The following is a 288358-nucleotide window of genomic DNA, read 5'->3' on the forward strand; positions in this document are numbered from 1 at the left end:
TCTCATGTGCGCCAACTAAGAGCTAACATAGCCAAATTAATGTTTAAAAGAAAAAACAACCCAATCAAAAACTGAGTGGAAGACCTAAACAGACATTTCTCCAAAGAACACATGTTGATGGCTAACAAACACATGAAAAGATCGCTCATTATTAGGGAAATGAAAACCAAAACTAGAATGAGGTACTATCTCACACCAGTCAGAATGGCCATCATGAAAAAAATCTACAAAGAATAAATGCTAGAGAGGATGTGGAGAAAAGGGAACCCTCTCGCTCTGTTGGTGGGAATGTAAGCTGATAACCATTATGGAGAACAATATGCAGATTCCTTTAAAAACTAGAAATAAAAAAATTACCACATGATTCAGCAATTCTACTACTGGGCATATACCCTGAGAAAACCACAATTCAAAAAAGACACATGTACATCCACTGTTCATTGCAGCACTATTTACAATCGCCAGAGCCTGGAAGCAACCTAGATGTCTATCAACAGATGAATGGATAAACAAACTGTGGTACATATATCCAGTGGAATATTACTTGGCCATAAAAAGGAAAGAATGTGAATCAATTGAACTGAGGTGGATGAACCCAGAGTCTGTCATACAGAATGAAGTAAGCCAGAAAAAACATCATATATTAATGCATATGCATGTAATCTAGAAAAAAAAAATGGTCCTGATGAACCTATTTGCAGGGCAGGAATATAGATCTGACTTGCAGACACAGCAGGAGAAGAAGAGGGTGGGACGAATTGAGAGAGAGTAAAACTGACATATATACACTGCTGCTGCTGCTGCTAAGTCACTTCAGTCGTGTCTGACTCTGTGCAACCCCATAGATGGCAGCCCACCAGGCTTCCCAGTCTCTAGAATTCTCCAGGCAATAATAATGGAGTGAGTTGCCATTTCCTTCTCCAATGCATGAAAGTGAGAAGTGAAAGTGAAGTCGCTCCGTCATGTCCAACTCCTAGCGACCCCATGGACTGCAGCCTACCAGGCTCCTCCATCCATAGGATTTTCCAGGCAAGAGTATTGGAGTCGGGTGCCATTGCCTTCTCCGCACATATACACTATCATGTGTAGAATAGGTAGCTAGCGGGAAGCTGCCACATAACACAGGGAGCTCAGCTCAGTGCTCTGTGATGACCTAGGTGGGTAGGATATGGGGGATGGGAGGGAGGTTCAAGAGAGAAGGGATATATAGAGAGAGATCGATAGATATGACTGATTCGCGTTGTTGTATGGCAGAAACCAACACAACACTGTAAAGCAATCATCCTCCAATTAAAAAAATAAAAATAAGTCAATTTTGTAAGCAGAAAAAAAAAGTTGCTAGAGAGGAGCAAGTATTGCTTCAAAAAATAAGGACCCTAGGGCAGTAATGGAAGCCATCCTGGGAATGTTGAAAGCCAACAGAAAATGATATTAATAGAAATTTAAAAGAAACAATTATCCTGGCAACAAAAACATAGATTAATTTTTATGTCAATTCTACTTCTGATTTCAATGATGTTATGCTGGGGAATAAATGTGACTCCTAATTAACTCAAAGCTAGGTAAGAATCTCATATTCATTGAACTCCATAAGAGCAAGGAATAGAATACATATTTCAGCATCTTAAATGAATTTAACAAATGATAGTAATACTTCTCTCTGGGGATATTAGGTACTAATAACATTGCTATTCATGTAAATGCCAAATGTTTTTTAAGTCTTTCGTTCTACTTAAATTAAGACTATCCATAAATTCTATGCTATGACATTAAATTCTACAGGTTATTTATGTATCTTAGGTTGTTTCTTTGTTACCAGTTTTATTTGTCTTTTATTGGATCTTTTTTGTTTAAAAAAAAAAAAGACCTAATCACTCTTATTAGATTCATTGCCTTCTTTAATTAAGTGAAAAGTGTTAGTCACTCAGTCATGTCTGACTCTTTGTGACCCCATGGACTGTAGTTCACCAGGCTCCTCTTTCCATGGAATTCTCCAGGCAAGAATAATGATGTGTGTAGCCATTTCCTTCTCCAGAGGATATTCCCAGCCCAGGGATCGAACCTGGGTCTCCTGCATTGCAGGCAGATTTTTTACTGTTCAAGCTACCAGGGAAGACCCTTCTTTAACTGACTATTAAATCTATTGCGTTATCAATTCCACCATCTCCCTTGTGTCTAATAGCATCTTTGAAGATGCATTCCTTAAGCAGAATAAAGGGTTAATCACCAAATATGTGATGGAGGAAAAATGTGGAATTTCCATTCCATTTTTAATAATCTGCTTTTTCTACCAAGTATCCTCTTCCTCTTCCATCACCCCTAATGCAATATTACCATCATCATAGTCTATCCTTTTGGCCACATCACCACCAAGTCCTGCACAAATATATTCTCTGGGAATACTTTTGTGATTTGTGAGGCTTTAGAATTACTCCAAGTGTATACTGACCTCTCAATAAATCAATCTTCTCAAACATGGTCCTTGTCTTCCAGAAGGAGTTTAAATCTCTTTAGCCTTATTTCCCACTACTTTTCTTCAAATTTCTTCCATTCAAACTGGCCTACTATCATTCCCCTTCTATGGTGTGTGTGTGCGTGCTAAGTCACTTCAGTCATGTCCGACTCTTGGTGACCCTTTGGATGGTAGCCAGGCAGGCTGCTCTGTCCATGGGGTTTTCCAGTCAAGAATAAAAGAGTGAGTTGCCATTCCCTTCTCCAGGGGATCTTACTAACCCAGTAATCGAACCTGAGTGTGCTGCATCTCCTGCGTTGCAGATGGATTCCTTACTGCTGAGCCACTGGGGAAACCCTCCCCTTCTGTAATTTGCTACTATCTCCTTATATTTGTATGAACTCTTCTACTGAAGGGGCCTTCTCTTCCCAAGTCATCAGGCTCAGTGCAAATACCACAGCATCCAAGGAAACTTTGTTCTCCTCTCTGTAATTTCTCTTCTAAACTTCCTTACTGCACATACTTAAGTTATTGATCAATCTTTTATTCTAATACTTTTGTCTTCCACATAGTAGAACTTCATACATGTTTGTTGATCAAGTTGATGAATAATAAAACTTATAGTGTTGGTTTCAGTTTAGCTTGCAAGAGTTCCATGTCTTTCCCCGCCACTGGAATGGGAACAGAGGTGTTGGTATGCATGTTTATGCCCTCCTGGCACCTTTTAGTGTAATATCACAAAATAGACATTCACTGCATGTCTACTAATTCAAAGTAAAGATAACATTCTGACAGAGAACAAGAGAGTAACTGCTATGAAAAAGCTGAAGGGTGAAAATATTGTTACTACAGCAGCAGTGTTAAAGAATACAGAAATGCATTTTAAGATCTGACTAATTGCCCTGATCTTCCCACTTAACTTAGTACTCTAAACTCAGCTAAAGAGAAAACAGAAAGAGAAATTGAGGAAACAATACCATTCACCTGTTGCAACAAAAAGAATAAAATACTTAGGAGTATATCTGCCTAAAGAAACAAAAGACTTATACATAGAAAACTATAAATTACTGATGAAAGAAATCAAAGAGGACACAAACAGATGGAGAAATATACCGTGTTCATGGATTGGAAGAATCAATATTGTCAAAATGGCTATACTACCCAAAGCAATCTATAGATTCAATGCAATCCCTATCAAGCTACCAACGGTATTTTTCACAGAACTAGAACAAATAATTTCACAATTTGTATGGAAATACAAAAAACCTCTAATAGCCAAAGTAATCTTGAGAAAGAAGAATGGAACTGGAGGAATCAACCTGCCTGACTTCAGACTACACTACAAAGCCACAGTCATCAAGACAGTATGGTACTGGCACAAAGACAGAAATATAGATCAATGGAACAGAATAGAAAGCCCAGAGATAAATCCACAAACCTATGGTCACCTTATCTTCGACAAAGGAGGCAAGGATATACAATGGAAAAAAGACAACCTCTTCAACAAGTGGTGTTGGGAAAACTGGTCAACCACCTGTAAAAGAATGAAACTAGAACACTTTCTAACACCATACACAAAAATAAACTCAAAATGGATTAAAGATCTAAATCTAAGACCAGAAACTATAAAACTCCTAGAGGAGAACATAGGCAAAACACTCTCCGACATAAATCACAGCAGGATCCTCTATGACCCACATCCCAGAATATTGGAAACAAAAGCAAAAATAAACAAATGGGACCTAATGAAACTTAAAAGCTTTTGCACAACAAAGGAAACTATAAGCAAGGTGAAAAGACAGCCCTCAGATTGGGAGAAAATAATAGCAAACGAAGCAACAGACAAAGGATTAATCTCAAAAATATACAAGCAACTCCTACAGCTCAATTCCAGAAAAATAAATGACCCAATTAAAAAATGGGCCAAAGAACTAAACAGACATTTCTCCAAGGAAGGCATACAGATGGCTAAAAAACACATGAAAAGATGCTCAACGTCACTCATTATCAGAGAAATGCAAATCAAATCCACAATGAGGTACCATTACATGCCAGTCAGGATGGCTGCTATCCAAAAGTCTACAAGCAATAAATGCTGGAGAGGGTGTGGAGAAAAGGGAACCCTCTTACACTGTTGGTGGGAATGCAAACTAGTACAACCGCTATGGAAAACAGTGTGGAGATTCCTTAAAAAACTGGAAATAGAACTGCCATATGACCCAGCAATCCCACTTCTGGGCATACACACCAAGGAAACCAGATCTGAAAGAGACACGTGCACCCCAATGTTCATCGCAGCACTGTTTATCATAGCCAGGACATGGAAGCAACCTAGATGCCCATCAGCAGACGAATGGATAAGGAAGCTGTGGTACATATACTCCATGGAATATTACTCAGCCATTAAAAAGAATTCATTTGAATCAGTTCTAATGAGATAGATGAAACTGGAGCCCATTATACAGAGTGAAGTAAGCCAGAAAGATAAAGACCATTACAGTATACTAACACATATATATGGAATTTAGAAAGATGGTAACGATAACCCTATATGCAAAACAGAAAAAGAGACACAGATGTATAGAACAGACTTGTGGACTCTGTGGGAGAAGGCGAGGGTGGGATGTTTCAAGAGAACAGCATCGAAACATGTATATTATCTAGGGTGAAATAGATCACCAGCCCAGGTTGGATGCATGAGACAAGTGCTCGGGCCTGGTGCACTGGGAAGACCCAGAGGAATTGGGTGGAGAGGGAGGTGGGAGGGAGGATCAGGATGGGGAATAAATGTATATCCATGGCTGATTCATGTCAATGTATGACAAAAACCACTACAATATTGTAACGTAATTAGCCTCCAACTAATAAAAAAATAATAATAATAAAAATAAATAAATAAATAAATAAACTCAGCTAAGAAAAAGTAAAGCATCCCTATAGATATGAAGGGGAGATTAATGAGTCTTGATTCTGAGAAGGGGTAGAGGTCATATCTCTTTACCCCCCATTTAGTGACACTATAAACTGGTCTGAGAGATGTGGCATAAGAACGGCTGTCTACAGAAATCTAAGTGTTTTCCTTAGAACAAAACAAAATAAAACAATAACCCTGTTGAAAAATACCAAAAAGTAGACAGATTGTTGAGCAAAGCTTGGTTAGGAAGATAGAAACCTGGCTTCTATTTCAGGCTCTGCCACAGATAGGCTATGCCAGATGTACGCAGTGAAACTTGTGAAGCAGTGTCCTTAAAGAGATACAGCATGCTACTCTCCTCTCCTTTTTTCATACTTGCTAGTCAGGAATGCTTTTATGATGGCTGGCATTAGAGCAGCCACCTTGGACCTTTCAGTGATCTTGGAGATGTGATATAAGAGCAAACGAACAGAGCATAGATCGTAACCCTTGACTCTAATGTGTGAGAGAAGTAAATCTGGCAGACAAATAAATTTTCATCTTGTTTAAACCAAGAAAAGAAAGAAAGAAGAAAAAAGACAGCTGTCTAGATCCTTGTTCTCCGTTCTCTATGCCTTCCTGGGATCTATAGGCCTGCAAGGGGTGATAGAGAAGAAGTTGTCTGTCCTGGTAGGCAAGACCACCTGTTGGTCCCAGTGCCTTTAAATGCTCTTAAAGACTATGGAGTGGGAAGAAGTGAGTACATAATGTCATGGAAAGAACTTGATCTGGAGAATCAGACTGATCTCAATTTGAACCCTGGATCCAATCCTTTGTAAAAGTCATTCCACTTCTTGGAATCACAGCTTCCTCATTTGAAAAAGAAAGGGGAAGAACATCTGTGCCCCATGAGGCCATTAGGAGGATTTGAGGATAAGTACATAGATGGATGGGCTTCCCTGCTGGCTCAGCAATAAAGAATTTGCTTTCAGTGCAGGAGACCGCCGGCAATGTAGGAGACATGGATTTGATCCCTGAATCTGGAAGATACTCTGGAGAAGGAAATGGCAATCCACTCCAGTATCCTTGCCTGGGAAATCCCATGAGCGGAGGAGACTAGCAGGCTATAGTCCATGGGGTCACAGGAGTCAGACATGACTTAGCAACTAAACAGCCAACCAACCATCATCTAGAAAGATGGATAAACAGACAGATGTTCTTTTAATGCACACCTAGCATTCCTCCCCGGCAAAAATGACATAGTGCTTTCACCTTTGTTGAGAAACTTAATTGGAATGGATCCCATATTTACTGAATTTAGAACCTGAAGTCATTTGAGATCTTGAACAAATACTGAGACTAGTGTAGATATATCAAAAGTCTGAGACATTTGTGTTAATATTAAGTAAATCAGATATCAGGGCAGTAAATATTTATAGCAAATACAAGCTATGGAAAGCTCTATTGTGTCAAAGAGTGACTCATTGCTGCATGTTCAGGCAAAGTGGAGTTGAGAAAGAAATTGCTTTTTTGTCTAGTTACTCAGCAAGGCTTTGGGAAAGAGGTGAAAATAGGGGGAGAAAGGGGCCGAGTTTAACTAACAATAGGTGGTGTTTCCAGGAATAAGGATTAAAAGAGAATGAGGAGTTGATTAACTCATGTAAAAAGACAACTCACAGGGACAATAAAATAGAAAGAAAATAAGAAACATCTGAGTTTCTCTTCCTGATGTGTGCTTACACAATCTCATTCTATTATTTTCTCTTTTATCCATTCACCTATTTGATCACTTAACAGGTTTTTAGTAGGAACTATGTGCTAGGCAATGAGTGCTGAGAACATGATGGAAAGCACTGTGGACCCCACAGTGTGGTGGGGTAAACAATCTCTGGAGTGTGTAATTATAAAAGCAAAGATATATGCTATAAGAAAACCCTCATTTCGCACCTCCATATAATAAAGGATTTGACTAGATAATTATGTGTCTCTTCCATCTCCAAAACTATGTTTCTGAGTGATAAAATACACTTTGCCAATTTGCACTTTACAATTTGGCAAAGGTCATCAAACACAGAACACTGCCTATTTCCAACGTTCAGCACATCTGATATCCCTGAAGGGCTGGCTATTACCTAGGCATGCACTTGTATGTACACTTGTCCCCACAAGCCTGCAGACCTAACCACACACACTCATGCTTGGGAGTGGCAAAAAAATACTCAGGGAAATGTGGACATAAGAAAATTATCTTGGGAAATTATCACGGGATTAAGATGATGCACTGAAATCAATACACAGATAACTGCATCAAGTATTTGCCCTTTTTTATAACAATAATAAAATACTGTCTTTTAGGAACTAAATTATTTATCTTTTTCTGTCCAGTGGTTGATCTACCTTTAACTCTGTGAAAGAAAGAAATTTTCATGTTTTAAACATACAAACAGTGAGTTGTTATGATTTTTTAGTAAAAAAAAAAAAAGTCAAATAACTCAAATCTGTTTAAATGCTAAAACTACATGTCTCCCCCTTCTTTTGTTTTGAGTCACTCATCTCAGATGTATTAGTCACATTCCTTAAGGCTGAAACTCATTTTATTAATTTCAGAAGACTTCTCTTTATGTAAGAGTATCTAGAGTTCTACAAGAGCATTAGAACAAGATCAGTCTGTTCCTAACGTGACAAATTATACGGTTTCTATGTGAACATTGCCCTTCTTCATTCAGAGTCAGAGAGCATGAGAGTCAAGATGACTCATGATTTCCTGACACTGGCAGAACTAGTTTACTTCTACAGACCCCTTAAATTCCATCAGAGATGAACTCGATCCTTCCGAAGTGCAAGCAACTTTTGGAAGATCACATTCTAGATAAGTGATGCATCGTTAATAACACATAATCTCAGTATAAGTTTAGCAATAGAATTGTATCAGTCAAAATCAGAAAAAGAGCTGAGAAAGCCATTTTGCTAACCCTCAGTGTTGTCCCCAGACAAGTCAATATTTAAACTTTCTTCTGCAGATGATTTATACATGAAAGCAGCTTGGTACTGTTCATTTTGGTGAGGAGTATCAACATCTTGATGTTACAAACGAACATGTAGAGACCAATTGATTTCAGATCACAAAGGAAGTCACAGATAGATATCCCAATGGCATGCCAATGCTCAAACCTCCTACAGAGCTCAGGAAGCCTGGCTGCATTTCTGTACCTGACTGAAGCCACTTTCTTCAGCACTCTCAAATTCTAAACCATCCTATATATTCTTCTACTTCAAAGATGACCTAGGTGCCCAATCAGAGTCCAACGTATCTTGATACTTGCGTATGTATAAATAGAATGAGTACATAAGGTGATAGTAAGAAAATAGACTTTGTAGGCCAAGAGAATTTCATTAGGACTTCTATTGCCTATGTCTATGTCTATGTCTATTTCTTAACTTTCCTCCACCCAAATTTCTTCATCTGGTTAAAAAAAAAGGGGGGGGGATAATGAAGTCCATTACACAGGGATTTAAGAAGATTAAACAAGATAATATACTTTACATGTTATTCCACAGTTAGTTACCATCTTCTTCCCTTCCTAAAAACGAATGGTGGTTTTCTCCTCAAAGAATATTGAATAAGAATATATTTAACAATATCCTCAGAAATTGGTATTAACGTATACACACACTACTATATATAAAATAGATAGCCAACAAGGACCAACTTTATAGCACAGGAAGCTATGCTCCATATATGTAATAAAATATATGGGAAAGAATCTGAAAAATAATGCACACGCATATATATTTATAATTGAAGAACGCTCAAACTACTGCACAATTGCACTCATCTCACATACTAATAAAGTAGTGCTCAAAATTCTCCAAACCAGGCTTCAGCAATACATGAACCGTGAACTTCCAGATGTTCAAGCTGGTTTTAGAAAAGGCAGAGGAAACAGAGATCAAATTGCCAGCATCCACTGGATCATCTAAAGAGCAAGAGAGTTCCAGAAAAACACCTATTTCTGCTTTATTGACTATGTCGAAGCCTTTGACTGTGTGGATCACAATAAACTGTGGAAAATTCTGAAAGAGATGGGAATACCAGACCACCTGACCTGCCTCTTGAGAAACCTGTATGCAGGTCAGGAAGCAACAGTTAGAACTGGACATGGAACAACAGACTGGTTCCAAATAGGAAAAGGAGTAAATCAAGGCTGTATATTGTCACCCTGCTTATTTAACTTATATGCAGAGTACATCATGAGAAATGCTGGGCTGAAGGAAGCACAAGCTGGAATCAAGATTGCCAGGAGAAATATCAATAACCTCAGATATGCAGATGACACCACCCTTATGGCAGAAAGTGAAGAAGAACTAAAGAGCCTCTTGATGAAAGTGAAAGAGGAGAGTGAAAAAGTTGGCTTAAAGCTCAACATTCATAAAATTAAGATCATGGCATCTGGTCCTATCACTTCATGGGAAATAGATGTTGAAACAGTGGAAACAGTGGCTGACTTTATTTTTCTGGGCTCCAAAATCACTGCAGATGGTGACTGCAGCCATGAAATTAAAAGACGCTTACTCCTTGAAAGAAAAGTTATGACCAACCTAGACAGCATATTAAAAAGCAGAGACATTACTTTGTCAACAAAAGTCCGCCTAGTCACGGCCATGGTTTTTCCAGTGGTCATGTATGGATGTGAGAGTTGGACCATAAAGAAGGCTGATTGCCAAAGAATTGATGCTTTTGAATTGTGGTGTTGGAGAAGACTCTTGAGAGTCCCTGGGACTGCAAGGAGATCCAACCAGTCCATCCTAAAGCAGATCAGTTCTGAGTGTTCATTGGAAGGACTGATGTTGAAGCTGAAACTCCAATACTTTGGCCACCTGATGGGAAGAGTTGGCTCATTTAAGATCCTGATTCTGGGAGGGATTGGGGGCAGGAGAAGGGGATGACAGAGGATGAGATAGTTGGATATCATCACCGACACAATGGACATGGGTTTGGGTGGGCTCCGGGAGTTGGTGATGGACAGGGAGGCCTGGCATGCTGCGGTTCATGGGATCACAGAGTCAGACACGACTGAGTGACTAAACTGAACTGAATCACTTTGCTGTACACTTGAAACTAACACAGCATTGTAAATCAGTTATACTACAATTATTTTTAAAGTTAGGATAGAAAAGCAGTTCTCCCAGAAAATCAAAAGGAAAAGATAATTTTCCAAAGAAAATAATCAGTTAATTACTAATGAAGACTCTAGATCAAAGATCACCTGTTAGTTCAGTTCAGTTCAGCCCCTCAGTCGTATCTGACTCTGTGATCCCATGGACTGCAACACGCCAGGCTTCCCTGTCCATCAGCAACTTCTAGAGCCTGCTTAAACTCAAGTCCATTAAGACGGTGATGCTATCTAACCATCTCATCCTCTGTCGTCCCCTTCTCCTGCCTTCAATATTTCCCAGCATCAGGGTCTTTTCCAAGGAGTTAGTTCTTTGCATCAGGTGGCCAAGTATTGGAGTTTCAGCTTCATCATCAGTCCTTCCAATGAATACTCAGGACTAATTTCCTTTAGGATTCACTGGTTTGATCTCCTTGCAGTTCAAGTGACTCTCGAGTCTTCTTCAACACTACAGTTCAAAAGCATCAATTCTTTGGCACTCAGCCTTCTTTATGGTCCAACTCTCACATCCATACATGGCTACTGGAAAAACCATAGCTTTGACTAGATGGACCTTTGTTGGCAAAGTAATGTCTCTGCTTTTTAATATGCTGTCTAGGTTGGTCATAGCTTTTCTTCCTAGGGGCAAGGGTCTTTTAATTCCATGGCTGCAATCACCATCTGCGGTGATTTTGGAGCCCAAGAAAATAAAGTCTGTCAGTGTTTCCATTGTTTCCCCATCTATTTGCCATGAAGTGATGGTATGGTGGTTACCAAACTAAATTCTTCTCACTAAGCTTGGAATTCATTCTGTAGCAAATACCCCCAACACTGCCTCTCTTGGACACAATCCAAATTTTGTTGCAAGTTCACTGCTTCTGGCAGTTGAGGCTAAGGGGACAAGTGATGGTGACAGGATGAGCTTTCTCCGACAGTCACCTCTAGCCCATGGCATCCTTCCCAGCCTGTTAGGCTTAGGCAGGATGGAGGCAAAGCATAGGGCTTAGCAGCAGTGACAATGGTGTCGTGTTCTTCAAATTCTTTTTGAAAAGAGAGAGTGTATAAACAAATAAACAAATTGAAGAGCTGGGAAGCATCCATAGATACTAGGGAAAGTGAAAAGACTGGGTTTTAAAGTCAGATATGCTCTCCACCAGGGTTTCTCTGTAGCTCAGTCAGTAAAGAATCTGCCTGAAATGCAGGAGACCAGGGTTCAATCCTTGGGTCAGAAAGAGCCCCTGGAAATGGCAACCCACTCCAGTATTCTTTTCTGGAGAATCCTGTGGACAGAGGAGCCTGGTGGGCTACAGTCCATGGGGTCACAAGAGTTGGACATGACTTAGCTACGAAACTACCATAATGCTCTCCACCACTTCTTAGATCTGTGCTCTCCAGTGAGATTTTAAAGCTCCCAGAGCCTCAGTTTCCTCACTGTCATGGGGAGCAATAGTATCTGATGGTTCTTCTGAGGATGAAAAATATAGTGTATATAAAAACAACTTGACAACAAGGAACCTGGGCTATTGTATAGATATCAGTGTTCTTCCAATGTGCAGAGATACACTGACCTCAAAGGATGGTTTGTTCAGTTTTCTCAGACAAGTAAGTCAAACAGAGAAAGACAAATAAATATCATAAGATTTTATTATATGTAGGATCTTAAAAAATGATACAAATGAACTTATTCACAAAGCTGAAGCTGACTCACAGACAGAGAAAACAAACTCCTGGTTACCAAACAGGGAAAGGAGGTACAGAGTCTGGGATTAACAGATACGCAGTTCTGTAAATATAATAGATAACCAACAAGGATCTATGGTATAGCACAGGGAACTATATACAATATCTTGCAATAACCTACAATCAAAAAGAATAGAAGGTACATATATACATATGTAAATACATATATGTATGCATATCTGAATTACTTGCAGTACACCTGAAACTATTACAACTTTGTAAATCAACTATGTTTCTATTAAAATTTTTGTCGTATTTGAAAAAGTGCAAGGGGAAGCCTGGAGCTTCACTGCTGGATCAGATGGTCAATGCAGTAGAATCAGGTTCAATCCCTGGGTCAGGAAGATCCCCTGGAGAAGGGAATAGCAACCCACTTCAGGACTCTTTCCTGGAGAATTCAATGGACAGATAACCCTGGCGGGCTACAGTCTATGGGGTCGCAAAGAGTCTGACATGACTAACACTTTCACTTTCAAGGGGAAGATAGAAATTTAAAGGTTACAAACAGCTTTGCTGCAGGCTGAGCTTTTGTCTTCGGAGAGGCGTCTGGGTTGCAGGCTAGCGCTGCTTGTTGGCTGACTTTCCTTCTGACTCCACAATACCCATTATTACAGCAAGTGGGCCATTCCTGGTCCATCCTCTTGGAGGATGCAGGGAACTTCCAGAAGCAGAAGGCAGCTTTAATATTGTACAAGAAGTGGGAACCTCCAAGTCATGAAGCATTGTATTGAACCTCTATCTCTTAGGTGTTGTGTTCACCCTGTTCTCCATCAATCTGGGGGACTTACTTGAAAGCCCATACCCTGGGAGCCCCTGGACCACCAGTGGTCAACTAGAGCCAACACAGAGCCCCCTTGGGCCTTCTAAACCATCCTTCCAGAAGGGTGTGATAAAACCTCCCTCCATTGGCTATAACCTTAGAACACTGTCCTAAATACTTCCAGCTGTACCAGTTCATGGTATAGGCAAGCTCAGCATCAGTGTTATAAGATCAGAGAACTACCTGTTACTAGGCCCTTGAAGGGCCTCTCCATCTGGATACTTCTTGCTCTGGAAAAGCCTGCTTAATATACAGATGTGGGGGGTTGCCTGTGGCTGTGGAATGGAGTGACCTCACTTCTCCCCAGTCTGCTGTATGTTTTGCTGCGCTTGGCAGCCTGGCTCTATCTTCTGTTAGATGAAGACTCATGCTACAGCTTCAGCTCTTGGGAGATGGTGTTGTTTTCAACCCTGCTTTCTGAGCAACTGCCAAGAATTCCTTTGGAATTCTTGTGTCTTATGGTCAGTTTATTTGGGATTCAGCTTCTTTTCCATGAGAACTCCTCTGTGTGGAGGTGAGAGTTGAAGAGGTGTGTGTGGGTTGGCTGTAGAAAGGGGGAAGGGAGAGTATTCTGTGTCCTATTCTCTTGTTTTACATTTTTAAGCGCTTCCTTCAACATACATGTGTGTGTGTGTGTGTATTGATCTGAGGAGGGCAATGAGACAATAGCACCTGCTCAGGACATAAGCATTTTGGCCATGTGGCTTAAATTAATTTTTCTAATGAAATATAGTTCAATGTACATTTCAAAAAGAAAAATAAATTTAAAAATTAAGATTACAAACAGCAAAATAATTAAAGTGACAGTAGCAGTAGTAATAAATTGAAAGACTGGGTAAGGAGTTAAGTCACCAGCCTGATACTGATTCAGATTTAGAAAGTGCAGGAAATGTGATGTTTTCACTAATGCAAGAAAGAGGAAATGAGACAAGGAAAGGCAAAGAACTTCATCCTTTAATAAACCGATTGAGATTTCATAGTGAGTGATCCAGAACAAAGTACAGAAAACTGGAAGATTCATGTATTCAGTCAGCCCCAAACCGATTGAGATTTCATAGTGAGTGATCCAGAACAAAGTACAGAAAACTGGAAGATTCATGTATTCAGTCAGCCCTTTAATACTAGCAAAGCACCTGGTTAAAAACATTTAGAGTGGGGTTTTTTCTGATAATAAGTATGAAAAAATCTCACTTTTGAAACTTTAAATATAGAAGAGTATAAACAAGAAAATAAAAAACATCAAGTGCATCTAGAGATATAGGTTTCATTGGTCCATTTGTTTATTTACTCAACAAATAAGCCAGAGAGCATTCTAGGTAATGGAGATCCAACAGTGAGCAAAAACAAAAAGCTACACCTCTCAGAGGGCTTCTATTCTATTGGAGAAAGAGAAGGTGAACAAACAAAGTATAAATAAAGCATTCAACAGTTAGCGATATTCTAAAAGACTGTCTAAGGAGGTAGGGAGAGGAAATATTGGGGTAAGGCTGGAGTATCTTTTAACATTAGTGGTCACATGGGGAAATGACAGGTAGGCAAATCCCTAAGGAAGTGATCGAGCATTCTCAGTGGAGGTCAGAGGAGGTGGAAAGACCCAGTGGAAAGGGAGGGTGTTTGGTGGTGATTAAGAACACAAGGAGTTAGTGTGACCGAAATAAAAAGTTTGAGGAGTAGTAGAGAATGAATTCAGAGAGAGCAGAAATGCCAATCAGGAAGGCCTTTACAGACCAATGCATAGATCTTGTTTTTATCTGGAGGCTTGGGGCAGAGTGACAAGATTGGACATATTTTAAAGGCTCACTCTGGCTGCTGTATGATGAAAAGAGCATGGAGTGCAGAAGGGCTGGTACAAGGACCACAGTGAAGAGATCTCTGCAGTGATCCCATCAGAGAGCCTGAGCCAGAAGAAGAAGCTGGTGATGGTGGAAAGTGGCCAGATTGCAGATACTTTGAAAGGAGGAGTGAATGAATTTACTGTTGGATTGATTATAAAAGAAAAAGAGAAGTTGAAGAAAGAGCCCAGGTATTTGACCCAAATAATTGTAGGATTGAATTGCCTTTCATTGAGGGGATGGAGACTAGAAGAGGAGCAGATTCAGGGATTCATGTTTGAGAATAAAAACATTTGGAGATAGATTAAATTTGAGATGTCTGAAAGATATCACTAGTAGGTGTAATCTGTGTGCATGCTAAGTTGCTTCAGTTGTGTCTGACTCTTTGAGCCCCTATGTACTGTAGACCACCAGGCTCCTCTGTCCATGGGATTCTTCAGGCAAGAATATTGGAGTGAGTTGCCATGACCTTCTCCAGGGGATATTCCCTACTCAGGAATCAAACCCATGTCTCTTCTGTCTCCTGCATTGGCAGCAGATTCTTTACCACTAGCGCCACCTGGGAAGCCCTGATATGTGTAATGATATATATGTTAAGTGTTGGAGAAGACACTCTTGAGAGTCCCTTGGACTGCAAGGAGATCCAACCAGTCCATCCTAAAGCAGATCAGTCCTGGGTGCTCATTGGAAGGACTGATGTTGAAGCTGAAACTCCAATACTTTGGCTACCTCATGTGAAGAGTTGACTCATTGGAAAAGACCCTGATGCTGGGAGGGATTGGGGGCAGGAGAAGGGGACGACAGAGGATGAGATGACTGGATGGCATCACCGACTCAATGGACATGTGTTTGAGTAAACTCCGGGAGTTTGTGATGGACAAGGAGGCCAGGTGTGCTGCGATTCATGGGGTCGCAAAGAGTCGGACACAACTGAGCGACTGAACTGAACTGAACTGAACTGATATATGTTAATGAGATGAGATAATACACACTATTCAGTTTTATAATATCATAGGACTACTTTTCCTAACCTTCCATGTTCTTTGAGAATATTATTTTTAAACTTCATTAGTAGAAAGGAATTTTCATTCATCTATTTTCACACATTAGTTTCATGTTTTTCAAAATTATATGTAATGCTTTAAAAAAATCTTTGTTAATCTCACTGATTTATCTCCATAAAAGATGTGCCCAATTGTAGGGTCAAAGAGTGTGGAAACTTTTTAACCCTTGACACTTACAGTATTAAATTCCCCCAAAGTTATGCCAATTTACAGTCTCACACTTAGGTCTAAACCTGCCTGTTTGACAGTGTGTGTGTGCTAAATCACTTCAGTCGTGTCTGACTCTTTGTGACGCTATGGACCAGAGCCCACTGGTTCCTCTGCCCATGGAATTCTCCAGATGAGAATCCTGGAGTGCCGTGCTCTCTTTCAGGGGATCTCCTTGACCCAGGGATCAAACCTCTGTCTCTTATGTCTCCTGCATTGGCAGGTGAGTTCCTTACCACTAGTGCCACCTCCCTGTTTGACCACATAGGAGATTATTATTTTCAAGTTTTTCTAGTCTATAGTAAAAATCATCTCTTAGTGTTTAGCTTACATTTATCTTATGCTTAGTAAATATGAACATTTCTTCATAAGTTTATTTGCCTTTTGAATTTTTCTTTTGTAAATTATACATTCATATCCTTGGAATTGATCATTTTTAAAGTTAACATTTTACATTGAGATAATGATAACTAATAATAATAGTGGCTAACACAAATTGTATGAACTAGTAGTGGACTAAGCAATTGATGTGTATTAATCTTCACTCCCATATTATTAATACTCAGTTTACAAACGAGAAGATTTAGAATTTATGTTTAGGATTTAAGCTCTAAGTTACAGAACTAGTCAGTGCTTGAGATGAAATTACAACCCCCATCCCTACTGATTCCAGAGCCCACCAAAAGTAATCATATTCAGTAATTTGAGGGGAGAACAAACTCAGAGCCCATAGAAAAATGTGAAAGGCAAGACCAGAATTTACTCCAGTAAGAGTTTACTAGGAGAAATAAACACAGTGTGGAAATATTATTTTAGCAATTAAACTACTCTACTTAATTGACTATCTGTTAGAGGCAAAGGTTCCCAGAAGATGCTGGGGAAATGTGAAGGAGTGCTTGACAAGCTCATTTCAAGAACGGGAACACTAAGCCTATCACCTCAAATAGGGCTGACCTATTTTCAGATGAAAAGTTCTCCTGGTTTTGAATTTATCTTATTTATATTTAAACTTTAATTTCTACATTTTAAGAAGAAACATTGGAAGGAAAATACTGGGGGCTTGAAAAGATGTTTCTGGAGAATAATTTATTTTCCTTATAGTAGATGTCCGCAAGAAAGAAATAGTGCTGAGAACTAAACTCAGTATTCTTCTTAACGTCATGAAATATTTTTAGAAAGGACAAGGAGGTCTCCTCTCTCCTTTTCCACAACCAGCCTTTATCCTCTTTGGCTGTACCAAAGAGGATAAGGTTTGTATTCCCCCAAAATGCATAGTGAGCCATGATCTTGCCCAAGGCAGCTTCAGCTTCATTAGGCTGACTCTTGCGTTTCAGGATCAAAGTTTCACTCTAAGTAAGTGGTTGTGCCCATGGCAGTGAATCAGGGACAGCTCCTCAATAAAGAAGAATAGACCGAGGGATTAGGTGAGGATCCCTACAGGTTGTACAAGGTCTTTGCCAAAGCCCTGGGAAGATTCCATTGTCTCCAGGCCATGAGCAATGAGAGGTAGCCAAGACAAGTAGATCCCAGAGAGAAGCCAAACCAGAAAACTACAACTCTGCAAACTCACCTGGCTTATAAAACTAACTAATATATTATTAACAGGTCATCAAAGACCTTTAGGAGACATGGATATAGGCCTTGAAAGTTGGAAGTGATATGGATAAAGCAGGCCTGAAGTAAATCAGACACTTGGTTATAGCCCTGAAGTCATGTCAGGAGTGTCACTGAGAGATCCCACTCTGTGCTTGGGAAGAAAATGTACATGAATGGTGTCATGTGAATCGAGGTCCACTGGGCTTGTGCCTTCTCCAATTTTCAAAAAAATACACATGTTTAAGAGGCAGCTGGATCTCAATAAAGCTATTAAGGCGGGGAGAAAAGGCAACCAAGAACTCCTCTTTTCAATCATAAATTTATGGAAAAATTAAATAATAGTCACCAGTATAAAAATAGTTACCACTTGAGAAACCTCACTATGTACCAGGCATCATGCTAAACATTTCACATGGGTTATCTTCTTTAATACTCATTCATAGGGCTTTGAGGTAAACACTATTCTTATCTGCATTTCACAGGATAGACATCAGAATGTGCCCCAAATGACAGACTAGTAAATGGTAGAGTTGAGGTACAAACCCAGATCTGCCTGCTGGCAAAAAGCAAGTGCTTCATCACTGCATTGACTTTCTCCTCTGAATTAGGCAAGAATAGTTTTGCTATAATAGCATTTTATAGGTGAGCTATAGTATATGCTATAGATACTTTGATATATATGTTTCCTCACTCCTGTCCTGCTTTATTTTCTTAGTGCTATTTGCTCTTGGCCTCAGTTTTCTTATGTATTAATCTATTTGCTTTTATTCAGTAGTTTTTTTAAATCCTAAAGAGAGAGCATAAACAAATAAAGGAAACAAACAACACACGTAGATGTACGCATATATATGAGGGCTTTAAAATTTAAAGATTTAACAAACTAAAAAAAGAAACTAATAAAACAAGAACAAATACATTCATTGTCAAGTATGAAACTAGCTCAGAAGCAAAATGCCTTGAGTACATAATAATGTATTCCATGTTTCAATATTGAGCAAAGATAGGAAGTAAAACATATAACATAGCTAAAATTGTATCACCAATAAATTTTATTACCACAATGGAACTGATTCCTCCATTTTGAAATTCTGAAAGCATTAAATAGAGCAATCTCTATGAAAGCGCTTCAGTCAGGAAAAGTGATTAAGACCTTTACTATACATTTAATCACATTTACCCCTGAGAGCAGAGTGCTCACTCACCATGATTAGTTAGTGGGTCAGCCTGAATCACAAGAAAGAATTCATCTGACTGAATCACCAATTTTATTTCCTGTAGCACCTGGTTTTCCTTGGACCACTGCCATTCATAAACCTCCTCAGCCAAGGTCTGTTTTGCTTATGAACCCTGATAAGGACACGTCCAGAGGTAGTGTGGTTGTGAGATTCAGTAGAGCACCAGTCTAGGAAATCCACCACTATCTGAAACCAACACATGAATGTCTACAGTTTTATGATGTATGGCAACAGACATTCCCAGTCATCTAGACAAGACCATTCTATTGAATCACTGTAAAGCATGCAGGAAATTGCTAATATACATCTAAGTAAATACTGGGGCTGTTCTATTTCACAATGATTGAGATACAAAGTGTTTGATAGATGTGCCCCCTAATCTTGTGAGTCATCTATCACACCACTGGTCTGGCAAAAAAAAGATCCTCTACTGGATAGACAGACCGAGAGCCTCTCAGAGCCTCCTTTTCCCAGGTCTTGACCCAGTCCCCTCACTGTCACCCTAAATGACTAGAGAAGGAGCACTCATCTGTAAGAGCTTGAGAAGAATAGTCACTTGGCGGACTTCTCTGGTGCTCCTGTGGCTAAGACTCTGCGCTCCCAATGCAGGGGGCCAAGATTCGAACCCTGGCTGGGGAACTAGAGCCCATGTACCACAGTAACGAGATCCTGTGTATTGCCACTAAGGCCTGGCATGGCCGGAATAAAAAGAACAGTCAGTTGAATGAAATTTTTATGGTATCTATTTTCACTTTTTAATTTTTTTTTCACTGACGTATAGTTGATTTAACATATAGTTTCAGGTATACTGTAGAGTGATTCAGTTATATAATATATGCTGCATGCATGCTACGTTGCTTCAGTCGTGTCTGACTCTTGCAACCCCATGGACCATAGCCCACCAGGCTCCTCTGTCCATGGGATTCTCCAGACAAGAATATTGGAGTGGGTAGCCAGCCATGTTCTCCTCCAGGGAATCTTCCTGACCCAGGGATCAAATCCACAGCTCCTGCATCTTCTGCATTGGCAGCCGGGTTCTTTACCACTGTCACCACCTAGGAAGCCCATAGTTATGTGTACATATCTATGTACATATACATAGTAGGTTATTAGAAGATATTGAATATAGTCCCCTGTGCTATACAGTTAGTCTTTGTTGCTTATCTATTTTATATATAGTAGTGTGTATCTGTTCATCCTAATCTCCTAATTTATCCCTTCCCTCACTTTCCTCTTTGATAACCATAAGTTTGTCTTCTATATCTGTATGTCTATTCTGTTTCATAAATAATTTCATTTGTATCACTTAAGATCAACATATAATTGATATCATATGATACTTGTCTTTCTGTGTCTGACTTATGTGAATGATAATATTTTTAAATCATATTTTTGTTTCAGTTTGAGGAAGGCAATTAATGAGAGAAGGGGGAGAAACTGCTAAAACCGCTACATGTTGACACTTATCTTAGTGAATACACCATGAGACCTATAGATTTAAATCACTATTATCAGCATGCCAACAGGTCAGCTGTCTCTCTTGAGTAGATTTATATGAATTAACTGTTTCATAGATCATTTACAATGAAAAATGTAACTGTTGGGAAAGTTGGACTGATCAATACACTTTCTCCCATAGTCAAGCCTGGTGGGAAGGTGAGTCCCCTGAAGTGCCAGTGGGCATGGATGGAGTCAGATGGCGAGGACAAGTCCAGTAGCAGGAGACGCCCAGCCAAGAGAGGAGAGTGTTGCCAAGTCTCCCCTGACCATTTTGGCTTCTGTGACTTGGTGTTGTTGAAACTTCTATAGCTGATGAGCCTTGTTCTATTCACAGAGGCTTTCTCCAAGATGGGAAAGAAAGCCAGTGTTTCACATTTCCACATTCTGAGTTACAAACCTACAACCCCACTCCAGCCCGCCTTTTCTGGCATTTCTCAGTTTACCTTGATCGAAGCCTCATTTACTCCCAAACTCTCTGTTCACCATATACATGGCTAATCATATCAATAGGATGAGAATTTTCCAGTTTTAATGCTAAGAAAAGCTAGCTTAAAAAAATTAATAAATAAAGTAAAATAAATTTTATTCATAAAGTTTTGAGGACTTTCTCAGTATCACCCCAGTCATTAACATCAGCTTTTATTTTCAATCCGAAATACCATCAGAAAACTGCCCCAGAATAACTGACTGCATTGTCTGTCTCTGACAAATTTACCTAAAATATCATATTTATTAAAACATGAATTATTGTTTATAGACATATACATACACACGGGTCACAAACTGCCACACAAATGGAAAATGATGATTATGTCCTTTGCTCTTCAAATTGGCTAGTCGCTAAGTCTAAAAAAAAAAAAATAATAATAATAAATGACTGTCTGACCAGGACCCTCCAAGGTGTTCACAATGTTTTGGCGATGACCTCGTAACTCTGCTTCAAAGCAGATTTCCAAAATTTTCACTCAGGAGTAGCAACTGCGTTGCTAAATGGGCCATGTCTGATTGTTCTGTCTGCTTCTCTTCCTGCTTTGTGGTTGAATCTCATTTTTGCAATCATGGCATTTAAGAACTTGACGAGACCTAAAGAAATTCCAGTTAAGCCTTTGCTTCAACCCAACACCACATCAGATTACCCAGGGCTTACCTCTTCAATTCTTAAAGATTTTATGAAGCAAAGACCCACAATTTCCCTCGCTAGTAAGTTCTAGAGTTTAATCAAGAAGTTCTTTCTTGTCTGTAAACACAAACCTCTTGCAGCAACTTAAACCCATTTCTATTTCTGATCTCTATTGAAATAGAGAGCAAATACTTGGTTCTTTAATAAATAACATTCCATAGATTTGAAAACACTTAAGTCATCTCTAATTGCTTTGCACCCCCCCAGATTAAATTCCCTGCAGTCCTTTAATTTTTCTTTATCTTTTCTATTTCCAAAGATTTTAACTATATTTGTTTTTCCTTGGTACTTAGCAAATTTTGTAAATCCCATGTAAAATATAGAGATCCACCTATATTTTGCTGTTGTTCAATCACTAAGTTGTGTCTGACTCTGCAACCCCATGAACTGCAGCACACCAGGCTTCCCTGTCCTTCACTATCTGCTGGAGTTTGCTCAAACTCATGTCCATTGAGTTGGTGATGCCATTCAACCAGCTCATTCTCTGTTGTCCCCTTTTCCTCCTGCTATCAATCTTACCTAGCATCAGGGTCGTTTCCAGTGACTCATTTCTTTGCATGAGGCAGCCAAAGTATTCAAGATTCAGCTTCAACTTCAGCATCAGTCCCTCCAGTGAATATTCAGAGTTGATTTCCTTTAGGATGGACTGGTTTGATCTCCTTGCTGTCAAAGGGGCTCTGAGACACCATAGTTTGAGAATATCAATTCTTTGGCACTCAGACTTTTTTATGATTCAACTCTCACATCCGTACATGACTACTGGAAAAACCATAACCTTGACTATACAGAACTCTGTTGGTAAAATGATGTCTCTGCTTTTTAATGCTTAAATGTTATAATAGATTTCCAATAAATTCCCCAAATAAATATTTTATCCCTTCTCACATATTATTAAATTGTGACCATATCTTCTAATATGTTGATTTAGGGAGAAAAGAAAGCATATGCTCCTGCCCTTCTTACCACTGTATTGTTCATCTTCATTTTAAGAGTTATTGCTGCTCAGAATTTTTCTCTAACAGTTCTCTTTAACTTCAGCCTATTTATGTTTCTCAGTTAGGAATCATTAGTCAACCCAGGGTACTGTGTCCCACCCTTCAACCTAAATTCCAAATTCTTCCCATGAGTCTGAAGTTGTTGCCTCAATAGTTGCTGCTGAGGACGGCCATGAATGGTTTCAACACAGTGAACAGATTATTTTACTAATGTCAGCTTCATATCAGGAGCTGAGTAGTGATTTTAACAATCGGGTTTACCTCCTACTCTGTTGGTGGGAATGTAAACTGGTTCAGCTATCATGGAGAACAGTATAGAGATTAATTAAAAAACTAAAAGCAAACTTACCATATGATCTGGCAATCGCATTCATGGGCATATATCCTGAAAAGGTGAAAATTCTAATTCAAAAAGATACATTCAAAGCAATGTTCATAGCAGCAGCTATTTAAAATAACCAAGACATGGAAGCAAACTATGAACATATAAAGAAGAATGACAGATGAATGGATAAATAAGATGCTACACACACACACACACACACACACACACACACTCAAAGGAATACTACTCAGCCATTGTAAATCAACTATACTTTGATAAAAATAAATAAATTTTAAACACACAAATTAAAAAACCCAATCAGCTTCATATAGAACCTTGAAATGAGAAATTTGTGAGCAACATCAAGGAGATGCTTAAGAATGGCCCTCAAGATTACAAGGGAGTAAAAAGAGAAATGCTCTATGATGACCATCATTTGGGGTAATTATTGCTATTTTTCATGAAAATTCTTATGGCAAAAGCTAGAAGCTAAGAAATTGAAGAATGATTAGGAATCTAAGATAAGGATGGAAAAGATATGATGGAACAGGGTAAGCTGTTTAATTTAATTTAATTTAATTCAAACAGCAAATCATCATCAGTAAGGAAGAACCCAAATACATGTCCTTAGTCTTTGAGGCTGTCTTTCCATCATATAGTCCCATATTGAGAAGTTCTACAGCTTGCTGCACCAGAGCATGTGTATCAGGGGTCAGACAGTCTGTGTTCAATGCCTGACTGTGTAGATCTGCTACAAATGTGTGTCAACTTCAGCTTCCTCATCTGTTCTTTTCCTTTTTAAGATCTATCTCACAAATACCTATTCAATGCCAAGCATCTGTAAATTTCTATACAAACATTGATTTGTTTAATCCCCATAACCACCCAATGAGGTAGAAGGCATTCCAAACCCTGTTTCGCAGATGGGGAAATGCAGACCCGGGGAGATTAAGGAAGTTGCCCAAAGTCACACATCTGGAAAATGGTAGATTCAGGCTCTGAGCCCAAGTGACCAAGATTCAGGTCTGCGGTTAACTACTACTGCTAGTGTTGTCAACAAATTAATGAAAATGACTTTCAGTTGCCTGGCAAATAATAAATATGCAATAAATGATAAGGTTTGTGTGTTTGGGTGTGTGCAGAATGGTGGTAGTGATAATTGTGCACTGAAAGTTGTGTATTAGCTTGACTTCCAAGGAGTGATGGGAAGTGGCTTCTCAGATCAGTAGGTGGAGCTCTTTCCTCTGACTATAATTTTACCCCCTTCCCCAACCACTTTCCCCACCATTATGTTGTAAGACAGATGTGCCAGATATTAAACTGAGTCTCCATCCATGCTTCATCATAAAAATTTTCCTTAAAATCTATAATATTAAACATTTGTGTATTTTATCAAACTGCATTTGCAAAGAATCTATACAGAGTCTATTAATGTTCATTTTGGTGCCTCTACTGGGTAGAATAAAGTTAACTTGTTAAAGTGAAAGTGAAGTCGCTCAGTCGTGTCTGAGTCTTTGCAACTCCATCGACTGTAGCCTACCAGGCTCCTCCATCCATGGGATTTTCCAGGCAAGAATACTGGAGTGGGTTGCCATTTCCTTCTCCAGGAGATCTTCCAAACCCAGGGATTGAACCCAGGTCTCCTGCATTGTAGGCAGACACTTTACCATCTAGCCACCAAGGAAGTCTGTTGGCAGGTCAGTATAAACCCGACAGGGTTTCTGCCACAAGCCGTATGAGGTCACTGCGGAATCACAGAGCAGGGCTCCTCACTTTCTTCGCGCAGGGCATGTCACTCATTCACACAAGCACACGTAGAGTTAGTAAAGTACAGCAGAAAGCATGTTCACTGGGAGAACAAACAACTAGAGCTCCAAGAACCCTCACCTTGTCCTGAAGGATCCCGGATGAGCTTCCAAGACGAAAGGTTGCTCCTGAACCACAAAAGACGCCGGGATTCTTGGCCTCTGGAGGAGGAGAATCCAATCCGGGGCCAGTGACGAGGCTTGATCGCTTGAAGCTTTTGTGTAATAAAGTTTTGTTAAAGTATAAAATAGATAGAGAAAGCTTCTGACACAGACATCAGGAGGGGGCAGAAAGAGTAAGTGAAGAAGATTTTTTGAGAATACAGATAAAATATATGCTGTGAATATAAGAGCTATCAAAATATTCAGCTTACATGGTCTTAATACTTTATACTTCATTCAGTTCAAACTGTGTTCATAAAGATTTACAACAACCCTGAGTAGGTGATTTTAGAATAATTATACCCATTTAGCAGATTAGAATAGTGAGTCCAGAGACATAAGATGAAATTACATGAATCAGGAAAAGTTATTATTGGGACATAGGATTTGGGGATATTTCTCTAGTGCTTTCTCCACTGTGATGTGTTGACTGTCACTGATGTTTCACTAGAAACCATCCTGCCCTTCTTTCCTTCTTTCCTCTTGTGCTATATTGAAACTCTGCGTAGCTAGTATAAAAGACAATATCACTCAGTGATAAAGAACACTAGATTTGAGTCCTGTTTCTACCACTCACCAGCTATGTGAGTTGGACAAATTGCTTACTCTCCCTGTGTTTTGGGTTTGTTAAATGCAGACACTGGTTGGATCCACCTTATTGAATTGTTGAGGGCAGTAAATAACATGATCCAGGAAAAGCATTTAAAGCAGTTCTCCACCCTTAGAGAGCACGTAACAATCATTAAGTATCCATATAAGCTACTTTCTCTCCCCTTCCCCCTTTACTTCCTCTCTTCACTTCCTCTCTTCATCTGACAAACACTTATGGATTACCTGTGTGGAACCACGGAGCTACTGAAGAAGACACCAGAAATGTGAGAGCCTGAATTGTTAGCAAGGCATTCAGTTGCTAGCAGTTGCTACTAGCCATGGAAGAAATCCAGCACAGCCATCAGGAAGCTCAGAAAGGAGAAATCTACTGTCACTGATGTGTTTTATCTTCCCCAGTGCAAGTAGCCATTCCTTCATTCAACCAATGTTTATTGAGCACATACTATGTTCAGTGCACAGTGTTTAGTGCCATGGATAATAAAAACAAAGGAGAATCGGACATGGATTTCAACACCAAACAGCAAAACTTAATTCAGAAAACAAGAAAACAAATAAATGACGGAGGGCAGAGAATACATGCCATGGCTGCCAAAATTCTTTTAGGCAGAAGTTCATTCAAGCAGTTAGTACAACAGTCATTCAATATTTATTGAACACAAAGCACTTTGTGTGATACAATCTAATTTTTAAAACTTTATATGAGCACAAAAATTACCTAGAAAGAGAAGCTGGGTGAATGGGATGAGATTTTTTTCCCTTCTTTTCTTTGTAATGGCATTACTGCAAAGAAAATATTTTAATTAAAGCCACAATATTTTAATTAGAGAAAGTTCCACTGAAAAAAATTATCAAGTGCCTTGAACTTTTTACTAGAAAACCCAAATTGTCCTTCAGGAGAGGAAGGTTAGTGGAAAGAAAATGAATGGGGCAGTTAGGAGAGTTCCCTTGACCTTGAATAATTCACGTAACTTCTTAACAACTTCAGTTTGTTGTCTGCAGAATGAACATTATAATTTTGCTTTGTAAAAATCACTTTGCTTTGATCACAGGAAGGTAAAAAGATACAGTTCTACAGATTCCGCTGAAAGTGGGAGTCTATATAAACTAAAGTTATTGAGGAGATAATGCAGAAAAATGATGTTAAGACTTTTGTTATTGGTAAAACAGTGAGCATGACTCTGTGGAAGCACACCTAGTCATGAATACTACCCAGAATAAGCCCCTTGGGCTCTTATTTCTGATCCTTTCAGCACCTGGAACCACAGTTTGCAAACAATAAAAATTCAGTTATTATCATTGATAGACTGGCTCAGAAATTTTAGTAATTTTCAGGAGCTTTGGCAAATACATTTTTATATTTCTATTTTATATATAAAAATATATTTAAATTTTATCCTAGTTTGAAATAACTGGTTCTTCATTCTATTCCTATATCTGAGTAGTTATTAGGTATCACATTGGTCTCTACACTTCTCCAACTACAGAACATAGTATGTTAAAAAGTATGTAATACTAAACAGTCATAACTTTAAAAGCCGAAAGCAATGGCCTGAAAGCTAACTTTAACTTTGATTCTCTTCTCTCAAGTATGTTACAATTTTTAACCAGCTTAGTGCATGAAACATAATTGAGAGCTCCTTACCTTGTTTGTTGGGCTTCCCAGTGGTGCTAGTGGTGAAGAAACTGCCTGCCAGCAGGAGATATAAAAGACACGGGTTTGATCCCTGGGTCAGGAAGATCCCCTGGAGGAGGACATGGGAACCCACTCTGGTATTCTTGCCTGGAGAATCCCATGGACGGAGGAGCCTGGCAGGCTACAGTCAGTAGTGTCGCAAAGAGTCGGACATGACTGAAGTGACAAAGCACGCACACACTTACCTTGTTTGTTAAACTAACATGAATTTAAGTTCTTAGGGCAAGAACTTGAAGTTATACTTTTAGCAACCACTTAGGTTGCCAATGTTTTGTTGTTGTTCAGTTGCTCATTCATGTCTGACTCTTTGTGACCCCATGGCCTGCAGCATGTCAGACTTCCCCGTTGTTCACCATCAGTGTTTTGGGGATTCAGATAACACACAATAACATTCCTATTTCTTTCTCTAACAAATAATGCTAATAATTCAAATCATCTATTTAACTTGAAGGGATGTTACGAGGATTCCATTTCAGCTGCTGTTAAACAATTGTGTATTAACAGATGGTGGAAGATTTAAGACCCCAAAGTATGATGTGCATGCATGTTCAGTCGTGTCTGACTCTTTGTGACACCATGGATGGTGGCCCACCAGGTTCTTCTGTCTATGGAATTTTTCAGACAAAGAATTCTGGAGTTGGGTTGCATTTCTTACTCCAGAGTATCTTCCTGATCCAGAGATCAAACCCTCACCTCCTGTGTGTCCTGCATTGGTAGGACAATTCTTAACCACTGTGCCACCTGGAAAGCGTAAGTATGATAACCATTGATTAAAACTTTACCTCTGGGTTTCCTTATCAATTAGCTCTAGGGAAGAATTAAGAAAAATTTTCTCAATCTCAACTTTCCTATGTCAGTGTTCTCTTTCTAATCCCCATTTAGATACAAACCTAGAATATTTTTTATAGACTCCTCGCCCATTTCACATTGAAGTTAAGAGACTAGACAAGGAAAGGAAGGTAAGAGACTGCTAGAGGGAAAAATCTATAGAAATAGGCATTTGTTCCTAGACAGTACAGGAATAAAATAGAATATTAATGTATTCCTTTAAGGAGTTTGAAATGCTTTGCTACATGTGCTAAATGTCATTGCTAACTCTCCTGTACAGTCTGCCTCCATAACCACAGGTGCAGAATAGGCAAATATGGAGGGTTGACTCAACTAGGCCATTTTATATAATATAAGGGTCTTGAACATCTGTGGATTTTGGTATCCGTGGGGGTCCTAAAACCAGTCTCTCTCTAGGATACCTAGGGAGGACTGTACTTCAAAAAGACGAGCAGCATGTTAAAATTTCAGGACTTTGCTAGTAGAACAAAGCATTTATAAAGCAGAGGTTGCTAATTTTACTTGGAAAACCTAAACTGTCTTGAAGTGATCCCTTTAAATTGTTGTGCCATATTAATGGGGAACTGGGGGTAGGGGTACTTCCAGATGTTCAAGCTGGTTTTAGAAAAGGCAGAGGAACCAGAGATCAAATTGCCAATATCTGCTGGATAGTAGAAAAAGCAAGAGAGTTCCAGAAAAATACCTATTTCTGCTTTATTGACTACGCCAAAGCCTTTGACTGTGTGGATCACAATAAACTGGAAAATTCTGAAGGAGATGGGAATACCAGACCACCTGACCTGCCTCTTGAGAAACCTGTATGCAGGTCAGGAAGCAACAGTTAGAACTGGACATGGAACAACAGACTGGTTCCAAATAGGAAAAGGAGTAAATCAAGGCTGTATATTGTCACCCTGCTTATTTAACTTATATGCAGGGTACATCATGAGAAACACTGGGCTGGAGGAATCACAAGCTGGAATCAAGATTTCCAGGAGAAATATCAATAACCTCAGATATGCAGATGACACCACCTTTATGGCAGAAAGTGAAGAGGAACTAAAGAGCCTCTTGATGAAAGTGAAAGAGGAGAGTGAAAAAGTTGGCTTAAAGCTCAACATTCAGAAAATTAAGATCATGGCATCTGGTCCTATCACCTCATGGGAAATAGATGAGGAGACAGTGGAAACAGTGTCAGACGTTATTTTTTGGGGCTCCAAAATCACTGCAGATGGTGACTGCAGCCATGAAATTAAAAGACGCTTACTCCTTGGAAGGAAAGTTATGACCAACCCAGACAGCATATTAAAAAGCAGAGACATTCCTTTGCCAACAAAAGTCCATCTGGTCAAGGCTATGGTTTTTCCAGTGGTCATGTATGGATGTGAGAGTTGGACTGTGAAGAAAGCTGAGCGCCGAGAAATTGATGCTTTTGAACTATGGTGTTGGAGAAGACTCTTGAGAGTCCCTGGGACTGCAAGGAGATCCAACCAGTCCATCCTAAAGGAGATCAGTCCTGGATGTTCATTGGACGGACTGATGCTGAAGTTGAAACTCCAATACTTTGGCCACCTCATGCACTGGTTTGACTCATTGGAAAAGACCCTGATCCTGGGAAGGATTGGGGGCAGGAGGAGAAGGGGATGACAGAGGATGAGATGGCTGGATGGCATCACCAACTCGATGGACATATGTTTGAGTAAACTCCTGGAGTTGGTGATGGACACGGAGGCCTGGCGTGCTGCGATTCAAGGGGTCATAAAGAGTCGGACACGACTGAGCGACTGAACTGAACTGGGGGTAGGGTTGGGACATACAAGCCTATCCAGCTTGAGCTGATGTTCCTGCTTACTAGGGCCAGTCTGGGGCTCTAAAGGAAAGAAGAAATTTGTTTCTTCTCCTTATCTTGTTAATATTCAACTCATAGTACAAATTCCACCCACAATCTTTCTAAGACTCTAGTATCACAGAGAGATAAACAGAGTAATGGAGAGCTCTGTGGTTAATTTCCTATACAAATAATAGCAGGGAATCATTTTCATACATGAACTTACATATGTCAAGGAAACAAGATGTAAATGTGGCAGAGTAAATATCAGTACGTGCATGCTCAATCACTTCAGTCATGTCTGACTCTTTGCCACCCTATGGAATGTAGCCCGCCAGGCTCCTCTGTTCATGGGATTCTCCAGATGAGAATACTGGAGTGGGTTGCTGTTCCTTCTCCAGGGGATCTTCCCAACCCAGGGATGGAACCCACGTCTCCTGCGGATTCTTTACCACTGAGCCAATGAGGAAGCTGATAAATTTCAGTTACAGCAAGTAAATCTAGAAGTATTTTAGGAATCAGGATCAAAACTCAGTACAAGCTCCCTAAGTCTGCAATATCTACCATTAAAGTTGAGTACACAGTAGGAGCACTTGATTTTTGTGAGACACAAGGAAATTCTTTAATGACTTCATTTACCACCCTGCCCCCACACCCTAGTCCTCACCTTTTCCCTCTCAATAATAGGAGCTATCTATTTTACCAGTTCATAGTGATCTCAGAGTTGCCCACGTTCATTACCAGCTCCAGTTAAAAACACCCTGCAAATAAAAAGTGTTATTATATTGCAAGATTGATTTACTACAGAAGCTTTCATTTTAGACTTCTTTATTTTTAAAAAATATATTCTAGATGATCCAGAGTGTATAGTTTTGTGCCAACTTGTACAGGAAAGAAGGCTATAAAATAAGAGGGGAAAAAAAATTGTCCAAAGTTACTCAAGCATTCTTGGTATATTTGGTGATCCCTGTTTAATTAAAGTACTGTGGTTGTGGTTTAATTAAAGTACTTTAATTAACATGGGATTCTCTTTATAAGACATTAAATGAATAGATGTGATTTTTTTTTTTTTACAAACACCTGAGTGCGCATATTGAATGAGTGAAATCTTAACAATACTACTGACCTAATGATGTGCCCTGCATGTTTTTTTAATTTTCATTTTGAAATCCTTTACCATTAGCATGTTTATTTTTCCCTTTTTTCAGAAAAATCAGCACAAAATTATATTGGTGTTTTTGGTTACTGGCATCCTGAGTAATAGATTAAAACTCCAGATCAGTGATATTTCTGTGTACTCACTTCAGTATTCTGGCCTGGAGAATTCCATGGACTGTATAGTCCATGGGGTCACAGAGTTGGACACAACTGAACAACTTTCATACGTGTACATATAAGCAAGAATACTGGAGTGAGTTGCCATGCCCTCCTCCAGGAGATCTTTCCAATGCAGGGATCGAACCCAGGTCTCCTGCATTGCAGGCAGATTCTTTACTGTCTGAGCATCAGGGAAGCCCACGATGAGTGGAGTCTGTAGACTCTCCCTTCTCCAGGGGATCTTCCCAACCCAGGAATCAAAGGAGTGACAATGAGGATTCTCAACCTCTGTCTGCCAGTAGCTAGTCATGGGACTTTGAATGATTCCCCTAAACTGCCTGAACTATCAGATTTCTTACAAATCAAAATAGGAAGATCAACAAAAGTGGCCTCCTTAGAGCTTTCACAACCTATGGTTTTGTGACAATTAGGGTGTGAAAAAACACCCCTGAAACTTTCTATTTTAAAATAGAATTCAGTGAGAAGATGGATCGATTATGGTCAGGAGTCTGGTTTGTCATTAATAATGGCCTTAACCATCTGAGAGACAAGCCAAATTAAACCCTTCCTGAAACAGGAGGAAGTATAAAGAAATAAAAGTTAGGTTTTAAAAAGCTGACTAATTTCTTGCAAGCCATTTATTAACCTTTCTGGATCTCAGTTTTCTCCTGTGAAATATGAAAGTGGCTAACAAAATAATCTCTGGAATCTTCCTGCTCTAAATTTCAATGTTTCTGTATCATGTTACAAAATTTTTGGCCATTTCCATTTTCTAGATTTGCTATATCATTATGATAGTTAAATAGCTATTTTCTGCACTGAGCATTGAGAAGATTGATTATCTAGCAGTAGATAATTTCTGATCTATTTATCTGTAGCTTATCAACATAATTAATATGGTGCAGGTGCTCATGGCCAGGATCACCAAAGCCAGGATCATTTCATTCATTTTTATTCATTGAGTTTCATTCAATAAATATTCACTGAGTTTCTCTGCCTTTGTAAATGATGACCAAATCTCTTGATTAAAACATATCCCACTTTAAAAAACAAAAACACTTACCTTGTCTGTGCTTCTTTAACTGTAAAGTTGTGGCCTTGAATACTTACCTCCATTCTAGAAGAACTTTGATGACTCATAGCATTTGTAAGGTGCATTGAGGTCCTTGATGGAAGGTGCTCCGTCTGATGTACAGTGTAATTAACATTATGAGTTTACTAAAGAAACATAAGAGCCGTTGTTAAAGAGCATGGCGGGGGTGGGAGGGGGCACTGCTGTCTTATTCTCTAGTCATAAGGCACCTCTGATGTGGAGGAAAGTAATAATTTATAATGGTTACTAAAAGTAACCTGGACATGAAAAGAGTTTGCTGTTTTCAAACTCAACATAGTCTTTTTACTAACTAGAAGAGCAGCCATGGCAGTGTACTCAACATGTTTTATTTTTGAACTACTAGGAAAAGCAATTAAGGACCATGCTCTAGAGGATGGGTTGGATTCTATGAATGCTAAAGAAGAACTAGACAGGCTATTCTTTAAGTAGTTCAAGAGCTACAGAGCTGGGAAATTCCTGTTCCTTTGGTCAAGAATGGAGTGATGCTGCCTCTGCCATCTTTTTATGTGCTTTGATTCTATAACACACACCAGCTATGTCAGAAGAAAGAATATCCATCCCAGGGATCTAAGTCTGATTGTTTGGTAATGCCAAATGAAAGGTTTCCATTATTCCAGCGCCCTGTCTGGAGGACTGGGAAAGTCTGAGGGATCCAGAGAATGACCTTATGCTAGGTCAAGACTGGCAGGATCATGTCCGTGTAGGTACTTAGTAAAAATTCCTCAGGATGTTCTGGTGGTGCTAAAAATGGTGTTACTGCTGGGGATATGTGATGATTTAGGCAACCTGGGGGTGAGAGGTAATTGTACTAACAAATGAACCGCAATTGATAATTCAGTGTCTCTCACCTTCAGTGAAAGAGGGAGGGAAGAAAGAACATTCCTGTTCTTATTTCAGACATTTTCCTTTTTGGAGGGTATTGGGAGGTGTCCAGTGTTAGACAGAAAAATAGATGAAAAGAATTAATTCAAAAGCCTCGAAATTCATTAAATTCATACTTGTCAATGGACTGTTCAAAAGCAGAGTTTGGAGTAATAAGATGAAAAAAATAATATCAAACTAGAACAAGTATAAAATATTATATATATTCCTTTAGTTTTTGCCATGTTTCTGGAATCATTTTATATTAGAATTAGAATAATATGATTCTACTTTTTATAAAATGAAATCATTGACGGGTTTAAGGGAAGGAAGGATGGGTGAATCAGTAGAGCACAAAAGTTTTACGGTAGTAAAATGGTTCCCTCTGTTACTGTAATTGTTGGATACTGACATTATGCTTTTGTCATAATCCATAGAAAGGACAACACAAAAAGTGAAACCTAATGTAAATTATGGGCTTTAGTTAGTAATCATATACAAAAACTGGTTCATGAATTGTAAAAATGTACCACACTAATGCAAGATGTTCATAATAGAGGAAACTGTGGGGGTGGAAGAGAGAAGAGGTAATGGAAACTCTCTGTAATTTTTGCTCAGCTTTTCTGGAAACTTAAAATTGCTCTTAAAAATAAAGTTTATCCCTTTAAAAAAAAAAAAAGTGAATCATCGTCTATTCCAAAAAAAGAAGGGAAAGCTTTCAAGTTGCTATATACACATTTAATTTCAATAAAAAGAGGCCAAGGAGGTGGTATTTTGAAAATATTAATGGTGTGCCCTTATTATATAAGCAATACATCAAAATCAGACCTGATTATAACTACTTCTTTAGCCTGTAAGTGCACATGACATGTTCAAAAGAAGCAATATTAATGTGACATTCTGAGTTTATTCTGAACCAGAAAATGAATTGATGTATCAGTTTTCAAAGTGAAGATAGTGATGATCACCATGAAATCTATACTTCTGTTCCTCAACCCAGAACCGAAGATAAAATATTATACAACATATAAGACTTTAATATTTTTGACCAATATAAGGTAAATAGAGGGATAACTAACTCACATGGGCAATTCCATTCTATGTTCTTCTGCATTTTTCTATATTTCCTATGCTGGGAAACTCATAAACCAAGATTTAAATGTCACAGGAAAGTATGACATGAATACACTGTTCTTTAAGGTAAGTCATCTGAAATCAAATGGTCATGGTATAGTAATAATATTTCATATTTATGCAATGTCTTCTTGTCCTGAGTCATCTTATGAACAGGTAGTTCAATTAAGTCATGAAAGACAATGCCAGTTACAACGAAGCATTGTGTAAAGATCTTTTGAGGATTACTGAGGCCCCAAACATACAAATTTCATAATGACTAAAGCTATATTTAAAGAGACAATTTCACGGTCCTCCTGGAGATTTCATTCTCTTTTGAGGTTGTCGGGCAGCATTTCAATAACCCCTCAGAGCAACTCAATTGTGTTTGACCCAAGAAAAATTAAGAACTAGGTCAAATTTGAACTTCCTTGGTGGTCCAGTGGTTAAAAATCTGCTTGCCAAAGAAGGAGACATAGGTTCAATCCCTGGTCTGAGAAGATTTCACACACCTCTGAGCATCCTTGTGCCACAACTACTGACCTCATGTCCAAGAGCCCATGTTCCACAACAAGTGAAGCCACTGGAGTGAGAAGCCTACACATTGCAACTAGAGGGTGGCCCCCAATCACCACAGCTAGACGGAGACTGTACGCAGCAGTGAAGACCCAACACAGCTGTAAACAAACAAGTAAACAAAATTTGAAAAGAATAAAATATAGAGAAGAAATAGGTCAAATTTGACTCTGCAGTACTTCCAGAGAGAAGTAATTTCCTTTATTCTCAGAAACAGATTCTTGGTACTACCATGACCCAAAGATTTTTCCCTTCCTGCCCTTAAAACATTTGCTGTTCCTTGCCCCACCTCAAGTTGACTGATCAAATATACAGCCACATCTGATTAGTATTCTTGCTGCTCCATCAGCACCATCCACTGATTAACTCACCCTTCATTCATTCACTCTTCTTTTATTCTTGCACTCATTCACTCATTCAATCACTTATACATTCAACAAGTATGAGTTGAGTGCTTACGGTAAACCACACACCAGGCTAATGCTCTAGGATTTTGCAAACAAGAGAGATGTGGTCCTTGTACTCATGGAGTCTATAGTGAACACATATTACTCAAATAAGTATCCAATTAAAATATTTATATATGCTACAAAGGAAAAGAAATGCAAAAAGGCCAAATGGTTGTCTGAACAGGCCTTACAAATAGCTGTGAAAAGAGAAGCAAAAAGCAAAGGATAAAAGGAAAGATATACCCATTAGAATGCAGAGTTTCAAAGAATAGCAAGGAGAGAGAAGAAAGCCTTCCTTGGTGATCAATGCAAAGAAACAGAGGAAAACAATAGAATGGGAAAGACTAGAGATCTATCTCTTTAAGAGAATTAGAGATACCAAGGGAACGTTTCACGCAAAGAGGGGCTCAATAAAGGACAGAAATGGTATGGACCTAACAGAAGCAGAAGATATTAAGAAGTGGCAAGATTACAAAGAAGAACTATACTAGAAAGATCTTCATGATCCAGATAATAACAATGGTGTAATCACTCACCTAGAGCCAGACATCCTGGAATGTGAAGTCAAGAGGGCCTTAGGAAGCATCACTAATAACAAAACTAGTGGAGGCGATGGAATTCCAGATGAGTTAATTCAAATCCTAAAAGATGATGCTGTGAAAGTGTTGCACTCAATATGCCAGCAAATTTGGAAAACTCGGCAGTTGCCACAGAACTGGAAAAGGTCAGTTTTCATTCCAATCCAAAGAAAGGCAATGCCAAAGAATGCTCAACCTGCCACACAGTTGCACTCATCTCACATACTAGTAAAGTAATGCTCAATATTCTCCAAGCCAGACTTCAACCATGAACTTCCAGATGTTCAAGCTGGTTTTAGAAAAGGCAGAAGAACCAGAGATCAAATTGCCAACAGCTGTTGGATCATAGAAAAAGCAAGAGAGTTCCAGAAAAACATCTATTTCTGCTTTATTGACTATGCCAAAGCCTTTTACTGTGTGGATCACATCAAACTGTGGAAAATTCTTTGAGAGATGGGAATACCAGACCACCAAACCTGCCTCTTGAGAAACCTGTACGCAGGTCAGGAAGCAACAGTTAGAACTGGACATGGAACAACAGACTGGTTCCAAATAGGACAAGGGGTATGTCAAGGCTGTATATTGTTACCCTGCTTGTTTAACTTATATGCAGAGCACACCATGAGAAATGTTGGGCTGGAGGAAGCACAAGCTGGAATCAAGATTGCCGGGAGAAATATCAATAACCTCAGATATGCAGATGACACCACCCTTAAGGCAGAAAGTGAAGAAAAACTAAAAAGCCTCTTGATAAAAGTGAAAGAGGAGAGTGAAAAAGTTGGCTTAAAGCTCAACATTCAGAAAACTAAGATCATGGCATCTGGTTACCTTAATTTATGGAAAATAGATGGGGAAACAGTGGAAACAGTGACAGACTTTATATTTTTTGGGCTCCAAAATCACTGCAGATGGTGACTACAGCCATGAAATTAAAAAATCTTAGTCCTTGGAAGAAAAGTTATGACCAACCTAAACAACATATTAAAAATCCGAGACATTACTTTGCTAACAAAGGCCTGTCTAGTCAAAGCTATGTTTTTCCAGTAGTCATGTATGGATATGAGAGTTGGACTATAAAGAAAGTTGAGTGCCGAAGAACTGATGCTTTTAAACTGTGGTGTTGGAGAAGACTCTTGAGAGTCCCTTGGACTGCAAGGAGACCCAACTGCTTCCCTTAAAAGGGAAGCAGCCCTGAATATTCATTGGAAAGACTGATGCTGAAGCTGAACTCCAATACTTTGGCCACCTGATGCGAAGAACTGACTCATTTGAAAAGACCCTGATGCTGGGAATGATTGAGGGCAGGAGGAGAAGGGGATGACAGAGGATGAGACAGTTGGATGGCATCACCAACTCAATGGACATAAGTTTGAGTAAACTCTGGGAGTTGGTGATGGACAGGGAAGCCTGGTGTACTGCAGTCCATGGGGTCACAAAGGGTTGGACATGACTAAGCAACTGAACTGAACTTAACTGAACTGAAGGAAAATGCAGAGTTCCAAGAGCATATAAAACAGAGGGAGCTAACCTGAAGATGTCTGAATAAGATTTGGCCAAGAGAATTTTAAAGTTGTGATGTATTTTATTTGGTCTAGCTTGTCATCAACATGTTGAAACCTGCCAGTCTTACATCTCATCCCTTTAAGACAAAGCTCCCTAGTCCTTTTAAAATGCAATTAACTAACGTGATTCATCATAGTGTTGGTCATAGTATTGATATACTGTGGAAAAGCTCCTGGAGGTATCTTCAGAAGAATGTCTTCTCTGATTAGCCCCATGTGTTCATTCCAAAGGAGACATTAAGCCCCTTAGGTGTCCACATACCAGCATCTCTAACTGGGAGAATGTGAGTCCAATTATGATAGGAGAGCTGATGGATGAGCTAATTTGGACAGAGTAACTCATGCTGTCTCCTTTTATCTTCCTCTGGGGTTGGACCTGACAGTGAGCCTCGGGTAGATGGCTCACTGGTCAGAGATGGATATCACTGGTGCTTCCGAAGGCTTTACAACCTGCTCATATCCGAAGAAATTTCCTAAGAAAAATTCCAGTAACCCATCTCAATGGTGATGACCCCTTAGTCATCTTTTGTAGGCTGTCTTCACAGAAGGCCTTCTTCACAATTACCTCTTGGCTTTGGGCTCTCTAAGGAGATAGTCTCTACTGGAGCCATAAAAGCCTATTGATAGATAGATCCAGGTTGATATTGATCAGCCAGCAAACAGAATGCATCCAGACACAATTGTGAGGTCATTTAACTCTAGTGTGCCTTTCTCTACAAGGTTCTATGTCTCTTCCTCCTAAAAAATCTATATCACAGGTACTTGGCCATTTGGTTTTAGCTGCCTGATGCTCAAAAGTCTATCTTGTTATGTTCCATTTGTCAAAACATTATCCATACCTCCTAATCAAAACTGATGTAAACTTTGTTCCACTCTCTCAAAAAACCTACTATCTCGGCAGTACAATTAGTTATCACATCAATTAAGAAGTCAGCCAATACTGTCCTGCAAATAGGAAGAAACCAACACAGTACTGCAAAACAAATATCTTCCAAAAAAGAATATATAGGTAGATATACATATAAGAGAGAGAGAGAGAGAAGTCGCTCAGTCATGTCCGACTCTTTGCGACCCCATGGACTGTAGCCCACCAGGCTCCTCAGTCCATGGGATTTTCCAGGCATGAATATGGGATATATATATCAAGTATACTTGTATATATCAAGTATATATCAAGTGGGTTGCCATTTCCTCCAGGGGATCTTCCCGACCCAGGGATCAAACCCAGGTTTCCCGCATTGTAGGCAGACACCTTACCATCCAAGCTACCAGGGAAGATATACATATACATATATGTACATATATACATATATACATATATATATATATATAATTATTGAGAAAATTTAAAGTCCTAACCAAAAAAAAGAAATAAAAGTGAAATAAAAGCTTTTTTAGATTTTAAAAGGTCAGCCAGTATAAATAGATTGAATTACTGAATTAGATGTATCCCAATATTCGTGGTTTTTTTTTTTGTCATTTTATGGGAGCCTTTTATTTTCTTTTTGAATTAATAGTTTTCAGATTTTCTGCTGAGATTGATTTTTTTCCTTAACCATATCTTCTTTTGTCCATGGAGGTCTGGGAGGGACTGAACGTTGTGAAGACCGTTCGAGTGATGCTTGGGGAGACCAACCCTGCAGACTCCAAGCCTGGGACCATCCGTGGGGACTTTTGCATCCAAGTTGGCAGGTAGGGGTTGCTGCACTTTACTCTTCTCTAAAATCCACGTTAGCTGCAGTAAGAATTTGGTCTTCTGCATCTGAGGGTAGACAAGATGCCATATATAGATCAATTTATAATCAGAGTTTATTGTTTCCCTCTTTCTTAATTTGGCTTTTCTTAGTTTGGCTTTTCAGGCCCTCTGCCTTTGGCCATCATCATCACTCTGGTTGTGCCTCTGCTGTGAGAGTAGAACCTGGGCAGAGTCTTCCTGAAAGTTCCCACTGCTTGCATTAGTGTTCAGATGGGCTGAACATCAGAGGGCTGGATGTGTGGAGGGAATTCTTTGTCCTTACTTTGATGGCAATTATAGGTTTCTTCTTTTGACAAGGAATAATGTACATGGAGCTTTGTTTTTTTATCCTGTTCTTATGGCTGTAGGCTTTCTGGCAATGGAAATGTGGGGAGCTTCTGGGCAGTTTAATCCTGGTTTTGGCCATCTCTTTCCCCATCCAGGAACATTATTCATGGCAGTGATTCGGTAAGATTGCGGCTCCACTCCCTTTCTCGCTCTGGGTCCCCTCCCCGCTCGTGCCGCATCAAGCGGTCCCGGGCCGCAGGCGTCCCCTGGGTCCCGCAGGCCTGGCTTTATCCCAAGATCTAGATGTATCCCAATATTCTTACATAATATACCCAGATGCCCATCAGCAGACAAATGGATGAGGAAGCTGTGGTACATATACACCATGGAATATTACTCAGCCATTAAAAAGAATTCACTTGAATCAGTTCTAATGAGATGGATGAAACGAGCCCATTATACAGAGCGAAGTAAGCCAGAAAGATAAAGACCATTACAGTATACTAACACATATATATGGACTTTAGAAAGATGGTAATGACAACCCTATATGCAAAACAGAAAAAGAGACACAGATGTATAGAACAGACTTGTGGACACTGGGAGAAGGCGAGGGTGGGATGTTTCAAGAGAACAGCATTGAAACATGTATATTATCTAGGGTGAAACAGATCACCAGCTCAGGTTGGGTACATGAGACAAGTGCTCGGGCCTGGTGCACTGGGAAGACCCAGAGGGATCGGGTGGAGAGGGAGGTGGGAGGGGGGACTGGGATGGGGAATACATGTAAATCCATGGCTAATTCATTTCAATGTATAACAAAAACTACTGTAATGATCCCTCTCTCTTCTTTACAATTTTACTTTTCTGAACTTCTTTTTTCTGGGAATAAAACAGGATAAAGGTATTCAACTGGATCTGCAAATCTTTTCTTCTTAAGATTTGTGGAAAATACAGAAAAATGAATATTTATTGATTCAGAATTATGGGAAAAAATGAAAATGAAGGCGTTGAACCAGATGATCTGTGAGTTCCTTTTCAGCTTCTAAAGTATATTCATATAAATGGATTCTAATGGTTTAATTAAATATTATTATTCTCAGGATGTGTTTGTCCTTCTAGGATTCACAGTGCTCATAGGCCTACAGCTCTTGTAACTTTGCATCAGCTAGCAAAGTATTTCATGATCTGCCTTTCTCCCACCACCTCCTTCACTAGATCTTTTCCCATCACTAGAACCCTTCACTTCTTCTATAAGTTCCTCAAATGCATCTTGTTTCTCCAGGCCTCAAAAATGTGTGTATTCCATCACTTCTGCCTAGAAGAAGATTCTAACATACCTTGTTGCCATTTTTTCTTTAATTGGGAAATATTTCAGGCATGCATAAGCAATACAGAGAACAATGTAACAGAATCCATATAGCCACAACTAGAATCAACACATATTAATTTTGCTGTATTTTCCACAAATCTTTTTTAAGAAGTAAAGGGTTGGAGACTCAGTTGAATACCCTTATCCTATTCTCTTTCCTAGGGAAAAAACATTATTCTGCATTATGTCTTGCTTTACTTTATAAATGTTGTTGTTGCTTAGTCACTCAGTCGTGTCCAACTATTTTGCGACCCCTTGGACTGTAGTCTGCCAGGCTCCTCTGTCCATAGGATTTCCTAGACAAGCATACTGGAGTGGGTTGCCATTTCCTTCTCCAGGGGATCTTCCTGATTCAGGGATTGAGCATGTGTCTCTTACATCTCCTATATTGGTAGGACGATTCTTTACCACTGAGCCACTGGGAAGCCCTTATGTGAATATAACCTCATTAAATGATTCTTTCTCTTACTGAATGCATATTTGCTATTTCCAATTCTCTGCCTTTACAAATAGCACCACAACAACAATGCTCTTGAATGTTTCTTGGCCCTGTATGGGTTTCTTTTAAGGGTACATGCCTAAAGATTACTAGGTCACAGATTATATTGGATTATGTGTACTAGATTTTACTAGATATGTGCAAATCATTTTAAATGACTAAGGATTAGTATGCAGAATATATAAGAAATTCCTGAAAATGTGCAAGAAAGAAACAACCCAATAAAAAATAATGAAGGAAGGATATAAATAGGCAACTGAATAAAGAGAAACCCCAGTTGGTCAATACATATTAAAAATATGTTCAAGTCAGTAGTAGACAAGGATATGCACACTAAAAGAAATGAACAAAACCAAAATGTGGGCTACTATTTCATATATATCAAAGTAGCAAAAATGAAAAAGCCCAAGAAAAGAGGATGCTATAGCAGGAGTTACAGGAGTCATCCTATGGGATGATAATGAAGTAACTTACCTTCTCTGTATTTTTATTATTTCATCTATAAAAGAAAGACCATCTTTAAGAATCCTACAAATCCTGACATTTCCTTAACCTCATCCCCCTGTTCAATTGCATATGATTCTACCAGGACTGAATTCAGAAAGGAAGGAAATATATTATTTGTAGGACAGACTCTGCTAGTATTATGGCCCTGTTCTGATGCATTCATTTGTCCTTTTCTTCCCCCAAAATATTTATTAATTACACACTACCTATTAGCCATTTGACAACTCACTGCCCTCGTAGTGGAAAAGAAAAAAAGTAAAAATGTTAGTCTCTAGTCATGTCTGACTCTTTGAGAGCCCATGAGTTATAGCCCACTAGTCTCTTCTGTCCATGGGATTCTCCAGGCAAGGATACTGGAGTGGCTTGCCATTCCCTTCTCCAGGGTATCTGCCCAACTCAGGAATCAAACCTGGGTCTCCTGCATTGCAGTCAGATTTTTTACCATCTGAGCCACCAGGAAAACCTATTAAAAACATTTGACAAGTCACTACCCTCACAGTGGAGGCAGAATGAAAAAGAAACTCCTAAAGAGACAATCCTATACATACACAGGGATTGTTATGATGTGCAGGTGCATAGGGAGGCAACAGAGGATGCTGTAAACCACAGTTAAGTATCAGAAAAAGATTCTGAAACTCAGCTATGTCTAATTAAAATCTGAAGGTTGAGGGCATCATCCACTTACAAGGAAGGGCAAACATAATCAGGTAAAAGGCAACAAACAGCACAAGGGAAGGTCAAGAGGTAAAAGAGAATATCTGAAGGATCCCATTCAAGAGGTAGAAGGTAAAGAGATAAGGACATAGGAGTATACAGAATCCAAAAATGCAGACTTGGGAAGTGATGTTAAACAGTTCAGGTTTGGGAGGACAATTGATGTCTTCATGGCAGGAGCATGGTAGGTCCGAGTTATAGTTTAGAAAGGTCGGTCTCCAAGGCTGAAGGTGAGGAGCCCAGCCAATAATCCAGGCAGGAGATGGTGCACAGTGTATGCTGTAATGCCCCCAAAGATGGAGCAAGATGGTAGATCAAGAGATTTGGGGAAGCAGAGTCAAAGGTAACTGGTTTGACTGTTGCGTCAGTCACTCAGTCATGTGTGACTCGTTGGGACCCCATGAACTGTAGCCTGCCAGGCTCCTCTGCCCGTGGGATTCTCCAGGCAAGAATACTGGAGTGGATTGTCATTCCTTTCTCCAGGGGATCTTCCTGACCTGGGACTGAACCCATGTCTCCTGCACTGCAGGCAGTTTCTTTACCATCTGAACCATCTAGTTTGATTAGATGGGTGAAATAAGGAAAGGTCTCTCAGGTTTATGTCTTGAACAAGTGTCGTTAAAGATGATGCTGTTTTCTGACATGAAAGTCACAAGTCACAGGATGAAAGGGAGTCTATATCTGATAACTGTTTGGGACAGGTTGAGCTTGCAGTATATGTGGGACATTCAAAAGCAGCTATCTAGTAATTAGTTGGCTATGTGACTCTGAAACCCTAATGAGTAGTGTTGTCTTAAGATGCAGATTTGAGAATCCTCACTATATAGTAGGCAATTGAAACTCCACTTATAGATAACATTATCTAGCTAGCATATCTAGAATGAGGGGGGGGTGGAAAGCAAAGAAGACAGAATTTTGTCAGAGTGGTACAAAAAAAAAGGAAAATGCAGTTTTATACACACACACACACACACTTATACACACACACACTTATACACACACATGCTTGTGTGTGCATGTGCACGTGCACACACACACACACACACACACACGGGCTTCCCCGGTGTCACTCGTGGTAAAAAATCTGCCTGCCAATACAGGAAACTAGAGAGATGCTGATTCGATCCCTGGGTGGGGAAGATCCCCTGGAGCAGAAACTGACACCCCACTCCAGTAATCTTGCCTGCAAAATCCCATGGGCAGAGGAGACTGGTGGACTACAGTCTATTTTTGCCACTCCCTAGGAGCCCCAGCCCTGGTAGAAAGTATCATTTCTGGCTTCACCATATGTGTTGCTCATCCCTGCCTGGTCCCAGTGTGAGAGGCAACCCTCAATCAACTTGTTCTGCAGTGACAAAGAGCTAAACAAAATCCCTGGTGGTCCAGTGGTCACCACTCCATGCTCCCAATACAGGGGCGGGGTGCCAATCCCTGGTCGGAGAATTAGATCCCACATGCCCAACTGAGGCCTAGTGCCACCAAATAAATAGATGATTTTTTTTTTAAAGTTAACTAAGAGCTGCCGATGCTGCTATAAAGAGAGGTTAAAAAAAGTATCCTGAGATACAGAATGTAATGGCACATTTAGGAATTTAGTAAAAATGATAGGGCTATCTCTGTAATTTTAGAAGAAAAAATAGTCAACCAAGAATTGTTCTAGGACCTAGCTCAGGAGGTACCAAGAACTGTGGCCTCTAAAAGGGAGCTTTCTCTAAGGACCTAGCCAGCAATTCAAGAATTCAAGCTCTGAATTCCCCTAAAGGAAAAACGGGGCCTGAGAAAGTGTTCCTTTGCTTTTTTAACCCCTTTTAGGCCACACTATGTTCTCAAACGTGGACCATTCATACTCCGCTAGCCCAGGCAGCTTTTCACCAACCACACATACATGTCACTGTTGACCTGAAGACCTGACATTGCTGCTTCAGTTATTCAAACACAAATTTTTGAAGTGCAAATTTCTGTTTGTTGCCCCCTTACTAAAAATTGTACAAATTCCAAAGGTCAACACACACACACAGCAACTTCAAAGAATTCTGCCAAAGTCCAGCCAATAGGATGACAGCATTAATGAAGCAAAAAAGGATGACAAGGTGATGAATTCTGAGCTTCCCAGTGTGCCCAACTTTTTCGGCACTAGGACTGTTTTCATGAAAGACAATTTTTCCATGGACAGGGTGGTGAGGGAGGGTTTCAGGATGATTCAAGAGCATTACATTTGTTGTGCACTTTATTATTTTTATATCAGCTCCACCTTAGATCATCAGACATTAGATCCCAGAGGTTGGGGACCCCTATTCTAGGGGACAGGATCTCCTACAAATATTTCCAAAATCATAAAAGAGAGGGAGAGAAAATACACAGTGACAATGTATGTCAAAACAATGTCACTCAAAGTGTATGATTTAAAAGTTGAGGAAGCAGAGGGCAGACACTCTGTGTATAGAAATTTTCAGTCCTGTTTTCAAATCACTCATGGGATGGAGGTGCTGAAAGGCCTGTAGGCAGAGAATTTTTTTTTAGGCAGAGAATTTATGCATAATTGGATCACTCAAAAAACATAGAAATGGCTGCCAGAGCAAAGTACAATGTTCACTTTTGAAATCACAAAAAAAAGCTTTGTTTTAAGTAGGCTGAAATGACTAAAGTTGAGTTTCAGTGCAGCGTGTTTTTGCTTTGGGTGTCATTATTTAGTTTGGCATCCTTGCCAAGGAAACCTTTTTCTTACTTCAACTGTTGTTTTTCTTCTGCTGCTACAACGGTGAATGTCGAGGCAAGATCTTGATGCTACTTATTTAAATGAGAACTGGCTCCCTGTTTACCTTTGATTCCAATGAAGGGAGTGGGGGAACATGGGGTCTTGATGGCTTGCCAGGACCTGTAAAGCTGATAGATGTGTGCCTTGTCTCTCGAATCATCTGGAAAATCAGGTCTAGCTGGTTTGATCAAAGGGTTTGCAAGTCAGTTGAGAACACTCACAGGCAATAACGAGAGATGCTGTATACATCAACCAGCCAAAGGCCAAAAAGCTAATGGCCTCGCCAGAGATAAAGGATTATGTATGTTATGCTTGTGAATACCAAAGGGAGGAATTCTCCATTTGGATATTGATGGCTAAGGTTTATACTGGTTAGAAATTCGGACCAACAATATGCTCCAAATCTCAGGGACTTAAGTCAGGATAAAACACTTAAAACTCTGCTAGTATCTGCCCATTTAAACTTGGTGTGGAGTGAGGGGATGAACTAAACACTCTTTACTGACAATTCCTCAGGAGAGAGGGGAGTCATTCTAAATAACTGTGAGTTGAGGTTGCCTCATTTTTTTCGGAGTCCTTTTTCACTCCAAGCATCTAGCTGCAGCACCTGTAGAGACAAGATGACTCTGATGGAGATTGATGGAGAAGAGACCTGGAATGCATCCTTTTTTTGGACCTCTTCCTTTTGGGTAAGTTGGTCATGTGGGAAAAGCTCAGTTTCTCAGCCAAGAAATGATTCCCTGGATCAGAAAACTGCATATCATGGTGTGGGAAATTAGAAATTAAATCCAAAGAAGATTTGTCAGATCATTCGCATCTGATGTTTCCTGTGACTGAATCATCTGACTGGGTCTCATATGTTTATTTCAAGTCCTTTGTTTTTATTTTGATTTAACTCACTTAAAAGGCGGCACTTCTCTTGGCAAAATTACCAACAACAAACCAACTACATCTTCGGCCAGTATTTTCCATTTTTTTTTACAATGGTATTAAATCATTTCCAAAAAACTTGCCCATTCAGTGCCCTAGTATGAGGGAAGAATATTAGTGTGAGGGAAGAATATTACAGCTACCTGCAAGGGACAGTCACTAAATTTCCTAATATAGACATGGTTTAGTTACTACTGTGAAGCCCCATGAAACAACTGTTGGGGAAAGCTTTAAAACACAGACACACACTTGGCACACTGTCCTGGCATTAAACTAAATTACAGGTACCGCGGTGACATATGTAAACGAATCTGCCAGTACAAGTTTCTGAATGCTATGTGCCGTGCGAGATAATAGACGATGCATTATTCAAGTTTTGTACTAATTAAAGAACTACTTTGTTGCTAAGAATCCGTGTATTAAAAACATAAGTTCTTATTAACTGCGTTCCCAAGAGTTAGAAAGATGAGAGGTGGATCTCGGGTTTCAGGGACCTATTATTAGGTTCTCAAAGTATTTTCTTAATCGCGTGCATTTTTCAAGAGAAAGCTCTGAGTCCGTATCACATAAACAAGGTCTGATTGTGGGGTTGGAAATGGCTATCTTGGGGTTTTCTTCTTTTCCACGGCGTTTTGTTTTTTTTTTCTTCTCACGCCACCAAATTTCACTTCTCGGAATCAGGACCTGAACCAAAGTTAAACATCATAAAGAAATTTGCTCAGTGAAACAGGCCTTTTATTGACTGAAGAGCATGTTTACTGTGTAATCTGCATTTTTGTAAGTCCTTGTGGAAAATCCCCTATGATTGAGTGGTACTTAAAGATTAAAAAATACACGTTGCCCCAGAGGATTTCATAAATGGAAGAAAGGGGGCAGAGAGGAAAAGAACTAATATATCAGACATACCAGCCTCTTATCACCAGAAGGACAAAAGGACATCCCTGCAAGGTGGCCTCATCAGCCAGCGTGGACCCTAGACCTCGGGGCGACGCCTGGTCTCTGCCCGACTGTGAAACCCTGTCCCATCTCCGCTCCGAGGACCCTTCCCAGACTCTTTTCTGCCGCCATTGCGGTCATCTCCTCTCCTTCTCACTCCTCAGGTTTCTCCCCTCACCCACAGTTTTCCTCTTTAACAAATTTTGTCCTCTCAAGACTCGTTATTATTTGAACAACTTCATCAGAGGTTCTCATGAGCCGGAGCCGGAAGTCCGCAGGCTCCTTCCTTTTCTCTTAACGTGAAATGGCTGAGACACAAAAGCCCCCCTGACCATTTCTCTGATGGCACATTAGCTTCTTAATCCTCAGCCCTGGACCCGCCCTTTCTCTTGTTTTCTGGCTCATGCATGTGAGGGATTTGAATAAATGGGAGGGGATTCAATGTCTCTCTTTCAATCCCGCACCTTGGAAGGCTTTCTTGACTGGGTGAGAATTAGGTGAAATTACAGTTAATTTGCCAGAAATTATATACTCCCATGAGAGCGTGGAACACACAAATGTTCTCAATCATGCCTACAACAGTGGAAAATGTTTGCGAGCCACTGCTGAGGCTGTGCTGTGCTGGTCTATTTTTACTGAATTTGCTCTGTATTTTAGATTCTGTGCTCCTATTTAAAGCACTTTTCCTGGTCTTTTGTTGTGAGTTCTCTTGGATTCCTCTGAGGCTGCCTGGTGGCTTTCAGACAGTCTCTGATCACCTCCATGCTAAAACAAAAGAGAACTGGACACGCCCACCGGTCAGCCCCATCACTGTTTCAGGTTAACCCCTTTCTTCTCTTGATCATGCTGATTCCTTCTTTTCCTTTAAAATCCCCAAACTTCTTTCTGTTCTATCATTTTTGAAACTATGCAAAGATCTCTGCTGCTGCTTCTCCAGTAGAGATCTCTAATCATCTCAAAATCAATTTCCTCTTTGTCTCTATGCCTTTTTTTTTCCTTTTTTGCCATCTTAATCATCATCCCAAGAGGAATGCATTCCGTACATATGAATTGGCACTAGCTAATATCTACTTTTAGTTGGTGATGGACAGGGAGGCCTGTAGTGCTGCGATTCATGGGGTCGCAAAGAGTCGGACACGACTGAGCGACTGAAATGAACTGAACTGAACTGAACTGAACTGAATATCTACTTTTGATATTGTTGTCTGCTTTCTCCCTAGAATCAGCTTGTGGTCAATTTCCACAAGAAATTGGAAGAATTTCCTTCCTAAATTGTGCCTGTATGCTCGTCCCTTTACAATCTTCCTTTCTGCATGCCCCACACCACCCACCCAGTTCTGATCCTGTTCCCACCTTCTTTAACTTTGTCAAGAATTTTTCATACCCAGTCACTTATTCCTCATGCTCTCATCTTCCTCTCCTCACTTGTAGGATCAGTTTTGCCCTCCAAATTTTCCTCCTCTCTCCTCTTAAGTAGAATTCAACATGGAAAAAGACATCCTAACTCCAAAACTATCAACACTTGGAATAGCAAATGATAAAACAACAACATAACTCCTTTTTATCCTTTAGAAAATGTCAACAGTTTCCCCAGTGTTCAGTTCAGTTCAGTTCAGTCACTCAGTCGTGTCCGACTCTTTGCGACCCCATGAATCGCAGCACACCAGGCCTCCCTGTCCATCACGAACTCCTGGAGTTTACTCAAACCCATGTCCGTCGAGTCGGTGATGCCATCCAGTCATCTCATCCTCTGTTGTCCCCTTCTCCTCCTGCCCCCAATCCCTTCTAGCATCAGGGTCTTTTCCAATGAGTCAACTCTTCGCATGAGGTGGCCAAAGCATTGGAGTTTCAGCTTCAGCATCAGTCCTTCCGATGTACACCCAGGACTGATCTGCTTTAGGATGGACTGGTTGGATCTCCTTGCAGTCCAAGGGACTCTCAAGAGTCTTCCCCAACATCACAGTTCAAAAGCATCAATTTTTCAGCACTCAGCTTTCTTCACAGTCCAATTCTCCCCAGTGTAGCTGGCAGCAAACTAAATTCTACATTTCTTCTTGAGATTATAACTTTAAGCAAATTCTGAAGCTTCAAGTTTTTTTCTCATAAACTCACCAGTTATGTCTTGCAGAGCATCATTTTACAGATCTGCCTACCCTTTCGCTGACCTGATTGAGTGATTTGGCATTGAGTGTAGGAACCATGACTACCTTCAACACACATCTAAGTTTATTCTTGAAACAGGATTTATTCAGTCATGAATTGGCTTACATTTGAAAGCTAATTGTTGATTTTCACATCAGCAGCATTCTTCTGCTAGTAATTGTGACCTATAGCTCCCTAAGTAGTATATACCCCATCAGACATTCAGTTGTCTTATTAAAATATTTATACCTAGAATTTTTTAGAAATGTGTTTCTTTATCTTATATTAATAATACTTAATCTCAGGTTTAAAATTTCCACAGTAAAAACCTTGAGCCTTCAACTAAGTGACATATTTTATTTTTGCTCATACATATCTAGATTGTAAGTTTATAAAAGTCTACAGCTAGTACTGAATTAAAAAAAAAAAAAACTATGAGCATGTTATAGACTTAACATGTACCAAACTTAACATGTACCAAAGGAAGTTATTATTTTTTTCCATAAATCTTATCTAATTCTATGTCCATTTCTATACAAATTCCTACCAAATTTTTACCTTAAACCCTATGTTCTTCCTCAACCACAGATAGGGGTTCCAGCTGTCTGCTGCCCACCTCCACCTACGACTACCCTTGCCAGCATGGTATCTGAAGTGAAGTCCTCCTCCCTGCTGGCTGCTCATATGGACACAGCCTTTCAGAACTCCAAGCACAGTTTGATCCAAATGTTAAATTGGCTCCAGGTATGGATGCACATATGCCATTGGAGATGGTGGAGGAAGGCCTCACCTGGACATGTTTATTGGTGCTGAGTTTTGAAGGAAAGTCCCCAGGAGACAATTTCAGGTACACACAGAAGAAAGAACATGATCGAGGCAGAATCACAAGTCACACTGTCAATGCTCTTGGGCGAGTCTGCAAGGTGTCTCTGGCCTTCAGAGTAGGCTTCTCATTCCTGCCATGTACCGAATCCAACCCATCCCCACATGGATTCCTCTCTAACCACTCTCTATCAAAACTCTATCTTCCAGCCAAATCTAAATCCTCTCCATCACATTACTCTTCTACTTGGGAAATCCTTCTCTGCTTATAGTTCTACTCGCCATTCACCTCCATGATGCCTTCCTAAATCCTCCTGACAAAATGAATAGCTCTTTCTTTTACACTACTGTTTCCTATAGCACTTTTCACAGTCAGACCTGTCTTAGACTTAACTGTCTACCCGTCCGTCTATCCCATCTGACTGTGAACTCTTTGAAAACAGGGGCCATCTCTTATGTATCTGTGCCTCGGCATAACTCTGCCTAACACAGTGCTTTGTATGCATCAGGGTATCCATTGTTATCTATTGAACTGAATTGAGTAAATGGTTCCTGAATGAAAAATATACACATAATTTTATCTGCATAATTATAACTAAGCTGATACAGGTGGGTACAATGCAACTTTTTGTTTCCAAGCCCCAACTTGCTGTTGAATCATTTGTAGATTTCCTGACTGATTACTTTTTTATATTGCTAGGATTTAGTGGTATAAAAATATGATCTAACAATTTGACTTACTGTAAAAGTAGTTCTTTAGTTTATAATCTGTGTATATTAAGGGTTATAACTGCACTATTCTCCCATCTTAAGTAAGGCAATTTCAGGGTGAGGTTTTGCCTTTTGATGTCAAGCCTTTAAACACAAAAGGAACAGTTTTATTCCTACAGAAGCTGATAAAAATTACACTACAAATGAATCTTGTGCTGCACTTAGCTTATGGCCCGTACTAAAATAAATTTTCAGTAGTCTCTGCATATAAATTGAATGATTTGGTACAGACGGTCATATTTTGCACTAAATCTTCAACAACGTTAACTCTTCTGCCATGAATAAAGTCATCATAATAATGTCATTTCTAGGTGGCAGTAGCTGATTGAAGAGAAATGAAATATTAGGGAAGTTTCATTTGCTTTGGCCCATTTCTCTGGTGGAGGTGGTCACCAACTAGACTTTCTCAGATCTCCTATTTGGGGGCATCTTAATGGCTTGGGGCCATTTGAGCCAACGGAACAGTTTCAGTCACTGATGCTCTTCCTTCAGCCTTACAGGCCAATCCTATTTTGTTCTCGAGCCACTTAGATTGCAATTTCACTAGTATCAACCCTACATCTAAAATTGATATTTATCTTTACATTTTATAGTAAATACTTTTTATATTTCAAAACCATTCTGAGTAATTAATTCAAAAAGCAGAATCTAGAAAAATTAACTATGAATTGATTAAAATAGGTCTTTAATTTGAAACTCTGTTCCAAAGATTTAAAAGGGTTATTTTGCTCATTGAATTATGTCCAAAAGTAATTCCAAATATATGGCAAAATAATCTGAAATTTTAATAGGCTTTTAAAATATAATTTAGGGACTTCCCTGGCAGTCCAGTGGTTAAGACTCCTCACTTTCAACACAGGGAGTACAGGTTCAATCCCTGGTCAGGGAACTAAGATCCTGCATGATGTGTGATATGATCAAAAAATAAATAAAATAAAATATAATTCATAAGTTTCAATCACAAGTCTTAGTGATTTTAACAAAATGTATCAGCCTCTAGTAATCCAATCCTACATACTTAATTTTTAGTTCATTCTGCTTGGTATATTGAATTTTTTCATTTATGAATAAAAGTTTGTCGTTAAAAACAAGTCTCTTCCATTGTAGTTAAAAGGCAAGTTTCTAGTTTCTCAAAAAATGAATGTTATCAAATTTTAAAAGCCTATCTTTTTGGTAAAAGTAAATGTTTCTGGTGTCTTACACAGTGTTGCTTTTAACACATACAATATTTTCCAGTGATTCCAGACTGACTATCACCAGAAATTCTGAAATCTTGTCCACTGCGATTGTTTCACTGACCCTTGTCAGAATACATTAAGGGAGAAATTCTAGAGCTCCAAAGGAAGACAACTTTTGGCCTTTGAGACACTTTGTCTCATTTATCTAACGAGTATTTTATTCCCTGCTCTGTGCATAATAAGATCAATCTGAAGTAGGAGAGGAGGCCCTTGGCTTCAAATAAGTCATAATCATATAACATAAAAAGCGACAGACAACAATAGCTAGAGGAATTTCAGATGAGAAGAATTGGAGAAGCTGGGAGCAGAAAGAAGGTTAATTGACCTTCTGGGTGGATATTGAGGAGAAGCCGTGTGAGAATGCTTGGGGTTAACCCTGACATGCTCAGGATCATAGGAATTCTGCTGAGGAGCATCAGGGATTGGGACAGAGTCAAATGTGAAGGGAATGGACAAGAGGGTGAGAATGGTGGGAAAAGTCACTGCCTTTGCAGATGGTAGAACTGGGTTTGAGTCCATAAACTGCACTGAGCTGGGAGCCCGGGTCAGTGCTAAGAACTTAAGCAAAGGATTTGAACTCTGTGAGCCTCCATTTATGAGATTCAGTGCTTAGAAACCATAAATCACTTTAAAAAGTCAAGATGATAAAAATTGATATTAACATGTCATTAATGATCATATAAAAAAGATGGTAACGATAACCCTATATGCAAAACAGAAAAAGAGACACAGATGTACAGAACAGAATTTTGGACTCTGTGGGAGAAGGCGAGGGTAGGATGTTTCGAGAGAACAGCATCGATACATATATATTATCTAGGGTGAAACAGATCACCAGCCCAGGTTAGATGCATGAGACAAGTGCTCAGGCCTGGTGCACTGGGAAGACCCAGAGGAATCGGGTGGAGAGGGAGGTGGGAGGGGGGATCGGGATGGGGAATACATGTAACTCCATGGCTGATTCATGTCAATGTATGACAAAAACCACTACAATATTGTAAAGTAATTAGCCTCCAACTAATAAAAATAAATGGAAAAAAAAAAAAACATTCAACTGCTTAACACCCTAGGGACTTCCCTTGGCACTTTCCTTAAAAATCTCAGCTTGTTGTGACTTCAGACAATCACAGCATTGGGGACCTTACTCTTCAGTTTTCATTTATCTCTGTTACTCACTTTTTCCAGACATACTGGCCTCATTTCCTACACCCTAAATGTTCCAAGCCGAACCGTGTCAACTGAACCTCCTATTTCCTTTGCTCATTGCTCCTTCTCCCTGCCCTCTATTAGAAAAATCCATATCTCAAGAATCTCAGAAAGACTTTCTTTAGCCACTGTATTTATTTTTGGCCTTGCTGGATCTTCACTGTTATGTGGGCTTTTCCCTAGTTGTGGCGAGCAGGGGCTGCTCTCTAGTTGCGGTGAGCGGTAGCTGCTCGCTAATCGCAGTATGTAGGCTTCTCATTGTGGTGGCTTCTCTTGTTGCAGAGCACAGGCTCTAGGGCCCAAGGGCTGCATTAGTTGTGGTTCCCAGGCTCTAGAGCACAGTCTCACTAGTTGGGGCACATGGGCTTAGTTGCTGGGCAGCGTGTGGGATCTTACCAGATCAGGGTTTGAACCCATGTCTCTTGCAGTGACAGGTGGATTCTTTACAACTGAGCCACCAGGGAAGCCCTCTTGAGCCACTTTAAAGTAATATCCCAATGTTTCTCTGGATTCCCCATCCTATGTGATGTCTTCATAGCATTTACTGTCATCTTGCTATTGCTTTGTTGATCATTGGCTCCTGCATCATCGGATGTTTTTGCTCTATTGCCTTATTCTCATCCCCATCCAGCAATGAAACAAAACTTCTTGAATCTGCATCTCTCTTCCGTCGTTGCTTCCCTTTACTGCCTGCAAAACTCACTGAAAGGAGTTGTAAACTTTCTTCTGTATTTTTTGCTCTCCCATCAAACCTAAACTTACTCCAGTTAGGCCCTCATCTAGCTGTTTCAAGGAGTCAGGAGATGAGGGCACAACTGGATTAAGTTTAAGTTTGGCATGGCAACCTCCCCCCTCCCCCCCAGTATTCTTGCTTGGAGAATCCATGAAAAGAGGAGCCTGGCAGGCTACAATCCACAGGGTGGCAAAGAGTTGTACATGACTGAATGGACTTAGCACGCACCCAATGACCTGGCACTGCCAAATCCAATGGCCAATTCTCAGCCCCATCTTCCTTTGATCAATAGTGTTTGACAACACTGATCATTGCCTCCTCCTTAACATGTTTTCTTCCCTTGGCCTCCCAGACCCCACTTCCTCTTGTATCTCCTACAGTCTCATAGGCTGTTCTCCATCTCCTTCGTTGGGTCCTCACTGTCTTGGAGGTCAAGAAGTCCGTCTCATTTTTGGGCCTCGCCTCTATCTACCCTCACTCCCTAACTTGCCTTATCCAGTTCTATGGCTTTAATATCATCTATATTTTATGGTGTTGGGTATAGGGTTATTCCCCCTTCCCTCATTTTGCAGAAGGACTCAGTCAACCACCACCTAGTTGTCATTCTGTATCTAAAGTTATTTGACAAAAAGCAGCCTGACTGTTTAGGCAGTCAATAATGTGGTGCCCCACTCTTGTAGAAACATTGCTTTTTTCCCTTGGCATTGCTTTATTTGATATAAAGAATGGCCCTAATCGTTGTAACAGATGGACCTCTACATCTCAGTGCCTTATCACGGAAGTCTATATCTCACTCATTATCACAGTCCCATATGGGCCAAAGATCCAAGGACTCAGGTCTCCATCTGTGGCTGAATCTTCCTCTGAGTCCCCGAAGGACTTCCAATTTATCAATCTTGTTGTGTTTCCTTCTTTATGTCTTGAGCAGTAGAAGATCCTTTCTGGTAGTTTCTAGTCTTTTTCAAGAGGGGTTGTTCTGTAGACAGTTGTGATTTTGGTGTGCTCATGAGAGGAAGTAAGCTTAGGATGCTTCTACTCTGCCATCTTCCTGCTCACATCAATGAAACATCAATTTTTCAAACAGAATAAAGACCTTAGTGGGCACTTAGCCTTTCTTTGTCACTTGACATAAGAAACTTGGTAACAGAGGAGTCAAATGATTTGTTATAAGTCACACAGAGCCGAGGCTACAGTCCAGGCTTTTTAATTCTCCTGATTCCTTAAAGCAGGTTCTTTCTCATAGCCAACAGTGTCTGAATTCTTGCATGAACATATGTGCCTAAACATCAAGTATCACAGAACTGCAAAACGGGCAGTACCTTCATCATTTTAGCTCTGTCCCTTTGTGATGGGGAAACTGTTGCCTAGGACCCCACTGCCATTTAAGGCAGTTGGAAATATATTCTACAACCAGTTACAAACTTGGACCTTCAGGCACAAAGATCCATGAGATGCCAGGTTTCTTTACAATGTGGTCCATGCTCTTAAGCCTTTATTGATCTGAATTCTGCTTCTCCTTTATTTTTCTTCCTTCATCATCCTGAGGTATTTCTCTCTTCTCATTCATTGCTCGTCGGGCTGTTTCATCTGCTATGCTTTTGAAGCCTCACCATTCTGAAAGTCACATGGAAAAGTATTTATTTTGGCGTGAGAGCGGTTTCCCCTTCACAATGGCCTGCCCTGCTCTGCAACATTTTGTCCAGCTGGTCAGGTTTTCAACTGAGGACGTCTGGTGATAGAATGCTGACATATTGCCTGTTTATATTCTGTCATGTCACTTTCTTACTGAGTGGCCTAAAAATAGAAGTGTATTATTCTCTGGATCCCTTCCACTGTTTCAATGTTCTTTCTGGGCAATCCCATTGGTTGTTGACTGACGTCAAAACATTCTGACTTGTTGTATCCTGCTGGGTGTTGCTTCTTCTTAATTTCTTATAGTTCCACCTGCTCAGGCAGTGACAGACCTCCTGCCTTCACAGTTTAGGACAGTTCATCCCTCACGACAACCTTATTCCTTGCACCACTTTACCTTGAATTCACCCTTACCTCATTTATTCAGAAATTCTAGGACGAGATGCCAACGTCTTTATGAATCATGACGCATTAGGCTTTAGTTGGCTAGGCTTTGCTCACCCCACAAAATTGGTCGTGACATTTGTCATTCTTTTACTATCCTAAAGACGGAAGAAATATTATACCACAGTTTTTTTTCTTAGAATAACTTTCCTCATTGTCATTTGCAATTTCTAATTTTATTATCAAACTTCATTTTTCCAAAACCAATACAATTCCAGTTTAAAATACCTGTGTTTATAGCATCATTTCTTCCCCTTCCTTCTGATCTAATAAGCAGAGACATCCCAGTTCCTTGCCTTCTTGCCGTTCTATGATCTTCCTGCTCTAAGAACTTATTTCTGTTGATCCCTGCCCCTCCAGCACATTCAATGCCTCTATTAAACTGCTCTTTCTCTTCTCCCTTGCAGAAGGCATCTTAAAAACCACCTTCCTGCTGCCTGCATGTCATTTCTTCTGGTTGTCAAATTTCTCACCTGCTGTCTTTTCCCCATTCTGCTTCCATCTCTTCTTACCCTGGTCTTTCTCCAACCATCACATTTCTGAAACTCTTTCAGGATTAACCATGATCTCATTGATAAATCCAGTGTGCTTGGCACATGTCTTAGGGACCTTTTTAGTATCTATCTATAGATTAGATCCTGCCCCTGGGGTTGGAAGCTCACCTGTCTGTAGTCTATTTTCAGTTTATCCTTTGGTTTCTCCTTCACCCCCTGCAGTTCTTTACCTGCCTTCTTTGTCGCCTCCTCAAACCTTTCCCAGTCATTTAAGTATGAGACTTTCCCAGGTGTCGAGTCTACCCATTGTGTCTCTCTAACTGTAGCTTGGCATTTTCATGTCACGTCCTAATTAGAAAACAATATATCTACAACTAAGACTCACCTTGCCCCTCTGAAAACTGGCTGCCCCTTCACGCTTCTGTTTTTTTAAAGATTTTTTTTAAAAAAATATAGCAATCTAATTTTATTTTGTCTGCTTTGTTTTTTTATTCTTTGGGCATACAATGTAGCATGTGATATTTTAATTCCCTGATGATGGATGAAACCCACACATCCTGAATTAGAAATGTGGAGTCCTAACCAGTGGACTTCCAGGGAAGTCCCATATGGTTCTTTTAATAAGATCACTATTTCCTAAGTCGGGGGATCTCAAAATTTCAGAATTACCTGTGTAGTCTTCCTCTTACCTTTACTCCCTTACCCGTGTTCAATCAGTCACGAAGTCTTACTTTACTTCTCCACAAAATCTCTTAAATCTAGCCCACTATTGTTACAGTTTTTTATCCCTAATATCATCATTATAATTTAAGCATTCAATTGCTCATGTTAGATTTAATGCAATGGTTCTTAAAGCATTGTCCTTGCTGTAACTCCACACCTCTCCCCAGTTCATTTTTTTTTTTTAAGATTTTGTTGATCTAGATCAGCTTTAAAGTCTTTATTGAATTTGTTACAATATTGCTTCTGCTTTATATTTTGGTTTTTTGGCCTTGAAGCATGTGGGATCTTAGTTCCCTGACCAGGGATCAACCTGGCTCTCCTTGCACTGGAAGGGGGATTCTTAATCACTGAGCCACCAGGGAAGTCCCCCCAGTCCATTTTTACTGTATTATCCAATCAATCATGCTTTCCTATGGAAGTTTTTCATTATGTCACTGTCCATATCAAAAACAAATATGGCTTATTAACACATATATATGGAATCTAGAAAGATAGTACTGATGACCCTATTTGCAGGACAGCAAAGGCGACACAGACATAAAGAACAGACTTTTGGACACAGTGAGGGAAGGAGTGGGTGGGATGGCTTGAGAGAATAGCACTGCAACATGTACATTACCATATGTAAAATAGAGGATTTCCCAGGTGGTACTAGTGGTAAAGAACCCACCAGCCAATGCAGGAGACATAAGAGATGCAGTTTTTATTCCTGGGTTGGGAAGATCCCCAGGAGGAGAGCATGGCAACCCATTCCAGTATTCTTGCCTCAAGAATCACATGGACAGAGGAGCTTGGCAGACCATAGGGTCACAAAGAGCTGGAGACAACTGAAGCAACTTAGCGCACATGCATGTAAAATAGATGAGCCAATGGGAGTCTGCTTTGGTGCAGGGAACCCAAGCCGTTGCTCTGTGACTACCCAGAGAGGTGGGGTAGGGAGGGAGGTGGAAGGTAGGTTCCAGAGGGAGGAGATATATGTATACCTATGGCCTATTCATGCTGATGTATAGCAGAAACCATCATAATATTGTAATAAATGAAAATAAAATTCCTGGTTACCTACGGACACACACAACTCACATTCCTTAATTTGCCATTTACTGAACAACACTGAGGGCTTCCTCAGTGGCTCAGTGGGTAAAGAATCTGCTTGTGATGCAGATATGGGTTCTATCCATGGGTCAGGAAGATCCCCTGGAACAGGAAATGGCAACTCTAGTATTCTCGCCTAGGAAACCCCATGGACAGAGGGGCTTGGTGGGCTGAAGTCCATGGAGTCGCTAAGAGTCAGACACGACTGGAGGGCTAACACTTTCACTTTTCATATATATTGAATGTACACAATAAGAGGCTTTAAAATGTGTAAATTATGAAGTGATCACCATACTTGACGCCTCAAATGGGTACTTTTTCTATGTGTGTGGTGAGAACCCTTATGATCAACTCGCTTGGCAAATTTTGAGTCTACGGCACAAATTTTTAGTCTACAGTCTACATTAACTGTAGTTGCCATGCTGCACATTAGATCTCAGAACTTACTCATCTCCCATAAATGAACCTTTGTAACCTTTGACCAACATTTTTCTAGTTCCCCCAGCATCTTCATAGATGATGTGGCTACTGCATTTGTGATCTAGTGGCTCCACTCCAGAAGTTGTAAATTAGGAATGGTAAGTATATCCTAAAAATGATACAAGTTTGAATACATCCAAGTAATATGTAATTCCATACCAAGCGTACCAGATCCAATACAGTTTATGATTTTTAAAATGTACTACTGTTATTGTATCTTTCAACTGAAATCGCCTCCTTTATTTCCCAATAAGATGAGCTCTCTTGCTCATCTTAAACATTAAAAACTTACCAAGGCTGAAAGAAGTCACAATAGACATTTGTAGAATCAAGCAGATGAAGTAAAATAAATATATAATATTTTTATCCTCTTAATTTTCCTTTGTTGATTTTAATAAAAGTTAGTATTTCAGTGAGAAAAATCTCCTAAAAAGCAATTCTGATTGATGATAAACCAGTGTCTTGAAGGTGAATGGAAAAACACCTCTGTCCAGACCTAGAGAATCCACACAACCCAAGTGAACACCCTTGATAAAAATTACGTGAAAATATTTCATTTTTTTCCAGCTTTATTGGTATTTTGTATTTATTTAAAATATACAGCATGGTGATTTGACACACATACATACTGTAAAATCACAATCAAGTTAATTAACACATCTATCGCCTCACATAGTTACCTTTTATTGAATAGAAAGAATGCTGAAGATCTAGTTTCTCAGCAAATTTCATATGTACAACATAGTATTATTAGCTGTAGATTCCATGCTGTAATTAGATCCTCAGAACTTGTTCATCTGACTTCTGAAAGATTGTACCCTTGTACCCTGTTTTCCCTATGCCTCAGTCATTTGCAACAGCTATTCTAATTTCTGTTGCTATGACATAGACTTTTGTTTCTTTCCAGATTCCACATAATAAGTGACACTATACAGTATTTGCATGGCACATGGGGGTACAAATATTTCTTCAAGATAATGATTTTAGTTTCTTCAGATATATGCCCATATACTAGGTCATATGATAGTTCTATTTTTAATTTGTTAAGGAAACTTACTGTTCTTTTCCATAGTAGTTATACCAATTTACATTCCCAGCAACAGTGCAGGAGAGTTCCCTTTTCTCATAATCCTCATCAACATTTATCTCTTGTATTTCTGATAATACCCATTCTAACAGGTGTGTGGTGATATCTCATTGAGGCTTTGATTTGCATTTAAAAGATTATTGATGTTGAACATATTTTCATGTACCAGTTGGCCATTCTCTATGTCTTCTTTGGAAAAGTATCTATTTAGGTCTTCTGTGAATTTTTAAATCAGTTTACTATTGGCTCCAGGCTTCACCCTGGAAATCAGACCTCCACATAACTGCAAGAGAAGAGACCGTCTTAAAATATATATCTGAAAATCTCATTTCCTGGCTTAGAAGCCTCCCATGATTTCTCCTGATCTTCCCGAAGTTTCCTGAGAATAAAGTTAAAACACTTGAGATGAATACACAATGCACTTTTCCATTTGACTCTTGCTTTTTCCTCTCTAGCCCACTCCAGTATTCTTGCCTGGAAAATCCCATGGACGGTGGAGCCTGGTAGGCTAACGTCCATGGGGTCTCAAAGAGTCGGACACGACTGAGCGACTTCACTTTCACTTTCACTTTTCCTCTCTAGTCTCATCTCTCCAAACTTAAATTCTTCCTCCTCGTGCTTTGGCTTTTAATGTTTGTTGTTGTTCAGTTACTAAGTCGTGTCTGACTCTTTGTGATCCCATGGACTGCAGCATGCAAGGCTTCCCTGTCCTTCACTGTATCCCAGAGTTTCCCCAAACTCATATCCTTTGAGTCAGTGATGCCATCCAACCATCTCATCCTCTGTCACCCACTTCTCCTCCTGCCCTCAGTCTTTCCCAGCATCAGGGTCTTTTCCAAAGAGTCAGCTTTCGGCATTAGGTGGCCAAAGTTCTGGAGCTTCAGCTTCAGCATGTTTTTCTAGTGAATATTCAGGGTTGATTTCCTTTAGGATTGACTGCTTTGATATCCTTGCTGCCCAAGGAACTCTCAAGAGTCATCTCCAGCATCACAGTTCAAAGGCATCATTTTTCAGAGCTCAGCCTTCTTTATGGTCCGACTCTCACATCTGTACATGACTACTGGAAAAACTACAGCTTTGACTAGACATACTTTTTGTCGGCAAAGTGATGGCTCTGCTTTTTAATATGCTATCTATATTTGTCATATCTTTCCTTCCAAGGAGCAAGCATCTTTCAATCTCATTTTAATGTTGAGGTCATTTTATGCCATTACCCTTTGTGATAATACAACCAGACTAGAAATACAATACCAGAGGCAAACTGTAAATCTCGGGTAAAGATTAGAGCACATGAGAGTTTTCATGTTGGTAACCTCTAAGATGTGTGTTGTTGCTAGAGCTGCAGTTACCTGAGTCTGCTATTTCCCATGAACCTTACTCCTCTCTATAAACCTTTTCCTTAGGAAAGAAAGACGCCTGCCTCCCAGCAAAGTGGTTAGCATGAAATCAACAAGCTCTTTAGGGATTCGCCCCATCTCTACAGGACACAGAACAAATTCCTACTGTTTTTCAGGTTTCTGTGAATTTAGAAAAACAAGCTTCCCAGACATGAAGGTACAAAACTCAGATGTGGTGGCAGAAAAACATTGTAGTACAAAAAGGCATTCAATTCTCTTGGAAACACTGTACTCATTAAAGGCATAAACACTAGGTACAGAAAGTTCAGTAATCCTTTTCCTAAGGGCAATAATAGTTTTTACATTACAAAATCAAATGGTTGCTCTTTATTTGAAGGATGAAAATAAAGTGCCAGTTTGGAGAGGAAATAAAGTGTAACCAAGTCATTTTGAATGACTTGGTTTGCATTTGAATGGAGGGTCAGACATTTTCCATCCTCACGAGCTTTCATCCAAGCGTATTTATAACACAGCCAGGTTTTACTTTTATTTCTCCCAGGTTGTATATCTTTACTGCTGCTTGAGAGTCTGGCATAATCACAGAAACCCATCAGCTCACTTAATTCTTGGCTCCTTGGGCTCTCCCTGCATGTCCGACAAGATGCCAGGACATGGGCAGAAAGCAATTTAGTCCTGTCAGGAGATTTCATCACAAGGCTGTTGTCTTTCTCTGTGCTCAACAACAATTACAATATTGATGTGTGCATGTGTGTGCTAAGTCACTTCAGTTGTGTCTGACTCTTTGCGACCCCATGGACTGTAGCCCGCCAAAACTCCTCTGTCCATGGGATCCTCCAGGCCAGAATACTGGAGTGGGTTGCCATGTCCTCCTCCAGGAGATCTTCCTGACCCAGGAACTGAACCAGAGTTTTTTATGTCTTCTGCATTAGCAGGCGGGTTCTTTACCACTAGTGCTACCTGGGAAGCCCTACTATACTGATAAGCCATAAAATTATCAGTGACGGCTACTTCCTTAGAAAAGAAAAAGGAAAGGAAGTAAAGAGACTAGGGTTTGAGTTACTCTGTAGAAGCGACCTCCCATACAAAACAGACTCAAAAGTAGTTCTTTTTGAAAGAGATGAATTCCTGCCACCCCACAACAGCTCAGCTCGCCAAGCCAAGAAGTGAAATGTTGTGCCCAAGCTCTTGCAGTTAGTAAGTGGCAGAACAGGGATATAAACCAATGTTCAAAGATCTGTTCTCTCCCTTCTGGGGCCAGCTGCTTCCTGGAGAAGAAGCAGAGCCCTATTGTGATGCAGCTACTTTCTAGCAAACCAGAATTCTAAATCTGGAAACAGATTCTCAGCAATTCCTATGGATTTCTTGTATCTTGAATAATGAGAAGCATCATGCAGAAATTAGGTTCCACATCCATGGTTTCCATTTCTGTTCTGTTGTAATGAACATTATAACAATGTTGCTGACTCACTAAATTCTGGGTTTCAACTTCTTTGAAAGGTGTTTATAACTCAACAAATGTCGCCAGGACAAGTGAAGACAGTGATAAAAAATATCAAGGTACAGAATGGGATGATTTTAAATGTAAAACCACCCCTGCTTCCCCAGTGCACATCTTTAAGATCAAATGAAATTCTCTCTTTGAATGGTGCATTGAGATGAACAGTGAAATACAGAGGAATTACCCTTGCATTATCTCTGCGGATATTACAAGGTTGGACCACAACACATAGTAGCATTCTTCATGAACTCAACCACTGCTAATTCAAAAGTCAGTATTGCATGGCCCCAAAAGTCAATGTATCATGGACCTTTTGTTGTTGCTTAGATACCTCTCCCTAAATAGCCCTCTGAAAACATTCATTCACTCAACAGAGTGTTGTATAGGCCACATTATGCTAGGAAATATAAAAGACTCACACAATGGGCTATAGTTCCAAAAACAGCCACTTCTTACATCTCCACTATGTTCACCGTAATCTAAATGAAACATCATCTCCAACCTAGAACATGGCATCATCATTGAGATTGGTCTCTGAAATCTTTTGAAAATAAAAATCTAACTATGGCACACTTCTATTAAGATCCTCCAATGACTTTTTGTTGCAATTACAACAAAAGTTAAGGACTCTTCCGTGATCTACAAAATACGCATGATGTGATCCCTACTATGCCCCAGTCACACCAGAACCATATGCTACATGCGCCCTTTGCCTGGAGTGCCTCTGCCCCAAATCTACACACGTCTGGAATTCTCTCCCATCATTCAGTTCACTTGAAGTGTTACCTTCTCAGACACACCTCTCCTGAAGATTCCATCTTAAATAAAAATAAACTCTGTACAATATTTTCCTCTTTAAATAGGAGCATGCATCACTATAGGCACTGATTTTTAATTGTTTTAATATTTATCATTATCACTAGAATGTCAGTTCCTTGAGGACAGGGAACTTAATAGTTTTATTTGCCACTGAGTCCAGGACTTAAGTAGAACCTGGTTCACTAAGGATCAAGAAATTAACACATTTAGAGTACACAATTCATTCATTTTTGTGTGTGTTCAGTCATGTAGCCATCACCTTAGTCAATTTTAGAACATTTTGATCATCATGAAAAAAAAAATCCCATATTCATTAACTGTCACTCCCCATTCCTTCTCCATCCTGACCACAAACTTTAAAAACAAAAACAGCCGTATGTAGAAACTAAGATAGAAGCTAGCAGCAACTGCCAGGGAGGTGTAGGAAAACACAAGTGAAGCCATATGTGGATGGAGATAAGTAAAATATCACGTTGTTCACTCCAGATTCACATTTCAGCAAACATCCTGGTAACACTAGAACAAAATGGACTTCCTTCCCTAATCAACAGTCCTGCTCTTGTAAGAAGTAGAATCAAGTATAATAAAGATTACAATATCATGACCTGTTTAAGCACAATTTGCCCAAATAAAATAAAAGCAAAACTAAATTACCAGACTGTTGAGCACTATTCTGTTAAAATGAAAGCCACAGAATATTTCATAACTTAAGAAGTTACTGAGATGACAAAATTTATAAGTTGATCATTTTTCTTCTACAACTCAAAAGGCATCTCCTTCCTGACACCTCTGCGATGTTACAATGATTATCAACATTTTCCATCATATTGGCAGGAGTCATGTCTTGGGACAATTCAAACATCTGAGAAGTCTTATTTTTACACTATCTTCTCCCACATTTGATTCAATAATTTAATAGAAGGTCATTGTTGGACAAAGGGTCACAAAATATTGTTCCAGCATCTTGGCCTTCCACCCTCACATGTTCAAGAAACACATGGAAATTAATGTTAGCCCGCCCAAGTAGAAGCTATGACTCAAATTTTGCCAACTGCAATCAAACTCTCCTTCATCCAAACTTTTGCACCTTTCAAGACCATGGTAGTCTAACTCAGCGATAAGACAAGTCAAAAACACCTAGGAGTAAATTTTCCAGGAGTCAGACTTTCTTAAATTTTGAAGTGATTGTCATGGGACTGAAAGGAAGAGAAGTCTATACGTAGCTGGAAAAAAATATATAATATTGGAGAAATAAATGTATGTAGGATATCAGTTGTTAAGAAGGGCTCCCAGAACAACTGTGTTGCTAGGTCGTTGATAAATAAACACACGTTAACTACAGAGCTACTGAGTCTGAACATGACTTCTTGGACAGGGAAATCAATAAAATGCCAGTTCGTGAGGTAAGAAGAATGAGATCAAACATGCAAAGTTTACTTGCCTTTTTTTTCAAGAAGTAATTATGCAAAGACAGGTGCACTGAGAAATCCCTGTTGTAGAAAATGGGAGACTAAGAAGATGAGAGGAAGTTTGTTTTGAAGGTGGGGTTAAAGGAAAGGTTTGAACCAGTAACACAGCCATCCATATGTTTCTTCCTCTGCAGTTTGTTCTGTGGAATGGCCTGAGGCTGTAGGTACATAAACCAGCTATTTGTCGAAAACCTGTACTTTGGAGACCTAACCAGATTTCTCACAGCTTCCTACAAGGTGTTAGGACAACAGATCTGTAAACAAAGGAAAGGTCGCTTGGGTCACTACTTGTAAACTGCAAGATTCACAGCAATATGCAGTGATGTTTCCTTAGAGAGTTCCCCATTGGCCACCAGGAAGAAACCAATTCCCAAGTCCATCTGTTATGCAAGACTTTTCTTAATTACATCCCAACCACTTTCCCAAAGACAACTGCAGCTCCTCCCTGATACAAGCAAATTGCTTCCTGTGTCCAGACTACAGGGGTCACCGTCATCTCCCCCAATCTCAAGACACACCTTGCCTTTGCCCATCCGCAATGCCTTCCTTGTACCTCTCCATCTTTCCAAATCTGATCTCACCTCCGTCACGAGACTTTCTAGCTCACTATAGCCTAAAGGAACCTCTTTCTTCCTGTAACCTCTAGTGTATGTTGTCTGTGAGCTGAGTGATGACATACTTGTACAGGCATTTTTTTTTATTATGTGTTTTATCTGTCCAAATGAACAGTAAATGCCTTAAAGACAAGGACTAAGAATCCTCCACTTTAGGTTTTACAGAATGAGGGTCTAAAACACAGTCGATGTTCAATAAATGTCTGTTGAAAGCTTTATACAGATGGAAAAAGGGAAGAACCTGTATTAGGGAAGAAAAGCTACTATAAAAAATGCAAGACAGTGGCTGAAAGTTTCCAGTTTTAGCAGGAGGCTCGTCTTCACACAGGCTTTCAAGGAGCCTGGCTGACATGCCTCCACCATCTTGAACAAATGACTTCCATCCTCAGATTCACGGTCCATCCACCACCCCACCACCCAGAAGGCAGCGAGGGAAAAATAGAGATCTAGGGCCAGACACCCTCTCTTGAAATGAGTGATGAATTGCACACATCAATTTTGAGCACGTTTCTTTGCCTCAAACCTGACTGTGGAGGGAGCTGGGTGCTGCTAAGCCAGGCAGCCCCCATCCCAGCTATAACTCTGCTATCAGGAAGGAAGGGGAGAAGACATTTCTGTGGATGAGTAGCATCCTGCACACAGGCCCTCTGGGCAGCCTTCCCATCTGTAGAGTGGGTGAGCATTTTTATCTAACTATATGGTGTCCTTCTTGATGCTGGAATCAGGCTTTCTATGAAATGTCAACTTCTTCTTGTCATGAATGAATGAATCTCATCTTGCTCTCCTCAGATCTCACCACGGAGTGCCCCAGAACCATATTGGGGATGATGCACTAAACAGAAGTAGCCTTCTCTTTCTGCAGAGAAGGAAACTCTTGCCCCCTAACCTCCCTGTGGTGAGCCCAAGTGAAAGATGCTCCTGGCCAGCAGCTCACCTCCCATCTGCTTTCTCACCAGCGGGACCAGTGAGGACTCCCGCTTCCTCTGACTGTCAAAGAGATTAGCGTGTCCTGTGCTTGTTAATTTCCTGTAGTCTCATGTCTCGACAGTCACACTTACCTACTAAGTTTTGTAATAAATGTGCCCAGACCAGCAGCTCCAGCCCACTTACAGATATTGACAGGTTATCCATGTAATATCTAATTTTAATTCAATTCTAAACCATTTATCCATCTTATGAGCAAAGCACTATGTAGATATTGGGAGTTTTAAAAATTCCTGCCCTGAAGTTGTTTAGAATCCCCTGCAGGGGACAGATATCTGCAGCTCGCCTTATTAGAAAGCACACTTGGGCAAGTCTAACTAGAGATACAAGCAAGTGCTGCGAGACTGTAGCCAAGAGAGCAATCAGCTCTAACTAGATGGCCAGGGAAGACTTCAAAACATATTTAGATAAAAAGATTGCCCAGGGGAGGCGACACTTGAACAGGGCCTAGAGGGATGAGGCGGATTTTAACAAGTGGCAGAGAAAGAAAGTGATATTCTTGGCAGAGCATAGGCCAAGGTGCAGAGAAGTGAGAGCAATCTGGGAGAGGCCAGATGCCTGTGGGGCTGGGGTAAAAGAGCCTTGGGCATGAAGTAGGAATGGCAGAACGGCTTTGCTGCTGCTAAGTCGCTTCAGTCGTGTCCGACTCTGTGCGACCCCATAGACGGCAGCCCACCAGGCTCCCCCGTCCCTGGGACTCTCCAGGCAAGAGGACTGGGGTGGGCTGCCATTTCCTTCTCCAATGCATGAAAGTGAAAAGTGAAAGTGAAGTCGCTCAGTCGTGTCCAGCTCATAGCGACCCCATGGACTGCAGCCTACCAGGCTCCTCCATCCATGGGATTTTCCAGGCAAGAGGACTGGGGTGGGGTACCATTGCCTTCTCCAAGAATGGCTTTGGATGCAGGCAAACTGGAACCATCAGAACCAGCAGTGAGCAGCGATCCTTGAGCAGGGCAGCAACTGGATCCATTGCAGGTGGAAGGAAGACAACTCTGCTGATGGTCGGAAGGTGAGGTAAAGAGTCACAAAGATCAGTGGACACTCATTATATATATATTTATATATGTGTATTTTGGGGTCACACTGTGTGACTTGCAGCATCTTAGTTCTCCAACCAGGGATCGAACCCAGGCCACTGGCAGTGCAAGTCCTGAGTTCTCACCACTGGACCACCAGGAAACTCCCCATAATAATTCTTACTGAACCCTAACTAACCATTAGAAGAAGATTTTCACCTCAGTCATGTCCAGCTCTCTGCGAAACTATGGACTGTAGACCAACACTGAACCGATGCACCAGGTAAGAACCAAAATAAAACTCAGAAGAGTTTCTTGGAAATCTATGAGCCTGGAACAGAGTAATTATGGAGTTCTGAGGGCTAGAAAGGAAAAATACTGGGACCACAAACCGTCCCTGAGAGCTGGGGTCTGAGGATTAAGGTGAAACAGGCACGCAGAGTGGCAAGTTATGGCATTCATATACTGTGCTCAAGAAAATCAAGCAGCATGTGAACGAACACAGCAGAAGGCAAGTGGCTGCCTGAGCGAACTCTAATGAAGTGATTTGGAAGAAAAAAATCAACTTGATTGACCAGCCTACATTATATGTACTGATCTCAGTAAATCCCTTTGGCCAAACAGAACTTGGTTCATTCTTATAGGTATGCGTCTGTGTATTATTGCTCTGCATACCAAAATATTCATAGATCTTGGGAAAGTCTAAAAAATTTGTGTTTTTCCTTTCAAAGAGTGGAATGTAAAATACCCACCAATCCTCCTGGATGGCGCCTGGGTGAATGTATTCCTTGTTATTTCATTTAAGCTGCTAAATATCTATTAGAGTAAAATTATGGGCTCTTGGCATGTGCAGTTCCACTTGTAGCTTCCTGAGCATCGAAGTAATAAATGTGACATGGAGCCCTTTATTTTGGAAGGTAGATCCTCTTCATGCCTGGGATTACCTAGCAAGTGGGCAGTGGATCCTATAAGAAACCGTTTCCTCTATGACCTAAGCCAAAGGGATGCATAGACTCTAGGTAGCCCAGATCCTGGATAGACATAAGGACCAACCAAAAGCATCTGCTGATGTTAGACTTTTGGAGGAAAACCTCAAGATACTGGCAATTAAAATCATCTAAGCATGCCATTCTGTGACCTTCACTCTAAGAAGGGGGTCTTTGCAGGAACGACCAACCTATTTTGCAAAGTCAGGGTGACTCCTTTCTCTGTAAGCTCTTTCCACTCAATCTACCGTGTGTATTTCAACTTTTCCTGGTGAATACCTATGTCTTTCACTAAGCCATGAATGGAAGGGGAAGGTGAGGGGCATCACTCAGGTGCTTAAGAAACACACACCCAACTGTTCCCTTTATTCAGCTGTGCTAAATTTCTCAGCACATAGGAGAACAAATCCAAGCAAGACGTTAAGATCAGCAGCTTTATCAAAGCACAGAGCTGTCAGGTTTGGGGGGGGGGAGGCTGTTTGCCAGATCAGAACACATAAACTTTCAGGATAGAAACTAGAATATGAATTAAGCTCATATCACTCAAAAAAGAGCTGAATGCATCTGAAACCAAAGTACGTTGTCAGCCTCCTCCACTCGCTCCAGGCGCCGATGCCTCGATTAGCTATGCAAGAAGCTACCTGCTATTTTAGAATTATATGAAGTCACCTCAGGGTATCTACAAGCTTCTCACGCACAAGATACTGACTTTTTTTTCCTCCTTCTTCTTGGCTTAAAGCACGGTTGTTGCTCCATCCTGGTAAGTACTATATCATGGATTGTTACTGCGTAAGCTGTCATCAAGGAAGCTTGTCTTCTCAGAAAAGAATCAGTCTGCAAACAATAATAGTTTGTTGCTAAACCCCCCGAGACCTAACATTTTTCCCCCTTAGTTAGTAAGTATTCCCCTAAAAGATTAGGGAGATGAAAGGTTAATTTCCAAAGAGGAGTTTTTTTGTTTTTTTTTTTTTTTTTTAAATAATAGGGAACATTCCCTCCACTCCATTTAAAAAAAGAATAAATTACCTTCTCTCCTGAAATAGTAACTAAATTTATAGGAACAGAAGAATAGCTCACATGATAGGTATCTAAGCCACGAAGCTGCCAGTGTACATAGGATTACAGGTACCGTGCCGTTCAACATGTTTCTACCTGAGGTACAGAGATTCTGTTTTGATACTGGACTGCTTCAGAACATTTTCAGATGAAACTGTGATCATGAAAATGAGGACCTGTCAACTCCATCCTCAAAAGCCAAGGTTAATAAGGGCTTTTGTAGACTTTCCCAAACAAATACATGAACACAGTTAACCTTTGACCTCTGGTGTCCTTAATCTTTCAACTCCAAGCTTCTCTCCTGGGATGGGTGTAACAATGTTGCCAAAACGAGCTTTGCCAAAAAGAGTTCTGAGCACTCACTCTGGTTTAGACCGAAACCACCTTAATCACTCACCTTTCATCTTGCCAGATTTCTAGTGTATAACTGTTCCAACCACTCTCAGATTTCTCAGACTTAATCTGCCCCACAAAGCTTGAGTATTTCCTATTTAAAAAAGAAAAAAAGCGCACTAGATTTCTGCTTCTGTTCACCTAGCTCTGAGGCATTTCCCACCTCTAACTCCTAATACCACCCTAAAAAAGAACTGCTCTGAATCTGAGTGTCCACCTGCTCCAAACTCAGATTAGAATCTCTTTCAGCGTGCCCTATTCTTGTTCCACACTCGTGTAAGCATGTATAACCTGTAAGTCCACTCTTCCCTGAGGCCTTAATAAAACTTCCTTTACCATATTTGAAATTACTAAGCATGCAATTTTTATTTCCAGGTGCAAAAATGTCTCATGCAAATCTCTTTGACCTGAAGTAACTGAAGGTGCCTTCAAAACAGGAGTCTATTGCTTACTCAGCAGATCCACAATGAACACCACTCACCACATCTTGTTCTCCCGGACTCCAAATCACCAGGGTTTAATTAGACACTTCTGAAACTAAGTCTGGCTTCTGCGAACCCATCATGGATGAACTGAGCCACAGTGATGCAACGGGATTAGCGTTTGTCTTTGTGGTTTACACAGGTAAAGAAGGTAACTAAAGTCTGAGAGTTCCACTCTTGTGACGTGAAGACTATGGCTGCTGCGCGGTTCTGACCTAGGCTGTTTTGACCACATAAACTGTAAAGAAAAAATAGATATGAAATGTCTATTTCACATGGGTAAATAGCCTCTGGGCATGGCCCATGGCCGTGGACCAGCATACAGGTTGGGTGTTCCAGAAAGATTACATGGGTCACAACCCTTGACCTTTGTTTCCCAGCTAGACAGGGATTGAAAGTGAAAATTGCTCAGTCGTGTCTGACTGTTTATGACCCCATGGACTATACAGTCCATGGAATTCTCTAGGCCAGAATACTGGAGTGAGAAGCCTTTCCCTTCTCCAGGAGATCTTCCCAACCCAGGGATTGAACCGGGATCTCCTGCATTGCAGGCGGATTCTTTACCAACTGAGCTATCAGGGAAGACTAGACAGGGATTAATTCTCAGCATTCAGGGAAATGTGAAGGCACTTTTCTAGGGCTAGTGCCTAGGTAGAGAAGTCACCAGTGTAAGGACCATGAGTACGTCCTATGTTAATATTACCTCAACTCCCAGGAACAGTAGGAGAATGCACTTGAAAAGTTACCCTTATCCCCCAGAATCAAGGAGCACACTTGGCCATTGGCTAATTACTTTCTTATTCATTCAACAAATATTTGTTCACAGAATAACTAAGTTCTTGCATGCCTGCGTCATTACACTGGAAACACATCACAGCAGGAAACCCTAACTAAATAAATGCAGGTTTGTTCCTTTCTTCTCTCTGGTTATGTGCCTTCTAATCAAATATTATGAGTTGACAAGCAATCCTTTGAGGATGGCCTTTAACCAAATTCAAAGGATAACAGGAGGGCTAGCAGGAGGCTCCAAAGTGCTCATTCCTTTTTCACATTACCTTATTTCCAGATGGATACTGCTAACCCGAGTTAAGGTGGACCAGTCTGCCGTATGTCAAAAACAAATCTCATTGTCCTACCTGAAGTGTCCTTAACCGTATTTCTTGATGCCGAGTATTATTAGTCATAATACTTACAAGTCGTAAAATACAAGTCATAAAAACATATTATGACAGATATCTTTTCTCCTCAGTCTTCAGATATAATTTGACGCATGGAAATCATTTTCCTTCATAATGTAGAGAGTGACATGATAGATTTGATCAGCAGCATTTTATTACAAAATCAACAGGGAACCATGACCTGGGTGATTCATGCTGGAGTGTACAGCTGTTCTTAGCCTATCTAAAAAGGAAGAAGAGTTCATTAAAGTTCAAGTGTTGAGAATACACATCTGAAAGCCTAGATTTTTTTAAAGTGCCTGATTTCATAAAGTATGCATGCACGAAGTCACTTTCAGTCATGTCTGACTCTGCGACCCTAGGGACCGTAGCCTTCCAGGCTTCTCTGTCCATGGGATTGTCTAGGCAAGAATACTGGAGTGGGTTGCCATTTCCTCCTCCAGGAGATTTTCCCCACCAGGGATGGAACCCAGCCCTCTTAAAAATCTCCTGCATTGGCAGGTGGGTTCTTTACCACTGCCACTTGGGAAGCCCATGAAGCATAGGCTCGCTTGAAATCTGATTCTCATCCAGACTTTGTGATTGCACTTCAGCGACTTAAATTCATCATATGAAGGAGAGCAGGTGAGTTATAAGATGGGAATCCTGCCATTCTCTTCTGTTTAACACAGACCAACAGGGCTTGAGTTACAAATGTTTATTATTTCTGAAGCTGTACTGTCACATAAACACCAATGTGAAATTCTCAAAGTGGACACTGCCTAGGAATAAGGACTCACAAGGGTGTTGGGGGTGTGAGCCTTACGCCAGTCTCCACGGAGTCTCCTCTTTCCCCAAGGCAGCCTCTGACGTGAGATGTCCCTTGCCCAGCTCAAACCATTAGGTAAACATATGCAAGCAAATGTCCTTTCTGAAACGGATCAAGTATCTTTAATCCTGCGTTCTGGCCTCCAGATGATTTATGGCTCTTATTTTCTTTTCGCTCTTTCCTCGTAAGGCTTGCCAAAGTAGACTTTCACTCTGCCTTGAAGCGTGCAAACACAGAGTTCTGTCTTCCTTGATGAATCGGATTCTTGCCAAACGAAAGCTTTAATGACAAAATTATGCTCTAAAGAAAGGACAAGGTGATAGCCTGAGAGACTTGAGAGAAACACCACAGAGTGTTCCTTGGGCTGTTAGAATTTAGAAAAGTAAGAACCAGGCTGTGAACTTCCCTCCACATCCAACTTGTGTCCTTCATCCTGCCCCAACTGCAGCTATAATAGAAAAATTTGCAGGTATGTTTAGTCTGATTTGCTTCATTTTGGATAGGACATGAAGGGCTCTGCCCCATTACATTTTGGTTCTGCTTTACTTGAATGAAAAGAAACTGCTGTGTGCATTCTCTAATCCTTCCCCATCCTCAACCATAAATGGTTCAGCTTTACGCCAAATTGTGAAGCAAGTAAGGTGTGTCTCGGTCACCCAGTCACGTTCATTTGTGACCTCCTCCATCCCCACCCCCAGCCTTCCAGAGCTTCACGGCACTCAGACTTCCTCCTATGTGGACATGGACATTATAAACAAGAATATTCTAAACTGCAAGAGATCTTCCTTCTGGGACTTCCCTGGTGGTCCACACTACCAGTGCAGGGAGTGTGGGTTTAATCCTTGGTTGGGGAACTAAGATACTGCATGCTATGTGGCACAGCCAAAATAAACAAACAAACGAATAAGAATATATCTTTAAAAAACAGAGAGACTTTCTTTTCTTGTTCTTCTCATGCCTACGATTATAAGAGGAGACTTATAAATTTCTTTCTCCACCCCAGATCTTTACCCTGAGTTGCAGTGAAGTGAAGTGAAGAAGTGAAGTCACTCAGTCGTGTCCGACTCTTTGCAACCAAGTTCCTCCATCCATGGGATTTTCCAGGCAAGAATACTGGAGTGGGGTGCACACATTAAACAATTCGTTGGACATTTACGCAGCAGTAGCCAAGCTTCCCTTGTCAGTTTGTCTTTCTTTATTGACTAGGCGAGCAGGCTTCCTTTCCGGGTCTTTGTGGGTGCTCATCACTCAGTGCTGTCTGACTCTTTATGACACCATGGACCATAGCTCACCAGGCTCCTCTGTCCATGGGATTATCCAGGCAAGAATACTGGAGAGGGTTGCCATTTTCTTCTCCAGGGGATATTCTGTATTCAGGGATCAACCCCAGGTTTCCTGCAGCTCCTGCATTGGCAAGTGGATTCTTGACCACTGAGCCACCTGGCCTCACGTATCCAAAAGCCATAGAACTGCAGTACACCCTATCCTTTCTTTTACCACCAAAGTGACTTTTAATTTCTCTCTGTTCTACTTTCTATTCAATTTATCAACAAGTATCTGTGGAGTGTCTACTCCAGGCTAGGGGTGTTTTTAGGCTCTTGGGATATATCAGCAAGCAAAATGGAAAAGGATCCCTGCCATCCTAAAATTTACGTGCAAGTTTTGAGAGACTGGACTATTAATAATAATGATAATGATAATTATGATGATAAATGAGTAACTTCGTCTCTTAGAGAATGAGAAATGCAATGGGAAAAAACTTTTAAGTAGAATTAAGAGGATTGGGAATAACAGTGTGGATGAGCAGTGGGCAGTGGGGGTTGAAATTTTTAATGAAGAGGACAGACAAGCCTTACTAGGACATACTTTTCAAGAATGGGGGAATAGCTGTAATGATATCCGGAGCAAGAGTGTTCCCTGCAGAAGGAACAGCCAGTGCATAGGTTCTCCAGTGGGAATGTTCCTGGTCTGTTCAGGGAACAGAAAAGTGATCAGTGTGGCTGGAGCAAGCAAAGGGGTGGGAGTGTGGTACCAGAGGAGACCATAGTGAGAACTGAGGGCCAGAGAGTACAAGGTTTTGTGTTCCTAGGTAAGAACGTTGGCCTTTACCAAAGTCTAATGGGGAAAAACTATAGGGTTCCATTTTTTTTTTTTTTTTAGCTCATAAAAGAGTTATTATGGCTACTGCATTGAAAACCAATTTTGTAGAAGCAAGGTTAGAAGCAAGAAGGCCAATTAGATGGTTATTACAATAACCCAAGTTAGAGATAATGATATCTTGAATCAAAATGGTTTCAACAGTGGTTATAAGAAGTGACCAGTACATAAATTCTGAAGGGAGGTCCAGTAAGACTTCTTTTTCTTTGTAGTGTCGGTCATCTTTTTCTTTTGAAATGATTTTAGACTTACGGAAACACTGCAAAAAATAGAATTTCTATATATCCATCACTTGTGTTATGTTGGTAGCTCAGTCATGTCCGACTCTTTGTGACCCCATGGACTGTAGCCCACCAGGCTTCTCTGTTCATGGAATTCTCCAGACAAGAATACTGGAGTGGGTTGTTAATTCCTTCTCCAGGGGATCTTCCCAACCCAGGGGTTGAACCTGGATCTCCTGCATTGCAGGAAGATTCTTTACCATCTGAGCCACCAGGGAAGCCCTATCCATCACTTAGCTTCCTCAGATATTTTATTTACAACTTATTTAACTGCCGTGTCATGTTTAAAACCAAGAAGTTGACAATAATACAATATTATTAACTAATTACAAACTTTATTAGACTTTCTCTGGTTTTCTCTCAATGTCCTTTTTCTGTGCCAGAATCCCACACTGCATTTAGTAGTTTTGTCTCCATAATTTCTTCCAGTCCGTGACACACAGTTCCTCAGTATTTCCTTGTGTTTCATAACCTTGGCATTTTCAGTGACTCATGGTCAGTTATTTTGAAGAATGTCCCACAATTTAGCTTTCTCTGATATTTCCTCATGATTAGATTCCTTTTTTTTTGCGAAAAAATAAAATGTCACAGACATGTGTTTCTTTATGCATCATATCAAAAATACATGGTGACAATGTATCTTATTAATTGGTGGTGTTACTTTTCAATGAGATTTCTTGACAGATTTTTATATGGGGAATAAGAATGACTCCAAGGCTTTTGTCTTGAATAACTAGAGGGATAGAGTTATCAACCAGGGTAGATGGAGCAGGTCTTAAAGGAAGCTGAGCTCAGCTTTGAACATGTTAAGTTTGAAGTATCTACCAGATATCCAAGTGTAGGTTTCCTGCAGGCAGTTGCATATATAGGTTTGGAGCATGAGAAAGAGGATGGGCTAGGGAAATTAATTTTGGAATTGTCAGCATATGGGTGGTTTTTATAGCTATAGGATTAAATTAAGTTCACTAAGAGAGAATGCAAGAATAGACAAGCATAAAATAAGGACTGAGCCCTGGGACATTTCAATATCAGAAAGTTGGTGAGAAAAGGAGAAACTTGCAAATGTATTACAAAATAGCAACTAGTAAGGGATTAATTGAGGAACTGTCTTGATTGAGTCTTTATCCTTTCCTCTCCATCTTTATTCCCACGGCCTTAACCTAGGTCAGTTTCCTTAAAATACCATCTACCCCTTTAGAATTCAGTTTTCCTATGGAAAATGCAGTTTTAAATAGCTATTAATTCTTAGGTTGATAGCTAGGTGAGACGATGTGTGTGTGTGCTCAGCCCCTTCAGTCACGTCTGATTCTTTGCGACCCTACAGACTGTAGCCCGCCAGGCTCCTTTGTCCATGGGATTCTCTAGACAACAATACTGTAGTGGGTTGCTCTGCTCTCCTACAGAGGATCTTCCCAACCCAGGGATTGAACCCAGGTCTCCTGCGTCTCCCTCTTTACAGGTGGATTCTTTACTCACTGAGCCACTTGGGAAGCCCTATACCGATACTTGTAAATTATTTCGCAGTGTCTGGCACATGGAAAATGTTAGCTATTATTGGCATTATTATCTTTCTCTGTCTTATTAGACTGTGAGCATCTTAATAGCTGATGGTTTTATTTTCTCTTGTTCCATTTCCTAATACTGCATTAGTACATCATTAATGCTCAATAGATAATTTTGGAATGAATAGAAAAAAAAAGCTTAGGGTACTGCTTAATCCAAAAGATTGAATTCTTATGAAATTTCAGACAATGGCACTTGGCATAAAAGATCCATTTTTCTAGATGGTCTTTCCTGACACCTCTCAAAGCACACTCCCTGGGTGACCACCTTGATGTCAGTTTCCCCATTCGGAGTCTCAAGTGGAGAAGAGGTATAGCAGAGCTCAGGCTGGCCTTTGTCTGAACCTTCCTCTCACTCCATTTAGCTTCTCAGGATTTATGAGCCAAATCAGTCTCTTCCAATGACAACCCTCGCAAGAAGGCATTTAACTACTGATAATCTAGAATAGAAGGTATGCTCGACCTTGGACAAGTTAATTCATTTTTTTTTTACATCTTGGTTGTATTTGTAAAACAGTTTGTATTTGTAAAACTGGAGATGATATCTCTTCTAGTAGAATCAATGGCTGAACTAGACCATCTCTTGAGACCCTTGTTCTTTGTTTTTTTTTTAATTTAATTTTATTTATTTTTAATTGGAGGATAATTGCTTCACAATATTGTGTTGGTTTCTCCATACATCAACATGAATCAGCCACAGGTATACGTATGTCCCCTCCCTCTAGAACCTCCCTCCCACCTTCCATTCTTAATAGACAGCAAAATAATGAGAAATAGAAATCAGATTATGTTTATTGTTCTATATTAGATGGTTAGATGGCCCAGTAGAGGGACCACATACCTACCAAGCATTCTGTGTATGAGACTACCCAGTGTTTTAGTATATTAAATGTCACTGCAATTTTATGAAATAAATATTAATAGTAGCATATATTTAAGAATGTATAGAAAGAGATTGGGACTCAAGTCCTTTTTCTGATCCAAATGAGTGCTTTCCTACTGCACTAGGCTGGAAAATAAGATAAAGAATCTACCTGAATAGAAGAAAGTGCTCAGCTGACCTTTGAGAGGAGAAAAAACTCACAAAGATCTATATTTCTTACCTCTGGAGGAATTCCTAGACTGTTCAAGTATATTACTCTAAGTTTCCATTTTGGTAGTCTAAAGGGAAGCTTCAACTGCATAAGTAAAACCATGCCTGTATGCTGTAGAGACCTGCAGTCTCTCTCTTTTCTCCCCCCTTAGGTCAGTGTTACAGACTTGCTTTTCAGTGTTCTCTTTAACCAATATTGCACTTTTAACTCTCTCGTGTGAGGGAATAAGAAGCAAGACAAAAGAAATCAATGACACCAATGTTCAGAGTTCCCTTTATAGGAAGCAGTATAAAATTGGCACTCAATATTAAGAACCTTTCAGTAATTAGTTTTGATTTTTCTTCCTATGTCCCACTTGATTGAAAAAGGAGATTGCTAGAAAACAAGTATACAAAACAGATTTATTCTCAGCATCAAAAAAGGCAATTTCTAGAGTAAATCCCAGTCCACATATTAATACTTTCAGGGTTCAATTAGTCATACTTTCTATATCTACATTTGCTTGACTGCACAATGAGAATTCTTATCTTTAATCATGACCTGGGGGCACTGCAAGACAATCATTAAATATATGCACTAAACTGTACTTACTAGGGCAGAAAATTGGAAGAATATATCAGAAAGATTTTTCAAACAAACATGGAAATTTAGAACTGATTTTCTAGTAGATTTTCAGTTAATTAAAAAAATATTACTCTATCACACTTCTGTAGTTTCTGATGGAAGATAACATAAAATGAAAACCATTTCTCTCCATATGATTCATTTTAGCAAACATTAATTCAGTGCCGGGTATTTTGTTCATTGACAGCACAGTATGAAAATAAGTATAAGATAGACTACCATTTAGAACAGGGTTAGAAAACTATGGCACACATTCCAAGGTTACTTTTGTATGGTCCATGAGCTAAGGGGAGTTTTCACATTTTTTATGGTTGGGGGAAATAATCAGAAGAAAAAAAAATTCTGTGATGTGAAAATTACATGAAATTCTAATTCCCGTCCATGAAGTCTTACAGGATCACAGCCACACTCACTTTTTAGATTTTTACCTATAGATTTTCACACTAAGATGGTTGAATTGAGTAGTTGACACAGAGATGATTGGCTTGCAAAGCCCTCTCCAGAAAGTTTGCTAACCCCTTCTTGAGAAGCTCACAATCTATCATGGGTGAGAGGTACACATATATGCACTTCGTTTTTCTAACATGATTCGTGCTGTTACAGTGGGAAAAATACCTAGACAGAGTATTAAAAAGCAGAGACATCACTTTGCAACAGAAGTCCATATACTCAAAGCTATGGCTTTTCCAGTAGTCAAGTATGGATGTGAGTTGGACCGTAAGGAAGGCTAAGTGTCAAAGGATTGATGCTTTCAAACTGTGGTGCTGGAGAAGACTCTAGAGAGTCCCTTGGACAGAAAGGAGGTCAAACCAGTCAATCCTAAAGGAAATCAACTCTGTATATTCATTAGAAGGACTGATACTGAAGCTGCAGCTCCAAGACTTCGGCCACTCAATGCGAAGAACTGACTAATTAGAAAAGATCCTGATGCTGGGAAAGATTGAGGACAGGAGAAGCGGGTGACAGAAGAAGAGATGGTTGGATGGCATCACTGATGCAATGGACAGGAGTTTGAGCAAACTCCAGGAGATATTGAAGGACAGAGAAGCCTAGCATGCTGCAGTTCATGGTGTCACAAAGAGTTGGACACAACTTAGCGACTAAACGACAAGTAGGAAAAGTTATTCCTTCTGTCTGTAGAAGTCTGAATTTAATGAACATGTTTAATGAGGATGAAGGTACTGAAAGAGATTCTAAGCAAAAACATAGAGAAAAAAATGGGAGCATAATATAGAGACAGAGAAAACAAGGTTATATTGTATCTGAGAGAAATTCTGGGATGGGTGTAGAGAGAAGTGAGAGAGAAAATTAAGAAAGTACGTGAAATCTGTGCAAATGTAAATTAACACAGCCACTGTGGAGACACAATATGGAGGTTCCTCAAAATATAAAAAAGATAAAATTACCATATGATCTAGCAACTCCGCTCATGGGGATACATCCAAAGAAAATGAAGATATTAATTTGAAAAGGTGTGTGCAACCGCATGTTCATTACAGCATTGTTTACAATAGCCACAGTGTGAAAGCAACCTAAATGCTCATGAATAGATGAATGGATGAAGAAAATGTCACACACATGCACACAGGAATATTAGTCATAAAAAAGAATGAAATCTTGCCGTTTATGACAACATGGATGATATTATGCTAAGCAAAACAAGTCAAAGAAAGGTAAATACCATGTAATTTCACTTTACATGTGGAATCTAAAAGAACAAATGAATAAACATAAGTAAAGAAAAATAGATCATAGATACAGAGAACAAACAGTTGCCAGTGGCAAGGCAAGTTGGGGGAGCAGAGAAATAGGTGAGAAATTAAGAGGTATAATTTTCACTTACAGATTTCATGGGTAAGAAATGTATAGTGTGAGAATGTAGTCAATAATCATGTAATATCTTTTTGCATGGCAACAGAGGGAAGCTAGACTTATCATAGTGATCGTTTTGAAATGTTTGGAAATACTGAATCACTATATTGTGTACCAGGAAATAACATAGTATTGTAGATCAGTTATACTTCAAAAACAATCTCAAAGTAAAAGAGATCAGATATGGTTACAAGAGATGGGGGTTTGGGAGAAGGACAAGTTGGATGAAGATGGTCAAAAGGTACAAAATTTCAGCTATAAGATAAATAAGTTTCCTTGGTGGCGCTAGTGGTAAAGAACCCTCTTGCCAGTGCAGGAGATATAAGAGATTCAGGTTTGATCCCTGGGTCGGGAAGATCCCCTAGAGGAGGGCATGGCAACTCACTCTAGTATTCTTGCCTGGAGAATCCCACGGACGGAGGAGCATGGTGGGCTGCAGTCCATAGGGTCACACAGAGTCAGACACAACTGAAGCGACTTAGCATGTGTCCATAGGATGCAAAGCACGGAGATGTAATGTACAACATGACTGATGTGATTAACACTGCTTTACATAAAACTAAATCCTAAAAATTCTCATCACAAAGAAAAAATATCTTTTTTGTATTTCTTTAATTTTGTCTCTTTATGAGACAATGGGTGCTCACTCAACTTACTGTGGTAATTATTTCATGATGTATAAAAGTCAAATTATTGTTCAGTACACCTTAAATTTACAGTGCTGCTGTATGTTAATTGTATCCCAATAATGCAAAAGTGGGGCTGATTCATGTTGATGTTTGGCTGAATCATGTTGATATCTGGTAGAAACCAATACAATACTATAAAGCATTTAGTCTTCAATTAAAAACAAATAAATTTTTTCAAAAAGTGGGAAATGAAATTAAGAATGCACGTGAAATCAGATTAGGATTTCTAATCTATTTAAAGATTAAGGTGTTTCCCTAGCCAGTCATTTAAGATTCTAAAGCAGAAGTGTTTGATCAGATCTCTGTTTGAGAAAGTGAATTCCAGCAGAAAGGTGGAGGCAAGAGAGAATGAAAGGAGAGAACAAAGGTAGAGGAACTAGTATTGCAATAGCCCAGGTTAAAGATGGGCTTTCCTGGTGGCTCAGAGGTTAAAGCCTCTGCCCCCAATGTGGGAGACCCGGGTTCGATCCCTGGGTCGGGAAGATCCCCTGGAGAAGGAAATGGCAAACCACTCCAGTATTCTTGCCTGGAGAATCCCATGGACAGAAGAGCCTGGTAGGCTATAATCCACGGGGTCACAAAGACTCGGACACGACTGAGCCACTTCACTTCACTTCATTTCACTTCAGGTTAAAGATGATGATCTGACTCCAGACGAGCTGTCTTTATTTGGTGGGGTGGAGTCAAGAGATGCAAAAGCATTTCAGAACAACTGAATTGCTGACCAAGCTCTATTTGAAATGAGAGTAAAAAGTGTTAAGGTTGCCTAATACTTGGCTGAGTTTCTGAACTGACAACAATATTATCTAAATATGAGTTCTTTAGAGAAAATGTCCTGGTCAGTTCCTTTCATTGCTCTGCTCTAGGAAGTAAAATAATGACTGAAAAAAAAAAAAGGCTGACTCTTCATACACATGTAGCATTTGCTGAGTGAATAAATCAATGAATGACATGAAGCAAGATAGAAACCAAGGGGGAAAGTAGCTTTGATAGAAATGATTAAAATTTACATATATCTCCTTTCAGTGAGGATAAATAACAAATTCTACTTTGGATAAATCAGGCTTGATTTATCCTGTGGAAATCCAGGTAGAATAGCCTAGTAAGGAATTTTGGAATACAGATCCAATTCTTAGCTGAGAAATCTTAATGACCTTGAAGGTCAGCAACTTAGGGGTACTCAATAAACCCATGAAGTGGATAAGAGTATTCCAGTTAATTTCATTTTAAAATACCCTACCTAGATGCCTATTCACCTGTTCAACTATAAAATAACCCTGTTTAATTGAACAGGCCCTGATTTTCACAATGTGGTTTAATTGTCACATTGGAAAGATTTGGCAATCACGGGGCTGTTATAGCCCTCCCTTTTCAAAGTTATAAATATATTGTAAAAAGGAAAGAAAAAAGGAGATTAACTATATTCAAAAACATCTTTAAATGATTTAACATATTCCATTGTAAAGTAGTACATAACAAAGCAAAATCAGAGTTATCTTTGTATTTAAACAATAACACCAACATCAAATTTTAAACTGAGTTTAGAAAATAAAATGCATAGATATATCAACCATGACATCCAGAATTTGCTTTAAATATGATGTTAAGTATCTGGCAGACAGAAACACACAAAAATACTTGATTGTATTGCAACTCTGGGCATAAAGACTTGTGCATTCTACTCTTATTGGAAAGTGAACTCCAATTGCTAGAGCCAAGTTGGTTGGGTGGGGGTCATCCACAAGGTGAAACCACAAGGGAGAAGACTGGTAGGATTTGGTTTCCTTCTCCTGTTGTATGACCGTTGGAGGTGTTTGGGAAACACTGCATTGTGAAAGTCAGTTCAGTTCAGTCACTCAGTTGTGTCCAACTCTTTGCAACCCCATGGACTGCAGCATGCCAGGCCTCCCTATCCATCACCATCTACCAAAGCTTGCTGAAACTCATGTTCATCAAGTCGGTGATGTCATCCAACCATCTCATCCAAAATATGTTGATACTGTTGGACTTCCTGGTCTTTAATCCAATAGCGTATCTCATACATTTTCAAGAGAAGGGTACTATGGGGTGCATTTTCTAAACTTATTTGACCACAAAGTAATTTTAGTCAAAGTATCTAGTAGAATTAGTCTACCATGGAAATCACTTTGGGAGACAATATTCTAATTATCTTCAAAAGCTGCACACCTTTTTGTAGGCAATTTTATCCATTGCTATCTTTCAATAACCATTTATTTGCACATTTATAACTTCATTTGAGTATTTTCTCTCTTGAGCTCCAAATGTGTGTCTTGTGGACATCGCCATTTGAAAGTCCTGTAAACAGCAAAAAAATCCATATGTCAAAAATTGTCAGCATTCCAATCTCTGCTTCTTCCCACCACACATGCACACACATACACATGCACACACACAAACACACACACATTCATTTTCAGCCTTCTAAGTACTCACAATCTCAGCAAACGGTACTAACATGTGGCCAGTGGCTTCAATAAGAAATCTTGGAGACATCTTTGAGTTCTTTTCCTTCCCCACCACTAGTACCCATTCACTTGCCTGATATAATTACCTCTGAAATACCTCTTAATTCAAGTCCCTTTTCATAAGCCCTACCTCCCTGATTCAAGCAACGGACTTTGACATATCTGTCGTCTAGCTTCCTTCCAGTCAATTCTCTATAATGTAGACAAAGGTTGCATGAGTTTATATGATTGTCAAAAGTCACTGGAACACCCAGGATGTGTGAATTCTATTTTATGTAAATTATATTTCAATAAATACAGGCATTACAGTGTCTTGATACCAAGTAATCCAGGGGCCTTTAAATAAGAAAAGATATGTTAGTTACTGATTCTCTAATGTAATCATTGCTGAACTAATCATTTTGATTAATGAATTGAATGAATCATATAAAATTCTGCTGTCATGAATCAGTGATCTTCTCATGGCTGTAAGTGCCAATAAAACTCAAACAAGTCAGATTGGTACATGTCTAATAAAAAGTAAACACACATGTAAGCCTCAACACCGTGGAGCAAAATTACTCAGAACAAATATTTCGACTCCCGGGCAGAGCCAGGAGTGGCTAAAGGAACATGGTACTTCTTTAGCTAACTTTTCACCAGTTTTAGAAAGAAAGATCTAGGAATTACAAACAGAATTTTGCCCCTGCATCATTCTATTTTATATTTGGCAAAATACCTTTATAAACTCTCTTAAAGCCATAAAGAAAACATAAGTCTTTTTCCCCTCAAATCTCTTTTTTTAATCCACATCTTCAGCTCTCATACTGTTATACATATTGGGAATAAAATACAACATTCCCAAAAGAGTTTAATACTTTTCTTACTCTGAATTACTTTAAACAAAGCCCATGTATTTAAGAATCAAAAAGGAAGAAATGTAATTGTGATATTACTTAAAAAGCTATAACAAAAAAGAAATCAAGAATGGATTTGAAAAGCTATTGTGTGCATGCTCAGTCACTCACTGTCTAACCCTGTGATCTCATGGGCTATGGGAATATCCCAGCAATAATACTGGACTGGGTTGCATTTCCTCCTCCAAGGGATCTTCCCAACACAAGGATCAAAACTGCATCACTGCAGCTTCTACATTGGCAGGTGGATTCTTTACCACTGAACGACAGTGTAAATCAACTCTACTTGAGCAAAGTGCATTAAAAAAAAAGAAAGCTGTAGGTTTAGCTTTGTCTTGCAAGAGTCTCCGTGGAAACTCCCAAGCTGTCATGGCTGCTGCAATTACTAAGAATTCAGGATTTTTCATCTTCACAGTATGCCAACTTCCACTGGCAGCTTTCATCTTTTGGTCTAATGGCAATTTTACCATCAGTGATGGCTAATTTTTAAGTGTCAATCTGACTGGGTCACAGGGTGCCTAGATATTTGATCAAACATCCTTCTGTGTATGTCATGAGGGTTTTTTGGATGAGATGAGCATTTGAATCAGGAGACTGAATAAAGTAGATTGCTCTCTCTGATGTGGGTGGGCCTCATCCGATCAGTTGAAGGACCGAATAGCCCAAAAAGACTGACCCTTCTATAAAGAAGAAAGAATTCCTCTCTACCTGACAGTTTTCTAATGGAACCTCAGTCTTCTCCTGCCTTTGGACTCAGAGTCAGACTGAAACTTACAGCCTTTGTGGTCCTGGTTCTCAGATCTTCAGATTCATACTGGAATTATACCATTGGCTCCTCTGGGTTCCAGCCTGCCTCCATAACTATTTAAGCCAATAATTTGTAATCAATCTCTGTCTGTCTATATCTCACTTTCTCTACACACACACACACACACACACACACACACACACACACACCCATTTTTGGTTCTATATCTCTGGAGAACCCATTCTAACATAAATTTTTGTATCAAGAGTGGTTCTAGAGTAACAGAAGTTAAGGGATGAGTTTTCTAGTTGTTTCAGGAGTTTCTGGAATTGACTCTCTAATATGATTAGATTTAAAGATGATAATTACTATATTTCTAGTGATAAAATAAAAGGGGGCGTCCCTGGTGGCTCAGTGGTGAAGAATCCACCTGCTGATGAAGGAGACACGGGTTTGAACCCTGGATTGGAAAGACCCCTGTAGAGAAGGAAATGGCAACCCACTCCACCAACCCACTCCAGTATTTTTGCCTAGGAAATCCCATGAACAGAGAAGCCTGGCAAGGTACAGTCTATGGAGACTCAGAGAGTTGGACATGACTTAGCTACTGTATAATAACAGCAAGTGGTATAGAAGGAACTGGCGGTTTGTGACTGAGCTGGCGATAGAGATATGCAAAAATTTCCATTGGACACTCCTCATCAACCCCTCCTAAGAAGCAAGGAACTGGGTGACTGTGTATGTGACAATTTCAAACACTCTGGGGAAACTAACAGAAAGAACAAGATTGCCTGGTTGCCCCTAACGACACTGTCAAAGTGGTGAAAGTAAAGGATGAGCTCAGAGATTTGGATACCCAGCTCAAGTACTCCCTTAAAAACTCAAATGTGTCTACTGGTCCTTTTGTTGCTAAGTCACTAAGTCATGTCCAACTCTGCAATCAGCACACAAGTCTTCTCTATCCTTCACTATCTCCCAAAGGTTGCTCAAACTCATGCCCATTGAGTCAGTGATGCCATCCAACTATCTCATCCTCTGTCATTCCCTTCTCCTGCCTGCAATCTTCCCAGCATCAGGGTCTTTTCCAATGAGTCGGCTCTTCACATTAGCTGGCCAAAATATTGGAGTTTCAGCTTAAGCATCAGTCCTTCCAATGAGTATTCAGGGTTGATTTCCTTCAAGATTGACTGCTTTGATCTCCTTTCTGCCCAAGGGGACTTTCAAGAGTCCTCGCCAGTGCCACATTTCAAACACATCAATTCTTCAGGGCTCGGCCTTCTTTATGGCCCAACTCTCACATCTGTAAATAACTACTCATAAGGAGAGCTTTATCTACTGTAGCCACAGGGCAAGGATTGCTGAAAATCAGACACAGAATCTTATCTTGTGACTGGCTGAATTACAAGTTGTACTCCTATCCTCACAGGATGTTAACTGAAAGTAAGGATATGGATTGGGAAAGAATGGGACCTGTTAAGTTGGGGTGGGAACACGTGGCTAGACCCAGATGAAATGAGGGACACTGAGCCCCATATTCTGATGAGTCTTCTCTACCAATGGAAGAAGCCTCTTCACCCCTGTCTAAGGGGATTAACCCTGCATCACCTGAGAAAACCATAATCAACTCCCCTGAGGCATTTGCCATTCAAGCCATAAAAGACAATCCTGGGACTTCCCTGGTGGCTCAGTGGTGAAAAATCTGCCAAGGCAGGAGACCCGGGTTCAATCCCTGGTTCTGGAGGATCCCACCTGCCGCAAAGCAACTAAGCCCAAGGTCCACAACTCTCAAGCCTGTGCTCTAGCGTCTGGAAGCCACAACTATTGAGCCCATGTGTCACAACTACTGAAACCTGTGTGCCCTAGAGTCTGTGCTCTGCGGCAAGAGAAGCCACCACAATGCCCACCTGTGAATCACAACTAAAAGTAGCTCCCTCTCGCCACGACTGGAGGAAAGCAAGAATAGCAACAAACACACCATACAGCCAAAAATAAATAAAATTTTTAAAAAAATCTTTATTCTCCTGAGAACTCCCTAACCACTCTTCTTTGCTTCTAGACTTATGAGTGTGTGTGTGCTATGTCGCTTCAGTCACGTCAGACTATTTGCAACCCTTTGGATTATAACCCTCCAGGCTTCTCCAAGAAGGGAGAATAATCCTCAAAGGGATTCTCCAGGCAAGAATACTGAAGTGGGTTGCCATGCCCTCTTCCAGGGGCTCTTCCCAACTCAGGGATCGAACCCATGTCTCTTTCATCTCCAGCATTTAGCAGGCACGTTCTTTTCCACTAGTCCTACCCGGGAAGCCTTGTAGACCTATAGCTAGATTCAAGTTACAGTGGACCCCTAAAGTTATGATGAAGTGTGACCCATGAGGAGGTGTGCCACAATATACCCCAGAAGAACTGCATTGGTTTTCTAATCGAGACAGAAATCTGAGGGACATATGCAGGAATGGACACTGAGGCTGTTCAAGGAGCATAAAGTTGGATCCAGTCAAAGGTATTGATACAGACTCAATAACACTTAGATTCTGCAGTCAGTGTTACAATATGAGTTGGAAGGGTTGCAGTGATGTGCTTGATTGTCCAAAACATGGACCAAAAGGTGATCCACCGTGAGTGATTTAGAAATGCTGCCTCTGCCTTGGTTTAATGTAGAGGAAGGGATTCAGGGATTCAGAGAGACTGAAAGTTAGAGCAGATTTGTTATGAATAAGGCTTACTCTCACCCAATGAGAGGGTCTAGAAAACACACCACTATCACAACTACGAGAAGGAAATTTGTGACAGCAGTTTCAGCATCTTTGAAGAGCTCCATGATCACTCTCATGTGTAGGCCAAACCTTAGTAGAGACTGAAATGGGAAACCTAAATGCAATGGGAATAATTGGATCCCAGAGGGGCAGGGGCCAACAGGCACACTCAACTTCCAGAGGTAGGGTGGGTGTGATAATGTAATGGACAATAGAGTTAAAGCAGCAACCAGGAGAGGGTACATCGTACATATCTATGACATTTCACTAGCTGATCTTGGTGCTTCTAGAAGTAAGATAGATAGGAAACCTACTAAGTGTCTATCTACACAGAAAATTTTCAGGTCACATGAACTAAAGTCTAATCTGAACCATAAAAATGTCATCATTTCTCAGTTATTAACATTTCTCAGACTTAAGCCAATTTATAAACTTAGAACTCCTAGAAGAAAGGCCCAGGAACCCTACCAAAAATATATACTGTTCACTTTTCTCCCAGCCTTCCCCAAAGGGACCTATGGCCTTCTACCAGGGTAACTGTGCCTTTGAGAGTTTTGGACATTGGCTCTGAACTGATGCAATTCCAGGAGACCCAAAACATCACTGTGGCTCACTGTTAAGAAGCCTATTGTTGTTCAGTCACTAAGTCATGTCCAACTCTCTGTGACCCCATGGACTGCAGCACGCCAGGCTTTGTCTTTCACTCTCTCCAGGAGTTTACTTAAACTCAACGGGCCTATGGAGGTCAGGAAATCAGTGGTAGTTAGCTCAGATCCATCTCGCAGTAGACCCATCCTGTAGTTATTTCCCCAGTTCTAAAACACATAATTAGAAGAGATGTACTTAGCTGCTGGCAGAATGCTTGCATTGATTCACTGGCATAGGAGTGAGGGTTACTAAGGTAGTAAAGGTCAAGTCGGAGCCAATACAATTGCCTCTATCTATTAAATACTAAATATACGGCAGATATCTTATGCCTTAAGATTTTTGACAAGAAATATTTTATTATTTTAATGCCGTTCCATTTTTAGTCATCCAGATCTTAAATTCCATGAGGCTAGGATTTGTGTTTTCCTTATTCAACAGTGTATATTCAGCACCTTGTGAGGGAGTAGCACAGTATTATACAATTGGTGTTCAATATATTGAATAAATGAATGAGCAACAGTAAGTCAACAAATATTTTTATGTAGCAAAATGGTACAGCAACTTTCACTTTTTAAGAATATGAACAAAATGGGATGGAAATTAGAAAACATCTAGAACTAAATGGTCAAAAATTATAAATGTGAAAGCTCATTAGATGCAGCTAAAATAATACTACAGGAAAATCTATAACCTTAGATGCTTATATCAGAAAAGTTAAAAATCAAAGGGTTAAATCTCTAACACAATTAAAATAGTGATAAAATAAACCCAAAGAAAGTAAAATTCAGAACTTATTTTAAGTTAATAATAATAAATAATAAACTTAAATAATCTAAAACTTAATAGAAAAAAATCAATGAATTCAAAATTGAACAAAATAAAAATAATCTTAGAGACTGATCTTGAGAAAAAGAGCAATGTAAGAAGCAATTCAATAAATGAAACAGCAGAAGCAGGAAGTTTTAGAAGAGATTCTGAGAAACTACTATCATCATTTTAATTCTAAAGGATCCCAAATGGGGTTGAGGAGCAGAGGGGGTTGAGATTCTATCTCCCCTTTCAAATGTCTTGTGAGATGACATAGCTTATGCTCATTGCTGATGTAATCAGATAACTTCGGATCAGATCAGATTTCCCTGCAAGCAAATTTCAGTGGAATTTCTACAGATCGCAGCTATGGTCTCTGGGCACCTTCCCACAGTTAGTAACTTTGTTCTCAAAAACAAACTCAGCCTTTCCCTAGCATATCAATGTCACAACTGCCAAAATGAAAACCAAAGGAAAACATGCCCTTCTCTTAAGAGTTATCAGATTAATGAGGTGGCAACATTAGAATGGTAGCCATTATTCCACTTATAGAAGTGTGATAGAGATGGAGTTGGAGATACAGAGATAATGAGTAAGATTTATTTTCACTTTTCCCTCCAATTTTTTTCTGGTTTTCTTTTGTTGGTTTGTTTTTTTCTGGGTAACAATTATATTCCAGCTAAAATGAATTTATAGTCAATATGATTCTCTTGTAATGAAAATAGCTAAAATTAGACCTCAGGTCACATCTCCTCTTTGCTGGCCACTGTCTAAACTGTATTTCCTTCTAAAGAAAATATTGTAAAGTTGCTTGGTTAGCTTTTTATTTGGTTGAAAAATACATGGTTCATTTAGAAAAATCTGTGATTAAAGTCTTTTATAAAAACTCTAATAAATTTTAAATATTGAAAATTTAAGAAAAAAGACAAAGAATTTACACAGAGACTTTCACTTAATAAACTTATGTTTATGCACCCTTAATCTTTGTAAAAAATTAATAAAACAGAAATTTCAATTAGAATCAGGTGACCAGAAAGGGGATCTACCCTACTAGACAGCACAGCCCAAGAGGAAGAAGAAAGGTTTTCTCGTCTTTCCCAGCAAGTGTTAAGACTGTCAGGACTCAGACAATGAAAAGCCAATTGAACACTCAATTCCTCCAATAGATACTTTGTTTACTACGCCCTCCAAACTTCCTTTTCCATTTGTTAAAAGAATTGTCCTCTCCCTGATGGGACTTGCATGAGGCTTGCCATGATTTCAGACCAAGAACTACAATTCTTTGTAATTGAAGTAACCCATTTGTCCTAGAGAAATAACTGCAAGTCTGCTTGCTTTAGGTCAACACTTCCTTCCTTTCAGATGAAAATTTGCTACTTGAGGCCATGGGGGTATCATGTGCAGGAGTTTCCAGGATGTCTGTTATGAACAATATAGGATTAAGCTCCATTACAGAGTAAAGTAAACACAGCATGGAGGCAATTAGCATAACGAGAGGTAGAGGTCATAGCGTAGGTTCACCTTGGGGCACAGGATCATATAAGGACATGTTCTAGAATCAGGGCTCATTGCCCAGCTCTGCTTCTCACTAGATGCTTGATCATGGGCAAGTTCCTTAATCTTGCCATGCCTCCTCTTCCTTCTGCAAAATGGAGATAATAATAGTACTTATCAAGTATTGGAAGGACAAAATGACACAGATATGTAAATCTTTTAGCATAATGTATAGTACAGTGAATATTTTAATAAATAGTTGCCATTATTACTATCATCATCATCATCAGAATCATCTTGTAAAGCAGTCTGGACCTAGGATGTGGTCACATGAAGAGAACCACAGAGGTGGGCATAACTGAATCATTATTATCTCTCATATTCTAGACAAAATATTGCTAATACTGTATCATTGACCATATTTGATTAAAATGGTCACCTACATACACCATAAGCACTCTGCATTCAAGCAGCATCATATTTTCATGATATTCTTTCCATAAAGACTTTTTATTGGAAAGAAATAAAAGTCTTCTTAGTATAACCCAGTTTGGAGTATGGCGACTTGAGGGGGAGGCTGTTATTTGACACTTGCTATTCCCAATTCAGCATCCTTCTGCTGAGCCTGTCTCCTGGGTCACCGGTTCAGTGAGCTGGTTACATACATATGAGAGTATGAGAAAGAAGACACATCTCATCTGAAAATCTTGATAGATACAGTACAGAACTGCAAAGAATTCCAAAATAAATGTCAACAAGAACAAAATATATATGAAGTGGAGATAACAAATCTGTTAACAAGCTGTAGGCCTCAGGCGCTCAGTCACATCTGACTCTTTGAGACCCCACAGTAGCCTGCCAGGCTCCTCTATCCATGAGATTCTCCAGACAAGAATACTAGAATGGGTGGCCATGCCCTCCCGCAGGTGGTCTTCGCGACCCAGGGATCAAACCTGTGACTCCTGCCTCACCTGCATTGACAGGTGAATTCTTTACCACTGGGCCCCTGGGAAGCTCCCAAAAGCTGTAGAGACAGCAGTAGTTCAAGAATTATTTATTTCCTACATTAGGGATAATATCTTGATGCTGGGGCAACTTCTTTCCCACCCTCATCACCACTGCACACATCTCTCCAGAAGAATGAGGGTCCAGCTGTGGTAGAAAACTGAAAACTAAACAGTCTAAAACCAGTCTTGACTCTGGGGAGTAAGAAATGGGGAGGAGAGAGAGGAGAGTGATTGTAAATATAAATACACATTTAAATATGTATATATATTTAAATTTTATGTATAAAATACTTCTATATAGAGTGTGTATATATATATATATACACATATATATAAAACAGATGAAGAAAAATCAAAATGCCTGTGAGTTTTCAAAGATTCTCAAGAATCAGACTTTCCTTCCATCAATAGACCATATTACCAAAGTAAATCCCTAAGTGGCAATTTGAAACATATACATTCTCACCCAGGGCACCCTAAAGTTCCATCTGTCCATCTTACATCACTTTAAAGATGAATTTTTAAAAACATATTTCACACAATGCAAAGGAAATCAGTAAGCACTTGGGGGTACTTGGGCTGTGCTGAAATACTTATGACTAGTCAGAGTCTCTCCAATACCTCAGGGCAGAGTGACTGACTTATTCTTAGATGTATTTCATATATCCACCCACTTCAGAATCCATCACTTTAGCCACTGAGCAGTGATGGTTGAGAAATCGTGTCATGAAGTGTTCTGGAAGAGTGACCTCACTACTCCAAGAGGTTATCTTTGCCCTACCAGAATTCTTAACTAGAGGACAGAAGCTGAGTATAGTGATAGAGAGCACAGCGTAAGACAGAGGAGCTAAGAGGGGGAACACATAAATCTGTCTGGTGAAAGTTTGGGTAGGAGGAATGGGTGAGAAAAATTTGATGAGGAAAAAGTGTTACTAAAGCTGTCAGCTTCAATCCAGACCTCACAAGTAGCTCCTATTCACTCCTCCCCTTCTACCCAGACTTTTAAGAATTACTCCCCAGTCCCAGAAGCTCCCATATATTGCCCTCTACCTATCAGTACAGCCTGAAAAACACTGCTTTTTTCTTCCCTAAACCTCTAGGCCTAAATTAAGACGGTTTCTTAATTTTCTCACTTTCACATATGCTCTTAACAAACATCAGGTTCTGTGTTAGATGAGATTCTGATAAAATCCCAGTAAAGACTTTTTAAAAAAATTTCTTTTATCCAAGTATAGTTGATTTGCAAATTGTGTTAATTTCTATCCTACAGGAAAGTGATTTAGCTTTACATACATACATATTCTTTCTCATATTCTTTTCCGTGATGGTTTATCATAGGATATTAAATATAGCTCCTTGTGCTATACAGTAAGACCTTGTTGTTTATTCATTCTAAGTATCTATATATAATGCTGAGAAAAATCAATACTTAAATTTCAATTATTGGAGAAAACAAATGATATGTCTTATAACTTAAAGTCCTGTCCCTATTGTAGATTTCTCCCTAAGGTGGAGAAAACCATATATGAGAAATTTCAAAACCATTATGTGTCATAAACAGATTAGAAATTCCCTAATATAAACAACCTTGGCCTAACATCTCTTAACAGGTGGCTGTCCACTGAAGAATTTAAGCAAACTCCAAGTCTTAGTTTTTAATATCTTCTTACAGGTAAATCAAACAAGGACTTCTTTTCACTACAACATTTTATGCTTTTAAAGAAGCATTTTTCAATGCCATTTAGATGAGTAAGATAAATACAGCAAACATCTTTTGCTAAAAACCCTATTTTCTCAAAACATATAGTACAATGAAAACAACATCATTGTAGTTAGACCCTATAATATTTTTATTAGCACAACTTCCTAAAACCTAGCTGTAATGAGAAAGAAATCATTATCGAGTCTAGTTGTCTTTGGCCATTTTACCAAAATCCTTGTTTCCTTTCCGTCATTTGAAAATTTCATGGGAGGAAGGTGAGGGAGCAGGGAGGCAAGGGAGCAATTCCTCCAGCGTTTATCTGATTCCATGCCTGCCCCTGGGTGAGGATGGATGACATTCTTTGCATTACATTTGTACATAACTATAAAGGCTGTTCCTAATTGTTTTTATGATCTTCTATATCTGGTTTGTATTTTAAGCAGATGACCTGGAAGATTTGAGTCACCTGAAAAAAGTAATAGTTTGTATGTCTTTGATTCACCCCCAGAATTTTACACTGCAAAAATCTACTGTTATTTTTCTCTCCCAGAATGTGTTTTAACCATGTATGGAGTTTATGTCTAATACCCAAAGAAAGGTTAGATTGTCATAAACTATATCAATTAATTTCAGGGGGCTCAGGGCTGTACTGAGTAGAAAGAGTTGTATTAGATAGGCTTGACTCATCAAAATATGTTCTTTCCCCACCCAGAAAATTCTCCCAACAATAAATAAGATCTTAGTATTATATTCAGAATCAAAACATGCAAATAGGGGGTGATATTATTAAAAATAATTAGTCTAGCATGGAAGCAACCTAATGTCCATTGACAGATGAATGGATAAAGGAAATGGAGAATATTACTCAGTCATACCAAAGAATGAAGTAATGCCATTTGTAGCAACATGGATGGCCCTAGAGAGTATCATACTAGTTCAAGTAAGCCAGACCGAGAAAGACAAATATCATGGGATATCATTTAAATGTGGAATATAAAAATATTACACAAGTTAACTTACAAGTATCATGTGATATCACATATATGTGGAATTTAAAAATATTATACAAATGAACAAGTTTTGTTTTGAGACATAGAAGGTAAACTTATGGTTACTAAAGTAGATGGAGGGGGTAAATTAGGAGTTTAGAAGTAATATATACACACTACTATGTATAAAACAGATAACCAATAAGGACCCACTGTATAGTACAGGGAACTATACTCAGTATTTTGCAATAACTTAAAAAGGGAAAGAATCTGAAAAAGAATAGATATGTTGGGTTGGCCAAAAAGTTCATTTGGATTTTCCTTAAGATACCATAGCAAAACTCAAACAAATTTTTGGCCAATCCAACATCAGTTCAGTTCAGTCACTCAGTCATCTCCAACTTTTTGTAACCCCATGGATTGCAGCACGCCAAGCTTCCCTGTCCATCACCAACTCCCAGAGCTTGCTTAAACTCATGTCCGTTGAATTGATGATGCCATCCAACCATCTCATCCTCTGTCGTCCCCTTCTGCTTCTGCCTTCAATGTTTCCCAGCATCAGAGTCTTTTCAAACAAGTCAGTTCTTCACATCAGGTGGCCAAAATATTGGAGTTCCAGCTTCAGCATCAGGCCTTCCAATGAATATTCAGGACTGATTTCCTTTAGGATTGACTGGTTTGATCTTGCAGTCCAGGGGATTCTCAAGAGTCTTCTCCAACACCAAAGTTCAAAAGCATCAATTCTTCAGTGCACAGCTTTCTTTATAGTCCAACTCCTACATCCATACATGACTACTGGAAAAATCATAGCTTTGATTAGGCGGACCTTTGTTGGCAAAGTAATATCTCTGCTTCTGTCTAGGTTGATCACAGCTTTCTTCCAAGGAGCAGGCATCTTTTAATTTCATGGCTGTAGTCATCATCTTCAGTGATTTTAGAGCCCCCCAAAATAGTCTGTCACTGTTTCCATTGTTTCCCCATTTGTTTGCCATGAAGTGATGGGACTGGATGCCATGATCTTAGTTTTCTGAATGTTGAGTTTTAAGCCAACTCTTTAACTCTCCTCTTTCACTTTCATCAAGAGGCTCTTTAGTTCCTCTCTTTCTGCCATAAGGGTGGTGTCATCTGCATATCTGAGTTATTGACATTTCTCCCGGCAATCTTAATTCCAGCTTGAGCTTCATCCAGTCTGGCATTTCATATGATGTACTCTGCATATAAGTTAAATAAGCAGGGTGACAATAGACAGCCTCGACATATACTCCTTTCCTGATTTGGAACCAGTCTGTTGTTCCATGTCCAGTTCTAACTGTTGCTTCTTGACCTGCACACAGATTTCTCAGGATGCAGATAAGGTGGTCTAGTAAACCCATCTCTTTAAAAATTTACCACAGTTTGTATATATGTATCTATCTATCTATATAGATATAGATATAAAACTGAATCACTTTACCTTACACCTAAAACTAACACAACATTGTAAATCAACTACATTTCAATTTTTTGAAAAAGAAAAAGTTGGTCTACAAATATATGGGTATATTTTGTTAATAATTCAAGGAACATGCTATATTAAGAATTTAAAGACACATTCATTAGAATTTTTTTGAAAGCACAGAAAATAACAAATGTTGGCTAGGATGTGGAGAAATTAGACCCTTTGTCCACTGCGTTGGAAATTTAAATGGTGCAGCAGCTGTGGAAACACTTTGGTGGCTCCTCAGAAAGTTAAAGGTGGAATTATCACATGCTCCAACAATTTCAATCCTGGGTATATACCCCAAAATATTGAAAGCAGAGACTTGAATAAATACTTGTAAACCAATATTCATAACAACCCTATTCATTATAGCCTCAAAGTAGAAATAACCCAAATATCTATCAATAGATGAATGATGGATGAATAAATAAAATGTGGTATCTACATGCAATGATATAGTATTCATCCTTATAAAGTAATGGAATTCTGCCATACATACATGGCATGTATGGTTATACATGCCATAACCAGGATGAATCTTGAAAACATACACTAAGTGAAACAACCCAGACCCAAAAAGACAAGTATTATATGACTACACTTATCTGAGGTGCTTAGAATAGTCTAATTCATAAAGACAGAAAGCAGGCTAGAGGTTATGAGATATTGCTGGGGAGGGAGCATGGGGAGTTATTGTTTAAAGGGTATGGAGTTTCTGTTCTGCATGATGAAAAGTTCTGGAACTAGATGGCAGTAAGGATTACACAACATTGTGAATGTACTTGATGCCACTGGGTTGCACACTTAAAAATGGTTAATGTGGTAAATTTTATTTTATGTATATTTTACCACAATAAAGGAAATGAAATGGCTTTTTAAAAATTTGAAGAAATGCAATGCAATATATTCAAAATTAAGTAAGAGGCCACATACATAGCTATTCGCTTCACCTGTGGCAGGGAGAAAGAATGTAGGAAGGCAGGCAGAGACTTTCAGGGTTGCAGACAGGCTAGCTTACAGCCACAGACACTGTTGGGCCAAAACACCCCTTCAAAGATCAGTCAAAGCTACAAAAACTTTATGTAAGAAAGAAAAATATTTGTATTAATTAAATGTTTCAATTTCCAGGCAATTATTACATTGTCTTGAATATGCAGCCTAAGAATTAAGAAATTTATGTTCTTACTCTAAGGCAGCAAATTATTTCACCAAGTGTTTTCCCTCACAGTCATTTAGTAAAAGAACACTGTAATTAATTTATTAAACCATTTTATTCCCGTCAGATAAATGCACAAATACAGCCACCTCAATTGATAAACAAATACATTTTGTAGAAAATGATCAGATCATAGACTCATACTTACTAGCTAAGTAATCCTTGGATAAGTCCACATGTTCAGAGTCTTGGTTTTCTAAACTGTAAAATGGGAATAAATACATAGCTGTCACAGAATCAACATAAGAATGAAATGAGAAAATGTGAAAGCACCACCTCTGGCACATGATGAGGATTCAAATATTTTAAATTATGTAAATAACTGGATAGAAATTTAAAAACTGGAAGAAAATAAGGAAAGAGGAAAATTAGAATTTGCTTTAAGTAACCATACACATGCAAGCTGTCAACACATGATTTCATCTGATCTGTGGAAGCTTTTATGCAAAATGGGTGTGGAGATTTACAAGATTGGACCTGAAATTGATGCATTCAGGCCTACTATATGTTGTACTAATTCTAAAATAATCAAAGCAAAAATAAACAAAATGACACCCATAAAATACACAGACAAGATGATACAGGAGAAACCACATATAATTGGATAATAACCACCATCACTATGAATAGCATGCAATTGTGAATCACAAAACATTTGTTTGCTATGGTTTCTTTCTTTCTTTCTTTTTTTCCTGTCCCTTTCAAGAAAAAAAAAAAAAAGTTTGTTTTTCTTCAAAATAAAAACACTGGTTTGTGGGTTTGGATTGATTTTTTTCTTTCTTTTTTTCACTCTTTGTGTAAAAAGGTCAGTAACTATCAACTCAAGTATGAAAGGGTAATAGTTTCCGGCTCTGGAAATTTGATTATTGAACAAAAGAAAAAAAGAGACCACCTTGTATCACTGAAGACAAAAAAGAAAGAAAACATTACATGTTTCCAACTTGCATGTCATAAGGAATTTTGATCACTTTGGCATTAGTGTTGGAGAAAACATTATGTTAATGTTTGTTTTCCTGATACTTCAAAAGTTATTTCTTATATCCAAATAAAAAAAGAACATATCTCCCCTGACAAGAATGTTTAATACCAAAGTAAACAACCTTTTGGATTGTTTTACCGTAACTTGACTAAACTCCGATGGTTCTCTGATTTAAACTATATGAAAATGAAGGTTGCATAATGGTAGTGACAACATGAGCTGTGCCAAAGAAACAATATTTTGCTCGGATCCATGGCAATGTCACAGTCGTCACACGTATGGAGCAAACCTCCAGAACATTAGGTCATATTTACCTCATCAGGTAAAAGTCAGAAAGGATAACTGTGGATTATTACCGTATTGGAGTTAACAAATTGATTTGTAACTCACTTCTCACTCATCTAAATAATTAATCGAGTCCTGACCACTAAATTACATTTTCTTAATAATCTGTGTGTGGGGGTTTTAAAAAATATATTTGCAGTGATACATCATGTCAGTTCATTCTGAAGTAATGAAACAGCTTCATTTTCTTCATGTAAATGTCATCTACCTTAGATTTACTTGGAGGAAATAAATATTTCTTATTTGACGGTTGCAAGATTTTTCACAGAACCAATTCACCCATATCTACTCAAGATAAATATTAAAAGATAATATCTAGTTTGATCAGAAAGTACACATGCCATCAGGTTCAACAATATTATTTTGATGACTAAAACTATACTCCTGTTTACCTATATAAAAATGAATACAAAAATGTATTTCTTGATGTCAGCTTTTAAGAGAAAATCCTTAAAGAAAGTTAGTTTCTCTTCTAAGACACTTCATTTTGAAACATGGAAGAAATATTCGAGATTTATATACATATAAGATTTTGCCATTAAATAAATGAAGATTAGATGTAAAAAGGAAAATACTTATATTGTTAAGGCAATACTTAGAAATAAAATCAGCTAACTGAAAAGAAACAGATTCACAATCTCAGACAGTAGTAATCTGATTGGAATGCTTGCTATAAATCTTTCTTATTCACTAAATTTCTTAATGGAGATAGCTTCACACATTGGCCTCAAGCTAAGTCATAGCAGAAACAAATAACGAAACCAGTAACAGTGATAATATCTTACATTTACACAACTTCTACTTTTACTATGGTAGAAAATCAAAGTGGTTACACTTATTTGGGCTTGAAGTGATGGTAGCGCTTGATAATAATAAGGAGGGAAGGGGTGACTTCTTAACAAATAAAAGTTTTTTGAAGATACTTTTAGGCGAGAGATAGAGGTCAGTAGTATTCTGCTTCTCTGAAAAACTGAGAGAGAGAAACTCTTAACAATAAAACAGCAGAAGAGATCCTCTGCTTGGAAATGAAAAAGAATGTTGTTCTAGTGGAGAGTTTCCTAATGGGAGAGGACCTTCAGTCAAGGAATAGGTTTTGGAATCCTCTTCCCTCCTGGAGAAGGAAGTGGCAACCCACTCCAGTACTCTTGCCTGGAGAATCCCATGGACAGAGGAGCCTGGTGGGCTACAGTCCACGGGGTTGCAAGAGTCAACACAGTTTAACGACTAAACCATCACCTCTCCCCTCTAAGCAAGAAGAAAGAACCATGTACTTAGAATACCAGTTCTCAACCAGGACCCTGAGTATCTTTTTGACCATCACCACTGTGGGAGGCTGCAGTAGGCAATGGCAACCCACTCCAGTATTCTTGCCTGGAAAATCCCGTGGACAGAGGAGCCTGGCAGGCTATAGTTCATAGGGTTGCAAAGAGTCAGACATGACTGAGCGACTAACACACACACTATGGGAGGCAGGAAAGGTCTCTTGGCATCTGGTGGGTAAGGGAGGACAGAGCATGTGTGAGGGCTAGGTTGCTTCAGTCGTGTCTGACTCTTTACACCCCTATGGACTGTAGCCCACCAGGTTTCTCTGTCCATGGGATTCTCCAGGCAGGAACACTGAAGTGAGTGTGTTGCCATGCCCTCATCCAGGGAATCTTTCTGACCCAGGGATCAAACCCGCATCTCTTATGTCTCCTGCATTGGCAGATGGGTTCTTTACCACTAGCACCACGTGGGAAGCCCCAAAGGAGGACTCTGGGAAGCTGCTAAACACTCTACAATGCAAAACACAGTCCCCCACAAGAAAGAGTATCCAGTCTGAAATGTCAATAGCACTGAGGCTGAGACAAGTTTAATTAGAATGATACAGGGCAGAAGCAGGTGAATTTTTCCTCAAAGGGCCTGATGACAAATATTTCAGACTTTGCCATTTCTATAGTCTCTACAGAAATTCAGGAATTCTGCTCCTGTAACGCAGCAGCCATTGGCAATAACAAATTTTATTCCTAAAACCAGGCATCAGGACCCATTTGGTTGTCTCACTTTACTTTGCTGACTCTTGATCTAGGTCATTTCTCCCCTTAAAAAATGCTCTAGTTATTTCTGGAATTGGAAAGAATTCCAATTATTATGATGACTCTTTGGTAGTAGGGGTCTACATTTGGGAATCACATCCAATATGAGTGTTTTTTTTTAATATCTAATTCTAACAGGAAAATTAAGTCTGTGCAATGGCAGTCACAGATTTTTAAAATTTATTCTCTATTTTGAAAGGAAATAATTTTTCCACTAAGACTTCATAAAACAGATATCTAAATTAGATAACTTGGCACCTCCATCCTCCCCCCCACAAAAAATTTGGCAAATGAACCAACAAGAGTAGGTTCACAAACTGCTTCTCTAATCCAGAGATTCTTATTCTGTCATGGTGCTATGAGAAGTCCTCAAACAGATCCAGGGGTTTATAAACTTGTTGAAATTATATGTAGAATACAGTGGGTACGCATGTATGTGCATTTTCATGATGTCTTAGACTTCCTGAAAATTTAAGATTCACTGCTAAACTATGCAAGGTAATTCAGAGAGTGTTTTCAAGAATGGACTGCTTTTCAGAGGCTGCCAGGACAATTGAAAAGCACAACACAATAGCAGATTTGATTCTGTGTCTTTGATAGACTAAACTGTTTGCTATAGATTACTCACAGTTTCTGATCAACTTCATGAAACTTGGCCTCCAATTTGTGGTATCCTCAATATGGAGAAGGAAATGGCAATCTACTCCAGTGTTCTTACCTGGAGAATTCCAGGGACAGAGGAGCCTGGTGGGCTTGCACAGAGTCAAACACGACTGAAGTGACTTAGCAGCAGCAGCAGCAATGTGGTTTAGATGGCAAAGATACATTTCTGAATCTAAAGCCTTGGTATCAATTCTTTTTTACTGCCTTGTTACAAAAGTCAACTAAGAAGATTTTCAAAGATAAATATATATAGTGACATAATGTACATTTTTAAAAGATGAGAAAGATAGAGGTGAAAGGAAAACATGCAAGGACAAAAACAGAGCCAATAATAGAAATGTTTCTACTACAAACTCACTACACACATCAAATATGTCATTTGATTTCTTGCTGTTTCTGTTTCCTAATCTTTAGAACTGAATAGATGATTTCTACATGGCATTTTCCTTATACTCAGGATTTATCAGTGGCATAGTAATCAGACAACAAACATTTACTAAATCTCTATTGTGAATATAGCGCTTCATTAGGTGGTACGGTGAGTCAGATACAAGTTTCGCCTACTGAATCATTAACCTCACTTCCTGTATTAAGCGTGCTCTTTTGGAAGTTTCTTCTGTCATCTGGTCCCACAATAATCAACTTATGAAATCAAACTTAAATTATACTTTGACTAAAGAAAGTTTGTATGAGTCTCCTCAGAATGAGAAAGCAAATAATGGAGGAAAGAATGATAAATGAGAGAAAGAATGGGAGAAACGGTGGAACTTTGATTTTAAAAAAAAGAGAGAGAAAAATAACTTGCAAGCATTGTTTCTTTTAGCTGTTACAAAACATCAGATTTGGAAAATAATATGAGAAATAGATCTAAAATGGGAATGAAATTCTGCACATATTCAACACTGGTTATTGGAGTCATCAACATGAGGGGAAATCCTTTCCTATGGGAATGAGTATAAAGGATATCAGGCAAAAATAAAAAATGAAGAGTTTCTCCTTTAAGACTTAAATTATCAAGATGAAACAGACCTGATGGTGGCAAAACATGTTCTTCCAATATTATACAGATATTTATTAAGGTGACATTGAGTTTAAAGCGTCAATTTGCTTGGTTGGGGAGTCCATCCATTCACATCATACTAAGTCAGAAGCTGGAAACTCTACTTTTCTTCTTTTTGCTTTCGTTGCATAAGGGTATATTGCTGACTCATTCTGACCCTCGTGGGCGATGTATGCATTCTTTAAATTATGGAACATAGCTGCATCTTACTGCTGTACAACAGGAAAGTAGAACTGCTCCAAGCGATGAATACTGAGTCTCTATTTTCATGGTTGTTACCATGTAGTCACAAACAAAAATTGATGATGAAAGAATTAAGTTAATCTATCTCATGCAATATCATTAGTCACTTCCTGGTTCTGGAGCTCCCTAAAGCAAAGAGAGAATAAAATTTCAAAATATTACATTGCTAGTCAGCTTTATAGATATCAAGTTTGTACAGGCACATAAATCAAAATCTATTCAAAGTAAGGAGCAGATGTTTGAATTATTTCAACAAAATAAAATCATCTCACTCTCTTACATGCTATGAATCCACAGTCTTTTCATAAGTATGAAAGCTGTAAAAAAGATTGGGATTCATCATTTAGGCGATTTACATTCCCTTTGAATTTTTCACACCAAGCAGTGGGACCTGAGGACATCTTGTTATTTCCATTATCATGGCCATTTGTGGTGAGCAGTCCCACTGTATACTGAGGCAGAAGTAGGCACAAACCAACTGCTGAACTTTTAAAATAATAATAATCTTTCTTGTTGACATTTTAGTCTAAGTTATCCTTCCAACCAACATTAAGAATGTGGCAGAAAGAAAAAGAATAATAATGGGAAAGAATTCACGGAGGCCTCATAAGACTTCATTTAGATTATTTTTCAGCAGACTACATAGTTAAAAATACATATGACTATGAGAGGGAGTCTGGGATACATGTGGATGTGTGGCTGAGTCCCTTTGCTGTTTACCTGAAACTATGACAACATTGCTAATCAGCTATACTCCAAAACAAAATAAAAAGTTTAATTAATATATATATGAATATGTATATATATATGTGTATATTTGTTTTATACTCTGCTTCCTTACAAAAGTTGACTTATAGACTAACACCTAGATAAGTCACATTGAGACAAATGATTGTAAGATTAAACTGAGTCTGTCTGAAAGATACAAAATTAGCAAAAGTGACACTATAGCTGAAGAGGTAGCTCCCAGTCCTTCTCAGAACATAAATATTTATCTATTTTATATATGTCCTATAATGAGATATCAGGGAGAACACAGCTTGTTTGTTGTTTCTACGTGGACCACAACCCCCAATACATTTTATATATAGCAGAGCTTTAGCAATTATTAAATTTGGGCTTTCCTACCATGCAGTCTGCAGGTACATGTCACAGAAACACTACTTCAATGAGGATCACTTATTTGGATTTACTTTCATCCTTAAGGAAATTATCATTCCCTTAAGGAAATGAGAATTCAAGATGAATCTTTACACTGAATCACTATGGAAAAAATCTTGTTAAAAAATTCTCTAACATCAAAAAACAATAATAACATAAACTGTCTTAACTTCTGTGTTCTAATAAAATGTTATAATTAGGCTCCAATTGAATCTCAAATGTAAATGAAATATATAATAATGCAGAATTAAAAATATAATAAGGATAGTTTGGAAACTAACTTACATATTTATCTTAGGATAAAATATTACCAAAGTAATAAATCATACATCTTGAACAGTAGAACAGATTTTCTGTCCTTTGTTAAATCATTGTTTCAGTAAAACTGTTAAAAGTATGAGCGGGAAAAATTGCATTATTTTATCTGTAACACCAAGAAAAAATATGACTCTGAAAATATTGTTTAGATATATAAGGAAATTACAAAATGTCAAAGTCCTTATCACCTGGAACAACTTCACAGATAAACATTAACTATCCCACTAACTGTATGCAACACGAGAATTAGAATTACCTTTTTAAAGTCTGTGTATCCCAGCTCAATACTAGCTCTTCAGAATTATTTAATGAACAAAAAAATAAATGAATGAATGATTTAAGGGTAAGCCAACATAATATCCTTCACTGCAGTAGCCATAGAATGTACACTTCGACTTTCTCTTTCAACCTCAGTTGTAATAGGTGCTTTAGTTAGAATATCCAGCCATATTCTTCTACCAAGGTTGTCCTTGTTAAATTAACCCGATAAGCCTGGGATGTAATGTTACCCAAGCTAATGAGACCAGTGTTCTACAGGCTTTTTCTCCCCTGGAGCTTCACTTAGGGGTGTAGGCGAGGCATGGATTGGCTTTGTTAGGACAGACCTAGAGCTGGTCTTATTCTAGGTGTTGTCTTTTCTGGGTTCTAAGAGAAGTGTTGTGATCTCCTTCTCTGGCAGGGCTGAAAACACCAATATCTTTCTGCATACCCTCCCCTCAACATGCTTAGCCCTAGTCTATTCTGCTCTCAGTTGTGTAGTAGCTGTTCTCTAGTAATTTTCAGGTGGTCTTACCCCGCACTGATGAATACCCAGACTTCAGCCATAGACTCATTGGTGACCCCAACATGGTCTCTTGGGTACCCCTCACTCCCTCATTTCTGTTGTCCTGGTTCCAGCCATTTCAGTATTCCAAGTCTGATCTCATCTCCTCAGCTCAGTGAAATCACCATAGTCAACACATACTCTAACTCTCTGGAACACAGTAAGGAGATTATCTCCAAGCAGAATGGGTGTTTGTGAGATTCATCTCAAAAATTTTCTTCCCTGAGTTAACTGTCTAAAAACGAACATAATGGACTGAAATTATGAATAGAGTAGAGTAGAATAGAATAGATGGCAGCATATCTCTAATAAAGCTAAATACTTTGTGAAACTTTGATTTAAGTTAAATATATCTATATGTACACTGGATATCAAAGTAAAAAATATTGCTTACTGTGATTCACATTCCAAAGAAATGTTTGAAGTTACTGAATCATATCAATATCCAAGAACTTGATTTGCTTTAAATACAGAATTGAAAAAATCTCAGACACTGTCAATTCAGAATATTTTTTGAAGATTAATATTTTATTTATTTATTTTTTTTTTAAAATTTTTATTAGTTGGAGGCTAATTACTTTACATCATTACAGTAGTTTTTGTTATACATTGAAATGAATTAGCCATGGATTTACATGTACTCCCCATCCCAGTCCCCCCTCCCACCTCCCTCTCCACCCGATCCCTCTGGGTCTTCCCAGTGCACCAGGCCCGAGCACTTGTCTCATGTACCCAACCTGAGCTGGTTATCCGTTTCACCCTAGATAATATACATGTTTCAATGCTGTTCTCCTGAAACATCCCACCCTCGCCTTCTCCCAGAGTCCACAAGTCTGTTCCATATATCTGAGTCTCTTTTCCTGTTTTGCATATAGGGTTATCGTTACCATCTTTCTAAAGTCCATATATATGTGTTAGTATACTGTAATGGTCTTTATCTTTCTGGCTTACTTCGCTCTGTATAATGGGCTCCAGTTTCATCCATCTCATTAGAACTGATTCAAATGAATTCTTTTTAATGGCTGAGTAACATTCCATGGTGTATATGTACCACAGCTTCCCCATCCATTCGTCTGCTGATGGGCATCTGGGTTGCTTCCATGTCCTGGCTATTATAAACAGTGCTGCGATGAACATTGGGGTGCATGTGTCTCTTTCAGATCTGGTTTAAAAATCAAATATTTACCCATCCTTTCAACAAAAATACTACAACGTACTTAGATAATTTGACTTATTCTAAGTGTACAAGAAAGGATTATTGAGTAAGAGAATAAACCTTCCACTTTCCTCCTTTAATATCTTTCAGTGATTCTCTAGCATTTACCCTTGTGCCTCTCCAATTTTAATGTGCATCTGAATCACCTGGGGATCTTATTAAAATGCAGATTCTGATTCTGTGAATCTAGAGTTAGAGTTTGAGGTTCTGCCTTTCTAACAAGCTCCTGGTTGGTGCCAATACATCACTCAGAACCTAGAGCAGAGGCCAGAACACTTTTTTGGTGAAGAGCCAAATAGTAAATACTTGAGATTTTAAGCTGCATTTTAAGATGCAGCTCTTGTCTCTCTTCCTCCTCTTCCCACAGCAATTTTTTGAAAATCTAAGACCTTTCTTAGCTAACTGACCATACAAAGTATGGTGCTGGCCTACAGACACTGATCTAGAGCAGCCTGGCTGATAGAAATTAAATGCAAGCAACCTATGTCATTTTAAACTTTCAAGTAGCCATGTTTTTTTTTTAAGTATAAATAAATAGGTGAAGCTAATTTTAATATGTTTTAAATATGTTTTGTTTAATTCAAGATATCCAAAATAATAGTTTTTAACATATAATCATATAATAATAACATACAATACCATTAAAATTATTGATTAGAGATTTTTATCAGACTGAAAATTCATGAAGATTTTATACTTAGAGCATTTTCATTTGCCCTCATCACATTTCCACTTCTCAGTATAACGACCTGTGGCTACTGGCTACTGTATTGGACAGTGAGGTTCTAGAAGAAAAAGTTCAAAATTCTTCTTCCTTTGGTACATGATGCCCTTTTTAAGAATTGAAGTATAGTTGATTTCCAGTATCATGTTAGTTTAAGGTATACAGTGCAGCAATTCAGTTATACACGTACATAAAATACCCTTTTTGACCCTCTGCTGTTAACCTTTCTAGCTTCATGTGCTACCTCTCAACCACTTATACTTGACATTCTAGTCACACTGTACTAGTTCCTTTCTATGAATATACTGTTCCCTCTATTTGGAATGCCTTCATGTCATCTGTCTCCTACCTGAAAACTTAACTCACCCTTCCCCTAAACTGATGCAATTGCATTAGGATTAAATGCTTGAAGAAGACAGTAGAAATTTATGAAAAACAATTGTATAATGCTACATCAATGAATACTAATGTTATTATTTCATAGTCCATTTTTAAATAAAATTGAAAATTTGGTAGGCCAAATGTTACACACCTTAGTACTAATATTAAGGTATCACTGTAATATTAATATTGATGTTCTATATGGTAGGAAAAAAGATGGATTTTCTTCCTTTAATAGAGTCTTTTTTCAAAAAGCATGTAAAATGGCATCTTTAGATATGCTTGATGCCATTGCCTATATTTGACAGTCATGGAAGCTAAGACTTTCAGAAGGTTACATGACTTTGTCAGGGGCTCAAATAAATATATTGAAGATTTCATGTTTTCAAGAAAGTCTTTGAAAATAGATAATTCTTAACTCTCTGAGGAGGAAGATCCCCTGGAGAAGGAAACGGCACCCCACTCCAATGTTCCTGCCTGGAAAATCCTATGGACAGAGGAACATAGCAGGCTACAGTCCATGTGGTCACAAAAGAGTTGGACCCAACTTAGCAACTAAGCAACAAAACTCTGAGATAGTCAAACTGTGCTTACTCAGTAGATGAAGACAAGTCAACTAACTTCTAAGATACGACGTGTGATATATTTCAAAGAAATCAGTATTCTCCAAAGACTCTGCTACTCTAAGTTTAATAATAGTTTTTTGTCCCTGAGAGTGTAAGAAAGTTACAAACAGCACAGACCCCAGTTTCTTCATCTATAAAGAGGATCATAACAATAGCAGTGACCTCCCAGGATCATAGTAATAACCAAATAATATGTTATCTTACTCAAAATTTCCCCCTAAGATTTTGTTTCTATGACCTGAGCACATTTTTAACAAAGTCAGATCTCCATGCACAGTCTTACCTCAGAGGTTCAGGCCTGAACAGAGAATTGTGTTCAGAATAGATCAAAGGGCTTCCCAGGAGGTGCTAGTGGTAAAGAATCCGCCTGCCAATGCAGGAGACATAGGTGACATAAATTCAATCTCTGGACTCGGAAGATCCCCTACAGTAAATAATGGCAACCTGCTGTAGTATTCTTGACTGGAGAATTCCAAAGAAGAGAAGCCTGGTGAGCTACAGTCCACAGGGCCACAGAAAGTTGGACACAACTGAGCACACACGTACATAGATCAAAGGAGGCGCATTGTGAGTGATGGTTTGGAAATCCTTTTAATCCTGTGAACTTTGGCTAATATCAGTGATGCTGAGCCCTGGCTGAACATTAGTATCTCCAGGGCACTTATAAAGGTATCAATGCCTAGCCAATGATACCAAAATTGCTGGGGGTGTAAACTAGACAGAGGTAATTTTTCAAAGATCCTGCCTCCCCCAACCCCAAGTGATTCTAATGTGCAGTTGGGTCGAAAATTACTGGGTCCATCAGCATCAGGTTTTTCATTTGCAAAATAGGACCATCTTTGCTCACAAATATAAGAATTAAAAGAGACAATGTATACAAAGCACTAGGCACATTTTAGATATTTGACAAAAAATCTTTCTTATCCTCATGCTCCTTCAGTTAATTCCCTTACATTCCACTAATTTCTTGGACACTAGAACCATTTTCTTCTCTAATAGTATCTTTTCAGTGGGTTTATTTATTTGTTGCTTGTAGTTGAAACCGACCCATAGCTTTTGGAAGTGATTCAACCACAACCCACGTGAGGGATACTTTATATTTCCCCACCAGCAACATCAGAACTTCCCTAAGCAGAGACAGGCTGTTAAGAATTCCCTCCCCCCACCCCCCCCCCCCCCAGCCGATGAACCTACCCCCAAACTCCCAGAAAGATTCCCCTTAAAAATACTGTGATTTTTAGTGATTCCTGCACCGGTATCTTTTTTTTTTTTAGTATCTCTTTAAAAGTGCAGATCCCTAGGTCCTGCCCTTAACCTACCGAAATAATCTCAGGAGTTACAGCTGCCTTTTTACAGCCTATCAGGTGGTTCTTACGTGTACTAATGTTTGGGAAACGTTGGCAAGGAGAAAAGCGACAACTGTAAACACAGCCATCAAATAATTCAGGTTAATCTCCTACATACTACAGTTTACTCCGAGACCAGGGAGGAATGTAACGCCAAGCTTTTATTTATTTTTTTTTTAACAGCCAACTTCTCTCTACTTTCTAAAAGATTTTCTTGACCTTCAAATTGTTTTTTACTCCCATAATGTCTCTTAAAGTGAAAGTAAAAGTTGCTCAGTCGTGTCCAACTCTTTGTGACCCCATGGACTATACAGTCCATGGAATTCTTCAGGCCAGAATACTGGAGTGGATGGATAGCTGTTCCCTTCTCCAGGGGATCTTCCCCACCCAGGGATCAAACCCAGGTCTCCTGCATTGCAGGTGGATTCTTTACCAGCTGAGCCACAAGGGAAGCCCAAGAATACTGGAGTGGATAGCCTATCACTTCTCCAGGGGATCTTCCCGACCCAGGAATCAAACCAGGGTCTTCTACATTTCAGGCGGATTTTTTTTTAACAGCTGAGCTATCAGGGAATCCCACAATGTATCCTAAATATCATCCAATTCAGTAACTTGTTTTATAAGAAAATTTGTGACTTTCCCAAAGTTACCAACCTGGTGGCACCATACGCTCTTAAGGGAATAGCTGTCAACAAGTCTTTCAAAAGACAAACACCTTTGTGTTGGTGGCTCCATAAAGGTACGGCTCTACATTGGCCGGAATTTGTGCATACACACCTCTGCCACCTCTCCCATTCCTGCCCCTTTAGCAGTTTCTTCTCCTTTTCTCTAAAGTTTGGAAGCATATCCCATTGCACAAAGTCAAGGCATGGTCAGTAGTCAAGGACAGCATCACATGAACAGCAGATTTTAAGTATATCATTGAGCAAGAAAGATTTCTACCTGGGCTGTAACAGATTTAGAAATGATTTACTTAGAGAGACCTGAGACGTTAGGGCAAAAGCGCCTTGCACATAGGTAAATGATTGTCAGAGACTTGGGGACTGCTAAATCCCAGTCCTACCTTAGTGACACATCATCCCAGCTACTGACTTCCAAATGCATGAGAAAAGTCAGCACAGAGCCTTATTTGTCCTCAAATTTGGAAGAACCAACTCAACAAGCAATGGAAACCAAGAACACAGCTATCGTTAGAATAATCGCTTTCACAGTCACGGCTTTGGAATTTGTAAATGTACAGATACAAGGAGCATTACCCACGTTTACTTAACTTGGCTTCCTACTATTATTGCTTTCATTTTTATTATGAAGTGCTTTTACATTTCTGAAGCTTGATTCATTAAGTAATTGCCATCCTTCTATCTGGGTCATTGGTCATATTTATTGCAAAAGAAAAAATACAAATCATTATTCAAGAGCAAATTCCACATATTTTCCACGTCCTAAACTTTTCAACCTCTCTTATTTTGTGCAGGGTTGACTCGTTCCAAGGAATAGCACATTCCCCAGAGGTAATCAGACTGAAGCAGGAGAGGAAAGGGTTGGTCTTTAACAGAGAGGACCACAGAGTTTCTGCCTGCCCTTAATATTAGGCTTTGTTTCTGAACATTATTAAGAGGTTTTCAAAAGAAGTCTGTGGTTAAATTGGTTAAAATTACTCTTACTCCCAAATTCTGGGGAGCATTCACACACACACACAAACACACACACACTCTTCTCTTTCCTCTTCTTGTTCACAGAATAAGGGCATTGTTTTCCTCAATTCATTTCACTGTTGAAGAAAATATAAATGACACATGGCAGGATGAATGGATCACATCATTAACTTAAACTGCCCCATGCATGCTTTTCACTTTCATGCATTGGAGAAGGAAATGGCAACCCACTCCAGTGTTCTTGCCTGGAGAATCCCAGGGACGGGGGAGCCTGGTGGGCTGCTGTCTATGGGGTCACACGGAGTCGGACACGACTGAAGCGACTTAGCAGCAGCAGCAGCCCCATACATGAAAAGAATACACAGTTTGCAAAATAATGGGATGTTTGGAGCATGTGTGTAGAAAGTGTTCTTGTTTACAAACAATGTACGCAGCACTATCCCTGTTTCTTCAGCCTTCTCATTGTTTTTTTCACTCCATTCTTTTTCCACTACGGTCGTTGTAGAGTCTAGATAACCCTTTTTCAGTTGAGTTCCCTGGATTGCCCTCTAAGCTATTTTTAAAAGCCCATACAATATAAACAGTTCAATATTTTTAAAAGCCAAAAGCTACAGGAGGCCCCTAAATGAAGGGAAAGGAAAGGCCCTTTCACCTTCTAAACAACCTTTTCCTAGGAAAGCCAGGGCACCTGGGGAGGCAGAGTAGAAGCAGGCAGCGTTTCCCAAGGGTTTGCTGCCATGCACTGTTAGGTGCTTTACTAGAGACCTTGATTTCCCCCATGACAACCTTGTAAAATCAAAATTATTATCCCCACTTAACAGATAAAGAGCAGAGAACCAGAGAGGTGAAATGACTAGCTTGAGATTATAAAACAATAAATGGAAAGGCTCAGTCCAAAGCTAGGCTGGTTTAACTGACTTTAAAGGCTATGTTTGCTCTTCCTGTACTGTTCAAAGATGAATATCTGTTTCTTTGCAAAGATACCATAGATCGTTTCCATGGAATACAGGATTTTTGTTTCTTTGCTTGTTTGAATTTGAGGCGGGGGCGGGACGGGGGAGGGGAGGGGATTAAATCCTGTGAGTTATCTGAGTTGCTGTCAGGAGAGAGAGAGTTAGAACCATGAGACTATGGTGTCCTCATGCCCAGAATGATCTCCATCTAAAAGTTAGTTGTGATAATCAGTTATCTGTCGAGTCCCTGATGCTGGGAAAGATTGAGGGCAGGAGGAGAAGGGGGCGACAGAGCATGAGATAGTTGGATGACATCACTGACTCAATGGATATGAGTTTGAGCCAACTCTGCATGAGTGAAAAGCAGGAAAGCCTGGCATGCTGCAGTCCATGGGGTCACACAGACTTGGACATGACTTCGTGACTGTATTCTTATCAAGTCCAGCTGCTCCCACCTCTGAAGCAGAAAACAAGACAAACCCAACTAAGACATGCAGAGTTGATGAGACATTTGGACGTACATGATTGGCAAAGCGGGCGTGGCTTGAGCCCCTGAGAGACGGTACAGAATGCGCTGCCTGGACTCTTCTCTGAAGGTACCACGGACTCTTTGTATTCCTCAGGGACCCACTCACATGCAGACTTTTCACTGAGAAATTGGATGCTTCCTTACCTGTTGCCTCTCAGAAAGCCAGTGACGCCAGACTGTAGAATATCACCATCCTGACAAACAGGAGCCTCATTGGATCATGGGGCCAAAAGAGGAAGCATGGGAACCACTTCTAGGTGAGAAGCAAGGACATCCTTAGTCACAAGCTGTTCTTGTTTTTTGCCTTAGCCATGTGATAAACCGTGTCATAAAAGAGAACAACAAAATAAGGGAACATTATGTCCTTCCACACCGCGGTGATGTCCCAGAATCCTTATAACACCCAAGGCAAGTACAATGGAAAGAGCATGAACTCTGGAATTGGAGTGATCTGGTTTTGCATTTCAGATAAACAATTCACTAGTTAAATTAACCGCTCTGAATCCCTGTGTCCTCACCTGTAGAACGGGGATCATAGTACCAATCTTAACACATTGTTCTGAGGATTAGAGACAATAGGAGTGAAATGTCTAGACGAAACTCAAGAAAGGGCCCTGCCATTATTAGTTGGTTATTTTAGCCTAAAAATGGCCCAGGCATAAAATGGCAGAATTTGAAGGAGTCTTGGAGGTCTATTCCAACAGCTTTCCAATGTAGAAATTGTCTCTCTCACATCTTTGATAGATACAATTTGGATACTTTCTGCCTTGGTAGACAATCTGGGCCCACTGTTGGATCAATAGAGCAAAAATGCTGGATTATTGATCACATATTTCTAGAACTGGAAAACTATGAATTGAGGTTATTCAAATGAATTTTTTTCATTCAAGAAGCATAGATGAGTTCTGAAAAATGTAGAATAAATGAGTTAGTGAAGTTCAGGGATGGCCACTTAGGGCATGAAGTTCAATTGAATAACTCAGAAGGAAAATGCTTTTACATTCACAAAGTAGCACACTAATGCCACAATTAAATTCTTGTGTTTAAATGTCCCGGTGAAACTTTTGTTCATGGTTTGGAGTAATAAACTTATAATTTCCCTCTTATATAGTTATTGAAGAAATGAGTTCTAAATATGGAAAGATTTGATTAAAGATTGTCTTTGCTATTTTATTTATAACAAATTATATTGTACCATTCTTGTTCTCAAATTCTACTCAACATACCCATTCAAAACTAGAAAATGTGTGTGGAAAAAAGGGACACTTCCTACATTGTTGGTGGGACTGTAAGTTGGTATAGTCATTATGGAAAACAGTATGGAAGTTCCTTTTAAAACTAAAAATAGAGCTACCATGCTGTGCTGTGCTTAGTCACTCAGTCATGTCCTACTCTTTGCCACCCCATGGACTGCAGCTTTCCAGGCTCTTCTGTCCTCGGGGATTCTCCAGGCAAGAATACTGGAGTGGGTTGCCATGCCCTCCTCCAGGGGATCTTCCTAACCCAGGGATCGAATCCAGGTCTCCCGCATTACAGGTGGAGTCTTTATCAACTAAGTCACCAGGGAAGCCCACATGACCCTGCAATCCCACTCCTGGGCTTATATCCTGAGAAAATAATAATTTGAAAGGATACATGCACCCTAGTGTTCATTGCAGCACTATTTACAACAGCCAGGACATGGAAGCAATCTATATGTCCATTGATGGATAAATTGATAAAGAAGGTATGATGCACATTTACAATGGAATATTACTCAGCCATAAAAAAGAACAAAATAATGCCATTTGCCACAACATGGATGGACCTAGATACTGTCATACTGAGTGAAGTAAGTAAGACACAGAAAGACAAATATCATACTGGCTACATGTTGAATCTAAAAAAAAAAAAAAACAGTTCAAATAAGCTTATTTACAAAACAAAGCAGGGTCACATATATGGAAAACAAACTTATGGTTATAAGGGGCTGGGAGAAGGGATAAATTGGGAAATTGGTACTGCAAGTATACATTACTATATATAAAATAGACAATAAGAATCTGCTGTACAGAACAGGGACTTCCCTCATAGCTCAGTTGGTAAAGAATCCACCCGCAATGCAGGAGACCCCGGTTCAATTCCTGGGTCAGGAAGATCTGCTGCAGAAGGGATAGGCTACCCACTCCAGTACCCTTGGGCTTCCCTGTGACTCAGCTGGTAAAGAATCTGCCTGGAATGCAGGAGACCTGGGTTTGATCCCTGGGTTGGGAAGATCCCCTGGAAAAGGGAAAGGCTACCCACTCCAGTAATCTGGCCTAGAGAATTCCATAGATTGCATGATCCATGGGGTCACAAAGAACAGGGAACTCTACTCAATACTTTGCAATGACCTATATGGGAAAAGAATCTTTTAAAAAAAGAGTGGATATATGCATAGATATAACTGATTCACTTTGCCATATACCTGAAACTAACACAACGTAGTAAATCAACTCTGTTATTGCTATTTAGTTGCTAAGTTTTGTCCAACTCTCTTGCAACCCCATGGACTGTAACCCACCAGTTTTCTCTGTCCGTGGGATTTTCCAGACAAGAAAACGAGTGGGTTGCCATTTCCTTTTCTAGGGGATCTTCCTGACCCAAGAATTGAACCTGCATCTCCTACATTGGCAGGCAGATTCTTTACCATTGAGTCGCCAGGGAATCAACTATACTCCAAAAAAATTTATTTTTAGAAAATTACCTTTCACCACGACCTGGCCTATAGTCAAAAATCAAATCTCAGTAGATGTTCGGGGCTAGTACAACTCAATCGGATTCCTGTGTTCAAATGAAAACACCATGCCAGAGAGCTGAGTCAGGAGTACAGACAGTCGCATGCATCCCACAACCAAAATGGGTCAATTTCCAAGACTTGATAAAAGTGATCTCTGAAACCCAACTTGACCATGGGAAAAATGTTTTTGAATTTACATGAAAGCCACCAAATGATAAAGTGTTAATCATTCAGTTGTGCCTGACTCTTTACGACTCCATGGACTGTAGCCCACCAGGCTCATCTGTCCATGGAATTCTCCAGGCAAGAATACTGGAGTGGGTTGCCATGCCCTTCTCCAACCAAATGATAACTGGACTACATATGTCAGAAACGGGTGGAAACTGGACCACTTGTAGATAAACTGTGGATCAATTACAACTTTGGGGAAGTAATGAATTTAACTTTAGGTATGTCCAACTAAGTTTAGCTGAGTCCTTTCACTGTTCATCTGAAACTACCACAATAGTGTTAATCAGCTGTACTAAGATACAAAATAAAAAGATTATAGTTTGGGGGAGGAAAAAAGAAACTTAGGAACTTCCCTGGTGGTCTAGTGGTTAAGAATCTGCCTTGCAATGCAGGGAACATCCTTTCAATACCTGGCTGGGGAATTAAGATCTGACATGCAACAAAACAACTCACCCCAGATGCCACAACTCTTGAGCCTACAGGCCACAGTTAGCGTCCATGCTCCACAACAAAAGATCTCACATGTGGCAACTAAGACCCATGCAGCCAGAAAAATAAATATTTTAGAAACTGAGAGTTGCTCAGTCGTGTCCAACTCTTTCGTGACCCCTTGGACTGTAGCCAACCAGGTTCCTCTGTCCATGGGATTTCCCAGGCAAAAATACTGGAATGGGTTGCCATTTCCTTCTCCATATTTTAGAAAAGAAACTTTAAAAAGTTTCGGTGTATCCACACTTGAGGAAGAGACTGAAGTAGCCATCCTTAGAGGGAAAAAAGTGATCACTCCTCAAATCACTGCAACAGCCTTAATTTGTTCTTTGCTTGCAAATATGATCAAGAAGTGTCTAGGAAGTCAACTAGATAAATTTTCTATTTTCAATTGGTCCAGGAAATAACTTGTCAGTTGATAAAGTGAACATAGCTTTGAAAATTTACCTTTTACTTACTATCAAAACTCTGGTAACAATTTTGTACTCTTTAGAAACAGACAATATGCTAACAAATTTCACATAGGATATGTGTCTGTTCTCCACCAAAACTAAATCAAATATAAGTCTCTCCATACATTGCATGGAAACTTACACTACCATATGTAAAATAGCCAATGAGAATTTGCTGTTTGGCTCAGGAAACGCAAACAGGGGCTCTGTATCCACCTAGAGGGGTGGAATGGGGAGGGAGATGGGAGCGGGGTTCAAAAGGGAGGGGACATATGTATTCCTATGGCTGATTCATGTTGAGGTTTGACAGAAAGCAACAAAATTCTGTAAAGCAATTATCCTTCAATAAAAAATAAATTAATTTAAAAAATTTAAGTCTCTTTGCTTAATAAGAGAAAAAAAACAAGGTACAGAATTTGGTCAAACATTCCAAAGACTCAGCTTTTTCTCAAACATTCAGCTTTACTCATTAGTTTGATTTTAATTTTGATTTGAAGGTATAATTTACACACAGTAAAGTGTACAAACCTTTAGTGGGCAGTTTAAGAAATTTATACTTATATATATACACACTCAGTAACCACCAGCCGGATCAAGATATGAAAACTTTCATCACCTCAGAAAGATCACTCATGCCCCTCCCCTGTTAAAGAAGTTCTGCCCAGTTCTATAATTAACTTGGCTTTCCTCCACACTTTTCATTTATTCTTTTGTTTGAAAAATAAATCAATAAATATATACTGATGAGAATGTCTTTCAATAATTCATTATCAGCTCAAATTCAGTGCTAATCACTAGGAATATAAACATGAAAACTGATATACCCTTGCCTTCAAGTTTTTTCAGTCTTTCTGACTTTAGAAGTCCCATGCAGGGTATTTTCAATACTTAAAGCACATCTTTTCAAGGTGTTCAAAATCATTAATCATCATGAAATGCAAATCAAAACCACCCTGAGATATCACCTCATATTTGTTAGAATAACTATTGTCAAGAAGACCAAAAATGATAAATATTAGTGAGGATGTAGAGAGAAGAGAACCCTTAGACACTGTTGATGGGCATATAGAATGATGCAGTCACTATGGAAAACAAGCTGCTGCTACTGCCAAATCACATCGGTCATGTCCGACTCTGTGTGACTCCGTAGACAGCAGCCTACCAGGCTCCCGTCCCTGGGACTCTCCAGGCAAGAACACTGGAGTGGGTTGCCATTTCCTTCTCCAGGGCATGAAAGTGAAAAGTCAAAGTGAAGTCGTTCAGTCATGTCCCACTCTTCGTGACCCCATGGACTGCAACCTACCAGGCTCATCCGTCCATGGGATTTCCCAGGCAAGAGTACTGGAGTGGGTTGTCATTGCCTTGCACAGGTTCCTCAAAAAATTAAAAATAGAACTTTTATATAATATAGCAAGTTTATTTCTTGGTATGTAGCCAAAGGAAACAAAATCAGTATCTTGAAGAGCTATTCACACTCGAGTTCATTGCAGCTTTATTCACAATAGCCAAGACATGGAAACAACCTAAATGTCCATTGGTAAATGAATGGGTAAAGAAAATGTGTTAGATATATATTACAAAGTAATATTATTTTCAGCCATAAAAAAAAGAAAGCTTTCCTGCCATTTGTAATAACATGGATGAAACTGGAGGGCATTATGCTAAGTGAAATAAACCAGGCTGTGAAAGACAAATACTGTATAGTATCACTTCTATATGAAATGTTAAAAAAAAATTGTTAAACTCATAAAAGCAAAGTAGAATAGTGGCTGCCAAGAACTGGGGTTTGGGAGAAATGGGGAAATGTTGGTTAAAAGATAAAAATTTTTTATTGTAAGATGAATAAGTTCTGAGGACCCAATATAAAGTATAGTCACTATAGTTAATAATACTATACTGTGTATTTTAAAGTTGCTAATCTACTATTCAGTATAATAATTATAGTTAGCAATATTGTATTATATACTTGAAATTTGCTAAGAGTAAAGCTTCAGCATTATCCCTACACATAAAAATGATAACTAACAAAGTGAGGTGATGGATATGATAATTAACTTGATTGTAGTGTTTCTCAGTGTATGCATATGTCAAATCATCATGGTATTCACTTCAAATATATACAAGTTTGTCAATTATGTCTCACTAAAGTTGGGGATAGGGTAAGGTAATACTTTTCACTAATGTAAAAAAGTCCTGGATCAGGTATCCCACTGTAGATATTAACCAGATTAACCACTAGAAATGTTGCTATCTACCCCACAAACCACTGTATCTACCCCAAACAATAAAAAAATTTTAGATTTATTTTTATTGAGGTAACATTGGTGTATAGTTTCCTGTGTACACTTTCATTTCTGTACACCCTATAGCATGCTTAGCACCAAAAATTTTGTCTCCATCCATCAACATAGAGTTGACCCCCTTTACCCATTTCACCAGCCCTACCCCACCCTACCGCTTTCCCTCTGGTAATCACTAGTCTCTTCTCTGTATCTATATGTTTGGTTTTGTTTAGTTTGCTTTGCTCACTTTTTTCATTGTCTTTTGTTTGCTTTTATATTCCACATAGGAATGATATCATATGGCATTTGTCTTTCTCCATCTAAACTTATTTCCCTTAGCATAAAACCATCAAGGTCTGTCCATATGGCAAGAATTCTCTTTCATAGATGAGTAGTATTCCATTGCATATATATATATATATATACATATATACACACACACCAGCTTCCCAGGTGGCCCATGGTAAAAAAAATCTGCCTGCCAATGCAGGAGACACAAGAAATGTGGGTTCAACTCCTGGGTGGGGAAGGTCCCCTGGAGTAGGAAATGGCAGCCCACTCCAGTATTCTTGCCTGAAAAATTCCATGGGCATAGGAGCCTAGTGGGCTACTGTTCATGGGGTCACAAAGAATCAGACATGATTGAGCATACACACACTTGCACTCATATGTATGTGTGTGTGTGTATGTATATATATATATATATATATATATATATATATATATATACCACACCTGTTTTATCTATTTATTCATTAATGAGCCCTTGGGTTGTTTCCACATCTTGGCTTAAGTAAATAATGTCGCAACAAACTCAGGGGAGCCTATATCTTTTTGAATTAGTGTTTTCATATACTTTGGATAGATTTCCAGAATTAGGATAGCTGGGACATATGGATATCCTATTCTTAATTTTTGGAGAAATCTCCATACTGTTTTCTGTAGTGACTGCACTGATTTATATTCCCACCAACAGTGTATGAATGTTCTCTATTCTCCATATCCTTGCCAAAACTTGTTATCTCTTCTCTTTTTTGACAATAGTCATTCTAATAGGTGTGACATATCTCACTGTGATGACTTGAATTTCCCTAATAACTAGTACTGTTGAACATCTGTCTTGTGTCTGTTAGCCATCTGTATGTCTTCTTCAGAAAAATGTCTATTCAACTCTTCTGCTCATTGTTTAATGAAGCTAAAATGAGTTGTTGAGTCTTTTTGTTGTTGTTGTTGAGTTGTATGAGTTCTTTATATAGTTTTTATATTAACCCTTTATCAGATATAATACCTTGTAATACATTTTGAGTTGATCTTTGTGTATAATACACACATACCATACAGTGGGTATGAGATAGTGACAGGTTCTTTTGCATGTGGCCATCTGGTTTTCCTAACACTGCTGTTTGAAGATAGTATCTTTCCTCCATTGTATGTTTTTTGCTCCTTTGGTGCAACTTAATTGTCCATATATATGAGGATATATTTCTTACCTTTCAATTTTGTTCCATTGATCTATGCCTCGGTTTGTCTATCAATACTATGCTTTTTTTATTGTTATGGCTTTACAATACACTTTGAAATTGGGGTGTGTTATCTCCAGGTTTGTTCTTTTTTCTCAGGATTGCTTTGTCTATCCAGTCTTTTGTGGAGCTCTATGAATTCAAGAATTTGGGGTTTTATTTCTGTGAAAAATGTCCTTGAGATTTTCATAGGGATTGCATGGAATCTGTAGGTTGCTTTAGGTAATATGGATATTTTAATAATGTCAGTTCTTGGGATAAATTGGAAAATTGGGATTGACATACACACACTACTATCCATAAAATAGGGGCTTCTCTGGTGGCTCAGATGGAAAAAAATCTGCCAGTGATGCAGCAGACGTGGGTATGATCCCTGGGTCAGGAATACCCCTGGAAAAGGGAATGGCTACCCACTCCAGCTCTAGCCTGGAGAATTGGACGGGTAAGGGAAGCCTGGCCTCCTGTAGTCCATGGGGTCGCAAAGAGTCAGACATGATATAGCAACCGAACAACAAAAACAGCACCATTTTTGCTGCATCCCGTACATTTCCATATTTGGTATTTTCATTTTGATTTGTCTTCAGGTAATTTTTGAGTCCTCCTTAGATTTCTTCATTGACCCAATAATTGTTGAGTACCATGTTGTTAGTCTCTACATATTTGTCCTTTTCTTGGTTTTATTTTTGCATCTTTAGCTTTCTTCTTATAATTCATTTCTAGTTTCATGCCATTGCAGTTGGGAAAGATGCTTGATATGATTTCAAACTTCTTAAATTTACTGAGACTTGTTTTCTGAGCAAACACACAGTCTATCTTTGAGAAAGTTCCATGTGCCCTTGAGAAGAATGTGTATTCTGCTGCATTAAGATGGAATGTTCTCTACAAATTTATAAATCCATCTGGTCTAATGTTTAATTTAAGGCCACTGTTTCCTTGTTGACATTCTGTCTGGATGATCTAGCCACTGAAATAGAGTGTTAACATTCTCTACTATGATTGTGTTGCTGTCAATTTCTCCCTTCAGGTCTGTTAATGATTGTCTTATATACTTTGGTTCTCCTATGTTAACCATTTTTGCTTTCTTTTTTCCCCCATATGTAGAGTTAGCATCTATAAGGTGTAAACTGATGGCTTCCTTGGTGGCTTAGCAGTAAAGAATCTGCCTGCAATGCAGGAGATGCACAGAGGACAGGATTTGATCCCTGAGTCAGGAACATTTTCTGGAACAGGAAATGGCAATCTGTTCCACTATTCTTGCCTGGGAAACCCCATGGACAGAGGAACCTGGTGGGCTACAGTCCATAGTGTGACAAAGAGTCAGACACGACTGAACACGCACAAGGCCTAAACTATTATCCAGAATTTGCATTGGCCTTCCCGTATTTATCTCTTTACTTATTTCTTCTTTTGCCCTTTCTTAAATTAGTCATTGTTCTTTCGATTGCTCAGGAACTTATTTTCTGACTAGGTGAACATACCTTCTTAATTCAAACAACAGAATCTAGTAAAACAGTAGCAAATAAAGAGCAGTAGTTAATAAAATTGCTTATCAATCCAACTGTCTCAGGCTCATATATAGTAACCAGATATATTTGCCTGGAATTATTTTCATGATTCTATCACTTTCAGTGTTAGAATAACAATCTTCTTTACAGTGGTTTGATTTTATTTGTCCCTTTAGATTTTGTTCATAGTTCTTTCTCTCCTACATTTAGCTGAATGTTTATTTAATTGACTTCCTTCCATTCTGCATGTAGGACTATAGATTTCCTTCAAAGTAGGAATTTGGCACCACCCATTTTTCCAAGTAGATTAGTATTCATTATTTTTAACTCAGACTATAATAATTCAAGTAAGTAGTGATTTGAGAAGTATTTTTAATTTTAAAATATTTTAAAAGGGTTTAGTTTTGTTTTAAATAGTAGTATTTGTTTCTGGTTTACTATGTGGTTCATTTTTCAGGGCTTTTTCTGTATGCATGTGAAAACAAATAGATGACCAACTTTTGGAAATATTTCATGGACACCTGAGAAGAATTATAGTTTATTTTATTTATTGTATTATTATCAACCCATCCCCATTACTTATATTATCCAGATTCTGTACACCCTTATTTTAGAGTAGGGAGCAGGAAGGAAACTCTGGGGAAATTGCCAGATTGAATTATTGCTTTTGTCAAATTTTCCTCTCATTTGTAAGAATTCTTTCCATATATCTTCTTTATTGTCATTCAGTAGTATAAAGTTAATCTTGTTAATGATTTTGTTGTATAAAATATTATTATCCCTATTTTCTTTTCAGTTATTCTTGTTGATAAACCTTGGTTATTGTTGTTTTGCAGGTTAATGAACTGAATATCTAGGACACCTAATGGAGTCTTTAAATGATTTGTATTTACTGATAAAAAAAATGTGTTTAATCTTTTAAAATCTTGTGTGTGAATGCTTTTTATGCTTCCTTATTGTGTTTTGGATATTTTGTTTTTATTCTATAATATATAATAACCCATGGTGTAAGAGTTTGTCTCTGCTCTCCATGCCAAAAGTTTTATTTGATGTGAAGAGTCCCATCTCAAAAAAAAGTGCCATGACTGGACAAGTAGATCTGTCCAAATCTGAGGTTCAATAGCTTGTCCATTTGGCTCTCATAAGTTCTTGTTATGGGTCAAACTACATTCCAAAATGATGTTTGAAGTCCCAACCCTCAGTACCTCTCAATGTGACCTCACCTGCAGGTCTAGAGTCTTTGCAGACCTCAAGTTGAGGTCGTTAGGGTGGTCTCAAAGCCCCTACAGGGTCTTCTCCAGTGGCTCAATGATTAAGAATATGCCTACAGTGCAGCAGGCCCGAGCACTTGTCTCATGCATCCAACCTGGGCTGGTGATCTGTTTCACCCTTGATAGTATACTTGTTTCAATGCTTTTCTCTCAGAACATCCCACCCTCGCCTTCTCCCACAGAGTCCAAAAGTCTGTTCTGTACATCTGTGTCTCTTTTTCTGTTTTGCATATAGGGTTATCATTACCATCTTTCTAAATTCCATATATATGTGTGAGGGATTGGGTAGAGAGGGAGGTGGGAGGGGGGATCAGGATGGGGAATACATGTAAATCCATGGCTGATTCATGTCAATGTATGACAAAACCCACTACAATATTGTAAAGTAATTAGCCTCCAACTAATAAAAATAAATGAAAAAAAAAAAAAAAAAAGAATATGCCTACAATACAGGAGACTGCCTCCGATGCAGGAACTGCAAGTTCAATCCCTAGCTCAGGAAGATCCCTTGGAGAAGGAAACAGCAACCTACTTCAGCATTCTTGCCTGGGAAATCCCATAGCCAGAAGAGAGCTACAGTCTACGGAGTTATAAGAGTCAGATATGGCTTAGTGACTAAACCACCACCACCAGCAAAGCCAGTACAACTGGCACCTGTAAAAGAGTAGAGACACAGGGACAGGACAGCCACGTGACAATGGAGGCAGAAATGGGAGCAACATATCTGCAAGCCCAGGAATGCCCTAAGTTGCTGGCAAACACCAGAAACTAAACGGGGCAAGGAAGGATTCTCCCATGTGGGTTTCAGAAGTAGCATGGCATGGCTGACAGCTTGATTTCAGACCTCTAGCCCTAAGAACTGTGGGACAATACATTGCTTGTGAGCTACTCAGTTTATGATTCTTTGTTTCTACAGCCTTATGAAACTAATACAGCTATGTTCACCAATTTAGACTTTATCAGTAATAAAGGTAATTTTGGTGTCCTCCCCCCCTCCAACCCTGGTTGTCTTACATCTCATTTGGTTCAGAACTTAGGCAGAAAAATCTCTCAACATTTTAGTGCAGTGGCTGGAAATTTTGAAGAACAAAACAAAAACCAGGAAAGGTGTTGAGTAGCCACATGTGACCTGCAATATTCAAACTCAGAAAAAAGAGAATATTTTGCAGCTGAAGTGCTTTTCCTCCCCAGATCCAGGGACAGAAGTTTCAGAAACATCAGCAGTAGCTGCAGTTCAGGAATCTGGGAAGGGGAGACTGTCAGATGGAAACAAACATGGGAACCAAGGAGGTAAATAGAGTGTCTTGAATATCTCTCACTGACAGAGGAGGGGGTAGACAGAATAGCCTTTCCCAGAGACCTGGTAGATACATAGACCAAAGTCAACCTCCTTCTGGGAAATCTCTCTCAACTGATTGTAAGTTTTAGGTTATCATTCCAGATAATTAACATAAATTAACTGACCTGTAAATAAAACCAAGGTTTCCTTCTTCATTCTGATCATTTGAACTTCTGCTGTGGTCTTTGGCCAGGTCTGCTGTGGTCCTAGGACAGGGATAGTAGGAATATTACTTTGCCTGAAATGATTGATTTAGTGTCTGTGAATTGCTTGTTTTTATACACTTGTGTGAGGACAGGCCTGTGACGATCTTATGGATTGTTTAATATCTAGACTTGTGTTCAACTGGACAGTGTTCAAAACAGTGAAGCACCAGGGGCAACAGTTCCTGTTCATTCTCTCCTACCCACTGCCACCTCGGGTCCCTCTCAGGGATCTGAGACAGAGGACTCAAGAGGAACATAAAGGGGTTTCTGCCAACACAGACTTTGGAGATATATGACCACTCCAAGCTGATATGTAGGTAACGTAATTTTGAAGTGTTTGGAAAGCTTTCTTTAATAGTTCATCTAAATCCATTCTGCTACTAGAAAAGCATATTCAATGACTAATTTCTTTTTCTTTCACTTGAGGAAATGGGCATAATATACATCCTTTTCAATGCAACCCTTATATCTTCATTAACCTTTTGAATTGGAGTCACTAGTGACTCTCAGAACTACTTTGTTTGACTGATAACATTTTACAAAATGAATAAGTACATTTAAATGGCTTTGGGCTTCCCAGGTGGCAATAGTGGTAAAGAACCTGCCTGCCAATGCAGGAGACATAAGAGATGCAGGTCTGGAAAGATCCCCTGGAGGAGGGCATGGCAACCCACTCCAATATTCTTGTCTGGAGAATCCCATGGACAGAGAAGCCTGGGAGGCTACAGTCCATGGAGTAGTGAAGAGTTGGACAGACTGAAGTGACTTAGCATGCATGCACGAATGACTTTAGCCATGGGTTGCACTTTTCAGGCCAATCATATACCCCAGTGCCCTTATTGTTACATTGAGCCAGACCAAGGAATGCAGGCTCTAAGGAGTTGATTGACTGGCTGAAAGCTACCATACAATTAGTAATGGTGGGTCTAGAGTCTAATTTTTTTTACCATAAAGCACTGCCTTTCTAAACAGATTCAGAGTAAATGTATTCCAATCCCTTGTTGTCTGTTGCTTTACGTTTTCAAACATAGTTACTAGAATATTAAAAGGGATAATAAGTGATCAAACAACTGTGAGGGGTAAAGGGCATTATTAAGATTGTTCGCTTTAGGTTGTCAACGAAGTAAAATCACATGCTGTGACTATTTACAATAGCCAAGATATGAAAGCAACCTCAATATTCATCAACAGGTGAATGGATATAGAAGATGTGGTGTATATATGCAGTGGGATACTACTCAGTCATACAAAGGAGTGAAATAATGCCATTTGTAGCAACGTGAAAGGACCTAGAGATTATCGTACTAAGTGAAGTAAATCAGAATGAGAGACAAATACCATATGATATCACTTATGTGGGGAACCTAAGATATGATGCAAATAAATATCTACAAAACAGAAACAGATTCACAGACATAGAGAACTGACTTGTGGTTGTCAAGGGGGAGGGGGTGGAGGAAGGATGCATTGGGAGTCTGGGGTTAGCAGGTGCAAACTATTATGTATAGCATGAATAACTGACAAGGTCTTGTTGTATAGCACAAGGAACTATACTCATATCCTGTGGTAAACCATAATGGAAAGGAATATAAAAGTAATATATATATGTATAACTGAATCACTTTGTTGTGCAGTAGAAATTAACACAACACTGTAAATCGACTATATTTCAATAAAATAAATTATAAAATAAAATCATATGCTGTGAATAATTTGTGGTGATGTCCTCGTAAACACATTATGAGAACTGTAAAAATGATATATTGATATCTTAATTACTCAAACTTTGTGCTTTGTGCACAGATCCTCAGTTCTAGTCAGTTACCTTGGTTTATTTTAATTGCCAGGTAGAGTCACCTACATTTATACTAAAACAGCTAGAGAAGAAAAGATCTGGGCAGGGATCAGGGAAAATACTGGAAAGTCTTTAGAAATTTTGAGGGCTGAGTTACTCTTCTAAAGGCCTCCCCAAAATAGCCCTCAGCTTTTTGAGCCCAGAATCATAGTAAATGGATGTTCTTTATCACCACCAAATGAAGACAAAACTGTTCCCCTTCTTAAGATGACTTAACTCTTTGAAACTGAAGATATGTTAAGAGTCTGCAAAATTCTTTTGTAAAATGGTAGTGCTTTGACATCCTTTATCTTTGTAAAATAATGAGAAAATTTAGCCTGAAATAAAACGAGGTCAGAAGAACTAGATGAGAGGAAACCTTTGAGGCAGTATACCCCAGTGGGGAAGTCATTGCTCGCTGACATGGTTTAGAAATCCTGGTGTGTGGTTGTAATGAAAGGAGATGGGCATTTGGTTGGCTTTAAGTTGGCTTTAAGTTTCTCCTCAGTCACTGAAACCTCTTATTGCCTGAACACAAGGTGAACCCTTTCCACCTGCAAAAGAAGAACAACACCTTGATTAAATTCTAGACACCACCAACGGTGCTTTGGGTTCTCTGTAATAATGATGACAAATACCAATGGAAATAGAAATCTCATGGAACTTATGATAATAAAAGCTTAATTTTATTTTCTTCCAGCTTTACTGAGATATAATGAACATCTGGTTTAATTTTTAAATTAATCACTTAGGCATTACATAAATGAGCTTCAAAAGTAAAAAGATGAACTGTGTGCATGTTCAGTCACGTCTAACTCTTTGCAACTCCACGGGTATTACCTGCCAAGCTCCTCTGTCCATGGGATTTTTCAGACAAGGAAACTGGGAGTGGGTTGCCATTTCTTTCTCCAGGGGATCTTACCAATCCAGGGATCGGATATGCAGCTCCTGCATCTCTTTCATTGTCGTGGGTTCTGAGCCCCACAAAAGCAAAAAAAAAAAGGTGAAATAGTCTAATCTATTTAATGGAAAAACATATTTAATGCTTACAATTTTTATATTAAAGTCTAAGAGTGGAGAAGTTGAAAACATGCAATCACCACCTTTAGGAGCCATTTTGATGATGGAGAATATATTTGTTTTAAAAGAGCTCTATTATACCGCAAAAATTAGAGAATTTGAGCATTTGAGAAAATCTGAAAAGTTCCAGTAAAAACATAAAAATGAACACCTCTTAATATTACATACATAATTTATTACTAATACAATTAGGTTTAAATCATTTTCATTTCCATTACTTGAACTAGGTGTGTATATATGTGAAAGGAAAGAGAGAGAAGAAAAAAGAGAGTGTGTGTACAAAAACTGATCTACTGAAACAGTATATAAATGTAATTAAATAGAAAATGGTTCTTGGAGAAAAGAGCAGTTGAATCTAGTAAATTAACATTAGAAATGATTTAAAAGGTAGACTTTTTCCTGAATATAATTTCTAGTCATACAATAAAACACTAGTACTCAGAAACAAACAGACCTACAGTCACAGTTTATTTTTTTTACACAAGATGGTTCTCTGTTCAAACTTCCCTTTATAACTGTACCACTCTTTCAAAACACATTTATAAAAATGTGACTAAACAATATACAAAATGCATATAGTAATATCTTAAAAGAGTTTACACGTTATCCCAGGTTAGAAACTCTTGCCACACTTAGAGATGTGGAAAGATGTGCCTTTAAAAAAACTTGAATATGTGCCCTGTGAATAAATGAAACAAAAACCAGCAATCAAAATCAACAGATGATATTTAACTTTCAGGGACCAAACACATGCAAATCTAAACAAGGAAAGAATCTTCACTTAGAGAATTTGACTAGCCCTAGGAAATCTTATAGCCTATCTCAGCATTGTTAATTGCAGGGTCTGCTATTATATAATTCAATGTAAGTGCTTTTAGCTTTTTATAAATCCCATAGTTGCCTATTGCAATGATCTCTAGGATGGGTTGGGCATACAGTAGTTTTATAGCAATAAAGAACTGTCTTGTTGAAATCTTCTGGTTCCTTATTTGCTTTTTTACTTCTGGCTAACAGTGACTCAAATTTACAAGCATTCACTTAGACCTCTCTTAAACCTGTTTGGGAAAAGATTAACTTCAAACACAGACATTTTACTATATGTGTAATATACAAGTCCACTGGTAGCCATTTTGTGTATTTCTTACAGAGTCAGAGGCATCACATTTATACCATGAGGGAGGAAATGTATTTTAATGTGCTAAAAATTCCTCAGGTATTTATAAAATAAACTTGGGAAAAAAAGACTGTGTAATATGACTGCTGAATAGTACTAGGCTATGTGCTGGAAGTATGATTATATGTTTTCCAAAAATAGTATTTGCCCTTTGTGAAGGAAAAAATACAAATAAAATGTGTTGCATCATTTTAATAATTAATTTGCTATCATCATTATATAGAAAAGCAAAAAATATATATCCTTCTAACTCCAGGAAAGATCACATTTAAACTGGTCAAAAAAGAATAAATTCTCTTTTGGGAACATTATTTGAGCATCTAGTATACAATAATACTAAGCTAGTTTCCGTAAAGCAGTATTTCTCAAGTTGCACCTGAATTCCTAATAGCAGAATAGAGAGAATTATCTCATGAAGTTGGAGAGCATAGATCCATTGTCTCAGACAGAATATGCTAGATTGTGCTGCTGTAACTAACATCCCCAATATTTGCTTAAAACAGAGAAGGTTTTCTTCTCACTCCCACTTCAGATTCATTACAAGCTGACTGGGGAAATTCTTTAGTGTCATTTTCCTTTCAAGATCCAAGCTGTTGAAGAAGTCGCTATCTAAAATATTGCAAATCACTTTATCAAAAGAAAAGAAAGCTCTGGAAGGCATCACACCAGCAATTAAATGGTCTGCTCACAAATGATTAGCCAGAACCAGGCATTCAACGTTAGGGTTCAAGAAGGATAATCCATCCATGTTCCCAGAAAGAAATAAGAGTCAGATCTCACTGAGTGCCACACATCTACCCTAATTATTTTCTCTTAAAATTATTCAAACTTTGCATTCTGCTTCATGCTAAATCCATTACTATAAAAATAAAGTTTTTTTTATTTACCACTAGTAGCTGAAATGGTAAAGAATCTGCCTGCAGTGCAGGCAACCTGGGTTTGATCCCTGGGTCAGGAAGATCACTTGGAGAAGGGAATGACTGCCCACTCTGATATTCTTGCCTGAGGAATCCCATGGATAGAGGAGCCTGGTGGGCTACCGTCCATGGGGTTGCAAAGAGTCGGGCATAACTGAATGATTAACACTAAGTAACTAACTAAGCAAAACTGACAACTGAACTAAGTTTTTATTCTATGGCATTGGAATATACAATGGTCAGATGAGGAAGGACCTTTTCAATCACGCAGAGCTTTGCACTTTATCCTGAGGGTAATGAAATCCGTTGAAGTAATTTAAATGGGCTGTAAAATGATCAGAATTTTTGTTTGAAAAGGTTACTCTGTTTCCCAGGGAGGAACGTGTTTAGATTATAGAACACTGCTTCAGACTAAAGACAGAGAGACTCATTAGGAGGCTTATAAAAATCCAGAGATAATGGTGAACCTGAACAAAGATTATATCTTCAGATTGAACAGAAGTGGACAGATTTGAGAAATATCAAAGTCCAGCTGAAAAAACCTGGTGATTGGTGATTGGTTATTAAGAGGGAGAGTCCAGGGTGTTTCCAAGTTTGACCAACTAGGCAAGAGCTAACACAACCACTCTCTGAAGAGAAAACAGAGATAAAAGAACTGATTTAAGCTGGAGAGATGAAGAGTTCTGTTTTGGTTGAGTTAGACACATGTGGTAAATATATATGTGCTTAGATACCAAACAATTCTTGGGAAACAACCCTGCATCTTCTAAAAGCCATGCAGTTCAAGTGGGATTGACAACACCCCTTAGTGTCAGAGACTGGCCAGAGGAATCCATCACTCTGGTTCAAAAGAGGACACATGACCCCAGCTGGCCCTGAGTTGCCTTTTTTTCTCACATTCTTTTAAGAAGGAAGCTTGGACTTCCCACCTAAAATCCCTGGCTAAAAGGAGGATATAAGCCTATCACTGCCACAACATGAGAAGAGAATGCTTGATTCTGAACTCACCCAAGAAAAGAGGAGACAAGATAATTAATGCATGTCTGTAACTTCCCGAGTTTAACTATGTCTATCAACTTACACAGAGCTATAGATTCCTATTTTTATTTAAGCTGCACTGACTCAGCTTTCTGTCACTTGCAACTAAGAATACCTGACTAATCCTTGATAAGAGCTGGACACCCAAAAGAAGGCACCTGGAAATCATCCAAGGCACTGGAAACCTTTTTGAGCACCTAACAGGGAGTGGAAAGACGGAATTTCCTATTGGAAGGATCTTCAACTCAATCTCTAAGCTTCCTCCTGATTCTAAGATTCTATGAAAATATATTTAATGTCCACTTAGGAAAATTCTTCCCTTTTCCCTTATCCTTCATGGTGAAAATACTTTAACAGCACTCTTTCATTATTTCTTCCTCAGATTCAAGATAATTTTTCTTAAGGAGTTACTTACTAGCTTTATGACTAAGGCAGAGGCTGACAGAGAAAAGAGGAGCTAGGAAGATACTGTTCAGAATAGAAAGTACATTAAGTTAATACTAATCCTAAAAAACAAAATAGCTTTAAGTAGTTATAGAAATTGTTTCCCCCTCTTCTTCATGTTTTCCATAAGTTCCAGTTAACTTGGATAATATCAATCCAGCATGGGCAGATTAATGAAGTATGATGTTTGCATGAATGTTTGGAATCAAAAGGTCTGAAAAGATATTGCTAGGACCAGAAGAACTAGCAACCACAATTCCAACCTTAGGGTCTCAGTTTGAAAATGAGATTTCCTATTATATTTAGCCCACATAAAGGACTAAGCACTTTCCACCCTTGAAATGTGTGTATGTGATGTTTCCTCCTCCAGTCCTTTGAGGGCTGAACCTCTGTTATAATCATTTTGATATCTCTTTCCTCTTTTCTTCTAATAACCTCCTTCCTCAGTATCTAGTACAGAGCTTTGCACACAATCAGGACTGAATAAATATCCACCAAGGGTATTAAAATGTAAAAAGCAGAATCTTCTGGAATACCCACAATCAAATGTACTTATCAGAAAAAGAAATCTCACAGATGTTTTCGTAACAAGCAGAACCCAAATTAGTCATTCATGATTTCTGCTGATCATATTAGAATCACCTCGACTTAAAAAATAATGCATACACACTCAAACTATCACTGGCTTTTTTCCATATAAGCAATATTTAAACATGAAACAAGCTGGGAAGGGGAATAAAAGCCTTTGGCTACAGATGACTCTTTATCACAAACCATTTCCTTTGAGTGAGTAGTCCTGTTTGCATTCCCTGGAAATTAACCTTTGCTTCTGCTTGTTACTTGATGCATTGCATGAATAAAAAGTATACGTGACAGGGCCTCATATAGTCATTCAGGCAAAGGAAACGTGAGCATACAGCATACTCTGACTCAGCAAACACAGGTACTGGGTCACCCGTCTACTGCAGAGGGACATAGTAGCTGATTCAGAAGACTCAGGCTCACCACAGGAAAAAGAGGCAAGTCAGCACCAAGTGAGCCAGACCTCTCCGAAATTAATCATCCTCTTTTTAAATTTAAATTTGTGTGTATTTGAGTCACAGCTTTATGATAATAATATGAGTTTCAGAGCCTTTGAGATCTTTAGAATAAAGACACATTGTAAATATGAATGATAATAAAGCAAAGTGTGGGAATCTTAGGGCAGTTGAAAGATCCCTGGGTTCACTAGTTATTTCTTTCCATATGATCACATCAACCTCTGCGACCAGGGCAATATTCCTCCACTCTTTCATGGAAAGGTTAAAGAAGGAGATGAAGATAGATGAAGAAGGCAAAGACAAAGAAGCAGAATCGAAAGAGAAAGGAAAGGAGAAGAATGAAAAGGAGAAATTCATATTCTTTGCAGTCACCAAAAGAAAGGATTCTTTGGAAAGCTCTTTGTGTTGTTAATGCCTATTTATATTCCATACATAGACATATACTTATCCTCATTTATAACATTTTTACTTTTACTGCATAAGATATAACTCCAAGAAAAGACAGTCTCTTCAACAAGTGGTACTGGGAAAACTGATCCACTGTGTATAAAAGAATGAAAATATCATACACAGAAGTTTACTCAAAATGGATAAAAGCCTAAATCTAAGACCAGAAACTATAAAACTCTTAGAGGACAACATAGGCAAACACTCTTTTATATAAATCATAGCAAGATCCTCTATGACTCATCTCCCAGAGTACTGGAAATAAAAAAATAACAAACAAATGGGACCTAATTAAACTTAAAAGCTTTTTCATAATAAAGGAAACTGTAAGCAAGGTGAAAAGACAGCCCTCAGAATGGGAGAAAATAATAGCCAATGAAACTGACAAAGAATTAATCTCCAAAATATACAAGCAGCTCAAGCAGTTCAATACCAGAAAAACGAACAACCCAATCAAAGAGTGGGCAGAAGACATTTCTCCAAAGACATACAGATGGCTAATAAACTCATGAAAAGATGCTCAACATTGCTCATTATAAGAGAAATGCAAATCAAAACCACAATGAGGTATTATCTCACACTGGTCAGAATAGTCATTATCAAAAAGTCTACACTGCATGTTGGAAAGGGTGCGGAGAAAAGGGAACCTTCTTACCCTGCTGGTGGGAATGCATCTGACACAATCACTATGGAGAACAGTATGGGGAGTCTTTAAAAAAAAAAACTAGGAAGAAAACTACTATACAAGCCAGCAATCCCACTACTGGGTATATATCCTGAGGAAACCATAAGTGAAAAAAGACACATGTACCCCAAAGTTCATTGCAGCACTGCTTACAATAGCTAGGACATGGCAGCAACATAGATGTCCATCAGCAAATGAATGGATAATGAAGCTGTGGTCCATATACACAATGGAATATTACTTAGCCATAGAAAGGAATGCATTTGAGTCAGTTCTAATAAGGTGGATGAACCTAGAGCCTATTATACAGAGTTAAGTAAGTCAGAAAAAGACAAATACTATATACTAATCCGTACATATGGAATCTAGAAAAATGGTACCAATGACCCTACATGCAGGGCAGCAAACGAGACACATATATAAAGGACAGACTTTTGTATTCATTGGCAGAAGGCAAGGGTGGGATGATTTGAGAGAATAGTATTGAAACAAAGGCATTACCACGTGTCAAATAGATAATCAGAGCGAGTTTGATGTGTGACTCAGGGCGACCAAAGCCAGTGCTCTGTGACAACCCGGAGGGGTAGGGGGGGGAGGGAGGTGGGAGAGGGGTTCAGGATGGAGGGGACACGTACACCTGTGGCCAATTCATATTGATGTATGGCAAAAACCATCACAGTATTGCAAAGTAATTATCCTCCAATTACATAAATTTTTAAATATATATATGTGTGTAACTCCCAGTGTATCCCATCAGCAAATAAACTATAGAACCTATCTAAATGTAATATGAATACTAAGACCACGGGAGCTTGTTCAGTGAGGAGGTTAAGAAATCTTTAGAACAGACACTCTTACATGTCTTCAAATAGAACCTGCACCACTTTCTAGACATTTGAATTCAGACATGTGATTCAAACCTTAAAATGCTCAGTTTCCTCCTTTGTTTATCAGAAATAATCATGCCTATCTTACTGAGTTTCATTAAAGGTCAAGTGAGATGAAGTCTATAAAAAGATTAGCAGGAATCCTAACACTTGGTAAGTAATCAATGAACGACAGTTCAGTTCAGTTCAGTCACTCAGTCGTGTCTGACTCTTTGCAATCCCACAGACAGCAACACGCCAGGTTTCCTCATCACCAACTCCCAGAGCTTGCTCAAACTCACGTCCATCGCATCCTCTGTGGTCCCCTTCTCCTCCTGCCCTCAATCTTTCCCAGCATCAGCGTCTTTCCCAATGAGTCAGCTCTTCGCATCAGATGGCCAAAGTATTGGAGTTTCAGATTCAGCATTAGTCCTTCCAATGAAAATTCAGGACTGATTTCCTTTAGGGTTGGCTGGTTTGATCTCCTTGGGACTCTCAAGAGTCTTCTCCAACACTACAGTTCAAAAGCATCAGTTCTTCAGTGCTCAGCTTTCTTTATAGTCCAACTCTCACATCCACACATGACTACTGGAAAAAACATAGCTTTGACAAGACAGACCTTTCTTGGCAAAGTAATGCCTCTGCTTTTTAATATGCTGCCTATGTTGGTCATAGCTTTTCTTCCAAGGAGCAAGTGTCTTTTAATTTCATGGCTGCAGTCACCATCTGCAGTGATTTCGGAGCCCCCAAAATAGTTTCCATTGTTTCCCCATTTAAATGCCATGAAGTGATGGGATGCCACGATCCTAGTTTTTTGAATGTTGAGTTTTAAACCAACTTTTTCACTCTCCTCTTTTACTTTCATCAAGAGGCTCTTTTAGTTTTTAATAGTCATTGTTATTAACTGTATTGACCCTGACTTCAGGTAATCAAGATTAGCGAAATTCTGTAAACTTGGAAACAGATTATTCTCTTTCGTTTTGTTTTTCTAACTCATTAGAGCCAAGCTCTGGAAACCCAAATGACCTGTAAGTCCTAGTTAGTGGGTAAAATTTCCTTCTTTATTGTAATTATTCAGAGTACTGGTAACTTCGCATTGCATTGCTAATAAACCTTTAGAATTGTATTGACCCTTAGGTTGGTTTAAAATGTTCATAATCTTATGTCCATAATGAACCCCAAATATTCAGAAATGATGAATTACTTAAAAAAATATTATAGAGACATACACACTGATATCCTGAAGAAAACTAATTCTCAGTCACAACACTAACATTAATTCAGAAATACTCCCTTAGATAAGGAAACCAGCTGAAAATTGGTGTTTAGAGAGAATCATTGCAGGGAATGGCCAAACCTCCCCCACATCATCCCTATGGAAACCTTGGAATAATAATACTTAATTGAGCTCTTACTATTCACTCATCCCTAGTCTAAAAGCTTTACATGTGTTATCTCATTTTATTCTCATAACCATCCCATGAGGTACAATTTTTATTCCCATTTTATGGATTAAAAAATGGAGGAACTAAGAGATTGCTATGCTTGTTCAGGGTCGGGGCTAGCAAGTGAAGCAGTCTACTTTCAAATATAGACAGTGTTAAATGCTGTGTCCCTGGGGTGTGTTTTCCTCTATAACCACTGGTAGAAGTTATAAATGTTAAGCATAACTTGAATTTACTGTTGTGTATTGTTTAAAATGTACTGTTGGTATGAATTGCTTGACAAATACATGCTAATGTTGGGAGAAAAAATTTTCTCTACTAACTTGAGTCTAGTTATTGTGGTTCCACAGATTAACTGATTAACAGGAGAGAAGAGAAGATTTATTTACATATACCTGTGCGAGTTGCTTAGTAATGAATAAGGTTCATATATATCTGCTTAACAAAGATGAGGGAAGTGAGGGTTTCAGTGAGAAAGTATGGAAGATTCTATTGGACTTTTCAATGCTTGTAGAATGGGCAGTCTGTCTCCATGGCAGCTGAATTTTCTGGAAACTCCTTCTGAGGAGTTAATGTTAGGTGTATGTTTAGGAGGCTCCACTTTAGTCAGCTAAAGGGAAATTCAGAGAAGATTCCTGCAGCAGCTTCTGTAGCTCAAGTATTTTCACTTTAAAATCTTCTCTGTATCAACACTGAGGGTTCAAGTAGATCCCCACACTAATATTATCATCTCTCAGGTAAGGAACAAGGATAACAGAAATAGATTGCTTTCTAAACTAATTCAAATTAGCTTTGAATAATCTCTATTGGCAATTAGTTCCTAGTCACTGTGTTTAAAAGTCGAGTATTCTCTAGATCCACAAACAATGTATAGTAACATAATATTCATGAGTGCTTGGCCCAAAGCAAGTGTCAAGTAAATATTTATTGAATCATTGTAAGACTTCCTTGGTGCTCCAGAGGTTGCGAATCTGCCTGCCAATGCAGGGGACGCTATCCCAGGTCTAGGAAGATTCCACATGCCGTAGATCAACTAAGCTTATGCTCTATAACTACTGAGCCTATGCGCTCTAGAGCCTGTGTCCACAGCAAGAGAAGCAACCAACTAGATAAGCCCGTGCAGTGCAACCAGAGAGTAGCTCCCACTTGCTGCAACTATAAAAAGCCCATGCGCAGCATCAAAGACCCAGTGCAGCCAAATATAAAAAAATAAAATAATCATTATAAATATTTAATTGCCTTACACTCATCTAAGTACATAGTAGCTTTCCATACCCTTGTTGCTATCACTTACTTGAAATACCACTTCGTTTATAAATGAACATAACAAATATGGTGAGATCTACCACTTGAATATGGAAATACTCCATTATATTGAGTAGATCAGTACTGGCCAATCATTTTCAGACAGCCAGAGTTTAAGGCTCACTGGTGTGGTTAGTGAAGAACAGACACAAAGATGGTCCTTTGTGGCAGGCCTCAGCCAAATGGCAGAGGAGATAAACTCAACTAAACCATGCACATTCACGGACCCATTTTCCTGAGGCCCTCCACTCAATGCTTTCTCTACCACCTACATTGATATCCTTCATTTATTTAGTGAACAGCAAGAGTTGGAACTGGTACCTCCCCTAGAAGTATACTTTAGCAAACCTCAAAGACATAACCTAGAAGGAAGAAGCACCCCCAGAAGTATTTTATTTATACTTTCACCAATTCAACAAATATTTGTTAAGCACATACCATGGCCCAGACACCATTCCAGCTGCTGGGAATATATTACAGGGAATAAAAGTGACCCCTGTCAAAAAAAAAATTCTGCCTGCTCTCATGGAGTTTACATCCTAGAGAGTACTTCAGACAATTGTCAGTCTTCCAAAAAATACTTCAAAGTACAGTCAAAAGAAACATAAAATTGTATAGAAACAATTGAAAATGATGAATCCTCAGAGCACCTATGAGACAGAGTAAACATGGTCTTTGGAAGCTGACCGAGCTGGGTTCAAATCCTGCCTCTACCAGTCCTGTGATTGTCGCAGACAAGCTGTTGGTTTTCTCACCAGTGAAAATGCAGTAGAACATCTTCAGCAGTTCAAGAACTGTCACACTTCTTGAAAGTATTAGACAAAAAGACAAAATAACCTAGGTATATTCTGTGTGTGTATGTCTGACTCTTTGCAACCCCATGGATTGTAGTCCACCAGGCTCCTATGTCCATGGGATTCTCTAGACAAGAATACTGGAGTGGGTAGCCATGCCCTCCTCCAGGGGATCTTCTCCCACTCAGGGATCGAATGAATACATGTCTCTTATGCCTCCTGCATTAACAGGCAGATTCTTTACCATTAGAACCACTCGGGAAACCTCAGGTATATTCTGGGGGACTCAATTTCAGCCTCCAAGTTTGAATTACAGTCTGTGCTCTTACTCTGAATAAAGATAACCACTCAAAGTTGTAGTATGATTTACATTTTATGTTTATTATAATTTTTGTCACAATGTCTAATCCAATATTTTGAACTCTCCTCAGTTCAGCTCAGTTCAGTCACTCAGTCGTGTCCGACTCTTTGTGACCCCATGAACTGCCGCAGCATGCCAGGCCTCCCTGTCCATCACCAGCTCCCGGAGTCCACCCAAACCCAAGTGCATTGAGTCAGTGGTGCCATCCAACCATCTCGTCCTCTGTCGTCCCTTTCTCCTCCTGCCCTCAATCTTTCCCAGCATCAGGGTCTTTCCAAATGAGTCAGCTCTTCACATCAGGTGGCCAAAATATTGGAGTTTCAGCTTCAACATCAGTCCTTCCAGTGAACGCCCAGGACTGATCTCCTTTAGGATGGACTGGTTGGAGCTCCTTGCAGTCCAAGGAACTCTCGAGAGTCTTCTCCAACACCACAATTCAAAAGCATCAATTCTTTGGCGCTCAGCTTTCTTTATAGTCCAATTCTCACATCCATACATGACCACTGGAAACATAGCCTTGACTAGATGGACCTTTCTTGACAAAGTTAATGTCCCTGCTTTTTAATATGTTGTCTAGGTTGGTCATAACTTTCCTTCCAAGGGGTAAGCGTCTTTTAATTTCATGGCTGCAGTCACCATCTGCAGTGATTTTGGAGCCCAGAAAAATAAAGTCTGACACTGTTTCCACTGTTTCCACATCTATTTGCATAAAGTGATGGGACTGGATGCCATGATCTTAATTTTCTGAATGTTGAGCTTTAAGCCAACTCTTTCACTCTCCTCTTTCACTTTCAGCAAGAGGCTCTTTAGTTCTTCTTCACTTTCTGCCATAGGGGTGGTGTCATCTGCATATATGAGGTTATTGATATTTCTGCCTGCAATCTTGATTCCAGCTTGTGTTTCCTCCAGCCCAGCGTTTCTCATGATGTACTCTGCATAGAAGTAAAATAAGCAGGATGACAATATACAGCCTTGACATACTCCTTTTCCTATTTGGAACCAGTCTGTTGTTCCATGTCCAGTTCTAACTGTTGCTTCCTGACCTGCATACAGGTTTCTCAAGAGGCAAGTTAGGTGGTCTGGTATTCCCATCTCTTTCAGAATTTTCCACAGTTTATTGTGATCCACACAGTCAAAGGCTTTGGCGTAGTCAATAAAGCAGAAATAGATGTTTTTCTGGCACTCTGTTGCTTTTTCGATAATCCAACAGATGTTGGCAATTTGATCTCTGGTTCCTCTGCCTTTTCTAAAACAAGCTTGAACATCTGGAAGTTCATGGTTCACATATTGCTGACTCCTGGCTTGAAGAATTTTGAGCATTACTTTACTAGTATGTGAGATAAGTGCATATATGAGGTAGTTTGAGCATTCTTTGGCATTGCCTTTCTTTGGGCTTGGAATGAAAACTGACCTCTTCCAGTCCTGTGGCCACTGCTGAGTTTTCCAAATTTGCTGGCATATTGAGTGCAGCACTTTCATAGCATCATCTTTCAGGGTTTGAAATAGCTCAACCGGAATTCCATCACCTCCACTAGCTTTGCTCACACTGATGCTTCCTAAGGCCCACTTGACTTCACATTCCAGGATGTCTGGCTCTAGGTGAGTGATCACACCATCATGATTATCTGGGTTGTGAAGACCTTTTTTTGTCCAGTTCTTCTGTGTATTCTTGCCACCTCTTCTTAATATCTTCTGCTTCTGTTAGGTCCCTACTAGGTACACAGGATTAAATAAAGCAGAAATAAAGACAGTACCTGTCTTCAAGGGCTGACTCACTAATTGGTGACAAGGACAATAAATAATAAACAAAGTTCTAATTGCAAAACGTAACGTCATCCAGTTCAAGGAGGGGCTGTTTGCCCCTCCTCGTCTGTCACCCCTTCTTCTGGTCTTTTTTCGGGGAGAGGGCTTCCCCAGTGGCTCAACTGGTAGCCTGCCTGCCAGTGCAGGAGATGCAAGAGGCATGGATTCGACCCCTGAGTAGATTCCCTGGAGAAGGAAATGACAACCCGCTCCAGTAGTCTTGTCTGGAGAATCCCATGGACAGAGGAGCCTGGCGCGCTACAGCCCGTGGGCTTGCGAAAAGTTGGGCACGACTGAGCGACTTCACTTTCACTTTCCACTTTCATGCATTGGAGAAGGAAATGGCAACCCACTCCAGTGTTCTTGCCTGGAGAATCCCAGGGACAGAGGAGCCTGGTGGGCTGCCATCTATGGGGTCGCCCAGAGTTGGACACGACTGAGGCGACTTAGCAGCAGCAGCGGCTATTTCTTGAACCTATTTCTATGCAATATTTTCCCTCAACTTAAAAGCAGATACAAGTTTCTCTCATTCTTTTAAACAAAGCCAATGACATCACCCCCGGATCTTGTGCCCCTTTCTAATGAATATTTTATTTTCTCCTTATCTTTTGCAGCCAAGTTCTGCAGTCTATTCCTACATCTATACATCAAAAGTCATAATGTACTCTTTGTTGATAAGGATGTCCCCAGCCACACAAAGACCTCCACCAACAGTGCTTCTACCACGTCCCATGGCCTCGAAGCCACCAGGCTCTCCCTGACCAAATCTACCATTCCTGGCCTTCGGCTGCAGTTGACTCTGTGGCCTACTCTCTCACATTCAAATTCTTTTCTTTCTTTCTTTTTTTTTTTTTTTTCTGGCTTTGATGACCCTGTGCTCTTCTAACCTTGACTTTCTCATGTTGTCTAGGTGATTCTTTTTCTTTCCCCATTTCATTTCTCAGGAGTCTTTCACTGAGCCATCTCTCTGCTTCTCTACATACCTCCTGCCTAGAAGTCTGCATCTGTCCTTAGAGTTTCACTTCCTTTAACACATCTTCATTGTGCTGGTCCTTCCACTGTGATGACACATACTCAGACCTTCCTCAAATAACTATTATGCTAGTCAAAACTGGTTCAGTGATGGTCTCTCCCAGAAGAGTTGTAAGTCTGCATCAGATGTCTTTTACCCCAAATGCTGCAACATTTCAGGCATTCCCTAGTCTCTTTAACCCTAAAAACCAGCAACAAACACACTCTTTTGACCTTATACCTCCTTCCACCTACAGTCCCATGACTTTGCTAAAGTGATCATACATGTGCCAGTTTCCCTGGTTTATGCCTGTTGTCCTGGTATTTTTGTACAAAGTGATTGAATTGCTAAATAATTGAATATAAAAACCATGCCAGCATAGCAGTAAATTCTTTCTCTCTTTACTGTCTGACATCAATTGTTTTGACTTAAACTCTCTGAAAGATGAAAACTGTATCTCTTTTATTCACTACTTTACCCCACTCACTGCAGGCAATTAATAAAGGTCCTTAGTGCATATGCCCTGAATGTGTTTGGAACACCTACTGTGTATATACAACTCTCTAAGCATATTATCTTATTTACTTCTCAGAATAATACCTCAATTTGTATACTACTGCCTCCATTAGGGGCTTCCCAGGTGGCACAGTGGTAAAGAAACCTCCAGGCAATGCAAGAGATTCAGGAGACACAGGTTCGATTCCTGGGTTGGGAAGATCCCCTGGAGAGGGAATGGCTACCACTCCAATATTCTTGCCTGGGAAATCCCATGGACAGAGGAGCCTGGTGGGCCACAGTCCATGGGGTTGCAGAGCCGGACATGAATGAGCATGCGCTAGAGGAGCATGAGGAGGTCTCCATTATAAAAGTGAGGAAAGTGAAGCTAAGAACAGTTAAGAGATCACCAAATTAATAAGGAATGGAATCAGGATTTAAACTCAAGACTGTTTTCACATGCCAAGCCTGTTCCACTGACCTAGCCTTCTTAGCAATGAAAATTCCTGGGCAATATAAAAGTTAAAAGCTAAATTAATATGTTAAAGATATAGTATTTTAAAAATTACCCCCATTACTCAATTCCAAATGCTCAATATCCCACAAAGAGACTATTCTTCCTCTGTCTTAAAACACGGAGAAGTTTTCTCAATATCACTGATGAACATTCCTACTAAACCACATCTGTCATGCACACATCAGAAGACTGGGTGTGTCAGGTAGAAGAAGAATGTAACTTTTGGGAGAATGGAGTGATTATTAGCTCAGTGGTTGTCAAAGCTAAGTATGTAGAGTATCATGGGGTGTGATGGGGGATGCATCTAAAAGTGCAGTTTCCTGGGCTGTGCCCAGAGATACTTTGATTTAATGGGAACAGCTTGGCACCAAGAAATCTGTTTACTTAACAATCAATGGCATGCGCCCTACTGCAGGGGGTCCTCAAATCATCTTTCAGGAAACATGAGAGCAACTGAACTATTTATTACCAAGATAAAGTTATTGTTCTAACTCCTTTCATGAGAAAAACTTTTTAATTATATACAATGTTGTTTTTGTTAAAAGACGATTCTCTAATACAGCACAAAATTAAACACCACAAAAAGAAATACAGTAAAAAGTAAGTCCCCTCCCCCTTTTCCCAAATCAGCACATGACCTTTCCAGGGCAACCACAACCACTGTTGCCCCCAGATAAAATTCTTTTTTCTTTGGTCTATCTATCAATAAGGTTGGAGACTATTGCAGTTCTGCAGTTAGGAGGGTCACATAGCTTAGGATGAAGTGATGCTAGTGGATGTGGTGATAAATGATAGGTTTAAGGATACAGGTCTTGTGAACCTAGAGTTTTATCAAAAAAGAAAGGGGGCACAGCCAGAGAAGGCCAGAGATGCCAAAGTCAACCTCCAGCAGCTTCCCAGCTGTGCCAAAGGTTGGCCTTTGGTGGGGAGGCATAATTAGTGTGGTTAAAGGGATTTCATATCTTTGGGTGGAAATTCATCTAAGCATGCCAAATATCAATATTGTGTTTCATCTGAGCTTCTTTATTTAATTTCTCCTGCCACACCTTTCAAACTGTGGTGATGGGAACAATAACAAGCTTGTGTTATTTGGTTCCATCAGAGCTGTTTTTTCTATATCTCTTAAAAAATCATATTTCATTATCATACAAATTCAAATTTACTGCCTAATGTGAGTGGAAGAAGTAGTGGTAGATATTCACTTTTCTGGTTTCTCTTCATGATTGTCTTTTTCTTTTTAACCTCAAAAACACGCCTAAAATGACAAATCTCTGCTAAGTAGCTTGCAGTGCCTCACATTTTGATCTAACTCTCCACATTAAATTCCATAAGAGTTGCACATGGAAATTGGAAATATTTTCATTAGAAGGGCCATCTTCATTTTACAAAGCAACTGAGATGAATCAGAAAAGGAAGAGATTATGTTGGTCTCTGTATCTGGGGTAATCCTTTTATTTATCAAAGGCAAGTGATGAATCAAGGCAGAAGGGGAGTGAGGCAAAGGATTAAGTCCCGATTACGCCTCTGGCTGACTGCTGGCCTCATAAACCACTTGTACTCTGAGCCTTCCTCTTGTGTGAAATAGCAGTTGGATCAGGTGAATACTAACAGACTAACCTGGATAAGTCTGTGTGATTGAATCATCTCCTTAAAGAAAAATTCAACACTAAACAGCAAAAATAGAAACACTGCCAATTCTTTTCTTCTATGAAAGTATCATTGATTAGCAATATTATTTGTGTTAATTTCTGCCATGTAGCAAGATGATACAGTTATACACATGTATGCATTCTTTTTATGTTGTTCTTTTCCATTACAGTTTATCCCAAGATACTGAATATAGTTCCCTGTGCTAAACGGTAAGACTTTGTTGTTTTCTTCATTCTATATGTAATAGTTTGCATCTACTAATCCCAATTCCCAGTTTTCCCTCTTCTTGATTGATTGTCTCTTCTAAGAGAGGGAAGTATTTTTTTCAAACCATCCAAAACCTATGTCTATCTGCCTTCCAGTTTAATGAGTGTTAATGAAACTACAGTTGACAGACCCAGTCAGAAAGGTCTGAGAACCTGCTTAATCTTTCCTTAATTCAAAATAATAGGCTGGGCTCTGCTGTTTGCTTTTTACGGCTCATACCTAATCTAGAGGAAAGGGGGTAGTGAAATAAGCAACTCTTTTGCTTTGGAAATTCTTTCCTGATAGCTGAATTGAGAGTAGAGAGCCTCAAGCCTCTTTTTAATTTTCTACTGGATTAGAATGAGCTAACAGATTATCAAGCAAGAAATGGACAAATACAGTATTTATGGAACAGCTGCAAAGGGACCAGAAATTGAAATAAGGCCCATGTATAGTGGTTAGTCACTAAGTCATGTCTGACTCTTGTAACACCATGGACTGTAGCCTCCCAGGCTCCTCTGTCCATGGGGTTTCCCAGGCAAGAATACTGGAGTGGTAGCCACTTTCTTCTCCAGGGAATCTTCCCAATCCAGGGTTCAAACCCCAGTCTCCCACATTGCAGCCAGATTCCCTACGGACTGATCCACCAGAGAAGCTCCAAGACCCATAGGGAATTTCAAAGAATAAGATACAGAATAGCCCAGCCTCACAGAATTTACACTTTATTTGCTAAGGGAAAACATTGACACATGCAAGCTCTGAAAAGAAAAACTTATTTATACAATCTATGACAAATAAAAACATTCAGATGGAGGAAAGGAAATGATCATCATAAAGAGAATCTACATTGCAAGCTATATGGTGAACTGAGATAAAAGATGCAAAAATTAGTAAAAATCTCCAAATTGAATGCACTGACCAGCTCTCACCTCCAAGATCACACTGCTTGAAAGCTGGGTCAAGCACCCCTTGATAAGAAGACAGCATAATACTATTCAAGATTAAATTTCAGGGACAACTTAGAAAAACGTTTTAAAAATCTGATTTCCAGGTCCCATGGGGAGTCATCTTTTTAAAGAAGAATCCTCTAACATGTTTTGGAAATCTTTTGTAACTTCTAAAGAAATATTTTTTAATTGGGCTGGATAAGGCATAGCAATTCTTAATGGCAGTTTTACATCATGCTTGAAAATTAGTTAGGAAAATGGACAGTTCCTTTGGGCTTTGTCTTAGGGATTTCTTTTTTTCATAAACAAAACAGAAGTTTCTTATAATGGAAAACTAGTTCCAAGATATACAACTTTACAGAAATATGGGAAAGGAATTATTTTTCTCCAAAATGCTTTCCTTCTTTCTTCTTGTTCTAAATGGTTATTGCAGTGTTGGGTTTTTTTTTTTTTTTTTTTCTGATAGAACAATAGATGCTTATTTCCACAAAAGAAATGGTGTAAGCAATCAAAAAAACATTTCCCTAATGGAAGACAGATAAAAGAGAAAGAGAGAGAGAGAGAAAGAGAGAAAGAGAGAACCCACTCTAACAAAAACAAAGGAAATCTCCAGCACTGTGGTTCATATTCAAATGAAAAAAAATAAAATGAGCTTTTAACATAATGCGTTTACTGTTTAGTGTACCATCCCCATTTTCACTTTTCAAAACATGTGCCATACAACTCAGCGGTATGGGAGGATGCGTAAGGAAGATCAGAGAACAAGTACTTTTTGGCACCCCAGCAAACTGAGCCACAGGCATAGAAGATTACGAAATAAAAAGTTGTCTCTCAAGTGGAAAGGTGTGTCTATCTGTCCCTTGAATACCAAGACTTCTGTTTGAGTTTCATTTTCAACTGGATGGTCAGAACGTTTCATTGCAGATTTTGCTGTGGGTAAAAATGGTGGAGTAATAGATCATAGTTCTATGTAGTGAGCACCTGCTGTATACCACGCACTTTGCATACTGTGCACTCATTTTTCAGCCCTTCAGCTCTCCACAGGAAGATACTACAACCTTGTTGTTTCTGTTCAGTCACTATGTCGTGTCTGACTCTTTGTGACCATGTGAACTGAAGGACACCAGACTTCTCTGTCCTTTACCATTTCCAGGAGTTTGCTCAAACTCATGTCCATTGAGTCAGTGATGCCACCCAACCACTTCATCCTCTGTCATTTGCTACTCCTTTTTCCATCAATCTTTCCCAGCGTCAGGGTCTTTTCTAGTGAGTTGGCTCTTTGCATCAGGTGGCCAAAGTATAGGTTGACTGTTTTGATCATCTTTCTGCCCAAAGGACTCTCAACAGTCAATTAACCAGAGATCACACAATTTATGGTTGGATCTGAGATTTGAATTCAGTTATTTTTGGCTCAAAGCCTTCATTCAACTTCTCCTTCCTCACCACCACCTCCTCCCCACCACCTCAAAATGTGCCACTTTGGAATTTCTATTATTTTGAGCTAAAGACACTTGAGAAGCAGCAGATGAGGAAAGAGTCTCTGATCTCCCTTTTTCTACCTAAAAGCAGGTGATAAGATTTCCTATGAGAAAGGCGTCTTTGTTGTGCCAGGAAGAAGAATATTCTTATCATGCAGACTGGGAGTGGATGCCAAAATGGCCTTGTACAAACCAACCTATTAAAATAACCCTTATTGGGAATTCTCTTGTAGTTCTTGTGGTTCATGCTTTCACTTCCAGAGCTCCGGGTTCAATCCCTAGTCAGGGAACTAAAATCTCACAAGCCAAGCAGCGTGGCTTTAAAAAAAAAAAAACTTCTAAGAAAATGAAATAACCTTATATTCTGTTAGTTTTCCCTACATATTTCTTAGTCACTGTTCCACATTTTATGGCCCATAGCCCAAGCCCCTTTGTCTTGTCCCACCACACAATTTATGAATCTTTGTTTAAAATAGTCTGTAAGCTTTGGGGCCTAATGATTTCTTTGGGTCTTCATTTTCCTTTTGAAGACTCCTGTGTGAGTCTTCAAAATATTAAATATAAATAAAAATATTAAAAATATAAAATAAAATTTTTATAAAATAAATATTTTCTAAATATTTTATATTTATTATAAAAATATAAAAATAGTTTTAATATTTAACATTAAATAAAATATTAAATAAAATTTATATATATATATTTCCTGCTAGTCAGTCTTATGTTAGCTTAACTCTCAAGCTGGGCCACAGAACACAAGAGGGTAGAAGGAAGTGCTTCTTTCCCTATGCATCTATCCAGCACTCTCAGATTTAGCTCTAAGGTTTTCCTGTCATGGAGGAAATAAAAGCAATTCACATAACTTGCTAATGATTTTATGTGTTATCTGTCCAAGACTCACACTGGAGAGAATAATATTTAAGTGTGGGTCTCCAAGGGCAACATTTCAAAATATCTGGAGAGGAAGGATGTTTTAAGGCTGAGGTGAAACTTGGTCACACCTTTCAAGTCTCCCCACATGGGGACACCCTATTGCAAAACTGCAGGGTCAGGTTCACGGGAATCTGGGAGGACGGTGGCCTGCAGAGTCACACAGGGCACTGCTGACATGGCTGTGTCACTATGGGTGATCAGACTCCACCTAATCAACAACTGTCAGCAACCAAGAAGGCCTTATTGATTATCTCCATCCAGCATCTGTTTATTTTACAGAATGGAAAATTGAACCCTAAGAGGCTGTTACTGCCCTATTAATATCAGAGCTATAACCGGGGAGAGGGCAAAAGTGGTGGAGGGTGGGGTGGAGGTGGTTAGGTACAGGGGGAAGGAGAGGAAACCAAGGCATGAAAAAGAGGCTTGCTGGACTCCAATTGGGTCCCACAGTTGATGCTTAAAAAATATCAATCCCATCAACTCTCCCCACACCCACTTTGCAATTAATCTGGCAACTCAGAAGGATAAGAATTGACCCAATAAATCAAACAAAGTCTATCTCAAAGACTTGGAACAGAATCACAAGGCAAGTACAAGTTTTCATTCTCAGGAAAGGTCATGGATATTTAAATCCCAAACCCACCACCTCTAAAATCCAAGCTTCATAGGTTTAACGTTTCATCTAGATTAGGAAAGATTTTCATCTTTTAGAAGGAAAGTGAAGAGTTTTTGGAAATCCCTTTCTCTTAATTACATACTTCTGGTTAGCAAGCTCAAGCTTTGCTGTAGTGGTTTTCAAGCTGCAATTGCCTGGGTTTCCAAGGAATAGCTTCGAAAGTTTTAGAAAATACATGATTTGGTGATTACAGATTACTCACCTCAAGACAGAGAAGACCAATCACCAGGGATGCTAACATGATGGAAAAAGACCTGGGAACTGGTTGCCTTGCTTACTTATCATCAATTCCTTGATCTCCTCCACCCAAGCCATGACCCAACTATTAGATTTTCATCTGAAGTAGGGTTCCACCACTCTAGAAAAAAGTCCATTGAATATCAAGTTATACAGAGAGTTCTGTAGCCTCCCCTAAAGTTACAGAAATCCCCCTGAGAGGTTTCAGTGTTGGGGAAGTTTCTGTTCAATGGACTGATCAGAACAGCAATCACAGTCATCACGGCTGTGAATACCCAATCTAAAACTGCTATGCATACTCACAGTAGCTAAGGCACTGAAGCAGCCTAAGTGTCCCTCAACAGATGAGTGAATAAAGAAGATTTGCTGATAGACACAATGGAATATTACTGAGCCATGAAAAATAATGAAACAATGCCATTTGCAGCAACATGGACAGACCTAGAGATTATCATGAGTGAAATAAGCCAGCTAGAGAAAGATAAATATCATTGATATCACTTATATGTGGTATCTAAAAAGGGATACAAACAAATTTATTTACAAACCAAAACAGACTTACAGACTTAGAAAACAATCATATTGTTACCAAAGGGGAGGGAGGAGAAGGATAAATTAGGAGTTGGAGATTAAAATATACATACTGCTGTATGTAAATCTGGACTTCCCAGGTGGTGCTAGTGGCAAAGAACCTGCCTGTCGATGCACGAGATTTAAGAAACACAGGTTCGATTCCTGGGCCTGGAAGATTCCCGTGTGTGTGTGTGTGTGTGTGTGTGTGTGTGTGTGTACACTCAGGTTGTGTCCAGCTCCTTGCAACCCCTTGGATTGTAACCCTCCAGGCTCCTCTGTCCATGGAATCTTCCAGGCAAGACTACTATTCCCTGGAGGAAATCACAACCCACTCCAGTATTCTTGCCTGGAAAATTCATGGACAGAGGGACCTGGCAGACTGCAGTCCATGGGGCCACAACTGAGCACATGCTAAATATATAAAATAGATAACTAACAAGGACCTACCATATAATACAAGGAGCTATACTCAATCTTGCAATACCCTATAATGGATGAGAAAGTTTTATAAAAAAAGAACAAATATGTATTTATATAACTGAATCACTTTGTTGTACACCTGAAACTAACTCAGCATTGTAAATCAACTATATTTCAATAAGAAAATTTAATTGCTATGCAAAACATGGACAATTGAGGCACAAGCATTTTATCAAAACAATGTTATTTTGTTAAAGAATGAAACTGATGCTGGTGTAAGCACTACAAAGTGCAAACTTCATGAGCTGAAGCTGAGGGAACCAGATTTAGATAAAGGATCTGCATTTCATTTTTAAAGCATTATCATTTTCCTGGGGAGTCATTGGCTAAGTTTCTTTCCTCCACAGAACAACGTAATGGTAGGTCCATATTATTACTGACTGGACTCCAAAAACACTTGTAATCCTCTTGGTTCTGCTTCTTCTATAGGATGTCAGCACCAGCTTTCTCACTGAAACAGAAAAGGCAAGAATGAACAAGACGTTTAAAAGATAAAAAGGTGTCTTATCTCTCTATCTTAAAAATCAACATATAGGAGCCTGAGTGTTCTACTCAGGCATTTCTCAACAGTGGGTTCCAATTATTCGGGAGTTGGAGAAAGGTTTCAAGGGTTTGTTCAGATTGAATTCCAGGAATCAACACTGCCTGGAGGAACGCTAAGCATGGGGAGAAAAGGTGTCCATGAACACTGCGTGTGTTCAACCAGAAAGGCAAGCTACAAGAGAAATGTCTGCCTTTCCACTCAGCTCCACACCTTGTTGTCACAAAATTACTGTGTTGAGAAAATCCCTGGACTTGATTCCCCCCAAAACCTGACTTCTGCCTGGTCTTTTAAGTCCATGCTTATGAATTGGACATAGAGAGTTGACAGAATCTAAAAAGTCAGAAATGTTTGCCTGGACTGGAAAGAAATTTGAGGTAAACTTCCTAAAGTCTTCCCCCAGCACACTTGACCAAAGATAACAGAGGTATAGTTGTACCAAAGACCATTCCACCCTGGACACTCCCATGAAGAAAGACAACATCTTAGAATGTAGACAGAGCCAATGTCATCTGTGACATCTCTTACGGAGGATGTACTGTTTGTTACTAAGACATTAAAAGATGCCAAATTCTTCATACAAGACTCACTGAGAATACCTGCCATTCCATTTGAATATAGGGCCCTAGAATTAGACAATCTCTTCATATAGTTCTGAAATTGAAGCCATCTTCCTTTCAATTTTTTTATGAAAAATTTCTCTAGGTAATTTTTTTTCAATTCAACAGTCCCCATGATGTGACAGCATTCAACACTTTCCCTTGCCGCAGAACGGAAAGTAAAGTTTGTCAACAAATACACTTAAACAAGTGACAAGTGTTATGAGAAAAGTAAAACTAGGATGTTAGAGGGGAGGTGGGGACAGAACTGCCGAGTAAACTTTTTAAGCCAGGTTGCTAAGTAAAATTCCTTTCCTAAAAGAATTCTCTTTTACCCATTGATATCAGTTACTAATAGAATTCCTGACTAAGATTCTAATTTCCTACATAAGCTCACTCCTTTAAACTTTCAGATTATAAGGCAGTACATCATTCAGTCTTTCAATAATTACTCAACGCCTACATGTGTGCAGTAATTCATTTTTTGATTTCTAAATCATGAATCAGTGGTTTAAATGAGCCTCAAGCTATCCAGCAAATTTCAATCCTTGAACAGAAATTTCAGAGTCTTTTGCTTGTTATTCTTTGCTTCACTCTTCGGAAAGAATTTGACAAGAGTCTGGGTGAGACATCTAAAAGAAATAAAAACCACCTCACCGATCCAGAGAAATTTTTACATCAGCATATCATATTATATCCAAATAGCCAATATGATAATTGCTCTCCAGATTTCATAGCATAATCAAAAAATAACAAGAAAAAAAAGTCCTTCCAAATATGATCTAGGTAAGATAACCAACAATGTTTATCTTCCCCTGAGCTATTGTGATGATTAATAAGATAATGTTCACAAAGGACTTTGAAGGAGTAATGTAATGTACTTTGAAGCATTATCGTTTTTTTATTAATGAGTTTTTATTCTAACAGTTGCCAATTGCACTACAGCCATGGTAAACTCTTGCTTGTCTCCACAAGGAAAGAACACATGATCCAATAGAGAAAACAGTGTTCAGTGGCAGATACTATTTGCTCCAGGAGGAAGCCACGTCCTGCTAGAGACAGCAGTCACCAGGCAAAGGAGCTAGAAAACAATCAGGAGGGAGAGGTTAGGATGTTAGAATGGGACCAAAGCTATTATAGAAAGAAACACTCCAAATGTACATGGAGAAATTTTAAAGAGATAAATTAGAATTTCCACCCCAATGCAAAGTTAATTGTATTGCATTCATTCATTCACTTGTACTCATACCGACTATTAATTAACTATGCATCAGGCAATGTTCTAAGTGCTCAGAATGTAAAACAAATAAAACAGCCTCTGTTTTCAAGGGACTTACTCTTTACTAGGGGACAGAGGCTCAGACAGTAGAGAAGCATGTAGAAAAATAGGAATTACTGAATTGTTGTAAACTATATGAAAGAAGGGCTTCCCTGGTGGCCCAGATGGTAAAGAATTTGCCTGCAATGTGGGAGACCTGGGTTTGATTCCTGGATTGGGAAGATCCTTGGAGGAGGGCATGGCAACCCACTCCAATATTCTTGCCTGGAGAATCCCCATGCACAGAGGAGCCTGGTAGTCTATAGTCCATAGCATCGCAAGGAGTAGGACATGATTGATCGACTAAGTACATATGAAAGAAATCCATACAGGGTAAAGGTGACACAGGAAGAAGAGCTGTTTTCAGGGAAGGGAAGTACTTAGAGAAACTCAAGAAAAATTGTGTATTAAAAGAAGAGAAAGCCCAAGGAAAGGCATTTCAGGCAGAAGGAGCATCATGGAACAAAGATAGCCTGTGAACAGCGCCCCCTAGAGTTGTAGCCATGACTACTCCAAACTCAATGATAGAGGTTTAACGGGAGTATAAGGACCAGCTTTAGGAACTAAAGATTTATCCTAATGGCAGTGAGAATCCTCTAAATTTTTTTTAAGCAGGTATAACATAGTCTTATTTGTGGTTTAAGGTGATTTCTCTAATATTGGCATGAAATGTAGATTGGAGTCAAGGCCTGAATGGAGAGCATGTTGTCATTGTTCTTGTGAACAATTCCAAGGGACAGAGAGGAAGGGACAAATTTCCCTGCAAAAGAGGTAAGTCAGACTTGGATACTGATAACAGGATATGGGAAACTGGGGAGAAGGGGATATCATGAAAATCATTCCAAGCATCATGAGTTGGTGACAGAGTCAGTAACCAAGAGAAGAAAAGAGATGAAAAGAAAAGCCAGGGGCGCAAAACTCTTGTATCTCTTCTCTTCATTACTGGTCTCACCACTCATCCTGTCCCCAAGATACCTGTTGCTGTTGTCGTCATGCCCATCTCTTTTTCAACCCCATGGACTGCGGCCCACCAGGCTTCTCTGTCTGTGGGATCTTCCAGGCAAAAATACTGAAGTGGGTTGCCATTTCCTCCTTCAAGGGAACCTTCCTGACTCAGAGATCAAACTCCTGTCTCCTGCATTGCAAATGTGTTTTCTTTACCACTGAGCCAACGAAAATAGGCCCCTCTCATGAGTCAGGAAAAGAAGAAATGCCAGAGGGTCAGGGGTTCCAGAAATAATTCTCTTTCCTAACTCTCTCTTGGCCACCTGATGTGAAGAACTGACTCATTGGACAAGACCCTGATGCTGGGAAAGATTGAAGGCAGAAGGAGAAGGGGATGACAGAGGATGAGATGGTTGGATGGCATCACCGACTGGATGGACATGACTTTGAGTCAGCTCCAGGAGCTGGTGATGGACAGGGAAGCATGGCATGCTGCAGTCCATGGGGTCACAAAGAGTCTGACAAGACTGAGCGACTGAACTGAATTGAACTCTCTCTTGAGTTTATTGTTTCCTAGCTCTATCTGGGACATCCATTCAAAGGGTTAAAGTGATTAAGTTGTTTTAGAGGGAGTTTTCAAACAATGCTTCTTGCACTCCCCTTTCAGATTCTTTAATGGCACCTAAATGAAAATAAAGGTTCAAATTAAGTTCAGAAAACTTTAAAGCACTTTTTAATGGTGAAACTTCAGCATTAAGGGTTTCTTTATTTCTTACTTTGTTTCATGTGTTAAATATTAACTTGAATTTTGTAAGAATTCAGTTTTAACAAGTAGTTTTATGCTTTCCAATTAAAAATGTGTCTACAGTAATAAATATCTCAAACATCCTCCAAATGACAAATCTATTTCCATGGCATAGACTTTAGAAAATGAAGAAATATCCTAATATAATTAGTGTACCGTAATTATATAAGTATTCCACTTTTAAACAAGTCAAATGTCCACATTAAAAAAAATTTGTAAGCCAACAATCTGCAGTGTCATTATATAAGAATTCATCAAGACATTTCTATTTTTTAAAAATACCAATTGTCAGAGAACTCACTCACAATGTGATTTGCTAAAATTTGATTTAGCATTTTCTGAAGTTAAAAAAAAAAAGTGAGTAAACCATAGTAAACTCAAAACTGACAAATTCTATTGTGTTAAAAAATGATTTAAAATGTTTAGGAAAAATTATAAAGTTGTGTAAGAAGTGGGAGGCAAGTTGCAAAATACTGAAAGAGGTAAGCCAGGAAACTTCAAATAAAATAAAATATGTAGCGCAGATACTCTGTGAATACCCTGAATCCTCTGTAAGCATTAGCTTCTTACCTACCTTCCCTACTCATCCAGATATGCAAGTATGTTGACTTGTTAATGAGATAGAATAGATGATGACCACACCCACAAGAGCCAACAGTCTTATTAATAGAACGCCATGGGCAACTGAGCTTTGCCTTAACTTTTCCTCATGTACAATTTTGCAGTAAGAGTAAAAAGATCAATGGTTTCAAGCCTGTGAAAAGAAAATTTTCTGCTTCTTGGAAAAAGAGAGAGGAATAGACAAGAGACAGAGTTAAAGATATCCTTACTCAGGTAGTGTTAAGAAAGTTCGAGAAACAGTGAATGCCTTTTCTCTAATAAGCTCTGTGTATGTAATTAAAAATGCTAAACAACCAAAACAAAAACACCATATAACCTCTAAGCAAGAACAGCCTAGTAAGTTTCTGTCTTAGGAAAAAATTCAAGGCAATTGAAGGATATTTTCTATTTAGCTGCAGGTAAGGAGGAAGACATTAAATAGTCAGTGACAGTATTAGCTAAATTGGATAGCTTTTATATTTTCACATGTATACATAGACTCTCTTCAGCCTCATCAACATGCATTACTGAACTTCATGAACTGGCTTTGAAATGTTACTATAACATTTTGTTGCTCCAATTTCATAAACTTTCACAGGGAAATACATGTATTTTTTTTTTTTTTTCAGAGACAAACCGAAGTTGCATTTCTCAAGATTTATACTGTTTGCTTTGGTAGCATTCAGTGGCAGATCTTTTATACACATTTGTAATAGATGAAAAATAAATAAGATTGCAAATCCTTTTTCTCTCTTTTTTAAAGCAAGCCTTGTGCCAAGTTTTCTGGTCCAAATTGTGTGGTTAAATTAAATTGAATTCTATTAACTGATATGAATATATTTCTGCAAGCACAGTTCAGTTCAGTCGCTCAGTAATGTTCAACTTTTTGCAACCCCGTGGACTGCAGCATGCCAGGCTTCCCTGTCTATCACCAACTTCCCGAGCTTGTTCAAACTCATGTCCATCAAGTCAGCGATGACATCCAGCCATCTCATCCTTTGTCGTCCCCTTCTCCTCCCACCTTCAATCTTTCCCAGCACCAGGGTCTTTTCCAAAGAGTCAGTTCTTCGCATCAGGTGGCCAAAGTACTGGAGTTTCATCTTCAGCATCAGGCCTTCCGATTAATATTCAGGACTGATTTCCTTTAGGATTGACAGGTTTGATCTCCTTGCAGTCCAAGGGACACACAAGAGTCTTCTCCAACACCACAGCTCAAAAGCATCAATTCCTCAGTGCTCAGCTTTCTTTATAGTCCAACTCTCACATTCATACACAACTGCTGGAAAAACCATAGCCTTGACTAGACGGATCTTTGTTGGCAAAGTAATGTCTCTGCTTTTTAATGTTCTGTCTTAGGTTGGTCATGGTTTTTCTTCCAATGAGCAAGCACTTTTTAATTCATGGCTGCAGTCACCATCTGCAATGATTTTGGAGCCCCCAAAAATTAGTCTGTCACTGTTTCTATTGTTTCCCCATCTATTTGCGATGAAGTGATGGGACCAGATGAAATGATGTTAGTTTTTTGAACGTTGAGTTTTAGGTCAACTTTTTCACTCTCCTCTTTCACTTTGATCAGAGACTCTTTAGTTCTTCTAAGCTTTCTGCCATAAGGGTGGTGTCATCTGTGTATCTGAGGTTATTGAAATTTCTCCCAGCAATCTTGATTCCAGCTTGTGTTTCATCCAGCCTGTCATTTCACATGATGCACTCTGCATATAAATTAAATAAGCAGGGTGACAATATACAGCCTTGATGTACTCCTTTCCTGATTTGGAACCAGTCTGTTGTTCCATGTCCAGTTCTAGCTGTTGCTTCTTGACCTGCATACAGATTACTCAGGAGGCAGGTCAGGTGGTCTGATATTCCCATCTCTTTAAGAAATTTTTACAGTTTGTTGTGATCCACACAATCAAAGGCTTTGGTATAGTCAATAAAGCAGAAATAGATGTTTTTCTGGAACTCTCTTGCATTTTCTATGATCCAACAGATGTTGATAATCTGATCTCTAGCTACTCTACCTTTTCTAAATCCAGCTTGAACATCTGGAAGTTCATGGTTCATGTCCTGTTGAAGCCTGGCTTGGAGAATTTTGAGCATTACTTTGCTAGCATGTGAGATGAGTACAATTGTGAGGTAGTTTGAACATTCTTTGGCATTGCCTTTCTTTGGGATTGGACTGAAAACTGGCCTTTTCTAGTCCTGTGGCCACTGCTGAGTTTTCCAAATTTGCTGGTATATTCAGTGCAGCACTTTTGCAGCATCATCTTTTAGGATTTGAAATAGCCTAACTGGAATTCCATCACCTCCACTCGCTTTGTTCGTAGTGATGCTTCCTAAGGCCCACTTGACTTCACATTCCAGAATGTCTGACTCTAGGTGAGTGATCACACCATCATGGTTATCTGGTTCAAGAAGATCTTTATTGTATAGTTCTTCTGTGTGTTCTTGCCACCTCTTCTTAATATCTTTTACTTCTGTTAGGGCCATATCTTTTCTGTCGTTAATTATGCCCATCTTTGCATGAAATATTCCCTTGGTATCTCTAATATTCTTGAAGAGGTCTCTAGTCTTTCCCATCCTATTGTTTTCCTCTATTTCTTTGCGTTGATCATGAGGAAATTATGTTGAAGCACAGTTATGTTGAAATTAAGTTTTAAAAAGAAAAAAAGCCAGTGACAAATGTCTCAATCCGTATCAACACTGGTATGTAAAGTACTGGTTCCATAAGCAGTCTCATGTCATTAGGAATGTACATGTAAACATCATTTCCCCTACTCCTTTGGCTGCTGCATTAGTTTCTTGGGGCTTCGCTGGTGCCTCAGACAGTAAAGAATCTGCCTGCAACAGAGGAAACACAAGTTTGATCCCTGGGTTGGGAAGATTCCCCGGAGGAGGACTTGGCAACCCATTCCAGTGTTCTTGCCTAGAGAATCCCATGGACACAGTGTTAGGGTTCACAAAGAGCTCAGTGAGCACTGGTTTTTCTCTAAAGCCAGCCACTTCCTTTCTTTCTTCCTATAACAAATCTTTGTCTGCCTGAATGCCCAGCTCTCTCTTTTTTTCTTTGTGCTGGCCTTACACAGAGGAACCTGGCAGGCTATAGTCCATGGGGTCACAAAGAATTGGACTTGATGAGTGTTTTAGGGTTTCTATCACAAAGTACCACAAACTGAGTTGGTTTAACACCACAAAATTTGTTCTTTCATGGTTTGGGAGGTTAGAAGTCCAGAATCAAGGTGTCAGCAAGGCTATGTTCCAAGACTCTGGATAGAAACCTTCTTCGTCTCTTACTAGCTTGTAATGGTGATTATCAATCTTTGACTTTTTCTTCTTACACCTGAATCATTCCAGTCTCTACCTCTGTCTTAGCATGGCATTCTCCCTGTGTGTCTCTGGGTCCAATTTTACCTCTTCTTATAAGGATTTCAACCATATCAGATCAGGGTTCAACCTAATTCAGTAAGATTTTAAACTTCATTGCATCTGCAAAGACCCCGTTTCCAAATAAGGTGACATTCACAGGTACTAAAGGTTAGGACAACACACATTTTAGGGGGCCAAGGGGGAAACAATTCAGTTTATAACAGTTGCTATTGCTGTGATTTGTCCGATCCACCTCTTACAGTGAGTAGTAGTTCCCTTACAATATCTCAATCTGATGCCATGATTATCACGTATTCATATCTATCAATACAGTTTCATTTAGGTTTACAAGCTTCAGTCCAGATGCAACCCAAAGCTCACTTCTCTCACCTGGTCAGCATCTCTTCTGCAGTCTACGGGTGAAGAGTGTGCTCTGCTTTCTCTCATACCTTCTCCCTTCCCCAGAGCTTAACCCTCTGAAGTTGGATTAAAATGGAGGGAAAGGGAATGTCCACTGACCTTTCATATGACTGTATATGGCACCGTGATGGTCTTGGATGGTCAAACCTATGCATGGGCTTTTCCCACAGGAGCTCCACGTGGGCTCCAGGGGGACATGACCTGGCCATTCTCCTGGATGGAGGATGGTCTTTCTTGAGATTAAGCTACTTCTTCTAGGTGATGCCAGGATGGCCGGAGTATTCATCCTTCCAGATGGCCTGCCTCCTTCTTCAGTGCAACCTGAAATTCGATTCTCATCAACCTGCTACAGCACCTACTTCTGGGCCAGTGAGCAAAGGAAAGATTCATTCTATGTAGATGTTGTAAACAAGGAATTTGAAGTGGATAACCTCTGTCCCCTAGGTGAGCTGTCTAACAACGCCTTTTCTCCACTTCTTCCACAGCAGAACCCCATTTTGTGTGAGACAGCAATGTCATGAATAAAATACCTTTCTTCCTAATATTTCTGGCAGCTCAGGGTGCCATTGACATAATTTGGCCACTGAGAAATAAGCAGACCTGGGGGTTCTGAGATAGCTTTTGATGTCCTGATAAAAGGAAGCTCTTTGGCTGGTACTGCCTTTTGTATTTTCCTACCTCAGAAGCAATCATGAAGAACCACAAAGTGCCCACCCCGTATCATCTATTCTTTGAAGCAGGTTACCTCCAGAAGTCTTATCACATGAAGAAACTAAACTCTTCTTTGTTTAATCCACTATTGGATTCTCTGTGATTTGAAGTCAAAGTGTCCCTAGATTGATTCCACCAAGGCTGGTTTAGCGCATGTTCTTCTCCCCAATTCAATGACTATGCCAGATCAGGAAGACTTGTCGCTGCAAACACATGAACCAAGGAAACAAATGATCAGTCTCCCTTCTTGCAAGTTGGAAAGTTGTCACATATGGTAAACCAAGAGCCCTTCTAGTCCCTGAATTTAATTTTCATACCCATGTTCCCTTGTCAGCCTGACTCTTCAAACCAACCTTCAACAATCTGTTACCATATTTTACTGAGAAGTTTTATAACTTCTGTTTTGGTTGCTTGTAGCTGTTTAATGATAATAATAATCCAGGCCCTCTTCCATCTTTATTATAGTGCAGGGTCCCGAAGAGCACTCCCTTGGCCTGTCTGAACAGGAAATTAAACTGTATAGATAGGATGATCATGTCAAATTAAATGAGTGAACAAACAAAAAAACTACAGAAGAGAGGAAAACTATCTTTGGGCCATGGAATTTTTTTACTTCTCTATGATTCTAGCCCTATCTATACTGTTCACGCTTTTTCATAATGCACACAAAGAAAATTAAAGTCTTTTTAGATAGGAAAACAATAATTAAAATCATAGAGATGTTCTTCACATCTCAACTACAAAGAGGTACAAAATTTGTACATTGGTGATACAAGCCCAGGTGACAACATTCCACCATATGATAGCAATTTACTGCCTAACAAAATGGGGCTCCAAGCAGTTCTGTGGGATTCTGATAGGGGGAATCTAGGGGTCACAAAAGCACCTACAAAATTCCCTCACCCACCCAGTGATTTCTAAAGGGCTTCATCCACCCAACTCCCAACCATTCTAGCTTCTTCTGGAATTAAATCATCTTCTTCTCTCTTGATGATATTTTATCACAAAAAAAATCTTTGAAAGTTCATTTCTTGAGATTTGTGTATTCCAAAACTTTCTGACTTGTAATGCAGGGAACCTGAGAGTGATATCCCATTCTCTGAATTTCCACCATGCTACTCTAAAAACAAATACTTTGAAAAGTGTTTTTCAAATTTTGTGTTTATAAAAACACTAGAGTTCACCCATATTTTTTAATTTATATTTGAAAATACATTAAACTATAAAGAAAACATGAAATAGTACAAGAAAAATTTGAAGTGTAAGTCTGTCTTTCACTCAGGCCCCCCAATCAACATCCCAGAAGTAACCTGTATCAGTAGTTTGCTGTGAAGTTTTTCATACAGATGTATTATCTTTTATCTCTCAAACACAAAAAAAGAATTTTATACATTACTGTTTTCTACTTTGTCCTGTTTGCTTAATAAAGTATCTTAGAAACATTTCCAATCAATACTTACAAATATATTCATTCTTTTAATCATTTACATATTAATGTACAGTATATGCATATTGTAAATTATTTTTAAATCCCTATAGTTTGGGATACTTAGAGAGTTTCTAATTTTTGTGAGTATATACAGTGCTATAATTAAAACCGTTTTACATATATATTCTTGCACATACTTGGGAAAAGTCCCAAGAAATGTATTAAAACTGCCAAATTTCTCTCCATAATTTCTACAAGTGTATGTTATCATAAACAATACAAGTCAGTGCTGATTTCCCCTTGTCCTTGCCAAACCTTTGAGTTATCAACTTTATCATATTTGCCAATCTAAGTGAGAAATGAGATTCTATTTTTTTAAGTGCATCTCTTTTAGATATTTTTAAACTATAATAAAAGTGAATACACAGTAAAAATAAAATGCTAAACTTTAACACATTCAACATCTCTGACATGTTGATTTATCCTGCACAAACCTACAAATGAGGCTCTGTCTGACATTTTTGAGCATGTACTTGAACTTGGATGTGTATGTATTACTCATTTTACCATTTATTTTTATAATTCATACTTTCACATACCCATTCATGTACAAACGGTGTTCTATAGCCATTATGGTCCTGGACCAGCCATGCTGGACAGGTGTCAGTGTTGTCACCCATCAACTTGTGTGCTCATCTCGACAGCATATTCCGAGATGCACCATCTCACACAAACATCTTAGCAAAGGTTTTAACTTGTATGGTAAATTTTTTTAAATATTTATTTATTTGGCCATGCTGGATCTTAGTTGCAGAATGTAAGATCTAGTTTCCTGACTAGGGATTGAACCTTCACCCTCCGCATTGGGACTGTGGAGTCTTAGCCACAGGACCATCAGGGAAGTCCCTCTTACGGTAAGTTTGAATTGTTTTAATTTACCTGCCTTAGATTTGTAATAGGCTTACAGATTGCTTCTATTACTTGCTATATGAATAGCATTCTTAGATTTTGTAATAGTAAAAAAAAAAATATGAAAACAACCTTAAATCCCTTAGTAGAGAACCATTAAATTAATTTGATTAATCCACTAAACCTATTATTATGTGCCATTAAAATTAATGATATCAGTCCAAATAGGAGATAATAAATACATCTCTAACAGCTATTGTTCAGTGATAAAGTACAGGATAGTTTTATAGCATTCTTTCATTTGTGTTGTCATATATATACATGTATGTATGCACACACACATATACACAAATATATAACTTAAAAATTTATATAAGGTTGGAAACTTATATAAGATTGTCAAAACTGTAGTTAGCTCTGATGAGAAAGATGGGGACTAGGAACTAGAAATGGAAGAGAGATTTTCTTTTGTGCTATTTTTCCCCCATACATCTGTAATTTTTTCAAAAAAAGCTCACTGTGTACAATTTTTAACCATATTTATGAATAATAAGTGGAGAAACAGTCCTCTGAGAAGCAAGGAGCTTTACACAAAGCTCGTGTCCTTGTGAGAGAGATGGAGCTACATTCACATGTTCATCCCAAACTTTATTACTTGAGATGGAGGATTAGAAACTAGATGCAACATGTAGGACATCCAGAAATAAGTATGGACAACACTAAGAAGAAATGAATTATACTTTAAAAGCTAAGAGAACTATAAAAATGTATCCGTAGAGTATTGCTAACTGTGTGTACATAGTCGTATAACAGATCTCTAGAGCTTCTTCATCTTGCATAACTGAATTCTAACCCACTGAACAACAGTGTACTATCTCCCTTTCTTCCAGCCAGTCCTTGACAATCACCATTCTACTTTCTGTTTCTGAGAGTTTGATTTCTTCTGATACCTACCTCATATAAGTGAAGTCATGTAATATTTGTCTTTCTGAGATTTGCTAATTTCACTTAGTATAATATCTTTCCATTTCATCCACATTGTAACATATGCCAGAATTTCCCTCTTTTTTAAGGGAGAAAAATATACCATTGGGCATATTTTTTTTTCTTCTCTATCCATTCATTAATGAACATTTAGGTTGCTTCTAAACCCTGGTTGTTGTGAATAATACTGCAGTGAATATGGCTGTGCAACTATCCCTTTGAGATCCTGTTTTCAATTCTTTTAGATATATATCCAGACATAGGAGTGCTAGATCACATGGTGACTCTATTTTTAGTTTTTTTAGTAACCTCCATATGTTTTTCACAGAGGCTGCATTGTTTTATAATTCCACAACAATATGCAAGGGTCCAAATTTCTCCACATCCTTGTCAATCCTTGGTATTTTCTGGTTTTTGGAGATGTGAGGTGATATCTCATTCTAGTTTGACTTGGATTTCCCTGATAATAAGTGATGCTGAATATATTTTCATATGCTTATTGACCATTTGTGTATCTTCTTTGGATAAATGTTTATTCAAGTCTTTTTCTCACTTTTTAATTGGGTTATTTGTTTCTACCATTGACTGCAGTTGTTCTTTACACATTCTAGATATTAAACCCTTATCCAGTATATGATATGCAAGTATTTTCCCCCATTTTGTAAGTTGCCTATTCATTTTGTTGATTGTTTCCTTTTTTGAGCAGAAGTTTTTAAGTTTGATACAGTCTCATTTGTTTGTATATTTGTTGTCTGCACATTTGGCGTCATATCCAAGAAATCATTGCCCATTTTCACATCATGAAGATTTTCTCCAGTGTTTTTTCTAGGAGTTTATAATTTTGGATACTACATTTAAGTTTTTCTTTAATCAAATTCAGTTAATGTTTTATATAGTGCAAGATAAGAGTCCATTGCATGTGGAGATTCAGTTTTCTTAATGCCACTCACCATTGTATAGCCCTGGTACCTTTGCGGAAGATTATTTAACCTTACACTCTAGGATTTATTTCTGGGTTTTCTGTTCTGTTGGTCTATCTTTATGCCAGTACCATACTATTTTGTTTACTGTAGTCCTCTAATATGTTTTGAAATCAAGACCTGTTAAGCCTCCAGCTTTGTTCTCTCTCAAGATTGTCTTGGATATTCCCAGTATTTTGAGACTTTGAATTTTTGAGTTTTTCCTATTTCTGAGGAAAATGCCTTTGGTAAGTGGTAAATATAGGCATCCTTGCCTTTTTTCACTGTAAGTATAATGTTAGCATCATATGTGACTTTTATTATATTGAAGAAATATCCTTCTACTAGTTGATTGAGTGTTTATCATGAGAATGCAGAATTTTATCAAATGTTTTTTCTGCAACAATTGAGATGATCATGTGATATTTTTCTGCTACATTCTGTTAATGTATCACATTGATTGGTTTTCACACTGAATCATTCTTGCACCCTAGGGATAAATCCACTCGGTCATGGTGATAATCATTTTAATATGCTGTTAAATTTAATTCCAACATTTTTAGAGCATGTTTGCATCAGTATATAAGTTTGTAGGGCTTTTTTGGTCTTGTTGTCTTTTTCATTTTGTTGCTGCACCTTTGTCTGGAGCAGTCAGGTGATTTTTAATGTAAGAGAAAACTTACTTCAGCCCATGACAATATCAAGTTATTATAAGAGTAATAAATGAAGTTTATAATGCTGACCCTGAAATATCAAAAAGAGGTTAAATTGTGTTTAATTGCCTCTTTAAGAAGGCAGGAAAGTGCATTATTGCCTCTAACAATAATAGTTAACTTTTTCAAGGATCAGCATTTAAGGAACATTTGTCAATGACCTGAAAAGGTCTTTTTAATGTTAGTTTAATAAAAGTATCTCTGCTTTTCAACACCATAGAAGTTGTCCTCTACATCACAACTATTCTAGATCAAAGAATGCCACAGAAACTAAACTTACAGTGTGTTGTTTTAAGCCTAATTTACATAAGGTTAAGAAAGCTACAGATCTCAACACATCCTCTTTCATTGTAGAAACATTCACAGTTCCTAAAACAGTGTAAAGCATAGGCAAATCTGTCCAAGAAAACATACCTATTTGATCCCTGTCCCTTTGGCGCTAAGAGTGATTTTATATACTTGTTTAGAAAGCATTAAATAGAAATTACCCATTAGTACTTCCGTCCAAAACTGCAAAATCAATTTTGGAATACAAAGAGAAAGAAATTTTTTTTGGCTTCTGAAATGAATTCTTTTTTTCCCTCTTCATTTAATATTTGTTTTGCTAATTCTTCTGTGTCTCTGTTGATGGTATTTACTGTTCAGTTGCTAATGTAGTTTTGGGTCTTTAAAGCTTTTAACCTTTCATCTTTGGTAATTCAAGTGGCTTTAAGAAATCCCTTTCACTTTCCTCATGTCCAAAAATTGATCTTCAATCAAATTCTCTTTCAAATGGCCCAAACACTTTATTACCTATGGTGTACTCATAATCACAGGGGCCTTTCTGAACCGCCTACTTAACGATTAAAACATGCTGGTTAGTGTTATTTTTTTTCTCTCTTCTTTTTCTTCTGGCTAGTGTTTTCTTCTTTCCTCCCTCCCGTCTTTCCTTCCTTCCTCCTTCCCTCTATCTCCCTCTCTCTTTCTTTCTTCTCCTTCCCCTTCTGTTTGAGTGTTAGGAGTAAGGGGGGCAGAGAATGCTGAATGGACACCGAATGCGTGATAGTCATTGGAAAAAGGCAGATCTCCTTAAAGTCAAATGCTTTGTTTTTTCTTCAGTTTATTGCTTTTTAAAGAATTCATTCACAACTAATTTTGAAAACTTGAAATGTTTGGGTTTTTCAAATGGTTATGCACATTTCTGAATCACCAAAGTAATCTTTGCTGCAAATTGTGGTAGAAATTTTAACTGTGAAGTTATTTCTCGTCATGGCAAACAACTTAATTGAGAAGCTCGATTATCCCCTCGGCCTTCAAAAAATCCCAGTGTAAAAAAAAAAAAAAAAAAAAAAATCCCAGTGTACCAAGGGATTGAATCCAATTTAAATTCCTTCGTAGAATAAATTCTTCAGTGATGTAATAATATCATCCCATTTCCACTGATATAGAAAGTGTGGAAACACTTTTTTTTTTTTACCATGACTCCCCTTTAAAAAGAAAATTCTCTTTTCAAAATTTTGCAGCCCATTTGCTCAAATATAGAATCCTTGGGTGTTTCTTTGGGGTTTTAATTATATCAATCTTTTTATAAAAGGATTTTGAGGTAGAGCCTAGCACATTCCATTCACGCACTGCAGTGATTAATTCCTATTGCTGCTCAGTCACTTGTTACTTTATTTTTAGGGGCAAATTTATAGCAAGTCCTGGATCACATGTACAATGGTATTTGAAGTATCTGCAGCTGCTTACATAGCAGAAGTTCCAGGCTACATTCCTGTTGTGAATCATAGGTTTGTGAGGATGGTACCAGTAGCAAGAAAAAGAATTAGCCTTATGGAAGTGTACACACACTTACATGTACATACACAACTCTCCAGAGGATCCTTGTTATGCAAAATTAAGAGCTTCCTTTAAGTGTCTTATCAGGAAGATGTCACCTCCAAAGAATGCCATTTAGATCTAATCAAGTATATTCTTGAGTCAAGAATCCTTGATACTCCACAATACATACATACCTATGTTTTGGTGTCACAAAGAAATATGTCTGTGTGTGTAGGTATGTCATATAGATGACCCAGTCAGTTCCTCCCAATTTTCAAATTCTATGGTACTTTATTCTTTACCATATTTCATCATGGAACTGCCACTGGGTGATCTGTATTGAAGATGTCCCAGAAGGTGCTCCTGCCTGTCATATGATAATAGGAGACTTATCAAGGCCTTTTTTGTCCAATTACCATAACCTGTTTACATTCACATGGGCTGATCTCACACAGAGATCACTGCAGGTCACAGTGTTCATAATGAAAGGTAAGCCTTCAGACACTGAAGTTAGACGGCCTGTGCTTGAATTTCAGCTCTATTGTGTTCTAACTGGGTAGACTGGGCAAGTGCCTTCATCTCTCTAAGCCTCAGTTTGGTTTTCTGCCTACCCCACTGGGCTGCTGTGTGAATGAAATGGGACAGTGTACATGAAAATACTCACGACAGTTTGGGCTCTTGATAAACAAGAGTCACACAAGCTATTTTTGTTATCCTGAAGAAGTAGGAAAGAGGGCCTGTGCTTAGGTGGTGCTCTCCACGGCTTTGAGAGGAGAGGAAGGCCACCATAGGGACAGGTGCACTCTGGAAACGAACATGTGTCTCTTCAAGTAGTCTCCAGAAGAACACTTAAAATTTCTTGGTGATGGTATGATATTTGAGGTTGGAGACCTCATGAGCAAAAAATGGGCTTTATCCCAAGGGAAAATGGAAATTATCTCAGATGGAGGCTGGCTAAAATAAGGAAGAAAGTACTTTTCTAGACTTACTTGAAGCAGACTCCATGCCTCTTAAATTCATAAGTTATGTAGGGAAAAGTTTATGCCCCCAAACAAAAATGATTATATGACTCAAAATACAATTCTTTGGTTGAGTTTGTTGAGAGGGAAGGCTCACAGGAGAGAAACTCCTATGCTGGGCTAAGCATTTATCCTAGGTAAGAAGGGATTATGGGAAAGAGGAATCATAAAAAATACCATCAGCAAAGCAACTACAGTTGAGGAAATGGAAAAGGATTCAATCAATCCAAGGCTACATCTTAACTGTTACTCTCATAAACCTCTGTATAGATACTTGATTAAACTCAACTTTGTTATATTTTGGGTGCATTGGGTTCATTATTTTCTTCTAAATAAACACTCATTTTGAAACCCCTCAAATTATCACATGTGAATTAAAAAGCAAACGTTGCAGTATTGAGACATCAGAAAACCCAAGCACTATGCTCCCTAGAAACCAGGGGAAAAGATAAAGCAGAGATTTAAAATATGCAGAAAACACTGGACGTTTACTCACCACTTGTCTGAACACCCAGCTCCATCCAAACAGAATGCTTTATTAAAGAGAATCATAAGACATTTTTTTATGGTAGAAAACTAATATTCTAAAGAAAAATTTACAGAGAATAAGTGAAAAAAATGAAATATATAGGCTAACAGAGTGGTAGAATTTTTATTGCTTGGTGAACAGAATTTAAGAAACAAGATCTCATTAAAATAAGAACCCATGTTGAGGGTAAAAGCTAGGGTATGTAATATCTTTGTTATTGTTCAGTCACCAAGTCATGTTCGAGTCTTTGTGACCCTATGGACCAGACTCCTCTCTCCATGGAATTTCCCAGCAAGAATACTGGTTGCCATTCCCTACTCTAATATAATGTCCACCACTCTCAATCCTAAGAAGTTTTCATTGCCAGCCAATCTCAAGAAGTTTGGGGATTTTATACTTTCCTGTCAGGCCAAGAAGCTTACATCAGTTTTAAGGCCAGTTCAGTGTTTTTTGCAATAGATTGGTCCATGAGAGTTTAAGTCCATTTGATAAAACAATGGATTTGCAAGAAGATTTGTTTCTTTTAAGACAAGAATCACCCAGTCCTGGACCATTGCACTAGCTTCAAATGTCACACCAGTGTCATTGTGTTGATACTTTTTCCTCCCAGAGGCACAATGATCCTTTTCCAGGCTTCTCACCAGCCCTGGGGGAATATCCAGTGATGCCTTTCTGTGTTTTTGTGAGAAAAAAACTTTAACTACGAATGGGAAATACCGTTGCCACCTTTCCATGGCAATTTCTGCTTTTCACAGTCTTCACTTGTTAGATAGTGTTGGGATGGCCACAGGTTTGGGGGAGAATTTATCTAAGGTATTGGTTCCCAATGACAAGTGGGAGTGATTTTGCTCTTTGAGTGACATTTGGAAATGTCCAGAGACCATTTTTGGTTATCATTACTGAGTTCATATTATTGGCATCTAGAGAATAAAGCCCAAGGAAACTGATAAACATCCTACAATGCATAGGACAGGACCCCACAACAAAGAACTACACGGTCCAAAATGTCAATAGTGCCATGGTTGAGAAACGAGAAACTCTGCATGAAAGGGGAGTTAATAGAAGTTATATTTAGTTTGGATCTGGTGAATATTTTTATTTGGTTTGCAGCCCTTTTGTTCTTTGTGTAGAAATAATGCCCCTAAGATCCACTGCACCTACTCACCCTGTATTGTGATTCAAAGGGGCAAGGCCAAAGGCTGTTTTGCTCTACAAAAGGCGACATGTGTCTTAAAATGTTCTAAGTCTATGGGTAATAGAGAAAGAGCAAGATTTAGAAGGAACCAAAGCTATTCTGTGAAATTCTTCTAGTCATCATATGTGTAAAATTAGAAATGAAGGATTAGGTTCGCATCAAAACTGAGTTAAAACAAGACAACTCTTGTCAGAATATATTCAAAGAAGGAGCACGTATGAATATGTGCTCACTGTACATGTTTTCCTTTGTTGATAAGAATTGCACACAAGAGCTTGCCAGAGTCTCCATGTCTGTAGGCTACAGTTCTGTAGCAGTAAAATTATGAGTTTTATGCATTTCATCGACAACAACAAAAGACACATTTGCATCAAGTGTGCTAGAGGAAAGACTGGACTCTTATCCAGCCTCTCTCCAGAAAGCAATATTACAAAAATATTGTCCTGTGACGAGGTAATCAAAAAACATGAAGCCCAAAATATATAGGAAGACAAGTATTACAGAAGTGCATCAAGCAGTGAGCTAATAAAAGTAATGTTATACCTGAAAATTTTATGGTATTTGTCAAATTAAAACTTTTCCTCATTCACATCAAATATTCAGCTTCATAATTAATTTTTTCTTTTCAATTTTTCTTTTCTTAAAGAAGAAGTCAATGTTATATCAGCTTTAGAGCCCACAAAGTCGCTGTGGGCTGTCTAGTTCGTGTCGCCAAAGAATTAATGTTTGTGAAAAAATCCTGTGTGTGTGTGTTTATATGTGTGTGTAAAACATATGCATATAACCTTTCCTTTTCCGCCAAGATCACCCAAAGCAGGTGCGCATTGACTTTCAGACTCTCATGGGAGCCTCTGACTGGTGTTCCTGAACCCAGGCTCCACTCCCTCACATCTGGTCCATCATCTCATAATCCCAGTTCCTCCTGTGAACACACCACATGCCCATAAACAAAGAGAAACAGCTCCAAACTAGGAGATGGGGCTGTCCCCTTGGCAGCCGGCATCCCTCTGTCCTGGCCTTATTGCAGGGCCAGGTCTCTGCCTTTGCCTCTATCTGCAGAGTCCTTGCAGGACACGAGAGTGATCTTTGTCTTCAGTATTGATGATGGTGGTGGTCCCCAGCTCTGACCACAGTTTGGTGTATCTACTTCATGTATTTTGTAGCCATAGAAAGCCATAACAATCAAATCTTGCTATCCATGGTGTTCTGCAAATTCATGGCTACTTTTTGAAGAGTCAGCTGCGTTTTGCCTTTCAGCCTTTGCCAGGTACAGGTGGCTCAAGACTGGAATCTGGTCACAGAGAAACATGGGGCCTCCTGCTGACTGGCTGACCTGAGTGAATTTTTCTCTGTCACCCACAGGAGGGATGTCCTTGTGACTCAGATGGTAAGGAATCTGCCCACAATGTGGGAGACCCGGGTTCAATCCCTGGGTTGGCAGGATCCCCTGGAGAAGGAAATGGCAGCCCACTCCAGTGTTCTTGCCTGGAAAATCCCATGGACAGAGGAGTCTGGTGGGCTACAGTCCATGCGGTTGCAAACAGTCAGATATCTGAGCTAGTAACACTTTGACTTTACACCCACAGTACATCCATAAAGCAGTTCTCTCCTGCCTGCTGGGGATCACCACCCCATTTCTGTTCATCAGGCCACAGCTGTCCCAACATTGTCTGTCACCCAGACATGGTGCTTGTAAGTACACGCAGGTTCCAGCGAGGAGACCAGCTCCCACGCAGGCAGATGGGCCATGTGGGGAAATGCCTGGGTGTCCAAGGTCATGTCAGAGAGAAGAGGAGGAAATTAATGACTAAGAAGGAAGAAGGAAGAAGATTTTTCAAATAAGGGTGGGAAAGGGACTCTGTCTATGCAAATATTACAAGTAAAAGGAAAGCTGTTGCCACATAAATCTTTTATACAATTGCTTAAAAGACTGAGTTTCCCTATAGAGGTAATTACCTACATGTGTACATGTGTGCATATGCACACACACACAGATGCACACAGAGTCGCTCTTGCAGGAAAGAATCTCTGCTGGGGGCCAAATTACAACTAACAGCTGTAACATCAAAGAGCAATTAGTATATCCCAGAATTCTTATATTTAGCTTTTAATTCCAAAGGTTGCTCATTTGTTTTGCTAATAGGTCCCCACCGTGATTACAGGTTATTGATGGACATTAATAGATGCCTAGATTTTTACAAGTATGTTTAGATTTCACAAGTCTTGAATATTTAGTTGAGGAAACTCAGGCAACCAATGCTTTCAGATGCTAACACTTCCAATAAAGGCCCCGAGGCTTTTCTTAGATTAACCAATAACAATTAGCAATTACAGTTCAAGGGTAAACGGAAAGTGAGTTCATTAATTGGTTCATTGTGCTGCTCACTACAGACATTCCTTTTTCAGGCATACTTCTAAGAGATGTGTGATTTTAAAAGTTTGGAAATTCTCAAATATCTGTGGGGAGACACAAGCCCAGCAGTTTTTTTTTCTTCCCCAGAAAAAGTCAGCTTTTGACTTTGCTAGCAAAATCCTATTTTTCATGACACATTTATTTGTAACATTGATTCTCTTCAAATCTTCTTGAGTTTCTGAAATTTATAGCAAAGTGCATTTATTATCCAGCATCAATGAGACCGATAAAAATTGCAATAACTGGAGAGAATATAGTTTACTCTCTTTGAACTTTATTGTTGGTTTGCTTGCCCCTCTTTCAATGTGACATTTTAACAACTGTGAGAAATATAGATTATAGAGGCTTGGCCGAAACAGCAAATGTTTTCTCAACTAATCCCCTGAGAATTAAGCCATTTAATTTTAGTGTACAGAAAAAGTGATAAATGACTTGGGATTACCCCTCAAAGGTGTAAACCCTATGCAGATGGGTTGCAAGAGGATTTTAAGAGAGTAAATCTGAACTGCAAATATGAAAGATTGTTCAGGCATTGACCTTTCATATAGGCTAAGAAGCCACATATGCCTAAATGTCCATTTCAAACCTTGAGTTGGAGGCAGTGAATCAATTCATGTCAAAGCAGAATGAAATCTGATTTTAAAAATCAAATTATTCCAGTGATTTGGTTAAAGGTTACTAGTCAGATACGTTGAATAGCTGTGTTAAATATTATTCATCTCATGATAGGAATCAACTTTAATCTCTGTTTATTATATATGAACTATTGTAGCCAAGGACCAATGGCATAAAAACCCCAAGGCCAAGAGCACTTCTTGTGAACAGGCATGGTTAGCTATTTTTTTTCACTTGGATGCCAAATACAATAAAACTCCAACATCCATTTGCATTCAACTTATACAACGCAGCTCTCAGGACCATCAGGGAAATTCTATGGATGGTACAAATGTTCAGTGTCTTGTAATCCTTAGCAAAATGTACTGTGTGCATTATAGCCTTTCATAAATCCACTCCAAAACCTAAGTTAATATCTTATTATTGGAATATATAGGTTTCTTTTTAAAAATAAAAGGAAACCCACCCAATTTCAGCTGTGCTCAAGGCTGAGTGTAGGGCCAGGTTTTAAGATTCTACTCACATGGAAAAAGTCACAAGTTTTATCCATGTAATATCTCATCAGTTCTCCCACCATTATGCCATGCCAGTGTTTACAGAAACATTTGTGGTTTCTTTAAAAGGTTATTCTCATAGAATGTAAAATATAATTCACTTAAAGACAATTACATCATCAAAATCTTTTCATCTAAGGACACTCTGTCCAGTTTTTAAAATGCTGAGATGTCTGATTGTAGGTTTCACAGAATGTGACATTAAACTATAAACTCTCCTTTTTTTTATCTCCCTTATAACACACAGTCCGATAAATTTTTGAATTCGTTAAGCCACTCTATTCCTTTCATTTTCCCACAATTAAGTTGTAAAATAATTGCCAGGATCATTAAACATCCATATAAGACTTTCTGTATTCAAAGGGTTTTGCAATCATTTATTTTACAAAGTACATTGTTCTGTAAATCAAGTTTTATCATGTCCAATGTTAGTCTAACAACCATGTTCTACATGATCAGATTAACAGGTGGTATATCAGTTTTAGAGGCAAAGGTTGCTCTTTATTTGATATGTGTACCCGTTATTTATGTGTGTCCTTTTGACCTTTGTGCAGTCTAAGCTATGTGTTGCCTTCATTTTATCAAGTGCCAGAAGAATCCTAGTGCAGACTAAGAGAGGTGGCTTGAGTGTCATGCAGACAGCGCATGGAGAACCCTCATGGGGTCTGAGATCTACGGATGTTCAGGGCACTCAAGTTTTAGTATTTGCCACAATCACTCCTCTCTGTTAGAAACTGGTCAGTCTTTATAAAAGTATGAACTCAACCCCAGTGACAGTAGATATGCTCTGTGCTGGACAAGTATCCACAGGGGAGATGCTGACATTTCCAGGTGATGTACACTAAACATACAAAAATGCCAGAACTTATTCCTTTTTTGGTCTAAAGGTATAGCTCACTAACTCTTTCTGCAGAAAAGGGTACAAGATCAATGAATTCCTTCTCATTGTCTCCTATACCTAGAGAGTCTTCTTTGCCATTGCTGCCACATGGGTCTCTAAACTTTTTCCTCTCAGGACTGACATCTGCTCTCCATTCGCTCCCCCAAAGAGAGTCAAGGCAGATCCAGCCCTCACCTTTCCCAGACCCTGCCTAGCCTGGTAAGAATGCAGCTGCTGCAAGAGTTGGGTCCATCTTGAAACCACTGCGAATGGTAGGAGGAATAAAGGCTAGAATGCGATCTAACGCCATTGTTCCCTTGAACCACGCAGAAGGCGCTGCTAGACTTCGGTCTTCATAACAAGGGTGTCCCCTGAAAAGAAAATGCTGTCTTCCTTCTAGACAGTTGCTTCAGATCCATCCACCCCCACTGTAGTTCATCCCTCAAGCCCATCTGTCCCTCCCTTGAGAAACCCAACACTCCTTCCTCCATCAGAAAGACGAAGACTGCTCCTCAGTCCTTCTGGCATCCAGCAAAATCAAGCAGCATCTTCAGCCCTGACTGAAACATCAGCAAGGTCTCTTTGATGAGATGGGGGTGAGGAGGGAGAGATGGACCTTCCTATTGTGGGCAAAAGTGAATGTGGAGTGTTTACATCCCGTTCAGTCTTCGCACCAGATTTCCTTACCAGAAATGTCAACTAAGAAGAGGTCAGCACACCTCAGCAAGGGGAATGATAATATTTTTCTTGGAAAAAGCACAGTCTAAGGTCACACTGAGGTAAGGCTATCTCTCTTATTAATCTAGCTTTGGTCTTGCCCTTTTCAGTAAAATGACCCTGCATATTTATGAAGTACTTAATCTCAAAAAAAAAAAAAGTACTTAGGCATTTTCCTATCACCTTCATCCCCGTAAATAGTTAATTATGCCAGATATATAGGTAGGCTAGTAAGTAGTTGGGTGGGTAATAGACAGACAGAAAGATTCTTTCTTTCTGCCTTTCTGGGAAACCATTCTTTCCCTATTCTCTGTCAGTAGATTTTGTTGGGTAGACCAGCTGGATTACTCTTTCTTAACACAATGATTGACCCACTGCTTTCTTCCTCCTATCCCTTCCCGTTTCCCTCTCCACCTTCCCTTCTCAACCCCTTCTTTCCCTCCTCCTATCCTCCCATCTCCTCCCCATTTCCTCCTCTTCTCCTTCTTCTTCTTCTTTCTCTTCCCCTTCTCTCTACTGACATTTCAGGCACAAAGGATTATATAATCCTGAACTTCCAGGGTCTTTCTTTCCAGACTAAACAGAAAGTCAGCCAGAGAATGAAGCAAGCACAGATGACAACACAAACAAAAATCAGAGAGAAAGGGGCAGACAGGTAGGCAGTTAAAAATTGATTGACTCTCTTGATCCTGCCATTGAGAAGTCTAATTCTCCTTATTGCGATGCCTAATCCGAGTTTGAGTTCTGACTCTTGAGAGACTTGCTCCTCGAAAGGATCACATGCAGATGCTAATGGTGGCAACAGCGAGGTTTGTGTTTTCTGCTTCGTTGGTATTTCTTTCCTTCCTTTTTCTTTTTCTTTTCTCTTCTTTCTTCCTCTTTTTTACAATGACTGTCTTTCATTTGCGTCATAAAACAACTCATATACAAAAATAATTGAGATAGAGAGAATATCAGTTCAGTTCAGTTCAGTTCAGTCACTCAGTCGTGTCTGACTCTTTGCAACTCCATGAATCGCAGCACGCTAGGCCTCCCTGTCCATCACCAAATCCTGGAGTTTACTCAAACTCACGTCCATTGAGTCGGTAGAAACAAGCAATTCAACGGAATATCCATCCTTCTGAATCCACAAAGCTTCCTAAATATGATTCCAGCAGTGGGGTACTTACCTGCCTTATCTCTAGACAGCAGGTTCCAGGGGCCACAGCTAGACCTTGTTCAGTGTTGCAGTTCCCAAAGCCAGCACCATACCAAATGGTATATCATCGTAGTCATCTGTCATTATGGGTTTGTGAACTCTACAACTTAAAGCCACTCAAGACATTTATAATATCACAGGAAAAACAAGAAGCATGTGGAGAAGGGCACATGCACCTTTCAAAACAGCATAGCATCTTTGCCCAAATTGACAATTTTAGAAGAAAAAGAGTAAAGGAGAAAATCAAATGAGGAGATTTGAGATTTGCTGTCAAGACCAGCCCCGGGGAAGGCAATGGCAACACACTCCAGTACGTTTGCCTGGAAAAATCCCATGGATGGAGGAGCCTGGTAGGCTGCAGTCCATGGGGTCGCTAAGAGTTGGACACAACTGAGCGACTTCACTTTCACTTGTCACTTTCATGCACTGGAGAAGGAAATGGCAACCCACTCCTGTGTTCTTGCCTGGAGAATCCCAGGGACGGGGGAGCCTGGTGGGCTGCTGTCTATGGGGTCGTACAGAGTCGGACACGACTGAAGACGACTTAGCAGCAGCAGCAGCAGCAGCAAGACCAGCCCCACCCAACAGAAATATAATTCAAGCCACCCATGAATTTTTAAATGCTCTAATAGGCATGTTAAGAAAAGTAAAACAGGTGAAATTATGTTTAATGGTGTATTTTATTTAACTCAATATATCTAAGATACCACCATTTCAATATGTAAACAATGGAAAACATCAGTGAGTTACTATACATTCTTTATTTGTACTAAGTCTTCAAAATCATGGTGTGTATTTTGCAATCACTGAGCATCTCAGGTCAGACTAGTTCCCTTTCAAGTGTTCAGCAGCCACCTAGAGCTGGAGAGCACAAATCTGGATGATTGAAACTCCCAGAATACGTGTAGTGGAGTAATCGGTCCTTCGATGGCCCAATGTGACTGCCCCTGAGCGTCTGATGGCATCTTGCAGACCCACTTTCAACACGCTCACTGGTTCTCTCAGGTGGAGATACAGAGTTTCAGGGTGAGTGACAAGATGCAGCTATGTTCCAACTTCCAGGAGCCCAGACTGAGGGTTCAGGATACTTCAGCTCAACGTTTCAACACTATTCTCTTTTCCTCGCCAAAGAATCTGGTCTCATCCAACCACCAAGAGTTCTCCACTCTTCACTATCATTTCTCAAGAGGAAATTCGAAGAAATATAAACAAATGAGCTATTTTTGGAGCCCAAGTGAAAGGAGAAATCAAAACTAGAAAGAGGCAACAAGATCTTACTGTATAGCACAGGGAACTATATTCAGTCTCCTGTGATAAACTATAATGGAAAAGAATATTTAAAAAAAAAAGAATATACATATATGGCTTTCCAGATGGCTCTAGTGGTAAAGAACCCACCAGCCAATGCAGGAGACACAAGAGACTCAGGTTCGATCCCTGGGTCAGGAAGATCCCCCGGAGGAGGGCCCGGCAACCCACTCCAGTATTCTTGCCTAGAGAATCTCATGAACAGAGGGCCCTGGCAGGCTACAGTCCATAGGTTCACAAAGAGTTGGACACGACCGATGCGACAGCACACACAAAGATACATATATCACTGTGTTGTGCAGCAGAAATTAACACAGCATTGTAAATCAACTATACATAAAAAAAAAGAAAAAAACCTAGAAGGGTGAACTTTCAGTGGTCCTTGACTGTCTTATTACAAAATTGTTTGAAAACTAACTAGACTTAGGAGACAACATGATTTCAAGTGGAGAAACATGGTGTCACTGTCAAATGGAAGAATTTGGTTCTCTTGTCAGAAATCCCATCATTTTCAGAACTTCCCTGGTGGTACAGTAGATGACAGGGATTCAATCCTGGGTCGGGCAATTAAGACCCCACATGTGTAAGGCAACTGAGGCCGCATGCCACAGTGGGAGAACCTGCAGGCTAGTTAGCAGAGAGAAGGCCTTGCACTGCAATAAAGAGCCTGTGTGCCTGATGCAGCTAAAAATAAATAAATCCCTTCATTTTTACTTAGTGCCACAGGCTCGAATCAAGAAAGGGGGAGAAACTTTTCCTGGCCTCTATATACAATGGCTGGTATTGGGGGACAAAACCAGTGACGATCAGAGATATTTTAGGTACCTTTAAAAAAAATCTTCAGGCCAAGGTTAGAGTCCCCATTTGAAAGATTTCCAGAAAATCACATATCCAAAAACATTCACATCATTGCTTAGTCCCTCAGTCGTGTCTAGCAATTTGTGACCTCATGGACTGTAGCCCACCAGGTTCCCCTGTCCATGGGATTCTCCAGGCAAGAATAATGGAATGGGTGGCCCATTCCCTTCTTCAGAGGATCTTCCCAACCCTGAAATCATAACCTGGTCTCCTGAATTGCCAGCAGATGTGAGCCACCAGGGAAACCCTTACATCATTAACAGCCTCAGTTTTTTTCCAGGTGCAGAGAGGGAAGCTGCCCTGTCATCTGATTTCTTCCAAAGTGCACCATCAACAGAGCAGATAGAGACAGAGCCCTGCCAGGGCCTCAGATAAGGGCCAGACCTTGTGCCAGCGCATAAGCCCGAACCCAGATCTCTCCTCCAGGTAAGAGGATATTTTCATGAAGGAACAAGATGCAGACATCTAACTCTGAATTCATCACTCTCAGGTGGAGTCAAACCTGGTTGACCAGGAAGTGAAAGAAGAGAGGGGCTCAAAGATAGAGAAGCTGAAGTTAATGTTTCCCATCACAGAGGCAGAGCTCTGCACTCTGGAAGGAACCCTGGGTGCCGGGTGCTCTCTCCCCTCACACGCAAGGCCACATTTAAATCATTACAAATTGATGAGAATGTGTTATTTAAAAAGAAAGAGAGAAAAAAACCTCTAGAGAAGGAGATAATATTCCTCAGTAAATTATTCCCTGATTCAACAACCCTCAAGAAGACAGTCCTCAACTCTCTGTGATTTAAATCCCTACCACTGTGGTTTCCAACCCTTCTGTGCTTTTAACCCACGGTCACTGGGTTCCTATTAAGTGCCAGGCCCACATGGAGGGGCTCCAGAGATGAAAGAGGCAAACTCTGGGCTTGCAGTTTGCACGGAGCAGATAAGCCTCCCACATAAATAACCGCAATCCAAGGTAGAAAGTGCTAAGTGCAGTAAGATAATGTCCTGCGACCCATCAGAGAACAGAACTCTTTGTCCCGGGTAAGAATGGAGAACAGCTGACTTCCCTCGTTCTTGTTTGTCCTGGGTAATCTCTCTCTTCCTCACTTCTTATTTGCTCTTTTACATCATTTCTTCGGGCTGTCAATATTTTGAGACAGATGGAAGACACAGTGTGAGGCGGGCACAGGTCCGATCTGATAGTGGAATGCTCTGTTTGGGGGTGAGCGTGGCTACCAGACACTGGCCAGCTGCCCAGGCCGCCACCCCACCTGTTCCAGAACTTTCCTTCTCTCTCTTGCCAATTCTGTGTCCACCTGCTATATTCAAACTGAGACCAGAGTTCAAAACAAGTACTAAATGGAGTGTTTTTGAGCTCACTTGATGTTAAATAACATCTCTCTCCTCTTCCATGGTCAACTCTGACCTCACAGGGGCACCATGAAGGGTTATTTGTCACACAACACACAGATGTTCTCACATTATCTGGCGTGCTTTCTGGCGTCCCTAGTGGGTGATAGACCTTGAGAGCAAACTCTTCATTGTTTCTTATCCTTTTCTTTCTTGCTGCCAAACTATGTGACTCTTAATTAAAATTTTTTTAATTTAAAGCTGTTTTTATTAGAAGAAATGAGAAATAAGACTGAGAAATTAAGTGACTTATTGCAGTTCATGTGGCAACCAGTGGTGGAATGGGGACCTGGACTCAGCGTTTCTACATCCCCCCACCTTTCTTCCAAGTGATGTTCCCTTTCGGCTCATCTGATCGCCCCCCACAGCACTGTGTGCTCCTGAGGGCAGAGACCATGATGATTTAGCTCAGGAAATCAATCTAATTCTTGTTAAGTGGTTGATTGCACTGCTCTGATGTAGATTTCAGGAGGCTAGTCTTTGTATCATTTTATTGACCCTACCATGTCCCTCTGGTTGCGCGGGGGAGTGTGTGGGCACATATGCGTGTGTGCACATGTGTGCATTTTAATCTGTGTGGAGAGCAAAAGCAAACAGATAGGGGAGCTGGAGGTGGTGGGGAGAAAAACAGAAAAGTAAATCCGGTGCGAATACCTGCTCCAGGTATAAATCCAGGACTACTTAGTGTCATGTCCTAAACATGTGAATGTTATTTCTGTGTGTGTGAGTCATTCAGTCGTGTCTGACTCTTTGAGACCCCATGGACTGTGACCTGTCAGGCTCCTCTCTCCATGGAATTCTCCAGGCAGGAATATTGGAGAATTCTTGTTGAAACTTGACAAAATTGTTCTAAAACATGGGGGGGGGGGGGTGGGGCGGTTGTCTTGAAATTGAAAGTACACAATAAAAAAATTAACTATCTGAAACTAAAACTTCAGATTATTTCAACAATTTCTAAGAACTGGAAAATGTGTTAAATTTCTCATTTAGCCCAAGAATTTATATGGCTTCATTCTTATTGATAGACTACTGTTGATAGATACTGTTTATATATAAGTAACTTATATATAGGTATATATATGTATTCCCTTAAGTTGACCCTAACCAATGGCAACCCACTCCAGCCTTGTTGCCTAGGGAACTCTGTGGACAGAGAAGCCTGGCAGGCTACAGTCCATGGGGTCCCAAAGAGTTGGACACAACTGAGTGACTAACACACACAACCATAAAAATAGAAATAATAGAAATAGAATGACCATCTTTGAAACACTAGAAGGGAAAAAAGGAATAAAATTTAATGCAACGGTGGTGGAAAACTTTTTGAAATAATGCATGTTAAATAATTTTTGTAAAAGCTGATCTGATATTTTCACTTTTACTTATTTTCACTTATATTTGACAACATATATGGCTTTCATAATTTTTTCATGAGATCTTTTGATGTAAGATAAATAATAACCTTAAATATTTTTTAATGAAATGAGACAAGACACTTAAAATAATGAGAATACCAAAAGGTTTAGTTCAAATACGGTATGGCTTCTTCTGGTTTAAATTCATGTAATTGAAAAGAAGAGAGGAGGAATGTGTGCCAGGAGAGATTGACAACAGGTGTCAAAATTCCTCACAGGGGGAAAAAAAAATGTCTTGGTTGGGAATATGCCAAGCTGAAATATTAGGTGTAAGTTGAGATCTTGAAGAGATGCCCCAGTAAATGGCAGGACTTAACAAGATGATTAAACTTTCAGTATAAGAAATAACATGACTTGAAAGGATGGAGTCAAGACCAGAGGGAAGATGGAAAACCAAGAGAAGAAGATTACAAATCAGTCGGCCTGCTGAAAATGGTGGGGTATGAAGTTCCCAAGGACCAAAGATTTTTAGAGAACTGTGATATTGTGTATTTAATTTTAAGGATGCTATAATTCTAACTTCTTTTAATGAAGCAATTCCATCACCCTGAACTTGAGGGAAGGCTTGCTATACACAGGTTTGGAATGTGGAGGAGGAGGACCTGGGCTGTGACCTGTGCAGAGAACAGCACATAAAGGTGGGGAAGCAATGAGCTGGGCTCACCAGCTGAAGCAGGCACGACAAGTCAAGAAGGGTCAGGAGCATGGAGGTGTCCTGTCCCCTCAATTCCCTAAGACATTTGGAAGGACTGAGTCTCTCACAGCACGTAGGACAAAAGATTTGAGTCAAATCTCCAAGGACAGGTTGACCCAGAGTGACATTTTGGATATAAAATGTGTATTCTCTCATCAGGAAAACAGGAGGTTAAAACTCAGAAGTTCAAAATTTGGACTTTTTGTGTAACAATAACAAAATTAAAGATACCAAATAAAGCATAATGGTCCAAAACACTTTTTCCAATAAAAAAGAACAATGTAAGAAATGTTTATATGACCTTTTATAATAAGTTAATTTAAAAAAAGCAAAGGGAGAACAAAATGGCGGAGGAGTAGGCAGACGTGGAGTACATCTCTCTCCATAGATACATCAGGAATACACCTTCAGACACAGAAGTGCATGCAGAACCAGCTGAGCGTGGACAGGAGTATATGGCCAGTGGAAAAGAATATATAGAACCATGCAAAACTCGGTAGAAGGAAGGAACTAGGGGGAAGAACAGGAGTGTTAGTAGGACCGGACCTGCCCTCAGTGGGTGGGGGAACTAAAGCAGAGGTCCGATCCCCACAGCGGGTCATTAGTCTGAGTCAGAGGAGAAACATTTAAGGCTGAGAGTGAAAAAGCTGATCTGTGGTAGCCTAAATGGAATGAGAATCAGACAGTCCTTGCCACAGCCATACATACCCCAGATAGGAACACTGGCCTCCTGGAAGGCACAGCACCTGGGAGCTGAAATTTAGGGATTGTGGAGCAATCCCAGGGTGAGGGCCACTGCCGACTGCGGAGAGACAGACTGAGGGGATGTGAGGAAGGAGATCATGGTGGGAAATGCCTGTGGAGGAAAGCCAGGCAGCCATGGAAGCAAGGCGATACTGCTGAGTCACTCATAGGGGTTGGAGCCATCACTATAGCCTGTCTCTCCCCACACGTCAGCATCAGCAGTTGAACAACAGAGAGGCTAGTCCATCAAATGGCTGACGCACTGAATTATAGAGTAGGACCCCACCCAGGGTGCCCCTTTAAGAGTAGGACCCCAGCCTGGGGGGCCCCTCTCTGTGCCTGATGTGCTGACAACAGAGAAGGACCCCAGGCGAGGGAGCCCTCTAAGTACCTGAATGAGCGAAGCTATGGAGGAAGACCGGCCAAAGAGGCCTTCTGATTGCCAGCTACAAGAGGCTCAAAAGAAGACTCTGATAGGGCCATAACTCCCGCGGCAGAGGCAGTCCATGTCCCTGCACGCTTGGGGCCACCAGGGTCCCCGCAAGCCAAGAAGCTGGGCCACCTTCACACGCAACTCTCACCGGGGCAGAGCTGCCACCAGCAGAAAAAGTCTTGCGCCTGTGCAAGTTCAGTCGGTTCAGTCGAGTCCAACTCTTTGCGACCCTGTAGACAGTGGCCTGCCAGGCTTCTCTGTCAGAGAGTGGGTTCTGCAGGCAAGGATACTGGAGCCTACTGGCCAATACTGGTTGCCATACCCTTCTAGAGCGCTATTATTCCTGCTGCCCTGGCCGCCAACCCCGCTGAGTACCTGGTGCTGCCAGAACCCCTGCAGTCCAAGCAGCTGCACCACCTCCACACCTGGCCCTCACAGGGCAAACCCAAGGCCTCCAGGGCAACGTGAGGAGCTAAATCCCAGTGGATGACCCACATGCAGAGGTGGAAATAAAACCACAATTGAAACCCAGGGGCAGTGTGGCTAAGGAAGAGGACCCAAAACCTTTCCACCAGCTGTGCAAGCTGCAGGTTCAATCCACACTATCAACTAAGCAGACTGTGTCTATGGAATATATAAAAGGCCATTGAGAGTGCCCACAAAAGAAAACACACTAGCTCTGATAGCTGTGGACATTGGAGGCAAGAACACACAGGAGTAGGACCAGATTACAACCTGAGCTGCCCTCACAGCAGGTCCAGAGATCAGCACAGCGTTGGAGGACATCCCAGGGAGGTCAGGTGAACTGTGACTCCCAGCGAGGGAAAGGACTCTGACAGCAGTGACTCAAGAAAAGCATTTCTAATTCTTATGTTTTGACTTGTTCTGTAGATTCTTTTGGATTTTTTCTCTCCCCCGCCCCCGTTGTAGTTGTTGGTATTATTGGCACTAAGAAATCCAATTAAGTTTTTGAGCTTTTTTCTCTTTTTCTCAGTCACATTTTATATTGTTGTCATAAACCTCTGCCTCTATGTTGGGCTTTTGCAGTTCTGTGGACGTTTCCTCTTTTTTCTTTTTCCTCTCTTTTTTTAATTTTAATTTTAAATTTTTAAACCTATTATCATTTTTTCTACATTTATTCCTTTGTTTGCTTTTCCTACTGTTCTTTTCCCCTTGCAATTAACCTTTAATGTATATAAATCTTCTTTATTTACCTCTATTTAACTTCATATATCTGTATATTTGTATATTCTTTCTTTCTTTTCTTTCTCTCCTTTCTCCTCAACATATTTGTTAGTTTTATTTTCATTGCCATTCCCCAATTGGGACCTTGTTTTCCAGTTTGTGCTTTAATTAGTTTTGTTCTGGTAGATATAATTTTTGGTTTCCTTTGTTCGCTGGGTCAATCTATTGTACTTTATTTTTGTTGGGCTGTTTTGCTTTTGCTTATGTATATGTGTATATGTATATGTGCATATTCAGTCACACTTTCTATTGTTGTTATAAACCTCTGCCTCTATGTTGGGCTTTTGTAGTTTTATGGAGTTTTCCATTTTTTCTCCTTTTTTCTTTCTTCTTCCATTTTTTCTCTTTTTTATAATTTTAATTTTTAATTTTTTAAACCTATTTTTTTCTACATTTATTCCTTTGTTTGCCTTTCCTACTGTTTTTCCCCTTGCAGACAATCTTTAATGTATATAGATCTCCTTCATCTACCTCTATTTAACTGTGCATATCTATCCTTCCTTTCTTTTCTTTCTTTCCTTTCAACATATTTGTTAGTTTTGTTTTCATTGCTTCATTCACCACTCGGCACCTTGCTTCAGTTTTGTTTTCCAGTTTGTATTAAGTTAGTTTTGTACTTAACTGTAAATATAATTTTTTACTTCCTTTGTTCACTGGGTCAATCTACAGTACTTTATTTTTCTTGGACTGTTTTCACTTTGCTCATGGGTGTATATGTATATGTGTATATTCCACTATTTTAATTATTATTTGCCTGATTTGGTAACTGCCATTTGTCTGGGGTTCCCCTTTGGTTTCTCATTTTTTGTATACTTGTCTTAATCTCACTTAACGCCATAACAAACCACTTGTGGAATCTTTGTTCCTGGCCAGAGATCAAGCTCTGAGTCTTTGGAGTGGGAGCATTGACCCCAAGACCCTAGAAATCGGAGAATTAACCCAAGGGAGGATCAAGTAGTGAGAACTCACACGAAGGAAACCACATGAATACAAGAACCAGCATCACCCAACCACCAGTAGCACCTTGTGCAGGATGCCTCATCTAAACAACAAACAAAACAAAAATACAAGCCGAATCACCAGCAGACAGGATTACCACCTCATTCAACCTTGCCCATCAGAGGAAAAGCAAACAAACAAACAAAAACTCAGCACAAATTTCACCCTATACAGCTGACCTTTCAGCAGAAACTCTGCAGGCCAGAAGGGAATGGCAGGATATATTTAAAGTGCAGAAAGGGAAAAACCTATAACCAAGATTACTGTACCCAGCAAGGACTCATTCAGAATTGATGCAGAAATAAAAGCTTTTAAGACAAGTAAAAGTTAAGAGAATTCAGTACCGCCAAACCAGCTTTACAACAAATGTTAAAGGGACTTATATAGTCAAGAAATACAACAGAAGAAAGAAAATCTACAAAATCAACCCCAATAAGAAAATGGCAATAGGATCATTTATATCAATAATTACTTTAAATGTAAATGGATTAAATGCTCCAACCAAAAGACACAGATTGACTGAATGGATACAAAAACAAGACCCATATATATGCTCTCTACAAGAAACCCCTTCAGACCTAAAGACACATATAGACTGAAGGTGAGAGGACGGAAAAATATATTCCATGCAAATAGGAAGAAATAGAAAGCTGGAGTAGCAATCCTCATATCAGACAAAATAGACCTTAAAATAAAGAAGATTACAAGTGATAAGGAAGGACACTACATAATGATCAAGGGATCAATCCAAGAGGAAGACATGAAAATTGTAAATATCTATGCACCCAACACAGGAACACCTCAATACATAAGACAAACACTAACAGACATAAAAGGAGAAATTGACAGTAACACAATCATAGGAGACTTTAACACCCCACTCACACCAACGGACAGATTATCAAAACAGAAAATTAATAAGGAAGCACAAGTCTTAAATGATACATTAGAGGAGATGGATCTCATTGATATCTTCAGGACATTCCATCCAAATGCAGAAGAATACACCTTCTTCTCAGGTGTACATGGAACATTCTCCAGGATAGACCACATCTTGGGTCACAAATCAAACCTCAGTAAATTTAAGAAAATTGAAACTGTATCAAGCATCTTCTCTGACAGCAATGCTATGAGACTAGATATCAATTACAAGAAAAAAAGAAGAACACAAACACATGGAGATTAAACAGCATGTTTCTAAATAGCCAACAGGTTACTGAAGAAATCAGAAGGGAAATAAAAAAAAATTTAGAAACAAATGACAGTGAAAACATGGCAACTCAAAATCTACGGGATGCAACAAAAGCAGTTCTAAGAGGGGAGCTGATAGCAATACAATCCTACCTCAAGAAATAAGAAAAATATTGAGTAGACAACCTAACTTTACACCTAAGACAACTGGATAAAGAAGAATTTTTTAAAAAAGAAAAGAAAACCAAATTAGTAGAAAGAAAGAAATCATAAAGATCTGAGCAGAAATAAATGAAAAAGAAATGAAACAGCAATAAGGGTTAATAAAACTAAAAGACAGTTCTTAGAGAAGATAAACAAAATTGACAAACCTTTAGCCAGACTCATCAAGAAAGAGGGAAGAATCAAATCAACAAAATTAGAAATGAAGAAGGAGAGGTTTCAACAGACAATGCAGAAATACAAAGGATTATAAGAGACTATTGTGAACAACTATATGGCAATAAAATAGATAACCTGGAAGAAATGGGCAGATTCTTAGAAAAGTTCAGTCTCCCAAGACTGAACTAGGAAGAAATAGAAATTATAAATAATCCAATTACAAGCTCTGAAATTGAAGCTGTGATTAAAAATCTCCCAAAAAACAAAAGCCCAGGACCAGATGGCTTCACAGGAGAATTCCATCAAACATTTAGAGAAGAGCTAATGCCTATCTTTCTAAAACTCTTTCAAAAAATTGCAGAGGAAGAAACACTTCCAAATTCATTCTACGATGCCACCATCACCCTGATACCAAAACCAGACAAAGACAACACAAAAAAAGAAAACTAAAGGCCAGTATCACTGATGAACATAAATGCAAAAATCCTCAACAAAACTTTAGCAAACAGAATTCAGTTCAGTTCATTTCAGTCATTCAGTCATATCAGACTCTTTGCGACCACATGAATCACAGCACGCCAGGGCTCCCTGTCCATCACCAACTCCTGGAGTCAGGAACACATCAAAAAGCTCATACACCATGATCAAGTTGGGTTTATTCCAGGGATGCAAGGATTCCTCAATATATGTAAATCAACCAATGTGATACACCATATTGACAAATTGAAAGATAAAAACCATCTGATAATCTCAATAAATGCAGAAAAAGCCTTTGACAAAATTCAGCATCCATTTATGATGAAAACTCTTCAAAAGCTGGGCACAGAAGGAACCTTCCTCAACATAGTAAAGGCCATATATGATAAGCCTACAGCAAACATTATTCTCAATGGTGAAAAACTGAAAGCATTCCCCCTAAAATCAGGAATAAGACAAGGGTGTCCACCTTCACCACTGTTATTCAGCATAGTTCTGGAAGTCCTGGCTATAGCAGTCAGAGAAGAAAAATAAACAAAAGGAATCCAGATTGGAAAAGAAGAAGTAAAACTCTCACTGCTTGCAGATGACATCAAATTGTACATAGAAAACTGTAAATATAGTATCAGAAAATTACTAGAGCTAGTCAATGAATTTAGTGACATTGTAGGATACAAAATCAATACACAGAACTCACTTGCATTTCTATATACTAACAATGAAAAATCAGAAATAGAAATTAAGGAATCAATTCCACTCACCATTGCAACAAAAAGAATTAAATATCTAGGAATAAACCTACCTAAGAAGACAAAAGAACTGTACACAGAAAATTATAAGACACTAATGAAAGAAATCAAAGATGACATAAACAGATGGAGAGACATTCCATGTTCCTGGGTAGGAAGAGTCAATATTGTGAAAATAACTATACTACCAAACATAATCTACAGGTTTAATGTGATCCCTGTCAAATTACCAATGGCATTTTTCACAGAACTAGAACAAAATAATTTCACAACTCATATGGAAACACAAAAGACCCTGAATAGCCAAAGCAGTCTTGAGAAAGAAGAATGGAGCTGGAGGAATCAACCTTCCTGACTTCAGACTATACTACAAAGCTACAGTCATCAAGACAGTATGGTACTGGCACAAAAACAGAAATGTAGACCAATGGAGCAAGATAGAAAGCCTAGAAATAAACCCATGCACCTAAGGGCACCTTATTTTTGACAAAGGAGGCAAGAATATACAATGGAGCAATGACAGTGTCTTCAATAAATGGTGCTGAGAAAACTGGACAGCTACATGTAAAAGAATGAAATTAGAACACCTCCTAACACCATACACAAAGAAAAACTCAAAATGGATTAAAGACCTAAGTTAAGAACAGAAACTATAAAACTCTTAGAGGAAAACACAGGCAGAACACTTGATGACATAAATCAAGGAAAGCTCCTCTGTGACCCACCTCCCTGAGTAATGGAAACAAAAAAATAAAAATAAAGAAGTGGGACCTATTTCAACTTAAAAACTTTTGCACAGCAAAGGAAACTATAAGCAAGGTGAAAAGACAAACCTCAGAATGGGAGAAAATAATGGCAAATGAAACAACTAACAAAGGATTAGTTTTCAAAATATACAAGCAGCTCATACAACTCAATGCTAGAAAAACAAATAACCCAATCAAAAAGTGGGGAAAAGACCTAAACAGACATTTCTCCAAAGAGAACATGCAGATGGCTAACAAACACATGAAAAGATGCTCAACATTGCTCATTATTAGAGAAATGCAAATCAAAACTACAATGAGATATCACCTCATACCAGTCAGAATGACCATCATAAAAAGTCTACAAGCAATAAATGCTGGAGAGGGTGTAGAGAAAAGGGAATGCTCTTGCACTGTTGGTGGGAATGTAAATTGATATAGCCACTATGGAAGATGGTATGGAGATTCCTTTAAAAACTAGGAATAAAACCACCATATGACCCAGCAATCCCACTCCTAGGCATATACCTTGAGGAAACCAAAATTGAAAGAGACACAAGTATCCCATTGTTCATTGCAACACTATTTACAATAGCTAGAATTTGGAAGCAACCTAGATGTCCATCGACAGATGAATGGATGAAGAATTTGTGGTACATATACAAGGTGGAATATTACTCAGCCATAAAAAGGAATGCATTTGAGTCAGTTCTAATGAGGTGAACGAACCTAGAACCTATTACACAGAGTGAAGTGAGTCAGAAAGAGAAAGATAAATACCATATTCTAGCACATATATACAGAATCTAGAAAAACGGTACTGAAGAATTTATTTACAGGGCAAGAATGGAGAAACACACATAGGGAATAGAATTACGGACATGGGGAGAAGGGAGGAGTGGGTGACATGCATGGGAAGAGTAACATGGAAGCTTACATTACCATATGTGAAATAGACAGCCAACGGGAATTTGCTCTATGTCTCAGAAAACTCAAACAGGGCCTCTGTATCAACCTAGAGGGGTGTGATGGGGAGGGAGATGGGAGAGTGTTGCGAAAAGGAGTGGATATACATATACCTATGGCAGATTCATGTTGAGGTTTGACAGAAAGCAGTAAAATTCTGTAAAACAATTATCCTTCAATAAAAAATAAATTAATTTAAAAAATACCATAGGAGAGGGAAAGTATCTTTTTAATGTCAAGCTGTATGGGACATTCAACTGTTTATTGAAGACTTTTTTTTTTTAAGACCTATTACTTTTTCCCACCATTTCATTATCCCAGGTTTCTATTACAGACATTTTAAAACACACACATAAAAGTAAAGGATATCAACCCCCACATAGTCATGACCTAGTTATCAACATTTTGCTAGTCTTGATAATATCTGCTTGCTTAAAGTAAATCCCCAAAATAAAGTCATTCTTCAATGGTAAAAAAGGAAAAAAATGAAAAGAATTACAGATTTCTGGATAACTATAAAATGCTGAGTCCTCAAAAATACTGAGTTATGATATGACCAAAAAGATGTTATTAATAAATAGATAAAATATCATCTTGCATTGGAAACAGATTTTAAACATTTCCTGTAAATCTAAAACATAGCTGAGAACACCTTAAAGGTCAGATGAAAAGAAAACAGAAAATCATATAAGGATTAGACCTGATAAGGTAGTGGTTCATCCTGATATTTCCTGGTAAAGGAAATGAATGAGTCAAAAGAATAGGAATTTCTGGTTGGTGAGAGATCAGAGCTGAATGTGATCCAACCAGTAAAAACAGAAAAGAAAACATTGAGAAAGATCAAGTGCAATAGATTCTGACATCAGAGCAGGTCTTTGAGAAAGACTTGAGCCACAATGTGATAAAGAGAAGACAAAAAAAGAAGAAGGAAGAAAGAATAAGCAGAGTTCTTCCTGGTGATTCAAGTCATGACTAGCACATACCTCAAGATTCCAAATCCTACTGAACCCTCTGGAATGGCTGAAGGAAGGAAATTCTCCTCCATCCACACACCAACAAATCCAGAGGATTTCCACCGGGTATGTGACAGCTCAACTCTCATCATGGACAAAGACTTGACATGATTCCTGTAGGCATTCCATCCAAACTCTTAGCCCTAGAAGACTGGACAGAAAAACTCTTCTCCTTCTCTGAATAGCCAACCATCCATCACCTTCATATTGTGTCCACTTGTGTTCACCCTTGCTGATAACGTCATTGAATGCCAACTTTGTAGGCGTCAATTTGTCCTATCAATGGAAGGTGTTCAGATCAACGTTCAGTTCTATGTCAGCTCATGGTCAGTTCACAAGAAGGTGTCCCCCTTTTCTCTTCACCACTGCATCAGGTTCAGGGTGTAATATACTGTACATACCTAGTAAATACTAAGAGACATCTTCTTAAATCTTCAAAATATTTTTAATAATTATTTTCTCCTACTTAAGATCAAAAAACTAAAGATACTTGTTTGCCAATTATATCTCAATTGAAAAAACAAAAACAAGGGACTTCCTTGGTGGTCTGATAGCTAAGAATCCACCTTCCAATGCAGGGGACGTGGGTTTAATTCCTGGTCAGAGAACTAGGATTCCACATGGTGTGGGGAACTAAACCCTCACACAATAACCAATAAGCCCTCACACCACAACTGGAGAGAAGCCTGCAAGCCACAACTAAGACCCAATGCAAAACTCAATAAATTAAGAAAAAGCTGCCCTCCTTAGCTGAAGGAGGAATGTATTCCAGTGAGGGGAGACAGCAATAAAATAATATACATGAGTATGAAAAAAATATCTGTTTGCTCTGGGTTATACTCAGAGATTTCCATTCATCCCCTTTATCTTTTGGGGCCTCTATTCCTCATCTATATTATGAGGAAATATGATCTTCATTGTATCAGATGGAGAGATGCTTTGGGGAAAAAAACCTCGCCTTCGGCATAGTCAAAGTGGATGTCTGCCTCTGTTTTTGAAGATCCAAAACCACTTTAACAGCAATATTAAACAACTCAACACTGAAGACATAGGTGAAATTGAGAAGACTAAACAACTGAAGAAAGAACTTTTATCGTTTATGAAGTATTCTAGTTTATGTGAGAATGTCCCGGGGAGTTTTCAAGGTGATCTTTTGTGCTGAAACTTTTTCAACCTAAAACTGCTACATATGGCAAAACAAATGGTAGCCTTCATTTGAAGACATGAGCTCTTTTTGAACCAAATTGATGTGAAGCATATGATCCTTTTGGGGGGAAAAGGAGGGGTGGGTAGATTATTTCTGATTTAAAACAAACAAATTTACCTTTCACCCCTAGCATTCTGGGACTGCCTCCTCCAAAACTTGCAATGGAATTTGCCCCAAGACATATTTCTTCAACTCCCTAGTTCCCGGCAGAAGCAAGGAAGAGGGAGGTCTGGGTGTGCAATACAACAGAGAAACTGAATCTTAAAGAACAAGGATCCAACCCAGTTCTGCCCCTCTGCTTCCCAATTCTTTCCTCCTGCTTTCTTCCTCTTCTCTCTGAACCAGAATTTTTTTTACATCTGATTCTCTCTAGTCTTAGGGCTTCCTGGTGGCTCAGACAGTAAAGAATCCACCTGCAATGCAAGAGACTTGGGTTGGATTCCTGAGTTGGGAAGATTCCCTAGGGGAAATGCCTACTCACTCCAGTATTCTTGCCTGGAGAATTCCATGGGCAGAGGAGCCTGGAGAGCTACAGTCCTTGGGGTCACAGGAGTCAGACACTAAGTGACTAAAATACACACACACACACACACACACACACACACACACACACACACACTCTCCAGTCTTGCTCCTTCATATTCTTTGATTTATAGCTTCAATAGTGGCCTGAAACAGGCCGTAGAAAGGTTTACTGAAAGAGAAATGGATTCCCTTAGATGTTCAAGAAAGAAAGGTTATTTTCTGCACCCTACAGGCCAGGCAAAGGATCCACCTGGGAAAGAAACACTCTACATACGACCAGATCCCTTTCTAGAATCCCTTAAGAAGACGGTCCTATTCAGTACCTATTTAGTTGTCAGTGTCTGTGAGCATTTCCAAAGGTCTGTCATTAAAAAGGCTGGAAATTTCCCCCAAATCTTTTCCCCCACCCCTGCTTTGGGCAGATGGTCTATGGACAGAGGAAATAGAGAGGGTGGTTTAAGACTCAAACCAGCCTACATAATCTCCAGTAGCCCATCTGTGACTCAAACTCTGGTTAGAAGAAAGGTGAAACTTCCCTTGGGTGAAATGCTTGCATTGTCTGTACACTCGGTTTTCACCTTAACTTTCGTCATCAAAGCATCTACTACAGGCCCATTGGTGCTTAATCAAGAGTTAGGCACTGAGGATTAACTAGAAATATTCCAACTCAGAATTCCTTTGCTTCCCAGTGGTTAGGACTCCACACTTCCATTACAGGAGACAGGGGTTTGATCCCTGGTCAGGGAACTAAGATCCTGCAAGCAGTGCAGCCCAGCCAAAGCAAATAAATAAATAATTCCCAGTTAGCTTTGTGACTCACACATTCATGAGATCTGAGTCTTGAAATGACAGGACTGGAAGTGGTACCAAAAGTCATACCATTTTTTAAATCATTAGAGTGGACACTATACATTACTAAGCTGCCACTCTATTGAATTGCAGTGAAACCAGTCCCAGAGCCCATTAGTTGATCCCAGTGGACATCTATTAATATCTTAAAATAGAAGAGTCTACTGAAATGGAAACAGGAACGTCCGTTAATTACAGAGTTTATGCAAGCTGAGGTCTTTGGATTTGGCCTGCTGATTTTAATGCCTTCTCTGCCATCTCTACTAAAAAGCTGTAAGAAGTAGACCTCCATTGTTGTCGCTTAGTCGCTAAGTAGTGTCCAACTCTTTGCAACGCTATGAACTGTAGCCCGCCAGGCTCCTCTGGACATGGGATTTCCCAGGCTAGAATACTAGAGTGGGTTGCCATTCCTTCTCCAGGGGATCTTAACAAACCAAGGATAAAACCCAAGTCTCCTGCTTTGCAGGCAGATTCTTTATGGCTGAGCCACCAGGGAAGCCCTGGGCTGATACTCAGGAACCTTTTACTATTTATCTCAGGCATGAATATATATTTAGAGTTTTTATTTTGTGAACATCTAATAAAATAATATCTAAAGACCCAGGAATGTCAGCACAACAGATAAGTTTGTTTCTCAGATATACTAGATATTCTGTAAATATGATCATTTCCTTTCAAAATGAAACACAATAATTGCCTCTAAAGAGTATCATTTTTTTTTTCACCGTCAATCTGCTGTGCAGCATCACCCCATCTAGTAAGACTTTATCTCTAACAGAAGAGAATTTTAAGGTTGGCTGACAATGAAACAAAAAACCAGAACTACTGAGGATTCCAAAGAGCCTTCTTCTAAAACTGATCATATTATGTGCTTAAGTATTTCTGTTGTACCTTTAAACTAAAGAACTATAAGAAGGTTTTGCTTTGTTTTTGGCAATTTGCATTAGCGTTTTTATGTATGGTCTTCTGTTCCTTTTAATAAAATCATGCTACTCCATTTAAAAAATATTTGCCATAAAATATGTGTTTCACCATGTTTTTGTTTTCTAAAATCTTTAAAGGTTTTACTCCATGATCTCCATTATTCATACCCTTGGAATAAATTACTCCAATCAGACCACATAGGGAGAAAAGTTCACTCCTGATTACAAAAGGATTGGTCCAAGAGGTAAAGTATTAATCAATGTTATTATACTTCTTAACAATTCCATTTTCCTTGTTAAAATGCATACTCCCATCAGGCCAAGTGAAAACAGGATTTCCATCAGTCACTCACTTCTGTACTCTTTGGTTTCTGCTGAAATCTAGGGTCCCCAGTGGTTAATATGAATGGCTAACCTTACACCCATCTCCGATGTCCCCTTGATAGCTTTATCTAGCTATTATAATTTGTCATTGTCAAGCCATTAGACCTTTGGCTTTGGTCTTATTTTTCCTGCAGGTATCAAAAATGCAAAACCACAATTTATAAATATGAGATGACAGAATCCCATTTACACTGTTTCTAAAATGCCAAAAGTTAACTTTATTGAAAATATCACAAACTTCTCTCCAAACTAGTTGCACAAGTTCCAGGGTGGTCTGAAGAGTTGATTCAGAAAATAAATGCCACCACAGCAACTTAAAATTCTTAAGGCCAAACATCCAGATGTGTCAATAATCTGCGTAAATTAGAAACAGATGTAAGCCCTTGTTGAAAAATAAATATAATAGAATTATTTCCTTTTGCCTCCTTATGCTTTCACACACTTGAATTTATTCCTTCCACATTTTTTTTTGAGTGAGTATGTTCAGATTTAAAAGCAAAATTCATTTCTATTCTTCACACGGGGATGTAGCAATATATTAAGTTCTCTAGAAAAAGAAAATAACGTCAATTTGGTCCTTGTTTCATGCCCAGTGGAGCTAATCCAAGCACAGAGGCTCTCTGGACTTAGTTGGCGATCCACACTCCAAATCTTCTGGGATATATTCTGGATTACTATAGACATGAAAAGTAATTGCCATCATGAAACCTACTCTTTGTTCACTTAAGGTTACCCTAGTTAGAAGACAAAATAAACATTTAAAACATGGTAGAATTATATTACCAACAGCTTCTACTTACCTTCATTTGATGTAATTATAGAATTTTTGTTATAGTTAAGAAAAGATTTTTGTTGTTTTAACATTTTTTTAAGGAGTGAACTTGCTGCTTAGGTCCCATCAGTATAAGCTGGGTGGGGGTGAGGGACACATGGGGACCAACAGGACGTTTTGTGAGAAGAAATAGATGGTTGCTGGTGGACGGAGGTTTGCAAGACAGATATTAGAGACTTGCATTTCCTCAGAGGATAAAAACCACAGCCAACTGCACAAAGTTGTTTATTACACCACTGAGATCAATTAGAAAACTTCTAGTGTCTACAGGTCTCTCTTCTAGAACCCCGGGGCCATTTTGTCTCTATCCTATGGAATCTAGGGAGGTAAATTCAGCTACTTACAAGCTCTCCAAAAAATAGCTTAAACAAAATGAGCCAGTTCCCAGTTCACCTCCTTACTCTCAAACAACATTCAATATAATAATAGTAATAATAATAATAACAACAAATTTCTTAGCATGCAGAAAGTATGCATGCTAAGTCACTTCAGTCAAGTCCAACTCTTTGTGACCCCATAGACTGTAGTCTACCAGGCTCCTCTGTCCATGGGATTCTCCAGGCAGGAATTTGCCATGCACTCCTCCAGAATTCTGTAATTAGTCAAGTGTCAATAGTTAATTCTTCAGTGATCTCCGAATTTTCTGGAGTTATTGACCCCAATAATTCAGCCATACCTGGATGCATGAAATATTATAGTGATTACACTGATCATTTAGTGTCTAGGGCTAGACTGTATTAACAAAAAACCAGCATTTTCATTTTGGCTTCTGAAAATTTTGACCCTAGCTAAAATAATAAAATGAACATGGTTTACCTTCAATGCTATTAATCTGTTGTGCTCCCTCTCACTCCAAAGGAAAAGCCTACTAGATTCTATCCATTCTCCCCTGTTCCTTATTACCAGTACTACTGGGGAAGGGAGGAGGTGCCCAGTTCAGAAAACTCTTTCTTGGGTCTTTAGCAGATAGCATGTTATTAGGTAGAATGTTGGGGGAAACTCTTAAAAAAAGAACTGTCTCAATGAGCAAATCCCCTTTGCTCATTCCCTTTCTCCTCTTTTTTCCTACCTGAATCAGGGATGTGATGGCTGGAGCTCCAACAACCATTCTGTGAGACTGAAAGTAAAAGCAGAAGCCTGGTCTCTAGCAACATCACAGGGCTGCCGTGAAACAGACCAGTTTGACTACCTCTGGACTTGTCACTAAATTAGATAAATATAAGCCCTCAGTTTGTAGAGGACACCATATCACAGTTTTTGTTAGCAGTTGTAGAATGTAATTTCTGATATATTCTTTGAGAAGTTTCTGTTCTAAGGCCTGCCTGGGTTCCACCCAGCCTATTACCCACCAAGCAGTCTATCATCCACTTCTACCTTTCAGGAGATTATTACATTTTCCATTTGTGTTTAGATCTTATCTCCACCAAACTCTTCTCTGTTAAAGAAAAAGAAATTGTTTTCAACCTCTTGAAGATGACTTTGGTGCTTTCACTATTTTGTATTTATCTTGGAATGTATAAGCCACCTCCTTTACAAAAGATTTACACAAAGCAGTTTATCACGTAGCTAATCTGATTACTTAATATGGGTTTTTGGGCAGAAAGAAGAAGTTGTGCTAGAAAATAGATACAAAAGAAAGGTATCAAGACTGTTGTCTTATGCCAATAATCACTAAAGGGGTATAAATAGAATTCTTTCCTATCTAAGTACCCTTATATAAACAAATAAGGAATTTTTTAGAGTTTTAAACAAACATTTGGTGAAGATGATCTAACTAGAGTGGGATTAAATAACCACAGCAAAATTTAAAAACTCTTGATTTCTTTGGGGGCCAAAACACAGCAAAGTAAAAGAATTTTAGAATCCCCTTTCTCCAAAACGTGGCTTTCTTCTTTGGAAAACCCATTCCCTGCTGAAGTGGCTTCTTCATTTGCCCTGTTTATTATTATTATACTGTCAATGAGTTGGATGAAAGGCACTTACAAGCGTGTGAAATTGTTTGGGTTAAGCCTCTGATGCTCAGGGCTGTTCACACTGACCCCATCTGAAAAGCTGGCTGCTGGCTACCAAAGCAGCCCTCTCTCTGGGACTCTTCCACCGTCTTCTTTTCAAAGACAATTTATACCTCTCTTCTGCACCTGACCCTGCTAAGAAGGAAACAGACACTCATCTCCAATCTTCTTCCACAAAGCTCTTCTTCTCTTATCCTCTTGGCCAGATTAAAGCTTAAACCAACCAGAGGACTGGGCACCAATGCTTCTTTTTAGTTTCCCTTGCAACTCTGTAAACTGAGTTTCTGTCTTCAACAGCCTATGTATTGACCCTTCAGCAATTTAGGGAAGAAATGGAGGAGAGAAGGTGGGTGGGAGAAAGTGAAGGAAAAAAACCATGCCTGAAAAACAAATTTGCTACTATTGAATCAGAAGAATTGCCTCCCAAAAGTTGTAACTCACTGAGCTAAGTGATTCTGTCTTCCTAGTTAGCAAAGGCAAGTAGCCAAAAATACACACCTGCCCACAGGTAAGAAATTTAATTATTCCCAGGACTATGGACATCGTGAATGTCACATGCAAGCCCATAGCCTTTGTTTTCCACAGTTGCATGGCAATGCTCTCAAGCAGATTTCCTGCTCCCTCTCCACTATCATTTCACAAAGTATGTGAGGAAATTCTGAACACTCAGAGAAGTCAGAGGTTGAAAGGCCAGGAGAATTAACTGTGCCACTGTCTCCTCTCTGAAATCTTCCAGTTTTTCTTTGGGCAACTCTGATGCACAAATCTGTTGGTATCGCATCTTTAGTATCTCTTACAGAACATTTGCCTAAAATAGATATATTCTGATATTTTGACATGTGTTCATGTATCAAAAGAAGTATGTGTGTGCTCAGTCATTTCAATCGTGTCCTACTCTTTGTGACCCTATAAACTGTAGCCCCACCAGGCTCCTCTGTCCATGGGATTCTCCAGGTAAGAATACTAGAGTGGGTTGTGTGCCCTTCTCCAGGGGATCTTCCCGACCCAGGGATTGAACCCCCATTTCCTGTGTCTCCTGCATTGGCAGGAGGATTCTTTACCACTGAACCACCAGAGTAGCCCATCAAAAGAAGTACGGATTATAATTATCAATGCTATTTCTTTTTTAAAAAATCTTTTTGTTTTGTATTAGGGTATAGCCAACTGAAAACAATGTTGTGATCATTTCAGGTGAATAGTAAAGGGACTCAGCCATACATACACATATATCCACTCTCCCCCAAACCCCTCTCCCATCCAGGCTGTCACATAACATTAAGCAGAGTTCCACATGCTATACAGTAGGTCCTTGTTGGTTATCCATTTTAACTATAACGCTATTTCCTTTTTAACTTAAATGGTTTCATCACAAGTTGATGATACCATGCACACCACCTCTACTTTTGCCCTATAATAGAAAAATCTGTATTGATGACTCTCAGATCTCAATCTCCATTCTGTTGAGATACATCTATACCAAGAAGTGACATAGCACAGTGATCATATGAACAATTTCTGGAGCCAGACTGCTTCGGGTTGAATCCAGCTCCTCTATTAAATAACATTGTGACTTTGCATAAATTATTTATGCTCTGCCCCAGCTTCTTCATCCATAAAATGGGGGTGATATCATATTTTATCAATTCTAGAAAGAACATTTTAGCATCTTTCACATCAAGATGTGTCTTAAGATAGATCTGACAGAAGAAACCAGCCATCCTTGTTAGGATAGTTGTGAGAATTCAGTCAGTTAAAATATACAGTTAACCGCAGTATTTGGCACATAACACTAACCAATGCTATCATATTAATGGATATATCCTTTTCAAATTTTAGGCATCACAAATTCATGTTCCCTTCAAACAGGCTTATTACCCTATATTCTTATCTTATTTAATGCCAGTAACACAAGCCAGAAATATGGAACTCATCACTGATTTTTTTCTTCTCCTTCACCTTCTGCATCTAACCACTTAAAAAGTTCTCTTAGTTTTCTAGTGTAAATATCCCTCACCTTCCCTATTCTTTTTTTGCCTCACTTCCCAGCATTCAGGAACTTAGTTCCCCAACCATGAATCGAACCTGTGGCCCTGCAGCAGAAGTGCAGTTTTAACGCTGGTCTGTCAAGGAAGTCCCTCATTCTCTTCTTGCCATGCTATCTTCTTGGGCCTAGAACATGGCAGCTTCCAACCAAAACTAGGCTTTGTCTTTGCAGTTATCTTTCTAACATGGAAATCAGATGAGAGTTCTCTCTGATTTTCAAGGGCTTCCCACCCCTACAACACGAAGTCCAAACCCCTCCAAATCCTGAGTTGTAAGGCTGGCTTCTAGATCTCAATCAGTCTCCCGCTCTGCCACAAGCCATCTCTTAACATCTTCACAGGTCACGTGCCACTCCCCAAACTTCCCATTGATTAATGTCTCTGGGTTCTTACCTCTGTCTGCAACAGACTTTTCGGCTTACCCTCATCCTTCGAGACTCTTGAGACTCTAGGAGAGCTATGGTGATCTTTCTCTCATCTCCCCTTCCTCATGTGAAAGTGAGTGTTAGTCGTTCAGCCGTGTCTGACTCTTTGCAACCCCATGGACTGTAGCCCCCCCAGGCTCCTCTGTCCATGGAATTCTCCTGACAAGAATACTGAAGTGGGTAGCCATTCCCTTCTCCAGGGGATCTTCCAAACCCAGGGATCAAACCCAGGTCTCTGGCATTGCAGGCAGATTCTTTACCCTTTGAGCCACCAGGGAAGCCCCTCTGCCCCATAGGTACTTATATATACCCTTTTGTGGGGTCTCCTATCACCTTTCTATTTCTACTCTATTTCTCAAATGCTTAATCTATTTATCTCCCCTAGTGGACAGTGACTATTTTAAGATTATATTTCTTTATCCTGGACAACCTTTCGTGGCACATAATAGATAACTGATACATAGTCGTTAAATGGATGAAAGAATAAATGTAACCATGTGTTTATCATTGTATGTGACAATATGTTGAGAAATACATATTGGGGGGGGGAAATCGAGACAGAGAATAACATAGAGAAATAAATCCAAAGAAATCTTTCTCATTAGCAGCAAAAATCAGCTCTTTTCCCCAAAATACAGCTTTTTCTTATTTCCCTTTCATAGAAAGGGCCATTGCCCTGGTAGGCAACGTGTTCTAATGCTCTCAGGCGAGGATACTGATGCTCTCTTTTCAAAGATTGACACCGGTACTCTGTCCAGGCACCTGAGAAATAGACATGGTTCTTATTCCTGCTGCAAGGCAACAACCTTTAATGCACTGCCCTGTTTTTATTAAAAAGGCAGCAAACTATCAAAATGCTATTAGGGATAAAAGCTACACATGTGGGATTTCCCTGGTGGCACAGTGGATAAGAATCTGCCTGCCAATGCAAGGGACACAGGTTCAAACCCTGATCCTGGCTGTCTCAGAGCAACTAAGCCCCTGCACCAAAACTACTCAGCCTGTGCTCTAGAGTCTGTGTTCTAGAGCCTGTTTTCTGAAAAAAGAGAAGCCTGTGCATTTATAAAAGGGTAGTCCCCACTCACTTGCCACAAGTAGAGAAAGCCCACCACAGCAATGAAGACCCAGGGCAGCCATAAATAAAATAAAGTATTTGTTTTAAACTTCATATGTGGTAATAGTAAAACAATGGAAAATGTGAACAAACACCAAACCTCAAGAGCATGCTCTGATTTAGATGGCTCCCTAAATGACTGGTGCTTACTGTGAAAGGCACATTGCAAAAGCACTTTTGCAGACTTTGAATGAAAGGTCAACCCCACCATGACCCCTGTATAAGTTTCAGTCAAATCCTACATTAATATGATGAGGGAAAAAATGTACCAGGCAAGTTCATGTATTAATTACACATAGGGATTCTTTTGTAATGTGGAAGAAACACAAAGGGCAAAAATTATTTGACCCCTTTCACTTATTTGTGTGTGTGTGGTTGTTGCTTATTTTTTTGTTTAGCTGCACCACACAGCTTGAAGGCTCTTAGTTTCCCAACCATGGATTGAACTCTGGCCTGGTAGTGAAATCACAGAGTCCTAACCACTGGCCCTCTAGGGAATTCCCTGTTTGACCCCTTTCTACCCAGATTTTACCAAGATGCATTTCGGTTAAAAGGTTGGTCCAAGGGTTTACCACCAACATGCTGGACCATAGTCTCTTCATCAAAGGCTTGCTTAGCACTTATTGGCCAAAAGTCATTAGAGAAAGTGCCAAGAGATTCAAATTATTGACACTTTTCTTGCACAAATCAAGACCTCAGACGCAGCAATAGAAATCATATCCAACCTTTCAAAAGAGGTAAATGGATAACATACCTTGTTTGGTTTAGAGTGGGGGGAAGGATTACAACTAACACATCTTGCCAGTTGGGTCTTTTCAGACCTTCCCCATGTGTATATATTCTTTTAATTGAGAACTGGGCAAAGACTGATAGGGGACAGCAGTGATTGCACACTGGGGTTCTTAGGAGAAAAAAGGTGAATACTTACAACTACAAAGTAACTATGTGAATATAATAGTATTCTGTTCCTAAGAGTATTTTCCAAACTCTATGTCTTATTCTCAGGGTCCCAAAGAAGAAGATTAAATGAGAGCCTCACTATGGTACTATTCTCCAGGCCCATGCCTCAGAAGTGCTTTCTCAGCAAAGCAGTGCTATAACCCAGTCCCTCTGACATTTTCAGTGCTAAGTATCCCCCACCCCTTGGAAAGAATCCAAGCCAGAACAACCCCCCACCAAATCCCACTTTGCAGTAAATTACATTGTACTTTATTTTAGCTGTACTGATTACAGTAGAGACACAAGATTCCATTTATATTCAATGCAATCTTCAGCAAGTAGAGGAAGAAAACAGGTTTTGCCCTAAAAAAAAAAGATATTGAATCAAATTCTGGAACATTACCAGGGCTCACCAATGTTCTCCATTCTCTTCCCATCCCTGAATACATAGGAGAACGACTTGTTCTCACCTGGTGAAATTGAACATGACCACTTGACTTGTTTTGGCCAAGCAAGTGTGAAGCAGAAGTGAGGCGCATCACTTCTGAGTAAAGCATGAAGAGTTAAGACAAGATTCTCTGTGCTTATTTCCCTCACCACAAGGCTCGATCACATAAATACTGAGATGCAGATGGTCCGAGATCAAAGGGCCAGGAAGGTTGGGCCACTGCCTGTAGAGTTATCTGAACCTAAAGCGGACATAGTGTGACAGAGACAGTTTGTATTCTTTGTCACCATAGCATAACCTAATCTATGCGGATAACATAGGTTAACCTAACCTACATGGATAACTGGACCTTGGGTAGCAGAATTTGCTTCTGTAGACTCCAAATTAGTCATCAATAAAATGCCAAAGCTTTCAAGGTTTTCTAATTCCTGGAGAGGAGCTTATATCATGTTTCACTCAATAAACATCAGAATCTAGTGTTTCCATTAATTGTATCATTAGAATACAGCAAAATCTCTTGTCATAGTTTATCATTTTCACCCTAATTAGTGTTCTGTGTTGTGACAAGAAGATCAAGCCTTTGCCTGGTGTGACTGCAATTATGAGGTAAGTTTAAGATTGTGTGCTACCTGTGTGCTTAATCACTCAGTCATGTCTAACTCTTTGTGACCCATTGGACTGTAGTCTGCCAGGCTCTTCTGACCATGGGCTTTTTCAGGCAGCAGTACTGAAGTGAATTACCATTTCCTTCTGCAAGGGATCTTTCTGACCCAGGGATCAAACCTGAGTCTCCTGTGTCTCCTGCAGTGTAGGCAGATTCTTTACCTGCCGAGTCATCAGTTAAGGTTACAATTAACTTAAATCACTGTGCTTCCTCAACATAATCAATTTGGCCTCTGAATCATATAAACCAAAACTGTAAGAATTTCTACAAAAATACTTTGGACTAATTGCATAAGACCTTGTTTCAGATCTATCATAATATTTCAAGGATCTGGAGAAAATATTCTACATCTACAAATAGAAAAGTGGATTATCTTAATATTGTGTGAGCTTCTGTGATTCTAAATAAAATTAAGATATATGAAAAGAGTTGTAATCTATATTAAAATTTTAGACTTCTGGGTAAAATTTTTTCAGAAAATTCCTCATTTTTGATAATTCTGAAAATAAGCAAATGATAAGGTGATTCTTTTGTGTCATCCAAAGGCTACCAAATAGGATTTCATGATAATTCATACAAATAGCACTTAGAGAGCATTTTCTATGTGTTCAATTGCATTTGCTCTAGAGAACCAATGATGAGAAAGATGTGGTCCCTGCCCTCATCTAATTTATAGCCTAGTAACCTCCGCTTTAAGAGGTGTATACTGCTACTTTCTCTCCAAGCTTTGAGTTGTGAAAATAACATTGCCTAATCTTAATAGTAATATGCATGTGTGCATGCTAAGTCACTTCAGTCATGTCTGAGCCTTTAGGACCTTATGGACCATAGTCCACCAGGCTCCTCTGTCCATGGGATTCTCCAGGCAAGAATACTGGAGTGGGTTGCCAAGCCCTCTTCCAGGGGTTCTTCCTCACCCAGGGATCAAACCCGAGTCTCTTATGTCTCCTGCATTGGCAGGCGTGTTTTTACCACTAGTGCCTCCTGGGAAGCCCAACAGTACTTTAGTAGAACCTAATTTATCTGGGAAAGTTCAAGTATCTGGAATCCAGCTGAGAATCAGGAAGGCACTAATAGGAGTCTTTAAGAAGCCATATATTTCACACATTAAAAAAAAAAAAGTTACCGAGTATTTGTACTGGGGTATTCACTTTGCTCAGAGAAGGCAATGGCAACCCACTCCAGTACTCTTGCCTGGAGAATCCCAGGGACAGTGGAGCCTGGTGGGCTGTAGTCCATGGGGTTCTGAAGAAACGGACGCGACTGAGCGACTTCACTTTCACTTTTCACTTTCATGCATTGGAGAAGGAAATGGCAACCCACTCCAGTGTTCTTGCCTGGAGAATCCTAGGGACAGCGGAGCCTGGTGGGCTGCCGTCTATGGGGTCGCACAGAGTCGGACATGACTGAAGCTACTTAGCAGCAGAAGCATTCACTTTCCTATATGGTATATATTGGATAGTTCATCATTATAAACCCCATGATGGGATACTAGTATTGCCTCCATTTTATGCCAAGAAGATAACAATTTCACATTGGTTAGGGTGGAGCCAAGAATTGAAACCAGATCTGTCCAACCCCAGAACTCAGTGTCTTAACCACAACCCCACACAGTGCTTCTCAAAGACTAGGCACTAAAACTCTTGGTCTTCACTTAGAGAATAATCTCTAGGGCTTTGTGTCCATTACTACAGTTGTGTAGCAAACCACTCCAGTTTTCGTAATTTGGGAATTTGGAGAGAACACAGCAGGAACTGTTTGACTCTGCTGCGTGATGTTTGAGGCCTCAGTTGGGAAAATTCAACAGCAAGGGTGGGAAGGGGGTGGGGGAGTAAAGGAACAGTGGGCTTTGGAAGGAGTATTCAGCATCTGAAGGCTAGGATCTTCTAGAGGTGTCTTCACTTATGTGCCAGGAAGTTAAGGCTTCTCAACTGGGACCTCAATTGGAGCTAACAACTGTGCCCCCTTCTAAGTAGCTTAGGTTTCCTCTTAGCAAGGAAGTCAGATCTCTTACTTAATGACTCAAGATTTCAAAAGTGAGTAACAAGGCGAAACATGCCTTGCCTTTCATAACTTGGTCTCAGAAGACACAGAGTGCCATGTCTGCCATATTCATCACAAACCTCACCAGATATAAGGGAATAGATGTAGGGGATAGGACTGGGGGTCAAGGTCATAGTGCAGAAGGGAATGTGGAAAGAAAGATGGCTGGCAGCCATCTTGGGAAAGTGCAATCTGCCACAAGCCCTCACCTAAAGGGTACTGTTCCTCTGTCTAGTCCAAATCCACCTTGGAAATATCCAAGCATATTCCCAAGTGCACAGAATAAAGTAAGCAGTATGTAGACAGTGCCCAGATTCAATAATGACCAACAATTTGTCAATTCAAACAATAAATGTAAAGGATGGTAAATAAGGCAGAAATTAAAACTAGGAGCATCAGTTCTTCGGTAAGTCAGAAACAGAAAAAGTATGGAGAGGAGATAAGGAAAAGTCAGTAAATACAGGCTGCAAAGCATTTAATTCAGGGCCTATATCTCCACAGAACTCAATAAGCCCATAGGTACCCTGCATTCTTACATTAAAAAATAATGCATCTAGAGAAGCTTAAATTCTATCTAGTATGTTACACGAAGGAAGGCTGCAAAATTTGGATGATATATTTTACAAAGATTGCATTTTAAAGGGGTAGTTTGGGAGCAAACACACTTATCTCTCATGAAACAATCCATTCCTCAGCACTCGTTTCTGGATTATTACTATTCTCATGGAAAATACACAGTCCTGGATGGTTTTGTTTGGATGAGAGGGAAAAAAAAAAACCAAAAACCCCACTGAAGTTTACATTTTCTAGAGCTAATGCCCAAATTCCACCCATAATTACCAAGCTGGCACATGCTGCAAATTCACAAGCTATGTGCCAATGCATGGTACACATTTGCAGACAAGCACCTGTTCTGAATATTTAATTTTGATCCTTATCTCCTAAAACTATTTTAACAAAATAAATAAAGCTCTTCTATAGCCTGAGCTTCAAAACCAGCAAAACTGATGGAGTAATTGGAGACAGTTCCAAAGTCCATGTACTATTCACCATAAGGAAGACAGGCAGTCTTCCCCACTGGGTGTTCCCCCAGCAAATTTGCCTGCCTTATAATAATCTGCTTAGCTGCATATAAAATGCTGGTTTACATTTCTAAAGCACACACCAGCTGACATCTGAGAAGAGTCAAGAACAGATTAAAAAGTCTGAACAGATTACATGCAGTATTGGCATTAGACAGGACAATATCATATTATGGGATCATTTATTTTAAAAGGACATATGGTGACTTTCCTGGTGGTCCAGTGGTCAAGACTCTGCGCTACCAATGCAGGGGGCAGAGTTTAGATCTTCAGTCAAGGAAGTTCCATATGCCATGAACCATGATTCAAATACATAAAATAAAAAATAAAAGGACTTTTGACATTACTTTTAAGTGCTGATTCTTTTAATCCTTGAAACTATAAAGAATACTTTAAAAGAAGTCTCTTTTCCCATGGCTCAACATATCCACAACTTCAATTTTTAGTTCTCAATGATTTTTTTTAAAAATGTTTCTCATTAAGCATTGGAAATTGGAGCTATTTTATAATGTCACTGAACAGAATAGCCTCTTGAATAAGCTGCAACATAAAATTCTTTAGACCAGGACTAAGTGATGGGATGTGAAAACCAGATCAGTAAACAGGAAATAAAAGAGCTCTGAGAGACTGGCAAAGCAAACAAAACAGTAGTGGTGTTGGTTTCTTTGACTGTTTAAGAAAAGTCTCACTAACTTTAAAAATCTCTCTGTCTCTCTTGCACTCTACCTCCATCCAAGCCTCTGAGCTTTGCTTTTCTTTGTTTATTATATATCTGTAACATAAAAGTATAATTGCTTCTTTTTGTTAGTTGCTAGAGCCTGCGGGTTGTGGGCAACTGCATGGCTGGAAGACAACTAATAGCTAAGGAAGAGGGAGAAGGCTTCAGGCTTGTGCATGAGTTCCAAAATCTCTAGAAACCAGGCAGCCAGAGACATATCCAGACATAGGGAAATAAATAAGAAGAGAGGGAAACGCTTGTTAAATCAGTCTGTGATTTAAAAAAAAAAAAGTTACGCTGTTTTCACAGCTCAACAGGCATGCTGCAAGACAAAAACCATAAAAAAAAAAAAAGCTAAAGTGCAAGATTTCTTTCAACTATTAGACAGTTTTTATCAAAAAGTGATTGACATATTTTGGCAATGCTAGGAATCTGGCCATTAACTTCTGCATATCTTTTTTGTTGTTAAATTGCAACTATGTTTTGTCTTCATAAGCAGAATGGCACATTACACCTTATTAAAATGTGAAGATCGTATCTTCTGAAAAGGTAAAAAATTTTCAAGTGTTAGCTTTATCTGAACAGAAATAGAGTGAGACAAACAAGACAAAATGTAAGTTAAAGTAAGATGGTAAAACAAGTCAGAATATATTCAAAATCACAATAATTGTAAATGAAATTAAGTATCCAATAGAAACACAAAAATTGCAAAACTGTTTGCTTCTTTCTTTGAAAGATATATATGCTTCACAAGAGATACATCAATATGATAAACACATGAGGAAAGATAAAAAGAGAAACTACATAGACAAATACTGACCAAAATAATAACAATGAGGGCCATGAAATTAACATCAGACAAAAGAGACTTTAAATCAGAAAGCATTATCAAAGATAAAGAAGGTCTTTACTACATAAAGATTTTTTTAAAATACTGAGTCAGTATCACATAAGTCTATACTTGTGTATACTTAACAACTTATAAATCTTTAAAGTAAAATTAATAAATTGCAAAAATTGATCTACCCATCATCACGTTAATAGTAAGAGCATTCAACATATCTATCTCATTTACTGACAGATCAAGCAGACAAAAACTTTTAAAGAAATAGATTTCAATAGCAAAATCAATGTGCTTGAAATAATAGGCAGAATTCCAGAGAATAGAAAGGAGAGAAAAGAAGGCCTTCTTAAATGAACAATGCAAAGAAATAGAGGGAAACAATAGAATGGAAAATATTAGAGATCACTTCAAGAAAATTGGAGAAATCAAGGAAACATTTCATGCAAGGATAGGCAAGATAAAGGACAGAAATGATAAGTACCTAACAGAAGCAGAAGAGATTAAGAAGAGGTGGCAAGAATACAGAGAGGAGGTATACACAAAAGGTCTTAATGACTCTTAATGACCTGGATAACCATGATGGCGAGATCTCTCACCTAAAGCCAGACATCCTTGTATGTAAAGTCAAGTGGGCATTACAAAGCATTACTATGAACAAAGCTAGAGGAGGTGATCGAATTCCATCTGAGTTATTTCAAATACTAAAGATGATGCTGTTAAAGTGCTGCTCTCAATTTGTCAGCAAATTGGGAAAACTCGGCAGTGGCCACAGGACCGGAAAAGGTCAATTTTCATTCCAATTCCAAAGAAGGATAGTGTCAAATAATGCTCAAACTACTGTACAATTGTGCTCATTTCACATGCTAGCAAGGTTATGCTCAAAATCCTGCAAGCTAGGCTGTGGCAGTATGTGAACCAAGAACTTCCAGATGTACAAGCTGGGTTTTAAAGAGACGGAGGAACCAGAGATCAAATTGCCAACATTTGTTGGAACATGGAGAAAGCAAGAGAATTCCAGAAAAACATCTACTTCTGCTTCACTGACTACACTAAATCCTTTGACTGTGTGAATCACAACAAACTGTAAAAAATTCTTATAGAGATGGGAGTAGCAGACTACCTTACCTGTGTCTTGAAAAACCTATATGCAGGTCAAGAAGCAACAGTTAGAACCAGACTTGAAACAACTGACTCGTTCCAAATTAGGAAAGGAGTACAACAAGGCTGTATATTGTCACCCTGCTTATTTAACTTATATGCAGAGTACATCATGCAAAATACCAGCTGGATGAATCACAAGCTGGAATCAAGATTGCTGGGAGAAATATTAACAGATATGCAGATGGCCCCATTGTAATGGCAGAAAGTTAAGAGAAACTAAAGAGCCTCTTGATAAGGGTGAAAAAGGAGAGTGAAAAAGCTGACTTGAAGCTCGACATTTAAAAATTAAAGATAATGGCACCCAGTCCTATCACTTCATGGCAAGTAGAAGGGAGAAAAGTGGAAGCAGTGACAGATTTTATTTTCTTGGGCTCCAAAATCACCGTGGATGGTGACTGCAGCTACTAAATTAAAAGTCACTTGCTTCTTGGAAGGAAAGTTATGACAAATCTAGACAGCATATTAAAAAGCAGAGACATCACTTTGCTGACGAACATCTGTGTAGTCAAAGCCATGTTTTTTCCAGTAGTCATGTATGTATATGAGAGTTGGACCACAAAGAAGGCTGAGCGTCAAAGAATTAATGTTTTTGAATTGTGGTGCTGTAGAAGATTCTTGGATTGCAAGTAGATCAAATCAGTCGATCCTAAAGAAAATCAACCCTGAATATTCATTGGAAGGACTGCTGCTGAAGCTGAAGCTCCACTCTGGTCACCTGATGTGAAGAGCCGGCTCACTGGAAAAGACCCTGATGCTGGGAAAGACTGAAGGACAAAGGAGAAGGGGGCAGGCGGCAGAGGATGAGATGGTTCGATACTATCACCACCTCAATGGACATGAAATTGAGCAAACTCCAGGAGATAGTGGAGGATAGAGGAGCCTGGCCTGCTACAGTCCATGGAATCTCAGAGTCAGACACGATTTAATGACTAAACAGCAACACAGAACTCTGCACCTAGCCATTAGAGAATAACTATTTTTCTGAAACATACATGAGACGTTTACAAAAACTGACCAAAACTGTGTCATATAATCAGCTTCAGCATATTTCAGGAAATCGATATAAACAGGCCATGTTTTCACATAAAAATAGACAAAGATAAATGGATAAAGAAGATGTGCTGTGTATATTAATATATATACATAATAGAATAATATTCAGCCATACAAAAATAAACTGCCATTTGTAGCAACATGGATGGACTTAGAGGATATTATGCTGTCTGAAGAAAGCCAAATACTGTATGATATTACTTATATGCGAATCTAAAAAATGCAACAAACTAGTGAATAAAACAAAAAGAAGCAGACTCACAGATATAGAGAACAAACTAGTGGTTATCAGTGGGGAGAGGGAAGTAGGGAGGGACAGTTAGATGATATTTTTTTTAAAAAATAGAGTTATTATGGAATTATACAAAATTGTGTGTGTGAAACTTTTGAAAGCTGCAAACACTATAGAATTTAAACAATCTCTTTCATTCAATAAAAAAATGTAAATCAAAGCTATAATGAAATATCACTTCACAATGGTTAGAATGGCCATCATCAAAAATTCTACAAACAATAAATGCTAGAGAGGGTATGAAGAGAAGGGAACCCTCCTTCACTATTGGTGGGAATATGAATTGGTACAGCCAGTAAGGAGAGCAAAATGTAGAGTTTCATTCAAAAAACTAAAAGTAGAACTACCATATGATCTAGAATTCCACTCCTGGACATATATTTGGAAAAAGAGTAATTCAAAAGGATACATGCACCCTAATGCTCATTGCAACACTATTTATAATAATCAAGACAAGGAAACAACCTAAAGGTTCATCAATAGAGGAATGGATAAAGGAGATATGGTACATATATACAATGGAATATTATTCTGCCATGAAAACGAACAAAATAATGCCATTTGCAGAGACGTGAATAGTCCTAGAGATCATCAAACTGAGTGAAGTACGTCAGACAGAGAAAGAAAAATATCATATGATATTGCTTATAAGTGGAATCTAAAGAAGTGGCTAAAGAAATCATGCATGGATGTGAGAGTTGGACTATAAAGAAAGCTAAGTGCCAAAGAACTGATGCTTTTGAACTGTGGCATTGGAGAAGACTCTTGAGAGTCCCTTGGACTGCAAAGAGATCAAACCAGTCCATCCTAAAGGAAATCAGTCCTGAATATTCATTGGAAGGACTGACACTGAAGCTCAAACTCCAATACTTTGGCCACCTGATGCAAAGAACTGATTCCTTGGAAAAGACCCTGATGCTGGAAAAGACTGAAGGCAGGAGAAGAGGATGACTGAGGATGAAATGATTGGATGGCATCACCGACTCAGTGGACATGAGTTTGAGCAAGCTCCAGGAGTTGGTGATGGACAGGGAAGCCTGGTGTGCTGCAGTCCATGGGGTTGCAAAGAGTCAAGATATGACTGAGTGACTGAACTGACTGAATTGACTAAAAGAAATGGCAAAAAGTGAACCTCTTTACAAACTAGAAGTTGATTCACATATATAGAAACCAAACCTGTAGTTACCAGGGGAGAAAGGAGAGCAGCAATAAACGGGGAGACTGGGATTGACGTATATGCACTATTATTAATATATATAGAATAAATAACTAATAAGAACCTACTGAATAACACAGGGAATTCTATTCAGTACTCTGTAATGACCTATATGGGAAAAGAATCTAAAAAGAGTGGATATATATGTATGTATAATGACTCACTCTGCTATGTAGCAGAAACTAATACAACATTGTAAATCAACTATGCTCTAATTTTAAAATTTTAATTAATAAAATAAAATTTTAATAAGAAAAATAAACAAGTTAAAAATCCATACAACTAGTAATTCAGAAACACGCCCCCAAATAATTCATGGGATGCAAAAGAAATTATACTGAAAAATTTTTAAATACTTAGAATGAAGAACAAAAACACTGTTATCAATGCAAAAACTGAAGGAGAAATGCTTAGCCCTAAAATACTTTCAATATACGGGAAGATAGGCAAAAAATAAGTGAACTTCAAGAAGTTTTGCACCAACTTGGTGAATACTCACATGGTAAAGAATCTGCCTACAAAGCAAAAGACCCTGGTTTAGTCACTGAGTTGGGAATATGCCCTGGAGAAGGGAATGGCAACCTACTCCAGTATTCTTACCTGGAAAATCCCATGGACAGAGGAAGCTGGTGGGCTACAGCCCATGGTGTTGCAAAGAGTTGGACACAACTGAGTGACTAACACAAAAAGTTTTGCACCAACCTTATAAAATACTACTAGCTTCATCAATGCTCTAGCCTCCCTTCTCTTGACCTAGACTTCTAGGATGAGTGCTGTCACCCAAGAAGGTTCAGCAATAGCAATTGATGATATACGGGGTCACGTGGCCGTGAAACATAACCTGGTCCTGAAGTCACACTCCAAAGCTTTCCTGGCCTGCACTTACTCTAGGAAAAAAGAAAAAAGAAGGAAAACTGAAAGGATTTTTTTTTTTAACAATGTGAATAGGTCAAGAATTGGGAAAATTATTTTTCTTTGATCCCTAACTGAAGTGTCATCAATCTCCACCACAGTCAACCATGCATAAACATCCAGTTTATAGTTTGGAAGCTAGTAGAAAAAAAATGTAATGAATTGTATGTCACATTGGCCACAACTAAACTCCTACCATCACCTTTATCGATTTAAAGTTTGGATTCGCTAAGTGTATCTTTGGAAAAATCACTTAAATTATCCCCTTTCCTCATTTAATTTCCTCCAGATTAAAGCTATAATATGTTTCTCTTAAAATATACACACTACTATATAGAAAATAAACAACCAACAAGGACCTACTATATAATACAGGTAACTAAGCCCATTATCTTGTAGTAACCTATAAGAGAAAAGGATGTGAAAACAGAAAGTATGTGTGTGTGTATATATATATATATATATATGGGCTTCCCTGATAGCTCAGTTGGTAAAGAATCCACCTGCAATGCAGGAGACGCCAGTTCAATTCCTGGGTCAGAAAGATCCGCTGGAGAAGGGATAGGCTACCCACTCCAGTATTCTTGGGCTTCCCTTGTGGCTCAGATGGTAAAGAATTTGCCTGCAATGCGGGAGATCTGGGTTTGATCCCTGGGTTGGGAAGATCCCCTGGAGAAGGGAAAGGCTACCCACTCTAGTATTCTGGCCAAGAGAATTCTATGGACTATACCCATGGGGTTGCAAAGAGTATGCCATGACTGAGAGATTTTCACTTTCATATATAACTGAAAAAAAGAGTTTTAAGCCAAACTTGTGTACTGGGTGTATACCCCACTTGGTTGTAATATATTATCTATTTATATATTGTGAATTCAGCTGACTAATGCTTTGATAAGATATTAATATTAATGTTCATAATACATATTGGCCTATTAAAGAAAAACTATGATACTTTTCTCAGATGATTCCTGGTGAGGATGAGATGATAAAAATAATACAGCACAGGGTCTTGCTGCTAATGCCAATAGTTATGATTTCTTAGTTTTTGTCTGCCTCAGAAAGACATCTGATCAAGGAAATAGCTAAAATACACTTGACATCAACCTGAATTGAAGGTCTTAGCATGTCAGAAGAGAAAATGAGGCAAAATGTTGGTCAGTATTGAATCTGATCCCTGATGGCTCAGATGGTAAAGTGTCTGCCTACAGTTTGGGAGACCCGGGTTCGATCCCTGGGTCGGGAAGATCCTCTGGAGAAGGAAATGGCAACCCACTCCAATACTCTTGCCTGGAAAATCCCATGGATGGAGGAGCATGGTAGGCTACAGTCCATGGGGTCGCAAAGAGTCGGACACAACTGAGCGACTTCACTCACTCATTCGTTGAAACTGAAGGGAAGATACGAGAGACACCAAGGCAAACATCAACGGCGCCCAGAACAGCACCATCCAGGATCTGTCTTGTCCAGTAACAGTAGCTACAAAAGTCCAGCATGGACTGGACAAACCAGGCCAACCAACAACAGGCCTTTCCATCTGGGCAATATTTTTGATAGAGAGTTGAGAGTCTCCACCCACCCCTCACACTTATCAAAGTCTGGGGAAACCTAAAAGTAACAATCCTGCCTAGAAGATGCTGCTGAGATAGAAATCATAAGATAATTTAAATCTTATAAGGTAAATAGCTGTGTTGCTGCTCATCAAAAAGAATTGGAATTCCACAGTTAATTTCCAATGTGGAGAACAGGAGCAATATCATCCAGTGTATGAGCTTGGACTTCAGACCTGAGTTAGAATTTCCACCTCTAGTTATGTGACCTTAGACAAGTTATTTATGCTTTCTTGAGGCTGTTCCCTTGTGTACAAAACAGAGGTGAAAAATATCTCCCTCACAGGGTAAGATGAGGTTTCCTGAGTACTTGAGCATTGGATGAGTGGTAGCAATTATTCATGAGAGGAAAAAGTAGGTCCGGCTTTTTCCTCAGCTTTCTGGCTGAAGGGGGCAGACCTGAACAGGCAGCCATTGCTGGGGAGACAGTGTCTACTAAAAACACCATAAGCATTCAAGTCTCTACTGAGAAGCCATGAGGAAGCGGGGTACGTGGACGAAGAAGTGAGACACAGAGGACATGTTTCTCCCCTTTGTGGGTGGAGTCTCAGACTAGGCCTAAGAGAGAGATAATGTTCTTTATTCAAAGTAAAAGCAGTTTAGTCCTAGGGAAATCTAACCACGTAGGGTCACTGGTGAAGTAACTGGTCAAATAGCCTGGGCCTGTTTTGAGTCTTGGCTGAGGGCGAAAAGCAAATCACTTCCCATGACATACCTCCTATTTCCCAAGCGGAGCCTACCTACTGAACACTACACATAAATCCCAGATGAAAGCAGTGCACCGGTTTCCCAGTAATGTAACTTTCCCAAACGCTGCACACACAGATTTATAGTAACATTGGGCAGCCATGCAAAAGGTTGCATTGTGTTCAGTAGTATTGCTTCTAATTTCAGGAGGATTTCGGGTGAGGACCTTTGAAGTGGGTGCTTGACTCATGCATCTGTAAATTCCTCATTTTCCACAGTTATTAAAACACCCGTCAGTGCCAGGTTATGCCATTGTTCATTCACTCCTTTGGCACGCCAGCGTGGGGGTGGATGCCAACCACACGGCAGCCACAGGGGCACAGACAAACAGTAGGTGAGGCGGGCAGGCGTCATGGAGGCTAGGGACTGCTTGCCAAAGGGACACACGCTTGGGGGCTGGCCTACTGTCACCACTCAGAAGTCCTTTAACTCCTTGTGGCTGTTGGAAGGTCCCCCTGGCCTTATGCAGCAACGTGGATGGACCTAGAGATCGTCAAACTAAGTGAAGTAAGTCAGCTGGAGGAAGACACGCATCATATAATATCTCTTACATATGGTATCTTGCAGGAAATGGCAACCCACTCCAGTATGCTTGCTTGGAAAATTCCATGGGCAGAGGATCCTGGGGGGGCTACAGTCCAAGGGGTCGCAAAGCAGTCAGACATGACTGAGCTACAGAACAACAGTATGTGGAAGACACACACAAAAATGATACAAATAAACTTATTAGAGACTCACAGACATAGAAAACAGAGCTGCCAAAAGGAAACCATGGAGATGGGAGAAATTAGGAGTTTGATATTAACAGATTCACACTACTATGTATTACATAAAAGAGATAACCAACAAGGACCTACTGTATAGCACAGGGAACTATATGCAATATCTTGTAACATCATATAAAGGAAAAAATCTGAAAAAGAATATGTATACATATATGTATAATTGAATTGCTTTGCCATACACCTGAAATTAACACAACGTGGTAAATCAACTATATCTCAATAAATAAATTTTAAAAATCCCCTGAGATCTGGAAGAGAACATGAAAACAGGCTGAGTTCGTCAAGAGATGACTTTCTTCACCTAGTAAGTCTTCAATTTTTAGAAATAGTCAAAGAATTCTGCACACTAAAATTGGCAAACATTTGACTGTTCCTCACCCAGTATTTCTGCCCCGGATCCATCCCATGGGTCAGGGAAGGAGTATCTAGTAGGGTCTCCTCAGGTCATAGGCAGAAAGCATATTTCTATTTAGGGGATCAGCCCTGGCCACAGAAATAGGTGTCAGAACCAGAACGACATGTTTGCCTTAGTTAGTTCTTTTCTTTGGAATGCAACACACTGTATATAAGCCACTCTGTTCTTCCATACCCCAGACTGCCACTGCTAATTATCATTATAATGTTTTAATAGCAATTTCCCCAGCAGAGAATTCAAAATTCTTTAGTACATTATCTCCTTTCCCCTCAAAATACCTTTATGAAATAACTGGAGGAAAGCTATTATTATTTCATTCTAACAAAATTTATTTCACTGAGGAGACAAAAACCTAGATATTTAAATAGAGCATGGCCAGAAACTAATCAAACTAATTTTTAGGTGAAGCTTGTGAAATCAGCTTCATTATGTCTATAGTGATACCTGCTCTCTCCCTCCACCATCACGTTTTCAATCATTTATGCAAGACTAACTGCCTCGGCCTGAACCACAGATGTGACTGAATAGAATCATCATCCATTCTAAGAATGTTTACCTGCCACCAAAAAGTACCTGTTACAAGGCAGATGGTGTGCCCCTTTAAAAAAGTCAACCAGAACACATATGAATTGCCTAATACAGGGTTAATTAACAGCACTACAGGTATTTTTCTGTTGGCCACTTACATGTGGAATCTTAGTTCCCCCACCAGGGATCAAATCCATGCCCCCTGTATTGGATGCATGGAACCACTGGACTGCCAAGGAAGCCCCAATACTGACACTTTAGATAATCTTTTGATGTGGGGGGTTGTCCAGTGCATTTTAGATGTTGAGCAGCACCTCTGGCTCCACCTACTAGATGCCGGTAGCATCTTCCCCAGTTGAGACAACTGAAAATATCCCCAGACATTCCTGAACGTTCCTTCGGGAAGGAAGAAGGGGCGACAAAACCATCCATCATTGAGAGATGCTGCTCTAACCAACCAAAAGCAAATAATGATGGAGCACTACCCTCAGCCTGACGTTATAGTAACCAGATGCTGGAGGCTAATAAATAACATGTTCTTGTTTTCACAAGACTGGAGGTAAAGACAGAGCTTACCTCCAGTATATTGGAGATTGAGAATTGAGAGTCTATGCAAAGGAGGGAATGTGAGAGGGACAAATTAGGGGTATGGGATTAACAGGTACAAACTACTATGTGTGAAATAGATAGGCAATGAGGATATACTGCATAGCACAGGAATTATAGCCATTAACTTAAAACAACCTATAATAGAGTATACTCTGCAAAAATGCTGAATTAGTATGCTGTACACCTCAAACTAATATATTATAAATCAACTATACTTCAACAAATAAAATAATAGTAATAAAAAGAGTATGCAACTGGAATTCTGAGATGGGAAATCACAGTTGTTCAGAGCAAACTTCATGCACAGTGTAGGCTATGAGTTAGACTTGAAAATGTGCAGACCTTGAAACATTAAATGATGAAAGACTTTAGGCCATAGCTGAAGGGAAAAGATTATAAACAAGGGTCTGAATGCCAAAAGGAGCACAAGAAAGACAGACTGCCATCTGACAGGTGTTAGGGACTGGGCTCCTTGTGCTGGATCAACGTCAAATGGAAGGGGAGTGTCAAACACTGGTCAGATCTCTGCCCCGACTTATTAGTTATACTTCCTTAGAAGATATAGAGGTCAGGCTTTCAAATTGGCTGATGAAAGGAACCTAGAAGTAATTGTCAGTACAGTGTATGGCAAGATCAATCTTCAAAAAGGCCTTCAGCACCTGAAGCAATGGGTTGAATTTCATAAAATGTTATTTAACTGTGCCAAATGTAAGATACATGCTTGCATCCAAAAAAAAAAAAAAAACTGACTGCAGAAATAGAGTATGGAGGTAACAAAGTGTAGCAAAACAAATGTAAAAAAAGAAAAAGGATTACAGATTTTGCCAGCAGTATCTTCAATGGAAGTCAACTATAAAATATTAATGCCTCCTTCCTAACACACTAAAAAAAAAGTAATGAAATTCTAGTTTCCATTAACAGAAGTATAATATCTAGAAGGAGAGAGGTGACAGTCCCCTTTTGAATATGCACTTACAAACCACAGGTGGATTACTGTGTTCACCTCTTTAAAGCTTACAGACAAACTGGAACATATTCAAAGAATAGCAAATCCAGTACGGAAGAAGCATGAAATCAGACCATGTGAGGAATTTGAATTTTTAATCAGGAGACAAGATAAACCTGCAAACATGATAGCTATTTCTGCATATTTAGGGACAGGATTAGATTCAGTAGGTAGAAGTTATAAGGAATTAAGTTTTGGATCAAATATGAAAAATAACTTTCCTATGCTTGAGGTTGCCCAAAGATGTTTTCTCAAGAGGAAGTGGGTTACCACCTGAGAACATTCACCAACGTAAGCAAGATGACCACTGAACATGAAACTTAGTATCTCTATAAACCTCCATTATCTGTCTATAATTAGAGGGAAGAACAAAGAGTTTTATGAGATAATGAATGGCAAGAGATTTACATCTAGAAAGTACCTCAATAAATTGCATCTATTACTTTTCACTTGTTTTGGACAATCAGCTCCCCACCCCCATCTATCAGAGAGCAGCAGACAGACCAATTAATGAATGGAGTTTCCAGCACAATATCTTTAACTATCACTGGAAAGAGACAGGATCTAAAACATGTGGTTATAGATATTATAAACCTAGAACTCCAGTTTCTTAATTGCAGAGGTTAGGAAAGAGGTGACGTGGCATTTCTGCTTTCACGATATTGCAACCGTGCAGTATAACCAACTTCTCACATTTCCCAGTTTAATGTTTTTATTAAAGGCCTTTGTAACCATTTCTCTTCATTCTCAGTGCAAGTGACCAAGCTACTCTCAGACTAGAGTAACGGAGAACAGGACATGTCCCCTGCATCCCCGGGGTAACATTGTAAGCCCGCCAATGTTGCACCGCAAACCAGGGACTGTTCCCCCTCAGCTGACTCTTGTGAGCATGCGCCCTGCAGCCCACACAAGGAGAATGCTGTCCTATTGCCCCTCCCCCAGTCTATCATGGTTTTGTTCAGCTTTACAGCAGCTGTCAGCTATGTTAACATACTAGCAGATGTCCTGAATATTTCCTTACTCAAGATCTGATATAGGTCTAATCATAAAAAGAGTAGAACACTACTCAGAATCTCAGACTATCCATGGCTAAATGAATGTAATTTGTCTTTGGCATATTGTCTACAAGAAATTACTCTGCTGGTTAACTGAAGAATTCTTCCTGTTGAAGGATTGCCAGGCTGCAATGCAGAACTGGCCTGAGATGCTAGGCTTTCTTCTTGACATCTGTGGGAGCACTCTTCTGTTTCTTCACTTGACTTCGGTAAAGCCCACATCCCACCCTTGCTTGCTGCCTGCCTCCTTAATGTACATTCTATTCTAGTTCAGAACTGGGACTCGGGTTAGGGCAGCAAGGCACCTAGGGCACAAAATTTCTGCACTCATATCTCAGGCTCTCCAGCTTGAAAGTCCTACTTCCCTCTCACTCAAAGAATGAATTCATGTGCTACCTCATTTTGAAAGTCTTCCATGGTATACACTATCATATGTGAAATAGATAGTGGGAAGCTGCTAAAATAACACAAGGAGCCCAGGCAAGTGCTCAGTGATGACCTAGATGGGTGGGATGGGTGGAGGGAAGGGAAGGAAGGACACGTGTCTAAGTGTGACTGATTCACATTATTGTAGAGCAGAAGCCAACACAAAATTGTAAAGCAACTTTATACCAATTAAAAAATAAATGCAATTTTTTTAAGTTAAAAGAAATAGTCTTCTATGATCCATCTAGTTGGAGGCTACCTCTAATCCACCCCACCCCCACCTCTGCCTGCCCAAATTCCCACTAAAATCTACTTGAAGATAACTTAAGGCACATAAAACTGTTTACCTTGATTTATAATTACTTAAACATTAAAGTTAGTTGTGACAGAGGCTATTAATGTCCAAGCCCTATATCCACATTCCCTTCACTTAGTCACAGAACCTTGATTAACAGCTGGATACATCAATCCAGCTAAAAGACTGTATTTCCCAGCCTCTCTTGAAGCTTGCGAACTTTCTTTGAAGCTCATTATAGCCATCATTTATCATGTAGCATACAGTATATAATGTAGTATAGAGTATATAATGTAGTATAGAATGCCCAGAAAAATCTCAAGGAAAAAGAATGGCTACACTCTTCTCCTTCTTCCTATATCTTTGTGTATGGAAAACAGATGTGATGTCTGGAATTCCAGCAGCCAACTTGAACCACATGGTCAGTGGTCTCATTCTAGGCAGTTGACGAGGAAAGTTAGAAGATCCTGAAACACTAGTATACTGTGGAGTCTGTATATCAGCTCTAGACTGCCTCCCTCAAAACTTTTTTTACCAGGAAGAGAGATAAACTTACACATCATTTAAGCCACTGACACATGCACCAAACTTAATTTTAACTAACATAGATTTTTATACCAAAAGGGGACTGCTGCTTGAGCAAAACTATAGGATTCATTTAAAGGACATGGTTGGATGGCATCAGCAATGACAAAACTGTTGCAGACGGGAAAGTTGGCAATCCTGGTAAAACAGTAGCCAGCAGAACCCAGGAAGGGACAAACAAAGGGTTGTGACGTTCATGAAAATAATAGGACATTTTTAGAGTGTTAGTGTGTGTTGGCTAATTCTTGACACTGCCAGTAATATTCTACAAAAAAAATGAATCCAGATTAGAGCTGGCCAATCTGCATTCAGGTTGGGAAGGAAGACAACTTTGTTAAGAGCCTATAGCCAGCAGATTAAGTCTTACTTGGAGGCTTTTCAGACTGAAGAAGCTGTGTACTTCTTACTTCAAAGTGAAGCTATTATAAGCAATGGCCAAGGCCAAAAGCAGCCTTCAGGGGAGATAAACCCATGGCCTCTTACCTTTGTCAGGTACGGTGTACTTCCTTCAGGAGTTTTCTGTCAAATGTGGAAACAGTTAATTAGCAAGATCCTTCATGCCTTTTTTTTTTTTTCCAAATAGTCTCAGTTTGGGAGAAGGGGAGTTGGCAAAGCACAGAAGGCTGTATGTAATAAAAGAGAGTCTTCAGGCTCAAAAACCTTATTAAGACAAGGTATCTGATTCTGGGTTACCCACAAACAGAAGAGAACAGCAGCAAGTAAATTGGAAGCCCCCTGGGTTTGTAGGATGTATATTGCCCATAAAACCCTAGGCTAGCCAGCAGCATCATGATACTAATCTCTTAAATAATCCCTGAGTCCTCAAGCTTATCCCCAAAAAGAGGTGAAATAGAAATGTAGCCCCCAAGAAAAGCCCACTCTCGAATGCCCACCTAAGAAAGACCATATAGAAGAGTCGACCGGGAAGAGCTTCCCGGAGAGAAAGCCCGTGGCATTGAGGACAATGACCATGGAAATCACTCAACTGCCTGGGCTAGCATCTTCCCTATTCTCAACCAACGTGATTTAGAAATTGCTATGGGGAATTCCCTGGTGGTCCAGTGCAGGCTGCCCAGATTCAATCATGCTCTGGGTAACTAAAACCCCACAAGTTACGTATGTGGCCAAAAAAAAGGGGGGGGAAATTGCTATAGCCCAGAGTCTTCGATTTTTTGCATGTAGGTTATACTGCAGTCTTTATGTTTCTACTCTACTATTGAATATTGGGCATGGTAGATGGGCAGTAACTTTTTGTCAGACCATGATGATCCCCTCTGACATCTAAGGGAGCTGACTGTGCAGGCAAAGATCCTTAACCTTGAACTGGAGGCCCCAACTGAATTGCATTTCAGAGTATCTCCCTTGAGGAAGAAAGGAAAGTAGTGATGCATACCTCAGGAGTCAAGGGGATAGATTGGCAGACACTGACGGTTTCCTACTCCTCACTTCTTGTAACAGAACCCTGGGCTTTATTTAGGTAGACATGTTGCCTATTGAACAGACTGTGGAGAAACACTCAAAGTTTTTGATTAGAACTGTGCTTTGGGAAGGTTTATGTAGCAACAGGAGATAGTATTCATTAAAGGAGAGAAAGATTGAAAGGATGGACTTTGGCTGGAAAGCTATTGCAATATTTAAAGAAAAATTAATGAAACCTACATAGAGCTGGATGCAAGGGAAATAGATGAGAAGGGGACAAAGAAATACAAAGGTAGATATTGTTCAAATTGATTATGAGACATGGGGAGCAGAGCAAGGTTAAATGTTAGATATGGCTTCATGGTCCCATTTTAGTGTCAAGGAAATGGTCATATCAGGAACATAAACAAACAAGGCAGGAGAAAGAGCAGATCTGTAACAAACAAGATAAGCTCTGATCTGAATACATAAATGTGCATTGCTGGTAAGATACTCACATTGGTATCATTACCAAATTAGATGTGAGGCCCCCACTTCGGGTTCCTAGCTGAACCAAATCCCCCTGGCTTGGTCAGGGAGTTCTTCCCCCCTTTGGATCCTTGGGTCAAGAAAATCCCCTGGAGAAGGAAATGGCAACCCACTCTAGCATTCATGCTTGGAGAATCCCATGGACAGAGGAGCCTGGCGGGCCACAGTCCATGGGGTCACAGAGTCAGACACAACTGAGACTAACACTTCAGCCTCCTTTGCTGGCCATCTTGAATCTAGCCGGTTCAGTCTAGGTTTGGGTTTGTGGCATCCTGTTGACAAAACACAAGTAGTTTGTACGGTTAATGACAGTTTCTGTGCCTGGGGCTGGGCTACATGGCATAGGTAACAGTATCTGACACTTGAAGCATCAGATTTGAACTCAGTGAGGATGGAGAAGGGAAAACTACAAACTGGAAAATCCTCTGCCAGGGATAATAAATGAAACAGAGAAGAAGGGAAGATCACTGGGAGAAAGTTAGTTGGTAGAAAGTGTAGGAAACCAAGAATTGCCTTACCTGATTGGAAAATGGCTTTTCAAAATTCATTTGGGTAGGATTTGTATCCTACTGTTGTGTGAAAATTACATAAATCTTCATCATGTTGAATTGGTTCATAATGCTTTTGAAGTCTACTATCTTCTACTTCTCTATACATTCATTCTATTCATTTCTGAGAGTCCCATATTAAAGCTCCAACAAAAAAATCTTAATTTATCTACTTAAAACAAACAATTGCAATATATAGTGGAACCATATGTATCCTTGTTCTGTATTTTCCAAGTCTCCCGTAACTGTGTTATCATATTTTCATAATTTAAAAAATGAAAAAGAAAGATTAAAAAAAGAGAGAGATGATTAATTTAAAATGAGGCCTTTAAGGTGGGCCCTAATTCAGTCTGACTCGTGACCTTATAAGAAAAGGAAATTTGAACACAAGGAGATATCAAGGCTGCACAGGCATAGAGGAAAGGTCATGAGAAGAGGCAGCAAGTGGGCCGCCATCTGCAAGCCAGCAAGAGGCCTCTGAGAACCCAACCCTTGGTCTTCAACTTCTAGCTTTCAGGACTGTGAGGAAAATAAGTTTCTTTTGTTCAGGGTACCCAGTCCGTTGTATTTTGTGACAGCAATCCTAGAAGACAAATACATTTGGAAACTTATAAGAAAAGGAAGCTCTTAAGGTCCACCCTAGACCTGCAGAACCAGAAACCCTGGGGATGAGGGCCAGCAATCTGCATTCTAACAGATTCAGAATCTCCAGGTGATTCTTATGCACAGTTCAGACTGAGAACCACCTGTCTAGAATATTCTAAGCTCAAGAAGAGAGGAAGCTAAAATAAATGATATTTTTCTCTTTTATTCTGAGGTATCACATTCTTTATAAAGAATTATTTGGAACTAGAGATTATCATACCAAGCGAAGTAAGTCAGACAGAAAGATAAATATCATATGACATCACTTATTTATGTAATCTAAAAAAAAAAAAGATACAAATGAACTGATATACAAAACAGAAGCAGATTCACATACTGAAAATGAACTAAGAGTTATCAAAGGAGAAAAGAGAGGAGAGATAAATTAAGAGCTTGGGATTAACAGTTATATACTACTATATGTAAAACACATAAACACGGTCTTACTGTATAGCACAGGGAACTATATTCAATATCTTATTATAACCTATGATGGAAAACAATCTGAAAATTTATATATATATGAAGATCCCCTGGAGAAGGGAATGGCAACCCACTCCAATATTCTTGCCTGGAGAATTCCAAGGACAGAGTAGACTGATGCCTGGCAGGCTACAGTCTGTGAGGTCACAAAGAATAAGACACGACTGAGCATCTAACACATACACTTTTCTGTATACCTGAAAATAATACAACATTGTAAATCAGCTATAATTCAGCTTTTAAAAAGAAAGAATTATTTAAATAAGCAAAAACAGATAGTAACAATGTCAAATACTCAGCCTTAGTTTTCATTAAAACTAATTCAGCTAGTAATATCAGTAGCAACTAAAGTATTCATTATATGTGTGGTTATTGGTTTTTATACTAGAGACCAGTGGTTTCCAAATTTTAGAATGTCAGAGAAACAGGGAGCTCAACAAAAACACAGCTTCCAAAACTTGGATTCTTCTAGTCAGTGTGGAATTTAGAACTTTATCTTAAGGAACATCAGGTAATCTTGATACAGGCATCAAGAAACCACCAGTTGTGTTTCTTTCATTCAATCAAGAAGCAGAAAGACTAGAAATGAGTTGAGGTGGGTAAAGAGATCAAAGAAATGTGAATGGCTTAGAAGGAATCTTCAAAATGTTATTGTAATTAAATCTTGGTCTTCTCAAACAAACCTTTTCTCAGATAATCATAATTGCAGAGATTCTGTAAGATCAGACATTTACCCTGGGAATAGTGACTTCAACGGCTGCAATTTCAGGTAACAGATTCTGACTAATGTTCCTCAAACTCTCCCACCATTTTTGGATGTCACAATTTTCAGTTCCAGTTACATCTGAAGAAGCCACATCAAGGCAGGTCTCTACTGGTAACATCAAACAAATTTGATGTTTTTGGATCTCAATCCTAGACCACTTCCTGTTCTCCAAATAAGGAGAGTTAGTCAAGTTTCTTAGCCTTCTAATGGAATAAAACACAAAATTTCACTCTTCTGTCCAACTGGCACCCTGTCAAATAACACAAAGGAGAAATGATCCTTTTTACCACAAACCAAGTTTTAAACATATGCTTGAATATAGAAATAAGGTATGCAATACTTTTAAGTAAAAGAAAGTCATGTATATTGAAAATGTTTTAAAATAATTGTTGAACAAAAATTAAAGAAACAAAATAATCATTTACTCCCCACATGGCTATTTGTTGCTGTTGAGTCATTAAGTCATGTCTGACTCTTTGCAACCCCATGGACTGCAGCATGCCAGGCCTCTCTGTCCTCCACCATCCCTCAGAGTCAGTCTGCTCAAATTTGTGTCCATTGAGTCAGTGATGCCGTCTAACCATCTCATCCTCTGCCACCCTCCTTCTCCTTTCGCCTTCAGTCTTTCCCAGCATCAAGGTCTTTTCCAACAAGTCAGCTCTTCGCATCAGGGGCCGAAGTATTGGCGTTTCAGCTTCAGCATCAGTCCTTCCAATGAATATTCAGGGTTAATTTCCCTTAGGATTGACTGGTTTAATTGACCCATATGGCAATAAGTAAGTAAATAAGTTAAAAAGCAAGTAAGTGGATTAGGATGTTTTACTGGTGATAGTTCTATCCCATTTTTTCTCCTAAACTGTGAACTCCAGTTAGCAGTCCTTACTTCAGTTTTTCAGCTCTTACAGTAAAAATATTTTAGTTGAAGCATTTGATCATTTAAGGCTTTCCTTTTATAACCAACTTCTTGCAGACAATTTTTCTATTCAAAAATTCCAAAGTGATAATGGAGCCGCTGGGAGAGAAGATTCACCCACTGATCTCCAGGAAACACTACCCACAAGCTTTCCAACAGCTCACTCAGTCTGCCGCGCTGTTGCTGTTATTTGTGACATGCATGCATCTAATATGGAAACCTAGCAGGAAATATCAAATAGTAACAAAAACTAACTTGATGTTATTAAGAGGTCTGAGTTAATTTGGACAAGTAGATAAAACTGATGACATTAGCTCAGAAACAAACAAGCAAATTAAAACTACATAAGGGGAAGAAAAGAAAGGCTGAGGAAGGCTGTGATTCATCCTATTGTGGCTTTACTACAAAGCTCTTTGCTGAAAACCAGGGCTGGCCCTTTCTGCCACACAAGTTCATGTTTAACCATGCTCTGCAGGTAAAGAGAGAATCACATAAAACTCTATTATGGGGCCTCATCCCACACTGGGTGGGGTGGTTGTGAAACCACGTCTCTCAACTGATGGCTGAGCCTCATGTAACCAAGTCGACTAAGCCACACAAGGCCGACTCTTCTCCAGCCTCTGTGCCCCCTACAGCCCCCTCTACCAGCCTTCCCAGTCCCTCCTGAAGAGCGTGTCACTCCCCCACAGTCCTGGTCCCCTTTCCTTAGCCCATTCCTTCAGCTCAGCCAGGCGCCAGTGGACTTCCGGCCTATTCTTCTGAGGGAACCAGTAGGTCAAGGTCCCACCAAAGTGGAAGGAGGTTGGTGAACTCAACACCTGTTTGCTGAAATAGCTAAAGCTGAAGTCACATCCAATCTTGTTTCCTTGATGAACACTTATTCTGCCTGCTAAAAAATGGCTTTGACTTATCTCCTTGAGAAATGTATCCATGACATTATCATGCTACACTGCCCTCACTTTTTTCCTGGCCTGGTTTTTTTTCACTAAAGAGGGTCTCACAGCTCCTCAAGACCACACTTCTGCCTGAGCCATCCTAGTGGTCACACGGTGTCTTTCTACTGTCAAGTGTCTCCCTTAATTGCAGACGTGGGGAGATACTTGCTAAAGACCAAGAATTCCAGAGGGAGAGAGATAAATTAGGGACTTAGAGGGATAAATTAGGAATTTGGGATTAACAGATAAACATTCAGTTCAGTTCAGTTCAGTCTTTCAGTCTTGTCCAACTCTTTGTGACCCCAAGAACCACAGCGTGCCAGGCCTCCCTGTCCATCACCAACTCCCAGAGTTTACTCAAACTCATGTCCATCGAGTCGGTGATGCCATCCAGCCATCTCATCCTCTGTCATCCCTTTCTCCTCCTGCCCTCAATCTTTCCCAGCATCAGGGTCTTTTCAAGTGAGTCAGGTCTTCGCATGAGGTGGCCAAAGTACTGGAGTTTCAGCTTCAGCATCAGTCCTTCCAATGAACACCCAGGACTGATCTCCTTTAGGATAGACTGGTTGGATCTCCTTGCAGTCCAAGGGACTCTCAAGAGTCTTCTCCAACAACGCAGTCCAAAAGCATCAATTCTTCAGCACTTAGATTTCTTCACAGTCCACCTCTCACATCCACACATGACCACTGGAAAAACCATAGCCTTGACTAGATGGACCTTTCTTGACAAAATAATGTCTCTGCTTTTTAATATGCTGTCTAGGTTGGTCATAACTTTCCTTCCAATGGGTAAGCGTCTTTTAATTTCATGGCTCCAATCACCATCTGCAGTGATTTTGGAGTCCCAAAAAATAAAGCCTGACACTGTTTCCACTGTTTCCCCATCTATTTGCCATGAAGTAAGTGATGGGACCAGATGCCATGATCTTAGTTTTCTGAATGTCGAGCTTTAAGCCAACTTTTTCACTCTCCTCTTTCACTTTCATCAAGAGGCTCTTTAGTTCTTCTTCACTTTCTTCCATAAGGGTGGTGTCATCTGCATATCTGAGGTTATTGATATTTCTCCCAACAATCTTGATTGCAGCTTGTGCTTCCTCCAGCCCAGCATTTCTCATTATGTACTCTGCATATAAGTTAAATAAGCAGGGTGACAATGTATACAGCCTTGACGTACTCCTTTTCCTATTTGGAACCAGTCTGTTGTTCCACGTCCAGTTCTAACTGTTGCTTCCTGACTTGCATAGAGGTTTTTCAAGAGGCAGGTCAAGTGATCTGATATTCCCATCTCTTTCAGAATTTTCCACAGTTTATTGTGATCTGCACAATCAAAGGCTTTGGCATAGTCAATAAAGCAGAAATAGATGTTTTTCTGGAACTCTCTTGCTGTTTCGATGATCCAGCAGATGTTGGCAATTTGATCTCTGGTTCCTCTGCCTTTTCTAAAACCAGCTTGAACATCTGGAAGTTCACAGTTCATGTATTGCTGAAGCCTGGCTTGGAGAATTTTGAGCACTACTTTACTAGCGTGTGAGATGAGTGCAATTGTGTGGTAGTTTGAGCATTCTTTGGCATTGTTTTTCTTTGGGATTGGAATGAAAACTGATATTTTCCAGTCCTGTGGCCACTGCTGAGTTTTCCAAATTGCTGACATATTGAGTGCAGCACTTTCACAGCATCATCTTTCAGGATTTGAAATAGCTCAACTGGAATTCCATCACCTCCACTAGCTTTGCTTCCTAAGGCCCACTTGACTTCACATTCCAGGATGTCTGGCTCTATATACAAAATAGGTAAACAACAATGTCCTACTGTATAGCACAGGGAACTATATTAATATCTTGTAATAACCCATAATGGAAAGGAATCTGAAAAATATATATATATTTATATATATATAGCTCTTCACCTGTAATGCAGAAGACCTGGGGTCGATCCCTGGGTTGGGAAGATCTCCTGGAAGGAGACATGGCAACCCACCCCAGTATTCTTACCTGGAGGATCCCCATGGATAGAAGAGATTGGCTGGCTACAGTATGGGATAGAGGATGGCTACAATAGAGGATAGAGGATAAATAGATGGGTAGAGGATGGCTGGCTACAGTCCATGGGGTCCCAAAGAGTCAGACATCACTGAGCAACACAGCTATTCACATATACATACATATATGTATGTGTGTGTGTATATATATGTAAAACACTAAGTCACTTTGCTATATACCTGAACTACTGTAAATTAACTTCAATACTTCAATAAAAAATTAAATTAGAGTTAAAAATAATTTTTAAAAATTTTTAAATATTCTATGGGGATATATCAGGCAACACAGGGAACACAGTCAATACTTTATAATAACTGCTAACGTAATATAACCTTTAAAATTGTCAATCACTATATTGTACATTCATAAGTTATATAATATTGTACAGCAACTATACTTCACTAAAAAGAAGATAAAAGATAATAAAAATAACTAACAAAAACAAAAGCCAAGAAGAATTCCAGAGGAGTTACATTTCTTACCATTTAAAAGTCATCAGTCTATTCTGAAATGAGCACTATGTGGTTGTACATAGAGAAATGGCCCAGAGTCAGTGGATGACCCTGCTCCCAAAGCAGGGAGGAAACAGAAATGACAGAACTATTGCCTCTCATAGACAGAGATGGCCCTGAGAACAACCCCAACACAGGACATTATCATTGTGGAAGAAAATGGTTGGAGGAAAACTTCTGGACAAGGCCAAAGATGAAAAAGTATAGTAAATTAAAAATAAAGCTGTTAAAGGAAAAGAGCAGAAAGAATGAGTTTGAATGGGTGTGTTTACAGGTCTATAAATGAATGAGTTAACTAAAAAAGCAAGTCTAATTGTGTTTTGATTAAGCTATTTATTTAATTCATTACATCAGTCAATAAATATGTATTAAGCTACTACAATCAGGTTCCATGAGAGATAATGCATAAGATAGACACAGACCAGGCCCTCATGGGGCTTATAGTTTCGAGAGAAAAGCACATTAGAAAATAAACATCCAAGTGTGCATCTAATGTTATTGAAGAAAAGTACAAGATGCAATGAAAGCTCACATCAGAGTAATGGATTGGGGGTGAGCAAGGAAGAGCTCCCTGAGGAAGTGACATTTAGACAAACCAGAAACGTGAAGAGGCAGTAATCGGGCATGGAGGGAGCAGGGGAGGGACCCTCAGACAGGCTCTAAGAAGGAGCAGCTTGGTGTGTTCTAGAAATTACATCAAGGTCCAAGTGCCTGTGAAGGAGGGAGCAAGAGACAAGCATTTGGGAGCAAGAAGAGAGGGAGCAGAAGATGGTCAGGGTCTGTAGGATTCAAGGAGACTTAGGATTTTGCCTTGGAGATATTGGGAAGGCATTCCAGGTTTCGGCAGGAAAAAAAGACTTCAGATATGAGTAGCAGAGCTGTTGTGTGGGGAAAAGATTGAGAGGAACGTAGGGAGATGGGGAAAACCCATTAAATGAAATTCAAGGGAGAGGTTAAGTTTACTTGGACAGGGAAAATAACTCTGAACTAGTTCAAAAAATAGTAGATAAAAATGTAATTCCAATCATGTCTCTCTTACTTTAAAATCTTTCAGTGGTTTTCCATCACATTAGAATAAAAATCCAAATTCCTTACCATGGACTACAGGACCTCAAATGATCTGGCCTCTACATACCTCCAACTTCACCATGCTGTAGCCCACCAACAAGTTTATTTTCTTAAACTTCCAAGTTCTTTCCTTTTTATCTGCTGCTTTCTTTAACTAAAGCATCCCTTTTGCCCCATATATCCTTAAGACTAGTTCCTCACTATTGACATCTGAGCTTACATCTCAGTTTACAAAATTATCAGTGTCCCTTGTCTAAAATTCATCCTAATCATCTCTTGAGGGCCGGAAAAGGGGGGCGACACAGAATGAGATGGTTGGATGGCATCATTGACTCGATGGACATGAGTTTGAGCAAACTCCGGGAGATAGAACCAGGAAGCCGGATGTACTGCTGTCCACGGGTTCCAAAGAGTCAGACACGACTGAGTGACTGAACAACAACAAATCATCTCCACTATTTTCTATTTCCTTCACTCATTCAAAAATTTTTCAAGCATCCTCTACGTATGAAGAACTGGAAGATACATCAGTGAACAAAACAGGAAAACGAAAATCCTTGCCTTTAGCAGGGATTCTAGTGGAGGGGGATGGCGAAAACAAAATATGCAAATTCAATATGTAAATTGTGGACTTTCCAGGTGGCTCAGTGGTTAAAAAAAGAAAAGAAAAAAAGAAAAAAAAATGCAGAAGACACTCCAATATTTTTGCCTGGAAAATTCCATGGACAGAGGGCCTTGGCAGGCTATAGTCTGCCAAGAGTCTGCAAAGAGTCAGACACAACTTTGTGACTGAACACGCATGCAATATGTAAGTCAGAAGTGAATACAGAATATGTCAGAAGGTCAGGGATTATGTTAGAAGGTCAAAGAAGCTATACAAAGAAAAAGGAAGAGGAATGAGAAGTGAACAGGGTCGGATGGAGTGGGTTGTAAGTTTTTAAAAGAGAGTCAGGGTGGGACCTCATTAATTAGATGATACTGAGAAAAGATGAAGAAAATGAGAGTTAACACATGGAGCCTTTAAAGTTCATTTTCTTTATAGCTTTTGTTACAATTTTTATTATATTTGCTTCCTTGCTTTGTCCCATCAGGGCAAAGACCATTGTCTGTCCTGTTCATTCTTAAATCCCTAGACCTTGGTACACATATTTTATGTAATGAGTCAATACATGAAAGGAAACAAATGTCTAAAATGCCCTCCCATCCACCTGCATTCCAATCAAGCAAAATCAAGATGGCTGATTGGAGCCAGTGGTGACAGGTTTCCAGGATGTCCAGTACTTCTTTGTCAGTTAATTGTGTTGGTCAAAGTTTTGTCAGCCCACTAAATATTGTTCCCCTTTTTCTGGTAACAAATTCTTCTTCTTTCCTGTGAGACTCTTTCCTCTCCCACACCCTGTGAGCACCTCCCCAGGGGAAACAAATTTCCACACCTGCTGTGGCTACACAATGGACCCTGGGATGGAGATTTGACCTAAGAGGTACCCTTCCAGGCTGTTATGGGTTGTTGAGCTATACCAACAATGTAAGATGGGGCCAACTTTACCCTCAAGCAGTAAGATCCTGCCTAAGAATAAGTCTATGCAAAGATTATTATTATTCAGTCTCTAAGTCATGTCCAACTCTTTTGTGACCCCATAGATAGCTTGCCAGGCTCCTCTGTCCATAGGATTTCCCAGGTAAAAATACTGGAATGGTTTGCCAGTTCCTTCTTCAGGGGATCTTCCCAACCCAGGGATTGAACCCATGTCTTCTCCTTGGCAGGTGAATTCTTTACCACTGAGCCACCACAGGAGCCCTAAGAATAAGTCTACACAGAGAAAGCAGTGATAAAAGAAGAGAAAGAAAAGTGGCTTTACAATTGCATGATAAGAACTCCTAGATCCATTCATTCCAAAGCCAAGTATACTCTTTGAACCTCCCAGTTAAGTGGGACCCAAAAAAAGAAGTCTTAATTTTAAGATATTTTGTTGTTCCCTACAACCTCCTGAATCTGAAGCTCCAATACTTTGGCCACCTGATGTGAAGAGCTGATTCATTAGAAAAGACCCTGATGCTGGGAAAGATTGAAGGCAGGAGGAGAAAGGGACGACAGAGGATGAGATGGTTGGATGGTATCACTTGCTCAATGAACATGAGCTTGAGCAAGTTCTGGGAGTTGGTGAAGGGCAGAGAAGCCTGGCATGCTGCAGTCCATGGGGTCACAAAGAGTAGGACACAACTGAATGAAAGAACAACAACTTCCTTCGAGTCTATTTTAGTATATCCATCAGACAAAAGTTTAGGAGGTATAATTAGAAAACTGAGAGGGAAATTTGTTTCTTCTTTAAACTCTCCATCTTCCACTTGAGCAAGTGTTGAGTTCATATCTAATGGCCTGGTGATAGTGGAACTGTGAGTAACTCTATACAGAATGAAGATCTGTTCATTCAATTCATAAAATGTTGACTGAGCATACACTATACCCCAGGTTCTGTGCCAGGAGGTGAGTATACAATGTTGGCATAGAAGCCAGGTCCTTCTCCTTGTTTGGGGAATATACACAGTAATAAATTTTATGTGAGGTAATACAAATGGAGAAGCTCAAAGTGAAATGCAAGTTCAAAGCACGGACTCCAGCCTGGTCACCAGGGGTGAATAACATGGGGTACACAGGGCAACTCTCAGAGCAAGGCCTGTATAAGGCCAGACCTGAATTATGACTAGGATTATGTCAGAGGAAAAGGAATCTTAGAGAGAAATGAATCTCAAAAACCTAGAGCCAGGAATATCTTGTGTCAGAAATGTTCTTGTGTAATAATATCAGAAGTCTTGGAAATGTCTTCATGGAATCACCTGTCACATGACCTTATGAAGGTCACACAGCCAAGCTTCAGCATTCACACTTCAGTGTCCCTTCCCTCACAATTTTATCATACATTCTATCTTTTGCCATTTCTTTATTAAACAGATGCAATGAGGATGGATCATAATTATTGATAACATTATTTAATAGTCTTATTAGAAGACAATACATATGATCACATTTCTATCAAATAGCTGTAAATTTCTTAACATTCAACTGTGTTTAGAACTTTATTGAAGTAATTTCGATCCTCCCAAAGATGAGGTTTCAGCTGCACGGCATGTAGTTTAAACTTGATAAAGGTTGTGCCTTACACCCTCCATAGAACATGATAATCATAAATTCCTATAATAAGTTTCTGTAGAGATGAAGTGGTTGTTTTTGTATAACAAGATCATATATCTTCCAGCTGGAATAAAATGAGATTCTGAAAACAAAGTTATTGTGTTGTTAAATGGAACATAGAAAAGACATTTCTCCTTCTCAGAACGTTTGTTATGAATTTAAACAGAAAATATTTTTATGGGAACAGCAATAATAACTTATGACCAATTCTATTCCATGAAGTCTTTTTTTTTTTAATGAATCAATATTTTGGATTACAAAGAACATTCTTCTCACTTGATATGTTAATGTTCCATAAAATACTTTTGACTTGAAAGATTGCATCACAACTTTCATTTCGCTTGGTGAATGTCAAATCATGTTAATTTTGTGCAAACCACATATCTATTTTGTAATGGAAGATGATTATTTCTCACTTGCTAAAAATATATATTCAAGAGCAAAAAAGAAATGCTTCCCAAAGGCTACACTGGCACACATTTAGCCCTACTACAAACATTCTGTGGTCCTTAAAATGATCAAATCACCAACTAAATTGGCAAATGTTAATATTGCTGTCTGCTTTTCATAGAGAGAAGTGTTTTGTTTCTGTTGGACACATTTTTAGGAAATGAGGTAATGCTCAATTTTCCCCTAGGAAAGTGAGCCTGGGGCATGCTCAGAACTGACTTGATGGGTCCATTGTTTGAAGGTAGAGGGAGGTAGTGGGTGGTATGATGAAACCAAGATAAGATTGAACTCAAAGGCAATGAGCATGAATGTTCAAAGTCACTGACGTCAATTAGATTTTACAGAAGAAATGACTGTTGCTTGTGGCTTCAGGATTAATAAATCATTATGGATCCTACAGGTATTCCTTCCCCTTCTCTCTGTCTGACTCTTCCTGTAAAAGGTAACCTCCCCTGGGTAACCTGCACTCCAGTATTCTTGCCTGAAAAATCCCATGGACAGAGGAGCTTGGCGGGCTATAGTCCATGGGATTGCAAAAAGTCAGACACAACTGAGCGACTGAGCATGCACGTGTAACCCGGAGTTGCTCTCCTCTCCAAAAATGACAGGCAGGGGGAGAAAGGCTTTCAGATACAATATTCTCTACACTGGTTATAAAACATGAACTGAATGTCCTTCAGTATCTAATGCTTGAAGGCAGTCAAAAAAACATATTAAATGAATTGACAGATTGTCTCCATTTATGCCCATATATCATATTATATGTTTACGATCACAAGCAATTTCACCTGGGACTAAAGCTTTCCTTCCTTCCCTGAAGTTGTAATTCTTAACCTGTAAGGGGAAAGAATTACATTCCTTGAAAGTTCTACCCATTTTCTGTATATCAAGTGAAAGACTTGGAAGTTACTAAAAATCTGGGCGTTCAGAACTTCCTGAACTTCCCCCACATACCTGACAGAAAGAATAGCCCCCAAAGGGACTAATTCACAAGCAGGAAGAGTTTAAGCCCTGGGAGAAATTTGACTTAATGAAATCACTCCAGCATGCCAGAAATGCTTTGGAAAATATTTTATTATTTTTATTGCTTGCATAGCAGCCAATTGTTTTGTAATTACTAATTAGTTCATTCTCCCTCAGCTTCATCTCTCTGCTCTGCCTTGATTGATGAGACACACTTTATCCACTTTCCATAGAGAAACCACCTTCTAGAAGATTTTGCAGAAGTGCTCACTTATCTCTGTGACAATGGGCTGATTTTTACAAATTAAAACACCTTAGGGGCTTTCCTGGTGGCTCAGAGGTAAAGAATCCATCTGCTAATTCAGGAGACGCAAGTTTGATCCCTGGGTAGGGAAGATCCCCTGGAGAAGGAAATGGCTACAAATTTCAGTATTCTTGCCTGGAGAATTGCATGGACAGAAGAGCCTGGCTTTCCACGGTTCGTGGGATTGCAACAAGTCAGACACAATTCAGTGACTAAAACAATAGCAATAATCCCTCTGACACTGGGGAGATGACAGGCAGGAGCCCAGCTGCAGTGCAGCTCTCCATCTGGAGCCTCTCTGAATCAACAATACTAACAACTGATACTAATGGAACACTTGGACCATTTACCAAATGTTTTCACGAGTTTTATCTTATTTAATCTTACCAATCGGAGAAGGCAATGGCACCCCGCTCCAGTACTCTTGCCTGGAAAATCCCATGGATGGAGGAGCCTGGTAGGCTGCGGTCCATGGGGTTGCTAAGAGTCGGACACGACTGAGCATCTTCACTTTCACTTTTCACTATCACACATTAGAGAAGGAAATGGCAACCCACTCCAGTGTTCTTGCCTGGAGAATCCCAGGGACGGGGGAGTCTGGTGGGTTGCCGTCTATGGGATCACACAGAGTCAGACACGACTGAAGTGACTTAGCAGTAGCAATCTTACCAATGGTCTTCTGAAAGAGATAGCACAGACCTGGCAATATTCATTCTTTCAATCATTCACTCATTCATTCCTCTCAGATTTGCAGGAGGAACATGAGACATTAAGAATCCTTGTGAGAACACAGATGTAGTTTCAAGTCAAGAGACATGAAGCAGTGATTTCTATAGCATGTGCTCTCAACAATACCACCCTCCAAAAGAGAACTCAAATTCATTCACTGTTTGACATAACCTTGGGCTTCCCTGGTAGCTCAGATGGTAAAGAACCTGCCTGCAATGCAGGAGACTTGGATTCGATCCCTGGGTTGGGAAGATCCCCTGGAGAAGAGAATGGCTAACCAACTCCACTGTTCTTACCTGGAGAATTCCATGGACAGAAGGGCCTTGGGGGGGCCATAGTCCATGGGATCACAAAGAGTCAAACATGAATGAGCAACTAACACATCACTTTGGACCAAGTTATGGCCAAATCATTATCATCCTTTACTTAGACTCTGCGATTCTGGCTGGATGTTTCTCCCTGCCTCTCTCTTCCCTTTCAGCAGGTACTGCCACTGTGATCTTTTTATATCATTTATCAGATCATGTCAATTCCCTACTTGGATCCTTTCACTAGTTTCTTCTTACTGCACATAGGATTCATCTAAATTCCTCACTGTGGCTGCCTGAGCCCTCCGAGATCCAGCTCCCTAAGATCTCTTTAACTGCAGGCGGTGCCAGCTGCGTGGGTCCTCTCTGTTCAGGAGACACCGAGCCCATCCCACCTGAGAGCCTCTGCACACACTCCTCTGTTTGCCTAGACCACGGGTCTCCAAGTCACATGTCACTTTCTGGGCCTTCCTTAGTCAAAAGAGCCTCTCCAGATGCAGACATAGAGAACTTGTGAACACAGCAGGCAAAGGAGAGGGTGGGATGAATTCAGAGGGTATCATTGAAGCATACACATTACCATAAGTAAAACAGAGAGCCAGTGGGAATTTGCTATATGATGTAGGGATCTCAACCCGGTGCTCTGTGACAACCTAGAGGGGTGGTATGGAGTGGCAGGTGGGAGGGAGGTTCAAGAGAGAGGGAACACGTGTGTACCTATGGCTGATTCATGTTGATGTATGGCAGAAACCAAGACAACATAGTAAAGCAATATCCTCCAATTAAAAATAAATTAATCTTTAAGAGCCAGGTAGTTGTGGACTCAAAGCTGCCTCAAAAACAAACAAACAAAAAAACAGCCTCTCCAATCATGCCCTATTACCGTATCACCTGGCTCTATTTCTTGATAGCTTAACTATTTGAAATCATCTAACTGGTTTCTTCTCTCTTCTCTCTCTCCACATGCTGACTTGAGGAGAGCTGTGGCCTTGACCCTCCTCATCCCTCCCATCCTTTATCCCTAGCATCTTGACTAGTATTCAGTTAACTCTCAAGAAAATATTTTGACTGAACTAATGAATACATGAGAGGCACTTTTTATATCTATGCTATAGATCTAGCTAGTTAATTGTATGGATAGAAATAATGTAGCTTATTAACTCCCTATTGATGGACAAATGGAGGTGCCATTTTGTGTTGTTATGAACCACACAGAAGAAAACAACTTTGTTCTCATACCCTTGTGTATTTGTGCAAATGTTTCTGTAAGATCAAATGGGGTTTCCCCAGTGGCTCAGAGGTAAAGAATCCACCTGCAATGCAGGAGTCACAGGAGAAAGAGGTTCCATCCCTGAGTCAGGAAGATCTCCTGGAAGAGGGCATGGCAACCCACTCCAGTATTCTTGCCTGGAGAATCCCATGGACAGAGGAGCCTGGTGGGCTACAGTCCATAGCATCACAAAGAGTCGGACATGACTGAAGTGACAGCATTCACAAAGAAAGTTGCAGATTTTGAATTTCAATAGCTTCCAAGTTAGTAATAGAGTTATTCTCTTAATTTTTCTTTGGTATATCAGAGCCAATCATATGGAGGGGTTTTTTGTTGTTGTTTTTTCTAGATTTGTCATTTCCCCCACTACCTTCCTTTTTACAAAATCTCCTGTTAATACCTACAGTGAACAAAATAGGGTTCTATCAAAATGAAAGATACCTCAACTTTTTATTTCATCTTGTGTCCAAAATTCCACAGTGACAACTGAGAATTTTTCAACATGATTCCATATCATGCTCAAGGGTAGCACATTCTTATTAAATCCTGTGCAAAACTTAACTTATAAACATGTTTTTTATGAGAAATCTGTAAGAAAATTTAGGCGTTTATCAAGTCTGCTGTGGCTCTAAATCATGGGCTTCATTAAGCTGCCCAGTCAACACTTAACAGTACATATTTAAATCACTTGGAAGGACTTGGAGTTGTAAATCTGATTTTTCTTGCTTTTGTAATTACCCCCACCCCCAAAAAAAAAACTGACTGAAGGAGAAAAGAAACTGAACTACTTGAAGAATTAACAAAATTGACTCCATTATCTTGCCCAATTAACTCTTCTTGTTTCTGCAACTGAGGAGATCACCTCAAGGGCCTTGTCAATCAGTTTTAAATCTCTCAGGTAAATCCGGATTCTCATTTAAAGTAGTCAAAAGAAAATTAAGCTTCCATATGGCTTCTGCTTGTCCTGCTGGGAGAGCTGACTTGCTCAGATTTCAATTTCTCCATCTCTTTTCATGAGAAGTGTTTTTACATCTCAGAGTAGTGGAATCTTTTTGTGACTAGATGGGTCTCACTTTGGAAGAAAGTTCTCTGTAACTTGACTGAGGTTGCCTGTTGGAGCCAAAACAACAATCACAATACCTTAGCTCTTCTTCGCCTTGATGTATCCCCTTGTGATCACGTGTTTGGCATACAAATGGGTGAGCAACACTATTCTGAGTTAGCATTTGTGATATAAACATTATTGCTCACACCACAAATTTGAAGCTAACCAAAATCCTAATCAACTGTTTGCTCCTTTCTAAAGAAGATAGAAATAAAGACAAAGGTTTCAGTACTGAATATTTGATTCCTATGTGACATGTATTTTTTAATATTGAATTTTTAAATTTTTCTCAAAAAAGTTTTACTCACAAGTGATTTAGTTGTAAATTCATATTCTTAATAAATAAATAATCTAATTATTCTTTAATCTTCCTTTGCTCTACCTGAGCCAAAAATGTGGTTGGTTGTTTATTTGTTGTTTTTCTAAATGTGTATATTCTGCACTAGCAGTCATCACCAAATTAAACAGTTCAAAACTGGTCGGGCCTTACATGGCCATATGTCTTAAATTTTATTCTCTACTGTTGAGTGAAAACAAAAATACAAGTAAATCACAAGTCACTCCAAAACTGCCCCATTGGCAGGAAGGGTCACACTGGAGAAACCCCAACATTCCAAAACTATCTTTTGTTTAAAGACTTCCCTGTAGGATGTTGAGAATTTGCCACAACTGGGAAAGATGTGAGTTGAATTTCCTGTTGTGATTAAGACTAGCTGTTTATTCCATAACAATACAAAAAAATCAAAGAATGAGTTCCATTGAATATAAAAATACCATCCTCCCATTTATGAGAAAAGCCCAGAAATTGAATTTTTCTCTGTTATTAAAGTTCTGACTGATATGAGAAAATGATCCTTCTCATGAGCTGCTGCCGCTGCTGCTGCTAATTCATTTCAGTTGTGTCCGACTCTGTGTGACCCCGTAGACAGCAGCCCACCAGACTCCTCTGTCCCTGGGATTCTCCAGGTAAGAATACTGGAGTGGGTTGAAATTTCCTTCTCCAATGCATGCATGCATGCAAAGTCACTTCAGTCGCGTCCGACTCTATGCGACCCTATAGACAGCAGCCCACCAGGCTCCTCTGTCCACAGGATTCTCTAGGTAAGAATACTGGAGTGGGTTGCCATTTCCTTCTCCTTCTCATTAGCTAGAGAAGTCCTAGTTAGTTTTTTAATACTTATCCTTGAAACATGCAAACTTTCATCTTTCATTTGGAAGATTTCTAAGAATTGTTTTGTTCATTTTGAAGGTAGACCAGATGCCTCTAAGACTCTGCCTTCATTTATCTGTTCATCTATGATGTGAGTTTGTGTCACCCACTAGGCATTTGCTAAGCATTTATTGTGTACAAGCAACATACAAGATGTCTTGAGATATTTAAAAAGAGAAGGTCTTTGAGAAACTTACTCTACATGTTTTGGGGACAATTTTACACATGTATACACAGTGTGAGTGCATGCCTCTTAAATATCCCTAGCCTTATCAGCTGTCCATGTTTCACCTAAAAGTTGTCAAACACCTTTCTTTTTTCTTTTGCCCCAAACCCCTGATATCACTGAGTCCCAAGTCCTTACTAACTGCCAATATTATATCAGAGACTCAACTTTCACTATTCTTGAGACACTTCAGGTTGATTTTTTAGATAGGAAAATTATTGAGATCTTACCGTTTGATCCTCACAAGAGTACAGTCAGCCTAGGGACAATAATCCAATTACTTATTCATCTTCAGGAGCTTTTTTTTTTTCTGAGCGTATAGTACTCACAGGGCTGAGAGTCTAATGAGAGACTGGCAGTTCTGACAAAGTGGGAAGAACAGGAGCTTTAAGAACCAGAGAAGGCATCGCTATTTCGGGGAAAGGTGTCGTGAGCAGGGAGGCTTTGGGTGACACTGGCCCAGCTGAGGTGGGAACAGGAGCAGGCACTGGTTGACTCCGTGGAGAAGGGGGAGGAGAAAGAGTGAAAGTGCAATCCAGACAAAGGAAACAACAGTTACTCAACAAATATTTGTGTTAGACACTAGAAACCCAGTGGGGCCAATATAATGCATTAATGATGCTGGTGTCCAGGACTACGAAGGCAAAGAACAGATTATAGCATAGCAACAGCTACTTCTGAACCCCATTCTGTGCCAGGTGATGTTCTAAGCACTTATTACACTACTTAATTCTCAGAACAAAGATGAGGAAACAGACAAGTTGCTTGCTGTGACCACATACCAGTTAAAGAACAGAATCACTTCAAAAAAAATTTTTAAAGAACAAAAACTGAAAAAAAAAAGTATCTGACCAGTGACCTGAGCATTAAGTCCCAAGTGTGTTTAATTTTTCAATACTATCTTTTCTCATATTTGATAGGTTTATTTAAAACCTGATTTGTCAACAAGGGTGCTAAGACAACTCAATACAGGATAAGGTGTCTTTTCAACAAATGGCACTGGGAAAAATGGATACCAACATGCAGAAAAATAAAGTGGGACCCCTATCTCATACCATCTACTAAAATTAACTCAAGAATATACCTAAATGCAATAGCTAAAACAACAAAATTCTGGGAAAAAAAGAATAGAGCCACTTCCAATTCAGGTCAACTCTTAACCATGAAAAGATAGTAGTAGCCTCTCCCCTCAAACCAGACAGAAACTAGGGGTGTGTGCTCAAGGTGACAAGGAGGGAGTGGATAGATGAGGGGAAGTTTTTATTAAATAATTAGTAAGATTTAAGCAGAAAAGGAGAGGGGGCAAATGTGTGCCAAGGAAAATAACAGCTTCTCAGACCACTGCACACACCACCAAGTCTATTATAAAAGTGCAACCCTGAACTCTTATAGAAATGAGGCTGCAGAACATTTTGACTCTCATTCTAAGAACAAAGACAGTCCAAAGGAAAGTTTTAAGAAAAATAGAATTAAATTTGTACCTTTAAGAGATTATTATAGCTGTTGAATAGAGGATACACTTGATGGAGACAAGAGTGGGTACAAGAAGACTACAGCTGACTTTTGAACAACTCAGTATTAAGGGTGCACAGTAGAAGTTTCCTGTATAACTTACAGTTATCTCTCCACAGATGTAGTTACTCTGTATCTGTGTCTCTGGGCTCCCCTGGTGGCTCAGCTCGTAAAGAAACCACCTGCAATGCAGGAGACCTCGGTTCAATCCCTGGGTTGGAAAGATCCCCTGGAGAAGGGAAAGCCTACCCACTCCAGTATTCTGGCCTGGAGAATTCCATGGACTGTATAGTCCATGGAATCACGAAGAGTCGGACTCAATTGAACGACTGAACGGCAGCAGCAACAACAAAACAAAAAACCTAGGAGGTCACCCTGATAAAGGAAGCATAGGAACAGAAGCAGTCTTTCAAAGACAGCATGTCACGGTCACATGGGTCCTCTTCGTTGTTCAGGTGCTCAGTCGTGTCCAACTCTTTGCAACCCTGGGGACTGCAGCATGCCAGGCTCCCTGTCCCTCACCAACTCCCAGAGCTTGTTCAAACTCATGTCCATTGAGTCGGCGGTGCCATCCAACCATCTCGTCCTCTGTCGTCCCCTTCTCCTCTTGCCTTCAATCTTTCTCAGCATCACGGTCTTTTCTGTGGTTCCATTCAGCTACACTGAAGGGGGTATGATGTGTAGGTAGGTTTATGGGGGATGGGACCAGTGATAAAAAGGGAAGTTCCAGTCCATGAAAAGACTTATCTGCTAAGATAAAAAGTATAAAGTCCCTCTGAAAGTTGAGATGATACTAAAGGTTTTCTCTTTGTGTAACTTGTATTTTTGTGTAATTTTTTAAAACTTTAAAATTGTTTCAGATTTATAGAAAAGTTACAAAGGTAAGACACAGAGTCTTTATATATCTCTCATCCAGTTTCCCCTACATGTCTTACACAATCGTGGCACCTGGGTCAAAACTAAGAAACCAACATTTACTCATGACTACCCACTAAACTCCAGACTTTCCTAGTGGTTCAGATGGTAAAGAAATCACCTGTAATGGCTAACAAACACATGAAAAGATGCTCAACATCACTCATTATCAGAGAAATGCAAATCAAAACCACAATGAGGTACCATTATACGCCAGTCAGGATGGCTGCTATCCAAAAGTCTACAAGCAATAAATGCTGGAGAGGGTGTGGAGAAAAGGGAACCCTCTTACACTGTTGGTGGGCATGCAAATTAGTACAGCCACTATGGAAAACAGTGTGGAGATTTCTTAAAAAGCTGGAAATAGAACTACCATATGACCCAGCAATCCCACTTCTGGGCATATACACCAAGGAAACCAGATCTGAAAGAGACACGTGCACCCCAATGTTCATCGCAGCACTGTTTATAATAGCCAGGACATGGAAGCAACCCAGATGCCCATCAGCAGACGAATGGATGAGGAAGCTGTGGTACATATACACCATGGAATATTACTCAGCCATTAAAAAGAATTCATTTGAATCAGTTCTAATGAGATGGATGAAACTGGAGCCCATTATACAGAGCGAAGTAAGCCAGAAAGATAAAGACCATTACAGTATACTAACACATATATATGGACTTTAGAAAGATGGTAACGATAACCCTATATGCAAAACAGAAAAAGAGACTCAGATGTATAGAACAGACTTGTGGACTCTGGGAGAAGGCGAGGGTGGGATGTTTCAAGAGAACAGCATTGAAACATGTATATTATCTAGGGTGAAACAGATCACCAGCCCAGGTTGGGTACATGAGACAAGTGCTCGGGCCTGGTGCACTGGGAAGACCCAGAGGGATCGGGTGGAGAGGGAGGTGGGAGGGGGGACTGGGATGGAGAATACATGTAAATCCATGGCTAATTCATTTCAATGTATAACAAAAACTACTGTAATGATGTAAAGTAATTAGCCTCCAACTAATAAAAAAAAAAAATTAAAAAAAAAAAAAAAAAGAAATCACCTGTAATGCAGAAGACCCAGGTTCAACCCCTGGGTCAGGAAGATCCCCTGGAAAAAGGAAATGTTACCCAATCCAGTATTCTTGCCCGAAGAATTCCATGGACAGAGGAGCCTAGTGAGCTATATGGTCCATAGGGTCACAGAGAGTTGGACACAACTGAGCGACTAACACTCAACATCTACTAAACTCTAGATTTTATTCAAATTTCACTTCTTTCTGCACTAATGTCCTTTTCCTGTCCCATAATCTCATCCAGGAAAGCACATTATATTTTAATCATCAGTCTCCTTAGGCATCTCTTGGCTGAATCACTTTTCCCATCTTTCTTGTTTTGCATGATCTTGACAGTTTTGAGGAGGACTGATCTGATGTTTTGTACACTGTATCTCAAATTGGTGTGTCTGAAATTTTTCTCATGATTAGATTAAAATGTTACAAGATTTTAAGAATGGGAATGCAGCTGATTTTGTTTTCGTTTAGGAAGTTCACTCTGGTTATTAAGAGAGAACTAGAATGTTGGTTTCTAATTCAGTGATGATGATTTCTGCAACATGAGACTTGAGGTGATTTCTAAACTTTCATCTCTGTAATTCTTTCATCTTGTTTCAATCCTTTATATGGAATGCAGGTCATTTTGTTTTTGAAAAACAAAAGAGTGATTTTTCTTTCAAAAGAAAAACTGGCAGCAAATAAATAATATGTCAACAGTGATTAATTCTGAGTGATTAGAATATGGATGATGGCTATTCTCTTCTCTTGGATTTTTCTCTATCTTTAAAAATGCCAAAAGTGAAGAAAAAAAAAAGGAAAGAAAAAAATTATCTTTGAAAATAAGGAAGAAATGAAGAAGATGGGGAGTAGAGGACCAGATAAGAGACTATGGCAAGAAACAGTTCAGGTGAGAGAGATCCTGGAGGCCTGAACTCGGTAGTAAAAAGATGGGAGAGAGAGTAAATGGAGTCCAGAGGCGCGGTGACTGATTGGATAGGGGGCTCAGGAAGAGGGAAGAATCTCTGGTTTCTGGCTTTCCAGTTCATGGTGCTAATGCCATTCACAGAGCCAGGAAACTTCAAAGGAATAGCTGATTTGGTGAGCAAGGAGTGACTTTCATTTTAGACATGCAGGCAGTGGAATGTCACATCTGACACTGTTGACTTCTCTTCATGTCTTTCTGACTATGTTTTTAGAAGACATTCTTTATATTTTTCCCCCATCAGATACTTATTCAGTATCTTTTTCTAAAATTCTCATTTATGCCTCTTGAGAACCTGTGCATGCATGCTAAATTGCTTCAGTCATGTCCAACTCTTTGTGACCCTATGGACCATAATCTGCCAGGCTCCTGTGTTGATGGGATTCTCCAGGTGAGAATATTGGAAGGCAGTTGCCATGCCCTCCTCCAGGGGATCTTCCCAACCCAGGGGTCAAACCCATGTCTCTTACATTTCCTGCATTTGCAGGCAGGTTCTTTACCACTAGCACCACCTGGGAAGCTCAGGTATTCCTAAAATAGTCATTGTTCAGATGGTCCCCCTTCTGTCTCCAGATTCATGATTGTTAATCCTAGATTCATTTAACAATTTTAGATTGTTAAAACTAAGAACTAAGAGAGGTACATCACCATTAACTAAACTATAGATTTTATTCAGATTTTCCCAATTTTTAAATGAACATCATACTTTTTTCTATTCCAGGATCCTGTAGTTTTCTCTTTTTATCATGGAAAAAAGCAGAATGCAAAGATTTCATTCTTTGCCATTTCTCAGAAATATGAGCTTAGGACTAAATCAAACACTTTGAAGATGTTTCTTCATGAAATGAGAATGATGATAACACCAGCTCTGCCTTATTCAGAGTATTTTTGTGAGAATCACAAATGTGGAGTATGGACTCTTAGTCTGTTTAGGCTACTAAAACAAAATACCAGATTAAGTGACCGATAAATAATAGGTATTTCTTTCTCACAGTTTTGGAAACTGAAAATCCAAGATCTGGGTGCCCACATGGTCAGGTGAGGGCCCTTTTCCAGGTCAGACTTTTCACTGTCTCCCTCAGGAGGGCAGCAAGGGGTGAGGGAGTTCTCTTGGAACTCCTTATAAGGGCACTAACTCCATTAGTAAGTGTTCCATCCTTGTTGTTTCTGTTGTTCTGTTGCCCAGTCATGTCTGACTCTTTGCGACCCCATGGACTGCAGCATGCCAGGCCTCCCTGTCCCTCACCATCTCCTGGAGTTTGCCCAAGTTCATCTTCATTGCGTTGGTGATGCCATCCAACCATCTCATCCTCTATCATCCCTTTCTCTTCCTGCCTTTGATCTTTCCCAGCATTAAGGACTTTTCCAATGAATCATCTGTTTGCATCAGATGACCAAAATACTGGAGCTTCAGCTTCAGCATCAGTCCTTCCCATGCATATTCAGGGTTGATCTCCCTTAAGATTGACTGGTCTGATCTCCTTGCTGTCCAAGGGACTTTCAGGAGTCTTCTCCAGCACCACAGTTCAAAGGTATAAATTCTTTGGCATTCTGCCCTTTTTATAGTCCAGCTCTCACAACTGTACATGACCACTGGAAAGATCATAGCCTTGACTATACAAACCTTTGTCGGCAGAGTAATGTCTCTGCTTTTCAACACACTGTCTAGGTTTGTCATCACTTTCCTGCCAAGAAGCAGTCATCTTCTGATTTCATGGCTGCAGTTACTGTCTGCAGTGATTTTGGAGCCCAAGAAGAGGAAATCTGTCACTACTTCCACCTTTTCCCCTTCTATTTGCCATACAGTAATGTGGCTGGATGCCATGATCTTAGTTTTTTTTAATATTTAGTCTTAAGCCGGCTCTTTCACTCTCCTCCTTTAACCTCATTGACAAGCCCTTTAATTCCTCTGCTTTCTGCCATTAGAGTGGTATCATCTGCATATCTGAGGTTGTTGATGTTTCTCCAGCCTATCTTGACTCCAGCTTGTAACTCATCCAGCCCAGCATTTCTCATGATGTGCTGTCTATAGGTTAAACAAACAGGGTGACAGCAGACAGCCCTGTTGTACTCCTTTCTTGATCTTGAAGCAATCAGTTGTCCCATACAGGATTCTAACTGATGCTTTTTGACCCGTATACAGGTTTCTCAAGAGACAGGCAAGATGATCTGGTATTCTCACCACTCTAAGAGCTTTCCACAGTTTGTCATGATCTATAGTCGAAGGCTTTAGCATAGTCAATGAAACAGAGATAGGTGTTTTTCTGAAATTCCCTTGCTTTCTCTATAATCTAGCAAATGTTGGCAATTTGATCTCTAGTTCCTCTTCCTTTTCTAAACCCAGTTTGGACATCTGGAAGCTCTTGGTTCACCTATTGCTGTAGCCCAGAATGCAAGATTTTAAGCATGACCTTACTAGCACAGGAAATGAGTACAATTGTTCGCTGGTGCACGTTGGACACCATTCCCATGTGGTAGTTCCAAAGTACTACCTTTCTTGGGAATTCAGATGAGGACTGGCCTTTTCCAGGCCGGTGGCCACTGCTAGGTCTTTCAGATTTGCTGACATATTGAATGCAAAACCTTGATGGGCTCCTAACTTTAGGGATTGGATAGTTCTGGAATTTCATTTCATCCACTAGCTTTGTTAATGGCAATGCTTCTTAAGGCCCACTTGGCCTCACACTCCAGAATGTCTGGCTCTGGGAGACTAACCACACCATCATAGTAATCCAGTTCCTTAAGACCTTTTTAAGACAGTTCTTCCATGTAATATCTTTCCATCTCTTCTTTATCTCTTCAGCAGCTACTAGGTCTCTACCATTTTTATCCTTTTTTGTGCCCGTTTCGGGTGGAATGCTCCCTTAATGTTTCCAGTTTTCCTGAAGAGATCTCTCGTCTTTCCCCTTTGGTTGTTTTCCTCTGGTATGAAACACTGCTCATTGAAGAAGGCCTTCTTGTCTCTTCTAGCTAATCTTTGAAACTCTGGATTTAATTGGCTGCACCTTAGCCTCTCTCCCTTGCTTTTTGCTTGTCTCCATTCTTCCACTATTTGTAAAACCTCCTCAGAAAACCACTTTGCCGTCTTGCTTTTCTTTTTCTTTGGGATGGTTTTGTTCACCATCTCCTATACAATGTTACAAGCCTCTGCCGTAGTTCTTAAGGCACACTGTTATCTAGATCTATTTAGTTAGCTGCTTCCTAGGATGTCAATGTTCATTCTTACCATCTCCTGCTTAAAAAGTCACTCAGTCATGTCCGACTCTTTGCGACCCCATGGACTATAGCCTACCAGGCTCCTCTGTCCATGGGATTTTCCAGGCAAGAGTACTGGAGTGGGTTGCCATTTCCTTCTCCAGGGGATCTTCCCAACCCAGGGATCAAACCCAGGTCTCCAGCATTGCAGATAGACGCAAGGCAATCTCCTGCTTGACCATGTCCAGTTTTCCTTTATTCATGGACCTAACATCCCAGGTTCCTAAATAATACTGTTCTTTGCAGCATAAGATTTTACTTTCCTCACCAGACACATCAACAACAGAGTGTCATATCCCCTTTGGCCCAGCCCACTTCATTCATTCTGGGGCTAGCTCCTCTGCTCTTCCCCAGTAGCATATAGAACACCTTTATACCTGGGGAACTCATTTTTTGTGTCATATCTTTTTGGCCTTTTATACAGTTCATGAGGATCTCACAGCAAGTATACTGGGGTGGTTTGCCATTCCCTCTTCCAGTGGATCATGTTTTGTCAGAAACCTCTGCTATGACCCATCTGTTTTGCGTGGCCCTGCAAGGCGTGGCTCATAGCTTCATTGAGTTATGCAAGCCCTTTTGCCACAACAAGGTAGTGATCCATGAAGGGGGCTCTGTCCTTATGACCTAATAATTTCGCAAAGGTCCCACCTCCGTGTACCATCACCTTAGGGGTTAGATTTCAACACATAGATTTGGGGCAGACACATGCAGACCATAGCAGGTAACCTGAAATGCTTCAAAATGTTTAAAGCTGCACAGACATGGGCATATGATCTTTCAAGTTAACACTGGCTCTCATTCACTGCTAACAGGAATAGAACTAATATGTGGGTGACTGACAAGATCAGATAATCAAAACATTATGTATACTTGGCTTAGAAATGTATTTTTGAAGCATGTTTATATTTTAAATATGGATGTGTCTGATATTCTGGCAATTTAGTTCAAACAAAATAATGATGCCTAAATGAAGATCCAGAAGGTGCTAAGATGGCCAGCCTCCTCTTTCTGACCCCTGCTCAGCTTTTCTCTGTAAACCAGTCCATCCTGGGAACAAACAACCCAATTGCCATAGTCCTTTGCCACCAAGAACACTTACCTTTTCTTTCGTACTCCCTCTAATGGCTTCAATATATGGGTTTCAAAAAAAAAAAAACCGTGAGGTGCAAGATAACAGAGGAATCACATGGAAGTTCACAGATAAAATCTTTACCTGTTTAAACTTGCTCCTGAAAGCCAAATTAAGCCAAGTTTTACATAAGCTTCTAACGTATGGATAGCAGAATGTGCTTGCAGCAATAAAGTGAATATCCATCAGAAGAAAACCATTTAATATCTGCAGTTAACCACCACGTCAGCCTCCTCACTCACTTTCCTCTCTCAGCCTTTGATCAGCAGGATAGTTCCTCTTAAATGACTCTATATCAAACAGAACAATATCTAAGATTTCAAGCTGAACTTACAGCCCATCTCAAGCAAAGGTATGAAATTTACAGCAATAGACTTCTATTCTAAACCAACCTGAGGCTTCTTCTCTGGTTTATTGTCATATTTTTCCCTTTGTCTCATTTTTCTTAAACCTAATTTTTACTTATTTTGATCTTATACTATATGTGCCTTCACAAACTATCCTTAGAAAGTACTCTTTTATGATATATATCTTTGCAAACTATCTTCATACAGCCTTTTAAGAACAGACAAAATAAAATAAATAAATGACTAAAAGCAAATAAATGAATAAATCTGTCTTTATGTTCACTTTTCTTTTTAAAAATTCATCTTTCCCAGATAATTCCCTGGTGGTCCAGTGGTTAGACTCTGCACTTTCCCTACAGAGTTCACTGGGTTCAATCTTGGTTGAGGAACTAAGATTCTCATAAGTCAAATGGCGCAGCCAAAAAAAGTTCACCTTTCCCAAAGCATGAACCCTACATAGAGTTTTCGGCATACTTCTGTGTCTGCCCCACCTCTCCAAATACATATACATGCCAAATACATACATATATATGTATATAACGTCTGTGTATATACATAAATGTATGTATACATGTGTTTTAATATATGTATGTGTGTGTGGGTGTGTGTGGGTGTGTGCGCTCAGTCACTAAGTTGTATTAGACTCTTTGTGACCCTGTGGACTGTGGCCCACCAGGCTCCTCTGTCCATGGGATTTCCCAAGCAGGAATACTAGAGGGGTTGCCATTTCCTGCTCCAGGCAATCTTCCCCACGCAGGGATCAAGCCCATGGATCCTGCATCTCCTGCATTGGAAGGCAAATTGTTTACCACTGAGCCATCTGGGAAGCCTTACATATATATATATACATTACATATATACATATGTACTTACATATATACATATGTACTTACATATATATGTAATTCCCTGAGTACTACGTACCCTTCACCTTCACAAATGTTATCTCATTTAATCTGCTCAGAAAAATTAAATAATTCACTTAATTACATTGAAGTAGTAATTCATAGCCTGGTTTGAACCCTAATCTATCTGATGCAAAGTCATGGAATTTCCACCATTTTAACCACCTTTCTGATCTCTGTAGATCTGGCATCTAGCCAAATTGCAGCACTGTTGAGCTTCGTGTCACCCTGGATGCCCACTGCCACACCAGCTGCTATCAGCTCGGGCAATACTTCTTCAACATGTCTCCTGGTCTTCATAAATCCTCTGTCTTCAGTTTTCAACTTTGTCCCATTATAGGCAGAGCAAAGACACTTTGCTGAATGAAATTTACCTTTGATATTCTGTGGAGTGTTCCATTCCTACTCCAGACTATTTTCTAACTTACCAATATCAGTTTAAACTTAAGGGATAAGTGCTCGCTTTGGCAGCACATATACTAAAATTGGAATGATACAGAAAAGATTAGCATGGCCCTGTGCAAGGATGACATGCAAATTCGTGAAGCCTTCCATATTTTTAATAGAAAGCCCAGAGACAAATCCACGTGCCTACGGACACCTTATCTTTGACAAAGGAGGCAAGAATATACAATGGAAAAAAAGACAACCTCTTTAACAAGTGGTGCTGAGAAAACTGGTCAACCACTTGTAAAAGAATGAAACTAGAACACTTTCTAACACCATGCACAAAAATAAACTCAAAATGGATTAAAGATCTAAATGTAAGACCAGAAACTATCAAACTCCTAGAGGAGAACATAGACAAAACACTCTTTGACATAAAGCACAGCAAGATCCTCTATGACCCACATCCCAGAATATTGGAAATAAAAGCAAAAATAAACAAATGGGACCTAATGAAACTTAAAAGCTTTTGCACAACAAAGGAAACTATAAGCAAGGTGAAAAGACAGCCCTCAGATTGGGAGAAAATAATAGCAAATGAAGAAACAGACAAAGGATTAATCTCAAAAATATACAAGCAACTCCTGCAGCTCAATTCCAGAAAAATAAATGATCCAAATAAAAAATGGTCCAAAGAACTAAACAGACATTTCTCCAAAGAAGACATACAGATGGCTAACAAACACATGAAAAGATGCTCAACATCACTCATTATCAGAGAAATGCAAATCAAAACCACAATGAGGTACCATTACACGCCAGTCAGGATGGCTGCTATCCAAAAGTCTACAAGCAATAAATGCTGGAGAGGGTGTGGAGAAAAGGGAACCCTCTTACACCGTTAGTGTTAATGCAAACTAGTACAGCCACTATGGAGAACAGTGTGGAGATTTCTTAAAAAACTGAAAATAGAACTGCCATATGACCCAGCAATCCCACTCCTGGGCATATACACCCAGGAAACCAGATCTGAAAGAGACACATGCCCAATGTTCATCGCAGCACTGTTTATAATAGCCAGGACATGGAAGCAACCTAGATGCCCATCAGCAGACAAATGGATAAGAAAGCTGTGGTACATATACACAATGGAATATTACTCAGCCATTAAAAAGAATACATTTGAATCAATTCCAATGAGATGGATAAAACTGGAGCCCATTATACAGAGTGAAGTAAGCCAGAAAGATAAACACCAATATAGTATACTAACACATATATATGGAATTTAGAAAGATGGGAACAATAACCCTATATGCAAGACAGAAAAAGAGACATAGATGTATAGAACAGACTTTTGGACTCTATGGGAGAAGGCGAGGGTGGGATGATCTGAGAGAACAGCATCGAAACATATATATTATCAAGTGTGAAAAAGATCATCAGTCCAGGTTGGATGCATGAGACAAGTGCACAGGGCTGGTGCACTGGGATGACCCAGAGGGATGGGGTGGAGAGGGAGGTGGGAGGGGCATCGGGATGGGGAACACATGTAAATCCATGGCTGATTCATGTCAATGTATGGCAAAAACCACTACAATATTGTAAAGTAATTAGCCTCCAACTAATAAAAATAAATGGAAAAAAATAATAATAAACTTAAGGGATAATTATCAAATGTTTTACTCTAGACTTCAATTCTTAATTTTTTTCCTGAGTTTCCATATCTCTGTGAGATATCTCTACTTAATAATTTCACTCTTACTCTAAACTTCAAGCCTTATTTCCTAAAACTATTCTTCCTTCAATTATTCTATCAGTGAGGTACTATCTCCATCCACCCAGAATAACCATCTTAGATTCTTCTCTTATGTAAACAAAATGGAATTATAGTGTGCAACCGTCACTCCTCTCTTCAAAACATGTTTTAGATTAACCCTGTATGCCACTCTACTCCACATTAGTCAGAAACACACTTCCAGAATATTGCTTAGCCATGAAAAGGAATGAAGTACTGACACAAGCAACAAGGCAGATGCACCTTAAAAACATTCTGCTAAATGAAATAAGCCAGACACAAACTGTTACAAATTACATGATTCTCTTTTATGAACTACCCAGAATTGACAAATCTGTAGAGACAAAATACAGCCTGGTGGTCGCCAAAGGCTGGAAAATGGGGAAAAACTTCTTCTAAACGGTAAGAACTTTCACTTAGAAATAAGGGAAATGTTTTGGAAATTCCGTGCCTGTCCAGTGGTTAGGACTCTATGTTTTCACTGCCAACGGTGCAGGTTTGATCCCTATTTGGGGAACTAGGATCCCTGGGTCCCCAGACTAATTTTCCGTAAACATCACTACACGCCATGCATGTCTCCTCAACAGGTTTCAAGTGCAATCACTCATTTCTCAGGCCAGTAGTCTCAATGTCCACCTAAATTCTCCACTGACCATCTTTAAGTTTCTTTTATCTTATCCCAGCTTCTCAATGGATCATTCACATCTCCCTTCTCTGAACTCCATATGCATTCAGAGAGTTCTATAGAATGCAGTGCTTTCACTTGATATATAAAATATGTATTACTTAACTAGAGGCTCTGCTCACTTTAAGGCTAAATATCACGTCAGAGACTTCGTTGATTCTCATGCTGCCTGCTTCACTTTTGGGAATCTAGGAAGTACTGAAGAAATGCTTCATTGATTACTCATTTACTACTCCTCAGGAAAGTTAATCATCCATTTCTCCCACTCCTTCTGCTAAGCTATAGTATATCTTTTGTTTAAAATCACCCCCAATCTGCTCTGTGAAGCCTTCTCTTTCCATTCCTTATTTAGCAAGGAATAGCTTCTCCAATTTAGGGAAAATTGACTACATGTCTCTAACAAAGAAGCACAATTAAGACACAGGCCCAGGATCTATGAGATAGGATAAAAATGGCAATTTACTTTAACCATCTTTTCTTTATAGGGAATTTCTGAAGTCACATCCCTTACATTCGCTGACCTCTATAGAGAGAGTAGATAGTCATAAGGGGGAAGATTGATCCATATCTCTAGAATAAGGTTTAGGAAAAACATTTCAAAATATATGCCTCTCTCAACTAAAAAACAAACAAACAAATAAATCATTAATTGAAAACACTAAATCTTTTGTCCAAGCAACTAGTCTTTTACAGCTCTGTTTACCCTCCTTTGTCCCACATGTTTATCACGCGGCATAAGGTGGAAATCATTACTGTGCCGAAGCCTCTATAAGAGGTTATGGTTGGATAAGAGGGGGAACGTATGCAAATCAGTTAAAGTAAGAGTTCAGAGAGTGAAGCTGGAATAAGGGCAGATATTTTACCTCTAGACTTGGGACATTCCAACACTTAAATTTTTTATAACCTCAACTAAGAATAAAGGCAAGCCTAAAAGGTCTTCCAGTTTTAAGTAGCTTCCTTTCTGAGAAGCAAGAGTGCTACACTCTATGACAAAGGCAGAGGTAGATTTGGGGTAGGAACAAGATATAAATATATCAACACCCAATAGACATAGATCAAAACACAGTGGGAATCTGATAAGGGTTAAAATCAGCATAAGAAAGAGATTCAGATTATTTCTAATATCAAGGAGTTGCCATTTTCATAACATTATGATTATTTCATCATGTTTATTTAATACATGCTGGTAAAGTCCATAAGCTTTCTTGTTTTGTACATTTATATATGTATTTTTTCTCCCATGATTGAGGTTCTTTTTTAACGTATTTCTTATGTTATATTTTCATGAGCAATTCCACTCTGGCTTCAGAACAACATTTTTCCACCCACATAGGAAACCCTGCCAAGCCTTCAAAGTTTTGCAATATTCTTTTGTAGTATTCCTTTTATCAGAGAATCAAGCAAATATTAATTTTTTTTCTGAAGAGAGAAGTATGCTTCCCTGGCAAGCACCTACGTTACAGTGTGATATAATATGAATTATCAACACATTCTGTATGTTCTCCAAAGACTTCAATCAAGATACCATGGTAGCTGTTAGCTTCAATGAAAGGCATTTGTGTGGAATTAAGGGCTGTATGTGGCTCAGAGCCTATAAGCCTTTTCATGAACAAATACATAATTTAAGACTCTTGCTGTCTTTTTTCCTGGCCAGTTCACAAGATCAATCACTTCATTTTTCACAAGCCCAGGACTCCTAAGATTCAATGGTTCTTAGATATCCTGCAGTGGGAACTTTATTCAACACGGAATACCTTTGCAATGGAAAACCAGACAGGTGTGAAAGCAGAGATGACCTGGTTTCAATTCAATGACAAGATATTAACCTTAGGAACTAAAAAGTGCCTTTATTTCTTGAGGTTTAGAGTCATTTAAAAGCCACCATGGCAGTGGTTTGAAAGGGAAAAAAGAAGACCATGGAAGAAATAGAAGGAAAAAAATCAAAGAAGGAGTGCCAAGGAATTCAGTCTCTGGGACACACCTGAGGCTTGATATAGCACACCCAACTTTGATTTCTCTCCAAACTCCTAGATGGAATTGCACTTGTGGAAATCCTGGCTCAGATGTGTCCTCCTGGAAAGTCAATGTAGCTTAAAATTTAGGATTGTTTAAGTTTTAAATACTAGCAACATCAAACCTGTACCAATTAGAAACTAGAAAAAAGGGAATGAGATTTATTGGAGAAAATCACAAGCGACACCAAGGGCTAATGCAGCTCAAGGCTCACCAAGAAAAGGATTATTCTCCATGATTTAGAGTAACAGATCCACACTCTAAAAGCTTCCCAGTCCTTTAATTAAAAGAAGCACATTTGGAGGACAGAAGTATGCCTATGCATAATGAGTCATCCTAGAGCATATAATTTTAAGCCTGTAACTCATTATCAATTTAAATCATATAGGCTCTGGAATGCAATGAGAGATGCTAACGCTGGCAAAGGAATGAAGCCTCACACTAGTAATTCTGTGTGTGTGTGTATGTCTGTGTGTATGTGGTGTGTTTGTCCCACCCATGTATATAAAGGTACTGACAAATGGGGCCATACGGAGCATTCATTTCTAAGGTTCCTTGTTTGATCATGCCACAGTGGCTATTTGATCGAGCTATTATAGGTATTCCTCTTTGCCAGTAAGGAAATCTTGATGAATAATGAAAACTTTCTCAAGACCATACATAGAAACGTGTAGGTCCCCTGCCGAAAGTGAGCTCAGTTTTGGAAAGGAAGTCACCTGCATTCATTAGACCCATTTACCCATTCATTACAAAATAGTACTCACATCCCACCAAATAGAGTATCAGATTGGTCACATAATCATTAAGTAACCTGGCTCTACCTACACACAAGGAAACCTCTCTCCAGAAATGGAAGAGTCCAAGAGTTAAAGAGTTACTGAGCACACAACATCAGTGCTCCTGACTGGTGGCGGCAGCCATGAAACCCCTTGTAAAAGAATTAATGGGAATATCTGAGAGTAACACTGGTCATTCCCTTCATGGCAACCAGTATCAATGATCATTGTTTCCCAGAGTTACATGTCCTTCCAGGAAAGGAAAGGGAAGCAGACTGGCATCCTACTCCACATGAAGATGATGTCTACCTGATACTATTTGAGATTTGCTTGCGCATAGGAAGTTTGTTTTCTATAATACGTCTCAGCAGTCAGCAAGTTCATGCTGTAACACTGTGCTCATTTGCTCAGTTGTTTCTGACTCTTGTGACCCTGTGGACTGTAGCCCACCAGGCTCCTCTATCCATGGGATTTTTTAGGCAAGAATACTGGAGTGGGTTGCCATTTCCTTCTCCAGGGATCACTATGGAGAGATCACAAATTCTACTTAGTAGATGGGGGGTGGTGGATTTTTTTATTTGTCTTTGATCATAATGTAAATGAAAAGCAAAAACTCTATGAAAATTTAAAAAGTATCAATAAGGTTTCATTCTTCTCTGTTCAGTGTAAGAGAAAGTCAAAGCATGTTCATAATCTCTTGCACATTAGGATCAAATATATTGTTGTAATGGTTGTTTCTCTGTAAGGTCAGTTTTCCATAGTTCAGATTTTTGTAAGGTACAGCATGACTATCACATGAAGGTAAGTAAGTAGTTCATATGTAAAGAATCTACCTGCCTCCACTATATAGGCACTTAGTGGGACAGTTGGATAATCATTTAACAAATTAATACTCAAATAAATACAATTTACTGGATTTGAATTCAACATGCTGGATTGATAACACCCCAGTAAAATGTTGCTAAACACAAATACAGATTTTAGCCCAAAATAACAAAGAGATTGGGAGGGCTAAGAATGGGAAAAATATCAGTGAATAGGAGATAAGTTCTGGGGCACACAATGGTAACTAATGAAACCAACTGGTTTTTCTCAGAGAGGTTCAAAATATATTAAAATCATAAAGAGCAGGATACCATAGAAAATGAAAACTAAGAAAATATGATAAGATCTAAGCAATTAAAGTATAATTATTGAACACATGACCCTGTAATCCCACTCATAAATATATATCCAAGAAAAATGAAAGCAGGGTCACACTAAAATTTGCACTTGAAAGTTCAGTATTACTATTTTCATTAAAAAAATTAGTGGAAAAAAACAAATGTCCATCTTCCGATAAACAAATAAACAAAATGTTTTATGTCCATGTAATAGAATATTATGTAATCATAAACGGAAATTGGAGGAGGAAATGGCAACCCACTCCAGTGTTCTTGTCTGGAGAATTCCATGGACAGAGGAGCCTGGCAGGTTACAGTCCATGGGATCGCAAAGAGTCGGACACGACTGAAGCAACATAGCATAAACAGAAATGAAATACTGACACAGGCTAAAACAGAGTTGAGCCTTGAAAACATTATGCTAGGTGAAAGCAGCCAGATACAAAAGGCCTCATATCATATGATTCCATTTATATGAAATATCCAGAGTAAGCAAATCCATAGAGAAAAAGCAGACTAGTGTGTGCCAACATCAGTCCTTCCAATGACTGATGCTGAAGCTGAAGCTCCCAAAAACTTTGGCCACCTGATGTGAAGAGCCAACTCATTGAAAAGGATCCTGATGCTGGGAAAGATTGAGGGCCAGGAGGAGAAGGGGGAAACAGAGAATGAGATGGTTGGATGACATCACTGACTCAATGAACATGAGTCTGAGCAAACTTAGGGAGATAGTGATGGACAGGGAGTCTGGCGTGCTGCAGTTCATGGGGTCACAAAGAGTCAGACATGACTGAGAGATGGAACAACAAGTGTGTACCAGGAGCTGGGGAACAGGGGAGAGGAGAGTGACTGTCAGGGAGTATAAATTTTCTTTTTGTGGTGATGTAAATATTCTAAGTTTTCAAAGTCTGGAATTATGATAGTTGCTCAATCCTGTGAATGTACCAAAAGCCATTGAATTGTACATTTTAATGGATGAATAGTACAGTATGTGAATTACACCTCAATAAAGACATAGATATAAAATCATCAAGCAAATAATCGAGACTATCCGAGAGCTGAAGAGTTAAAACATGTCCTCACTTAAACACGTCATTGGAAAATTTCCAAAACCCAAAGATAAAGAGAAGATTCTCAAATCTTAGAGATTCTCGTCTACCAATGAGTGACACTCCATCTAGTATTGGATGTCTCATTGGCAGCAGTGGACACCAGAAGACAGTATTTTCAATGCTTGGAGGAAAAATGATTTTCAATACAGAATCCTTTATACAATCAAGCTCTAAATCAAATAAAACTCAAGGAGAACTAAGAAAATCTCCCTCCCAAATGTCGTTCTTTAAGGTTTGCTAAGGATGAACTTCCACAAAATGTGGATGGAAAACCAATAAGAAAGAAAATATGAGTTTTAGAAACCAGAAAATTCAACCAAGATAGAACGAAAAGAAAGAAATCCCCAAATGGCAGCTGTGAACCAGCGTTGTGAGGAGCAACCATGCCGATTACAGTGAGAGGACAGAGGCCCCTAGAAGGTATCTCAGAATATTCCCTTTATTTTGGGGACTGGATACCATCTTTGAGAAAGAAAAGCAACTTAAACGTGAGAGAAAGATAGATAAAAATGTAAGTTTAAAAAGTCCTCATCTCCCATAATAGTCGTTTCCATAACAGAAAATCAATAGAAAATCTAAAAAACAAAAAATAGAGAACTAAGTATATTTAGTGAAATGAGAGTAACCATGAGAAGAACTTAAATCAAACAAAGATTCAAAATTAAATGTAGTTCCCACTGATAATCAGGGCTTCCCTGGTGGCTCAGAGGTTAAAGAATACGCCTGCAATGCAGGAGACCTGGGTTCAGTCCCTGGGTCGGCAAGATCCCCTGGAGAAGGAAATGGCAGTTCACTCCAGTATTCTTGCCTGGAGAGTCCCATGGACAGAGGAGGCTGAAGGGTTATAGTTCATGGGCTCACAAGAATCAGACAGACTTAGTGACTCATTACCACCACACTGATAATCAAGATTTGTGGTAGTGACAGGTGAGGAAAGGGGACTATTGTTTTCTCCTTATAAACCCTTCTATAGTTATTTTTTTTCCCTTCTATAGTTATTTTTTAACCATAATTATGTATTATTTTGATTAAACTGCTTTAATATTTAAAAATAAAATACATTCACTTATCACTTACCACATATAAAGTACTATGTTAAGGTATAAAGGCAGATATAAAACTGAATAATTTATAATTTTCATGGGGTGAAACCAAATATATACACCAACTATGGAACTTCTTTGTAAATTGAAATGAATATTGTAAGAAATGTTACCCCTGTCCCACAAAAAAAGGTGCAAAGATGATTAATTCTGCCTTCAGATAAAGCAAAGTTGTGTAAAAGAGGCAACATTTGAGCTACACCCCTAAGGTATTGGTAGGATTTTGATGGATGGAGAAAGGAAAAAGTATATTCTAGTTTGTCCTAAAATGCATTCCACAAAAGGACAATCATTTTTAGACATTCCTAACCAAAAGCCAATTACACCTTCCAGGAAGGAGCTGTTATTTTTGAAATACTCATCTGAAGAGGAGAAGAAATATTCAGAATATTTCATGCTAAGCTCTGACTTACCTGTACCAGAAAATATTTTCTGAGTTATGAGTCACTTAGTTACTTAAAGACGAAAATCCTGAGAGAAACGAGATTATATTGTGTGTCAGTGACCATAAAGATTAAATTCATTTACCTAGAACAGTTTCTGTTGACTTAAATATGCATTAAGTTGACTTCTCTAATTCTGTAATAAGAATAGCAGCACTTATTTCATGGAAAATGTTTGCACTGAACCATAGTTTGAGTGCTTTTTCCTTTTTTATTTTTTATTAGTGCTAATTTTGGTATCCAAACTTAGATATTTATTGAAGACTTAGAGTCAGAACTAAATCATTATTATCTACACCAACAAATTTGCTCTAAATATTTTATTTATTTTCATTGACTTTTTTTTAAAGAAATTAGAGTTTTTTTCAAAACCAATTTAGAGGCAGAATAAGTGATTTACACTAAGATTTATTGACTTTGTTATGAAATCATATGAAAAATCAAAAAATTTTTTTATTAAAACAAGTTTATTTTTGTTGTCAATTTAAAAAAATCATTGTTCTAATTTTTAGCACCTCTGTGCCTTTCACTACTTAAAATATACACCAAATTGCTATGAGGATGAGACAGGGAATCTAAATATTTTTAAAGCTTTAAAAGTAGATTTAATAGTTAAAGATTTTTTTTAACATCATGAAGTTTCATTAAAATCTCCTTTGTCCTGTTTACTCTTCCACTTTACATGCTTAATCTCAACTGCTTTCACATATCAACTTCATTTACTCAGGCAGAGATAAGACTAGCAGGAAGGAAAAAAATGGACTTTAGTTTTTTAAGTTGACAGATACTTACTGAGTGCCTATTTTGTACATAGAAGTATGCTAGGTGCTCTGGAGAATATCAAAGTAGTATGAAATCTGATCTCTGTTCTCAATCTTATATTGGGAGATTAAATGAACACAATGAAATTGCAAAACAATACAATATGGGAATAAGTACCAATGGGAGTCAGGGGCACGGGCAGCAACTGGTAGAGTTTTGGAGAATGAGGGACTCAAATGGAACTGTAATGGAGTTAACTGATGGTCTCCAAGGAAGATGTGAGCTTTAAGTGCTGAGTTTAAAGGGTCAGATGGGTAGAGAGAAGAAGCACGCTCAGGCCATACAAAAGGCTATGATGTGAGCATAGTTGCAAAGAGAGAAAGGAGTATATTGTATCTGAAGTTCTAGTTTGGCAAACTGAGGCAAATTCTCAGTAAAGGAAGAGTAGGATAAAGTTGGAGTAGTTTGGAGTCAAACTGTAAGCAGTTTTGGAGGTATTCTGTTGGCAATAGGAAAGCACTGAGATGCTGTGAAATAGAGGATGACACAGCAAAACCAGCTTTTGAGTAGATTAATACTGCAACTCTATACAAGTACTAGGACAAACAAAAGACAGAAGACTATTCAACTTTCTAGATATGAAGTGATTGTAATCCCAATTATGGTGGTAGAAGAAAAAGACAAAAAAGAAAGAACCAATATAGGAAAAAAAAAAATGCATCAACAGGATTTGTTGACTAATTTGAGACAGTTCTTAGGTATGTATATGAATATAATTATAAATACTTTCAATCTCAACATGTTCAAAACTAAGCTCAGAATCTCTGCCCACCCAAAACTGACCTTCCTTCTGGTTTTATTCCCTCAGTAAATGGTATCTTCATCCATTCAGATGCCCAAACCAGAAAGCTAGATGGAGAATCATGTCAGTTCTTCACTCTTCTGTTTTCTCACTCCCCTCTCCAATCAATCACCAAGCCCTAATATTCCTCTCCTATTTCTCATATCTACCCATTTCTCTCCTACTTTCTACTTTTCGCTGGTTCAGGCCATCAGCTCTTGTCTGGGTCATCACATGACTCCTAACATATCTTCCTGCCATTCATCCCACTGCTCCCCAATACATTCTTAAAACCACAGTCTGAATGATCTTTTTAAAAGTAAATCTGATCTGATGGTAGAATATTGCAATTTAACCCACTCACATATGCAACCAAAATGTTGTTGCTCACTCAGTCATGTCCAACTTTGTGACCCCATGGACTGCAGCACACCAGGCTTCCCTGTCCTTCACAATTTCCTGAAGTTTGCTCAGACTCGTGTCTATTGACTTGCTGATGCCATCCAACCCTCTCATCCTCTGTCACCCCCTTCTCCTCCTGCCCTCAATCTTTCCCAGCATGAGGGTCTTTTCCAATGAGTTGGCACTTCATATCAGGTGACCAAAGTATTGGAGCTTCAGCTTCAGCATCAGTCCTTCCAATGAATATTCAGGGTTGATTTCCTTTGAGATTGACATATTTGATCTCCTTGCAGTCCAAGGGACTCTCCCAGAGTCTTCTCCAGCACCACTGTTCAAAAGCATCAATTCTTCGGTGCTCAGGCTTCTTTATGGCCCAAGTCTCACATCCCTATATGACTACTGAAAAAAACCATCATTTTGACTAGACAGATCTTTGTCAGTAAAGTGATATCTGTTTTCTAATACACTGTTTAGGTTTATCATAGCTTTTCTTCCAAGGAGCAAGCATCTTTTCATTTCATGGCTGTAGTAACTGTCCACAGTCATTTTGAAGCCCAAGAAAATAAAGTCTGTCGCTGTTTCCATTTTTTATCCATCTATTTGCCATGACGTAATTGGGACCAGGTGCCTTGATCTTCATGTTTGGGAGGTTGAGTTTTAAGCCAGCTTTTTCACTCTCCTCTTTCACCTTCATCAAGAGGCTTTTTAGTTCTTCGCTTTCTGCTGTAAGGGTGATGTCATCTGCATATCTGAGGTCATTGATGTTTATCCCAGCAATCTTGATTCCAGCTTGAGCTTCATCCAACCAGGCATTTCGCATGATGTACTCTGCATATAAGTTAAATAAGCAGAGTGACAATATATAGACTTGATGTACTTCTTTCCCAGTTTGGAACCAGTCTGTTGTTCCATGTCTGGTTCTAACTGTTGCTCTTGACCTGCATACAGGTTTTTCAGGAGGCAGATAAGGTGGTCTGATATTCCCATCTCTTTAAGAATTTTCCACAGTTTGTTGTGATCCACACAGTCAGATGCTTTAGCATATTCAATGAAGAAGAAGCAGATATTTTTCTGGAATTCTCCTGCTTTTTCTATGATCCAACAGATGTTGGCAACTTGATCTCTGACTCCTCGGCCTTTTCTAAATCCAGCTTGTACATCTGGAAGTTCTCTGTTCACGTACTGCTGCAGCCTAGCTTGAAGGATTTTGAGCATAACCTTGCTAGCATGTGAAATGGGTGCAACTGTGCGGTAGTTTGAACTTTCTTTGGCATTGCCTTTCTTTGGGACTGGAATGAAAACTGACCTTTTCTAGTCCTGTGGCCACTACTGAATTTTCCAAATTTGCTGACATATTGAGTGCTGCACTTTAACAGCATCATTTTTTAGGACTTGAAATAGGTCAGTTAGAATGCCATCACCTCCACTAGCTTTGTTTATAGTAATGTTTCCTAAGGTCCACTTGACTTCACACTCCAGGATGTCTGGCTGTACGTGAGTGATCACACCATCATGGTCATTCAAGTCATTAAGACTTTTTTGTGTGTAGTTCTTTTCTGTATTCTTGCCTCCTCTTCTTAATATCTTCTGCTTCTGTTAGGTCCATGCCATTTCTGTCCTTTATTGTCCCCATCTTTACATGAAATGTTCTTTATTTTCTTACATTTTCTTCATGGGTCCTCAGAGTAGTAGAACAGAGTGAGAAGGACTTAAACTTACCAATTGAGAACACATCCATTTCTTCTTATTTTAAAGATGCTTTCAAGTAGCTCAAACTTCCCTGAAGTTTGGTTCTAACTCATGGACTCTTTCTGTCTCAAATTTTCAACAACACTATCAGTCTTAAAACTTCTGGGAGTCTTCCTGCCACCCAGCAAAAAGACAGGATTCCCCTGGTAATTGTCCCTCCACAGTAGTTCCCTCTTTATTCATCAATCCACTAAGTCCACACATCCTTTACCTTGCGTGAGACTTGACTTACTTAGAAATATCTAAATCAAGATTACTTCTTGTTCAGGTGCAAGTTATGTAACTGATGTTGCTAATTTGTGACCTAGCCTCTTTATAGGCTCTGAAATGAAGGCAGAAATGATCTCCAAGAATTTTGAAAAAGAACATTAAGATTATCCTATGAATACTAGGTATTTTTTTGTCTTGTAAATTTTTTTTACTTTTTATTGATAAAAGTAATAAATTTTTTGTAAAACAGAATTCTGTATTTAAGAATCAACACCAATAGAGCTTCAGTAGCTCTTATCTATCCATCTCTCTTTCTCCCTTCTCCTTATATTAATAGACTCTCTCAACTTTACTAAGGGGTTTTACAGAACTCAGTTTGCAGTCTTCCTGGACATAGCAATTGGTCCAGGGATGGACACATTAGCCACACAGAAGTGCTGAGAGTCTTCCCAGGATTTCTCTGCTGGGAATGCCAAATGAAGAATCACTTGTTTCTCAAATCACTGAATCGAAGATTGCCTACAGTCAGGTCAATCTCTCCCCAAGCCCCTCCATCACAGAGCAAGCCAGACTCCCATGCAAGGAAATGGAGCTTTCTCCAGAGGTACGCCTGCAATGCAGGAGGCCTGGGTTGGGAAGATCCCCTGCAGAAGGGGACAGCTACCCACTCCAGTATTCTGGCCTGGAGAATTCCATAGACTATTCCATGGGGTCACAAAGAGTTGGACACGACTGAGCAACTTTCACTCACTGACTCACTCACTCACCCAGAGGGAAGCAGAGACAAAGCAGATAAATAGTGAGCCATGTAGGTCTCTAGTCTTACTCACTGCTTAAGGTCAGCAAAACCCTTGCTCTTTCAATTTGGTTATATTTTTCAGTACTTTGCCTTTTGTTGTTTAAGCTGAAGTGGGCTTCTACCAGTGTGGCCAAGAGTCTTGGCAACTCAAGATGAAAACAAGGATAAACCAGTTCAGAATCCTAGAAATAATCACAGGCTTTAAAATCAGACAGACTGGATTCACACTCTGACTATTTCACTCATTATCATGCGACCTTTAACAAATCGCTTAACCCTCGTTTTCCATAAGTTTTACACTAGGAGTAACACTTATTTTGCATATTTTGTGGAAATTCCTTGATATAATGCATGTGCCTGTGATGGCAAGAATAAATGTTCAGTAAAGATTTGTTGTTGCAGTTGTTATTATTGTTAATCATTAGTGTCATGATCTACCAGAATAAGACTACTTTCAGAAACAAGACTTGAACATAAGCTGAAATATTAATATAACTAAAGAAATACTGTATTCATCAGCAGGGAGTTCAGACTGAGAGCTATACTTTGGCTGGTCCCTGGCAAGACAGCATAAATATGGAGTCCTCTTGGAAGATAAACACATCTGAACTGCTTTCAAGGAGTGCCTTGTTCTTTTGGTTTATATGAACTACTCCCTTGCTGTGAATCCCTGTTCACCAAAATGCCTCTTGATAGGGTCCGCTGGGGGCTTCCCTGGTGGCTCAGAGGTTAAAGCGTCTGTCTGCAATGCAGGAGACCTGGGTTCAATCCCTGTGTCTGGAAGATCCCCTGGAGAAGGAAATGGTGACTCACTCCAGTATTCTGGCCTGGAGAATCCATGGCTGGATGAGCCTGATGGGCTATAGTCTGTGGGGTCGCAAAGAATCAGACACGACTGAACGACCTCAATAAGGGTCCACTGGACAATTCCACTAGAAGAGATTAAGTGGAGGCTAAGAAGGCTGGGATCCATTCTGGGGCTGCCTTAGCAGCTGGTCTTCAGTGTTGTCCTATTCCTTTGACTGCTTGCCTCAAGGAAGATGAAGTCCAGTATCCCGATTCTCTAAGGCTGGATTGCCTACAAGAGCCAAGCAGGTAATGTAAATAAGAAACAGTCTGGGTGGGAGAGAGAAGGAGTGGAGGGGACTTGTTGAAACATGAAAGGCACACCGCATCTTCCCCATGCAAGCCAATTTTTACATATGGAAATGTAGGCCAATATTGATAGGTCACCTGATTCTGAAAAGTATAGGCTGGAAGTATAGGCTTATAAAACACACAAATATGAAAAAATATTTATAAAATAAGGCTCTTTTAAACAACGTTCAGTGCTACATAGACTAGATAATACCTACTATGCTTAGCCCGCAGGTGTCAGTTCGACTAGGATATCCTGAATATGAATAACTTCAGTTAATAACTTCACTGCTACATTTTCCTTCTACTGTTAGGGTCTGTGTATATTCCTTTGAGATTCTCTATGTAAAATTTTCTTTATAGAGTGCCTAAAGAAGGACTGGGTATTTAACTAATAAAAGTTGTTAATAATTTCAAGTATCTATTTAGAGGTAGAGATAAGCCTCCACTACCTTGCAAAGTCCACCAAAATAACAGTAAAGGGACTTGGTAAGTCATAAACCCAAAAAGACAAAGAAAATAGGAAATATGAATAGTTATTGAATTTTAGAAACTGAAGAGCAAAAGATTAGTGGTTAATGACTTAGCATATTTCAGAAAACAAAGAATAGGGAAAGCCAGGAATTAATCAGATTGTACCACAGAACTCCCAAAACCTTGGAAATTGGCAATATTGAGTAATCTTAAGCCAAGGATGAAAGTAGAGCTAAAAACTAAGAGGATTGATTAGAAGTGTGATTAAGAAGCAATTAAGGGATTTCCTTGGTGGCCCAGTGGCTAAGACTCTTCTCTCCCAGTGCAGGGGGCCTGGGTTCGATCCCTGGTCAGGAGACTAGATCCCAAATGCCACAATTAAAAGTTTGCAAGCTACAACTAAAGATCCCACATGCCACAAATAAGACCCAGCACTGCTAAGTAAATAAATAAATATTTTAAAATAATTTTTTTAAAAAGAAGAAACAATTAAAATTTACATATCCCAGCCTACACTTGGAGAAAATTGAAGGCTTCCTCTCTGGACAAGATAAAGAGAAGGTCTGTGGATCAAAGCAGGGCTTCCCTGGTGGCTCAGTGAATAAGACTCTGTTCTCCCGATACAGGGGTCCTGGGTTCAATCCCTGGTCAGGAAACTAGATTTCACAAACCACACTAAGAGTTCAGCTCAGTAGGTACAGAATCTGCCTGCAGTCCAAGAGACCTGGATTTGATCCCTGGGTCATGAAGATCCCCTGGAGAAGGAAATCCCAGTATTCTTGCCTGGGAAATCCCATGGACAGAGGAGCCTGGAGGGCTGCAGTCAATGGGATCACAAAGAATCGTACACAGCTTAGTAACTAAACCACCCCACCATGGATCAGAGGACACCAAGCTAAGTCAAAGGCATTGGGACCATTCTGAAGAGAAAAGGATTATAAGAAAGTGTACAGAATGAATGTTCAGACTTTGAACCTTCTTCTCCAGCTCTGAAAGCACTGGCAGCCAGAATTATACTCCTCAGAAAAGAGCTTTGTGGTGACTTCTCTGGGTGAATGTAGCCAGATGTAAGTAAAAGAATTAAAGATGCTAACACAATGGATTCGCCAATGATATTTCTGATGAAGCAGACAGTTGGCAACACAAACCTCATGCCAAGAGATTGCAAACAGCTTTTAGGGCCCACTCTTAACTACAGATAACCAAGGATCACCAAACAATTAACAGGCATTTAATGTAAAAGACATTGTGTGGGAAGAAACAATGCAAGGGAAACAGAGACAATGCAATGAGAAGAAACCTTATCAAAGAGTATCTCTAACATCTTCAGAGGCGACATAACAGCAACATAAACTCAGATAACACAGTGGCTTTGGAAATTTTAAAAAAACATATGATACTTCTGTATATCAGAGGAAAAAAAACTCAGTAGAAGGTGGAAAGATCATGTTGAGAAAATACCCCTGAAAGAAAAGCAAAAGACAGTAATGGAAAATTGGAAGGTTAGGTCCAAATTAGATTCATTCAGCACATTTGTTTTCCAAATAATAAAATCTCATAATGAAAGAACAGAGAAAATGGATGAAATTAAATCATCAATAAAATAATTAAAGAAAATTATCTAAAACTAAAAGGCATGAGTTTTCCTAATTGTCCAATCCAGTGGGCAAGAACAGATGTACAATCATATACATCATGGTGAAATTATAGAAAACTGGGGCCAGAAAAAAAGATTATCCTACAATTTTCCAGAGAGGAAAAAAACAGGCTTCATATCAAGGATCAAAGATGAGAATGGCACTATACTTTCCAGCAAAAACATTGGAGAAAGTAATAAAGCAGTATATTCAAAACGATGAAGGCAAAAAAATGATTCCCAATGTGGAACTCCATTCATAAGAAAACCATTAACCATACTTGGGGTTAGGATAAAAGTGTATTCAGACATTCAAAAGGTCAGACTATTTGCCTCCCTTGCATCAATATACGGAAAGCAAGTAGAAGAAATGCTTTGTCAAAACGAGGAAACATCAAATAACAATAACCTAGTGTCTGCAAAAAAAAAAGAAAAGACAAAAAATCCCCAAAGGATGACAAGGGAAAACAAAACTTACATGGTAAAGGAACTGTACTAATAATATACTATCTGGTTTATTCTATATACTTGTATGGAATGTATTCTATTGTGCACAGTATGTTATGTATTATGTAATTACCTTATGTAAAGAGAGAAAGATGGGAAATACGGATGAATATAGAAGGGGATGGAAAGTGTGTGTGAAAAACTAAGTTCTCATTTTCCGTAGTCAGAGTCAAAACATGATTCCTAAAATTGAGAAGAAAGAAGAGAGAGAAAGAGAAGAATATAAGCATGTTATTTAGAGACAAGGAAGTAAATGCCATGCCCCTCAAATCATTTAGTATAATTAAGGATAGTTGTCTGTGAAGATAGGGAAATGAAACATATTGAAAAAGGATGGGTGTGGAAGGGTAGAGAAGGAGGGGATGAAAACAGAAGAATGAAGATTTTCAAACAAATCTTGTAACACAATTTGACTCTTTTGAGTTATATGCATCTGTAATGTTAAATGTAAAAACTAAATTAAAAATAATTTTGAACAATGTCATTTTTTTATTTTCCATTATGGCTTATCATAGGATATTGAATATGGGTCCCTGTTCTCTACCATATGATCTTGCTTATCCATCCTAGTTTGCCTCTGCTAATCCCAAACTTCTATTCCTTCCTTCCCCTACCCTCTCTTCCCCTTGTCAACCACAAATCTGTTCTCTACATCTGTGAGCCTGCTTTTGTTTTGTAGCTACGTTGATTTGTATTTTATTTTATGCTCCACATATGAGTGATATCATATGATATTTGTCTTTCTCTAACTTACTTTGCTTAGTATGATAATCTTTCGGTCCATCCATGTTTCTGCAAATGACATTATTTCATTCTTTTTGATGGCTAAGCAATGTTATTTTAAACTGCTCCTAGTTAATGAGAGAATAAATGGAGAGAAAAATTAACACTCAGTAGATATTTAAGTAGGTACTTAGAATTTTTAGGGATAAACAAATCAATTAAAGGTTATTAATATTAAATATAAGTGAATGCATTAGAATTTAATCAATAAATGAATTGATTAAATTTACCCATAAATAAATAATGAATCAAAAATCAAAATGTTACAAGGGCTTCCTTGATGGTGCAGTGGTAAATAATCCACTTGCCAATGCAGAAGACATGGGCTCAACCCTGGTCCAGGAAGATCCCACATGCTGCAGAACAAATAAACCCGTGCACCACGACAATTGAGCCTGTGTTCTAGAGCCCAGGAGCCACGACTACTGAGCCCACATGCCCTAGAGCCCATGCTTTGCCACAAAAGAAGTCATCACAATGAGAAGCCCATACACCACAACTACAGAAAAGCCCATACAGCGATGAAGATCCAGCACAGCCAAAACTAAATAAATAAAATTATTTTAAAAAATGTTTAAATGTCACCTCCAAACTCTTTTAACTTTCAACTTCTTTTATTTGCTTCTGTGCAAATTCCTATCATCAATTCAGTCACTAATCATTGCTAGCATAGAGTAGATATTAAACAATGTTTGTGGGGTTTTTCTTAAAACATGTGATGCATAAATGTTGTAAAAGAATTTATTCTCATCACCGGCAAAACTTTGAGTAAGAAGATACTTTCACTTTCCTGTAAAAGAGGTCTGTCATTCAGCGTGATTACCTGGCACCCGTGATGCTTTCCATTTCTTTCTTCTTATAATTACATAGTCAAGAAATCTGACTTTAAATTTCCTTAGTACATTTTAGTGCCTTGTATTAAAAATAAAACTTCAAGCAATTATTAGCAATTTCTAATCCAAGATACTGGTTTCTCCCATATCCATGAGAAAGAAGAGACGAATGTCTATAATGGAACTTAGACAAGACAGATTTACGTAGGCTGGTTCAGTGAATCAGTCAAGAGATGAGGCTCTGATCTCGGCAGGGCAAGGTGGGTAGAGCAGGTGGGCTGAGAATCAGGAGAGACAAACGAGGTGCCCTGGGTCTCCCTTGCATAGTTTCTCCACTTGGACTGGAATGCTGTAAATTTCCAGAACACCAGACACGCCCGAGTTCCAATGCAAGTACAAAAACATATTTTATCGCCAAATCCAAATTACTTTTATATCATCTACCATTTGAGATTATGTCCTGTTCTTCTCTTGTCCCTCAGTGCCGATAAGCAGAGTCAACTCTGTAGTCATTAACTAGGAACACGAAAATAGGATTAATGGATTGACCAGAAATGCTGCAGGGTCAGGGTGGGTGGTGAATAGAAGAAGGCTATTTGCTATCACATCCCCAGCGCAATCAGCGACTTCGGCAAGAGAGTGAGTGACTGCTTACCTCAATTTCACTGTGAGGTGAGAACAACATGTCCTTCCCTATTCCTAGCGTGCTGTGAAAACGAAAAAGATAACATCTTAAAATACCAAAATACTCAGAAAAAAATGGTACCATAGAAACATGATCTTATCAGCGCACTCCAATGTAGCATATATTTTCCTCATACACAGTACAAGAAAAATTCTTTCATAACAGACACAGAACTTTGAAAAGGCAGGAATTGCAGTCTGCCTGGTGAGTAAATCTTTTATCAAGAGCTCTAGAGAATATAAATGTCTCCCCTCATTCAGATGCATTTATTTAATTTCAATAAATGTTACACATATTTGACAGAGAGGAAAACTTGGTCAATACCTTTAACCAAAGTTTAGATTTAAGTCTTGACCAATGAGGTTTAATTGTTCCCTGAGGATTGGAGGAAATAGAGAAGTAACATTTTAGGCTACTTTTATTATAATTTCATTCTGAAATTTCAAAACCATTGATACTTTCAGAAGACAATACTTTTGTAAAAATTTACCTCAAGAGCAAGTATGACAACGTGGTCCTTATTTTGTAAGATAAAGGACATTACTCACCAGTAGAAAAGTACATGGAAGATTGACATTTTTGCTTCTGAACTATGAGTTCAGATCTATTGATCCCAATGGCAAAATTCCAGGAAGAATTCCATGCATATGTTATAGAGAGCTAAATAGGCATTAGGTCAGAATATAAAATGTTTCAAGTTTTGTGCCAACTTTAATTGCTAGTATTTCTAGAACACTGGTTGAGAAAATTCTGAGGCCACATCTGGTTTCAGTGATAGAGTTCTGCAATCAACTGACAAAGTACCACAGTCATAGGAATGGGGAGTGGTGACATACAATATTTGTTCCATCTCTGGGAAGAAAAGCAAATGTCCCCTAACATAGTGACACTTTCCTGATGAGCTATTATTGTTTAACTGAGATGGCATTAATATTGACTTGCTATTGCAAATTTGCTAATTACCAAAACCCATGCTTTTGATATTTTCCAAACAGAATCATCTCACTGTTTTTCACAATAATCCTCTGATGAATGTATTAGCATTCAGTTCCCAGATAAGCAAAGGAGGCAAAGAGCTTAAGCAACTTTCCCAAGGCCAACAGCTCATAAATTGGGACAGATGCAAACCCTAGTCTGTTGACCCTCAGTTCTTCATGCATCTCTTAACTCCGAGTTCAGGAATGCGTAGCTGAAAGGACTCTGAAGGAGCTGATTCAATGGTACTCGTCTGTATGAGATGGCTTCAGGGTTTATCTAACTATTGATACTATGTATAAAATAGATAACTAATGAGAACCTACTATATAACACAGGGAACTACACTCAAGGCTCTACGGTCACCTAAATAGGAAGGAAATCCAAAAATGAGGGGATATATGTATAGCTGATTCACTTTGCTGCGTGGTAGACACTAACACAGCATTGTAAAACAACTATATGCTAATAAAAATGTTTAAAGAACTAGCTCATAGATAACACAAGCCCGACTGGAGACTGTCAGAAGTAGGGTTGGAGGGGCAGAAGAAATGAGTGAATTGTTTTGTTTTTGTTTTACTGTCAACAAAATGAATTTAAGAACATAAAAAAGAAATCTGTCTAAAAAAATGTTGGCTTGATGTTCCCCCAACCTTAGTGTTTCAAATAGTCCTTCTCTAGGGAGCCTCTTCAAAAGGTCCTTCTGGGATTGCCTCCCCCAGCCCTCCCACCCCCCATCCCCGCCCACAAATATGTGAAGGTCTCTATTCTCTGGTAAACTGCACGGGTATTTCTCTGCTAAATCTGACTGCAGCCACCCAATTCCTTAGGCTCTGCCTCTGCTCCCTCTCCTCCAGCTCTCCCTCTACTCCTCGCCTTCCATAGGATTCAAACCAACAAGGGATGTGAAACTGCAAAGCCCATGTCCTCTGTTCAGCTGCCTTTCTGTCTGCTCTTGGTACCACTTGGCAGTGTTGACACCCCCTACTTCTCAAGACAGCCCCTCTTGCCCTCCCTTGGCTTCCGTGAGGCTCCTGCGCGTTCCCACTCCTCGCATGACTCAATTTCTGTTTCTTTCCAACACAATCATTTGTACTCTTGGCATCACACAAACTCAGAGTATCTCCCTCCATCCTCCCCACCAAGGCTCAGCACACGTTCTGTAAAGGGCCAGATAGTAAATATTCTAGACTTTGTGAACCATAGGGTTTCAGACACAGTATTCAACTTGACTGTATCTCAAAAGCAGTGCAGACGGGGTTTAAAAGAGCAAGTGTGACTGTGCTCTAATAAAACATTTATGAATATTAAAATTTAAATTTCATATAATTTAATGTGTCACAACATGCTCTTCGTTTTCAATTTTTTTCAGCCATTTAAACACACTTCTTAGTCATAGGTCCATGCTAAAACAGGCAGTGGGCAGGGCAGACAATTACCAACCCCCTAGCCACACTACAAAATCCAATCTATTTTATTGGATTTTAGTTTTTTATGGAAGCATAGTTGATTTACAATGTTGTGTTAGTTTTAGGTATACAGTAAAGTGATTCAGATATAACACACACACACACACACACACACACACACACACACATGTTCTTTTTCAGATTCTCTTCCCTTATAGGTTACTACAAAATATTGACTATAGTTCCCTTTGCTATATAGTAGATTCTTGGTGGTAACCTACTTTATTTATATAATAGTGTGTATCTGTTCATTCCAATTTCCTGATTTATCCCTGCCTTCACTCCCCCAATCTTACTTTAAAATGCAACTCAGATCCAACCTCTTCCTCAGAGCCTTCTTTAAGAACCTCAGATTAAAAGGACGTCTTCTTCCTTTAACTACATCTAATTAAACAACTGACGACTGTTATTATCAATACCTTGCCTCATGTTCCCTCTTGGTGCCTGGATCTTCAAAAAGATTTAAATACTTTACTGGTTTTATGTTTTTCACATATATAAATTTTGTTTTCCTAAACAAGCTACAGAATTCTTGAGAACAGAAACAATATGTTACATTTCTTTACCCTCCTTGATGCCTTGTAGATTGTAGGTTTTCAATAAAAGTCAGTTTGTGATATGTTAACATTAACAACATATTTTAAAACACCATGTTCACCATGTTCTTAAATGAATGACTGGAGAGCTAAGGGTCAGCTCTGGCTAAAAACTTTCATATACATTAATACATTAATCATTTTTTTCCATTTATGCTCACAGAGTTATAGGTAGTATTATTCCCATTTTACCAAAGGGAAAACTGAGACTCAAAGGCAATTAACTTGGCCAGATCACCCAAATCTGCTGACTTCATATCCCTGCTTCTACATTTGTTTCTGTTCAGAAGGAATAATGTAAGTCTCTTCTCTATAATTATGGCAATCATCATCCCTTTTAGAATGCGACAGCCATAGATGAAGAGAGTGGATCCAAGTGTAAAGCCTACAAGTACTCGATGAGCTTACTTCTTCCTGGTTCTTCCAGCAGACATCATGTCCATCCTTGACCCCTCTCTCTTCTTAACCCTCTAATTTTAATCTATCACTCACTGTTGCTTATTCAATCTTTAGTCCTGCCCACTTAACTCTTCTCTGCTGAACCACTTTAAAATATTCTTAGTTGGTCTCCCCACCTCAAGGCTGGCCTCCATCCAATTCATTCTTCCCTCCATCAGAGATCTTTCTAAAGCATGAATTTGCTCATGTTACTTTCCTCCTAAGCCCTTCAAAGATGTACCTTCACCTTTAGGAGGCGTCTACACCCCCTTGAAATGGTGCGCAAGACCCTCCGCCAGCTAAACCCTGCCTGAGCCCCAAATGTGCCCTCAAGCTCCATGCACCAACTTTTTGTAGTGCTTCCCTCCCATCATGGTCTCTGTACTCAGCTTTGCTGTCTCACCCTCTAGGGGGTTTTCTATTATTCTCTTCAGCAAAGGGAACGAAAATGGAAAATCTGAATCACCAAGGGTCATGACAGAGATCCAGGGTCCTGTGCCACCCAACCCTCTGTATAGAATTCTCCTCTTTCCCTCTTTACCTACCTAATCATCAGTCACCCTTCAAGGCTCATCTTTTGAATAAATGAATGAAAGACATCCTCTTCTCTTTTGACCATAATACCACCCTACAATGGACATCTCTTCATCTAGATTGTTTTACCATTCACACCTCTCTGTTACCTTGTTTTGCAAAGAGATCTTCTGTCTCTACACATTTAGTCATCTGGTTACTAATCAGATCCCCCAGTGTATATGCTGACTGCTGAAGGGGCTGCTCGGTCCTTTTTCCATCTGTCCACTATAATAGATGGTGCACATCAAAAACTCTAGAAGAAAAACTCTGTATTTATATCTCCTAGATACAACTTAGCCAGTCTACCTACTAATCAACTGTATTACCCACTCAGAATACTCCCTTATAACTTCCCCAGCTACCAGTCCCACCAACACCTCAACGTCCTTCCAGGATCTTAGAAATCCAGGTCAATGAAGTCAAACTCCTAGCACCTGTGGTAGACACAAACCTATGCACTCAATATCCTTTCAAGGAAGGATTTGCTGCCCAGCTCTAGGGGTATAACCAGCATATAGACTACAGCTGTAAACTTCTCCTGCAGAGAATGCCCTTGACTGAAGTCAGGACTTTGCCACAGGCTACAATAAGTGGGGATTATAGGATGCAGTCATTTGTGCCCATGATGAAACAATTCAGTTTTATTCCAGAGCTCCCTGCTGGGTTAGCCAAGGCTTAACTGAGTCTCTATTATAACTTGATCTCTTCCTCTGCCCATTCCTGCTTTTTCCTACTTCTCTTTCTCAAGTATTAATTCCTAATAAACATCTCACACTCTAACCTACACGCCAGAGTCCGTTTCTGGAAACGCCAATATGCAACACCACCTCATCAAAATACACCATCATGTGTAATGAGCTTGGCAGTTGGTTCTAGGGTCCAGGGGGGAGAAAAAGCATTTGTCTAAATGGAAAAGACCATTTGGCTCTCTTTCTAATATATACACACTACTCATCCCTGCCCAAAATGAAAGGATCTCTTCAGATGGCAGAGATGATCAACCAGTGAATCTTCTCTCTTCAGTCAGTTCTCAGCATAATATGCAGTTTTATCACTCCCAACACCATCTTGTAGCCAAGACCTTTGCAAAAATTCCCCACCCCATACCCAAGTAGCTCTCATCTCCACCACCGACCTTATAGCATCAAATGAAAATTGGTCCACTGGGAGAGTGATAGTCCAGCACAGTGGTCAGGGTGACTGACTTCCCCTTTCAGAAGGTGTGTAAGAGTGTGTTAGTCAGGTCCATCAAGCAAACACAGTGAATTCAAAGCTGGTTCCAAATAGGGAAGGAGCTGGAAAGGTCACATTGAACAGACCCACCCCATCCCAACAATCTCAGAGTACTTAAAATACTAACATGAATTAACATTTTAGGATTCATTCAGAGAGCTTCTCATTTTCCTATTTTCCTATTTTGACCCACAACACCAGCCTGGAACATGACACTTTTATTTGTGTCTTAAGGCTGCCATTCGCAAAGTATCATGAACTGGGTGGCTGAAAACAACAGAAATGTATTCTGTTACAGTTCTTCAGGCTGAAGGTCCAAATTCAAGGTGTCAGCAGGGCCGTGCTCCCCTGAAGACTTTAGGGGACATGACTTACTTGCATCTTCCTAGCTTTTGGTGGCTGCCAGCTGTCCTCGGTGTTTCTGGGCTTGCAGCTGCGTCACTGCTATCTCTGTCCCACCGCCATATGACCTTCTTCCTTTGTGTGTGTGTGTGTGTGTGTGTGTGTGTCTTTATCATGTCATTCTCTTCTCTGTGTATCTTTCCCTCTTCTTATAAGGACACCAGTCACATTGAATCAAGGCCCCACTTTAGTCCAGTATGACCTCATCTCAACTTGATTACATCTGCAAAAAAACTTATTTCCAAACAAGAATATATTCCCAGGTACCAGGGGTTGGGTTTCCCAGGTGGCTCAGCTGTAAAGAATCCACCTGCAATGCAGGAGGCGCAGGTTCGGTCCCTGGGTCGGGAAGATCCCCTGAAGGAGGAGATGGCAACCCTCTCCAGTATTTTTGCCTGGAAAATCCCATTTACAAAAGAGACTGGGCTACAGTCCATGGGGCTGCAAAGAATTGGACATGACTTAGTGACTGAGCTCTCACACATACCAGGAGTTAGAACTTGAACATATCTTTGGGGGAAACACAATTCAACTCATAAGAATACTATATCAGCAAAACCTAACATTCTTTGTTGAATACAATTCACATATTCTCTGTTTGCTAATACTATTGATGAGAGACTATAAGAAATACTCATATACACACACACACACATACATATATATACACACATACACCGTACATATACATACACATAATTACACAGTACACATGCATGTACATGCATGCACATATAATACACATGCACAAACATTTTGGCCTCTACCTGAAAGACTGACCAGTTAAGCCTAGAATGAGGGAAGAGCTAAGTTTAGAAATATTTTAACCATAGTTCATCAATATTAATAACCATGTAGCTAGTCTAATAATCTGAAGTAAGAATCACACCATGATTTTTTATGGAAATTCTTGATGCCTCTAGTTACAATTCATTAACTCTACCTGCCTGACCTTGGTATAGCTAAGCCAAGGAATCTACTTGAAATATATTAAAAAGGCTTTTTTTTTTTCTTTTTTTTACAAACCACATAAGCATTAAAAATTTCTAAGCTTTCTGGAACAATCTTCCATATACAATAAGCCCCCTACATACAAACCTTCAAGTTGTGAACATTCAAAGATATGAAACAAATGTGCATGAGGTTATGCCATCACCATGAATGGGGTTTGGAAGAACCTTTGCCTGAAGCTTATTCACAATTTTCATGGATTTGAGAAGATGGATGAGGAATCTAAAGAGGTCTTCAGCAACTTAGTGACCCTCAGCGAGGTGTTGGAGCTAGATCTGCAAGAGGACGGCTTCAATGAACTTCTTGCTGTGCAACACGAGAAGCTGACTAAGGAAGTCTTGATGGAACTGGAGACGCAGAGAAAGGACAGAGAGAGACAAGAAGAAAGACAAAGGCAAAGGGGTTTTCTTCATCTGGGGAGACACTTAGTTTTTGAGGCCCAAGACCCAAACACCAAATAGTACACAAAGGTTGCAGCAGCCATTCAGAATCCTGTCCAGCACTACAGTGTTATCTATGATGACAAAGAAAAGAGCTACTACTTACACATCACTGGATCATCTTTTTTTTTTTCCATTTATTTTTATTAGTTGGAGGCTAATTACTTTACATCATTGCAGTGGTTTTTGTCATACATTGAAATGAATTAGCCATGGATTTACATGTATTCCCCATCCTGGTCCCCCCTCCCACCTCCCTCTCCACCCGATCCCTCTGGGTCTTCCCAGTGCACCAGGCCCTAGCACTTGTCTCATGCACCCAACCTGGGCTGGTGATCTGTTTCACCCTAGATAATATACATGTTTCGATGCTGTTCTCTTGAAACATCCCACCCTCGCCTTCTCCCAGAGTCCACAAGTCTGTTCTATACATCTGAGTCTCTTTTTCTGTTTTGCATATAGGGTTATCGTTACCATCTTTCTAAATTCCGTATATATGTGTTAGTATACTGTAATGGTCTTTATCTTTCTGGCTTACTTCGCTCTGTATAATGGGCTCCAGTTTCATCCATCTCATTAGAACTGATTCAAATGAATTCTTTTTAATGGCTGAGTAATATTCCATGGTGTATATGTACCACAGCTTCCTCATCCATTCGTCTGCTGATGTGGATCATCTTTTAAAGAGGGTAGACAGAATGGAATCCAGCAAGAAAACAGAACCTGTGCCATCAGCAGATGGTGTGAGTGAAATTGCAACTTGCCCTCCGTCTCCTGGTAGCTCAGTCAGTGAAGAGTCTGTCTGCAAAGCAGGAGATCTGGGTTGGATCCCTGGGTCAGGAAGATTCCCTGGAGAAGGAAATGGCAACCCACTCCAGTATTCTTGCCTGGAAAATCCCCTGAACAAAGGAGCCTGGTGGGCTACAGTGCATGGGGTCGAAGAGTCAGACACAACCGAGTGACTAAACCTGCCTCCATCTCCTGTTGCTGATGATCCTTCAGCTCTGCCATCTCCCACCTCCTCTCCTTCCTGTAGTCAGTAACTCTTCTTGCCTTTCCCCTCAGCGCCAGTCCTGTATGTCAGCTGTTAAACTGCAGTACTGCACTTTCCAAGGTACCACACAGTACGATTTTAGATGCTTTATTTTTTGTGTTTGTTTTTTACACATTATTTGTGTGAAAAATATTATAAACCTACTTTGGTACTGTACTCTACAGCAGTTGGGTACCTAAGTTAACTTTGTTGGACTTATGAACAAATTGGACCCACGAATGCTCTCTCAAAACGGAACCCATTCTCTGTAGAGGACTTCCTGTATAATGATGAAGTTTGGCTTAGAGCTATGACTTGGATTTGAGCTGTTTCCTAGTAGTGTGCTGGATTTCCCCGGGTCCTCTGAGCCCTGTCGGCTGCTCAGGGGTGTGGTCTCAAGTCTAAGGTCGCTCTGACTGTCTTGTGGGTGACCTCAGCTATTCCCTTCTCTCAATGCCCGAGTTATTCAGGCCTGGATTAAGTTTTCATCTTCTTAAGCTAACATCTGAAACTCGTTCTCATTTGAAAGCACTTTGGGTGCATAGAACAGGTGACATTTCTTTCAAAGCACATCAGTGTGAATATTATTATCAAGAGTCATTATTTGAAGCATTCTCTAGTGATGTCAGGTTGCTAGATTTCTACAAGCTGATCAGTCAGGTTCAGTCAAGCCATGACATGTCTTGCTTTACTTAGATAAAACTTATCCAGAGAGCTCGGGCATTCTACATGATATGGTGACAAAACAACATGCTTGTTACAGGCTGGATGTAAACACTGTCGTTCCCCTTGGTGTTTTCTAGAGATTTTTTTCTATTTTCCTGAGTTTGAGTAGGTGCTGGGAGTTGGTGATAGCCAGGGAAGTCTGGCGTGCTGCAGTCCATGGTGTTACAAAGAGTCAGACACGAACTGAACTGAACTGAACCTAAAATAACAAGTGTTTCTAAGATCCAGAGTATCTGACAGACTCCATTTGTTATGTTGATATTTGCAGCAAAGCTGATCAACAAGTGCCATAGGCTAATATCAGTACTCATTGTAATGCCCAGGATTTAAGTTTTCTTCGAAATCAATGGCAACTTGGGATACAGGTTACAGCTGGAAACCACCCATGAATGATCTTCTAGGGAAAATACTTCTCAGAGTCACTAGTTAAGTGAACCATTGATTTTGTTCCCATTGTCTATATTTTCATTTCATGACTTTATCTCTGGAACAGACCACTTGTGTATGAAACCTGACTCTCAAACTAACTACCCAGATGGACCCTGGGTGATGTTCTTAACATCTCTGAGTCTCAGTTTCCTCATCTGTGAAATGAGATAACAATAGTATTTCAGAGGGCTAATTGAAGATTTTAAAAGTTCATAGAGGGGACTTCCCTGGTAGTGCAATGGCTAAAGCTCAGAGCTCCCAATGCAGGGGCCCTGGGTTCAATGTCTAGTCTGGTAAGTAGATCCCACGTGCCACAACTAAGAGTTCACATGTTCCAATTAACAATGCCACAGGCCGCAACAAAGATCAAAGATCCTGAGGGCCACAGCTAAGACCATGTGCAGCCAAAAAAATTAACACTTTTTTTAAAGTTCATATATGTAAAAAGCTCAAATCAGTGCCTGAGAAATAGTAATCAATCTATGTATTAGCCATCCCCAGTAAAAGCAGAACTTCTCTGTTTTATTCCCAGATCTGTAGGGAGCATGGAGAATGTTGTCTTGTACACAATAAGCATGCTTCAATTTGTTTTTTGAAACTTAATGGATATTTGATCTTTCTTAAATCTACTAGCACTTTACACTGGACACTAATGTTCCAAGAGCATAACTATGTAATACATAAAATACATAAATACATAAAATATTCCACATCACAGAAGTGACTTGGTTTTCACTAACTCTTGGGTGCAAGATCATAACCTAACACATTGTTATCCATCACAGTAGATGTATGACCAAGACTGTATGCCAGGGATTGTCATATTTTCTTCTCTTATGCCTACTTATGTGTATATGACTACATCTCTTTGGAAAATATTTCAGACAACTTCATAAACATATGCCAGTCAACCTGCCTTTGACTTTCAGTTCTAATAAACACTCTTAAATGATACAGAGACAATCTCCAACTTCTTAGGGAGATGTAAAACTTGTGCATATCTAACCTTACCTAGAGATTACTTGGGTATATCTTACCTCTATCGACAGGGGAATGGATAAAGAAGAGGTGGTACATGTATACAATGGATATTACTCAACCATTAAAAAGAATGAAATAATGCCATTTGCAACAACATGGATGAACATAGAGAGTGTCATACTGAGCGAAGTCAGACAGAGAAGGAGAAATATCGTACAACATCCCTTGTATGTGAAATCTAAAAAGAAATGATACAAATGAATTTGCAAAACAGAAAGAGACTCACAGACTTAGAAAACAAACTTGTAGTTGCCTGGGGGAAGGGACAGTTAGGATGGACATGTAAACACTATTATATTTAAAATTAATAACAACAGGAACCTACTCTATAGCACATGGAACTCTGCTCAATGCTATGTGGTGGTCTGGATGGGAGGGGAGTTTGAGGGAGAATGAATACATGTATATGTATGACTGAGTCTCTTCGCTGTTAACTTGAAACAATCACAACATTGTTAATCAGTTATATCCCAATACAAAATAAAAACTTTAAGCAAATTTAGAAAAGCATGCATGTATTTTTCCTTTTTAGAGGCCTAAGATTTGTGAAGAATAGAGAGTGGAGATATTTAATACTTAAGAATAGGATGAGTGGAATACCTAGTGCCATTTGGTAGCAAAGTATAAATCAGGAATGTCATTAACAAGTCATAAATTCCTGAATGATAGAACAGCCTTTCTATAGAATGATACTAACTCCATATGGAGAAAAAGAAACCTTTTTTTTTAGTTTTGCGCTTGTCAAGATGTGAATGAGAAAACCCACAGATCACTGAATAACTGGTTGATATGGAAGATTCTTTCTTCACAGATGCATGAATTTTGGAAGAGACTGCATTCTGCTACACTAAGTCATTCTGTGTGAAATGACCTAAAACCATATTACAAGGAATGAAATCATTTCTACACAATATCTATAATGTAGGAAAATTCTGAGGTTTGCTTCACACAGAGTCAGAATTTACCAAAGAAACGGAAACTCACTATTACCCCAGTGACTGATTGGATTGCTCATCTTTCACTCCGTGTGGACCAGCCAAGCTACACTGTACCATCCTTCTCCTAGTTCTCCGCAGCCCCTTCTTCCATGGGGTGATGCCTGTCCAGATCTTCTCTTTCTCACCCCTCTCCTCTTCCTCCCTCCTGAGTTCTAAGTGAAGAATTGAAATGTTCACTGAACTGCAGACCAACTTTATTTGGCAAATACTGAACTAGGATACAGCTGACAGAAGAAAATAACACACACACAAACCCACATTTTTAAGAAGCATTCCTTGCTTCAAATCTTCCTGCACATGATTAAGAAAACATGAGGAAGAATGCTAAAAAAAAAAAAAAGAAAAAAAGCTAAATCTAAAAAGAGCTGTGTTGATTCTCAGAGAATAAACACATGATTCTAGTGATATTTTTCTTCTCATGGCTTCACATTCGGAAGCTCTTATTTTGCTACCTCTGGAAATGTTTTGTAGTGACATGGTGCCTTCCCTTCAGTTATTTTTCTGACAGAACTTTTTCACCACCAAACCCTTCCAAAGTGTTTAAAATGTCCTTTTCAATGGAAAAAAAATGAAGTTTTTTTTTTTTTTTAAACCGGAGACCATTTTCATGTTTTAAAGGTAATATTTTAGAAAGATAGAGAGCAACTGTGAAGGGGATGTGTTGGAAAAGAGAAAAGTCAGGAGGAAAGAGACTTAAAGAAGATTCCAATGTTTCTAGTTTAGCAAACCTGGTTTATGCACAGTATTGCCGTGAGGTGAGACATAGAACACGGAGGGAAATTAGTGCTGATGGTAGAAAAAACCACATGTTATACTTTGGGGTATGTTGAGCTTGAGACACATAGAAGATATTCTTGTAGACATTTCTAGGAGGCTGATGAAAATTCGGGTCTGGAGTTCATTATATAAATTACACAAATTTTTTAATATAATTCATTGTATATATTTATATAATAAATATAAAATTTATTATATAAATCTGGACATACAGATTTTGGAACCACCCAAATATAGGTTAAGTATGAACTTGGTGGTGATGATGGTTTTAGCCACTAAGTTGTGTCTGACTTTTGCGACCCAATGTAGTCTGCCAGGCTCCTCTGTCCATGAGATTCCCCAGGCAAGAATACTGGAGTGAGTTGCCATTTCATTTCCTTCCCCACTAGCTCTTCAGAACTCAAAGATTGAACCCAGGCCTCCTGCATTGCGGCCGGCCGATATTCTTTAGGACTAAGGAAGGCCAAGCAAAGTTACCCTTTGGCAAGAAGCTGTCAAAAGACAGCTCTTTAGAGGACAATGAAGCACCAGGCAGCGTACTAAGAATAGCCAGAGAAGGGAAAAAGAAAAACACTTGCCACAGAATCCGAGTTTAGAGGCTGTTTCAAGAAGAAATTCAACCTCACAGAATGCTGCAAATACCAGGGAGAAGCAGCACTCACGAGAAGGCTTTTTGGCAGTTAAGAGCTCACTTTTGACTACCAAAAAAGCAATTTCAGTAGATGATAAAGTAGCTTCAGTAGATGATATAATAAAGCCTGATTATACCTCACTGAGAGGTAAATGTGAGTAAGAAAGTAAAAACAATTCCATAGTAACGCCTAAACCTTTGTCTCAGCTGTTTTTTATTTTCTATGATATTTATGTCAGTAAGTTTGACTTACACTATAGAAATAGTCATTATAGGCTGATATTTAAAATACATTTATCTAGCTAATGGGTTAAACAAAAATATGACAGGTACAAGAAATCAATATGATGGAAAAAACAAGACTGAGGGTAGGAAACAGGAAAGCTGAAATAATGTTAGCATAAGCATATAAATAAGAAAAAGGCTGTTAAAAAGTGGCATTTTAACCTCATTGCCATTTATCACAGGTTTACACTCAACTATATGATATGGAACCACATTATGTTAAGGACTGCTAAAAAAAATAAATGATTCTGACCTTCAGTCTTATTCACAAGATTAGAATTATCATGGAAGACCATGCCATTCAGATGCTGCCTTGTTAGGTACATAATAAGATACAAGCAAATCTACATACACATGAACATTTTTTAATGTTTTTTTGAACTTTTTCTTTTGTATTGAAATAGAGCCGATTAACATGAACATTTTTCTATTCGTCTTTTGACAAATTACTGAGCACAGAAGCCTAACTTTAAAAAGGAAGGAGGGAAGAATAAATTATTTAAAAAAACAAAACTGTGGTGCAGGCAGAGAATGGAATAAGATTCCTCGATGAAAAGAGATGAACTTTAAAGCCATGGGAAGACAGCTGAGCCACCAAGGAAGCCCAAGAATACTGGAGTGGGCAGCCCATCCCCTCTCCAGCTGATCTTCCCAACCCAGGAATCAAACCAGGGTCTCCTGCATTGCAGGTGGAGTCTTTACCAGCTGCGCCACCGGGGAAGCCTGGGAAGTCATCAAGCAGTCTTAAATGGACGTTACTAAGTCAAAGAAGCCTATCTGAAACGGCTACATACTGCACGATTCCGACCGTATGACACTTGGGAAAGAGTCATGGAGAAAATGAAACATTGGTCGCCAGCAGTTAGGGGATGGAGGGATGAGGAGGTGGAGCACAGAGTTTTGTAGGGCAATGCAAGTACTTTGGATGATACTATGATGGCAGATACATGCTGTTATATGCTTGCCCAAACACAGAATATAAAACATCAAGAAGGAACCCAAATGAAAACTATGGGTTCTGGGTAATTATGATGTGTCAGTGTGAGTCCATGTCACACTGGCAGGGGATGTTGATAATGGAGGAGGCTATTCACTGATGAGGGCAAGAGATGTATGGGGAAATTTTGTCCTTCCTCTCAACTTTACCGTGAACCTAAAACTGCTCAAAAGAAAAGTCTTAAAAAACAAAAAGAGGAGGGTAGCACTTAGGAGTAAAAACCTAAAAAGATGGTTGAACTGTCATATCAAAATATATCCATTTGTTCAGCTGACTTGTTTATCAACAAAGATGTTCTTCCAGCCCCTATTCTTGTTGCATCCACTGAGCTAATCACGGTGGAGGTGGGGACAGTGCAAAACATAACACAGTCTTTAAGCTCAAAGTACCAGGCACTTTTTAGAGTTCTCTACATATATTAGCTCTTTAATTCTCATACAAACCCTATGATGTTGGCAGAGGAGCAGGCTAGGTTTAATTACTCCTGAAGCTCACACAATTTGAGGAAAACACTTTAGGAAAAAGAATACCATCAACCACTGCTATTAGTGTGTTCAATGGATCATTTTCCCCAAAAGAGTTCAAAGTCTGATATCAGAAGAAAATGAAAACACTAATTCAAAAAGATACATGTGCCCCAATGTTCACAGCAGCATTATTTATAACAGCCAAGAAATGGAAGCAACCTAAGTGTCCATCAAATGATGAATGGATAAGAAGATGTGGTAAATATAATATGATGGAATACTATTCAGCCATAAAAAGAATGAAATGTTGCCATTTGCCACAACATGGATAGACTTGGAAAGTATTATGCTTTTAGTGAAGTAAGTCAGATTGAAAAATAAATACTGTATGATATCACTTATATGTGGAATCTAAAGAATAAAACATACTAGTAAATATAACAAGAAAGAAACATACTCACGGATATAGAAGACAAACTAGTGGTTACCAGTGGGGAAGGTAAGGGAGGAGAGTGCTGCTTGCACATATTAGCACCCACTATGTGCAAGACAGGGCTTTAGGTCATAGGGTTAAACAAAGATCCCTGCCCTGAGAGGCTTCCATTCTCACACGGAAGACAAAAAATAAATATAGTGAATAAATAGATTATAGACTATATTAGAAGTTGATAAGCACTATTTTATACCAAAAAAAAAAAAAAGAGGAGGAGGAAAGAACAACATTATGAATCAACATATACTTCAATAAAAAATATTTTTTAAAGAAATACCAAAAAAATAAAGAAAGAAAGAAATACCAAGGAGAAAAGGAAGACAAGAGGGTCAGATGTTGGCAGGCAGTACAAAACAGCTCATAGTTTTAAGTTGCAAAATTGGGGTAAGTCTTGTTGCAAGGTGTATTTATGCAAAGATTTGAAAGGGCCAGATGTAACCACGTGGATACCTGGGAGAAGTGAGTTCTGGGCTGAAGGAACACATAGGTGTGTTTTCTAAGCTTGAGAAACAGCAAGTGGAAGGTAAGCTATTGGTGAGTGAGCAGAGAGCAGCAGGAGACAAAGTGTGAGGGATAAAGGGTTAAGGAGAAATTGTAGAACCACAAAAAGAAAAATCTGGTTTTTACTCTGAGATTCAGAGACAATGAAAGATTTTGAGCAAAGGAGTGGCAAGATCTGACTTACAATTTTAAAATGTCATCTTGGCCCCTGTCTGGAGTTTGGGGTAGCCCAGACCTGAATGGCAGCAATGCAGATGGTGAGAAATGTTCAGATCTTAGATACACTTTGAAAGCAAAGCCAACAAGATTTGTTGGCGTGTGATGACTGGGTGTGAGACAAAATGGGGAGTGGAGGCTGACTTTAAGAGTTTTGACCTAAACCACTGGAAGGATGGAGTGACCTTTAAATGAGATGGGTAAAGATATAGGAGTAGGTTGGGAGGGGAGGAGGGAAATGGTTCATTTTGAGATGTGTAATGTTGAAGATGTCTACAAATTATCCAAATGGAGATAGCAACTAGACCCTTGAGTCCATGGGTCTGGAATTCAAAAAATGCCTCTACTGATGGAGTATCTGGAAAAGATGAAAAGCTGCCTGCATTAGAGGACACTCAACCTGAAATTTTCACATAAAGATTTTCCAAATAGAGACCAGCCAATCTGAGCTTCCAAAGGAGGTGTTCCCTCAAACCCTAGCCCCAGGAATTGTTGAGATTAGTCATTAGTAATGGGTTAATATGTCAAATACAAAATAACATGTTACTCAGAAATGAAAGATGTGAGTGAACCGGGGGGCAAGAAGAGTCCTGAGAGGTGGAAAAGTGAGCTGACTGACTTCATCCTTTGCTTTGTCATCACTTGGTCAGAAGGAGGGTGGACACACACATCTTTGCCACGTGGAACTCATCTCCCATCCCTGAACTCTCCCCACATCTCTCTTCATTCTTCACCAGCCAAATCTTTCACTGAAGAAGCTGAGGTTCCACAATTCAGGACTCAGGAACTCTGACCTGCTCCCTTGGGAGGAAGATACATAAATCCCTGGTTAAGATAAGATGCAGAGTCCAAAGACAAGAGATATCAAACTAATAATTTGCTCCAGTAAGACCTGTAAATAATCTCCAATATAAGGTAGGCTCTCACCTAGCTTCTTCTATATATTCTCTCTCGAAACTACACTTTCTGGTAAAGGATCTAACTAAAGGATCAGGCCTTGTCACATTTGTCACTCTATTCATTTTCCCATATGTTTTCTGGACGTCATCATACTAACATTTTTTATTACTTGCACAATATTCAAGACACTCTCAAAGAGAACACACATGTGTGCTCAGTCATGTCTGACTTTTTGCGATCTTATGGACTGTAACACATCAGACTCCTCTGTCCATAGAATTCTCTAGGCAAGAATACTGGAGTGGGTTCCCATGCCTGCCCTCTTTATTGGATCTTCACAACCAAGGGATTGAACCTGAATCTCCTGCATCTCCTGCAATGCAGGCAGATGCTTTACCACTGAGCCACCAGGGAAACCCTCTCAAACAGAACACAACAAGGCAAAAAGTGGGTACAGCTTCATGTAAATAGCTGTTTGCCCCTATGATCTCTTCTCTGAGACTCTAAGCAAACACTCCATTTATTTAATACTCTCTAGTTGCATTGCATGGACTTCACACTATAGTGGCTTCTCTTGTTATGAAGCATGGACTTTAGGCACATGGGCTTCAGTAGTTTCAGCTCATGGGCTCAATAGTTGCAGTTCCCGGGGTCTACAGCACAGACTCGGTAATTGTGGAACATATGCTTAGTTGCTCTGAAGCATGTGGGATCCTCCCAAATCAAGCATCAAACCCATGTCTCCTGCATTGGCAGGTGGATTCTTTACCACTTAGCCACCAGGGAAGCCCACTAGGTCGTTCTATTCAGAAAGCATAAGTCTCTACTGGAGATGATTTTGTCCTTCCCCCATAACATTTGGCAATGTTAGGAAACACTTTTGGTTTTCCCAAATGGGGCAGTCAGTTGGAGGGGTGGGATGCTATTGACATCTAGTAAGTAGAGTCAGGAATGCTACTAAACATTCTTTGTTACCTGGGATGGTGCCTATTTCCCAAAGCATAAAATTATCCAGCTCTAAATGTCAATAGCTATGAGATTGATAAACCTACTATAGATGGTCTTCATTTGGACCATTTTGGTCTTATAATATATCTCCTTTATTGATTCATTTATTGTCTTAGCAGCAACAGCACTAGGAAATGTTTGTGCCTGTCATTAAGATGTGTAATATGTGTGAAAGAAAGGATACCCTGAGGAATGGGATGGGGAGGGAGGTGGGAGGGGGGCTCAGAATGGGTAACACACGTACACCCATGGCTAATCCATGTCAATGGATGGCAAAAACCACTACAATAGTGTAAAGTAATTAGCCTCCAATTAAAAAAAATAAATTAATTTTTTAAAAAAGAAAAAAAGGATATATTTTTCTCCCATGTCTTGCTTTAGCCAGCTGGAGCTCTTGCAAGAGTTTGCTTTCTTCTCTAACCAGATCTAGAAAACTCCTTCAAAAGAAAACAAAGAATCTGGTCCAATAATTGTATGGCAACTATTATTTTTCATCTTTCCCAGTGTTCTCTGTCAGCCCCCCACCCATATTCAGTATTCATCCCTTCTTTGAGTTTTCTCTCATGTTCCATCTATTGCTTGGCAATTTCTCCTTCCTGCTCTTCTTCACCTCACCAAGTTCAACTGCTCCCTAAAGGCTTAACTCAAATGCTAATTCATTCTCTTCATCCAACTGCTCCAGGCAGCAGTGATCAACCAGCCTACTCCCACCAAAACATATTTCATCCATCTCATGGTACTCCATCCATCTCATGGTAACCAAAGTGTTACTTTTTTTTGTAACTCCCCATATAATGACTCAGTGGGTAAAGAATCCAACTGCAATGCTGGAGACACAGGGGGCATGGGTTCAATCCCTGGGTCAGGAAGTTCCCTGGGTCAGGAAGATCTCCTGAAGAGATGGCAACTAACTCCAGTATTCTCACCTGAAAAATCCCATGGGCAGAGGAGCCTGAAGAGCGACAGTCCATGGGCTAGCAAAGAGTTGGACACGACTGAACAATTAAGGATGCCCAACTAAATTATACATCCCTTGAGATCCAGTTTCCAATTAGGAAGAGTATGAAGGTTTTTAAAAATCTCATTTGACTGAAAGTTATACAATCTTATAGCACAGATGAATGCAGCAAAGTGATACTATGTTTCAGAATAATAATTGCCATAAATATGTTAACTTTGGAGAATAAAGAACACTGATTTAGGAAGCTCCAAAGTCAGTCAAGGAAACTTCATATATCAAGTTCTGAAAGAGTCCTTTATCTTTAGGCTACACCAAAGGAGAAAAGAAACATTCCTGCTTCTAAGCTGCTAGGTGAAGAAATTTGAAAAGTTTTATTTAAAATGTACATTTTAACAGATTTATTTAAGGTAAGTGTGGGTTGTGGAAAACAATAAATTTTTCTGCACAAGAGGAGGAAAAAATTTGCTGTGACTTAATTAAAAATAATGGCTCACCATTGCTCACGCTTAGAGAAAAGCAAGATAAGTCTGTTTGCCCCACATTATTTCCTTTATCCAGATGCACAGAGAAGCTCTTCAGTTTAACTTAGCCAACCAAGAATATCTAAATTTTCAGCATGCCCAGCCATTTACTATCTTATCATTGAAAAGCCAGGCCAAATCCACAAAACACTTCTATTCTTCTGCCCTCTCAAGGTTAAAACTCATGGGAGCGGGGGTTGTCAGAGACCACCACCGGTTACATCAAGGAGATGGCTTTGGGATGCAGACTGAGATGGTACAAAACCACACTAGGCCAGAACTAGACACCCAGCTAAGTGTACAATTCCAGCTAATTGTACATCAGCTAATTGAACTTGAGCAAGTCATTCATCTTTCTTAACCTACGGTCTTAATATTTCTCAGAGGCTCATCAAGGATTTAGTGAGATAATGCAGGTAAAGTGCTTAACAAAATGCCTGGTATCTCACAGGTGCTCAGAAAATGGCAGAGAGGAATCTCTCTTCACTTTAAATGCACTTGCCCTCAAATCTATATGCCCTTCTCATAATTTGATAAATTTTCTTGAGATCTCCAGAAATAGAATTCCTCCTAGTTTGTTAAACATCCTCTGTCTCTCCTATGAAGGATACATTTGGCTTCCTTGTCATTGCCCGTATCTTTCTTAAAATATACCTTGGGAAAGACAATGTTTAAAATGCAGTGAAGCAACCTGCTCGTAAACTCTGAGGTCTGAACATAGTGAGAACATGACGAAGGAACATGAATTATGCGCTGAATCGCACAAGA

At 39.2% G+C, this 288358-nt stretch overlaps 1 non-coding gene across 1 annotated transcript; it reads left to right on the plus strand.

The window, feature by feature from the left end:
- The first annotated feature begins 248623 nt into the window (after positions 1-248623).
- LOC139036405 (U6 spliceosomal RNA) lies at positions 248624-248729 on the plus strand. The gene has a single exon (XR_011489197.1). It is a non-coding gene; the product is annotated as a U6 spliceosomal RNA (small nuclear RNA).
- The last annotated feature ends 39629 nt before the right edge of the window (positions 248730-288358 follow it).

The sequence above is a fragment of the Odocoileus virginianus genome, chromosome 8 (assembly GCF_023699985.2).
Source record: "Odocoileus virginianus isolate 20LAN1187 ecotype Illinois chromosome 8, Ovbor_1.2, whole genome shotgun sequence".
In the NCBI taxonomy this organism is placed as follows: domain Eukaryota; kingdom Metazoa; phylum Chordata; class Mammalia; order Artiodactyla; family Cervidae; genus Odocoileus; species Odocoileus virginianus.